This window comes from Anopheles gambiae, chromosome 2 (genome assembly GCF_943734735.2).
Source record: "Anopheles gambiae chromosome 2, idAnoGambNW_F1_1, whole genome shotgun sequence".
Classification (NCBI taxonomy): domain Eukaryota; kingdom Metazoa; phylum Arthropoda; class Insecta; order Diptera; family Culicidae; genus Anopheles; species Anopheles gambiae.
The window spans coordinates 14705853-14980987 of NC_064601.1; the positions used below are offsets into that span (position 1 = coordinate 14705853).

General features: G+C 46.9%; 14 protein-coding genes across 37 annotated transcripts; 7 read left to right on the forward strand and 7 right to left on the reverse strand.

The window, feature by feature from the left end:
- The first annotated feature begins 51607 nt into the window (after window positions 1-51607).
- LOC1281033 (zinc finger protein rotund) lies at window positions 51608-101203 on the forward strand. 3 transcript variants are annotated; one of them, XM_061644522.1, is made up of 5 exons: window positions 51608-52982; window positions 77569-78141; window positions 84970-85056; window positions 85308-85634; window positions 98042-101203. In XM_061644522.1, the coding sequence occupies exons 1-5, from the start codon at window positions 52854-52856 to the stop codon at window positions 99434-99436; spliced, it is 2511 nt and encodes an 836-aa protein (XP_061500506.1). In that variant the 5' UTR covers window positions 51608-52853; the 3' UTR covers window positions 99437-101203. The 3 variants fall into 3 exon arrangements, with proteins under 3 accessions (XP_061500506.1, XP_061500505.1, XP_061500504.1); XM_061644520.1 differs by lacking the exon at window positions 51608-52982 and adding an exon at window positions 74984-77170; XM_061644521.1 differs by lacking the exons at window positions 51608-52982; window positions 84970-85056 and adding an exon at window positions 74982-77170.
- Window positions 101204-103333: 2130 nt separating this feature from the next.
- Window positions 103334-116546, forward strand: LOC1281256 (glycerol-3-phosphate acyltransferase 3-like). 3 transcript variants are annotated; one of them, XM_061642034.1, is made up of 7 exons: window positions 103364-104149; window positions 108972-109613; window positions 109970-110206; window positions 112392-112625; window positions 112820-112935; window positions 113013-113153; window positions 113236-116546. In XM_061642034.1, the coding sequence occupies exons 1-7, from the start codon at window positions 103997-103999 to the stop codon at window positions 113531-113533; spliced, it is 1821 nt and encodes a 606-aa protein (XP_061498018.1). In that variant the 5' UTR covers window positions 103364-103996; the 3' UTR covers window positions 113534-116546. The 3 variants fall into 3 exon arrangements, with proteins under 3 accessions (XP_061498017.1, XP_061498018.1, XP_061498016.1); XM_061642033.1 differs by lacking the exon at window positions 109970-110206 and having other exon boundaries at window positions 103334-104149; XM_061642032.1 differs by lacking the exon at window positions 112392-112625.
- A 6142-nt stretch (window positions 116547-122688) lies between these two features.
- Window positions 122689-130433, forward strand: LOC1281338 (uncharacterized). The gene is made up of 4 exons (XM_320958.6): window positions 122689-123132; window positions 123974-124176; window positions 129171-129291; window positions 129373-130433. Exons 2-4 carry the CDS (start codon window positions 124017-124019, stop codon window positions 129569-129571), a joined length of 480 nt encoding a protein of 159 aa, XP_320958.4. The 5' UTR covers window positions 122689-123132; window positions 123974-124016; the 3' UTR covers window positions 129572-130433.
- A 706-nt stretch (window positions 130434-131139) lies between these two features.
- Window positions 131140-133683, forward strand: LOC11175826 (SAM50-like protein CG7639). Its single transcript, XM_003435978.2, has 6 exons — window positions 131140-131574; window positions 131698-131870; window positions 131951-132132; window positions 132211-132349; window positions 132419-133089; window positions 133179-133683. The coding sequence occupies exons 1-6, from the start codon at window positions 131554-131556 to the stop codon at window positions 133328-133330; spliced, it is 1338 nt and encodes a 445-aa protein (XP_003436026.2). The 5' UTR covers window positions 131140-131553; the 3' UTR covers window positions 133331-133683.
- A 111-nt stretch (window positions 133684-133794) lies between these two features.
- On the reverse strand, window positions 133795-139812 carry LOC1281343 (OTU domain-containing protein 5-A). 4 transcript variants are annotated; one of them, XM_061640769.1, is made up of 8 exons: window positions 139078-139812; window positions 138757-138842; window positions 136830-137352; window positions 136594-136750; window positions 135808-136519; window positions 135590-135696; window positions 135301-135522; window positions 133795-135205 (listed from the first exon to the last, which is right to left on the reverse strand). In XM_061640769.1, the coding sequence occupies exons 1-8, from the start codon at window positions 139225-139227 to the stop codon at window positions 135057-135059; spliced, it is 2106 nt and encodes a 701-aa protein (XP_061496753.1). In that variant the 5' UTR covers window positions 139228-139812; the 3' UTR covers window positions 133795-135056. The 4 variants fall into 4 exon arrangements, with proteins under 4 accessions (XP_061496753.1, XP_061496751.1, XP_061496754.1 ...); XM_061640767.1 differs by having other exon boundaries at window positions 135304-135522; window positions 135590-135720; window positions 139078-139786; XM_061640770.1 differs by having other exon boundaries at window positions 135304-135522; window positions 139078-139785.
- Window positions 139813-140070: 258 nt separating this feature from the next.
- LOC3290556 (protein kish) lies at window positions 140071-140651 on the reverse strand. The gene is made up of 3 exons (XM_550715.3): window positions 140519-140651; window positions 140345-140454; window positions 140071-140258 (listed from the first exon to the last, which is right to left on the reverse strand). Exons 1-3 carry the CDS (start codon window positions 140519-140521, stop codon window positions 140153-140155), a joined length of 219 nt encoding a protein of 72 aa, XP_550715.2. The 5' UTR covers window positions 140522-140651; the 3' UTR covers window positions 140071-140152.
- Window positions 140652-140752: 101 nt separating this feature from the next.
- Window positions 140753-142729, forward strand: LOC1281352 (U3 small nucleolar RNA-associated protein 15 homolog). The gene is made up of 2 exons (XM_320954.6): window positions 140753-141101; window positions 141186-142729. Exons 1-2 carry the CDS (start codon window positions 141012-141014, stop codon window positions 142656-142658), a joined length of 1563 nt encoding a protein of 520 aa, XP_320954.5. The 5' UTR covers window positions 140753-141011; the 3' UTR covers window positions 142659-142729.
- A 206-nt stretch (window positions 142730-142935) lies between these two features.
- Window positions 142936-152939, reverse strand: LOC1281342 (schwannomin-interacting protein 1). 2 transcript variants are annotated; one of them, XR_009764509.1, is made up of 7 exons: window positions 152378-152939; window positions 144735-146338; window positions 144595-144664; window positions 144373-144512; window positions 144018-144292; window positions 143265-143932; window positions 142936-143199 (listed from the first exon to the last, which is right to left on the reverse strand). XR_009764509.1 is itself a non-coding variant. In XM_061640765.1 (6 exons), exons 2-6 carry the CDS (start codon window positions 146271-146273, stop codon window positions 143758-143760), a joined length of 2199 nt encoding a protein of 732 aa, XP_061496749.1. In that variant the 5' UTR covers window positions 146274-146338; window positions 152378-152939; the 3' UTR covers window positions 142936-143757. The 2 variants fall into 2 exon arrangements, 1 of the variants encoding a protein (XP_061496749.1); XM_061640765.1 differs by having other exon boundaries at window positions 142936-143932.
- A 2710-nt stretch (window positions 152940-155649) lies between these two features.
- Window positions 155650-198135, forward strand: LOC1281357 (neuroligin-3). The gene is made up of 14 exons (XM_061641260.1): window positions 155650-156442; window positions 184944-185448; window positions 185527-185747; window positions 186019-186177; window positions 188297-188485; window positions 188575-188770; window positions 191096-191200; window positions 191468-191663; window positions 193722-193910; window positions 194749-194891; window positions 195078-195679; window positions 195851-196000; window positions 196088-196210; window positions 196509-198135. Exons 2-14 carry the CDS (start codon window positions 185162-185164, stop codon window positions 197753-197755), a joined length of 3807 nt encoding a protein of 1268 aa, XP_061497244.1. The 5' UTR covers window positions 155650-156442; window positions 184944-185161; the 3' UTR covers window positions 197756-198135.
- Window positions 198136-201569: 3434 nt separating this feature from the next.
- On the reverse strand, window positions 201570-207251 carry LOC1281370 (phosphoribosylformylglycinamidine synthase). The gene is made up of 5 exons (XM_320948.4): window positions 207043-207251; window positions 205614-206124; window positions 204774-205535; window positions 202626-204695; window positions 201570-202552 (listed from the first exon to the last, which is right to left on the reverse strand). The coding sequence occupies exons 1-5, from the start codon at window positions 207118-207120 to the stop codon at window positions 201897-201899; spliced, it is 4077 nt and encodes a 1358-aa protein (XP_320948.3). The 5' UTR covers window positions 207121-207251; the 3' UTR covers window positions 201570-201896.
- Window positions 207252-207885: 634 nt separating this feature from the next.
- LOC1281369 (ras-related protein Rab-30) lies at window positions 207886-213203 on the forward strand. 4 transcript variants are annotated; one of them, XM_061640824.1, is made up of 4 exons: window positions 207886-208154; window positions 211605-211997; window positions 212086-212336; window positions 212412-213203. In XM_061640824.1, the coding sequence occupies exons 2-4, from the start codon at window positions 211742-211744 to the stop codon at window positions 212616-212618; spliced, it is 714 nt and encodes a 237-aa protein (XP_061496808.1). In that variant the 5' UTR covers window positions 207886-208154; window positions 211605-211741; the 3' UTR covers window positions 212619-213203. The 4 variants fall into 4 exon arrangements, with proteins under 4 accessions (XP_061496808.1, XP_061496812.1, XP_061496810.1 ...); XM_061640828.1 differs by having other exon boundaries at window positions 207886-207922; XM_061640826.1 differs by having other exon boundaries at window positions 207891-208483.
- Window positions 213204-213391: 188 nt separating this feature from the next.
- On the reverse strand, window positions 213392-231745 carry LOC1281378 (sodium/hydrogen exchanger 9B2). 7 transcript variants are annotated; one of them, XM_061640823.1, is made up of 10 exons: window positions 231593-231745; window positions 230967-231182; window positions 218134-218287; window positions 217963-218047; window positions 217635-217880; window positions 217392-217564; window positions 214930-215697; window positions 214739-214861; window positions 214426-214666; window positions 213392-214332 (listed from the first exon to the last, which is right to left on the reverse strand). In XM_061640823.1, exons 3-10 carry the CDS (start codon window positions 218275-218277, stop codon window positions 214178-214180), a joined length of 1935 nt encoding a protein of 644 aa, XP_061496807.1. In that variant the 5' UTR covers window positions 218278-218287; window positions 230967-231182; window positions 231593-231745; the 3' UTR covers window positions 213392-214177. The 7 variants fall into 7 exon arrangements, with proteins under 7 accessions (XP_061496807.1, XP_320946.3, XP_061496806.1 ...); XM_320946.6 differs by having other exon boundaries at window positions 214417-214666; window positions 231593-231744; XM_061640822.1 differs by lacking the exon at window positions 231593-231745 and adding an exon at window positions 231395-231504 and having other exon boundaries at window positions 214417-214666.
- A 3770-nt stretch (window positions 231746-235515) lies between these two features.
- LOC1281374 (unextended protein) lies at window positions 235516-249432 on the reverse strand. Of its 2 annotated transcripts, XM_061640817.1 has the most exons (13): window positions 247527-249432; window positions 240579-240936; window positions 240366-240506; window positions 240002-240184; window positions 239716-239931; window positions 239465-239638; window positions 239213-239384; window positions 238656-239141; window positions 238308-238571; window positions 237986-238218; window positions 237782-237910; window positions 237406-237508; window positions 235516-237224 (listed from the first exon to the last, which is right to left on the reverse strand). In XM_061640817.1, the coding sequence occupies exons 1-13, from the start codon at window positions 247967-247969 to the stop codon at window positions 237136-237138; spliced, it is 2991 nt and encodes a 996-aa protein (XP_061496801.1). In that variant the 5' UTR covers window positions 247970-249432; the 3' UTR covers window positions 235516-237135. The 2 variants fall into 2 exon arrangements, with proteins under 2 accessions (XP_061496801.1, XP_061496800.1); XM_061640816.1 differs by lacking the exon at window positions 237406-237508.
- A 1233-nt stretch (window positions 249433-250665) lies between these two features.
- LOC11175777 (G-box-binding factor) lies at window positions 250666-261874 on the reverse strand. Of its 6 annotated transcripts, none has more exons than XM_003435979.2 (7): window positions 261805-261874; window positions 254696-255245; window positions 254248-254511; window positions 252943-253621; window positions 252693-252874; window positions 252472-252596; window positions 250666-252385 (listed from the first exon to the last, which is right to left on the reverse strand). In XM_003435979.2, exons 2-7 carry the CDS (start codon window positions 254976-254978, stop codon window positions 252233-252235), a joined length of 1686 nt encoding a protein of 561 aa, XP_003436027.2. In that variant the 5' UTR covers window positions 254979-255245; window positions 261805-261874; the 3' UTR covers window positions 250666-252232. The 6 variants fall into 6 exon arrangements, with proteins under 6 accessions (XP_003436027.2, XP_061504193.1, XP_061504192.1 ...); XM_061648209.1 differs by having other exon boundaries at window positions 261537-261856; XM_061648208.1 differs by having other exon boundaries at window positions 261516-261833.
- Window positions 261875-275135: the final 13261 nt, after the last annotated feature.

Below are 275135 nucleotides of genomic sequence, written 5' to 3' on the forward strand. Positions count from 1 at the left end.
GTGTGCTGGAATTACATGGGGATTTTTTTGTTGTTGCGGTGCTTGTGTGTCCCAAGGTTTCCACGTGAATTGGGAATGTCAAATGGTAAGTCCCCCTTCTAGGATATACTGAGTAGGATTAGCTGTAGGCAGACAGAGAAAGAGAGAGGGAGCAAGGGAGTGCGAGAGAGCCAGACAAATTATCTATTAAAGTAATTTAGGTTAAATGTATTTGATTGTTCACTGTACTCGCTCACCTCCCTTCCGGGTGCTGCTTCCGGGAGATGAACATGTCCTTTCGAGCATCCAGCGGTGTTTGTACACACAGCAAGGAAACTTGTGCAAATTGACCGCTCGAGACGGTCAAGCAGGATACCCAAGTGTGTTTTCCAACCGACTCGAGGTTAGGACAATTGCAGGCATGTTTTGGAAGGGGTGGTTTTATTTTTCCTCCCCCAGTTAAGGGTCCGTTCGTATACGAAACGAGGGATTCCAGGCTCTAATGACACAGGCTCGATACGCTTTTCCACTTTTCCCCGGGAAAACTCCGAAGGGATAATGATGCTGGCGGGATGATAAATGAAAATGATATACGAAAAGCACGGTGGTAACGATTTCGGATCATTACCTGGCCAATGACCATCAGCCGAAAGAGCGTAGGGGTCGAGCTTAGGAGGCAGACTGAAGTGGTGGTGAGAAAGTTGAGCATCCGGCAAATACCGTACAGGTGTAGGAAGGGTAGGGTAACATTTTTGGATGATTTTATTTGTGGCCATTTGCCATTCTTTCCTGGCATCCTTGTGGAACGGCTTCATCCCTGTAGATGCTGAGCAAGGAGGTGATGTGCAGTCGCTGGGAAAAATAAACATTTTAATCATACCCAACTGAATTAGCAGCCAAGCGTTTCCAGCCTCGACTTTTATTTATTCGAATAAAAGTCAAACCTCACTAGAACTGGTGTGTGTGTCTGTGTGTCACTGGATGCGAGGACGTGATATTGGGCAATTGGTGGTCATGTTGAGTTTTTATCGCCCATGTTCTTCTGTTGTTTGTTTGGGATATTTTGGCACATCTACATTTTTTTTTTTGGGTTGTGTGTGGACCTTTTGGTGGTTAAGTTTGAGCGCTGATTGTTGGCAGAATGTGAAATTGCCGTCTGTTTTGAAGTGGTAGTATCATGCAGAACAGAAACAACCGTTTACCGAGAATGACTAAGAGTTGAAAATTCTTGATTATCGTCCGTTGATTAGAAATTCAATTAGCTTTAAATGGCTTTTATATTATTTTATCAAGTATTTATATCGTGTTTAGCTTGTTTGTTCTAAATGATTTAATTATACACCAAAAGAGAAGATTAGGTTCAGATCTAGGACATTCAGGACCGGCCCTTCCCTTAATACCTGTATATTCTTAGTGACAAGTTGTTTAAACACCTCATCGAGCATTACAGATGCACTACTCCTTCCAAGAGTGGCTTTAGAGTTCGTTTCAATTCTTAACGTAAAGTTTGGTGATAGACCTGAGGGAAAAATCAAAGTAGATGTTCAGATAGTAGATAGTTCAAAGTAGCGTCAAATATTGTCCTTAGACATCAATCATTAGTCAATCTTCAATGGTGAGTTACAGACACCATTATGAGGTATTAGTAAAGCTTTTATCCCTCTCATCACCGTCTCAACTGTTGCTAAACCGGTTAAAATCTTGGCTTTCATATCCCTAACTGATTGATTTGATTGATTGATTCGTGTTTCTTGTTGTTTCGATGTATTTTTTTAAAATAATTTCTGATATTTCAATTTTAGTTCAAGCTTAACATGAAGTGACTGCAGCGCGTTAATTCTTGAGACTAAGCTTAGGGAATTTGAATCCATAAATAAGCTTTTAGTTTACTTCTTAGGCTTCAATTCTCTCTAAAAACTGCAATAGAAGAGACCTCGGGATACACCAGCTTCAGTGAAGCACCAGTAAAGGTTTCATGTTATACGCGGTTAGTTCAGGAATGGATCCGCAAATTGCGTTTACCAATACTTCTTCTTCTTGGGCTCAACAACCGTTGTCGGTCAAAGCCTGCCTATACCACTTGTGGGGTTGGCTTTCAGTGACTTATTCATTCCCCGCCATAGCTAATCCTTCTTATGATGGCACGGTCCATTTGGGGCTTGAACCCATGACGGGCATGTTGTTAGGTCGTACGAGTTGAAGACTGTATCACGAGACCAGCTCCAAGTGTGTTACAGATACAGATTGCATTAAAGTAAACCCTTTTGACCATTAAATTTTAAAATTGCCCAACTCTTTTCACTACCATCTTGTAGTACTTGCAAACCAAATAATGCACTGGCCTCGTTTCCCACATTAAAGCAACTTATCAGTAGCCCACCCTTTTGTCCCGTACGGACAGCCGGCAGGGTCAGAGATCCCGTCAGATCCTCGAATCCTTCTTTTCGCACTTCTTTCATAATAAATGGGCCCCTTTGCACATGGGCCACGGGAGCATAAATCATCATAACCATCCACACGCCTTCACACGAGGAAGTAAAAAGGTCGTCCAGAGTTCGGGCCTTTCGGTGGTGAAAGTCAGAGTGCCACAAATGCGCATAGTAGCAGCAAACAAATCTGACCATCGCATATCGTACATATTAACACACTGTACGGTTTCTCTTACCCGAAATCTGAGTCCTTTCTTTACGTGTGTTTGTGGGTTTTTTTTGTATCATGCTGATGCTTCCTGTTCCTTTCCCGTTTAGTGCATCAAAAACGTGGCAAAGAAAGTCATTCCGGTTAGTTTGAAAGACACAAACGGGGGAGGGGGGAGGAGGGAAACCCCCATCCCACAGCTGGGCCATGTACAAATTTCACACTTTCATTCGTGCGGGAAAGAAAGTTGGGATGTTTTTTTACTCTCTCTCTCTCTGTCTTTCCTGATTTTCGTGTTTGTTCTTTGCAGAGAGTTCCCGGCACTGGACAGTGGGTGTGTGTGTGGCAGCAAATTTCCCATGGCAATATGTGCGCGTTTAGGGAAACGTTTTGTGGTACGGTGTAATAACTACTACCGCCATTTAAACATAGTTTGGACATGTTTGGGGTTTTTTTATCCTCCTTTTTTTCTCTCTTTCTATTGTTCTTACAGGACTCTTCTCTTCCTTTCCTTATCACTATTGGTTCGGTCTTGACCACCAGCATTGTCACCGGATTGCCCTTTACGACGTGGAATTCTTTTCTTTCCTGTAGGGATGCTTTTTTAACGAGAAGTTTTCCCCCGTTCAAAATACATTTTTATCGGTTTTCTTTTGCGGAAAGTCATGCGACAGACCGATTTTTTTTTGTCATTTCGCTTTTTGTTGACTGTTTTGGTTGTGGTGTGGCTTAGTGTTGAAAAAATCCGCCCATAACGTACATTACAGTGAGGAGTGATATTATAGGACAAAAATACTTTTGCGTTTAAATTTCAAATACAATTCAACTAATTCTGTTCTCTTTACTCTATGTGTTTGTGTTGTAATATTTTGTTCCTCCGATACTTCTATAGTAAAATGATGAAACATACATTATCATTACATTTTTATTAATTTTCATTTTCTACTAGCATGATGCCCCACACTGTACTGAACCTCAACATCTTCCAGCGTCCTTTTATCAACCAATATAATGTTGGACAAACATTTGTCCCGCAAATGGTGCAAAAATATGTGGGAAATCGCATTCACCTCAGCGGTCAGTGTTCCTTCGCCCTGCCCTGCCCCGTGCTTTGTCTATTATTCATTCTGTGTTGATTTTTTTTTACCGGGATTGCTTCTTTTTTTACTTTCCCAGAATTTCCCGTTCGAATTTGTTCACACAAGCTGCTGCTACTAAGCAGCTCGCTGAAGGATATGAATCGATGGATGTATCGCACGTGATGTGGTTGTGATGATACGATAAACAGCAAATCAAACGAGTCCCTGCATTCCTCCCTTCTTCGTACCATCTACCACCACCTACGGGATCAAGAGATTTGCTGCGGTAAAGGACTGGAAAATCATCCGCAACCTCACACAACTAACCGCCGTCAGCTGGGCTGAGCTCGGCTGCTTATAAATATGTTTTAACTTACGAACGATACACGGGGAGTGTGTGTGTGAGGGTGTTTTTATGCTTCTTCCGTCTTCACTAGGGTAGGTGCTGTGGTGAAAGTGGTAAGTCCTGCATGATCGGTTCTTAAAGATTGCCCACTTCTTTTTGCGCCCGAAAGCGAAGAATTTTGAAGTGATTTTCCGCAAAAGTTGTCTCTTCTTTAGTGACTTACTGACCACACATATGACAGGATGGTAAGTGGTGGTGGAAGTTTGTCTTGCGGCTACTAGACTCCCCGCAACTGGCTGCATGATTTATGAGTGTTTGATAATCCGAAGGACAGGGAAGCGGATGCCCTAACGTGTACGTGCCACGTAATGCAGCCGAACCCAATATTATGATTGATAGCATTAAAATCTGGTGCCCAGGGTTTGAAAGCAGATTAAATCGGTGGTCAGCAAGTTCTTAAGATCGTCCTAAGAAAAGGCTTTTGAGTTTGGGATGTGCGAGGTTTGACTTTTTGTGCACTTTTAAGCTGATTAGTGTAACTTACTCAATATTTAAACAAGCCTGCTCTGTGGGCCTGCTGCCGAACGTACGGAACAGAGGCGACAAAGACGATGTTTTGAAATTCTAAACTCAGTGCAATACATTCCCAAACCTTCCAAGGTTCTGCCCAAGATGGAAGACGACGACAAGAAAAAAGCATAAACACAGTCAGAAAGGAACTCAAATCCCGCTCCTTCTATCTCTATCCTTCCTCGTTTGCAATTGATTCCCCCAATTGATTGCTCGAATTTTGCGGCCCATCAACGATTCACGTGACATGTTTCGCTCCCTTCCTGCCACGACAAGTTTTGTCGTTTCTGCACTTGATAGCACCAGAGCAGCAGGGAACACTCAAGGGGAAGCAGGGAAGAAAACGGGCGAAAACGGTTGATGGAATGCCAAGTTCTGACGCCAAAGTGAAGCCTTGAACAAGTCTTCCCCGTTGGCCGGAGAGCCCCCGGAAAGCCGGGTCATTTACAGCTGCTTCTGCTGCTGCTCGTTGCTGCCGGTGTCTGCCTGGTGTAGAAATTGAAAGTCCCGTCCCGGGTCAAGCGGCAGCAGAAACCGGTGCGGACACGTCGAACGACATCCTTGATCGGCGCGGTTTCTCGATCGATCCCGCTCTCTCAGGGGAATCAACGGTTGCCTCCGGGCCAAGACGATACGCCGCCTCGCGCGGTGGCTTGCGGTGTACACGGGGCAGGATGATTAATTATTGAATCACATTTTTCTGCACCTCCTACCGGTCTTTCGGCAGCGTTCGAGGTTGACGGGCGCAAAGGAGGAAGGCGGAAAGAAGCGACGAAAAATGGGAAGAAATCGGTTCGGACAATCGATATCGAGCTCGATGGGAGGACGTTTCGCCTTTTCGTTTCGTGGCAGCCGCGCTTAAAGACGCTCGTCTGCGGTCGTTACTGTCCTGTCTTAAAGCAGAAGCAACAATTGCCAACGCCAAGATTAGTATCATTTCCCTTCTAATAAAATTAGCTGTTTTTCCTTCCTTCGAATGGTTGCTCTATCACACACAGCGTCATAATGTATATCTCTGATCGCTGCACGATCGCTGTACAGTGTACAATTGTCTGAATGCCGCACAATAAAACAATGTACGGGACCTTCAGCACAGCAAAATGGTCGCTCTGCCCTGATTGCTGATATCTCCGATGTTCTCCCCTTCGTTGCAAGCTGCATCGGGAGCAGATTTATCGCAAAATTAAACAACGATGACGACGGTGTGCACCGGTGCGGCAAAGATGGCGACCGCGTTTGCAAAACGGGCATTGGTCGTTTGGCTTTAGTCTGGTGTGTCCTCCTCCGCCTCTGTGCTGCACCACCACATTTCATGGTACACAATCGATACCATTCGATCAACGGCAATCGTTCCGCCATTGAACGGCATTCACGTAAAGCCACCCAACCGAGCAATAGCAGGGAAAGGGGTAGACGGGAGGGTAATGCGTGGAAAACGGGTGAAAAATTTAAAATTCATCCATTTATCAATCAATCAATCTCGAGACTCGTCCGATGGGGTGGACGAGAAGAAGAAGAAGGCAAACTCGATGCGACAGTGACAAAGATGATTTCAACGATGAAAACTGCTCCAAAAGTCCATCTCTCTCTCTGTCTGTCTCTTTCCCCCTGTGTCCCCCTTTTGCTATGGACGATTTCCATCTAGGGAGAAGCGCATCCAAAAGCGCATCCGCACAAAGCATGCTCGAGGGGCGGTCGACGAGCTGGGCCCCTTTTTCGGGAAGCAGAAATCTGCCATTATTCTGTCGCTGCGATGCGCGATTTTCTAAAGGACATTGGGGCGGCCACGGGATTTCAGCGGGATGACCAAGTTTGGCAAATGCGAACAGTTTTCGGTTCGTTAGCGTTGTTAAGATGTGGGTTTGCGATTGGGTTCTGAGGGGAGGATGGTAAGGAAACTCCCTGGAAGGGGGTAGTCTGGGGGTGGAGGAGGGTTGGGTGGAGATTAAGGAATATTTCATGGTTACGCTGGTTGGGGTGTTGTTTTCTTATATTTTGGCGCATTTTGGTGTTGCATTGGATGGCGACTTTTATAGCAAGTCGATTGTGTGTGAATATGGGATATTAAGGGCTGAGTGAGTGCAAGAACGTTGCTGTACTTACTGTATTAACTTAGAGCTTACATTGATTAAAACACAGTATAGCTTCAAAAGACGATATTACATGATTTAGTTCAAATACCTGTATGCATTTTAAGGTATTGCCGGTGCAATACCTTAAAATGCATACAAAGACAGGCCAGAACCATCACAGTCCGTTGTATAATGGAGGACGCATTGACTTCTATAAAGCCTAACGTTCACGTACGTACGAACATTATTGTAGAATTTGGCTCCTTAGGACGTTAAGTTTGCCGACCGCTCGTCTAGTCCGATCTAGTCCGATCTAATCTGTGCCTATCCTAAGCCAACATAAGACGGATTTTGATATCCAACCAGAAGTAATTAGAATAAGAAATATAAAAAATCCAATTTACTATTAAATTATTTGTATTTATTTTGGCTATTATTGTCAATATTGCACAAGAGGATGATGATGAGGCTCACGTGTGTCACTGCATCCAAATACCACAAGGAAACAACTCCCAACGGTACACAAGTATGCTGCGATGAGACGTACAAAAACCAACGTACCCAACACTTTCTCCAAGTGGAACACGCAGCGCATTCCTGTTTAATGTGATAATTGACCTATAAGTTTCAGAATTTCGCGTCCAACCAAACCGTGTGTCATAAGCATCCTTCCGGGCCGGCTAGAAAGCGCTAATGCTCCGTTCGGCGCTTTATTACGCTTCCGGAAGGGTTCCATTTCCCACCGGCTGGGTGCGGAGGTGCAAAAAACACCAAAAGCGACATGAACTGAAGCCAACACAGCATGCAAAAACTTCACCATCAAATATCTCGAATTATTCAATTACACTCAATTGCAGTCGATATTAAGCCCGATGCCCCTTTGCGTTGTGGGGACCCCCGGCAGGGTCACCAGCGAGGCCCGTGGTTTTCACTGTTTCGCTTCTTTTTCCCCCATTAGCATTCCTGCTAGCCTTGTTTGTTTTGCTTGCCCCAGAGCTTCCAGTCATAAGTCGGACCGCGGTTCACACTGCACATGGAAAATGAAAATGTAGCCAACGAGCAGACCAGACGGACCGGGGCTGGGTGGGAATTATCGGGGAGGCTCGGTCTTTTTTTCTCTCACACACAAGCACATACCTCGTCCCCGGCATAATACGAACCGGAAACGGTTGCATTTGGCCGTACGTCCGTGGCACGTGATAAGCGACAGCTTGGACGGTTGAAAAAACGGCAAACTGATCCACTGCACGGTACCAGACGGCGGAAGCTATTGGAGTGCAAAGAGGATGCAACAAAGGCGAGGAGAAGAGGGTGAATCGAAACGTGTTCGGCGCACGGACGAAATGATAGAAGGTGTGTGTGTGAGTATGTGTGTGGGGCATCAAAAGTGCATCACAAACGCACACGCGCACCGTCGCGCAGCTGCGACGGGACGACGACTGTTTGAACTGCACTTTCGGGCTGCACCATCATCAAAGGCGTGCAATAAAAACGAGGCGTGGTCAGGATGCACGATTCACGGGGCTTAAAATTGCATTCGCCCGTAAGGCTGGCGCTTAATCCTGTCGCGGTACACATCCGTCGGCCGTTGCCGGTGCATGGCGCTGGAGTGCAAGTGGGCGAGAGGGACAAATAAAAATTCTTACCATATTTCGTAGCCTCCGGTGCCCTCCGTTTGTTGCCGCTTTCGGTGTGCCAAACGAACGATGACAAACGGGCAAGCTTGCAATGTCTTGGCGAGGGAGAGGGTGTGAAACGTTTGCCAATTCAATTCCCTACCGGTGGCCGGTGAGCACAAAAGGGGTTGAAAAACAGGGGAAATAAAATAATTTTGAAATTATTTTTATTGGCCCAGGCGCTTTTTTGTTTTGATGCCAGTATAAGGACGGGCAATGGGGGCTACTTTTGGGGTTGCCGCATTGCATACTAGCTAGTTGCATGCACATGCACTTTCCTGCCCATTGTGTGAGTAGGAACCGGTGGCCGCAAAAATCAACAAAACGGGACAAATGAATAAACGAAGCAAAAACAACGAACAACAAAAAAAAGCGACCAACCCCACAGTAATGGCTGCCATTTGGACCATGGCGCTCTAGAACGGCGAACGGCGAAGGGGCAGAGACAGCAGCAAGCATGGGTTATGGTAGACATCAAAATGCAATTTCCCTACCTTGCAACCGGGACGATGGCAGCAGCAAATGGGCCACGGCAAACTGTATCAGCCGCGCTGGGTCAAAAGGGCAGCCGCTTTGTTGGCGAATGCGTCCCGGACATAATGGACATCGTTAGGTGTGCGCGTGGGCTGTGGCGAGGATCGTTAACTCATTTGTAGCTACAAATTGGCACTGATGAGGGACGCATAGACGCATTGCCCGGGAACGAGTGGACAGTGTGTATGGAAGAGCTGCATGAGTGGTTTATAAAAGCTTTTCTACTAATCAAACTACCAAAGACGGACAATAAAGACGAAATACATACATACAAAATACCAAAGTTGGTTAAAGATACAAAATACGGGTAAAATTAGTAAATTAGTAAAACCAACGGCATTTAAAATGGAGCTTCAACATTTCAATACTTCAAGTAAGGTCAATGTAGTTGGTTAGTAACCTATTAACATTCAATGGTCTATTCCTAGTATTGAGTCATCTCGACATCGATTTATTGAGTGATTGGTAAGGAAAAGCTAAGTTTGGAGTTCAAATATAATCGTGTCGAATATCACAATACAATAAGTCTGACTACCCCTTTTTACAGGAAGAATCTCTGAATTTAATATGTTTCGATCGGACGAAGTACTTCGAAGTGAGCCCTACACAATACGTTAACATTATGTACGAAGTCTGAAAGAAACTCCATTCTAGAGCTAGATCGACATTAATGTGTGTGGTGAAGAAGTTCGTCTGTAAATAGCAGAGTCAAGTCACTAGAAAAAGAGACACACTGAAACATTCGAGGACGGTACTAAGAACAAAGATCATTAGGAATCAATACAAACGTAAAGTTCAAACTCAAACATTTCCATTTTAATATCCTTAGAGCATTAGATACTACAAATCCTCCACAGTAAACTAAAGAATGCAGCACTCACTACTTTCCTCAAACAACTGGCACAATTTCAGCATTCACTGCAAGGCTCTTTAATTAAGCCACAAATCTTCTCCCAATAATATACTGAAACTGCAACATTCTGCCCATCTGCTATCATCATTAGCACTACCATCATCACCATCATCATCATCATCATGATCTTGAGCGTCGTGTCCGTTAACCCCAGACCAAGGCCAACAGTTTGGAAAAATTCCAATAAGCCATTAGACACGCAGAGCGACATTTTTCCCAAACCCTGGCTTGGCTGGCTGGCAAAAAGTCCCACAGTAGATACTTCCTTTCGGGTAAGTAACCTCGGCAGCTACTACCGTCACACTCCGCGCCGCCAGCTTACTGGCGGTAATTGTTTCATTAGCAAACGGGCAACGCACCTAGAGAGCTGTCCCATCGACCGACCGACCAGTGCTCGGCGTTGTTTGCTAATGGTAGAAATATGATAATTATCCCCAACCTTGCATTTTGTTCTGCCCCTGTCTCGCATCTGTCTGGTGCCCTGTTTGCCCTTCTAATGGGTAGGCCCCGAGTTTGGAGTTACCCCACCGCACCCGTTTCGCTACGTTGGACTATGTTTCTGGTGACTATCGGGTGCCTTCAATCTGTCTAAAGCGGGCCAGCGAAGGTCCAGTAATGTCGCATTGTCGGACGGTTATGCGGCATCTGCGTGTGAGTGTTGTTGCAGTGCACCGGTGACGGCATGTCGGCCGGGTTTGCTGGTCGATAAGGAAATCGGCTGCATACTCTCGGGCCCTGTCGGCGGACCATTCACGGTCGTTGCGCTGCTCCAAACACGGGAAACTGTGAAAGCGCTAAAGCGGGAGCGAACAGGGTTACTGCGGATTCCATTCGCTTAATTTAATGAGATGTATCGCCGGAGGAACGGTCATAATGCGTCGCGCGGATAAATGGGCGAGGTTCGGCACGCGAATGTCCTTGGCATAGGTGGGCTGAGAAATTCCGCTGGGGAAATCGTGACCAGAATGCAAGCACGCTCGGAGAGGTTGGGATATAGTCTTCGGGATGTTAATGGGGCGGCAAGGATATGTCTTATTTGAATTGAATTTCGGAGTTATGAGATGAGAAATGTAGTTCAGCGATCGATTTTAAGTTGCCTATCTTAAGGCCCTACCTCCAGCCAGTCGTCCAGATGGGTTTATCTCGTCCATCACACTATCCAAATGGAGTCCAAAGTTTGACTCTTGCTTCATGTAACGCGCATAGCGTTTACTGTATCGGACAGCTCATAATGATCCCCTGTTGCCATAAAGAACAGCGCTCCGATCGGATCTGTCCCAGCCCTGCGCTCCACACAAGGGCAATGGTGAAATATTTCAAAAATGTTCCACCCTGCTGCCCACCCTGCCACATGATCGTACCACCGTTTCCCAATTTGTACTGATTTAAATAAAAATCCCTTGCCAAACAAATTGTGTCCCGTTTGCGTCGTGGGCCCACGGGTTGTACGATGTAACGACCCAAAGACGTACCCAGTTGGCAGGTGACTGCTTTTGGAAAGTGTGTGGCCGGTTCGCCGGTTGGAATGTTTCGCCGTATGTTACGCCCCACCTCTTCGTTCCCGGTCCCGAAAATGGGCAAACGTTCTTGGGTCACTCGTCACTCCCGCGGTGGGCCAGTTGACATCCGGCGAGGTGCACGCGCGCGCGCTCGCACTCTCGTTGACGCAAATGGAGCGTGGAATGTTTCCGTGTTGGGTCGTGAAACGTGAGAATAGGCCACGCCGAAGAACTGGGTACATTCACACAGACACACTCACACCCATGCTCACGACACACCGGAAAGGAAAGATAGGCAACACACGGCTCACTTGTGACGTGTCGAATCCGCAGGAATCCCGGTGGCAAAGAGCGGGTGTTGATTGGCTCTCTAATCACTTAATCGGAGCACCGGAGAAAGGTTTCGCGGCTCAACTCTACGCGGCTGTCTGTGCTGCAGCTACGGGTAGGGTGGTGTTGCTGATTAAGCCATTCTGGTGGTGCTTTACGGAACCGAAACGGAAGGCTTCCGGTCCGGTACCTTCCTACCCCGGTTCAAAATCCGTCGTTTATCTTGGCTGTCTTGGCCATGGGATGGTAGTGCGGGAAAGGCAGGCGCAAACAGAAGTCAATTATCATTATCGTTAACAAATCGCATCACAACGCAATCAACGATAATCGAGCCAACCATCATTACTCCCTCGCGGGCACTCGAGGCACACACACCATCCGCCACACATGTGTCGGGATACAGGGGAAACTTAATCATGCTCCACAACTGAACATCTTAGCACCTATGAGCACAGTGTGTGTGTGTGGGGGGGTTGGTAGCGCGGGAGTTTCACAGCAAATCTATCTTTCATTGGGCAAGGTTAAGGATGAACTGCTGTGCAACGGTGTTAATTATTGCGGCACACCTGAGCCGTCTTGGAAGACGGTTGAATGTGAGTGTGATGATGTGGAGAAATGAAGGAGATAGGTAATGTTTGATCGTTGGTTTGGTGAATGTTGGATTAATGCTGGAAATTCACTTATCAAAAGTTCTACAAAAAGATATCTTGGTTTGATCATATGAAAATCTTTGTTAATGAAATTATGCATGATGTTTTTTATTCAGGAGGAACGGCATTGCCGTATTGTTAAATTCATGAAATTGATATTTATATAAAATTTGATATACGTTAACTATTAATCATAACTCATTAGAAGAGCGGTAATGGTGAGATTTTGTTTGATAAAAGATATATTAAGTATATGCATTGGTTTTTTCTCGTTTGTTGTGAAGTTATTGATTTGTTGATCGCATTTTTATTAACTTTAACAAGTATGGAAACAATTATCGATGATTTAATTAGTTTTTATTACTTTGTTCAACATTTTTGGTAGAAAACATGGCATTTGAAAACATTATTCTTTAGTTTAAGTTTAAGGTTTATTCATCTTTTCAAATTTAATCCCATTAAACTCATAGCCTTAAACCAGCAAGCTCTCTATGATATGTATAATTTTTCATCAATAATTAGAGTTTAATTCGGCTATCGGCTTCCAATTTAACGTTTTGTCAACAAATACTCAAAACGAATGGTATGTTGCATGACTTTGTTACATTAAAATATTATCCAAAGATGAGGAATCATTCCTTACTGTCTAATAAGTGTAACAAAACATGGTTTGGTTATCCAATCTGATGAAACCCAACCTCTTCCTCGGTACGATTGTATCGCTCCATGGTTCTGTACCGACCGCTGCAAACAAACAATCAAATGCACGCAGATGCATCATCATTAGAACGCAAGTCCTTCCACCGTACAAGCATTACATGACACTCCGGAGCGCTTTAAATCTCGCCACCGTGTAAGTTCCATCTCTGTTCACTTTAAAACTTCACGCCGCTTTGCACCACCTTTGAAGGGTACACATGCAAACGGGGTAACGGATTACAAATGTGTCGTCATTAGCTACAATGTTGCATTCGGTGTTGCCGCCCTCCAGAGCCACCCGGTGCACGGTTCAAGATTGGGCTGCTCAACCAAACGGAGAAGGTGTTTGCACTTGAAATTGAAGTGCAATTGCATCGCAACTGAAGGTTTTTGAAGAGTATACAGTAATCCTGTGGCAGGGGGAGGGCCACCCAGTAAGCCTTTTAGCTGCAAAAGTATGGTTGGAAGAACACAAACGTGAAGCCACACAAAAAAAAGAAGGAAAAAGGTAGATTAAACGCCCAACGAAGGATAGGTATGCGAGACTCCCTTGGTAGAAGATTAAAATGATAAACCGCCGTTCGGCGTTGTTGACGATCGTACGGGGCGGAAAACTAGGAGCCATTTACTGTGGGGGCTAGTTGGGGACCACCTTCCAACCGTCCACCACCGGCAGCTCTGAACCATCGCATTCGTGCGCAGACGCAGACGAACCCTTCCGGCCCTCTCCCCATCACTAGCAGACCCCAAACGGGGCTGCACCCGTGCTCGGTGGAAGGGTTTAGCATCGTTTATGCTACCTCCACGCCTCCGTGACATCATCATCGCGATAGTCGTGTACCGGTTTTGGTGCTGGGCTTCGTGCCCGGGCATGGGGACGTCGTATCATTTTCCACTCCGGAGCCCGCTTCTGGCGGCCAGGAGGTTGGAAAACAGCAGTAACAACACCCGGAAACATTGATTGTCTCTGTTTCGGGTCGGCCGATCGGCATTGTTCAGCCGGTGGGGGTTTGGTTGGAAAAACCCGAGCCAGCCAAACCGAGGGGACGAGCCATGTAGCCGTGTCGCTTTGCTGCACGTGCTGGAACGGAACGGGAACAGCTTTGGGTACCTGAGTTTTCCCCCGAGTGCTAAGGTACTCCGCCCCCAAAACTGGGCGACGAGAGTAGCCCGCTGGTATGGAATAATCAATTGAGTGCTTGAACGGGGGGAATAGATAAGCGTGCTCGGGTTAGGAGAAAGGTAGATTGGAGAGTGAGATGTGGCGCATCGGGGAAAAAACGAGGAGAACCAAATGATTCACAACGACTTTTAACAGGGAACTAATAAATTGATTCTAGCTGGTGTGGATACTGTGCTCCTTTGCATTAAATACAGTTTTAGTATTTTAATCATGCATCGTTCCTACACCTCTTAAGATTACTTATCTAGAGAGTACAATCAATCTCACCTCAACTCATGCACGATATTGAATGATGTCCACTAGGAACTCCTGCATCATCGCAATTCCCATTTTTAGCCCGCAATAATCCAATTTCACCCTCCCCTAGCCCAAGGCGTCAATGAAATTGAAGACTGACCGTAGTCTTCCCTTTTGAAAACCTGCGACTCACACCGGACCATTGTTCCACCGGAGGAGTTGTAATGAAACGCCCCAAGGGAACCAACATGCGAGCTTCCGAAATGTATCGCTTTGATTACCCAATTTTCTCGCGGAAACTCAACCGCACCAGCCTCAGTGTGAGGCTGGAGCCGGGGCCGAAGGTGAATTGAAGACGGCCGCCAAGAAGCCGCCGCTATTGAACGATTACGCTTGATTAATTTCGATAATGGTGACCGCGCGGCCAGTGTACTGCTGCTGCTGGTGCTACTGCTGTGGGCCAAGCAATCGATCGATCAAGTCGAACGAATTGGCTGATGCTTTCGGTTTTGGGGTGCTATTGTCGGTGCTGACTCTGGCTTCCGGTGTTGTTGCTGTACTGTGTGTGTGTGTAGAGAAATTTCGGGGTCACGGTTAGGTTATGTTCACACTACTCTGTGTATGCCTTTCCCGGGTAGATTGATTCACCAACACGGTGGCAAAAGCACACACAACTTGAACAATTGGGAGAAGCAAAGAGGAGACGAGGTTATGTGTAGCTGATTTTCTGATGCGCCTAAAATAAAGTAATTCAATCATTTTCTTATACTGCTGTGTGTTTGATTTGAAGAAGATAACTCCATCTTCACTGCAAGGTGATCTTAAATGCTCAGTTCCCATAATTTGTCACACAAAATGGTCCAAGAACGACCGCCATCCAAAATTGCAATAAAATAAACACAGAACAACGGCATAACCACCACTCAAACTAGAAGTTGGCACTTTATAAGGCTCTTCCGGGCATTAACTTGGCGCGGGAGAAGACACGCAACCCCACGCATCCTCCACTAGCGTGTTTACGTTTGCGCCTCTACCGTTGGCATTTCCGATCCGGCGATGCTCAAAATGCTTCAGAAATTGTTTTCAATTAAATTCTAATTAAAACATTCCTCACCCTCTCTATCTCGCTCTCTTTTGTTCTTGTGATGGCTACAGAAGGAAGGAGTTTCCCAACGCACCTCTCCCTTGTGCCAAGGAACCACTGAACGGGAAAGGATTTGGCCCATTTCGTCCGCCGGCGGAACGTTCGCTCTTGAGCGACTTTCACCACGAGCGCCGGCCGTTGTCAGTACCGTTTTGTCCTTGCTTTAAAACAGGCCACTACCGTTAACTTCCGCCGTGTGCGTAGAATCTTCCCCCACTGGACAGGCGAAGAATGGAGTCAGTGGTTTCGCGCCGAAGCATCGAAGCATTTAATTGTTCTGCTGAAAACTATTCCACTGGTGCGAACGAATAGGTTGGAGATGGGCAGATGAGTTGGTCATTTTTTTTTGCTTTTCAATGCTCACCACCGTTGCTGTTGTTTCTTTGCGAACAGGCCGGTCACACTATCGCGAAACAAGTCGCTCGCGAGGAAACTGCAATCGATCGGCGATGACTTGTCACTTGCCGGTGGTGCAGGAAAGCGAACGTCGCTGGGAACGGAAATGACTGGGCTACGGCGACGGCGACGGCTCGCGACAGGAAGTATCGGTTGAGAGTTTCTTGGTTTTCTTTTTCATTCTTTTTGGTTACTGTTTGGAACTGTTATTTCTTTTTTAGCGCTAACTATCTATCCCATCTTTGCGGCAGGAATTCAAGCAGAACGGCATTGACAGTATGACACCATTTCGGCCTCCTCCCATCCCGGGGTACCACATTCCAGATGTGGATGTTGAGCAGAGCGATAACATTAGACCAACAAACGATGAATGACTGTGAATTTTCCTTGATTTGATAAGAACCGAAGCCACCCACCACCGGCCACGACACTGTACTGGAATTTGTGGCTTAATTATTGGCCACCGAGAAATGAACTTCCCGATCGATCGTCGACAGTTCAACCAGCGTACCAGGGCAATCGTTTCCTCCAAGGCATGGGCGTAACTTTATAATCAGTGTGGGAAAATCCAAAAGAAATTTTTGTTTGTTTTTTTTTTCTTCTGTCCAAATTGTGCCAAACCGAAACTGACAACGAAGAATGTTGATATGAGAGTTTGAGAAAAGTTGTACTTTCCGGCTATCGTTTTGTTTCCGGTTTCCATTGATCTGATTTCGTGTGTGTGTGTGTGGCCGTGGGTTGGAGAAACTGCTACAGTCTTATTATTGGAGCCAAACAGGAAGGCAAAGTGGAAAAGCCAAAGCGCAAAACGTCGACAAATCGAGATGGGAAGGAGTCGTTTTGGTACTACCAGCAAACAATTGGCAGTGGGAAGTTATTTTTCTTAAAAGGGACTTCTTCTCTACGATTGTATGCTTCTAGCAGAGATCTAACTGTGTGATTTGTGATTTAGGAATGTGTCTTGTTCGTGGTACAGCTTAGATTCTCTCTTCAAGAACAAATTATAACATCCCGAACACACCATCCTTCTATTACCATTCGAACTTTGTTTGTCTCTTTATAGGGAAAACTATTCAAGTGTAGAGTAAGAAAAGGAAAATACACTTCTCAACACCCAAAATACCCTTAACCATATCAACTCTTCCCCATCTTTCACCAGAGAAAAGGGCAATTTTCCTCATAGCTCATGGCGTTTATGGCCGCGCGGATCAATGAGCGGCGATGGTTTACCCTCACGCGCGCCCGAAATGTAGCCAACTTGTTGGATAACTTTTTAAACTGTTTTATTGACTTTCGATAGATTTTTTATGGCTCTGCTCACTCCACACACCCGGGAGTGTTTGAGGTGGAGGGAAATGGTGGTCTCCTTGCTACAAGAAGGATGTTTCCATTTTATCGCATCGAAGCTACACAGCGTCCCCTAGTTTGATTGAGCCGCCTTGATGCTGTGTGACAGTGCGCTGAACGGGCAAGGGGATTACTGCCGTTGGTGTGAAATTATTCTCCCAGGAGCTGTAAATCCCAAGTTTGTTTTCTTTTGCAGGCAAGAAACTTCTAGCAAAGTGTACCGCGTACGCGACCTTATCGGCGGGCGGTGGAATGTTGAGCGTTTTGGGGTTGGAATGTGAATGGATGAGTTCACGCCGAGGACACCATTAACCTTCAAAACGGGTAAAGAGACGGGAGAGTTGCTACAGCGCGCAATCATGAATGTGATGACATTCCATTGAATGGGAGTTGATTGTGTGGAAAAACATTTCCATTTCGTCTTTTTGCTTCATTTACGCCTTAAAGAAACAATCGTGTTGAGAGATGGGGTGTGTGTGTGCGAATGTGTTTGCTACTGTGAGGCTGGCTGGTGATCTTTTAATTCTTCTAAATTAACCGTCTGTCAACCGTCCCCCGCTCTTTCCGTGCAATGTGAAAACATAATCTGTACGTTCCTGGTTGATTTTCCTTGCTTTTGTTTTTCAGCTTCTTTTCAGCCATCTTCATCCACAAGGACAGCAGCTGGGCAGCGCAGTAGAAAAAAAAAATCCCCGAGTGACGAGATATCACACACGCAGAAAAAGTGTTGAATGCTCATCAGATGAAATGCTCAGGTGGTTGCAAGTGCATGTACCGTCATACCATTAGCTCCCCCGGTATCGTACATGCTTTCCCTCACTTTCCGTGTTCGGGGTGATATACGGATGGCGAGCGTGGCCACGACCCGTGGTCAGTTCGATGAAATTTAATGAATCCTTCTACCTCCAGATGGGAGCTACCGGGAGGAGGAAGGGCGAGTGCCGATGAGTGCAAGAAAGATGAATGAGTTTTAAATAATTATCACTCACTGTGGAAAAACTCGTACACAAAGAGCAGCAGCAAAAACCAAAGAGTTTTGAACAAATACGCCCAAAGAAACCCAACCAAGACCGGCGCGGCGTATGGCACGTGAAGGGAACAAGAACAGTGTTGAAATGAGAACGAAAAAAAAATGGACAGCATTCCACCGCTAGTCGTACGAACACGACACCGCACGACATACCAACCACTACCGCGTGTGATGCACCACTCCCCGCTGCACTTGATGCATACGATGGATGGGTAGACACACCATCACCAAGGAGTAGCTGGTGCCAAGGGCATGGCTGCGGGAGGTTGGACCGCGCAATTCCAGTGGCATAAATGAAATATTAACGTTAAATTGAGGCATCGCATCATAATTTATCATTTTCTGCGCGGCTCAGTCTGTGCCATCACCACCGTGTCCCGTTCCCGGGCCACTCGTGCGCGCCAGCAGCAAGAAGCGGTTTTCCCTTCGCTTAATTTTTGCACTACCTGTACAACACACAAAGGCGCTTTTCTTCTGTCTTCGCTCGAAGGAAAATCAACCTGCTGTCAGCGCATGCAGCATCAAGCCCTCGCCTCCACGGCCTGTCTCACCTGGGAAAGAGGACGGCACCGAATGGGGAGCAGTATGCAACACACTCCAGTAATGCATTCATTCATGCTGCCAGTGTCGTCGTCGTGCAGCAGAAGCCACAACAGCTCTACAAGCAAATGAAATGTACATATTTATTTTGCGAACTTTTGTTTCATTAAACTCGATTTTGGCCCATTCCAATTAGGCTGAGTTCCGTCCAGGAGGAAGAACGGGCAGCGAAAGCCCTTGCTGAATGGCCGATTGTTCCTACCCGACACCCCTGCACATCGCCCGGAAGCGCATCGTGCATTCCCCGAAGCCATGCGTTCGAAGTGAGTACAGACGAAGCGGAGAACGGGGAAAAGAAAGCAGCAGCATGAGTGCATTTTTATCATTTTACCTTCCGTGCGAGCGTAAAGACAAGCGAAGCTTAATTTATTTTACAACTTTCTGATGAGCTTCACACCACCACGGCAGCAGGACACCGGGAGCCTTTCGCTGACCTGACCAGCGGTGCTTGATTTCTATTTATTTATTCGATTAATCAACAGTAATTTATTTTAATTTTTAATTTCATTTTTATTGACCAACGCACCAGCAACGGAAAAAGCACCGTGTAGAAACTGTAACCATTTTTTGTTTCGCCATTTTTTTTGGTTGGGCCACCCATCATTGAAAGGGTGAATACTGCATACATTGGATTGCCATTTGCCAAAAAGGGTGGAAAATTGGTAACACATAACAGTGAAATTAGCATTTCCCGTGTGTAAAACCAACAAGCAACAGAGCAAAAAAGCGAGCAACAATCAAGAAGCCTTAGAAACGGCGCGGTAGCGCAGGGAAAGCCGGGCCAGTAATTGAAACATAGCAGACAGTAGTGCATCTTGGAATGCATATTGTTCTTTTCAGCCCACTCCAGCCCGAGACCGCCCAGCCGTGCCGTGTAAGGGAATTAACAATTAATAACGATAAACGACCGTTCCCATGGCCCGGGACGTATGCAAATCCCAAGTTGTTTGAGCGGCCGGCAACACAGCGTCGTCTTCGGCATGGTCTGCTCTTGTACCGCTGTCATGTAAAGTTGAAGCTATTGTTTTACCACAGCCACCCTCAGCAACGGTAGGTAGCCGTGTACTGCTGTGCCGACGACAACCCATTACAAGTGACCCGGATTGCGTTACATGCAAGATTCGCTGCGGAGCGGTAATTGTCGTCGCACACAACATAATCTCCACCAAGTGCTGTGCTACAGAGCCCGGCTTCGACACTAGCATTGAAAGCGGCATGGCATGGGAGTTGGTGGTGGAGCTCTCCCGAAACTCCCGAAAAAGCATGTCGATCTGCTCCGATTGATCTGTTAGTCGCGAAAAGGGGTAAACAACCGGCCCAAGCAAACCGCAGCAGCGCGCAAAACATAATCGATTTACTTGAAGGCACAGCACAACGGACGATTACCATACGATTTGCCAGCCCGGGCCCCGCATCCGTTTTAACTGTGGCCATTCACAGCTTATCTTATCGTGCCGTCCAATCGATCGAGCAGGGCTGGAAAGATGTTCTGGAACCTCCGCGCGGTTTGCCGATTTCCGGATCTTCCCCCGGGTTGTGTGTTGCGTGCAACAATCGCATCCCTTTGTGGTGCGGATCCACGGCGGTCCCCGGACATTCTCTACTGGTGGCGGGTGATTATTGCATATTTACGGCTAGCGCCATCGCGATTGCCGGTACGGATTACGGGCCCCCGTCTTAATCTTGCCCTGAAAGGCGGACGACCACGACCAGGGCAACGATGCCTGTGTAGGGCCGTGTAGGGTGGTTCCCTTGGCTCATTACACGCAGCTCGCGATGGTGTCCGACAACATCGCGACGCAAAATGTGTGGTTCTTGTGACGGTTTGTTTGGCAATGTTTGTTTTCGTTCGTTCGTTCGTCCCTTGCGGGGTGGGAGTTGGAGGAGGGAAGCGAAGAAAGAATTGCAAGCCGGTTGTGGCAGTTCCCTGTTTTTTGTTACAATCTCGCTTTCTGCACTTACATCTCTTCTCGGGTGATGTTCTGTACGAGGCACAGATTTTGTAATGTCACCAGATATCGATCACCATTGATGGTGATTGGTGGTGGATGAGCCAGAACGATAAGCTGTATGTGTGGGGTGAGCCAACAAACCAACATTGTTTGGATTTAATTGTTTTGAAAGCGTCAGAGAACTGTTTCTCTGTTATTTAATTAGAAACTGTTTAATAACTTAAACAGTAAATAAGATATTCTTCTAAAATAGCACATCATTAGAATGAAATCGGATAACCGCAACAATGTTGATGGTTGCTCACATTTGCTAAGCATTTGTTCACAATCGGACCCTCTTCCTCTCGAAATTACATAATTTTGCAACGACTTTTCAAGAAACGCCCCTCTAAAAAACAAAACCAAGCAAAATGCACTGATGAAGGAGGGTCATATCCGGGTGGTTTGCGTTGCATCGTCTGGGCCAGTCGTTTCCTTGCCGTCATTAGAACGCGGCACATCTTTTTGAAGCTGCACAACATCACACCAAATGGGCACCAAATTTACCACCACCAAAGCCAACCGATGGCACCGAATAATCGCACACACACAGATGACACCGACAGACAGACGCACAGACAGAGAGCCAAACGCCACCGTGGGCATATAATCGCACGGCGTTATGCCTTGGAGTCTTGTGATCGGGGCTGACTGTCCCTGGCCGTCCGCTTCCCGCTCGACTGCTGACGATGATCGAGTGGCGTTAAAAATGAGACAAATAGGTTTTTAATCACCACCACCACTACCACCACCACCACCACCGGACTGTGCACGGCAAATGCTTGTTGTCAGTCAGAAGATGGGAAGGCATTTATGGCTCGTTTTCGGCACCACTTTGACATTGTTTCGACGCTAAATTGAACTTAATTTTCCGCCTATCCATCGGCGCGGGCCAACCGCGGGAGGGAAAGGTGGGAAAATCTCCCCGTCCGCGGTGTGAAGATGGCATGAGTTCCGCTTGTACTTGTGTGACGTTTTTTTCCCCATTGACAATTTTACGTACCAAGTGCTGTAATGTCTTGCCAGTTGAAACCGTTCCTATGGATGGCGGGGAATTCACATTGAGATGCAAAACTACTCGGCGGGCTCGGTGGGACGTAATAGCGTTCATAAAACGTAAAGAAAAGTTTCCGGACCCGTCCAAACGCCCTGTTACGGTTCAATGATTTATGCTGCCGAGCATGAACCAAACGCACCAATTGCTCACGCACACACACACTAAGGTCGAGCCCTCCTCATTCCCTTCCTTGCGCACAGGTCGAGCGAAACGGGGAACCGTACTGCTGTGTCTTGTGACTCTGTGCCCTGTACCCTTGGTAGATGGGAACTTATTTACCACCACCCACCCATGATGCTGGTAGAGTTTTTTGGGGAGAGCTAAAATTTGAAGATTTATTTCGTTACAATCAAAAATAAATAATCTACAACTTTCATAAACAATCGTCGCTACTTCAGCTCTTCCTTTCCGGATATCCCTAAACGCACGGAGTAGTGGCGTTCGCTTCATTTTCTTACGATGGAATACGTATCATGGCAAAAAGGGCTCCCTCTGGGAAGATCCGGTCCTGGTAATATTGATCTAGCCACGGTCACGTTTCAATGGTAAGCAAATTCAATTTGCAGCACAATGCACAGCAACAACCTGCACACTAATGGACAGAAACGATTGTAGAAGTAGGAGTCGGAGTGCAAAAACCAACACATCGCCCGAAACCGAAGTGGGTGGGTGGGTGTTGCTGCTGGACTGATTTGTTCCCGCTCGGCATCTATCCTTGACACGATCTCGGTCAGAGCAGAGAGCAGATAGAAATTGGCCCGATTCGATACAGTTTGCGTCTGGCAGGGCTGATAGATAACCACAGCACAGGAGAGCAGAACCCGAGCAGAAGGATGGACGGGAACAAAGTTTCTGTTTTGCATCATTAGCATTTTGCACGCAAATTTTATGCAAATTTTCGTTGCCGAGTTTGTGGTGCATCTAACAGTCAACTGACGGTGTGCGCGAGGACTCCTAGAGGAAGCAGGGAAATCCTTAAAAAGCTGTGGGAATGGGTCGAATTTGTTCATATGATTGTTAACTTAATGTCTATTAACTATAGAGTTAATATTAATAAACTAATTTCCCAGATACAGGAGCGTATCAACAACTCTTCAATGCCACATTTTGTCAAAAATTGAGTTTTTCTAAAATTTCACCAATTTTCTTCGTTCCACAAAGATACAAAAATCGAAATCAATCGATGCTTTGCTGCTTTGCATACCACGAGAAACTAATTCGTAAGTAGCACAGACAGAATGCGCTTTAAATTTGTAATTTGTTTACATTAAAGCGATCGGCCGAACCGCCCTCCTCCGAACTGCAAATCGCCCAAGATCAGACAGGGAGTTGATTCGCTGTGTGCTTTTGCGCAAAATCTTGGAAAGCCAAAATTATCTCCAATCAAGCATCGCCTTCAGGTGATGCAGCTTTGCCCAAAATGCACCTGAAATGCGTTCACGTCTAATCGTTTAGCGTCAGCGGCATCGCTCCCAGCTTAGGAAGAAGAACGACCGAGTGCCGAGAGGTTTTCGGGCGTTGGTAGCTAATTTAAGATAGCGGTGAAAAGCAACGGTACTTTTATGTTTTCGGGGCCAGTTGTTTGGCTGGACTGACTGAGGACGTATTAGCTCTGAGCCAGCCCTCCCTAATTTGGAACCTGATCGGAGCGAATGATCATTAATTGTGTCTGGTAGCAGAATCGTAAGACTGGTGCACTCTCCGCTCGCTGCTCATTATGATTTTTTGGTTGTGCGCACTGCATCCTACAACCGGCAAAACCATTCCTGATGCAGTTTTCGGCAAGCGCACGAGAAAGCCTTCATCACAAGACGGACGAGGGAATCGTCGCATTTTGTTTTCTTTCCCGTTCGCTTTGGTGGTTGCATCAGACACGTCCCGGTATCTATCCCGAAGAGAAGGGGTAACGATCAATCTAATCCAACCGATTGATGTATGGCTGCGGTGGCCACCTCGCAACTCATCTTCCATCATGCGCACGAAAACACGACGTTCGACGACGGCTCGAAAATCGTTTCGGGAGATTAATTTTTGGTGCTGTTTTGGAGATACATTTTTGGTCCGGTAAAGACATTCCGCCGACAAACGACGGTGACAACTGAAAAATGCTACCGGTTTTTCGCTACCGTTGCGTCCACCTGTGTTAGAAAAAAGGGAAGGGGCGGGATCATGCTCCAGATACGTTTGGATGCGTTCTAGACGGGCATCGTTTTTCGACCGGCCCGGTCTGTTGTGCGTTTCTGTTCCGAACGGACAACACATCCTACCGCGTCTAAGGCAAATGGTAAAGAATGTCAAGGTGATTGCTGTATCGATTAGACACGATTAGACGAATGGGTCGCCACTGTTTCGCGTCTCTAAATTCTGGCTGGTGCTCCCGAAACTCCCTTCACAGCTTCACAGCGCAAACACACAAACACAGCAATCCGCTGTCAAAGGGCGCATCCATTCCATTTCCCGCTTGCGATCCGTCAGTCATCTTGAGCGCTTCGTCTTGGCCGCGCTTCTTCTGCACCCCGTGCGATGGCGGTGACTAATTCCTTTGATCTCGTACCGCATCCCGCGCCAGTTATACGGCGCGAGTTGCATTCGATTTCCTTTGGGGGTCGGCTTCGTCGGCGGCCCCGGTCCAAATTTGGAGCAGCCGCCCGGGCAGACGGTTCTGACCCGCTGACGATGACTTGAATGCACCGCTTGCTCAGAACCGGAGCTGCAGGAACGGGGTGAATTCATAAATAATTACAACATAATGTTCACCGTGATTCGTCCTGCCGACGATGAGGGGTGTGTTTTGGTGTGGGCTTCGTCGTGGGACTCGAGAGATCTTTTGCTGCTGGAGCTGCTCAGGTAGGTAGGTCCTTGATTTCTTGTGGCATCGACGGGAAGGTTGAATCTACGCGATGCACACAACCCGACCCGAGTGATGATTTTTCGCGATGCTCTCTTGCCCCGATCCCGGTAATTAAGATTCGCCACAGACAGAAGCTATCGTGCCAGGTGGTACATTATCCCCTTTTTGAAAATAAGACCCCATCGTCACACAGCCCTGTCTGGGGATATCGCGCAAGCGATGTGGACGATCGAGGCATCGATCGGAAACACACATACACACAGCCACACACATGCATACACATCTCAAACAAAGAAAAAAACGAAACTCACCAAATGACTTTATAATGACTACAAATGACGAATCGGCCGTATAATTATCATTTGCTCAGTTCGATGGATGATCCTTCCCCGAAACGGGAACGGCGGCGCTCACGCTAGCCACCGATCGATGCGCGTAAGTCCGGTAGTTCGCCGTCTTTCGATCGCGTCTCGTCCTGCGAAATGGAGAAATGATATAAAAACAAAACTCGTGCTTCGTGCGCTTCGTCTGTAGATCTCCTCTTCGGTATCGATTAACGGTTCTCATTAGGGTGCTGGTGGCAAAAGTTCTAAAAATGATGGTCCGTTTTTTTTTACAATCGCACAAGATCACGGATTCGTAACATGGGCATGCTAAACACACTCATTTCGCTGTTTCGCAACAGGATTATTGGTGTGTTAGGCCGGTCGAACGAAATGGTGGAGGTGCTACAGATTACGTCAATTACTAGCCTTATGTGATAATGAAGTTGAACGCCGATCGTTATATTATGGATTGCACCCGAGGGATGATGAGACAGTGTGGCGATCATGGTATTGATCAGAATCGGAAGAATTGTGATCCAACGTGCGCTTACAGATTTCCAAAAAGATGTCTGTAAGGCAAAACTATATCAAAACAGTCATAAAGTAGTAAAATCATTTCATTCCTTAAAAAAGCCCAATTTCCGGAAACAGGGAAGCAGCAGCTTAAGAAGTTAAGAACGATCAGGCGTTAAAAATGAAACGAAATAATTCGCTCCCGATTTCGATTATTTCATTAATGCTTCCTGACACATCCAACCAGCTTCCTCGCTTACTCATCATTCGGGTAAGAGAAAGAACCGTTCATATCATGCTATCAACAGCATCCCTTCAACCTCATGACAAGCTTCATCTCCGGCAGTCATACTCCTGCAGTAGTAGTAGTTGTGCTCCAGATGAAATAGTTTATTTTCGGCAATCAATAATTTTTAATGATGCGGACGTGACTTGAATGTTTTCCCGAGCCGGAGATGAAACGTGACGCCAACCGCTTTCGGCCACACGCTCCCGGTGTGCTTCTGGTGGTCGCAGAACCCACCCAAGAGAGAGGAAAAGAGAGTGGGAGAGCGCCGCCTCCGGATCCGGACCTAAAAGGCGTCTCATCTATTGAAGTCTGCGTCTTGCGAAGCAAAGCACACACGTTGGTGCGCACGCAAGTGCGCAAGCACATGCTTCAGGTGAAATTAAACACTTAATGTTCGATGCCAAAAGCCAGCAGCAAACAGTGCGTAATAAATATGGATCACGGAGTCGTTGGCATCCGGGGTTCGATAAGAAAAAAAAAGAAGCAGCAAACAGCGTTCCATTAGCGAATCGAAAGGTATCAATTAGTGTAAAGAACGTGAACTTTTACAAGTGGTAAATTCGTTTCGGGACGCTCAAATATGTCCGGTCCGGTGGGCAGGTGGGTTCGCTTTGGAAGGGAGTGTGTTTTCCTCTTTTTATCCTTAAAACAAACTAAGTCTGCACCCAAAAACACCTTCTGGCGGCTGACTTCGAACGTCGTACGCCCTATTTCGGTCGTCAACCCACACAGCAGGTCGATCTCAGAGGGGCGATGAGTAGGTATGCAAATGATGAGACGGCTCAACACCTTCTTAAGAAGCCATTATCAACACACATATACGTCATTTATCTTGTGTGTGCGTTACGCCTCCCGCCCGACACAAGTGCTCTGTGTTCACTGAAACTTTACAACTTTCTTCAAGAAGTTGGCCAGGGAGGAGTTCTTCTGGGGTGTGGTAGTTGTGATTGTTTGCAGAGCATTATACTGAAGGAAGGAAGTGTAAACTAGCATCCTGTTTACTAGGGGCAAACAATGTTGGATCATCATCATCATCATCATCATCATTGCCATCATCGTTGCAAAAGGAATAATGTTGTTTTGGGAGACGATTACGATCAGATGATGCGGCTAAGATGGGAAAAAAAGAGCATATCACTTACCGTTTCGTGTGTGCGTTTAAAGTTAATCTTACCTACAGTTGAAAACAATTCACAAGAATAGTCAGACGGTTAGGAGACCGTCCAGAATCTTGTAGCATGATAACTAAAAACATTAATAAAGTAGATCCTTTTTCAATCACAGGCTGTGATTCACAGCATTCTCACGCATTCAGTAATGCTCGAAATTGGGCGCATATTAAATTCCTCAACAGATGCTTTACAGCTAATATCCTTTGCAAAATGAAGCAGACCTGAACAGACAGGAAACGTTCCAACGGGCCAATATTGTTCCCCGGTCAGCACGCGATGCTCGTTAGAACGACGCAAGCTAACGGTATCAAATCATGTTCTGCAGCACCTTCATCGACACTCCAGGAATACCCGCCAGACACGCATAAACACAGGTCGACAATCGACCCGAATTAATAACATCAATTCATTACATTTCCCGTTCCAGCCGGTCAGATTCTGAGTCCCCTATCCGCCCCATCGTCCTCGTAAGAAGGTGGTTTGCGTGTCAGCAAGCGGCTGAACGGTACCTTGTTTTCTGCCTCGAAACGCATCCTAACTAGTGATGGGAATGGTTCCAAAAATTGTGGAACGGAACGAACTTGACAATCTGGAGAAAAAGAACGAAACGCGGAACGCAGGTGCAAGATAATCTGCCATGGTTTTGCCTTTTTCAGATGCTCACTTTACATATGGATAACTTGAAAGTTTCCATTCAATATTTTGTAATACATGTTATTTTAAATAATCACCCCGTTTCAGTTCAAACAGATCTAAGTAATAGTTTATCGAACGCGTAAATATATTCTACTACTAAAATAAAAACGCTTAATTTAAGCGACCCGCTATACATTGCATTGCAAGTCAAATCATTCTGTGGTTTTTGTTTTTAACACATTTCGATGATTTTTTTCCTTTTTCAATAGTAATAATCAGGGCTGCAGAATGTCACTGTCAATGTCATAAAAACTCTGACTGAAACAAATTCCATGTCAGCGTACGTACTCAGGTTGGTAGCGGTGAAGTTGGTTGGCGAGCTTAGCACGTTTGGAATGTGAGGTTAGCGAGTTTAGCGAGTTAAGCGAGTTTAGAAAATGAGATTGGCGAGGTTAATTGGCGAGGTTAGCGAGTTTGGAAAGTGAGGTTAACGAATTTCGTGAGTTTGCAAAGTGAGGTAAGTGAGTTTAGCGAGTTTGGAAAGTGAGGTTAATGAGTTTAGCAAGTTTGGAAAGTGAGGATGGCGAGGTTAATTGGCGAGGTTAGCGAGTTTGGAAAGTGAGGTTAGCGAGTTTGTAAAGTGAGGTTAGCGAGTTTAGCGAGTTTGAAAAGTGAGGTTGGCGAGGTTGGCTGGCAAGGTTCGTTGGCAGTAAACGAGTTTGAAAAGTGAGGTTAGCGACTTTGGAAAGTGAGGTTAGCGAGTTTGGAAAGTGAGTTTTTTGAGTTCATTGAGTTTGAAGAAGTGAGTTTTTGAGTTTATTGAGTGTGGAAAAGTGAGTTTTTTGAGTTTACAGGGTTTACCAGCATAATAAACAACTGTCCACTTGTTTATAACAATAGTCGTTTTGAATAGACACCGCTGTCTACCACTTGCTCACACGTCAGATGGTGTAAGCTACTCTGTCCTATTCAATAACACACAATGCCCAAGTGTTGAAAAGTCCGCTTCGAACAAAGTGTTATTCTACCTCGATATATGTAAGCGAAACACTTTACAGCAAACCGGCTCATCAAATCAAAGAGAGTAGAATGTCGAGCGTTCTAAGCCAGATCGTAAAGAGCATTGAGAACAACTGGCCCAGCACAGATCACAGAGTACGCTGAGAACGGCCGGTTCAGATCGGACCGATAAGATCGTTGATAGCAGCTGGTTTAAGTCGGATCGCAAAGAACGGTAGGAGCAACCGGTTCAGTTTGAACCTACTTGGATTAAAAATAAGGATCGTGGTGTGGATGCTTGCATGCTGGAACGGATCGCACCTGGCAGGTTCGGAACGCAACGCACATCACTAATCCTAACGCATCCCCTTCGGCCCAGCCGGCCGGCGAGAAAAAGGGACGAAGCAAATATCCGGTTCCCCAAAAATCGAACACCCCGCAGGAAAACATCACAAACAGGCGGGCGTTTAGGTTTTGGGACGCTTCTCTGGCATTACCATAACGGGCGGGAAATTAATAACAGGAAAATCCTTAAAGTCTTGTAGACAGATTGTTTACGGGATTGTGCTAACGACAGTGAAAAGTGTTTGTGTTTCGGGGTCACGATTAGCGAGCGGGAAACGATGTTTAATGGGAAAGGAGTTTATGTCACTCGAACGGCAGCAGTTTGTTTTTGTTGACTTTTTAAAGTAATCTTGGAATTTGTGAGATTAATTGAGTGTTTCTTCATTCAAATAGACATTTGATTTTTACACACATAAGAAACAATAGTTTTTATCAAAAGAAGATGTAATCAACATGCTGACGATGGCAGCTTGCCCCAGAGCACCGGCAGAACATCCATATATCCCGTGTAATGGTGTGTCAGAATTGAGTGCTCTATAGCATGATAGATAATTGTTAATAGAAATGTACAGCGAGGATATTTATTGGACACGAACGATTCCGCGCAGTGCCCCCGCCGTAAAAGTATTAATATTCATGAACGCACACTCACTCACACACCCGTCTTGGCGTATTTGGTCGTGAGCACGCTTTTACGTCACGCGGGATCAGCTTAATCAAAGCGGCGCGGCAAACAAATGACAAACGTGCACATGAAAGGAGAAAAAAGCAATCCCTCTCCATCACATCCACTTTTCCTCGTAGATGAAAAATCATGCGAACGCAGCATCGCCTCTAGTTTCGGCAAGCGCGGGCCAGCAACGTCCGCGGGTTGGAGGTGGATCAGCACGCGTATCAGCATATCTTATGCATTACTGATTTATTTCGTCTTCCGCAGCTGGACGCATTTCCAAAACGGCCTTTCGTTCCAGTGTCACTGTCACTGTTCGTCCGTCTGGGCCGTACCGTCTTCGGCCGCATGAATGCGAGAAAGGTTTCGCACCAACGAGCCAACGGGATCCCTCCCCACCAGAGCAGGCAACTATTGGCAGTGGTGAAGGTTTTTGGGAAACTATCGCGGTGGAAGGGAGCGGTGATTTCGCACTCGGAAGCCGATGGCGTCTTGATGCCGACCGATGCGACAGAGACAAATTCATTCCCTATTCAATTGGCTTGGTTTATCCTGGTTGCGTTTTTCGCCCGGACCGGGGCTGGTGAATTGGTGGCCGATTATGGGTGGAAGGCCCAAATGGTGGGCGAATTTGTGTACTACGGTTTTGCCTACTTAGATGCTACACTGGTGGGTATACGATTGAGTGGAAACGTCGATTTACTTCAGCATCAAGAAAAAGGAAACCGAAGCCCTAATTGATACTATACGAAGATATTAATTACGTCAGTGATACAAACATTACAAGTCGCTAACAGAAACAAAACACAATAGAACCTCAGTTTATGTACCCAAGGTCCAAGCTTTAGAATTTAAAGGATTTTTACTCCTTCGTGTTGATATCTTCCGCTAAAAGACATCAAGTATAGGGACAATCTGCTACTCGTAATCGAACATCCCACACTGTAGAAACGGCGCACGGGTTTACATTTGATTCCCTCGATGATGTGTGATTCACGGCACAGTGGTTGTTTACTCGCTTTTGCATCCATTCATGCCTTCGTTTCGGTTCAACTATTCACAAAAGTACATTCACAAAGCCCATCACCCGTCGGAAACGACATACAACTCTCGCGCGGTGAAAAAAGAATAAACTTTCCTATTGATTTCTATAAGTATAAGATTCCCCATAAATAATGCCAATCCTTAAAACAGTGCCTTGATCAGTGCGCCGAAAAGCAGCCGGTATCGTCCCTTTCTCGCTCCAAAGTGGCCTGCTGCTGCGGTTAACCGGCAAATGTCGGAACAAATAATTAAACCGATAAGCGAGTCCTGCTTAAGGATAGGACAAATGACCTTTTGCCCCGTACCACATCACCAGGAAGGGTGGATGATGAGAGTTCAAAAATCCCTGCAATCATGTTCCTTTCCTGGCAAGGTGCTGACCATGCTCGATGGGTTCGATTTGCACAGATGTAGCAGTCCCCCCTTTGCTGGGAGGTTGCGATTTGCGATTAGTTTCTCTGCCGGCCACCGGTCAAGTGATGACCATGACAAGGGGAAACTCCTTTGGGATAAGAATATTTATCACACCAGTTACTTAGCGACAAGGGGGTTAGTGGAAGGATTGCCGACGTCTGAGGTGGGCGTCCGTAACGCACTATCACCTTGTAAGACTGCTTGTCTTTGGAACGGTCAAGAAAAAGGGTTAAGCACTGACACTATCCAGCCGTCCGTACAGCCTTTTGGAACCCCTATGTAGCTGACTCCTTTGAGAGGTTACTGTGGAATTTGGAAACAAGTCACTCTTCCCCTCGTGGATATTCCTTTTATCGGTAGTGATTTTTGTGCGGTCATTTAAAACATCGTCCCATTTGGGACAGCATCGGGTTGGTCAAGCAGCCTTGTAGATTGGGAAGAAAATTAAATCGTCATCCGGACGTAGATATTCTGTGCATAAAAAAAACCGACACAAGCCAACCCCCAGATCGATTGTGATACCGTAACATCGTGTTTAATGGTTTAGTGCGTAAGCTTTTTCCTAATGGAGCCGGGCCGGGGATCGGACTGGTCGGGAGTTTAATTAATTGTAAGTGATTTGTTACTTTTTGTCTGGGACGTAAAGGAAATCGTTTGGATGGTTGTTTATCGAATATGACCTGCCCACCCGGGGACACTCCGGAGCCACTCAAGGGGTTTGGAGTGTTTACAGTTTAAACAATTCCTTTTCGTCATGGGAGATTGTAGCATCCGGATATCGTTCGGTGGAATTTTAAGCACCTCAGCGAAGCGATGATTAGTGGCAGCTGTAATGGCGGTCTTTTAGCGGACGGAAATATGCAAATCAAGTGCTATGCTATCGTTGCCCAAAACCATTGGTCTGTTATTCTTTCCATTTGGAATGGTTCTAATGTACCATAATTGGGATTTTATGAAAAAAGTCGCACTCAATTTTCTCGTACAAAAGCGCAGTTTCACAACGATTATTTTTCACGATTTACTACGCGATACTACGCGTGTAAAGTAATATCATGTTCAATCACCCAGCCCCAGCCGCAACGTGCGAACACCGTTTAACTTTCTAACCCAAAAACATGACATAACAGCACCCACAAAATTTGGTAAGACATATTTTTATCATCTTTCCTCTAAACTATCAGACACTTTTGCTTGCGCTCCTCCCCCCCCCCCCCTCGCAGGAAGCGCAACATGCCTGGGTGGGTTGTGGCAGCGATCGGTGTCAGACCGACCGCGTAGAACTCTTCCCTATCCCTGGCAAAAAGGAAAGGAAAATTTATAGTTTTCCAGTGTCAGTTGACAAACTCTTCGCAGTCTGCTGGTGGAAGCAAACAGCGAACCCCGGTGGTGCCGGAGTGTAAAACACTTTCCCTTCCAAAGCGCCAAGCCACGCCAAGAAGGATGCTGCGTCGAAGGTAGCACTACACACACAAACACACACACTGTGCACGACGCAAACCGACCCCGCAATCATCCTGAGGGTGATTTATTGCACTCGGCACGTTTTATGAGATAACATTCCCTGGGTGTCCTGGCTGACATGTGTGAGGCTCCGGCCGGCGGTGTAAGCGCCCGATGAGGTTGTGCATTTTCCTTCGACCTTCTTGAGCCGCATTGGTGGTGGAAGAGGGGGAGACTAGAGAAGGAAAATTGCTCAAGACGTTTCGGGAAAGAAAAATTTAGCGTGACATGACGGGTTTCTGTCTTTTGCACTGATACACAAACATTACTCTATTTCAGCTCTCTTTCTATGGCTTTCTCCGTCCGTGCTAGAGAAGTGTCCCCCTGCTCTCGAAGCATCCCTATCCTCCTTGTCGCCAACGGCTAACACACCGCACACACACCGTTGGAAAGTGGGTTTGTGCGCCCTAAATCATGCCGGGGACTACCACCGTCACACCCGAAACGAAATGCGTTTGCTTTCGGCTGGCCGAAAGCGCACGCCGTAACGCTGGCGCTGACTCTCCTGACTTTAATAATCATCATTTATAAACATCATTTTTAATGTCCTCTGGCTTCACTCAGCTACCAGAAAACGTGTGGCAGCCACTGGACGCTGGCCGGACGATAAACGGTCTCATGGGAAGAAGCCAGAAGCAGGAGAAGGAGAGTGTGAGTGTGAAAAAACAACAAATGCCAGCGAAGGGACAACAGTTTTCTATCGTCAGGCTGACAGTGTTGTTAGCCTGGTCATACGGTCGCTTTTTTTGGGGAGGATATTTGTTTTCCTCTTAGAATGTAGGAGTCGTTGGTTGGCTTATCTTCAGCCGTTGGTTGGCCTGAGGAGGCGAGTGATACGCGGGGGTGCTGTGTGTTTTGTTCCCTGTCCAAATGTTGATCCAATGCAGGCTAATGTTGATTATTTGCGAACACCATCTAGATGGAAGACGTTGCTGTATTTTCTCCTTTCTGGAAAGGAGGCCCTTAATGTGGAAGTAAAAAAGTGTGAGTCTTAATTGGGTTAATAATCACGAGTTTTTTTTCTACGCTGTTTGATTAAATTGTGCAAAATTTAAACTGTCAAGAAGAATTACTCAGACTGAAATGTTACTGAAATTACTCAGATCAGTTCTATTACTTTCTCACAAGAAACAAACGTGTTTGGAACTATTATTCTAGTTTGTTGAACATTTGTTTGTAAACATCAAATAAACTCACTGCAAAAATAGAAGGCAAAACAACACGTCCTAACAAGTTTATGAAAACTTTGAAACTCAATCGCCCCATTTTTTACTCCAAACTTTACAATTTTCTATCAAAAAAACTGATTCTGATTCCCCTTTTGCAACCAATCCGGCACAGCACGGAACTACTTCCACCCAGCGCAAAACACATCTTTTCCGGGCTCAATTATTCTAATAACAGTTTCCCGCTTGTGTCAGCAGGTCGAGTTTGCTCGGTAAGTTGGCCATCGGGTTCTTTTTTCTTGCTTTAAATTTAAAATTTATTGCTTTTCCCTCGGGGAAAATTTTCTTTAAACACATATGCACACATGTGCACGCTTTGAGACACGTTGGCCTCTTTGCGCTGGTTAGGATTTTCTTGGAAATGAAAAAAAAAACTCTACTCCGCGCCAGTAGTTTGCACAAGTTTTTGTTTGCTTGTTGGGTTCGTCTTTTGCTGTGAGAAAAGAAAAACAAATTTGAAAAGCGATTCAAATGCAAAATGGATTGTGTGCTAAATTTTTCGCCCGAGTTTAAAAAAACACACACACATCGAGAAAGAAATGTCAGCAAAAAAGTAATTGAAAATTGGATTGGATCAGAGCGTAAGATTCAAGAATCAATGCTTGAATCTTTTTAAGGCTCTTTCATGCGCATCACAATAATTCACAATAATACGTCTTTTTGTCAATTTTCTGCAGACAAACAAAACTCCTTCCGAGCGCCTATGTCGAAAAGAAATGTTGTAGTAATTAAAACCTTCTTAACTGGGACTAAAAACGTTACACTTTAAATCCTCTTAAACATTCACCTGTCCTGTGCTTTGCATTTTCTCCAACCCACCCAGGTGAGAGAAACATCATATCAGCATCATTTTCACCGTTTCCCTTTGTGATGTATGTCTTTATTTGTCTTTTTATGTGGTAGGATTTACCAAAACAACCCCTTCCGATCCGAAAATGCCACCCACTCCAAACCACTTTCTTCCTCCTTTCCCCTTAGCTACGGTAGATTAATCCAATTTAAAGAAAATATCACTGCCAACCAACCCGTTTTTCACCCCTCGTTCCCAGACATCCCAACCATTTGATGGTCATTTGTAAGAAGAATTGTTTTCACAAAAACAGTTCCTTACCATCGTGCCAACAGGAACGACGGAGGGTCGAATTAAAATCCCAACGTTTCGTTTTAGGCCATTGAAAGAAAAATGCCTCAAGCAACAACAAAAAAACATAGCACCAAACGGGGGCAAAGAGTAAGGCATTCTTCTACAGGCAAAGAAGGGGAAACAGCCTCAAAAGAATGGCACAAGTTCTAAGACGATGTGATAACATGTTTATTATGGTAGTAAATTAAGCAAATGAACCGTTCCGGCAACTGCGTCGAGAGCGTCGTGCGAAGTGAAATATGTGAGTATGCCATGGCTTGGTCGCAAGGATTTATCTGTTCGGTCGGTTCGGCTTACGGAACAGATTTCACCCAGCCTGTGTGTGTGTGTGGCGCCTGGAGAAAGAGAGCTTAACTTTCTTTGCACGGGGATTGAGTGAAAAACGGGTGGCCAAAAGGACACGAACGCACACACACTCACCAGGTAGCGCGGTGTAAATCTTCTGCCGAAAGGATAAAAGAAGCGATATTTACATCCCTTTTCTTCGAGGTCGTCCGTGTGTGGCTATGGCAAATGGATGAGGAACTCAGGCAGCGGATCTGGTTCGTCTCATTTGGTGCAGCATCTACTCTACCTTCCGCAATAGAGAACGCGCACCACACCACAGGATAAACCATTCATTTTCCACTTCAATGACAATGTGCAAGACGTCTGCAAACGGGGTCTAAGCGAAGAAAAGTCTACCAAAACTCTCTCCAACAACAGAAGGCCAAAGACAAATATTTATCGTTCGTGCCAACGTGGCTCCACTGCGCACGCAAAAAAATAATGGAACTGGGAGCAAAGTTCACCGGGCCTTTCCAGCATTGAAGCGATGGGAAAAGGTGGAACCTTCCGACTCCCGATCCTCACAGCACGATCGGCTACGATCGACGCGCGCTAAAAGAGTTGTGGCAGTGTGGCCACCAAGGCACTCAGTCATTGGCGCCGCGCTGGGCCATAATTTTGTTTTAACTGCAAGGTGCCTCCAGCAATCAACAGATGAACGTTTGTCGATAACTTTGCACATGATTTGTGACTTTGCGAACAAGCGGGAGCTCGGCTCTGCTGGGATAGAAGGGTTTTTCATGTCTTCTTCTCTATCAACGGCTTTTTTATGAACTTCCGCGCCCGGCTGTCGGGGTTTTGGATGGGTTTGGAGCAATTTTATTTTCCCTTCCAGTTTTTGGCCAAAGTGTTGATCAGCGTTAAAGGCTGCGTCTCGTGCTGATTGTGGAAGGAATTCTGGATTTTTTTTTGTGTGTGTTCAGATGGTTGCTGACTTCAGATCGTTACAGCCGGTGAGAACTTACGCCCCTGCTCAACTGGTAGCAGCTGTAGCCGTTGTCTACTGTAGCATAAATCACGCACTTTACGACGGGTGTAGGAAACTTCATCACCAACTGGTTCCCAGGGTTCGATTAGCCTGGCTGGGAATTGATGCGGCGCTCAAGTGTTGATTTCTTGGAAGCGTTACAATCCCACTCCCCCCATAACCAATAGCGATGTAAAACAAAGAGCAAGGATATGGGGTTGGAATTGTTGAAGATTCGTTTTGCGAGGAGCACAAACCACATTCAAATACAATAATCAATTTCCTCTTGGGGCCAACTTTGCTCCCCAACTATTCCTTTTGTGCTGATCAATTCAATGCCTTTTCTCCAAAGGAACTCCTTCCACGACAAATCAGATCCATTTTTCATAGCTTTATTATCATAACTCTCAATTGTTCTTTTCTTGCGCTTGCTCATGCCCAACGAAAGGGTTACAAATTTATAGCATTGTTTGCGTGCGCCCGGGGTCGACCGATAGCAGCAGGACGTCCAAACCAGGACGAATGTGCCGATGATGAGTTGGCAAACTATCGAACGCTCGGGACTAGCTTCCGTTACAGCGGACAATCGACTCCCACTTTTCCCGTCTAGCCCGCATGGACAGGCGTCTTTTGCGCCTCGCTGCCCAAAGACAATCGTAGTCCTCTGCGCTGCATGTGGTCTTTAAATAAACATTTATTCTACCACCCAAAAGCAGTCGCCTCGTCAGCATACAACTGCGTTTGGCGCGCGTACAAACATACACACACACGCACACACAAAAGCGCCAGTCAGAAGGTGTCACATCATTTGGGACAAATTTTGCTTTCATGCTGTAGCCACATCCAGTGCTCCTTTTCTCGCCGGGAAGCTGTTCCGAGTTCGCCCGGATACACTGCGACGAAGCAGCTTGAGTTTGGCGTCTTTGCTGGAGGGATTACTTCTTAAGGAGTCTAGAGGATAAACGGTTTCGGTGGTTGCTCGGCCAACCTTCCGCTTCTACCAATGCGTTTCGTTTGCCAAAAATTTGTCTTTAATAAGTGGTAATATATCATTCGTCTTTTGCCAAGGCAAGAAGCAGACGCCTTACGTTTGCTGGCGTGACACATCTGCGAGGGTGTAGCCAGTAGTTGGTGTATCATAGGGCAGAATGTTTCCAAGCGGAAGGAGCAATTTTGTGGCAAATTGTGGAAACATTCTTTCGCTCCGGATGAACCTTTAAGATAATATTGCAACATAAAATGAAAACTTGTTAAACATCCTCAGTAAAATAGTAAACATACACGCTCATTTACGGATTATCAATTTCCTGAGCAAATTATTGAACTCTGCAATTGATTAGCTAATCCTTCATGCTATCTTCCGCCAGCTCCAAAAGGCTCCTAGCTGGTGAGATGCCACGGCGTACCTTAGCAAGAAAAATGCTTCCTTCAATAATTCTCCCAAAATCCCATAACCAGTTGCACCGTTCGCCGGCAGCCCTCCCCAAGAACAGCCGACAGGAACGTCTTGGCCCACCGCAGCTACACCGCAGCACCGGCATAACTCTGGCCGCCCGTTCGCGTATGGGAAAATTCCTTCACTAATTAAATTTATGATACCGTTTTATTTATGTGCAGCGGCCGTTTAATTTATTTGATGAATTGTTATTATTATTGTTTTATTTGCTGGCTGGCAACCACCGGCTGGCCGGCGGTTTGGCGCAACCTTTAACTCTCCGCAAGCACAAAACCGAACGCTCTTCCCCGTCCGTGGACGGCGATTGTGACGTTTCGATTTCGACTGCTCCCGACGTCAGCGGGGCGATAAATTAGTCTAGAAAGAGATACTACCTCGGGATCGGGCCCGTAGGACACTGTAGAAGGACGGAAGGAAAAAAAGGGCTCCTGATGCTGAACGGGCCAAAAGAATAACCAACCCGACCGATAAGATGTAGAGCGAGCTTACAAGCGGTTCTAAATTAAAATTCAATGTCTGCGGCTACTAGCGTGAAAACTGTGTGCGCACACGCGGCGATCCAAGATCGCGATCGACCCGATGTGTTGTACTTTGCTCGCTACTTTGGTCGCAAGAGGTTGCAAGCGGTTGGTTACAAAAAAATTGATCCCAAGATAAGATTTGTCGGCAGTGAAGGCAGTAAGGCTATGTCGTCGAAATTGGCGGCAATATTTTCGCAAGCATCGCGCGTACACACACACACACACACACGGCAGTCAGTCAGCGCCAGAACGGTAGCTTTATTTCGACTGGACAGAGATTATAAATATGGATGAAACCGATGGAGCATCTTCGTGGGACGGTACGAGCGTTCCCATGATAGGGACACATTTAGAGGGTTTTTAACAAAACGTCACATGCGTAATCTTGAGACTAGATTTTTTTCGTGTGTAAGTCACTTAGCTGACAGTGTGTATTAGTTTTTAAGAGTAGTATTTCAAGTGTACTTTAAGCGTAGAATATATCGAATTTACTCAATATCCAAAGACTTAATTTTATTAGTTATCAAATTATTGATTTCTACCAAACATTTTCACCAAAAGTCAAGATCAATAATGCACCCTTCTCGTGTCCGTTTGCGGTTTCTTTCATTCCATAAAAAAGCAACTTGCGCTTGACGATTTCTTACAATAAAGCGAATAAAAGAAGCAGCAACAACCAACCAAACAACCGATCGATTCATTGTCAACTCCAGCAAAACCACATCAAACCTAACCCCCAATGCCTGTTTGATGTCAATCAAGTCGAAAAGGACGTATAATCGCATCCCCCCCCCCCCCCGAAAACGAGCGAAAACGTTAGTCAAACGCTACCAAATGAACGTCATCCACGCTGCTAAAGTCTGCAAATCCTCGGTCCCGCTCGGGGCAGCTGAACGCAGCAACAACAACAACTGCAAAAACTCATCCCGAAAAAAAACTACGCATCGTTAAACGATCTACCATGGCGTGAAGATCGTCCCCGGGACAACCACGCGGTAGCCCAACAACACCGACCGGTGCAGGACGAGAAATTGCCAGCGAAAGAATGTTACCACTGGCCGCGCGCGCGATGCAACCGCAAGCTGACAGTGAATGATCCGTCGCTCGGAAAGCGAAAGTCGCTCCATTTTCGATCACCGATCACCGTTTTTTCAGGTTTTGTTCAGGCCTCGGGTATGTTTGTTTGCTTGCCCTGTTTACCCCCTTTTGTTTGCTGTATGTTCCGATCTGCCCTGCGATTCTTTTTTTTTCTCCTTTTACGGTCCCACCACCAGCAAGAGCATTTTGCACCCAAAAATCGCCAAAAAATTGAGCGCGGTGTAGAAGAACGAATGGAGGTGAATTTTTTAATTTCACGATCGAGGAACAACCGCTTTGACGCGTAGCTAAAATATCGTCTGGCAGAATTTGAAGCTTCGCCGTCACTCACGAGGATGCACAAAATATGAAAGACGCACGGACATTAGACGAAACGGTGAAGAAGGGATAATAAAAAAAAAAGCCTCTGCAAACCGGGACCGATGGGGTTGAGGTCGAGCCAGAACATCGGGAGAAAAAATCCAAAAACCCCACACAAAAACCCCGCGACGAGAGCCGGATTGTTGCGCTTCCCGCTGGCTGGATTCTCGCTTTGATTGCCGATTCAATGTTGCCGCCGACAAATATTTGACATATTTGTGTTTTCTAGAAGATATGAAATCAATGCAAGGTATGTTGGTTTTAGTCGGGATTTTTTTCCCCTTGCGCCCTCGACTCCAATCATTAGAAAAGCGGTACCGTGGCGAGAAGGTAAAAAGGGTTGAACATGCATTCCCTGCACTATTGAATCGCCTGCAGCGAAAAAGTCAGTTATGTTTACAGAAATCATACAAAAATGTTTTATAGCGCTTCGGTTTTTGTTGAAGCTACTGTTTTTTTCCTCCAAAATAAAACACACACTCACACACTCACACGAACGGTAGGAACTGAAATAATGTGCCTAGAGTAACATCATTAGCAGCTCGGTGCATGGTGTTTGCTAAAGTCGAGACGACGTCGACGACGACGAATGAAGCGAGCGTGTCGATGTTGCCATTGAAGCAATTTATCAAACTGTATTTTTTCGATTAAACCGCCTGTCTATCATTAGTCGCTTTCCACGACTAAAACCAAGGCTTTCGAGGAGGGTGGTGGTTTAGCAGATTTCCTCCGCCCGTTAGTTTGTGCGAAGAAATTAAGCAAAGCCATTTAAGCAGGGCATCATTGACGACTGGCCAAATGAGCAGGGAAAGGAATGATCTGCTTTATCGTGGCGAAGAATGTGAGGGAAACCATTTGGTACACTTTAAGATACGCTTCAATTTTACTCATTTTACGCATACTGCATCGCATATCTTTACTCGTTTAGTTCGCCGTTTTAGATGTCACATCCGCACAAGGCAAACACATACAGAAGATCGGTTGCGTTCGGTTTCGGGTTTCGAAATAAATTAATAATTTATATTCGCACTGATCTGTTGAGGTCAGCCCGAATGCCTTAACACAGCACCCCGTGGCCCCAAACCCACTCCAGACGGGGGCAACGCTCGGGCGAAGGGAAGGGATACACTAACCAACCATTTTCGGGCAAAACCACTATCGGGCAGGATATCCATAACGACTCGCCGAGTCGTCCGAGGACGGAACATGCAATGAATAGCTAATTTGGATACATTTTAATTAAATCCAACTCGCATGAAGGGCCGCACATTCGACAGCACATATCTCGGTGGTCGTGGTAGTGTTTGGGGGAAAAGGCTTGCGAACAAAAAGCAGGCAAGATACAGCAGGAGCAGGTTTCTTTTTTGCTCCGTGCACCGTTTCCCAACGGCAAACGCCATCAAGTGAGGAGTGTTTTTCTTGCCCCCGCTTTATGGACTTGCGGGTAAGTGTCTCGCCTCCTCTGCTAACGGGATAGTGAAAAAAGCCAATAAACAATAGATATCTGTGAGTGTATGTAATCTTAGGACGAAGAATTAGTGCCAATGTGAGTGCTTGCAAAGGTCATGGAACATACTCATGGAACAGGTTGGTAGTTTTGCGCTTACATGTTTTGAATTAAGATAATGGATTAGGCTCTTGGTTTTACAACTGTATCGCTGGTCAAACTTCCCAATCTTTAAAACTCGATCGGAGAAGAGTGCGCAAACTTAAATGTAATGACAAAGGCATTCAGGCATCATTGCTACTCCCCATTGGCGTCTGGAGCGATGAGTTATGATTACCACCAATGTCCAAAAAACTCTGGATTTCCCTCCTGAATGTAAACTACTTCAAACAAGAACAAGGAAATTTGGATATGAAAGCTATTTATTCCAATTTAATTGGGGATTGAAATTCTTCTCCACATTGGACGCTTAAATCAAATGGTCATTGCTAATTATATTATATTTCACACAAATTTCACCCTCACACTTGCGCATCCTCCCTTTAATGAATTGTGTTTTGACGTTTCGGTCGACAAATCAAGCAATGTCGTAAACAACATACTTTATACCTTCTCCGTTGTATAATTGGCTCTTAAGATTCTGATACACTCGAGCACTTCGGGAATCGGGAAGCAACGAAAAAGCAAAAGAAAGTAACAACCCGTTGGATGGATTCTGTGGGAGCTGCATTCTGCAGGAACTCGTCCAAAATGCACACACCACAGGGCACTGGCAGAGCGATCAAAAGCAGAACAAAAATTAAGAAACGACAGTAAAAGGAAAACAATTAACCCCGCACATGGGGAATCCTTTCCCTGCTTTCCTCAATCCACACTGCTACACAGCCACAGCCAGATTGATGAGCATTGGCTTTGAGCGATGGATGGTCAGGAGCAGTACCGAAGAACCGGAGCACAACCACATCATCTCCTCCCGTTTTCGGGGGAGATCTCCTCGCGGGGCGCGTGAAAACACTGAAAATCCGACAGTTAATGAAATTTTTCGTTGTGCGCTTTTAATGAAACGCACTGTGCAGCAACGGCACCATTGAATGGACGTTGTCGGGGTTTGCCTGCCAGCGACGGAAACGGCTACCGGTCGTGGCAGTATCCCTCCGGTGTCTTGGAGGGCGCTCGGTCATACCGGGCAATAGATAGCAATCGTAAAAATCTGCTCAACGCGAACCACTTCATCCCGCCCTGGGAGGGAACGGCTATTCGTCTTCATTTCTCATTTCGGTTCCGTGTTGGAAAATTAAAGCACGCGTATGTATTGGAACGGAGCGAAGAAAGGACGTGCAGTTTCAGGCAAAAGAGAGGAGTCCGATTGTGATATGTTTTTTTTTTTCTTCAAACCATTTGTATTGTAAGGGAATGAGACATCCGGGCAGGACATTCATCACTTTCTTTGTGTTTTAGCTTAATTGTATGATGCACAAATGTGTTTGATGTCTGGCATACATTGTTTCATGTGATTTTAAAACTGAAGTTCAGTAAAAAACAATCTCCTTTTTCTACATTTTTAAAAGTTCAACGTTCTGTAGGAAATAATAAACTCAAAAATGACCAAATTTCCCCCGCTGCAATTACGCTTCTAACAAGATCTCAGGACCACAATGTGTATAGCCCAGAGAGTTTAGCGCCAAATGGCTCCAAAGAGCAAAACCCCACACGATGCTTTCGAGCGTGGTAAAAAAGCCCAGAAGCTTCACAAAAAAACATAAACATGTCTCCTCATTTCTCTCTCTCTCTCTCTCTCTCTCTCTCTCAGCAACTTCCCTCCATTGGCGTGACTTTCACGGCGGCCCGGGTCCCGTGTGGATTATAATTAATGAAAAAATTAGTTAATTACTATTGTAAAAATCACGTTCACGGGTGGCCATTCCACTCCGCACCGAGCAGAGAGCCAAACGAGCGAAAATGAAAAATTGAAACCGCACTGGCTGCATTTCCGCCAGCGCGCAATGGGAGTGACACACTCCGACCGCCATTAATGAGGGCCATTTGGTTTGCAAATAAAATTAAATCTCCATCATCATTACTCCGAAACGACCGAGCCCCGGGATGCCGCTAACGATCGAACGGGGTTAAATCAATAGCCATTTAACGAACGCAGCGCGTTTTCAACGAGCATTCGGTGGACTGTGGGGTGTAGTTTGTTTTGTATGGTGTTGTGTGTTGGTGGCCATGCTTCGTGCGTTTCATTTACTGCACTCACTTGCCCACTTGCTGTACAGGTATTTTCAATGGCATTTTTTTTAAGGGATGCAAATATTTATTGTACTTGCATTAAGGGGTATAAACGTATCGATTTCTTCAGACAGTAATCCGGAAACGAATGGATGCGATCATAAAACTGGAACCCAAAGACAAACAGATTTCCTCGAATCACTCAACCTACGCTTCTTGCTTCCTTCTAACTCTCAAACTTACACAAACACATAGCCTGCATGTGACCGCAGCCTTGAATCCAGATCCCCGAGACAAACTTCCGAACACGCTCCGACCAGCGCCACAACATATCAATCAACTATGCCAAAAATTTCGACCGCAACAACTCGGTCTCAGGGACTCATTAGCTGATTGCTGGTGGCTCTGATCTGCCGCACACACAAGCCAAGTGAGAACAACCCGATGGACATTTATTATACTCTCCACCCCACGTTTTCGCCCACCGTTTCGGTTATTCTTTGTCGCCGCACAGAAGTGGGAAGGATTCTCAGCAGCAGCAGCAGCAGCAGCAAAAACTAAAGCTTATCATGATGGCAAACGTGAGATTTTGGCGTGACTGACCCCGCGCGAACAGCTTCTCGAACACACCAGGCTGTGAGATGTTGTCCGCACGGTGGCATCATGGCAAGATGCGCTGCAAGTAAATGTCCCCACGTCGGCTCTCCAGTACCTTCCCGCAGTGATCCCACCCGCGAGCCACCGTGTGAGTGAAAACAGAAGCACCCGCAATTTGGGGTAATCCGCAATTTGCACTCCAGCCGGGTCGAACCACACGCCCCGCCCCAGCAAAGGTTCCCAGTACGGGAAACATTTCACTCCACCAGCCCGCTCTCTTGGGCTGGTGAAAAATGAGATAAGAGAGATAAATGAGGGCAATCAGTTGGACGTTGTTTCGTTCAAAAATCCTTGCCAAATAGTGCAGCTGATGGATTAAACCGTACCCGACCCTTCCGTTCGCAGCATCAGTGCGCTCTCTCCCTCTCGCTCTCTGCTCCGTACCGGGCGGGAGAAAATCAGGAGAAAATGCCGCTAAAAGACAACACAATTTACGCTCGCTGTGTTTGTATAGTTTAATATCGAGGCCTTTTTTTTGTTCTCCTGCCCTCCGGGATGAAGTGAAAATCTGGCCCACTACTTAACCCCGCACTGGGTGGGGTTACAGAAAATGGGCGCCCGGTAGCTAACAAAGTTCCCTTCTGGTCCTTGGAGTTAATCTTTGCCGATAGTGGACCAGTGGAGGGCACAGGAAGGGGTCGTGAACTAATCAACGTGCAACAAAGCTCCAGAGCTCATCCCGCCGGTCAGCGAGCGAGGTGTTGCTTTTGATGTTACGGCGCCCGGCCGCACTGCTCTTTGAAAGTGACCGCTGCCCCAAAATTCTCCCCCACCCTTCCTTTGCCGGGCTTAAGGAAGGCGGCCTGGAGCGGCTAATCCGCCACAGATTATTACCATGTCGCCGAGAACAGAGAGCTAAACCGCATGCAATCTCATCCTGCGGGCAGAGCAGTGTTGCCAGTTGGAGTAGAACATAACCTTACGAACTTAGACCTGACGTTAAGGTTAACGTACAAAAAAGAACTACTCAATTACATAAAAATCTATATAAATTTTCACGAAATAATTTAAAAAGCTTTGCAGACAAAAACTCCAAAAGTCTGGCAACACTGGTCCAGCATCGCACTGCACTGCAGCTCTCCATTCAGCTTTAGAACGAACCGGCACCAACCTGCCCCTCTCGAGCGGTAGCAACCAGCACCCGGCCGACACATTCGGTGCGGCAATGAATGAATAACAATTTTCACTGTGACGAATCTATTTCATGTTTAATTTCCTTATAATGGAACCGTCGCGCGCGCGCACGCTCGTGTACCTTCACTCAGATAGACATACACACAAACACTTGGTGGTGTCGGTGTACGGCGTCAGATCAGAGCAGATCGATCCGGATTGATCACTTTAGTGCCGCGGCACACACACACACACACACATCCGCTCCACTTTGTCGGCATCACCTTTTGGCCACTGGCCGCCCGGCCGCGCCTTGTTGCAAAACGTATTAACACCGTTAACTGTGCAATTCATTCAATGTGCCCACCGACCTCACATTCGAACCATTTCATTCATACGCGTCTTGGGTGACTTGACGGTCTGATGATGATGATGACGACGACGACGACGGTGATGCTGATCGTCTTGACGATGATGATGAAGATCGTGCTTGAAGGGGCAATTTTTTCAACCAACCGATCCTCTCATCACGATCGATTCCGAAACTGTTTAGCGAGCGATCGGTGCACACACACACACACACAGACCGCGGTGGTGATCGAGAGGGCTGGGTTCGGAAAATGATAGGCTCTTTAATTTTCCCGCTCGGCTCCCTGCCGATCGGTGTGCGTAATACTTTTAATACATTTTTTACAAGCTTCATAAAACGAAAAATCATGCAGGCGCATGGAGCGCCCGGGAGCCGGCCACGTCCTTTGCTGGGTGGTTGGATCGCTTCCACGTTTCAATCTCCTCGCCGCGTTTTTGCTGGCGTGTGTGTGTGTGCGTGTTGGCAAACTGCACGAAACAAAGCCGCTAATGTGTCTAATGAAAGAGTGGCGCTGTTGTTACCTTCCCTCCCTTATGGGTGAGGTTAGATGAACATGTCGCACTAATAGCCCTGTGGGAAATGGAAGTTAGATTGAGCTGCTCCCGGAGACAATCATACGTGACAGACTGGATGGTTGGTTCCTTCCGCACCGACACACACGTGTCCGCCACAACTTATTGGATTTCGTTCAAAAGCAACCTTTTAATGGAGGAATATAGCAGCGCAGGGCGTATTCGGGCGGGTGGTTGCGTTGATCCATCGCAATGACTTGCTCAAATGACCCCAAATGCATTGGTTGGTCCTTATCGGCCAACGCAAATCTCGTTCGAAAAGCACACTTGCTTTGTTTGTCTGCTGCTGCTGCTGCTGCTGCTCGGTACATGGGGCAAGTGGTGCCGATGTTTTGACAGAATTAAAGGTGGTCGAAGGAAGTCCGTCTTAAATTGTAGCACGCCGAACAGTGGCCCCTTCAACCAAACACACCATTCTCACGAAATTTACCATCATTATCCTTGTTCTCGTCGTCATCTTTCACCATCTTTAGTGTGCTTTCGTCTCTCTCTCTCTCTCCATCACATATCACATCGTAATGATTGCAGAAACGCGACCAGAGCGCTGATGTGATTCACGTGCGCGGGGTGAGTACATTCGGGTCACACAGGTTCCAATGACCCAAACACCTGAAAACGGGCTGACTCATGCTCGATTCATTCATTGCCACCCCGTGCCTCGGCAAGGAGTCTTTGAACCGCCGGCAAACAAAGCGGTGCTTTGGGGCTGCACTTTTCATTCACCAGGGCCAGTTCTCACTCACTATCGATTCTTACCGAGACACGCAAGTAATTAGTCGCTGCGGGCAAGTGTATCAGTTTACATGCTTTCTGTACAATTTAGAAACAGCTTACGGAAGGCATTTGTTTTTTTTTCCTCTCATTATCCCATGAGGTGTACACCTAGCAAAGCAAACAATTCCACATCGCTTTAGCTACACGCTTCGATCAATAAATTTGCTCGACTCCATTTTGTACCCTCCTAATGAATGATGCATAACATCAATTTTATTTTTATTTAGAGATCCTTTCCTTCGATAGCGTTTAATAAAATTATGCACCGATACACCTCTCCCCCGGCCCCACGGCCAAGCTAGTTCCTTGTCCGCCTGCCAACGATGTATATTTATGTCGCCCGAATGCATGGCGCTCGGTTTGTGTGTGTGTGTGTGTGTGTATGTGTGTTTTTATGTTTAATTAAATAATTGCTTTAATTGCACGCCCGATGCGATTCTTTTCTACTCATTACGATAGTGTTGCTTGTTTTGTTCTACCGTGTTTTGTCTGATCGTACTCTTTTTTTCTGCTTGCAACCAGCCGTATTGCTTCTATGTCTGTTTCAGTTTCCTTTTTTTGTTTAGCCGTGCAGCGTTTTATACATGAGTTCGGTTTTTTGCCACTGTTGGCTGTTGGTTGGTTTGTTTTGCTGCTGTCTTTGCTGATGAGTTGATGAGCGGACATTTTTCCTTTCGGTTGAGTTGGCGGTACATGCTTTCGTATGCAGCAAGGCGCCGCCTAGCAGCAGCCCTGCTCAGTGCGCTTTGCTTGCAATGCTATGCAACGGGTGTGCCAAAGCACTCAACTATGCAGGGTTAGCGATGCAAGCTTCAGTGGAGTGCAATTGAATTTCAATGTACTGCACTACGGATTGCTCTTTTACGATACATTTGGTGAAACAACATTAAATCTCATTTTTATAATAATTCCCCAATCAATACCACCAAAACAACGAACCCTGTCCATGGTGCTGAATGCAACAAGAGAGACTTCATCGTCTGCGAGAGGCTATAGAGATCTCAGCCTCGGCACTCAACTAAGCTGACCAACACGGTCCCTTGTTCCCCTCCTAGTTACCCCGTTACCCCCATGACCAACCCCATTGAAGCTCCCCTTTTTTTCTAAGCTTCGGCTCTCTTGCCATCCCGCTTCTTCCTAGAAACAGGTTTGCTCTGTATGTTTTCAGCCCTTCTTTTGTTGTTGTTGTTGTTGCTCTTTTCCATCCCACGTGTTTTTCCACCCCACGCCACGCACACACCCCGTTGGCGTGCGGCGCAAAAAAGCGACCAATCGCAACTGGCCACCATATCGGGGCGCTCAGTTTCGGAGGCGGAGTGACGTAACTCATGCGACTGCGCCGTATCAAATTGCCGTCGGAAAACGTGCGGCAAGGTTTGGAAAATTCACGTTCATCCTAGCGGTTCCACACTAATTTTACAAAAAAAGTAAAAACAAAACATTTTTGAACCTTTCCTATCGTTTAAAAAGCATAATTATTAAATGTTTATGTTTATGTCTTACACATGTAAACACTAAGCAAAGAGATTAATAAATACATCTGTTTGTTAAATTAAAGATTTTAACGATAGAACTGAGCTGTTTCTAAAGTAATTAATTTAATATTAAAAATTGAGCTTTCATTTAAAATCATAAGCTAATAAATATATTTATAATTCCAATTGCCTCTTCCCTTGTTTCGTTTTGTCCTATCTCAATCCCTCTATTTTAGAAACACAACCAATGCAAGCTAATGAAATTGTTGCTTTCGGCCAAACGGCCCAACACACAACAAAAAAAAAACCAACAAACTAGAAATAATGTGTTAGTCCTAGACAGCTTTAAGAGTGTCAGTGACACCGATCCGGGCTCGAAAGAAAAACTGCAAACATTTAAGGGGCATAAAAAATCGATGATGACTGCTGTATGACTGATGGGACCCGGTTGTGGTCTCACGTCCATGGGCTTTTTTACATTTTTGTTTTGTTTGGTTTATGCTTTGTTTTTATTGTACCACAACTTTTCCCTCCCTTCAGGGGGGGAGGGGCTTCTTTCGCTAATGGTTTCTTCTTTCTTCACAATAAAAAGCTCGCTCTTCTTGCTGGCCTTTTTTGCATGCTGCACAACTGCACCAAACGGTGGTATGGAAAGTACGGCAGCCGAATAAACTGTCTGACACTGAAATGTGATCAAGCGAGCTTGAAAAAGGCGTCTCAGTGAAATAATTACATTGTTTACCGTAATCGCTTAACTATCGCCATTATTATTGGAGGTGAATGTAGTGCGGCTTTTTTGTGTACAGTCCCGCACAGTTCCGAGATGAATATTTTATACACGATCTTCTGCTGGCACTTTCAAACAGAAGCAAACTGTGTGACAGTTGACATGTATCATTTTGCTCGCTTCATTTGTTAGTATGTTATCTTGTAGATCAACTTTTGCTGCAATAAACGTTGCCAAACGCTGCATTCATTTCTGGAATGAGGTTTACATGCTTCAAATAGTCCAATCGAACCAGTTTTAATACCCCGTGCTGATGTAACAAAACAGAAGCCTCCTAATTTGTCCAACGATGTAATGGACCTCCCATCACCTCCCCTCCAATGTGTCTGCACGTTAGATGGCAGATAAACAAGCAAACAGACAAACAAAAACAATGAAGCAACACTTTATTCTCTCTGTTTTTGCACTTGCACGAAACACATCGTGGAGAAGCAAATGCTTCCCCCGAAAAAAAGCCCCAACATGTACACACATACACTTCCATTACTTTTCGCATTTCGTCTCAACATTGCAATGAATTCAAAGCGATCGAAACTGCCAGACATGCCCCAGCCTCGGGGAGAAAAACAGGCAATCTCACGAAAACAAATTCCAGCGTGGCCAAAAAAAATATAAAGAAAGAAACAGCATCGACGACCCCTCCCGGCTCGTCATTTCCTGGCGAGCGCGTCATATATGAGGGGTAGGTCATGACCATCAGGTCAGATCTGGCAGGGGATTGGGAACCGGTTGGGTGGTTGGACCGAAGCAGAGCCGGGTTGGATGTGCAGGGAATTTAGTAAGGGAATTTTGATGCACCGATCACAAGATCGGCCAGCCCGCGTTTGCTCCATTTGCATAGTTGATTGTGTGTTTTGAGGTTTCCCGCACTTGTGGCAAAAAGGGCAAAAGGTGGAACGAAAAAAAATTGCATTAGGAATGAAGTTGTTACATGTTCAAATTTACAATGAAATTGCTTAAATCCTTCACCTCTGTAGTGCTGCTGTTAATTTCTCATTCCAATTCCTAATGTTCCCACCAAACATCCCATTGAATGCCGTCGCGACACAAAGTCTGCTGCACATTTCGCAGCCACTGCCTCGAGAGATAACGACTGGGAGGACGAATTAATGCCACCACATTTTGACAACGGATGGCAAATTATGCGTCACTTTAAAGAAGACACAGTCCCTGACAGTTGCTGCAATGCCCGACGGACGATGAACCTTTTACCCGATCCCGAACCCCTTACACACACACGCACACACATCTGGAGTTAAGAACAAATGCTGCGAAGCGTCATTCCTTTCTGGGTCCAGGCTGCAGACGAACCCCTTGGCTCATTAGTGGCAGCCAGTAACGTTCTCCAGATGATGTGTGTTTGATAATGTGCAGCAAAAGTGAGAGATGCGAAACGAAACGCATTTGTCGCTACGCCAAAACAGCATCCGGAAGCGATGCCGGTGTGGGAAATTTGCAGCACCAAACCACAGAACCGATGAGTTATGCCGTGAGAAGGGAGCGCATCAGCGCACACATGTAAATGGGGTGGGAATGTTCTGGTTCAAGTTCATATGGACACGGACAGCGAGTATCAAAGTGTCCATATGCCTGATCCACATTCCGAACCCACTTTAAACCGCGCATTGAAGTGTTTAATTGATCGTTTTTAATGCACTGCTGCTAGGCTCCATTTCCAATACTAGGTGGCAAATATTTCACACCCGCGGTATGATGGGTTTGATTCATAATTTTCAGCCCAGCAAACTAGCGCACAAGAACGCAATGGCAGGTGGGATTGATTTGTGTGAGCAGGGCACCTGCATTTTTTTATTCGCTTTTTTTATATTTGCAATCACAATACGCTATTAACATTCTTAAAGTATGTGGTGCCATGGAACCGTGCGCGAAACAATCTATAAATGCATTAAAAAATCCATCCAACATTAAACCACACATGAAAGGGGGTGGCTGATTTGTTTGTTGCAGAAATACGCATAAATAATAGCTCCCGACTTGTTCCCTACCATGCATCTCACACTCTCTCTCTCTGTTCTTTTTCCTCCACCAACCGAGTCAGCAGTCAGTTCTGTGATTCAGCACGAAGCGCTGCGAGTTTGCTGCTCTTGTTTTTTTTTGTACTCCCCAAAACTCCGAAACACTCAGAGAGCTGTGAGAGGCTGCGACGGAACCTTACAACGGAGCGCAACGTGATCCCGTGAGCGACTTCTTGGGGGGGACATACGGTTACGAGCGAGAAAGCAATATGCTGAGCCTGAATGGGTAAAAGAGTACGGCCCTGGTGCGCGCTACAGAGCCTGCGCCCCACCAGAGCTTTGAACGCTCTGGCAAACCCGAACTCGCGCGGTGGGTTGTTGTCAGACGTCCGCAACAGCCTTGCCAGTCGCACTGGGGAGCGCGTGCTAAAAAAACGCCTTTTACCAAACGGTGTCCGTGTGTGTCCGTGTCGTGGAGTGGAGTTTTTAGTCTGAACTGCTGACTCGACGTTGGCGCGCCGGAATAACCGCTCCGGAACCGGTCCATCGTGCATAAGGTGTGTCTGCCGTAGCAAGTGACAAAACGTGACACCGTGACACAAACGGGGAGAAAACGTTTGCGGCGTTTCCAGCTAACCGGAACGAAGACGTTGTGGCGGTGGCGGTGTAAGAAGCGTGACACGAATAACGCAAAAAAAAACGTCCCAAAAGGAAACGCATAGTGGTGTATAGTGCTACTGGTGGATGGGAAACAAGTGTCCAGGAGCTAACTGAAAATACGTGTTAATTAAGCCAAACCATAAATAGTGACATCGGAGCATTCAGCTCTTTTAGCCTCCTATGCAATTTATAATTGCATTCCCGTTCCATGACGGCCACCTATTGTTCTTGCCCAAGGCGATCCCGCTTAGCCGTACCCCTTTCCCTCAAAGTGTCATGTTTTCTCTGTGTCCGGCGAGTGTCATGGTGAAGAAAACAGGTTAGGGTGTGTACCACAAGTGCAGGCGAACGTGATCTAATGTCAACACGGCTAGCAGTAAACAATTTCCACACATTTTCCCCATCCTTCTGCGGCGAGACATCATGCTGAACCGGGTGAGCGGTGCGTGCGTTTTGTTTACACAGTCGATTTGTTGCTAATATGTTTCGTGTTTCGTGTTAGCGTATACTCACTTGAGGGGCTTGAGGGTTCGACTTCTACCGCAAACAAAAATTAACCAGCGCTAATCAGCGAATTGCATGTACTGAACCTATCTGTTACCAGTGAAAATTGCGCACAAAGTGTGTGTCGTCAGGAAGCGGCATTGTGAGCGTTATGATACGAATGTGTAACTTGTGACAAAACTCAACGGTATCTAACCTTTTCGTACTCAAAAGTATTGCCGAAGAAAGTGTGTAGTGTCGTTCAACAAATAGATATTATAAATTGTGTCCATCAGGTGAGGTACACCGTACACCGCATCTCTCGTTTGAAGTGAACGAGATTCTTGTCCCATTCGCCAGGTGTGTGGCACTCTCGACAGTGGCATCGTTTTAAGGCACGATTACAGTGCATGTGCATTCAGTGCAGTGGGTGGAAAATGTTCTTGTACGTTCGTTACCGCCAAGCGCCAGCGTACGTGAGCTATGTATCCGTGGTATAGAGAAGCCCAGCTCAGCGTTGGACAACTCTGCAGTCCCCTCGCCGGACCGACCCCCATAAAGACCGAGAACAACTACAGCGACTGTATGCTGGCAGTGGATTTCCCCAATAAGGTAGGCGAAATTGTGTGTCTATTAAGGATGTTAGCAGCTTTTATTCAGGATCTATTCTAACCTGGTTGATAATACCTATTATCAGGCAATGACGGTATTTGATAAAAAGCAAGCCTGTTCTGTTAAATCGCGCACATGACAGGTGATCCTTTCGTTTTCTAATGTGCAATTGATTACAGCTCTATGCTTACTGATGATATTGTCAGCTCAACCTGCCAGCTGTTTTGGATGTTATTTGTATCAAAGAATACTGAATCGACACCACCAGTCAATCAAGTGATTCATCAGAATTGACCACCTTTGAAGTGCAGAGTTCACCTGTTCCGTTCCGTGCTAGATCAGATCGTACTTTAATGGGACTTCCTTTCATAGCCACCACGATCCACACGATCTTTCCCGTTTCCCAAACTAAAGATGATGGCTCCACCAACAGCCATCGTGTTGCGAGGGCTATTCATTAGCGAAAGGATCCATTTCCGTTGGCTACACGCTACGCCTCTTGCACAGGATGATCTGACAGCGGCCATTGCCGCGGCTTATTAAGTAATGCAGCCAAACACAGCCCCACAAACACACTCACACACACATACACCGAAGCAACGCGCCAAAGGATTAATAAAAAGCCTATAATTGTGGAGAATTAAAAACGGATCGGGCGTGCGTGCACCGATCGTGTGGAAAAATTCGCGAACGCATTGCGCGTCGAGCCCATGCTGGAACTTGGGATGTAGCTACCAACCACTTCTTACTCTTCGCCCCGGTCCGGGGACGGACGCCGGATGTTTAGCAGCGTTAAGGTTAAGGGAAAATTATTACCCTCTTCATGTTGCAGCAGTTTGTGCATGTGTGTGTGTGTGTGTATGTTACTTCCAGTAGCGCCCGGCCGTCGTGCCCTTTTGGATAATAAACGATCGCGAAAGGTAAATCCGCGTGCGCGCGACTGCGGTACAAATGGGATTTTGAACATTCGTGGATCGTGCGTTCGGTGCAACAACAACAAAAAAAACAAGCAAGGCAATGAAACAGTCAGTAGCAACGTAGCAAGTGGCCCGTACGGTGGCCGGGCGGACAGGTAACATTACACAAGCAGTACCCAATTAAAGCGGGGTTTTAAGTATGGGGCGATTAAGCGATGGTAGGCTCGTTTTACATGCAATGGAAAACTAATTTTCTAAAGAGCACCGCTTTTAATGCACAACCAATTATGGTTCCGGGCCCAGCCACAAAGGTGGTCAGGTATCGGCACCTTATCGTGCGCTGGCGGTAAAAATCTAGAGCATGACCTTCCGAGGGTGTAGGATTAAAACCGGATTCTAGAACGCTGCCGGTACGGTCAATTTTGTTGTAAATTTAACTATTTCATTGTTATTTCCCTCTTCAAACAAACAGTAATAGTGCTGCTTCTCTAGTAACAACGTCACTTCCACGATGCCACACAATGACATTGGTGGGTCGGTCACGGTTTTTACACTCGTCATACAGATGCCAAAGTGCAGTTCCGGCCATCCACTGGTCTGTTGTGAGACATCGGGTGCCTAATGAGCCGGATGGTACCGATAAAAAAACTCGACCGGACCACTTTTATTCACACCTAATGGCAGTGTTTGGGTTGGGCGAGCGAATTGCTCAGATCCGTACATTGTGTGTCGCATCTGATTCTGATGTCGATAAAAAGCACTGCCTACACACACACACACACTCACGATTATGTTATTCAAATAAAACTCGCCCCAAATGAGATGATAATCACGTGTGGAAAATGGGTACCGTGCTTTGCGATTCCCCCTTTTTCCAGTTGTGCGGCGAGTAAACACGGCTCAACCGCAACGTCGCAGTGATTTATGATAATTGAATGATGGAAAATAAGCGACGAAACGAGACCATCTAGGCACAGAAACATGGTACAGCGTGGCACAGCTTTGACAAACGCTTGTGGAGCGTGTAAATGGGTTGGGCTTGGGGTTCGTGCGCATTAACGCATTCGCAGCCTTCACACAGTGCGTGCGACGGCAGCTGGCTCGCGCAATGCAATTCAATCGAGTCAATTATTTCCATCACACCTCATGGTTGCGCAATCGGACACTCCTTTTCGGTGAGCATCTACGGGAGAGTACGTTTGTGGCTGTCTTCATCATGGCTGGCAGAGCGTTGCTTAGGACGGGATATCCTTGGCGTATGTGCTAATCGTACGAGTTGAACGCCCATTTGACGCGTGGCACACCTTGCAGAATAGTAAACTACTGAGTGTGCTCTAAGCATCGCCGAAGGATTGCGCTCGTACGTGTGCTATGTAAATGTGCAAAAAAAAAGTGTAATGCTAAGTGAGACAATTAACGTGCCTAGGATTTTACGTTACTAATTACTAATATGGAACGGCATTTATACAAGCTTATTTGCAATCGTGAGCATAAAATCAAACACGAAAGACACGCCACTTGCTACCTTATATATTGTTCCATGTTAATGGAGTGGTTTGTTATCGTTTGAAACTTAAACTCATATATTCCTATCAATTAGCTAACATTATTTTACTCATTATCCTGTTCTAAATTAAAATAGCTACATGGTCTTTACAGTAGATGTGAACATGAAGGAAACCCCTCCCAGCATACACAGGTTTGCTTATCGTTTTACCCCATGTACACTATTAGAGCAATGTTTGCCATTTAACCCTGCTTGACTGGGTTGGCCCTCCCGAGTGGCGCTTACGCTATCCCCAAGCGACGTTTATACATCCCTCCACCTTATCAGACGTCCAACTAAACGTCGGGCGGCGGCGGCGGCACAACACAAAACAGCCCCGGCGAGGACATTGCGCGAGCTCGCGTAAAGCGTATCGATACAACCGAACAGCCGCAGAACAAACGAAGCGCTAACGAGGATTTACCAATCGACCCGATAAGATCTACATCGCTCTGCCATCGGTGTACATGACCAGCGGCAACCCCCGCGGCAACCTCCTAACACCCATCCCCCACTCGCGCAAGGATCTCTTTCGGGCGGGCCAAAGCGAACCGCGTAAGGAATTCGCCCGCACTTTCTAAACCCCTTCCTCGACGCGTACAACACCACGCCAGCCAGCTCCTGCGACCACTCTCTGCTGTGGCCGCAGGGAAACACACCACGAGTGCCCAACCTGGGCCAGCCTGCAGAAAGAGGAAGCGATGGGAGGGAGGAATGTCCAGGTAGAGGTTGAATTGAACCATAAAAAAGCCAAAAACCGGACCACACATCGCGGGGTGTGTGTGTTGGCGGTTAGCCAAATGGATATGTTAATTGTGTGTAATACGGAAAAGGGGGGAATGGAAACACCAAAGGACAACCTAAATAGTAGCAACTTGTGAAACTGCAAACTACGTACACACAAGTACTTCCCTGTCACGGCACCACCACCGGTGCGAATCGTCATGGTTCTGCTGCTTTTACACTCGGACTGTTTATGCATTCATGAGTTGCATGCAGCATTAAAAATTGCAAACCGACCTTTCTTTGGCAGCCGTGCTTTTGGCAGGCAGGAAATCGGGCAGGGATTGAGAACCAGACCCTTACCCCGCTTTTGGGAAGGTTTTTCGGCTCGGTACGACTCGGTCATTGGTGGTGTACGCTCAACGCTGTCTCAACATTTGCGACGCTACCAACCACAAGGAAGTGGCCGGGGGGTTGGATTACACACGTTGGACGTATTTCATGGTGTTGTTACTGCGCCTTAAGATGGAGTGTGTCCAGCGGTGGGGTTTCGAATGCAGTTCATTCTTAAATTCTGCAGCATTTGTGTAATGAGACATGCATGTTTGTCTTTGTTGCTAATAAATGGTTACCAACGACAGCAGTAAAACTGTAGGCTATTGCCAAAATACTGCAACATTATGCTACGAACTTGTTTGCAAGCAATCATTATATTTTAATTTGATAATTAAAGCAAATGTTCAGTGAAGTGTCTCGTTATTTCCTTCATTGGAACTCATGTTTTAAAGCCAATTATTGCATAACCTCTGTAAGACTTCTTAAATGCATGTTATGTTAATAACTAACGAAGCGTAATGGTTCAAACATTCCTTGCTTTCTTCTCATGGATTTAATGTTTTTTGGTAAAACAGATTTTTAAGGAGTTTTAATCTGTAAAGGAACGTACATGTACCTTTTCCCTCATTAAAATACCCAAAATATTGTCTAGACAGCTAAATAATTACCAAACGAAATGGGCCACCCCCAACCGACCGCCGACCAAATGTACTTGCCCAATCCCACTACCACTGCACTTCATTCTCATTGCAAAACGCTCCAACACCATCAACACGCACCGGCGCACTAAAGCGAGCGAAACAAATCATAAACATTAAGCTCGCAACGGACGGTACGGCGACGCACATCGCTTTCGCGTGCGCTAGTGACACCCCTGTGTAGTGCAGTGCGCCGGCGGCTTGTGAGCTAAGCGCGCTAAAATGCTCCTGCCGGCCGGCATCGGCCGGGGAAGATACGTGGGGCGGCACAAATTAATCCTGCCCCGGCCCCGATGCACATAATAACAGTCATTTGCCATCAATTGACCGCACAGCATTAGTGGCGGTGGCGGCCGAAGGAAGCCACCGCCGCCCTTACACGATGGTCGGCGAGGTGTCTAATGAGATAGTTGGCAGGTCCAACACTTGTAATGACAAATTCGCCCGGCGGGCACAACAACACACCGGCACGGAACGATTTTGTAGGTAGCTTCTCGCCGATCAGGGCTTGCACCGGATGTGCATCGGAAGCATAATTTTTGACAAAGCGAGGGCCCCCGGTCATTGTGTGGAGCAGTTTTGGTGCGTTTGTCTGTTGTGTGAATAAGCGAATTATGCTCATGAGTGTAATGAGAAGAACGATTTTCAAAGCAAATGCCGTTGCGGGAATGAGGTGTTTTGCCGCCGCAATTGCACCCATCGCTCGTTAGCTGTTTGTAGTGGGAAAGTAGTATTTACATTGTTTCATTTGCTGTTAAATTTGATAATCATTCACCCCGATAGGCAATACAAAATTGCACGTGTTGTTTTATCTATATAATTTTCAAGTAATTCTGAATATTACATCTAATGATATACAAATACAGTTCGTGCGAAGGTTTATTAGCGTTCATAATAGTTCTACCTCCAGCCACCACTGTCACCTACACTGTCAAAGAATTATGACAAATGTGTCACAACACATCGGTCGCGCTTGAATTTACGCAGCGAAGCATCTTCCCGCGCGGCAAACGTCATTAAAAACACTTTATGTAAATGCTCGTCGTAACGCGCTGCCATGCTACCGCGTACAAATCGATTTATGATAAAGATGTCAAAACTGAAAAGAGGCAAACTAAGGACCAAGAACCAAATAATCTCTTTCTCTGGGAGGGAAAAATCATGCACCGAATGGCATAGGCGGATGTACGAAAATTTGTTAAACCCATTTGTCAAAGAGTTTGCGAATCGTTTCACGTTTTCGGAAGCCGACCCAAATTTTGAATAAAATGCCAGTATGCATATAAGTAGCATAACAAAAAACACACACACACACACACACAAATGCCCTTTCGACTCCCGTGTGCAGCGTACGTGTGGATTCACATACATAAACTCACATAAATCATCGCCAAAGCGCGTTTTTTTCTTCTTACGTTTGCTCCTTTACCCGTTCTAACTTTTTTTTGTCTTTTTTATGCTACACAACGCCGGCTCCATCTCTTGGCCGGTTTTCTGGGCCCGAGCGTCGCTCGAGGGCTACGTCGACGTGGCTTTTCAAACGCGACGCGAGGCGCGGGAGCGGGAGCTGCAATAAATTTTCTCAACCATGTCGCCCGTAAATGTGTTGATGATATGTTAGAAATTAATGAGCAGCTCTTTGAGCCGGTGGGAAAACCGCTTCCCCCCTTTCCCATATCAGCAAGCCATACGCACACGCATATGAAAGCAATAGCTGCGGCACTGGGCTTGTGAGCGACGCATTGATCCGTTGACATCGTGATTGCTTACAGATGATGTCGATGAGTGAAGGCGAAAATTAAGTTAAAAGCTTCTTATCAATTTACGCTTTTTTGTTCCATTTAAGCGATGCTCTTTTATTTTAAACATTATGTTCTATTGAGCTACAAATTGTCACATTCATCTGAGAGGAACCTCCTTAACCCGGCGCAGACCACCTGCTAGCATTATTCATTATTTTTTTATGCACGAAAACAACAACCGACTTTGTGGAACATCATCTCCACGCGGTAGAATGCTACGCGTAATGTAAGAAAGCATCAGCGCCCCGACGCAACGATGCGCAAGCAAAATGCACTTTTTTTTGTTTGCTTGCATCGATCGTTCGATGCTTCGTTCGGTTGATTGGTAATCGCCGGTAATGATGGTCATTGGCGGGTGCAGTTAGTTCGTGGCGGCGACGGCAAACTGATTGCCGAACCAGGGGTGTGTGTGTAATACATAGTCGTGCGGCGTCATCTCGTGCCTGATGACATTCGTCGTTAAGCGGGCCGTTTACGCGGTGACGCAATCAGCAACACCACGGCCTGCCGTTCAATGGTGATGATGATGATGAGCAGCATCAGCAGCAGCAACAGCAATGAGTTTGATGGCATGTTCTTAAAGACAACTCAATCGCCGAACTAAAGTGCGCAGCAGTGTGGTTGATTGGTGGTGGACTGTTGAGCAAGTGCTGCTGGAATGATGTAAGGATGTGGCATTGTGGCAGGATAACGAGAGTACAGAAGATGAAGTCTGGAGTCTTAACGAAATGGTTTACAAAATGAGATGAGCACGATTATTTTGCTGCTGTAAAGATTGGCAGGACTTGCATTGTTTTTAATAAGCTGCTACTTTCATCCTAAATATGTTGAAGATTTGGTAAATATTCTGAAGGATATTGAGCTTTAAATGATGAAAGTTTTATGCAAATTGAAGTCTAATGCAAAATCCTTGAAGTTTGTTGTACGATAAAGGGCGAGAGCGCTTGTAAGAACAAAATTGAATTAAACGATACAGTTTGTTCCTATATTCACAATAGTATTAAGAAGTCTAATAGACCGGTTAGGTTGCAAAGAACATTATATTACGGTTTAAGAAGAACTAACGTAAAATTGTCCTGCTGTTCAAGTCTTTTAAACGTTAGATCTATTTTGCATCAAAGACATGAAAAGTTTATTCGTTTCGTAAAGGTCGAAATTAGCTTCCGATACTCTAATAAGGCTCTAAGTTTTGGACTCTACCGTGAACTGTTACCAGCGCTGAAAAGACAGACGTTCTGCCAGGATATTAATTCAATGTGTGTGGAAGGGTAAAAGAGAATACGCAAACGTGACGGTATCTATGAGCTGAATCCGTCATCAGAATGACACCGGTTGGTCGTAGCATCGCTTCTTGGGTCATTTTTAAAAGGGTACGATGACATCAATACATGCACAATAAGGCTGACTGGCCCCCCTAACAAGTCTGCAGTGTCCGGATGCTGTAGTGGTTGATAAGTGAGTCACTTGAACGATAACTTTACTGCGTGTACCCTTTCAAAGCACACACAAAAATACATCTTTATTTGGTGTTCAGACACAGTTCATTGTTACACCTAAGCTTGTAATTAACTTATCAAATCTATTCTACGCTACCCTTATGGGAAACGCTTGTAATCTGATAAATCAACACTGTCTCAACCAATGTTACCGCGCCTAACAACGTTACCATCGACCGCGCGCATAAAACACAATCCGAAGACACATTTCAACGCCTCCGGACGAACCCGACGATTGGCCGGAATGCTGCTGGCCGATCGGTAATGAAACTACACCACTCCTACCCCGCCGCAGCAGCATCAGCATGCATGCATGTGAGTGTGCAGCGGATGCGTGTTGCAATTATCGATTGCATTCTTGCACTAATTCCAGCACCGCCATCTGCACTGGTTGCGCACTTGCGCCTGGGGTGGTGGGCTGTGTGTTTTTCTTTCTACGATTGCCAGCCTCCCCATTTCCAGCGATCGCAAGTAATTAATCAAAACTGTCTCAATCGATCCCGGGCACTCCATAAACGGCCAGCAGCCGTGTACCGTTGTGGCCACTCCATCCCACCCCGCCCTTCGCTCGCCGTAATGAGTGGTCGATTTTTGGTCAGCGAACGGTCGGTCGGATGCCCACCGATGGTGCGAAGGAAAACCTCGGTGGTGCCCAATCCGGTCCACCCGATCGGTTCGACTAGATCATGGGTATGGGTCGCCCTTACCGGGCGGTTCATTTCGGTCTGCGATTGATTTGATCACATTGTCGAGCTGTAAAACCCCGATCCCCATCCAAGATAGAGAGAAAGAGAGAGAGCCAGAGTGAGAGAGTCACACTCGTAGGCGAAGGTGCCTTATTCGGGATCCGGACACTGTTCACCAATCAAAGACAGGCGAGGGTCAACCGCGCGTAATGATATCGGATCGGTTTCGGTGCGCGGCCTGTGTGGCCAAATGCAGACATTAGCACGCAGCGCGCACACCAACAGACCACCACAAGCGCATCACGGTGCGAAACGAGATTGTCTATCGGTGGTGCAAATGCATTCACGGTCACTGTACGCAGCCGGAGATGGACTCCAACGGCTTCGCACGGCAGATGCGACATCATGGGTGACATCCATCCGGCATTCTTCGCCCGGCACCACGGGGGAGTGGTAAACGGGAGTAAAATGTTCTCCCATAACCCCTAAAAAGGAAAACACTGGCTCAATTAATTGACACGCACGTGTTTGCTCTGTACGTGTGTGTGTGTGCTTTTTCCCCTTGTAAGTTCCCGCTTCAGCCCATGCTCGATTGAACAGAGCAATTAATTAAAATCGCGAGCACCGTCCCAAAAATGGGAAACCACCGTCCACCAAACGAATTGCACAGCTAATCATCAACCATCGGGAAGTGCATCCCCCGATCGCGATCACTGGGCGGCAAACACGCACACACACACCATCGAAGGGTGATTTGATTTTAATTACCATCAAACTCCCCACAAAGTGTCAATTGTACATGGGCTCAATTGGAAGTGCCGTCGTTGTGCGGTGGAAGTAAAAACCGAACCCACTAATACCGCTCGGTACGGAATTGCTCGGCTTTTTAAGGCCAAAGCAGTGTTTTGCTACACAGTGTAAGTAAAGAACGCCAGCGTCTGCAAACACGCACAAATCTCAATTATGGGAAAATAATTAGTGCGCGAAAAGGGGCGATAATGGTTCGGGATGGTGGACAATCTACAGGAAGCCACTCACACTCGCCACCGATACGCAACCGAGACTCTCGGGGCTCGTGCTCTCCGAAGAGTTAATTGTGCCCGGTGCTTATTTGGCTGGGGCGAGTGATGTCCTTTTTTTCCTCCCCGCCCAGTGATGGCTCGGAAAGCTCCAGAGCAAACCTTCCTGGGTGGCTCGTGACCGAGAATCTCCATCTTTGGCCAGAGTCACACAATTGAGGCGGGCTTCCATCACCAATCCTCACAACAACAACAACAACAGCAACAAAAACAACGAGAAAATGGACGCGTTCTGTGCGCGGTTCGGTTGTGTTTTGTGTTGCGTGCAAAATCACGCGCACGTCACGTGGGGAATTCGGTGCAAATCGCGCTTGTTTAAGGTTCGAACGGGCATTTTTGCACCCCTAATTAGCTCTTCAGCATCCTCGCCAAACCGCTCTCTTCTCACTCCACCCCAACAGTAGGCACAATGGCGGTGATGTGCCTTTTGCTAACGAGACACATTTTGAGCCTCGGACTGCGGGGATGTTCGCAAGATGAAGTGTGCATTCTATGGGCGGTGAATGCATTCTTGGTCCATTTTCGGGTACTGGGGGAGTGTGACCGAAACTGCTCATTAGAATGTTGCCCGTACCGGTCAAACAATTAGCAGGGTAGGGCACTGAGCAATGGGATATAGAGAGAGGCAGAAGGGTTGTTGTTTTTCTTCTTCTGTGGCATAGCCCATTGGTCATTTGGTTGAACTCGGAGATTGGTTGTGATGGCGAATGTTTCAAATCGTTTGCCGTGAAATAAATGGTTGCTACAATAGAGCAATTAGTGGACATTGCTGGCGTATTCTAACCCCAAAAATGGCACGGAATGTTTTCCGGTGCTTGAGAAGCCGTCCATCAATTACTGTGCGAAATGTAGTGGGATTGCTGAAGGTGAGCGTTTGCTCCATTTTTAAACATTACATTATTATTAATTTTATATTTTAATAAACTTTATAAAACTTTTGGCTATTATCTGTTAAGGCTCTTTGATCATTTCTATCAATCTATCAAAACTGAACCTTTTGTCAACATAATCAAATCTAAGACATTCTTCGTGCTTCATACTCGGAGCCATCTAATTAACAGCTTGTAGCCAATCAATATCATCTAGATTATTAATACTTAATGACAGCAATGCAATCACGGAATCACACACACACACACTCACACGTTAAGAGTACCGCCCCGCTCATTAGCTTGACACTTTTGCATTAAAGCTCATTGCGATCGCATACCGATTATGCAAATGGATTGCGATCAATTTTGCATAATTGTGCCATCGATTGCATGTTCGCGAGATGAGGCGACACCTCTGTTGCCCACACACACACACACTCCACAAACGACGATGTGAAGTTAATTTTCCTCACCTTCGATGTACTTGCCCAGGAAAATCAGGTCCATAATCGAGCACGTGTACGTGATAAAATGAGCCTCATTTTAGCACCATTTTGTGCGCCTCGCCGCCCGATTAGTGGTTAAGTGTGGGATTAAGTTTTAACCGTGCACAGTTTCATCATCGACATGCCGGCACACATCAGAGCAGGGCGGTAAATGGCAGTCTGATTGAAACTGGACATATTTAGTCCTTGTTTGCCACGCCGAAACAAAAAAAACGAGCTGACATTGCTCGAGTTCATCTGCATAAAACAATGTCCATTATTCTTCTAAATTGCACTTACTTAGCACCCATGTAACAGTTCCACTTGCCCTTTTAATAGCGCAACGATTGCGTTCCTTTCGAAAGTCCCACAGCTAATTACAATAATCATTATCGTGAGCGGCAGCAGCAGCAGCAGCACCATCATCACCATCATAATTATCAACTCAGCGTCTGCGAGAGAGAACAATTCGCCGCGATCCCGTCTCATCATAACACTATCGATTAGCAGCCCGGAACTCGAAATCAGCCGGAATTTGTGTGGCCTGTTCTGATTAATTGTTTTCCACGCCACCACCATCCATCGGCAAGGTTAAGGATAGTATGCCCGAATGCCGTGAAGAGTGCACAATCCGACCGTAATGCTCGAGGCATTGCGCGTAGCTGTGCAAAACTGGGGGCGCACCCCGAACCAATATATCATTCCGCCGGGCAATCCGCCGCGTAAATCCGTCATCGTGCAACTGTCATCGATTGACGGTGGGAGGAAGTTAAGTATGTGGTGGAGGGGAGGGGGTGAAGAGAAGCAACGAGAAAAGAAATTTGTCTTCTTATTTTGCACTCCTTGCGTCGCTCCGCCGCAGGGAACGTATTCGTGTGCAAACGCACTTTACGTAATGGAGAGCTGGAACACCACGGATGGATCGGTGATGGGTGCTGGCGGATTGTCAACGTCATTCACTCAATTCCGGTGAGTCGTTATGGGCGTTTCCAGGGGCTTTCCGCGTCGTCCCGATGCACAAGGTTCGTTAATCAAACATTAAAGACGTGGCCCGACGGATGCTGCTGTACTGAGCTCTGCTCAACATGACGAGCGCGTATCGTTGATGTTGATTGTTGCCTTACACTGTTGGTGTTGATAGGACACTTCTCGTACGTAAGGAATAAGGTTAAAGTTAAATTTGCAGTAAAAAAGAAAAAAAGAAGTCATGATAATTTTGTTTAATTCAAAGATCTGTAAAACAGTATTTTCAAACAAGTATTACACTAGCTTATTCTGAACTGCTGTTCTGCATTGTTCTGTATAGAATATCAAACAAAAAGACGCACATAATTGCTTCCATTCTCGAAATATCGATTAACATTCTCAATGTTCTATTTTCTTGCGGGAAACATCTTTATCAACAATTTTCCAAAGGTGCATTCTGCGTGAATTACTCGACCTAACTTCTCAAACGCACCCTGACTTTCTTCCCCCGAAAAAAGATGGATCAACGACCCAGAAAACCCAACGCGCTCGTGCAGCGATTGTTTCACACTGGGCAAGTCTCTTCAAACAAAGCATCGTATCATTAGCATCGAAGACAATTAATCAAATAAAAAAGAAAACAGGAAAGCCCATCCTCATCCTAATCCACCCCAAACAACCCCGGCCCCGACCAAAGCCAGAACATTGAACAAACATTATCTCGCCGCTCATCTCATCTCATCCGGGGGTTTTGTTTTGTCAGCGTGCGAAGGGATACCGGATTGCGTAGCCCCGCGTGTAGGGGACGCAAAAACAAGGCGACGATGGAAAATGGCACAACGTCCGAAAAGTGAAGCAACTCCGCACGGTGGGTGTTTCTGCAAAGAATGGATCCCATCGATCGCCACTCGAGCAGCGGCGTGCCATCTTTGCAGTGAAATTTTGCTGCCTCACTTTTGGGGGCTACCAGTTTGATGCCCTGCCGTAGAACAATAGGGGACACACAATGTGTAAAAGCCACAGAATATCACAATGGAGTGGCTTTAGAAATAACTTTGGAAACCGAACCCAGGGACTATGACATCAACAAAAGAGCCAGCGGAGGGAAAACAGGAACAACACTAATGTCGCCAATGTCACCACAGCTCAGAAGTCACTCACCCTTGGTGGTGGCTTGGGTGAAGACTTGTTAAACAACGCGTCCACAAATAAGACGTTGCCGCGTGTCGTTACACACCAAGCACACCAGTGCCGAACGTCAGATGCAGTCGCAAATCTTCATGCCGATCGCGTAATTGCACGGCGCAGCATCTGTCCTGTCCCGGTGCGTCAGCCGCTTCCGAGCGACTTCATCGTGCGAACGCGCCTGTGCTGCGCCTGCACGGTGGCCAAAACGACGCCCTGATGCACCTGATCGTTCAGCGGAGAGGCTCAATGGTTGGATCCTGCGCATGATTTCGCCAGCTTGCTGCAATGTAACGAACGGGAACGGCAAAACGGCCTGGCCCGCCCTGGCCTCTCATTAGGCCACCCGATCGAACTTTTCCCGCCGGCCGCACGGTGGAGTTTCGTAAATTGCATATCGTTAGGAACGGTTTAAATACGAATTACAATAAATTGGCAATCCTGAAAAGACACAATCTCACTCCACTGTCGTTCGGGGGTATGCAATTGTCCGTCCTCTGCCGGTGTACGTTCTACGGCGTCCTTGCATTTCGTTTCGCTCTTCCGGACATTGGAAAGGAAAAATGCAAAACCAATCCGCCTTGCTTGCTTATTGCTTTGGTCGTTTTTTTTTTTGCAATGCTTCTTCTATTCCAAAGGGCTTCCTGTTCACTGCAACTCTTCAGTTTCTACAGAAGACGCAGAATTGATTCGTTGTACGTAACGTTGTTTTTCTCTCGTTTCGGGAATCCGTTTCCTGCTATCCCCTTCGGTTTCGGCAGTTCTCTTCTGCCTCCTCCCTCCAAGGACGTCTAGTTTGTGCAAATGTAGTGGTGTGGCAGCGCCACTGCCATTCATTATTGAGCGTTTTATTTTATTGAATAATGATAACCGTACTTCCGGCCGTGCAGTTGAAATGCAAATCCACCGTAGCAGCAACAGCAGCATCAGAGGAGACGCAGTTAGTAAATTTGATACACTTTCTTCGTCACGTTTGCTTGTTTGATGGTAGGCTTTATTTCACCAGTGAACCAATTTTTGGCCGTTTTCTTGTGTGTTGTTGCCTCAATTTGTATTCGATCATTATTTTTGGGTCACCGAAGGGACAGCCAAAGAGATGGAATGAAAAGCATGTGATAGAACAGTGTTCTGGCAATGCCGACGAAGATCCAGGATTTCACAATCCAAAGCGCAATAAAAAGTGCAATGTGAGGTGATGCTGTTATGACATGTTTTCCCATTGTAAGGAAATGACTGAGGAATCTTCGAATTGAATTAGTGGACAACATCACTTCTTTGAAACTACCTCATTATTCCATTGAGAATTGGCATCTTACAAACTATCCTTGGGTGTTTACAGGGCTTTTCACGATGCATTGGGCGTTTTACAGATTTTTTGGAACAATTGTATTGAAATCCAGAAGGACGATTCCAATATATCGTGGGAACGATCCAAATATATGTGAGAAATGGTGAATAAATCCTGAGACGAACCCGACAAATTACGGGAAGCAACCAATAAATCGTGAGAAATTCTCAACATTTCATCAAAGTCTTGAGTGCTTAAATCATACTTTTCTTCGTTGCCATTAGTGTGATCACCTCTTTGGGAAGTGTTATTAAACTACGTTTATTGTATCCAACCTAATATTGGTTTTCATCAAATGACTTTCATGAGCATAGTTTAATTGCTGATAGAGTCTAGAAGATTAATTGATTTGTCAACTCAAAAGTTGCGTTCGAGATACTATAGGGAGGTTTAATGTCTGATCTAAGTCTCTATCCAACTCCTGAAACCTCTGTACATTCGACCTCATACACAAACTTACACATTGACCTAACAATTAAATCTGATTTTTTTTAATGAATAAACAAAGCTTTGAACAATATATAGTTTCAGTAGATTGTTTAAGAAAATGTAGATCGATATGAGTTATGTCATCATTGAAATTTAATGGCATAGAAATTCTTAGTATTCTCTTAACAAAGATCATCATCTTCACTATTCTAAACCATCTTTATCTAGTGATTGTAGGATACGATTGTCTCGCTACATCACACTGTATTTGAAGCTCTTCGAAATCATTGTATCACAATTTGATTCTAAAACAAACGTTTGCACTACAAATAGATGCGTTCCGCATGTGTAAACAAGCTCCATTCTGTTCAACTTTATCTTTCAATCACCATGAAAACCGAATCACAACTGTAGTCGAACAAACAACGGACCCAACGTCATCACAACAGCAATTTGCGGCCAACAGTGTAGGTATTCGTTCGCATCCCACATTCACCCCAGACCGGAGATGGTGGTTTCGATGCATCCATGAATGAACCGTTCCTTTCACAAACACACACACACACACACACACACACACACACACACACACGCGCGAACAAAACAATCAGCGTTGTATTGCATCAACCCGCTATACCTAACTGCATCTACCCAGTCCCCCACTTTCAACGCTCACATTGCATCCGGAGCATCATTTAGATGAGGATGCTGCTCACCGGTAAACCGCATTGTTTGTCGTCCCCGAGTGCACATCACCACAGCTCCACCGCCGAGCCAATTGCATCGCCAATCGAACGGAACACGGGGCCAGCCGATCGAAAAATTGCGCATGATTAGTGCACGGACTGATCGATCTTGTTGACCGAAACGTTTAACCGCCGCAACCGACCGACGACACGTTTTTTCCGCACTTCTGACCCGCTTCCAGTGCGTGGTTCCATGAAATGATGATTGTTACTACCCACTACCAGCCCTCCTCTCGCCTTTCTGTGGTCTGGTTTAGTGGTTGGTACCGTTTTCCACGTGCTGCCGGATTGAAATGCACCGGAAATCGGAAGCCGTCTTGGATGACGCTTCCTGTCTGGGACGCTAAAGTGTACCGATTTCCGTGGAAAAATGTGCACCACACACGGTTTATTAGCTTGTGCCACCTGGCAATACGTTGGGACGGCGAAGGAGATGGTGCGGTGTAACGTGACAGAGGAATGCAATAATTGTCACAAAGAAAGTCCCGTCGCTGTGCACGACGCTGGCGAGCACCGTACCCGGGACATTCGGGACGGGAATGCGCTCTTAACTTAAAGCGCCAAACTGTGGAAAAGCCGTGAAAAACGTCCCCCATCAATTATTTCCCCATTTCGGTGATTCGGAGTGCTACCCCTTGAAGGCCTAGCCATCGTTAAGCGGATGGAGGAGAGTTGTGGAAGAGTTTGCAATGGAAAAACAAATGCACTCTTCAAGTTATCCCCGCCGATGGACGCGTGTTGGTCCAACGAGCACACGCCTCGCTCACTCTCTTTCACTCTCTTCGCGTCTCGGGAACTAATGTCTTCCGTCTGGTGTATAAATTATGTCCCATTCGCCAACTGCACGGCGCAACTGCACAACTGCACACCAAAGACACCATTGCAAGCGACACCGGGGAGTTGGGGACGTTAGGAACTGATTTGAAATTCAGAGCTCGGTTTCCGCCCCATACCCTACGGTGGTGCCCTGGTGTCCGGAGCCGGTTGAGCAGGATCCTTGCGGATACAGGGGTCCCCATTGCCGGGTGCGCTCGTGCTGCCCGACATGCTTTATTGTGGAGCGAACGTTTCCTAGCTGCGCAGCTACACCGTACTTTCGGAAGCATTTCTTGGACATTACTCGTTTGCAAAAGTACCAAACCGCAATCATTCGCCGGTACCAGTTGCTTGGAAACGTCCAACGGTCGAAAAATCCAAGCGAACCCATTGTACTGGACTGGGCACCTGTGCTTGAAAGGAGCTGCTGGCACCAGCCAAAAACCACAGAGCTGTTAAAAGCGTTCCATTCATTGGGCGGGCGAGCGGTTGCACGGCGTCCAGAAATTGGTGTACTTATTTCGAAAAATACCAAACCATGCACATACACACATTTCGACAGCTCATTTAGCAGCATTTGCCCATGTGACCGCAGCATCTGACAGACAGCTAATGATACGTGGAAATACCGATCGTTATGCTACTGACCGCTCATTGAGAAGCTTTCTTCCTAAACCATGAGCTCTCCCACTCGAAAAAAGCGGGAAACAAACGTTCACGAAATTGTGGTCTTTTTGGGTAGAATTAAAATCACTTCACACAGGGTAACACACACGCACACAAAACAACAAGCCCAGAGATAAGAAAACGGAAGCTAAATGCTGCCATTCTTTATTAACCCCGTAAATGGCGTGTCGGTTTGCTTGTAATGAGTGCAAATCTTGGCACGAAACCAAAACCTTCCCAGGTCATGCCAGGTGCGTGCCGAGGACTCGCTGTGTGCAACACATCCAAAGGAGCAAACGAATACAGGGGATACACACAGCAGGAGACAGAAACAGTGGCGGCAAATGCGCTGCAACTGCAGTCAGCAAAAAAAGACACCCTCCTTTGTGCGTTGCATGCATCCTCATTTGCTGGCGGCATTGTTCGGTTAGAATTGTGCATGTTCGCAAATTAGTGAGTTGCGAAAATAAAGGCGTGGTGCAAATGGGTTGCAAAACCCGGGGTGCAACAGTGCCAAATTGTTCCTCTGCCAGGACACGTTTCCTTTCGGGCATAGCGACCAAAAGCAATACGCTTTGGGGTGAGTGTTGATGTTGTTGTTTTTTTTGGGGGGCCTTTGCAAAATGAAAAGCCACGCCCTTAGTTTAGACATACGGAGAAAGAGTCACAAAAGTGTGGTGAGCTTTTCCCGAGAGAGTTTTTCCGAGTTTTCCCCCCGGTGGGAATTGAGAGAGAATGTTCGTTCGGCTTTGGAGCAGCAGCAAGTGCCCAACGAATGCTTAGGAACTCACTGAGTACTCACTGAGCAGGATTTGTACTAGGAGATGATACTTCTATTTTCAATTAAATGTCTAAATAGTTTATCAATTGTGTGCTAATATGTTTTGCAAGTAAATGAAATCCTTTGAAGAAATTTCTCTGAAGCTAAGGGAGAATGTACATCTCACTCAAATGAAGTTCAACTGATATGCTGCATTTGAATGCATTTTTCTTCTTCGCTTTGCGTTTTTGCATACATCTACTTTATCACCGTTTACCCTAATCCTTTTACATCTGTATTAAACGCATAACGTCTTCCCGTCCGAGCCAACGGACCAAATGGAATGAAATCATTATGTAACCTAGCATGTCTCGCGCATACAACTACGGCTTTTGATTAAAATGTAAATACGATCCGAGCGTGCCGTCTGACGTTCGAAGGGATTGTAGTTGAATGATGGTAAAGAGATTCTAAAGTAGCATCGAGAGGAAGCAGGGAAAAAGAAACAACCAACACACAGCTGAACGCATAAAATAGTTACAAACAGCACCCCCTTTCTGGACGCTCCAAATCGATCGAAGATAAGACGTACCATCAACTAAGAGTGTTTTTTCTCTTGCTCATATTATGTTACGATTGAATTGACGAACACAAAAAAAACACTTACTAACATACACACACATCGAAAGGCACTCGCTCCGTAGGGATGATGGCGCCTACCGACGGCGACACTGGGTTCGCGTCCCAGCAACAGGCACAGGTGAACACAAGTGGCGATCGCGACGTTTTGCACTCTAAATGCACTGCACGCATCGTATCACGCGTGGCAAACGGGGCAACTTTGCTTCGTAACATAAATGCGGAAGCACGGGAGAGCACAACGGCAGGGTGGGCACCCTAAGGAGAGAAAGAGGGATTCGGGACGAAACAGAAGATCGCCAACGCCTGCCTAACGCACCACCGTTCAATTGCATCGTTATTTATGGTGTTGGGTAAGACAGTTATCTTGACTTGTTTTTGTTTTCGTCTTGTCTATTTGGTTTGTTTTCTCTCTAAACGATTGCTGCTGCTATCTTATCTTCGTGGATCGAAAGGAAACTGCTTTATGTTGAGGTGGCGTTTTTCACCCTTGATCGCGTATCGCGCAACAAAAACAACTCCAGCGAATGATTTGAATTTACATCCATATAATGGATGCATTTAAACATTGTAATTAAGGTGTCTTCTATCTGCCTGCAAAGCATGCATGTTTAATGTCAACAAAAAAGTAAAGTAAAGACGCTGATCCATTAAGGAAGTTGTGTCTATTTGTAGCATAGGATAATAGAAAAGGGTGATGTAAGATAATAAAAGGCACAGTAACATTTAAGCAGAAGAGGTAAAAAAAACTCATTTTTCACATCGTGGTGAAACAAATTGGTCCTTGAATTGTTCACTTTCATTTTGAATTGTGCAATACGCAATCGAAGTTGAAAATTAAAGTAAAAGGTTAATATTAAACATACTATTTTGAAAGTTAAATGAAGTACCATCTCATAATGAGTTCCCTCAACGATGACGAGAGCCCCTGCCTGGTAGAAAACATTGTATAGCAAGTTGCATACCATCAGGCGTACGTGGGCTGTTTCATATAAAAATCAATAGATGGCGCTAACATACATTCAATGTTTGGCGCGTTTAACGGCCGTTGAACTTAACGGCAAAAGTTAAATTTTAACATGTATACATACGTTATTTACATGTTTTAAAATTAATTTACATTTTTAGATTAAATTATACCAAATTATTTTGATAAAAGTGTTGCTAATATTAACTCTAGTATGCTAACTCTAGTATGTTTCAACTAACATGTGTACGATTTAGCAAGTAACCAAAAATTTTGTGCATTTTTTTGTTTGATATCTACGCATTAGTAAGACCATATAAAAACAAATAAATGGAATAGATACTTCTCCCCGAATTTGTATTTCAAACTATCCTCCACCTCATCACAATCTTTGTCCTCACCTCACTCAGTTTGGAGCGCAGAATATGTTTCATTTTTACGATTTTTCCCAACAACTCCGAAATGGGATCTTTTTTTCTTTCTGCACACACTACTACCTCACGCCACTACCAAGCCACTTTTTTGTTCACTGCTCTTAAGCTTTCCATTTCACGTTCGTGTTTCTTCGTATGTTTTTATGAGCATCTTAAACCGTCTCACAGGGAAACAGTGGTATGTACCAAGCTGTAGCTAGCTTGCTTCGGTTTCCCGTTGCTTCAGTCCTGCCTGCTGCCGAGCGCTCTGCAATCTATTTTTGGTTCGATAGTGTTCACATCTTCGTATCCTTCTCGGACACATACACACGTGCAGACAGACAGACAAGCAGAAAAACACACTATATCAATGCATTTCTTGATTCTTTTTTTCTTTTTCTTTGGTTCCTTTTTTATTATTTTTTTTTCGCTGGCTAAATGCACATCGGTGACTGCAGCACATAAGGATTTGCCGAACCAATTTTATATTTTATTTTACTTCCTGCTTTTTGAGCTGATTCCTTTTGGTATCAGTACTATTATTATGAGTTGTATCATCGGTCTGAGTTTTCGAACAAAACGCCAGAAGTGTATCAAAATGCAATCAAAATATTATTTGAAGGGCATTTTTTTCAAAACATAAAATAATAATATCAAATTTATACTTTAACCAAAACTAACTTTATGATGAAATTTAAAAAAACGGCAGGCAGGAGACAACTTCAGCGGAAAAAGTAATAGCTGAATACAAATACACACATTGAAACATTTTGTAGTGATACTCTTCAACTCGCTCCACAAGAAGCATGTGTTGGAAGCTCTTAGCAAAACTATACAATAAACATATCCTACAATGTAATAATGAAAAAAAACATAAAACATTCTTCCCACCATCCTTCAGGGGAGGGGGGGGGGGAAGCAGTGCACGATGGGAAAAAGGCGCGCAAATGCAAACGTGCTCTGCATGCAACAAGGACGAGCAGCCCGTGTGGAGGAGAGTAAAAATCATTCAGCAACAAGAATAAAATAACCCTCCCCCATCACCACCAACCCACCCACTCGGACCAAGAAAAGAGCTTTGTAGGAGAAGAAGGAAAAACAAGAAAACACAAGCTCCCTCGCCCTACACACATACAGCCTCGGGACTTGCACACACATACACACAGGGGTTGGTTGGTTCGACGAGTTTTAAATCAACAGCTTCTGGCGGCTGGCAAAGAAGCGTTCGTATCGATGGATAGCTGTGAACCGATGGACCACACGGAAGTATAGCAAAACGAGCGCGCTAAGCGCGCAGAGAGTGTGTGAGAAAATGCGCGCTTTACGGTGCAGCGGGACCAACCAAGCGCAAGGACCTGCCCGGGTGGAAAGGCAAGTCGGCGGACTAAGCAGAGAAAAAAACTCGTAAAGAAAGCAAAAGAACCTGTGACAAGTGAGTGTAGCTTAAGCACACAGACACACACACATAGAGACACACAAGTCAACATGCAAAGAAAAAAAAAAGCGCAAATCGCCGACAACAACAAAAGAAAAGGGAGAAGAAAATGAGAAAGCCCTAGAGAAGAGCGAAAGCAAGAAATGAGGGAAAAACGCGTTCATCCTTTTAGACACATACAACACATACACAGTCGCTGGTGAATGTGGTGTTATGGCTTCTTTTTTTTTCGTGTGTTTTGCTGGAAGTACAGAAAAGATGCCCGGCACACCGTGCACGCGAAGGAACCGCGAAGGGCATCGTGGGTGGCCAAAGCTAACAACACACCCAGTCGAAAGAAAGCAGCCGTAGCAGCAGGGAGTGCAACATACGAAAGAAAAGCGCCACAAGAGCAGTGCCAACAAACAAGGGAAGGAGGGCGGCATAGAAGAAAAAGAAAAAAACACATCATACCCGGGTTAAGGACTTCGCAGCAGATCGGCAAAGGATTGAGGGTGGAGAGGATGAGGGATGGGGACCCCGTGGAACACATATCCTTCCACCTCCGCCTTGCCCCTATTCAGTCAGACGAGCGCGCGCGTAATACGCGGGAGTTAGCTCGTACATGGAGATAGTGAAGCAGCAGTAAGCGAAAAGGAGTCATGGTGTACAGAAAGGAAGAAAAAAAAACACACACACACACATACAAGCTCCGCCAGTGCACAGAATGTAGCGACAACGTGGCCATGGACGAGCGAAAAGAAATGGGTAGTGTGGAAGGAAAGCAACAAGAGGAGCAAATAAAATGAACACAAAAAAATAAAGCACAGCCACACACCGAACGGAGAGAACCGTATATCCTCAAACCCGTGCACCCCCCTCCCCCCCCCCCCCCCTCCCACACACGCTGCGCGAGAAGGGGGAAGGGAAAACGGGAAGCTCGAGGGAAGCGGCCCCATCCCATCTAGCTCCGGAGGCCAGTCCAATACTGTGCATACGGCGGGTTCCTAGTGAACACAAAACAACGGCACATACACACACACACAAAAGAAAATACACGACCCAAGAGCCAAGGGGAAGACGGCGGTCGTACCACACACAGTCGTCCGCCTTTACTGGGTGGCTGCGAGCAAGAAGAAAATATATGTGTGTATATATAAAACTTATATTTTTCTCGCAGCATTTTTCTCGGTTTTGTTTGAGCAGCGGCGAGCACCTTCTTCTCCCCCCAAATGGCAGGAATAGAAGTAGTGTTATGAGCGTCAAGACGTTTGCTTCGTTCTGGTCGTCGTTGCCGTGGTCGTAGTCGTAGTCGCCGTCGTTGTCGTACTGGTCGTGGCCGATGCTGCTGTTGCTGTTTCTGCCACTATTGCTGCCAGCTTCCGCCGATATGGACAGCATCGCGGTGACGCTGCGCGCTCCGTGGCCGTTTGGCAATTGTGTCAGAGCTCGATGTGCAAGGATGTGTGCGATCGGTCGTACCCGGTGATCGACAAACTACGCGCGCGTGCTCCACCATTTCCACCATCGCCAGTCGGTGCCTTAAGCTGTGGCTGAACGGAGACGCGTAACCTGAACCCGGCAACTTAACGTTCCTACTATACGCTCCCTAAGCGAACCGTGTGATACTGCGAAGGTGAAGTGACTAACCCATGCACACACACACATAAACGCGGCCACTGATCCACAGCAAGCGAAACCAACAGTTCCTAAGTGTTACCCAACAAGCCTTTATAGTTTATCAATCAACGCTACCCGTGCGCTGTTGTGACGGAAATAGTTTAGCACACATCTTCTGTACTGTGCTCAGTTAATGCGGAAGCTAATCTGGGGCAGAAACCTTCATTCAACATGCGGAAATAGAAATTGTGTCATACGCTGTGCCCTCCAGGTCCACTAATACCCGTGCCGCAAATGAAACGCACTGGGATAGCCGAACTGCCGGAAGCCAAACTAACTTCCTGCAGAAGCAGGTCGGTAAAGTTTACCAAAAACTTTCAACGAGGAAAACTTCCTCGTCCATGTGCGAAAACGTGAGAGAACGGAGGGAAGCAACCGAAAGGATTACGCGAGCCCGACATTATTCTAATAGTTTTACTCTTTGCACGAGTAAATCGTAAGAAGTGACCGGAAAAAGCGAAAGTCCTTATCCTCCCCCCCCCATTTCTGTGGTCACTTTGAAGTGTGGTGAATGGTGGTGTGTTTATACAGTGGGGGCAAGGAGAAGCATCTTAAAATGCAAACACAACAATCGTAGGCTGTTTGGTGAGTTAGTTCCTTGGTGAGCCAGTGGTGAGTTGGTGAGTGTGAAAAGTGAGCGAGTGTTATTAAGTATTTTCACCAGGCGTGTGGAATCGTGAGTAAAAGTGAGTTTGAGGGAGAAGAAAAGAAAAGGAGAGAGAGAGAGAGAGAGAGAGAGAGAGAGAGTAAGAAAGAGATAAAGAGAGAGAGTGAGAGAAAGCGTGAGATTGTATTTATAGCTCAGAAATAAAGTGTGTGGGATCGACCCTGTTCGATCTCCAACGTGAATAAATAATAGTTCCTACAAGTGAATCCAAGGCTCGCGCTATATTCTACACCGATGACGTCGTCAAAGCTGCGCATTAAAGACGATCTTTACAATCGCCTATCTCCCGTTCAAACCGATGAGATGCTGTACAAAGAAACCACCAAAACCAGAAGTAGCTATGGCTACGATCATCAAGATTCTTGCGAGCGTCCACTGCGCTACGCAGAAGAGTGTCCCACACAGACCAAATTCAGCACGAAACATTTAACCAACACCTCCTCCCACCTCCATCACGACGCCGACGACGATGATGGTGACGAGGACGACGACACCACGGACACGGAAATGCCACCCAAGTCGGCGTTCATACTGCGGGCCCAATTCTACCAGAACTTGTTTGCCGCCTCGGCCAATCTGCTCAAGAAGCAACGGCCAACCAAGCGGCATCGTGTACCGGCGCCCGCCTCGGACGGTTTTGAAGCCGACGCGTCCGGCGACGACGCCGGAATCGACGAGAAGGCGGAAGATTTGTCCAGTCCACTCGAGACGGCACTTGCCGGTGTGGGCCAGCTTCAGAAGTGTTTGTTCCCAAGCGCGCCCGCTCCGCATGGCCGGCAGGAAAGTAACGGTGGCAACGGGGCCGCTTCGGAAGTGGGGTGTGATGTTGACACGGCCGATGAAATGCTGGAGGTTAGTTTGAGGTTACTGTGGTTTCCGAAGACAATGATGCCAGTCGGCTGTAATTGCTCCACAATTGTTGATTTCCTTTCAATAAATAAATGTTTCGTTTTTGGATCGTTTCTCCGGGTTTTTTTTTTGTTACATTTTATCGATAAGAGCGCGAAAAGCAAATTAAATCTGTCCATTGTGAAATTCATCTTTAATTCGTCATTCTCCCTTTTAAGCTCCATTATTATAATGAGCTTAACAGGCTTAAAACACCCGGTCCACACCGCAGCCCACCTTTTGTGAGCTGCCAGCAGCAGCATGTGTGAATCCCATCATTCGCCAATTGATTCCCAGCATCCAATTAACCGCACACGCACACATTAAACATTGTTTTCATTCTCTTCCCACTCCGTCTTCAGAAACCGTCGAACGCGTTCCCGTGGCTTTCGGAGGCAACGAACAACAACGACTACACGAAGGGCAACAACAACCACCACGGTACGCCGCCCCATCTGCATCATCCGCACCATCCGCACCACCATCATCACCACCATCACCATCCGCACCATTCCCATCATCTGACCCACTCGGCGGCGGCGGCGGCGGCAGCAGCAGCGGCAGCAGCGACATCCTCTGGCACTCAGTCCAGCGTAGGGCCGGCGTCTTCGAGCACCGGCAACTGTCGGCACCCGGAAGACACCAAGTGCCGGGCGCTGAACTGTGGTGGCGGTGGCCCACCGCAGTCACCGTCCGCCGGTTCGAGCCTAGCGGCCAACGAGGGAGCCACTCCCGATTCCAGCAGCACGACGGCGACCGCCACGGCTATCCCGAACTTTAACCAGATGCCCGTGCCGGGAGGGGTGCAGGGCCAGAACCCGACCCAGGGCCTGGTGCACTGGATGAGCGCGGTGATGGCCGAGCACATGACGTCCAACCCGCACCACGATCCGGCCGCCGTCGGCATGCACTACATGTGGAATGGACCGGTGGAGGTGAGTCCCGGCTGTTTGGGCCTTAGTTTTTGTACCATTTCCTTTGCTGTCTACAGGGACAGGCCAGCAGTTTAAAGCAAAGAGCATTGGCGTTTTCAATCAAGAATTCCAATTTCGCGGCTGGTGTTGAACTCCCAGTTTTCCCCGGCTGTTCCGAGAATCAGCCTAATAATGGACCGAGATTGTCTGGCTTTTCCCAGCAATATTGTCTTGTTGTCATCAATTGCTAACATCAGCGCAAGAGAAATATTTCTCGTGAACGCTTTCACCGCTTTTTCATAGGAAACAGACTTCTGCCCTCCTTCTTTGTTTCCCTCCACTTGCCCCGTTTCATCCACAAGCGTTACGATTCCCATATGCGCATGTGTTTGGCTTCGTATGCCATCGTCCGCATCCGTCTCTGGTAGAAGAAAGAATTTCCGAAGGTGCGAGAGAAAGTTACCTCAGCCATCACCCACAACAGGAGCGGAAAATCTGCCCGCAAAAAAAGACGTTTCCCTTAAGAATCTCTCCCCCCGCTGCTGTTGTAGAGCGTACTAGGTGAAAGCATTCCTCATCCCACAAGAAGGCTGGAATGTCCTTGTGATTCTCTTCCCTTTTTTTCGCTTCCAATCTCTATGAGATTCTACGAGACGGTTGATTACGATGGGCGAGAAAGCAGGCTCAGAGGATATGTAAGAAGGTAGCAAAAAGATGAAGCAGGGGCAGGACCAAACCAACCATACACCAGCGTAACAAAGAATGTTTTATGAAGTAGCAGCAGCAGCAGCAGCAACAACAAAATGAAAACAAACACATTCATGCCATCGTCCTCTCGCCTTTCTCCCTCTTTCTCTCTCCGTCCGTCCGCTTCTGCGAGGTTTCCTGGAGGGTGAATGTGATTTCAACTTTTGGAGCCTTTGCCAACCGACGGCTTCTTGGGGATGGTCAGGATTGTTGTGTTTTGCTTCTACATTTTTTGCCCTTTACGTTTGCGGCTGTCGTTCTGGTTTGTAATTTTTCCTGTGTGTGTGGCCAGTTTATGGAATTAAATTTCATTTCAACCATTTCTCGTCGGTTTGTCGTTCGGTTGCAAAATTGACCGTGAAATATTTTTATTTATTTTACATCGTTTGTAGATGATTTTCCTTTCCATGTAGTGCGGCTTTTTCACAGCGAAAATGTGTGCCATCGCTCAATGATAACGAAATTGGTGTGAAATTTACAATTCGTAAACATTGCCCACATTGCCCAGAACGAAACCGAACAAACTACCATGCACCTCCACCACAACCAACGGCTCTCGACGGTACGAGCACTGCTCACGAATTTCTAACCACGTTCACACCAATACAGACGCAGTTTTTATTGCTAGCACACAAACACAAACAACGCTGCAGCATTCAACCAAGTGCGCACGCTAGTAATATGTAGGAGAAAAGCGGGAAACACAACAGGAATTGCATCGGATTTAGTTCAATTGAACATTAGGACATTTTTTCGAGCTCTCTTCCTCTTTCTCTCTTTCTTTCTCTCTCTCTCTCTCTCTCTCTCTCTTATTCCCTCTATCTCCTTCTTTCTCTGGCACTTGCACTCTTTTCGTCCTAATACTTCTATGTGTTTGTATTGATTTCCCCGCTTTTTTTTCATCACCATGGTTGAATTGAAACCGTTCGATTTCGAAAAGAAAGCAGACCAAGGGAACGCGAACGATTCCGTTTCATCTCGCGATCTGTTTCATTTTTCCTCTCGCTCTCGCGCAGAATGAAAAAAAAAGAAATGAAGAAAAAAAGATATTTCAGTGGCGGGGAAAAATCCACCGTTTTCACTGTATCGTTCCTGAGGCATCGATAAAAAGGAAAAACCACGAAACACTTAAAAAGAGAGGAAAAAAAAAAACACGCTCACTTGCACACTGCCCCATACGCGTCACCAACACTAACCTGCCAACAAATGGACAGTTGTATAGGTGGCCTTTCGAGTCTTGCCAGCACGATACTTTTGCGCTTGGATTTACAGACATCCAACACACGCCGACAAGCTGAAGCGTTCGTTCGAGGGTCGGGTTGCACTGTGCAGTGTTTTGTGTTGTTAGGATATGTACAAGCGATTCAAACCATGCCAAGGGAAACATGTGTGAAATGGACACTTTTAAGTTAAGTAATTATAATTTTAAAGAACAGTTATTATTGATGCTTCTTAGCGATTTTTTACGGAGTGTCGAAATTGTCCAATAATAGTCCCTTCGGTCATTGTAATGTAGTTCGATTCCTATCCTTTTCATTTTCTCATAACAAGAACCGTTCCTTTTGCATCCATTTAAATCAGTGGTTTTCAACCTTTTCCTCCAAGTTTTTGAGCGAAAAGAGTGTTATTAATCATGACAAAAGAGTAAATTTTTTAAAAACATTTTTGCCAGTTATCAAACTGCATAAGTTTCAATGTAAAGAAGTTTAAAATTATTATCTGAAAAAAAATGTTGCACTCTTATAAACGCTTGTTTGAATAAACCCTGACAGATGCGTTTAAAAGATACGCAACAAACCACCCATCGCCATCTCATGCGGAAACAGACTCATGAATGATGTTGGCTGTCATCTAGCACCCGACACAGCCAAGCAAACGTGAGACAAAGCCACGTGAGGCTTCGAACCATCGGCAGCCATTGCTAGCATGCATTTTGAAACCCCCTACATGCTTCGGTACGGGCTGCAAACCTCCTGGAGCGACTTCAATTGCGTCTCCAATTACTACTACGACCGTGTAGCGAGCGAGACGTACACCCGGAAGCTCCATACGAAAGATGACGATTTTTCATGCTCTCCACCTTTTGTTCCAACCCGAACATGGCATGTGATTTGGCCACGGTGCCACGAACCAGGTGTATGTATCTGCCGGGTGCGCCGTATCATGCCTTATCCCTTATGCACCGTGAAGCCGGACAGTAGCGAGCCAAAGCGCCACGTTTTCGGAGGCTTTGATTTCAGAAATTTGCTCTCATCCAATGATTTATGGCCTGCTCGAAGCGTCGAGGATTCATTACATTTCACTGGTCTATTTTTCAATTTTTGCTACCATACGTACACCCCTAGCACCCCTGTGTTTGCTTTTTGTTTTGCCTTTTTTCCCCCCTTTCACCACCTCAGTAGGATCTGCGACCATCAATACTTGCTGGCCGCGTTGGATCCGCATCCGTTCGCGGGCGTTCGGGTGGTACCGGTTCGCGGCGTAACAAAGAGAAAGAAAAATAGACTCCCATTTTTCATGATTAAATTCAAATATTTGTAGTTAGCGAAGCGCTGAGACGCTGTTTACTAACCCCTCCTAGCTGGGTGGGATCATTTTCGGCGCGCTGAACGGTCCCGCGCAAATCGCGATTCTTTCCGGGCGGATTAATTTGTAGATGATGGGTTAGGTTGGCAGTCTAAGCTCGTTTTTTTTTGTATAAATTTTTAAGAGATAAAACTATTTTTTTTAGAGATATAAACTATTCAAGAAATAAGAAGGACATTAAATAATTTGATAATTCTGTAATCTAATCGAAACAGTGGACGGTCCTTTGGAACTGTCGTCAACTCGTACGACGATGCCCGTCGTGGATTCAATCCTGGAATGGACCGGACCCAAGGACTAGCAAGGTCTAGCAAGTTGGCTCAACAAACATTGTAGATCAAGGCCTACCTGTACCACTAGTGGGTTTGACTTACAGCAACTTATTTATTACCATAGCAGGATAATCAATCCTAGGTATGGGAGCACAGTCCATTCGGGACTTGAGCCCATGGCCCATGTCCGCATAGGACGTTACGCCAAATAGAAGAAGAATTGAAAGGGTATGTAACTTATACGGAACAATTGGCTTTTACTGTAAGCTCTGATTCGATTCTGATAAGCTAGAAGTCTTTAAGGTCTACTTCAAACAAGCATAAATGTACACTCAAACATATCATAAAGATCTGCAAAGATTAAATCTAACATTAATTTGCTTTTATTCATGTCAATGAACCATGATTAGTGTGTGATAAGTTGTCATTATGCCTTGAAAGAGCCTTTTATGCAATTGTGGTGTGTTAATCATTGTCACTACACTGTCACTGCAACTGCAACTGTGGAATTACATTCCACCTATTCATGTTCCTCGTGCCATACCATGCTTGTTATTATCATCGCCACACAATTTTTATCATTATCCAAAACTTTTAGTCCGAAACTCGCTGACAGGCCGAACTGGCCGGGGCGTGTATGGCGAAATGCAAAAAAAAATCTAATTAAAACTACGAATTTCAAACGAGTCTGGAGCAAATATCGTCCTGGACACGCGCTCTCTCGCTCTCTCTCTCTCTCTCTCTCTACCTTTCTTTTCGCGTTAATTCCTCCTCAAAACACACGCTGATTGCGTTTCCCACCGGGAGTTTCCGCCCGCCGTTCGCAAAAATGACGGCCGCGGTCGTTCCGGTTACCATCGCCATCCTAAACCCCAGTCACGGTTTTGTGTGGTTGTACGTGTACGCATCGCCATCGTTCGGTTCCGGCCGGAAAAGCGTAGCTGCGAAGTAAATCATTTAATGTACAGCGTACATCGGGTCCAATGCTATTGCCCGGTACGCCTGCAAATGGGTTCCGTGACTACTGTCCAACGTTCCCTGTTGCTCCCATTACTTTCAGGGACAACCTTCAACGGCAAACATACAACACACACCCACACACATAGGCGTGTGTGTTACCCGCCGTCCAGGTCTCAATCCCACGATGATGACGATGATGATCGTTGCCTTTCTCACACAAACGCACACACACATAACGCCAAATTCGAACTACAGACACTGGCGTTTCGCTTCCATTTTCCAATTTTGCTTCGCTAGTACGGCCCACCGAACCAACAGCGTCCACCCTTTTTTGCCCACTGCCCCGTCACCCATCGGTGTGATCGTGCCTTGGTTTAGGTGAAAAATTGTGTCCGATGTATCGTATCCTGTCCGACGCACTTTCCGTGTCTGCCCGGGAGAAAGGTTTCAAAAACTAGAGAATGCTCGGAAAAATGGCGAGAAAGGATCGAAAAAAAATGCTTCCACCATACCGAACCGAAACGGACAAACGCGCTCAGCAGCAGCAGCAGCAGCAGATCCTTTCTATCGTTACCATAGATTCATCAACACGTTTCAAACTTTCCCAGCTCCGCTTTGCCCCACTAAACCCCGTAGCCACCGAAATCCTGGTACGGGGAAGCTCTCCTTCTCTCGTTGCATCCTTGCTATCCTCACCCTTCCATACGGCCAACGCGTCGAACCCTCCGTCAAAGTGAAGCAATCAAAGCGGTGGCGAGAAAACGAGGAGACGAGAACACTGTTCGCCCTTCTGCCCTCGAGCCTTACTGGGCCGGAACACACTAGAAACCCTGAACGCCCCCCCCCCAACCCCCCCACCCTCCTCTCACTACACGGGAGGCAGCATCGAGGTATGGGGAAATGTCGGGGAAGATCCTTTTGGCCACCTTCCAGTTCCGGGCCTGCTTTAGCCGGTTTAATTTTCACCCGCACAACACGGCTACCAAACGGGTGAGTGCGGCCCCCCATGGCAGCACCCCGCAAGCACAGAGAGCGCATAAAAAAGCAGCACACACACACGCGCGCGCACGCCGGCACCGAGGCCGTCAGAGAAAACTGTGCGAAAACGGCCCGCGTTCGTTTCCGAACGCGCACCACGAAAGGGAGGAAAAAAATTCAATTAAAAAATAACTTTGATATAAAAATTTTCCACCCTTGAGCTAATTTTTTCCAGTATTTTAAATAATTTTTCCACCCTCTTATGCTCGCCACGGTCCACCTTTTTGTCCTTGCCCCCCGCTTCCCTCCGCTTTTCGTCAACGCGTGGTAAAAATGCACGGGGTTTTTTTCGCTATTTAAAGAGAAGGGGCGTGTCGGTCCTTTGCCTTCATTTGCAAGGATTCTGTCCCCCGTTTCCGCAACCAAACCCCCGTTCCCCTACTTGACGTGGGGGGGGGGGATCGCGGCAGGAACTTATCTTGGCCGCGCTTGGAAGGCTTTCTTCCGGTTTGTTTTCATTTTTTCTTTTCTTCTTTTTTCGCTCGATCTTTCGCATGGGAAAATTATTCCGCACTCCGTCATCCGCCCATCCGCTTGCAAGTGGACATCATTTTACACAGCGCACCAAAACCCGCGGTTCAGTTTCACTCGTTCGGTGTTTGAGCTCTCTCGACACGCTTTTCTGCGAAGTGCCAGCCCAGTCCTGGCGTCCGTGAAGGGGTTTGGCGGGTGGGAATAATTTTAAACACGAGCACTTATTTAGCGTGTGCAAATGTATGGAACCAAGTGTTAGCTGGAAACGGTCATCTTGATTGAATAATTGTGAGGCGGCCTGTGAAGCTCTACTTACGTTGGCCAATTTTCTATGTTGGGAAGGGTTTTTGGAAACGATTGGATCTTATTATATGTTTTTAGGATTTAATAGCAATGCTTATCATCATTGTTTAAATAAAATATATCAATTTCAATAATTAAAGGTCTTGTTTTGCACATTAGAACCGGAAAGATAACCACTTGATAACATCATTCAAACATCACGCAAAAGATCAGATCAAAGATCATAGTATGAACAATCTTTCACATAACACCATTCCTTTTCTAGCATTTTTACCGTAAGCTGACTAACAAAACCTTTGAATTTTCTTGTCTCTTTTCCTTTTGCTAACGCTTTCGGATTATCAACCGTGGCATACAAATCGGATCTACCAATCTCTATATTCAAATCATATCTGTGCAATGCTTACAACGCACGCCTGCCTCCGCAATTTCCGCACGGTTGTTAATGTGCTGCGATACCGGACGCTAGCAATGTGGTCAGCACACGAAGGACATGGACACGTACGGTGGTTGGCCGGCACCGCGAAACCCAATGTCCATGAAGCAAGGATACGAGGTAGTGTGTGTGTGTGTGATGATGCATCGCATTTCTAGCTCAGACGACTGAGCCATACTTTTGTCGTTCTGTTTGATTGATTCAGTTTTATTATTTATTATATTTATTATTCATTATTATTTAAAGAGCATGTTGCGAAGATGAGTTTAATTTCCCTTAATTTAAATATAATTTATTTTTTTGGTTTTATTGTACATTTCTTCTATATTCATTAAACCATTTTTATTTGCTTCCCCTTTTGTTTTTGATAGGCGAAAATGAATCCGGTCGATCATCACCACCATCACCACCATCACCATCACAACAACCTGCAGAAGGGTCACATGATCGACGATGGCCGGCTGCTGGACCACCACACGATGCAAACGGGCGCGGCCCAGATGAGCCAGCTGTACGGGGCTCGCGGTTCCTCCAGCAGCAGCTCGCCGGGCGGAGGCCTCGGCCATGCCGGTGGCGGACCGACCAATCCTGCCGCCGCACTGCTCGTCGTCCCGCAGCCCATCAACGCTACCAAGATCGGTGCAACCGGGCTGCCGAACGGAACGGGCCGAAAGTATCAGTGCAAAATGTGTCCGCAGGTAGGTAGCATTCCACATTCCTTTCAGCCATCTCTTGCATAATGAGCTACTCTCGACAGGAGTACGGTTTGATCCGCATTTGGGTGAGCGTCAGTGCGTTCACAGGCGCGTCCATACTTAAGCTTCGAACAGACGTCGTTGGTGCCTACGCCAGGCTGTTCGGGCTGGGCTGTAAATAATTAACACGCTTTCTACCGTCGGCTTGAACACAGGCTTGTAGAACGGCTAATTAAAAGCGACCCGGTTAGTGTTAGGTCTGAGGCAAACATACATACGTCTCTTCCGGTGTACGGAAGCGTCCGACGGGTCCGGCGACGCTGTCGACGTGCACCGAAGAGCATGTACTTTAGATGTGTTTAAATAATTATGACGCTCTTAGCGAAGAGATTTGCCGGACAGCCGCTGATGTAATCTTATAATCTACTTCTGTTTCGTGGCGTTACATTAGCTGGCTTTCTCTTATTGAGCGTTCTGATATTAAAAAGAATTTTCAATTATTCAATCGGGTGTATTGGTAATGAAATGGAGCAACATACGTTCGACTAGCCTCACAATATTCAAAGCTTTACCCGCGATACCAGTACAAACCCGCTGTTTAGCTTCGGAAAAGCCTTCATCACACCGTTTTGGGTGTATTTTTAGACTTGCCAGGGAATATTGTCTCTTCCCCTTTTTTTCGGTCTATCCTCTTTCTTTGCCTATAAAATGAAACGGTCCTTCAATTTCTGCACTCGACGCCCGCCAACAGCCCCAGCCGAGCAGCCGAGACAAGCAGAAGCAGGAAAAAAATGAGAAGAAACTCATTATCAACTAATTACAAACACTCAATCAAGCTAATGAAAGGAAACGAAATATGGAGTCCACTTGGCAACATCTTACTTACACTCCTTAAACCCTGGACCGTTTAGCGCAGGCTTCCCCAAGCCAGCGTTGACCGAAGGTCGATTCAAAGCCCATCCCGCTTCCCGTTTTGCTTCCCCCTCCCCGTACTACCCTCGTCCGATCGGTCGTCCGGCCAGTTCGCTTTCAATTTCACCACTTTTTCACGGGGGTTTGTGTGTGTGTGTTTTTTCTTTTCTTTGTTGTCCTTTCTTGGGTTGATTTTCGGTGCCTTCGTACTGCTGGTACCACCCACCCACGTGGAATTGTTTTCAAGATTTTTTGCCCGTGGAGTTGCTTACATTCTTTGTTCGTCGGGATAGGTTTGGGGTGGTCATTTTTTTTGTTGTTGTTTTACTCGAACAAAAAGGAACCCTTCTCCGTTCGATGCAGCCAAGGTGATGGAATACTTTTCTGCAAGAACAAAGAGTGTACTATTACAACGCGCTTTCGAGCGGCAGCGGGGAGCCGGCGTTTCATTGAAAAATGAAGCGAAAGCGGTCTTTGTCGGAGCAAAACCCCAGATTGGGAGGGGGGGGGGGGGGAGAGCCTTTTTAACTTCTTGCTGTCCGTTGCGTTAGAAAAATCAACTTTTCCCAAACGCTTCAAACGAACAAAACCGAACAATTTTGTGCATGTTCGTGTTGTTCGTCCTTCGTTTTCTTTTGTGTTTGTTTGACAGAAGAGTGTTGAAAAATTACTTGCCTGAAATTGAATCAGGTTTTTTGCTTTCTCTTCAAAACGATTTCTTTTGCAATTTTTATTCCGTTGCCAGCAATCGTTAATTGTTGTACTAAAATTGAATAGTTTTGTGCGTAAAATTGCACTACAAATACATGCTCAATTAACAAATAAATGAAGCTTTGAGCCCCTTGAGATAGCACGGCAAAGGTTCCAATACCTGCCGCTTGTTCTCTGGAGTAAAAATCATTTCTAGCACACTTTCCCACGATCCATTCCGTTTCGACACGTTCGTGCGTCACTTGCGCGCCATTTTTTTGAAGGAAAAGTTTCCAATCCACCACACTCAGCATCCACACCCTTGAGATGGGGGGACACAATATTGAAATCGGTAGCAAAGTGTCCAGCAGCAAAGGCGGTGAGTGGCGACAACAACTTCCCTAACGACAGCCGGAAGTTGGTGTCCGGTTGAAAGTGATGTTTCAGCACAAAGCGCAAAGCGGGAAAGGTGGTAGTGTGACAAAACAAAAAGCAGAAAAAAAGATTTCTAGAACCGAATCAATTGTTTTGTGCCCGGGAAAAGGCTACGATTCGGGGCAGCAGTGCACACATAGGAGAAAAAAAACCCTTAGAGCGAAAACTTTCCCCTTTTCATTAGGTGACGGGACCCTTTCGCCCTTAATGTGTGTATGTGTGTAAGTTCATCCACAGTTTTGTTTCAAAATGCAAGGACAGAGCAAGGTTTTTTGTCCCCTTTAATTGGACAAGTCAGCACGTGTGAAGCGTTTCACGAAGACTTTAAATAAACAGAGAGCAAGAAGAAGAAAAAAACAGCACGTTAAACCAAAACCTGATCGACTAACAACCTGCTAAACAAGCTAACTCCGCCACCTAACCCTGCCAAAAGCGGGCAGCGAAATTTATAATTCATTCAATTCATTTTGCCCCGGCTGCATTCGCGCGATTCGTTGCCGGAGGTTTACTACTTTTTCGCGGCACACGAGAGCGGGAGCAAGAGAGAAAAGAGTGTTATGTAAAAATCGTTCTACTGATGCATGTACGTGTAAGGACGGTAAGTCGATGCAGCCAAAACAATTGTCAAAAATTCATTTCATCAGCTGGAGAAAACGGGTGGAGAAAACGGAGCGGGAGAAAAGCGCTAAATTGAGACGGGACAAAACCGCAAATGCCCGGGATGGAAACAGCGCTGGGATACATTTTTCCACAGCGTTTTCCATCGTCACTTTATGTGGTGGAAATGCCCTTGCCAACCAACCACCCTTTCGGTAAGCGCAACGGAATCTGCCGCTGGCTGATGAGGTCCTGTCGCTTTCCTTCTACCCCTTGCTTTCGAAACTCATCGCTTAGACAGGGGCAAATGGAGAAAAAAAGCTAGCAAAAAAACAGAAAAAACGCTGCTCTGTATCGAACTCTTTTCCGTCTGCTTTCTTCGGGGGGCCGTTGATGTTGCCGTTGCGCGGGAACACTTTCCACGAGCTAGAAAGAGCTAAAATTTCCACATCGAAACGTCCCGTGCACGATGTCCGCGGTCCTGCTGGCGTGGAATGGGAAGAAACGTTGGCAGAGGAGGTGATGCACAAATTTGGGAAACTTCTACCAATTTTTCTGCTTCGTGTTGTGCGTGTGTGTGTGTGTGTGTGAGCGCTCCCTTTTCCCTGCTTTCCCATCGTTCAGCTTCCCGAACGGTTTCGGTACCGCGTACGCCGATGGCTGTATCATTTAATCAACTGCCCCGTCCTGTACCATCCCTCTGCCCAAACTTTCCATACGCACGTACATGCACGTATGGAAATTCGTCTCCGGCGTCCAGCTCCACCAGAATGGGTATGCGATGATGAGACGATACGCTCGTTTGACGCACTGGAGCGAACGCACATAGACGCAGGCGAGACGGTGCGTATGGTCCGGTCTCCAACAGCCCCAAAACGGCGAGTGCGTTGGGTACAAATTTGAAATTGCATTTTTTTTCTCCCCCAGCATGCTATTGCACACATTTTCCGCACGCCTTTCTCCTTGTGCATTTGCTGTTTGTGTGCCCAGGGAATGTGGCCGTTTTTGCGTTGCTTTGTTTGACGAACTGGGTTTCGATTGGAACTGCTTCGGGGCAGAATTTCTAGAAAACGGAGAAATATCGGCAGCTTGTCTTTTGTGCTGGAACGCATGATTGCACCGCCGTGTGTGTGTGTGTGTGTTTATGCTGCTGCTGCTGCTGCGCTTCAGATTCGGATTTAGCTTGCATCTAATTTTTACCGGGATTTGGGTTTCTTTTTGGCTTTTTTTTACAGTATTCTAGAAAGATCAAGCCGACTAAGGGCCTCCAGCTAAGGGGCCTAATTTTGGAACACGATCGATTGAAGAAATAGATTGCACCTCGGCTTTTTCGAAGGATTTGGTTGTTTTTTTCTGCTATGAAACTATTTCAACACTTTTAAAAACTGTTTGGTATCCCTTTTAAAAGAAAACAAGAGAGTATTTTTTTTAAGATAGTTGAAAAAAGTGCTTATTACATTATGTGTAATGACATTATTGTCATCCATTTTGAAGGTAAATAACAAAAAACACTTTCATGTTAGATTCGATTCCGTGCTGGATATTATTTCCCATCTCAGGAACTATCTCGACAGTAGGACAAAATCTGCGATTGCTTTATGAGGTTAAATTAGTTAAGTGAAGTTTGTACTCCACACTGTTTCCACAGCATAACAGACAAGTATGCTTAACGTGTACATAAAGATAGTTTAGTTAAATTAACTTTTATGTTTATTTTTGTATATTTTATCACATTTTGGTTAACCTAGGGATATTATGTTGTTCTTATGAACTGTTAAACAGCTAAAAATTTATAGAATAGTTTCCAAATTATTGCACTCACTTCAAACCCCGATTCAATTGCTTAACAACACATACACCCCACCGAATGTGTGCAAGAGAAACACGATGTTTCCCCGTCCCAAATCGTGCTAGTGTGCTGTTTTGTCTAGGCAGCGAGCTAGTGTAGTAAATGGCCAAATAACTACCCCCTCCTAGACCCCCCCCCCCCCCCCCCAATTAAAATCCCCACGGAGCAAAACACACATATGCAGCCGGCAATCAATAAGCGCAACATGCACGCGGCAAACGCATCCATCGGCACGCACCGCCATGCGTCGTTTTCGTGCGTCAAACCGAAGCCACATAGAAGCGGACCCGTTTCCCGCAACCCATTTCCCTTCCCATGGCGGACCAGGCCATGGCACCCACGGAAGGGACGCCTGTGTAGAGTCGTGGAAAAAAAGAAACCCAACCGAAAGGCGAACCACGCCAGAATTATCTGTGTTGGTGCAGGTTCGGAGGTGCTGGTACAACCGAGTGCCGCTTTCTTTTGCTCGCTTTGCCTTATCCTTTTGGAGCGAAAATAAAAATTCGTTTTCCCTCCCTGCCGCGCGTGTGTGTGTGTGTGTATGTGAGTTACGGATTGTGTACGAGTGTGTGTGTGTGTGTGTGTGTGTGTGTGTGCATGTATTTTTATTTTCTTCCCGCCCGGCACAGAGCGAGGCAGGTTTAGAGCGTCAGCTTTGGAGATCCTTTTCTCGCCCCCAAAACAACAATGCCTCCCTGTGTCGGGCGAGAAAAGAGGAGCAAAATAACCCCTTTTAAAAAAAAGATTTGGAAAAAAGTAGCACCACACTCAACACACACACAGACACAGTTAGAGCACGTATCCCGCTATTCGCTCCATTCGGAAAAAGAAACATCCCCGAATGCTCCATGGTGCGCGCGCGAAACAAGGTGCTGCTGACCAGCATCGCTAGCCTATGTATACGCTAATGTTCTTTTTATTCCATTGTGGCGCAATCGGGCACACGGCACACACCGGGCTGAAACGCATCCTCTCTCGCGGTAGCAGCAGCCAGCCCCGCCACCCAGCGGGAAGCTGGTATCATCTTGTTCGTGCCGTTCGTTTGCGGAAAAGCGGACAGCGTTCGGGGCCGGTCGCGATGCCGAAGCGGCAAGGAAAAGCGAAAAAAGAAACCACGTTACCACGGGGCCGGTGCGTTGCGAGGGTCGCCGAGGGGAGGGGATAATTCAAATTTGACTGCGTAACTCACCCTCCTTCACACACACACACTCGCGCGCACGGTCAGCGAGAAAAAATCCACGCAAAAGTTGGGGAAAAAATGCGCCTCCATCACGCTTACTCGTACGGCCTCGTGCTAGCCTGCACCTGAGAGCAACAAAGAGAGAGACAGAGGCGAAACCGAACCGAAGAAGGATCTATTTTTTCCTCCGCTTGGTTGGCGCGCGTGTTGGGTGGCCGTAGGTAGTATTTTTTTTATTTCTTCCGCGTGTCCTTTTGGTCGTTTCTTGCCAGACACAAACACACACACAGGCAAATACGTACAGGCTCTGGTATTGGTGGACCGTCGTTGGTCCGCCGTTCGGGTGGCCTTGTGCGATAGGGCACCCACAAACATTGCACGTCTGTTCCAGCCTCACTGCACCAACCCCCCCCCTCCCCCCCAGTTTCTGCGCTGAGTGCTGGACAAGCACGACGAGTCGCGTTGGACGTGTTGGTTGCCCCTTTCGTACCACAGACAGACGACGCAACCCGACCCGGACACCGGATGCAACAACACATGCAAAAATCTCGGATTTTTTCTCCGTGCTCTTGCGCGCGGCACATCCTCGCTGTACAGGATTTTTATTTTCTGCCGAATGCCCTGTGTGCGAAAAACCCACCCAGCCACCCACCTGCCGGGAGATGGAGCTGCCCGCTCGCCGTTGGCCTGTTCTTCTGTACCTTTCTGGCTACTCTAGGTCGTTTAGTTCCTTTTTTAATTCTCTCCACTCTACTCATTTCGTGTGCTTCGTCTTCTGGCTATTTCTTTTTTTAATTTGCACTCATTTACGGTTTGGTGAAAAATCGGACACCCCGTACTGCCGGAGAAACGGTATTGCAATCGAGTTTTCTTGTTTAATAATAAACTCTGATGTTTTGTGTTTAATTTTTGCTGCTGTTGAAATATTTTCTTTCGTTTTATTTAATGTCCCATTTATGTTCTATAACTCCAGTAGATTCAAACATACTTTTCTGACAGTTTTTTGATGTTTTACTCTTTGTGTTTTTTTGTGTTTGCTGTTATCTAAATAAATTGCTATAATTAACATCAAGCTTTGAGTTCTTTATGTTTATGTTTTATACTCTTTTCTTTTATTTGTACTTTGTTTTTTTTTTTTTTATTTAGCCATATTTCTGTCATTTATCGACTTTTGTTCTGTTTTATCTACTTTTTTTTATTCAACCACCGTTGTTTAAGTTTATATACTTTCTTATTTCTGTTTGTGTTGATACATTTGGTCATTTTCTTTTGCGATTTATGTATTTATATGTTTTTTGTGTATTTTTTTAGTTTATTTTTCTAAAATTCTATTCATTTTTTATCTGAATTGGATTGGTTTGTACAATCAAAAGTACTTTTATTTCATTTTTCTCTCTTATTACATTTTTTTTTGCTTTGGAAAAGGATTGTGTAGGGTGTAAACTTAAAACTGCAAAAATTGATCACATGTTAATTGATCACAATAATTCCTTTAGTACAATATTAAAACCCCCTTTGCTGCAACATATCGCGTTTGTCAGGTAATGCTCACACCGCTAGGGGCTTTTGACCGTTGCTGCCCAGCTTCGAGTGCCATTTTCTTCGGTCGTTTTACCCCCCCTGCCATCCTCCACGATCCCTTTACAAAACAACCGTTTGCCAGACCAACCCTTCGCGCCGCACTCGACGTAAATGCGTTCGCTGCCATCGAGCGCACGATCGTCGTGTCATCGTCTCGTCGGGTGGGTCTGGTCAGCGCAAGGGTTTCCCGTCGGAGGGTTGAAAAATTTGCACACGATTTCCCCCCCCCCCCCCCCATCACTGCCATTCCTACCCCCATCCTAGAGTGACACACACGCACAACTCACCGTTCCGCTCTCGCTCAGTTTCTTTCACGCTCGGTCTCTCCTTCGCTCTCTGTCTCACACTGGCACACGCACACACACACACAGACACTTCCCAGCTGCCTGCACTTTGGGTTCGCCGTAAGCCACCCAATCGTATCTTCATCAGGTCTACCTTTCGTTACCACCGCTCCTCGAGGCCCCAACTCGGGACCGGGGAGCAACATCCTTTCCTTCTTCCCTGTTTTCCCATGCAAATGATACACTCCCAAACCTCCCCTCCTTCCCTCCCTTCTTCAAATCGGTGGAAAACCACGGCAGCATCACAACCCGACGGTTCGGCCAGTTTCGGCCTCGGCTGCTCCTCGGGCAGGCCTGCAAAAGCGGCGTCCGGCCAGCCAGCGCCACCGCCGCCGCCGTCGCAAGGGGTGTGGGGAACGCGCGTACCGAACCGCGCGCGCGTTCAAATGAGACGAAAACGAAGACGATCCCCTGTGCCGTTGCACACGGAAACAAGGCGGCGAGGGCGGCGCGAGGGCGCAGCCATGGAATCCTGGGCCACGCTCAGCCGCTCAACGCTCACGGCAGACGCCACAGCCGCCACACGGCAGCAGGGAGCAGCATTTTTTCGGTGGAGCAAAAAAATCAGTCGAGTTTTTACATTCTAATGAGTAACAGCACATAAAAATTGCGCTCTGCCCGCACGGACGACTGTCGCACGCGGACCGACCGACGGTTCGCGTACCATCGCAGGGAAATCTTTCAAAAAAGCGGAAACAAAGCGACTCGGAAACCGGAACGCGAGCGTTTAGTGAAGGCGCGTGTTGTGTTGTGTGCGTGTGTTTTTCTCGCGACACCGAGTTGTTTTGTGGGAACAGTGGGAACTGCAATTGTCCGGCCGCTTATCTTGAAGGTGAACCATAAGTAAGCAAAAATAGCCGACTGGAAAGAGGCATTTATAAGCCAAAAATAGCCCAAACGCACACCGCGGTTCATGGTGTCATCACACACTCGAGCACAAGGACTGTTTTTCACGACACCTTCACAGGATAAATGATCGCGTTGAGCTACGCGCGGCCACGGTTTGACGGCGAGTGCTGCCACCATGCAGCCAAGCTGCCGATCGTGAATCGAATGCCGATTGCGCGCCTTTCCGCGCGTGTAATTGTGACAACAAGAGGCAGCAGCAGCAGCAGCAAAAAAGCAAACAGACCACTCGCCTGCCTCCACCTGCCCACGAGAGTGATTTTGTTATCGAAAGAAAAAGTGGAAATGCAATGTAGATATAAAAAAACGCAGCAGCAAATCGTGAACAAGAAATGGACCTGCTCTGCCGCCTCCAGTCCACGACCTTGCGAAGAGTCGCGCGGGGCAAAAAGAGTCGCGTCTCGGGGCCTGGTGACGACAAAAAAACACATCCGCAAAAACATACGGCCGGATCGGTATAGCTCGCACCGGTGGTCGGTGGTGGAAGCAAAAGCGGCGCTGTTGGTAAATGGGCAAAAACGTTTAAAGCGCGAGAGAATAGCAATCGCAGTCGTCCTGTGAATGGCACCAAGAAAAACGTCATCGCGCGGGTGGAAATTGCTGTGCTGTGTGAGGGGAGGATGCACAAAAAAAAAGAAAATATGTATATAGAAAAAAAAGTCCACTGAAAATCCAAACAAACATTGAACACACACACACAGACAAAACACACCGGGGCAAAAAGTGAAATGTCATGGCTGGAAAAAAAGCGACAAACAAACGAACGAACGAACAACAACAACCACAAAAAAGGCAGCACGCGAATGCAAACGGAATAGAATAGCATGATAGAAAAGTGGATTTTCCGCCGAACTAATGGTTGGGGTCGCGACCGAAGACAGCAGATCTGGTCGCGATCGCGACTCGCACGCGGCTGCTACTCATTCAACCGTTCCCTTCGGCCGAGCCGGAGGGAATGGTTGAGTGGCTCTCCCGTTGGCGTTCGATCGGAAACCAACTTAGCGCCGTCGAACATAGGATCTTTCTTAGCAAGACGAGTTTTCGCTTAGACGCATCTAATTCTCAAAGTGCCTTTTGCGAAGCGTGTTGTGAGTGTGTGTGTGTGTGTTAATTGTGTGATTGAGAATGAAATGTTGTGCTCGATTGCCTTTTTTTGCGTGAAATGGTGAATTGGTGTAGTGACAAAGAGCAACAGTGCGTGTGAGTTGTGTTAAAACGACTTCAGGCTCAAACCCGATCCAAAGAGTCCAGGAATTTCCATGCTATGCTATACTCTCTACTTGAATTATGTGAAAGGAATCCAGAAATTATCATTATTTGTTCTCAAAAGTTATCATTTTGAAGATCAGCACAGAAGCATAGCAAACGCATCTGAAATAGTATTTAACTCAGAATTTACATATTTGAAATCGCTTAGATGCTCTAGTTCCTAAATGTTACGTTTTGCTAGTCGCTGAAACACATTGCTACCGACGGGAGTTTCATTTTAATTGTAGCAAAAGGCTTTTAACATCTTGAAATGATAGGAAAGGGATTGTTTGCAAAAAGTTATGAGTTCAATTCGGAGGTATTGATTGTTTGCAGTGTTTTGTGTACGTTTTTATTTGGTTTTAAACCTCGGTTATTGATCATATGTCATATGTCTCTGTACAATCACTTATCATATGTCCTTGTACAACTCTTCCAACGTTTATATACTATATAGCTTCCTCCGATAATGACAACGAAAAGTTGGTGAAATATTCAAACAGAATAACTGCAACATCTATGTGAACCATTTCCTCAATTAAAAACAGTGTGTACCGTAAAACAGAACCGTGTGGCTCGTGCATCATTCGTTTGCAAGTGAACGTGGTTGAGAGTGTCTCTTCGCTAGACTCCATCCCTGACCGGCAAGCTGGAGGGACGTGTCGTCGAGTACGCCCGCCCGGGAGGTGGCCTGGACTATCACAATTCGCCGCTGATCGGTGAAATAGCGGCGGGCGGTGATTACAGCCAATTTCATCGCTCGATCGATCAGCTTCGATCGCTCAACGAAAGAGGCATCCTCGCGTCGGCACCGAACACCCAGCTCACGGTTACCTTCACACCGATCCAGAACAATGGCAACAATTCGGCTGTGTTGGGCTACAATCATCAACAGCAGCAGCAGCAGCAGCAGCAGCAACAGCACCCACTTCCAACAGTGCAACAGCAGCTGCCACATCAGCAACACACGCAGCTTCCGCAGCACCATCTGCAGCAGCAACAGAATCAAAAGCCCTTTCTATCGAACGGAATTGTCACGCATCACGAATTTCCACTCAAGTCGTCCAGTGGGCTCAACACGGTCGGTGCAGTGCCCGGCAACTTATCGCTGGCCGTGAACGGACTGCTGGTCGGAAGCAATGGCGTACCGCTCGTGGACGAGCGGCTCAACAGTAACCATCTGGGGGTTGACAGTGGCAATCACCGTCCAAATGCGGGTGTAAATCCGGCAACTGGTGGGCCCATCGTCAGTGGGCCTCAAAGTGTAAATGGTGGTGGTGGTGGTGTTGTTAATAGTGTTCCTCCAACCGCTCAGAGCGGACCATCCACTGCCGTCGGTGGTGGACATAATGCAGGCGGTGCCACGAATCCCGCCAGCGATCAGATCGATCTAGAGCTTAAGCAGTTCATTGTGGAGAAGAAGGAACTGGACAGCTCCTGTCCGTCTTCTCCAGCGAATGGGGTACTGCTGATGCAACAGCAGACACAGCAACAGTTGCTGGAAGACGAGGACGACTTGCTCGATGATAAGGATTCGAAGGTAAGCAGCTGGAAGTTTGGTTCCAGTTGGCAAGTGTGTATAAAGTATAAGTGTGATTATTTAGACGAATAAATTCCCATTAAGCCCGTTGTCAAGATATTGAAAGCAAGACATGGCGCATTATACATGATGCATACTTCAAACTGTAGTTTATGTTATTTTCACCACAATAACAAGCTTATTACCAATTGAGCGTGTAATAAGCGTAACAAGAGCTTCTGTTTGTCCCGCAAATGTGCTCCCAAACATGCCGACAATTGAAAGCTCTCGCACACCCATTTCGAACAGAAAAACTTTTGCACCACCCAGACTCCCGGGACGCTTGGGGATGACGTTTCTGGGTAGAGTGCTGGTTGGTTGCAGGCATTTCAGTTTTTAATTACACCCTCCCGTGCGGAATACACGATGACAACCACGATGGACATGGAAGAACGCTTTTCCGGCTGTGAGTTTGTGTGTGTTTTTTTTTTGTGTGTTGCCCTCTACTAACCGTTCGTATGAGGGGTGAGAAATTATGTGCAAATTCTACCACCAAACGCAATCATCACGCCCGCAATCCGACGCTTCCGGTGGTGTTGGTATGCCGTCGGTAAGCCTTCCGCACCCGCAAGCAACTGGACGGTGCAGTAGGTAGTGGGTTTCGGGATCTTTTTCCGCTATTTTTATGCTATTACGCGCAGCTGTGGGCCACAACACTGGCGCCTGAGTAGTATCTGATGTCTCGAGCTGTAAGTGTTCCTACACCAGAGCGGGGGTTTGAGGCCATGGTGATTCGGATACTGTTCTATAGCTTAGTTGGTATATTGCGTAATGGCAGTACGACATCAACGGACGTACAACAAATAACATCTTGTTAGTCTACAAATGTTTTCGTTGATTGTTGTTATCAGATATGTTTGGTTTAGATATACTATATTTGGAACGAAATTCTTCTAGCCATTTTCTTCTCTTAAATGGCTAGGATCTAACCGTTCCGAATAATCCTGTCATACAATCGTGCTCTTCGAGGTAGCTCCGAGGTGGCTGTTGTTTCCGTTGGCTCCAGTTCCCAGTTCTCATTATCTCCAGCTCATATCTCCACCACTAATTAACGGCCCTTTTCTGCTCCCTCTCCAATTCATCTTGCAGATCTTCACCTCCAAGGCGGACCTGCAGCTGCACACGCAGATTCACATGCGCGAAGCGAAACCCTACAAATGCTCCCAGTGCAATAAGGCGTTCGCCAACTCGAGCTATCTATCCCAGCACACGCGCATCCATCTTGGCATCAAGCCGTACCGGTGCGAGATCTGCCAGCGCAAATTCACCCAGCTCTCCCATCTGCAGCAGCACATCCGGACGCACACCGGCGACAAACCGTACAAGTGTCGGCACTCGGGCTGCCTCAAAGCGTTCTCGCAGCTGTCCAACCTGCAGTCGCACTCGCGCTGCCACCAGACGGACAAACCGTACAAGTGCAACTCCTGCTACAAGTGTTTCGCGGACGAGCCGGCCCTGCTGGAGCACATCCCGAAGCACAAGGAGTCGAAGCACCTGAAGACGCACATCTGCCAGTACTGTGGCAAGTCGTACACGCAGGAAACCTACCTGTCCAAGCACATGCAGAAGCACGCGGAGCGGACGGACAAGCGGCCCCCGATTGGGACGCGCAGCAGCAGCAGCACGGTCAATCTGAGCGCGTCCACACCCGGCAGCAGCAGCAGCTCGGGCAGTGCATCGAACGGGGCCACGTCCAACGGTGGCGCGGCCACCAGCATGGCGGGGGAGAGCGCCTTCTGGCCGAAGGTAAGCCCCGATTCGGCGGCAGCCACCATCAACGACGTCATCAACCAGCAGAACAATCACCACGAGTTCAGCCTCACCCCGAACGGTAGCGCAACGAACGGGAGCACCGGCAATGGGCCACAGTCGAACGGGACGGATCACCCGGGAGGAGGGCCACCACAGCAGCAACAACAGCAACAACAGCAGCACCACAATCAGCGAGACGATGCCGTCGACGAGATGGTAGGACCAGCGGCCGCCCGAGGGCCGCCGGACAGTGTCGTTGGTAACGGTGCACCGAACGGTGGGAATGCAGGCTCCGGTGCCGCCAATCAAGCGTCCGGACAGCAGCAGCAGCAGCAGCAGCAACCTCCGCCCCAACAGCAACACAACGGTACCATGAACGGTGGTAACCTCGCGATCCCGCCCGTCTCGACGCCGATGAGCTACGACACCGGCAGCATAGCGAAGGCGACAAGCAACTCGGCCTTCACGCCGATCAACGCGATGCCGCCGCACCTGAACGGCCTGCAGCACCATCATCAGCTGGCGACGCAGCGGCCCTCCTACCTGTACGATGCGATCAGCTTCCAGAACCAGAAGGCCGCCATGTCCCAGAGCCCCTCGAACGCGTTCCCGAACCAGCTGATCTCGCTGCACCAGATACGCAACTACGCGCATCAGCCGGCGGGTGGGCTGATGGCCGGCGAGCATCTGCTCGGCGTTACGGTCGGTCCGGGCGGCAAGGATAAGGGTTAAGAGGGGTTCCGCACCGGACTCGAATGGATCAGGAAGGTGTACCCCTGGCCCACCAGAAGTTACTTTTTAAATCTGTACATAAACGATCACCTGGCGATCGCCGCCTTGACCATTCCGGGACGAGCAAACCAGAGGCTAAGCGCAGAACTATGGTTGTGTGATCGAGCCGTTGCCATCCTAGACTTTTCGGGCATTCGCAATGGACATATCGGTTTGACATACCGGCGGTTAGCAAGCAAGCAAGCTAGGGTTCCGTCTATCTCCCCTTTGTTAGTGCATTTATTTAAACGATATCGCTGGTCTCATTTCGTGTCCCGAGATGCTGATCCGGACTCCCTTCGGAGAACGCTGTGTAGTAAATGTTGTAGCCATGTACAGCCATGCTCCCCCTTCCTACACTTCCCCAAAACGTGACGATACTTACGTCACGATTGCAAAATAATTACAGGACCGTCCACAGATTGCTTCGTACGCTTGCAAACGTCCAGCTGATCACGTTTCCGTTCCTTCCTTTCGCCTGTAACACAAAGCGTCACGATGTCGTCTAGCGACGATTTCCGAATGATGTTTAGTTTTCCTACATACAACTGTGATAAACCAGCAAGGTGGACAGGAAGGATTGGTCCAGTCTCGCTTGAGTTTCCTTTTTTTCCACTGTGTTTTCTTCCCTTCCTTCCCCCTATTGCGATCTTTACTGTCCTTTACACGAATTTTCCCCGATCGCCGGCAAGTTTAATCAACCATCCTGTAACGGAGGTCGTTGCAATGCTACACATTGCAGTTGCTGCAATTTATTAGTAGAAGGTGTAAAAATGGGTAGCTATTTTCCGTTCAAATTGAAGGAAAGATTAACCTGCGGCACCGCAGTGAATCTTTTAGTATACTAAGCTTTGAAGCAAACAAAAGGTTCCTCATATGGTACTGAATATGAGAGTATGTGTAAAGTTTAATGTGAGCACTGCGTGCGATTTAGGCTACAATCATCGAAGAAATATTGAACCCCTTTTTGCCCACAACATCTAACTTCCTTCGTACGACAACTTATTGAAAATTAAAAACAAAAATCACACACACACACACACACACACATCCCTAGTGGAAAAGGATCCATTCCATTGATGTAAGGGAAGTAAAATAAGTAAACAGGCGAACAGAAGCAGAAGCAGCAGTAGCAGAAGAGAGGTAGAATATGCCACCGAGCGAAAGCAACGAAATACTGAGCAGACACTACTAAGTATAAGTAAGGAAAGGATATAAGTAAAACTAAATCTAACATACAAAACAAGAGCAACCAATCGTTGTGCGTGGGTATGTGTGTCGATGGTGCAAAGCATAGGCAAACCGTGCTGCTGAGTAAAATATATTAGAAACTGTAACTGTTAAGTAACGGAATTTTCTGATGCATACACATAAAAGCAACACCACCACCAGGACCACCACTACCACCATAGGGAAAGAGGGTCTTTGCCGCTGTTTGGCGCTGCTCGATGGTTTGTTGCTCTTGCGTTCGTGTAACGCATCATTAAATGAAGCGTTGCGTTACGACAGTGTAACGCACAAGAGTAATATTGATGGAAGAGTAATAATATTTTATAATTTTTGAATCATTGTATCTGTACATCTCCCACAACGACACAAGAACAAACTATACACAGACATACCAACACATACATAGACAGATTCACAAACAAAAAAGCTCTAAACTATGAAACTATTTCAAAAATCAAATAAAAATAAAATTCTTATAAATGTATGTAAATTACCACAGCCGAGTTGTTGTTGTTCATGTTTAGCCCTCGTGCAAAGGGAAGTATTAAGACTTTTCCTCTACGTCCCAAATCTTTTGTATCCAATTACGCATTGCCAAATAACGGTCATCGAACAATGCGTTACATAAACTGGAAGTCTTCAAACATTTGACCTCCTTAGGGTCAAAGGTCAGCACCGACTACAGCATGGTAGTTAAGTTGCGCGGAAGGATGTTGGCTACTAACCAGACCTTACGATATAAAAAGGAAGCTGTTCACCTCGGCGAGCTTGCCGTAACCGTCGAAGCCCGGAGTATATCGTACCATCATGTTTTTATGTTGTACGCATGAGGCCCAAAGGCGTGAGCGGTTGCAGATACTCCAGATAAAAAAGCAAGTAAGTAAGCTTATGCTGAATAAAGCTTTGGAAATATTTCACAGATTTTTTATTTTGTTTACATTTTGCGTTTCATACTTTAATCAAATGCTTAGTAACTTGTTTCATAATGAATTTGTCGGCCAGGCATTATACATTTTGAAAGGAAATTCCTTATGCTACGACATTTCGATCCGACAAATTAAATCTGTCGTTATGAAAAGGCTCTGAACACTGTACTACAATTGTGCTCTTTGGTGCGCCTCTACCCGCTCTCACGATCCGACTCCGACTAGCGTTAGTCCGATTACGACTCCAGCAAAATCCGAAACACCCCAAGTTCACGTTCCTTTCCTTTTCAAAAATAAACTAGTTTCATTCCTTTTTTTAACGAACTTCCCAACACTAGTCGAAACCATGAATAGAACAGCCCTTGAATGTTTCAGGCTGCTGCCAGACACACCGACAAACCATCGTAGCGATAAAAATAAACAGCCGAAAAATAACGCTTGTTATTTTAAGCAAACAAAAAGTGAGTTTGGATTTCCTTAATTTTGATGAGAATAAATTAAAAACTTAAGTTTTATTCATATTAAATTGCTGTTTTGCGATGCAGAAGCATACAGCGTTTTCGTTGGGATTTAGCCGCGCCAACGGGTAGACCGAAATCGATCGAACGAAAAAGAAAGCGTTACAATGCGTTATATTTCATCTGTAATTTGTTTCGTTACGGTGAGTTTTTGATGTGTCTGGCAGCGGCCTTGCGCTACATCGTCACACATCAGCTTATCGGGGGCTCCCTTTACCTGCCACACATAGCTTTCAAAGAAATATCGGAAATTCAGGTCAATTTGGATTTTCGAACTTAGGAAATACTTTTCGCTGTCCATACCTCGGACACAACTGAAAAGAGCCATAATAGACCAATTTGTATCTGTTCCTCTTAACCAGGACACCGAGATGATGCTGCGTAACGCCAACGTAACGCTTAGTAAGGTACCTGTAGTTGAGGTTTTACCAACATAATATAAACTAGGTTTTAATAAATTAAAGAATCACAAATAAAAAAAAATCAAATAAACTTCTTTAATCGATATGTTTTATGAAAGGGTTAAAATTGCCAGCTATCGAAATTAAGGATTACATTTAGTGCTTAATAAAACGGTTGATAAGGTCAAAACTGTCACCTGGGAATATGATTCATACTGCGATGTGAACGCCCTCTACTTGCCAGATGTAAAACTAAACCGGAGCGCTGGCTTCAAAACTAAATAAATGTTCATAAAATGGTAAAATTGTTTAACTATGCTTCACTAGTATTATCACTTCTGTTACACCGAGACAATGTTTCAATTTATCACAAACAATTTCAATCACAAACTGTACAATTTTCAATCACAAACTGTAATTCACAACTCGCGGTTCTTTTCTTGTTTAGACCTTTTCAAACTATGGACTGCTGGTGTAAACTACGCGTCCATTTTAAACTATGGGATTGCACTATTTGCTGGGACAAAATCGTTTACTTCATCTGCTGTTTCAACTATGACCAATTAGACGGCCAAAAAATCTCTATCAAAAGACACAATATGGTATATTGGATGTGTCGCATCAAAATTATCTTATTTTTCTTTCTAAAATCTGGGCCTCATCATTTCTTTTATTCATTATTTTCGATAAAAAAAACTATCTGTATGTATTTGATCCAATAAAAAGCGATTTGCAATTTTACCCAAACAGCCCCACACAAAACGCCCATAGTGCCGTCATCATGCGCACAGCTACCCTTCTCGTTTGCTACCACTGTGCCGTACCCGCTGTCATTGCAACGCATATTGTTTGTGTGACGAGATGGGAGAGTTCCATCGGCTACGCTTCAGACCACTGACGACTATCGCGCCATCGGCATGAATAAAAAAACACGGCTTAAAGCATAACTGTTCGGCTGCGGCTCTCCAGACGTGATAAATAGCACGACGGCCAAGGAACAGAAGGGCACAGTGAACCGTGGTGCGTGAACGTAAACATAATACCGTCGGAGGAAGAAGTGTGCGCTGTGCGTTTTGGTGTGAGCGGCTTCGGTGTGTGCATGTGCTCTGCCGCCCAAAGGAAAGGAAGCTGTGTGCACAAAAGGACAACACATACGCACACACCCGGGAGGGGTAAAGGTTGAGTCGTGCTCGTTTTTGGGGTGACGAATTTGGTGCCCCGTGATTGTTACGTGGTGGTGTTGTTCAGTGCTGGTGCGCGTGTGTGTTAGCCCCCCGCAACAACAACAAAAAATCACCGTTTATGTGGGAAGAGTGAGTTGTAGTGTGTGCAGCAACCCTTCCCAATTACGACGACACCGAAGGACGGAGAGAGAGAGACCGAGCAAGAGAGGAAGGGTACCGGCATTATCCTGCGGAATTAGGACGAGGCCAATCGGACAGCAGGATGGGCGGATTGCAGGCGGCCTGGTCCATCATGTCGATGGTGACGCTGACACCGTTCTTCGCCTTCCTATTTTCCATCGTGTTTATGGCATCGATCGGAAAATCGTTCGGCGTGCGGCGGCTCTACGTGAACCTGCTGGTGAAAATATTCGAGGTAAGGTAGCTGCGCGGAGCGCGGCTTCGGGAACTCTGACCCGCTTTCGAAACGGGGACCACGTTCTCGTCGTCCTGCATTTTTGGCTTGTTTGTTTGTGTATCTGGTGCGCCCAACCCATCCCAAAGCGGCGGCTGTGTGTCTGTGTGTGTGGGAGGATGTCATGCGTCTGGAAAGAAAATCAATAATCCCTTCGCTTGTCTCGCGCTAGTCGCGTCGTTGAAAGTTGTCTCAAAGGATACGCGAGAAAGGATGGCGCTTCAATCAACGCCGCCTGCTTAGCTGCCCTTTCTGTGCTGAATTGCACACCGCAGCACAAAACCTGCCAACAGGAGCAGGCAACGATTAAGAAGAAAGCCTCCGCCCGAAACTGTTTTAATGCAGCTCTCCACCTTCCCGTGTCGATAACCAGACTGGACGGGACAATCTTGCCCATGTTTCACACCGTTTGGCCTTCACAGCGCCGTCTGCAGCGCAGCCCGACGGAAGCCGAAGATTATCAAAGCCGGAGAATTGAATCCATAATCGATAACCAACCCCCGGACCACCCGCCCGGATGTGTGGGGGGGTTGGTAATACCAAAAACGTGTCGCGGGGTTGATCGGCGTTGGTCAGCAGATTTAAAAGTTTCAATTTTATTATTCTACACACGCTAGGGAGGGAATCGCTAAGGGCGCAAGGAGAGAGAACACGTACACAGCCACAGACTGTCCATAAACGAAGCGTCCCTAGCAGAGCAGAGGAGTGGAGGTGGCACCGACTTATGCTGAATCATCATTATGCCTTATCAACGGCGATGTTAAACGCTGGAACATGGAAACGCGCCGACCGACCGGGTTTTGCGTTTTGTCTGCGCGCTAGGTTCACCTAAGTTTGCGTTAAACGCGCGACAATGAGCGCAACAACAACGAGCAAGAAGGGAACCTTGGAGGAGGTTCGTTTCACATGGTGTGCTGGTTGTTGTTTTGTACATACACACTCATGTGTGTGTTTGTTTTTTTCTGCTGTGGTTGAGCTTTTGCCATCGTGCATTGGTCGTGCCGGTCGTGCGGGAATTGGGCAGCCAGCACTTTAACTTGCTAATGAACCGGTAATCTTTTGCAGTTGTTTCCAACAGGCAGGCCCGACCCAACGACCAACGAATCTCCCCTATTTTTTGCGGGCGAACAGTTTCGTGATTGAAGGTCCAAAGTGCGACAGTGTGGTAGCGTTTGGTAGATTTGAAATATACGCACCAAAAAGAAACCTTTGCCTCCGGCAGGCAGGGTTACACACGTGTGCATACATGCTGTAATTACTACGCGGAACAGCGATCATACAGCTGCTGCGTCTAGCCCGTTGCAAGGCACCGTAACTGTTTCTTTTTGGATGCAAAGGTTTCAACTAGTTAGCATTGAAGTGACAGGAAGCGTTAGCAACCAGCTGGTGGAAGTGATTCCGTTCGATCGAACCGTTGCGCTGCTGCTGCTGCTGCAGTGCAGTCGTTGTGGTATGCCATTTGTCGTAGCCCTTTTCGCTAGGTCTAAACGGTGGCGGCGGTCCATTATCTATAAGCTTGACCGTGAAATTATAATCGCCTCCCCGTGTACGGACAAAGTCACTACGCTGTTATACAGAGTGCGTGTGTGTTACGCGATTTCTCTACGAAGCGGTCAAGGCCAACGCTGTATGGGTCTGTGAGTTTCGCTGTCGGATTTCACCAACACCACGTGCCACCACCACTGGTGGTGTATACACTCTATGCTCCACCCCACCGCAACGGGGATGGAACAAAAATGCACATTTATTCATCGTTTGTCTTTGTTTTCATTTGCAGATAAAGTGCCAGTAGCGTTCTGTTGTGCGGTACCCTATGCCTTGGTTGCTCCCGAAGGGACACACACACACATGTAGCGAAGCTTCTCCGCAGCAAAGTCAATAATCAAAGTGACACGCTACTGCAGTACTGGTACACTGCACCCAAACGCAACGGGCCCGAGATCGAGCCCCTCGCTGCTGCACGATTGATATTGCTATTTTTGTTGTCATTTTAAATGGCCCGATTGAGGGGGGCAGTACGATTGACGACCCCATCGCCAGTGAACCCGAAAAGCTGGAGTCCCATCAGCTCCCCGATAGTGGCGCACGCAAGGGGAAGGCGCGCAAGAGGGTGTTTGTTTACGCCTCATTACACTAGAACCCAATACCGGAGATTCAATGTCAGCTCCGGTGTTAATGGAGGCCCGGAAAGCTTCGGAACAAGAAAAAGGAAGTCAGTGATAGAGAGCGATTGAATTCATTAAGGGACGGTTATGAAGTGCGCCCAGCACGTGATATTTGTGAACCTAGCTTTGCCCTCCGCAAACCAAGGGTCAATGGCACTGGTGCACTGCTTCCTGGCAAAATGATAATGCCACGGTGACGACGACTATGTGCATAATAATAATGCTGTTAATAGTAACACTCACTTTCACACACAAGTGGATAAGCGCTAAGCACTTTGGCTCACCCTTTGTGGGTAAACATTTTATCTGGGCGTGCGCGATAAGTTTGATGCACCTCTCACCATGGACCGAGGCATAAAGAATTGATTGAATGGTATTGGCCTGTTTGTTGTGGTGTTTGATAATAATAAACCTTCATTTTTTGCACTTAATTTATACACGCTGAGCCAAACGCGACGCAAAACAGCGCCGTCCCCAAAAACCGTGCGTACCCCGTGCACCAACGATAAGATTACACTCGGCAGGCGAGGGAGAGGGTGTACTGGGGAGAATGCCATTTCCTTATCAACAGCTTATATCGGAATGTTCGATAGAAATCCTCCACTACGCCGACCCACGCCCTTTACCCGAACAGTCTGTACGAGGGTTTTTTATTGGATATTTTGTTTTGAAATAATAATGCTCTCCCCCCAAGCACCGTTTATTAGCTTATTGTAGCAGGAGCGAACCATGGCGACAGGCCACAGCCGTGCGATCGTTTTGGTGTACGTTTCGTTGCCCATCTATCGCGCATTATCCGCCGTGACGTGCGCAGGTCTGTTATCAATCACCATATAAAAGCGCTCCGTGTTGTTATCAAGTATTTCTGATTTATGATTTCGACAAAATAATACTCTGCAACCGTACAGCATCCAGAACATTCCGCCCTTTTGGGTGGGACGGGGGCCAGATCGGTATACTGTTTTGTTTACTATTCACGGATCATCTTCTTGTTGCCATCGTCACCCGGATGGAACCCTTGTACTACCGCTGTACCACCATCCCAATGACGCGGTGGGATGCGCCTCCGTTGTATTACGGTGGCGTGGTTTCAGTTTACTTACAAATTAGCTTTATTTATTTGCTCCATTACGCGACCCTCCTGCTGAAGCCGGGGTAGGAAGCGTGTCACTCTTCCAACACACCACGACACCTTTACGGGCCTGCACTTACGGTCGAGATTGGAAGTTCACTGAAGTGTACTTGCATCTCACTGTCACAGAGGCAATGGCAGCAGAGCGCGCAGTGGCGTGATTTTGTTTTCCTTCTCCGACGAGGACTCAGCGCCCGATTGCTACTGGTCCCGTGTGCTGCATCCTTCTTCTCGTGCGTTCTCGAATCCAATCGTAATCGAAAACAATGTTCCACGCTTCAAAACATTGGCGCCGTAGACGGTGGCCATAGCGAGGAGCAAATGCGTACGCTGTGTGCTACCTTCCGTGCGGATGGATTGGGTTTTTATCAGCAAAAATAAAATAGTTACCGCCAGACGAACCGTGTGATCGGAGATGTAGACGTCTCGCTGACAAAGAGAGAGAGAGAGGGAGAGAGCAAGACGATTGCTTGTTATCTCAGGCACCAGACAGATCAGCTGAGCGGTATATAAATACACGTAACAGCTGGGACTACTAATACACGGTTGAGCAATTTCTAACAACTCTAAACAAACTCTACAAAGAAAGACTTAAACTTCAAAAAGGAAAATAAATCCAACCTCTTATATTCGATAGTACTGCGAACAACCATAACAATCTTCCTTTCGCTGCGGATGCTGCTGATGTCGTCATCTGATGGGGAAAAGAAGAGAGGGGAGGGGGACATGATGCTGCCGCATGACGCAATTATTAATGAACTGCGTTCTGTTGAAACGCGCCCGTCAAGCACATCGCGAGCTGGCCTTTTCGCTGCTGCTCGTCGTTGACCTCCAAATTCTCAACCAAAAACGTCGCGTCTCAAAGATGATGCCAGATTTTTCGCTCTGTGATTTTGTTTTTATACGCTTCCCTCCCCTAACACGTAAACGTTCGATCGTACCGGGCGCACGCATGGATGAACGATTTTTTTATTAATTCTATGAGGAAAAAACATCAATAAAGGTTGAAATGAGTAATTAGTTGGTAATTTATCTTCTAGGTGTAAGTCCAGTGTGAAGGGACCAAGTTTTTGCTTGAATTAATACAAAAAAGAAGAGAAAAGGACAGTATGTTGCTAACACAAAACATAGATAAATTTGTGTATTTAATTTGGGTCTTCTTACAGGGTTTCCCACGATTTATTGGTTGGATCTCATCAATTTTTGGTTGGTTCCCATATTTTTTTAGTGCGTTCCCACGATTTTTTGGCCGTTTCCCAGATTTTTTTGGTCCAATTGTATTGATATCCATTCGGAAAATACCAATAAATTATGGGAACGAACTAAAAATCCATGGGATACGACCAAAAATTCGTGGGAATTCACCAAAAAATCATGGGAACTGACCAATAAATCGTGGGAAACCCTGTAACGCATAGCTTTGTTCATCAAAGTGTTTAATTTATCAACCTTCTCCCTTTCTCTCCCCATCTTCTTCCTCTTTTAGTTCGGTCGTCAGAACATTGAATCGGTGCGGAAGCAGCAGTTTGCCAACATTACACAATCAGATCCAGAAGATGAGGACGCACCCAGCGGTGACAATCCTAGCCCGGACGCGGCCGACACCGGCGATGGCACGGGCTGCGCCAAAACGAACGGCACCCTACCGAACGGGGGCAGCCACCGGTACATGAACGGGCGCGACACCTCCTCACACATTGCGAACGGTGGCAACACCGTCATTAGCCGGGCCGAATCGCTCATCCTATCGCCGGAGATGATCGATGACACGCGCAGCAAAAGTGCCGAACCGCAGGAGGAGGGCGCGGGTGGTGGTACGCGCGATCAGGGCGAAGAGGGCGACGAGGAAACCAAATCGGATGGGTCGGAGGGCGGCGGCGAGCACGAGGCAGCCGGCTTCAAGCTGTCAAACTGTCTCGACTACGTCAAGTCGGGCATGGAGGCCATCATCGAGGATCAGGTGACGAGCCGGTTCCTGGCAGAGGAGCTTAAAAATTGGAACCTGCTCACGCGCACCAACCGGCAGTACGAGTTCATCAGCTGGCGGTTGACGGTGATATGGATGATCGGGTTTTTGATTCGATACTTCATCCTGATGCCGATGCGGGTGCTCATCTGCTTCATCGGGGTAAGTGGCTGTGTGATTGGCTGATCCACACGGCAGGCACACGGCTCCACGGCGGGTTGTGGGGAACGAGGTTTGGAAGATTGTAACCACCAAATGTTTCTAGCCCTATTAAAAAGAGCCATTTTGTGTTGGAAACAAATCTCCCTAACGCTTCCCTACAACAGCCGCCGGATGGATAACGCCGATCCTCTAACGCTGCGGTTTATAATGTGCATACTAACTGTTTCTAAATTTCTTTTCCCCCACGGGATGGAATGGTCTTCTTCTGCGATGCTGAACCTAAAACAAAATCTCTCTTCTTCCGCTCCAAACAAACCTCCAAAAAAACACACACACACACACAAACAAAACAAAAGGTGGTCTACTGCGTGATTGGCTTCGCGTTCGTGGGCATGATTCCGACGTACCGGTTGCGCCGTGCGATGAACGATATCGTGTTTAAGCACACGTTCCGTATGATTACCCGCTCGATTTCGGGCGTGGTGCGGTTCCACCACCCCGAGTACAAGCCGAAAAACTGTGGCTTCTGCGTGGCGAACCACACGACACCGATTGACATTGCGATCCTGTCCACCGACTGTACCTACTCGCTGGTGAGATGTTGGGCTTCGGTCTACTGAGCGGCGTTATATAAAAGTGTTTTTGCGAGCGACGATTCTTTGAGACATTCATGCGATCCTGTGCTGGTCCACCGTACTTTTTGGCCGTTGTGATTGTGATTGTGTTCAATCTTCCCATCAGCTCATGGAACGCTCTCTGTATACACTCGGTCTTGAGGGGGTAGAATGATATTGTGGGAGAGTCTCTGCGGAGAGTAGTGCATTTTGTAAATATTCACGTTCATGCACGATCCACGATCGCCTCTGTTGTTTGTGTCGTCAATGTTTCATTATTTAGGAACCTGGTTGTCCTTTGTTTGTTGGATGCGGCATCATCCTTCATTTGGCACGATTACTGTTCACCTTATTTATCGACTTCATTTATCTGGAAATTTCGAAACAAGTAAGCCCGTTTCTGAGAACCTTTGAGGAAGTAAAAATTAATCAATTTTAAGATTACTTAGTATTTAGCAGATTACACACAAATCAGTATGTTTGGTCAGTATTTATAAGGAAATGGATAGTCACATGTTTTAATTTATCTATATTTTAAACTGAATTAGGTTGGTCTCATTTGATGAAAATTAGATTAAAAAATTTTTTGAATTAAAAGTTGATTATAGTAACGAATTTCAATTAAAATAGGATTAATTGCAAAAAAAAAATATTTCCTCGAAAAAGCACAGAGCGTAAATCAGTTTTATTCAGATTTGCTTTCAATTTCCTTCACAATGCTGGCTCACGTTACTCAAAACTCACTTATCCAGAGGATTTACAAAATCACAACAAAATAATATACCATCACCCCTCCCAAGCCCGACTCTCGAACAAATTGCTACCTTATCGCCGAACGGACCGTGTCCGTGACGGTACCCTCCCAACACACTTTCCTTCCGATTTTATTTCCCCCCACTTTGCGATAAGATGAGCAGATTGTTGTAGTGGAAATCAATTTCGTAACCGCATCGCCGCCACTTTGAACTAATGCATGGTAGACGGCAACAGCACACGGGTGGTGGCACAGGTGGGCTACGAAGCAGAGAGTGCCACTGCACTGTACTTGCATGCTGGAAGGCAAAGTTCAAATCAGGTGATAACACAAACACTTACACCAGACGACGGTTGCATGAGAGTGGGCGACAGCATGGACGGCATGGACCTGTGTTACGATGCAGTTACGTTGCTCTGCAACAGACCCTCTATAGGTACGACGAGCATTACTACGAACGGTTGGGGTTTGGCATCGTGACAGGGCGAACGGACCGCGCGAACGGAGCGCAACGAACGTGTTGTTCGGTGAATGAAGAAGCCTTACTCTTTGGCTAGTCGCTACGGCGCATGGTTGCTGTTGACATTGCGTCTCCTCTATCGCTCCCAATCTCATCTGTTGCATTTGTTGTGCTGCCAGATGATAGATGTAAAGGGGATGGAGGGGGGGGGGGGATGCATTGCCCTGTTTCCACCGTTGGGCAAATCTTCCTGCACGTCCTTTCAACTGGATAATGACGTCAAACGTACTGAGGTCATACGGTATACTATGAGCGAATCAGGCAGGGCAATTAGTTAGTGCACGATAATCACGATGGAAAGCTGAATTATCAAGGACGATGCGGATAATGAAATTCGCTGTATTGATCGAAGCAGATGTCTTTCAGGCGGCTTAATGTTTGTTTTACATTTGAAGCTTTCGGCATACGTTAAACAAAACAAACTGAATTTAAAAAAGATGCTTTAGGCGCAACCAGTAAAGTAGTAGTACATGCTACGTGTATATACAAATTAACCACTTATAAGCATTAGAATGTGCACAGAACTGGAAAACAATCGTAAATTAAGTATAGCGATTAAAATTGGGACATACCATCCTCATGATCATTATTCATTTTTTGGCAGCAGGACCAATTTTCAATATTCCAGCAAGCTAATAATCCATGGCAATACGCACAATGTGTACCACCGTTGTGTCTACCACCGTTATTCGAAGACCATCCCATCTTTAGGGCATACTGTAAAAAACCAAAACCAAAATCCCCCAATATCCGTTCCACCCATTGGCATCTGTAACAATTGCACTTAAAACCATTTGTACATATTACCCAACAACTGCACCACCAATGCATCGATTTGTTTCCCTTCTCTCTCTCTCTCCCACATGATGGCATCCGTGTTCCACATTTAGGTCATTTGGTTGACGCTCTGCACCGCCGTCGTGGGGTGCGTGCCGGAAGGTTCCATCAAGCGCGCCCTGGTCAAGAATGTGCTGATTCAGTGTTTCGGCTTTCTGTCGAGTGCATTATCATCTGTGGTCAATTATCATAACATACAGAATCGTCCATTGAATGGCATCTGCGTGGCAAATCATACCAGTCCCATCGATGTGTTAATGTTAATGTGTGACAATTGTTACTCGCTGGTAAGTACGGCCACAACCGTGTAGGATCTCTCACTCACTCTCTCGGTCTCTCTCTCTTCTACCGTTTGTACATTCTCACCTACGCGCTCGTAAAAATTGTTGCATTTTTTAAACAAGCCTTAACTGAAGTATTAACATGATTTGTTGCATTTTATCCACCGTCCGTTCCTGCTCCTTCGAATGGTGACTGAAAGATCGGGCAACGACATGGCGGATTTTTGGGCGTGCTTCAGCGTGCCCTGGCCCGAGCCTCGCCGCACATCTGGTTCGAGCGTGCAGAAGCAAAGGATCGTATCCTGGTGGCGAAGAGGTAAGTGTAACGCACAAACACATACTCTGGTAACTGTACATTAATTGCAATGCCTTTTTTATTCTCTTCTCACACAGGTTAAAGGAGCACGTGACCGATCCGAAAAATCCACCGATCCTAATCTTCCCCGAGGGCACCTGCATCAACAACACCTCCGTAATGCAGTTCAAAAAGGGTAGCTTTGAGGTTGGCGGCGTCATCTATCCAGTGGCCATCAAGTAAGGAGCGTGAGAGTGCTGCTTTCGCAAACCGCAAACTTATTTACCGACCTCTCCTGCACCGTTTTTTTTTTTGTTTTAGATACGATCCACGGTTTGGTGATGCTTTCTGGAACAGCTCGCGCTACTCGATGATGCAGTACCTGTTTCTCATGATGACCTCCTGGGCGATCGTGTGCGACGTCTGGTATCTGCCACCGATGGAGCGGCAGGAGGGCGAGTCGGCGATCGATTTCGCGAACCGCGTGAAGCGCGTCATCGCCGACCAGGGCGGTCTGGTCGATCTCGTCTGGGACGGGCAGCTGAAGCGCTCGAAACCAAAGAAGGAATGGAAGGAGAAGCAGCAGGAGAAGTTTAGCAAGCTGCTGAAGGGCGAATGACAGTTGGCCTAGCGGTCACCGGCACGATCCTCCCGCTGGCAGCCCCAGCCACCGGGTGCAGCGGATCGGAGCAGTGCTAAAGCGTCCTCCACCCCGTCACCTCAGGAGGCGCCGGCAGTGGCAGAACAAAGGCAGGAGGCTAGTCCGCAGTGAGCGGACCCCGAGTAGTGCGGTAGTTGCATATACCGCAACGCATAGATGCAATAGAGAATGAGCACGGGCGCGGGTGCATTCCGCGTTCTGCGTAACCAATAATCAGTCATAACAGGACAAAGGGGGTCTCCCCTTTAACAAACACACACAGACAGTCACACAAACCAATCAAATTCTCCGCCCTTTCGGAAGTCCAACCGGTAGGGAAGTGAGAGGAGAGGGAGTATGTACAGTGTGTAGCAACCGTGTGCTCATTGTTTGTGTGTATCATGTGTAACGCACCAGACAAGCTGTACAGAACCCGATGTGCACTGTTTGCCCATGTAACAACACCAACCATCACCACCAAATAACGACAACAAATTGTGTACTAAATGCGCTTAGGTGAAATGATTTTCCTCGCTCGCTGTGAAAAAGCATTCTTAATTTAACCGATTTCCCGTACCTCCTCTACCCCATACTATACCATCGTTTGCTGCTCGTTTTTAAAGAAGTATATGTAGCATTTACGTTTCAAAAACACACACACAAACACACGTACCGCTTCGCGCTGGGGGGAAGCCATTCAGTAGTACACGCAGTGTAGTACAAACCAGGATCATCAGCAGCACAGTATCAGGAACCTTTACTTAAGTAGATCAGGAGTAGCGCCCCGGTAAACGTAACCAACCAATCAACCAACCAACCAACCAACCAACCAGAGCATAAATAGTCAGGCACCAAAACCAACCAGTAGATATTAGGTAGCACCTTTCTATTATAGAATTTTCTATTTCCTTTCGCTTCTGTCATTTCCTTTCAATTGTAAACTTTACTTCTACTATCCTCCTTCGATGTTTGTGTGTGTGTGTGAATATCTTTTACATAAGTTTGTGGTAATTAGTCCTATTTTTCCTAACTTCTTATTTCATTTTTTTTAATCTTCCCTTGTCAAAACTGTAAAAAAAGGGTGTGGATTTGATTGCCACCTGTGTATTGCATGTGTTTCCAGAATGCTGTTTGTTTGTAATTCACTCTTTTTCCTTTCCTTTTGTTAGGACTGCTCACATGTATAGTTGACCACAAGATTGTTTCCTTCCTTCTTTTTTTCCTTGCGTTACGTTGTAACGTTTCGGGGCAGCTTTATCCCGCCGATTGCAGGCTGAAATTGCATGGCAGCTCCTATAACCTTCTATGCCACTCACACACACACACACAAACATACCCACACCGTTAGATTAGGAGTGGAAGGTACTGTATGGCATGAAAGTAGCATTAATAGTAACTGTATATCATAAGACTGAACCAAGAACATGGTGATGGAATGAGTGAGGCGGTAAAGAGAAGGGACCGGTGGTAGCAAAGACAGTGAAAAGGGAGGGGGTACACACGCAGGACCTTCGTTTGTTATCCTATATATATGTAGGCAGGTAAGGCTGTAGGTGAGCTGGATGCGGTTAATGTTGGCCAATGTGCCAATGTGAGAGGCAAGGAGTGGTTTGATGCAAGTAGATATTTATACCGAGTAAGGAAACCGTGACCGTTGCGCATATCCTAATGGTAGGAGAAACGAGAAGATGTATGTAAAAGAGACAGAGGACGCAGTGAGAAGATTATACCGAAAAGTGAGATTAAATTGTGGTTCGTGTGGGATGGAAGGGAGAAAATAAAAAGAGCAGAAACAAAAAGGAACACGAGTGTCACACTGTGGACAAAACATGCCGTAGTATATCGCACCCCTTTTAAAGTAACATCCACAAATTGAAGATTGAACAATCAAGCTCAGTGAAGTGAAAGACAGCCAGTAGGGCAGTGAGATTTGTCATACCTGTGGTGGTGGTGTGTGTGTGGCGCGCGCAATCGAAACTAAAACACGTGCGCACCAAACACGTGTTTCGATAGTAAATCATTTTGTATGCCTCTGGTTTTCAGTGCTTGCATAATACATAGCTGTCGAAGATTTATAAAGTTAAGCGTTGCGTTACGGTTTTTGTTGAGCAATTTTAGTATTGTGTTGAGAAGTGTTAGCAGTGTTTTTGTTTTACAAATGAAAGACAGACGCCAACGCATATGATTTCGTGCGATAGTAAACAATTGAACAGGCCATTCGATCATATTATGAAACCCCAATTATGGTGCCAACTTTTGCCGAGCAGAAATGGAGGGTTAAGAAAAGCGCGCTCTATAGCTCTGCCATTATTGCATCCTTTGTACATGTGTTTGCTCTGTGTAGGACTATCAGCCCGGCGGGGCAGTGCATTATTGCTTTATAAGGAACGTCCTGTTGCACAGTTGCCTGAACATACATACAAAGAAAAAGTCATACATGCGCAAACAGAATCAAAAGTTAGTCAAAAACACAAACACACTCACACCTTCTACTACAGTAGACGACAAATGGCGATAGCAGGTTAGCGTATAAGGGAGTTTGCGTTTACCCATTTCCGGTGCACTACACTGTACAGCGCACGAAACAGCAGTTAATCGTTGTGTAGTGAAAGCAATAGAAATCAAGGTTTTGTTTTTCTTCCTCTTCAGGATACCACTACAAAGACAAGATGTAATGTCCGATGTACCTTTACATCTATTACTCGTACACGATTTCAACCGCAAACAGTGCCGTGGTGTGCACTGTGGGAGCTTTTATTTTGACTTCGCTTCTTTTGCTGCCCACTCGGCGATTAAACGTTACTAAGGTCTCGGCGAAGCATAAAATAAAACAGGAACGAAACAATTGAGAGCAATGGACAAAGACAAAGGGGAAAAGCGTTAAAGCTGTGAGATGGATTTAGGTAGTGTGGTGTGGCAGACACAATCTGCAATCGAAGAAACGTTTTTGGCAAGAGCAAATAAAGTTAATGGAAGTGTGGGAACAAGATAACATTTGCTACTTATACTACAGTCAATAATATTTATAATTCGAGAAAGCAAACACATACACACACACTCTTACACAAGCTGAAAACGCCTGTTCGTAACAATGGATAATCCTTAGGGAATGATTAAGTGGAGTTGATACTAAGAAAGGATGATTAAATAAAGCAGAAAGGAAATAATAATAATAAAAAAAAAAAAAACATTGGATCCATTTTCCTTTTTTGTTAATTCGGATTTGTGTTGTTTTTGAAACTTTCGTCCGTAATATCACAAAAGAATCTATAGAAAATCTGAATAACAGAACGTCAGGCTACATCCCTTTATTGCTTGCCTACATTTAGGCGCTTTGCTGCAACCGTGGTTCGAAATTACAGAACGCAGGGGCCAAAGTGTTCCCTGTAGATGGTAACGATAGTGCTTGATTTTTTAAATGTTTACATTTAATTGTATTATCAAACTTAATGTTTATTTGTAGATATTTTACTTTTAAACAAGCCATGTATTTTAAAATACATCGGAGCAATAGATGATATTCACTCGGAATTCGTAACATTCAATCGCGAGCGAAATGTATTCGATTCTCCTGTTTCGTTTCCTTATCTTTAGCGTATTTTTGTACATTTACAGTATTATTATACAGCTCTCATTGTGCATGAAATCGTGTTGATAATTTTGTCAAAAAATGTCATTATTTTATACGTGCACTTCTTTCTGTGTATTCTCGCTTACCCAACACTCTCACGTCTCTTCACGCTTCAACAAAGCATGGTGGCGCTCATAAATCATACTACGGACAGCAAGGATCTTTAAACCGAAACTCCCAATCCAAACTGGGCACAAGCCCAACCTCGAACCGCGCCGATGCGCTCAAACCACGGAACCAGTTTGATTTTGACCACTTTTCGTTTCGCCGAAACCAGACCGGACCGGAGCCATTGCCATTGCTCATGTACGCGGCGTGTCGGTAACTCGATTTATTGACGGGCAAGCATTACAAAACCTTCCGAAACGCCTCCACCGGCAGACTGTCGGTGGTGAGGGATGACATTTAAAAGCTTCAGAAAACGGTCTTAACCAGTTGGACGGTAATACTCCCCCCTCTCCCCCATGCTAGAAGTGATACTTTTATTTCTGTCTCCTCTTTTGGGAAGCTATCTCCTCCCTGCTGTGACGGATGTGACGCATGTGGGCTGGACTGGTTGGTTTAAAATAAGCAATACTGTTGACTTTGCCGCGGATCGAACTTCTAGGAACGTGTCGGAATCAGGGGGTTTCCCTGTCCCTGACCGGCAATTCACTATAAGCCAACCAAACCAACTCTCGATGGCGGTTGCGCCGCACAAGGGGGGGATGAAATTCGTAATGGTTCCACCAGTCAGTCTGCGTAAACGGCTTGCGCACGTGACAAACTGACAAACGCGCGCGATTTGACGTGTCGTTCGTGTACCCATGGTAACCACTATTGCTGCAAGCGAATCTTTTCAAGACATCCGATTTGGTAATTTCCATCTGGTCGGTTCTCCCTTCCCGTCGTCTCATACTACTCGCCCCCGGACCGGTTCGGCTCAGAACGCATCGAGTCGAGAAGAGCCAGTAAATCGCTGACCAGCAGACCTTCGGCCGCATTGTGTACGACAGGGCAGCAGTGTTGCATAATGGTCCACCGGTGGCAGTACATACAGCCCCGTCAACTGTCATGTCATCCATTCCAGCCCATGCCACTGCATGCGTCATTGCGCGGCATAATGCGCAAGCTTCCGAAATGCGTCCGATAATGCAGTGGGCATGTGGGCATCATTTAAAGGTACGGCTCAAAACTTTTTCAGACGCATACGCTTTTGGTTACCCATGATGAGAGGGCGAGAGACTTTACCATCCACGACACACGTTTGCCTCATTTCCGCTGTCCTTAGGCAGAGTCTATCATCATGTAAATTCTAGGGTCAGTGCTGTGCAAACTTGTTCTTTAGCGTACACAACCGTTGGCATGGCAAATGAACAAAGTTTTGCAAAATTAAAGCTTTCTGCACAATGCCACCTACCCAGGGCTGGTAAAGGTCAGTGAAAAACAGTGAACTATCACAACAAACACTATGCGAAAAGTTCTTCCTATGACGTCAAATACTCCCAACAGAAGCACCTGGAAACTGGTCAATGCCAACCAGCGTGCATTCTAGCTGGAAGGAAAGGAAAATGCTTCCGGTTTTTCATCATTACGCACCGAAAGGTCAGCCCTTTAAGGTTATCACTTGGAGAAGGATGACGATGACGCTTGGTACGATGTTGTTTTCTATTCGATTTGATGAAATTTTCATTTAAAAAAGACAAGTAACATACAATAAAAAAGAAGAAGAAGTGTGGAAAAGAAAGACAAAAAAATAAATTATTCTACTTCTTCTTTGGCATAACAATCAAAATCGGTTAAGGTCTGTCTGTACTACAATTGAGCTTGACTTTCAGTGACTTATTGATTACCCATAGCAGGATTGTCAGCCCTACGTAGGGGAAGGCACGGTTCATCCGGGGCTTGAACTCATGACGGGCATGTTAGTTGATTTAAATTTGAGAAACTAGTCATATTCTTAATCTCATATTCTTCTCTTAGTTTAAAAAAAACCAGTTGCGTCTTCTCGTTTAAATTTTTGTGATCATATTGTTTTTGTTCGGTTTATTTGTTCTTTTCCTTCTTCTTCTTCTTCTTCTTCTTCTTCTTCTTCTTCTTCTTCTTCTTCTTCTTTTTCTTCTAGTTTTTCCTATTCTTCTGTTTCTTCTTGTTCTTCTAATTATTCTTGGTCTTCTTAATGTTCTTCTTCTTACTTTTTTCATTATCATTCATCTTCTTGAAGTCAATTTTTAAAATTGATTGAATTAGCATGTTCTAAAACTTGCTTGCTCTTTTTTACGATTCCTTTTATTTTCTGTTTTTATACTACTATGCATTGTTCTAACTTCTTTCTTCCTACTATTTTTTTTTTCTTTTTCTTCTTTTCTTTTGGTATTTGGGAATACGTTTATGTCAGCCTTTGAAGTAAAAATGTTTTGTTTTTTCGGTAAATACCTATTTTCATATCTTACTAAGCTTTAACCCATTAAACAAACGTTTTTTTTATCGTATTTTATTTCAAATGGGAACGGGTCAGCCAGAGAGAAGCATCCACAAAAAAACGATCGATACACATGTCGAAACGGTTTGGATGTTTTGTGACCTGTAAAGAAAGCTTTCATTTCTTCACCCCAACAAAACTGGAGACGATCGTTCCTCCCGTTAAAGACAAGGGCATTAAACGATGGTTGTAGATCGTTTAGTCTGTTTCTTCCATCTTCCATCATTCCATTATATGCAAAAATTCACAATTGCAACGTAAAAACACACAAACACACACACACACACACACACACACACACACACACACACACACACACACACACACCAAAAAGCAACTACAAACAATTGTGCTGGCGGGTTGATTTGTGCCGCCACACTCTGTGCGCACCATTTTGCCCGCTCGTGAACGCACGAAATGCACGTTTTCTTCCTCCCAGGCGTTTATTTTTCATGTTCCACACTACGTCACACCGGAGGAATCGCATGTCGCATTGTGTGGTGGGTCGTGGGGTGTTTTCTCTCGCTCCCGGGGTCGGAACCGGCCTCCCAAATCTCCATTTTCCATGCCACCATTCTCATCATCTTCAGAAACAAAGCAAAAAAAATCGCAAAATAGCAAGAGAAAACGTAAATAATTTACCTTTACGGGGAGGTTTTCGTGTGGGGTTTTCCCTGCCGGATTGTTAAATAGTATGGTGGCTGATTTAGCGCGTGCTGATGAGATGAGAGAAGAAAAAACATCAAAAGACACACCACAAATGCACAAACGCTTGCAGAAAGAGGCGCAAAATAGCACACAATGGCGCATTTAAATTATCGTGTTTGATGGGTTTATCGTAAGAATTTGCAAATATTATTCATAAGCAATTAGATAGGGAAAATCTGGAAGGAGAGATCTGATTAAATTAATTAAAACCTGAAACCGAAACGGTAACTCGACGCGATCGCGATCGGAGCTTTCCCGGCCATTCTTCACCTTGACCTTGTTAACGTGTGTTTATAGATGTTTGCTCAAAAGTGCTTCCATTTGTAACCAATGCTCCAAAGCGCATGATTAATCACATGCACAAATCGTTCCCCAGCCCCAAAATGACCTCCATCACCGTACAAATTAACAAAACGCTAATAGAACAGTCCAGTGCGGGGTTTATTTATTTTTTTGCAACATACCCGGACAGCTCTAGTCATGCCTAACCTTTGCGCCCGATCGTTGAAGGTTTGCGGTGGGTGTAGGTGTGTATTTTCCCGTGCCAAACCATTTCACCTTCGTGCTACACTCTGCCGTACGACTGATGCATTGGTCGGTCGATCAAACGGGCCGCAAGCAGCCGCAGCTTCGCGGCAGTTCCGGGGCTGTTTAGGAAATCAAACACAGCCACACAATGCTGTGCTGTGCTGATGGGTGCCCATTTTTTCTCACCATCGTTTTCACGTGCAGCACGCGTAAAAAGGTCATTGAATGGAGGATGATCGATGATCGTGCCCTCGGAGAAGGATGGCAGGGAGCGGCAAAGGGCGTTCATTGATGGTAAATCCGGAAGCCGGAGACTGGACGCGTGCCGCCCCGGCCCCGGCTACCTTATCGAGATCGGTTGCGGGGAAAATACGATCATTTCGGTGGGCCCCTTCTTGAATGAATGTAATCTTGTAGCGAATGCATGATGAATGTGTTTGAAATGATGAGAAAAGCCCGTTTTAAATTGATTATCGGCAGCACACGCGCAGTGCGTCCTTGTACGTCATCGAAAGATCGAGTAGCAAGGACGTAATCGAAACAGCTTGGCTACCATTTTCTTGTTTTTCTTCCCCCTCATTTTCTCTCTAATCAACGTCCAATTAAGGGGTGGCTCGTTCGTCGATCGATGTCAAGAGGAAGACGACTTCCTTCTACTGTACAGCTTGGACGGAGGAAAAAAACGAACAAAAACCTAAAACTCGATCGACTACGTTTGGGTGAGTCAAGAAATTAGCGTGACAAACTTGTTCGGGCCGGTGTGCCTCCGGTCCCCTTAACCAGCCCACATTCACCATATTACGATCGCCACCAACACAACCGCTGGACTGCCCGCTGCATTCACCGCCAGGCCGCCAGTAGTAAAAGGAAGCGCGAATCGATGCAGACCGCCGCGTGTGACGCGTGTGTGACTTTGGATAGATTTTTCTCGAACACACCCAGTCTCCCACCGGCCCGGATTGGCGTGGTGGTGGGGTGTTCGGTGTCTGTGTGTGTGTGTGTGTAAGTGTTCACCCCCGGGGGAAGAAATAGGGACAAAAAGTCGCCCCAGGCTCGTATTCGTGCATGCTGCATTTTGCTTTTGCATGAATGATCGAGTTTACTATTTGTTGACATTTGAATGCCCCTTTCATGGTGTGCGTTTATGGCAGGGGATTAGCAGCTTCAAGGTGTTACTTTGGTTACGATCAACATATGACACTTCCTGATTCCATTCCAATTTTTAATTAAAATTTAAGAAAAAAAGACATATTTTATTACTTTACATCACAAACTCCAAGTGCATAAATGACTCATGGACACGTAAAACAAAACTCCAAAAGGTTCAAAGTTCAAAGAGCTTCCGATGCAAAAAAAAAGCGTGCCCCGAGCGGCTGAGCACGTGTGGGCGTCACGCACCCGTGCCCAACCGATTCCCTTTCACCGGTCTTTTACGGGCCAACACAACGGTGGCTCCACACCAACTCCGGTAGAATAATCTCTGATGATACGTTTAAAAACGAACGAAACAACAAAAAAAGACCGCCTTAAGGAAAAAGCCCACTACCGCGACGACAACGACGAGGACTACCGTCGATGACTGTGCGGGCGCGACTTTCACCATCCAATACGCGATTCGAAGCGTCTGGAGTGAGGATTGTAATTATTGCTGCCGTTATTATTCGCACTAAAGTTGTAAGGTGTAGTAGTGCTGGTAGTAGCCACCGTCGCCTTCTTGAACACCGTAACAGGCTTTTGTCGTCCGTTTTGTCTTCTCTCTCTCTCTCTCTCTATCTCTCTCGCCTTCTACTACGCTTTCCAGCTCAATCCCCCTCCCCAAAGTCGCTACCAAACCCCCGAAAAGAAGGCGCACAGACAGCAAAAGGGTGCTAAGCAACGAACCCCCCCCCCCATTTCCACCTCTCTCCCTCTCTTTCCATGTCGATGCCTTTGTCCGACGATCGCGCATCGTGTGCATCTCGTGTGCACTCGCTGGAGTGAGCATACGATTTTATCTCTCTTTCTTTCACTCACTCGCTTGAGCGCGTGCCCATCAAATGGGGTTCGGTTTCGGAGCGGTTGGGAAAGGGATGAAATTGGGCGGGCTGGGGTGGGGTACAGCAGAAAAGCAAGAAATAGCGAATCTCGCGCACGGCCAGCGTCATTCATCGTCAAACCATCCGTGTGGTGCGTTCGTTTATCGAGCCGTTTCGGGATTGTCCCTCCCCCCAATCACAACTGGACCAAAGTTGTTAACCGTCGCTTTGCCAGGTCAGTACAAAGGTGCCAGTGTTGAGTGTACAGTGTGGCGTGCGTGCGTGCGTGTGTTTGTGTATGTCTCTCCGAGCATTTTGAGTGTGTTCTAAGTAGGTTTTTTAGTACATCTGTTCGTTGCTGAGCTTAACTTTTGCGCTGTGTTTTGCTAGAAGTGCTATTATGCCTTACAGGAGAATCTATTGGGTCACTATCCTCAAACCGTTCTAGCTCTCCTACCTTTGCACGATCGAATGTGTGTGTTTTTTTGTGCGTCGTCGTTGTGACTGTCTGTGACTCTCGCGTCGCCCGGACTTGTACAACTCGTGCGCCCCACGGTGTGCTGATTAATTTTTATTAGAAAATTGTGTGTGTTCCCTCGCTCGCAACTACCAATGCTGAGGATGGGGTGAGGAAACGGGAATCTGGTTCCTTCTTTTTTTTTTTTTGTTCCGGGATCGGCTGCTCAAACGGTTAACAAAGCAATGGACGCAACTGGTAGCATCAACAAAATAATAAAAATCACAAAAACATACCACACGCTGTCGGGCGGTCCCGGTGCTAGTTGCCCGCATGCACGTGGTTGTGGTCCCTGTCCCTTCGTACAAAAATAATGCCGGATGATCTGATCAACGACACCACAATGTAGCCACAGCGACAACAAGATAGAGTGAGAGAGATATTTGTATTTGCTCACTTTAAACGAAACTCTTAGTACACGCGCATCAGTCCATTAGTAGCCTAAGTAGTGTTTTGTTTGCAGCAAGTGTGTTCGTGCAAGTTCCAACTCCTCTTCACTGATTCATTTTCTTGTTTGTTTCTTCTCCGCATTTGGTCCTGTGCCTATATATCATTATAGAACCCACTGTGCGTGCCACCTTCCCCCACAAACACACACCAAGATGCGCTCGTTCACCGTCGTTGCCGTGCTGGCCCTCAGCTTCTGCTACGTCCAGGCCGCCGATGAGGCTCCGGCCACGAAAGATGCGGCCGCCGCCGCCGCCGCCCCGGCCGAAGGTGGAAAGACCTACAAGCGACTCATCCCTGCCGACGTTCTGCGAGGTAAGTGTGTTTGTGTGACGACCCAATTGTTCATCAGCCGTTTTGCGCAAAGCGCGGCGCCGTTGTTTCCAGCAGACGGAACACGCGGAATGTCGTTGGCGCAATGTCGCATCTCCGAGTCGGATCGGTTTTGATTCGCGCGCCCAGCGGGCCACACCCCGCAGTCGGGGAGGGACTTTTGTGCAATGCAATAGCTGCGTTGCCCACTTGGCCAAAGTGTGTTTGTGTGTACATTGTACCACCCGCAGCAGTAGCAGAAGACGAACAGCCCTGCCTCGAGCCGTCCCTGAAACGGAACGGTTAGCACATGGTACCACACCTTCGAGGGAGGTTGGCCGATCGATATGCAATACCAGCAGCGCAATTTCGTACAGCAACGCTGTCGAAAGACGTCGATACAATCCGTAGAGTAAAGTTTCCGTAGGCAGACGCAGTTTTGCCGGCTACGCAAGGGTGCGATTGCAATGGTTCCTTCCTTCCCTTTTACCAATCGGCCGACGATTGCAAGCATTTCAGGCGGTGTGTCCTCCTTTTTGGAGGGAATTAATTCCAACCAAGAAGCTTTCCACGGGTGACACACGGCTCACTGAGCAGTGGGCCCACACGCGCGAGCACAGAGCCGCATGCCAAGCAATTGTGCAACGCGGCCGACGCGGCCATGCGTTTGTTCACAAAACAATCACGATTTAGTGTGTGTCGCGCGGTTCTGTTTTTCAAAGCCGCCCGCAAAAATGCAACCCGAAACCGGTTCGACTGTGTCTAAACGAGCAGCACTTGCTCGCCACCGCGTACGCATGGGCTAGTACTTACATGCTACCATACCTTAACATACCCTCCCGATCACTGCCTTTGATCGGGGCGAGGCTGTTTGCTGTGTGTGAGCGGGCGATGGCGATCGTTCCGTCTCTTAAGCGGAACCTTACAACAGTTGTACGCTGCGAACTGGTACACTACAATCCAAAGTGACAGTTAGCGTAGTAGGCTGGGGTTGCGGCATACGGTCCACAGTGCGCGAATGCGGTATTGAGAGCAAAAGCAGCGGTGTACGGTACGGTCTGCCTGTTGGCATTGAAGTCGAGGGACCGGTTCTGATCCTTTGGGGCGGCGACGGTACTACCTCGCACACCACCACCATCACCCTCAGCCCTCTTTCTACACCTTTCAATGGGTCTGAGAGGGTTTTTGATGACTGACCAGCTGCAAACCTGTTAACGGGTGGGCCTAAAGTGCGTGCCTAAAATGCGCTACCTACCAGGCTTTGCAAGGGTGGTGATTAAAATTTCTATCCACAACTGCACAACCTGCTCGCAGGCAACCTGAAACAGGGTGGGGGAAAGGGGTGGACATGGGAGAGTGGGCAAGGCAAGCTAACAAGAAGGATATGAAAATGAGAGTATCGTTAGGGTTGGTCTGCCGACTAGCAAAAAGGGAAAACCACCATCACCTGTCGCCGTTACTTACACCGGTTTTGTGGTTAATTAAGTCCACCCCGCGCACTGTGTCCACTGTGTGTGTGTGTGTGTGTGTTTTCAGTGTCACCTTCAAGCCGATGGGGAGTGGAAAAAGATCGATTTTGTGCCGTGCTGTTTTAAAACGGTGTATAAAAGCATTGCTGCTAATTTGCACCTAACGAACAAAGGAGAGCCACAGAAACCGGCCGCGCAGCAGGGTTCGTCTTCTGCGGTAAGATAATTGCTGCCGTTGTCCGCAGCAACCGATCTGGAAGCTTCTTTTCCTTGTCGGAGCGAGCAGAGAGCAGTGCCACCACAGGGCCAACCGTTTCCGTTTCCGTCCGACGTGAAAAGTCAAATCAAATACGTTGGTTTGATGTTGGTTTTGTCTCTTTTGTCGCTAGCACGCACCGTGTCATGGCGCTATGCTCACGGCGCACATTAACATAACCGTTACGCATTGACACTGGAACAAAAAATAGAAGCTCCCCACAAATTCGGATGAAACATTATGTTTGTGGAGGGGCTGCAGGGGATAATTTCACGCCGATTTGATGCCGCTGTGCCATCGCGCAGAGTCTTCAACCTTACATCGGTTCATCATCCGCGCATATACAAAAAAAAACACGCTTGGTTCATGGTAACTGTGTTGTGTGTTTGTATTTTTTTCCCTTCCCATGATCAACCCAACCCACTCGCAGTGACTGCACCAGTGGGCTGTGTGAATGATTGTTTTATAAACCACTTACCCCCCGCTGCGCTTTACTGTGACCCTGAACGTGTTGCTGCATCTACGGTTGCAACGCCAACCGTCATACTTTGTAAATCATGCACAATATCATTAACGCACTCTAATGGATCGTTGGTGATCGTACACCCCCCCCCCCCCCCCCCCCCCCCCCCCCGTACACGCTGTGGTGTACTTGGGACGGTTTTCGGGGAAGCGAGTCCCAGAGCAGAACTCTGCTTTTGTAACTCTGTGCACTGTAGTATTGGCTCGGGCGTTATAGATTTATACCGGATCGTTAATCGATTTCACCGATCAGTCTGAATGCAGGAAACTTGCCCGCCCCCCCCCCCCCTTTCGTACCCGGTTGTTAAAACCGTACACCGGTAACCGGATCCGGAGTGTGTTGATCCTTTCACTTTCCAATGGGTGTGTGCAATCTTTGGCAATTTAATTCGTATTATTAGTTTGTACTTGGGTTGCTTTCCTCATTGTTGTTGTTGTTTTTTTATTTGCTTCACGGATGGCGCGTGGGGGTGCTGTTTCGTAAGCTTTCCGCAGCTAAATGGTGGGTTACGATTGTTGCTACATTGTGGGCACGATCTTGTCCACGAATGTTCGAGACGATCCTTCCAGACATCAAGCACGATCATGTGTACAACGGTGTTTTATTGTTGAAAATAATAAAACTCATCCAAGTGTGTATCGTTCCTTATTTAGTTGAGCAACGGTTTCATTAAAACAATGGCTTTTCTAGCTATTTTTCTGCTTACTTTTCATCATAAAGTAAAAGCATTAAAGCATACAACTCTTCCCATTACTGTGCAGTTAAAAGAGTCACCAAAAAACGGTGCGCAAGATATAAAAAAAAGACAAAATTGTTCTTCTTCCTATTTGAAAAAGCTACCGTTTTTGTTGCAGGCCTCTTTGTAAGGGTCTCCAGGTTCGTCGTCTATGACTGTGCGTGATTTGTAAGCGCTGTTTTGACTCCTATTTCATGGTTCAGCTTTTCATTCGATACTAGCACGGAAGTAACATTACTCATATGTGCTATTCAAACATTGCTATGCAGTCACGTGTGTGTGTGTGTGTGTGTGTGTGTGAGAGTTTCCGCGATCTCTAAACCGCCCTCAATATCACTCGCTTTGCAAAAGCCAAACACAAAGTGCTGAAAACATCAGGCAGATTTCTAACTACTGCTACTGTACTGCTGTATCGCTTCTAATGCACCATCCCATTCCCCCTGCCCTCGGAAGGCATGAAAAGCTCAACAATCACCAATCCCTGCTGACTAATTAATTAGCATCGGCATTGGGTGGCGACAGCAGCTGACAAAAGCGTCCGATGATGACGCCTTTGTTTACCGCTCGTACCAAAACCAACCACTGTGTGGACGGCCACTGTCAAGGTGATATTGATCGGGCGGCGATCAGAGAGTCGGCTGGGGCAGACGCACGCCGGTGGCTGGGGCAGCACATTAGCACAACAACAAAAATGTCCACCACTCTCTCAATCCGTGTGCTAATTTGCTATTCCGAGCGTGAAAAAAAAACGTTCACCAGCTCCGAAACGGGGCTTCGAGGGAGGGGGTGGATTGCGGTAATCCCCTTCTCGTACGATCTCTTCGCGACCGTGGTCGAAGGCCAGCAGAGAGCTGCTGCAACACAGTGGCAACAGCGTGCAGTGATTTGCCAGCCAGGGGATCACCGAGAGCGGGGTTGGATGAAGTTGATCGAGATTATCGAGGATCGAGTGCGCTCGACAAGCTTGCAAATGTCGTACGTGCCAAGTCGTGCGCCAGAAGTGAAGGGAGCTGCTTGTGTGGATGTGTTTTATGGGATCATTCCACTCTTAGGTCTCACTTCCCCATTTCCAGTTCGTTCGCTTCGCGATCTTTCCGACATTCAATCTCGCTCGCACAAAGTTCACTTTCGCGCGACTCGCGTTATGCAACGATCGGATACACGTACCCCCTGCACGGAAGCTTGTACTCCCGGTACAGCCGTAAATGGATGGCTTGCGGAAAGGTACATAAGTTGCTGCCACTTTTCACACCGCCAACGGGGCCAAGAGGGGGCCTTATTTCTTATTTCTCCAGCATCCAGCGGCATTTCAATGTTTGCACGCGCATGAGTCATATGCTGCTCGTGTATGCAACCAACCTGAAACCTGAACTCATCCGCGGGGGATCTCGGACAACACCAAACTGAACCGAACAAGCAAGCCTTCTTCTCCGGGCGTAATGGTGTAATGGTGCCAAATTTGCATATTATATCATTGGATTGCGACACGCGAAATGGTTTTGCTAAACTGTCCAGTCCGATGGGCACACTTTTTTGGGAACCCCATAAAAGCCAATGCCCCCCCTGGTGTGCTTGGTTTGGACGGTGGACATGAAAGACGAGCTATTGTCGTTCTTGCTGCGCACACGCGGCGTGCTCTTGCATGCGTGAAGGTAATGGTTGCGGGCGTGGGTTCGCTGTGGGATTTCCCCGGGGGGTAGAATACAGACCGTCCCTCCAGAAATAGATCTTCGTGGCAAAGCGACACCGGAAACCAGTTTTTTGATGCGATCATTGGTGTGCCAAAATGTTGGTAGTATTGCTGTTCTTTCCCTTTTGCGCGTTTTGCTTTCCTTTGCGCATTGTTTTCCAAAAACCGGTTGGATTTCTTTGGGAAGCTTCGTGCGCCTAACGATGCGTGTGTCCGGCATCTTGGGACTTTGTTTTGGTCCGTTTTTTTATGTTATTGTAAAACAAAAATGAAATCTTCAACCGTTTTACTCAATCCCTTCCCACGTTTGTGTACAATTGCAGACTTCCCCGGCATGTGCTTCGCCTCGACCAAGTGTGCCACCTTCGAGCCGGGCCAGTACTGGGATCTGACTCCGTTCTGCGGTCGTTCCACCTGCGTGCTGTCGGACGATGCTCAGCCACGGTAAGTTTGGCACGGCTTTAAGGCTGTTTAAGTCTCAACTTTCTACTTAACCAATCCCCGCTTCTCTACCCCATACTGCAGCCTGCTCGAGCTGGTAGAGGACTGCGGCCCGCTGCCACTGGCCAACGACAAGTGCAAGCTGGACACGGAGAAGACCAACAAGACGGCCCCGTTCCCGGCCTGCTGCCCGACGTTCACCTGCGAGCCGGGCGCGAAGCTGGAGTACCCCGAGATCAAGACTGCCCCCGAGTCGACCTCGGAGCAGTCAGCCAAGAACTAAGTGATCGCCACGGGCCGGCCACTACAGTAACCATCTTAATCAATTAGCATACGAGCATGCTCCTATCCTAAGCAGTAGCGAAGCGAACAGTGTTTGAAGAAAAAGATGAAAAAAGATGATCCTCAAATAACATAACCACTGAAAAAAGAAGACAAAAAAAAAACACAACAAAAATCGAAAACTCCCTTACAAATTCTTTTTTATATATCTTTTTTGTGTTTGTTACCCTTTACATCACCGATCCGCTTTCATCCCCCGCCCCCCACCCAACACGTCATAGATTGATCCTCGACAGTAACAGCAAGCAGTATATGAACCATTAGTCAAGTTTGTGATATTAGAAGTATATATTTATCGGGAGAGGAAACGCACTAAGATGCAAACGATAAACAACAAACAAACAAACAAAAATACAGCATAAAACATCACAATCCTGTAATTTTCAACAGAAACTATGATAGAGAGAGAGCGTATATGAGAAAAAAGAGAGAGAGATAGAAGCTAGGATTCACCTTTCGTAGGTGCAGTAGTACAGTAGTGGAAAAACAGTAGCTTACTACAACCGGACATGAGAGTTCTACTATAGGCTTCCCTGTAAGGAGGATGTACCATGACAAATGAAGACTCCTCGATGTTCTCTTGTGATTTTTCTTTCTTTTGAGCTACATCTCAATCTGGTCGTTACTCTCTCCCTCTCTCCCTCTCGCTCATTTGTTCCCTCTCTTCATCATCCCACATCTTTCCGGTGCAGACAAACGATCATGTTGTATTGCGCAATGCAATAAGTTTTGTATTTTTTTATGTTTTTCTTTTTCGAACAATCCGTTTTCAAATAAAATCAACTGAATTTAAGTAAATCCAACATGCATGTGTTGTAAGTTTTGCTTCTTCTTGTAGGTTGAGTATGGGCCATACATGTGTTCTCTTTACAAAGGGAAATTAGTTCAAATTGTCATGTAGTTTTTGAACTGTCCATCTTTTCTCAATAAAAACGACATTCAAGGTTATGATATTGCATTTTTCTGATGAACACTTCTTGAAATGTACGCATATGCAAGAACCCTGTATGAAATGCATTTTTCCTGGCATTCAATTGTGCAGAAACTTGTTGCATGGATTTAAAATAATCCGTTACAACCACGTGGTCATGGTTGTTGTCGAATTTAGGTAGATGAGTTGCAGATTTATGCTGTGTGAATAAATTCCCTTTCTTTATTGAGCTCCAACATACAGAAATAGTGATGGAAAAAATTGTAGATGTAAAACATTATCAAACCAAACTAGATTTATCAGTTGTTCACTTTTCATTAGCACCATTGCACAGCGCCAAAGCTATAGAACACCCTTGCCAGTTACAACTCTTTTGGCCGAACGGCAAATCTGTCTGCGAGCGAAGTTCTTTAACGTTCATCGTTGCAAAACATTTATTTGTTTTTGTATATCATTTTTATTATTTTAGCATATTGTTTTATAATAATCTTCCCCTCAAAAGTGAATATTTTTTTTTAAATTAGTTTCACAAGTTGTCATTAGTGGTGGACCAACGATGCACTCAAAGCTGTCAAACAGACAGAAGGACAGCTGACACAGGGCGTGTACACACAATCATCAACAACTTGCAATGCGATTTAATTTCTATTTTTCAGTAAAAACGTTCAAATTAAATGCAGTTTTCTCTTTCATAATAATTCTAAGCCACAAAACTGTAATTTAAAGCTAATTTCATCAGGTAGTACAACAATTAACACGTCATATTTACCCGCTCAATGAAGCATTGCAATTCACGCGTCCTGTCTGTCGTCATCCATTCGTTGTTTATTGTTGGCGCAACCTAAAAGCAGCATGATTCTTTATTAGGCGTTTTATCGCACGAAATTAAATCCGTTTCATTGTAAATTAGTGTGCACGGTAGCAAAGCTACTCCCCGTCCAGTGCGTGGAACCAACCGAAACCGAAAAAGACCACCGGACACATTACATAACATGGGAGGCGGAACGTCCAGGGTAAGCGGAACCTTTTCCCCTCCCGGTTTTGTGGTGATGATCCGCGGCCGGGAGAAATGTGCCCACTGACACCTTTTTGCATGGCTAATGGCTAATGTCTGTCCCGTCTTTCTCCTTCAACAGGCAGAACCGTCCCAGGAAGGTCGCCGGGAGCCGGATTTTACCCGCTTCAAGGCACGGGTGGACCGGGTGTACATAGCAGGGCTGCAGCGGACGCACGACGACTACGTACAGCGGGCGGCACGTCACCTGTTCAAGGCGCAAAACTTTCAGGACGTTATCGTGGAGACGGCAAAGTACTAGTGGCCGCCGAGCCTGTCTCATTGTGTGTGTGCATTGTATATTGACATTTCGTTTTGTCCGTTTCGGATTTTAGCGTCAAGGATGATCTGCTCCGATTGGGCATCTACAAGAACCTGCGCATCTCGATCGATACGAGCAAGGGCGAGGGAGCGTCCAAGAACGGGTACACGGTCACGTTCACGGGCGAGGAGCTGTCCCGCATCACTGGCAACGTTGGTGTGGAGGTTGGCCAAAACGATGGAGCTGCTACCACCGGTAGGACAGATGATTGGTGTACCGTTTCAGCATCGTTTTAATCGTGTTTGTTGTTGCTCTTTCGCTCCCTTCCCTCAGAATTGGTCACGCCGAACCTGTTTGGACGTGGCGAACGGCTCAGCTTAAACCTAAGCCGCAGCTACGTGCGCAACAGTGTGGTGAATATTAAGCTCACCAAACCCTTCTACCATACGGCCGTGGGCGATTATGAGCCAGAGTAAGTATGATGGACAATGGTTTCCGAGATTAGCTGGTAACCTGATGCTTCCCTTTTCCGATGTTCCAGAACCTCCATCACCGTGTTCCGGAATGCATCGCCCCATCCCTGGTCCAAGTATCGGCTCGAGGACAACGGTGCGTTGCTCGACTTTTCCTTCGCCATCCCGTCGCTCGGCTTCAGCAACAGCCTCCAGTACGAGCTGGGCATGAAGGAGCTGTTTGCGCTCGACAAGCAGACGCCGTTCTTCGTGCGCGAACACTGCGGACCCCGGCTAGTGTCTACCTTCCGCTACATTGGCCAGTACGAGGGTCGGGACGATAGCGTGTTTCCGTCGAGCGGCGTGTACGCAAAGGGCACGACCGAGCTGATCGGCAGCCGCCTGTCCCAGCTCGGCATCGTACGGCAGGAGCTGCATGCCGAGCTGAACGTGCCACTGTTTCTCGGCGCCTCGGTGCAGCTGTGCGGTCGGATCGGTGCGATACTGCAGGACAAGCGCAAGGAATCGCTACCGATCAATCAGCTGTTTTTCCCCGGCGGTCCGCAAACGTTGCGCGGCTTCGAGCTGGCCGGTGCTTGCCCGCGGCGCGACGGCATTGCGGCCGGCTGTCGATCATACTGGACGACGGGGCTGCATCTGTGGAGCCCGCTGCCCTTCAACCAGTACTTTGGCGGGTTCGGCAATCTGTTCCGGACGCATGCGTTCTACAATATCGGCACGTGCGATACTTACACCACGGGTAGGTGTGGTTCGCGGCTGCTGGGACGACGACCGGATTAATTGCAAGTGCACACATTTTCATTGAACTTTTTCATTGTTTTCTTACAGACAAACTGCGCAGCACGGCAGGAATCGGCATCGCGTTCCGCATGGGCCAGAAGGCGCGCATCGAGTTCAACTACTGCCAGCCGCTCTCGTACGAGGCGGGCGATCGGGTAGTGAAAGGGTTCCAGTTTGGCATCGGTTACGAGTTTGTCTAGAAAGTGTTCAAACGTTTTCTCTCGAACCACTCGTACCTCTCGTGCTACTACTCCGTCTTTTGGTTTCGAAACCACCCAGATCCACACTAGCTTTCCGTGAACATCCGTTCCGTTCTGTTTGCACGTTCCTTTTCCAGCCAAACTCCTCCCGCCCTCCTGCTTCTTGTTCTTGTGCATTTGCTTTTCTGTTTTTACGTATTTTAACGCATTTTCACCCGTGTTTGCGTACTCGGACACTAGCTGCTAGCAAACGAAACGTACCACAACCTCACGAGTCAGTATGTTTAAGTTATGACGCGACGAGCAGTGCATAGATAATATAAAAAAAAGGAAATATAATGAATCAAAATGAAGCAAGATGCGTCCTAGGGGGATGGCTTGAGGGCCTTGATTTAAAGAAAGAAACTATACAAAAAGACAGAGGGCTATTTCGCAAACTCTCTGTAAATCACATATACCACGTGTTTTGCATTTCAATCCTAATTCATCACTTTGCATTTTATTAATTATGATACTTTTATTATGTTCACTTTTATTTGTTCTTCCTCCCTCGTTTTGTCTTGGTTTAGAGCGTTAGAAGAGAATTTTGAAAATGTTATACTTATAGGTACACGAACCACGCGCCCTCCCAAACCTTCGAGTGTGTTCCCCCGTGGTGTAAGTTGTTGTTGTAGTGTTGTTGCAAGTGTAAAACTGTGCTAATCTTATAAGAGGAACACTCTTGACGAATTAAAACACAAACACACACGCACACTCATACATAGAAACAGAATCTAGTTTGAATGCTGCAAACGCCGCAACTGATCTTTACGCATTTTGCCCGCTTAATAATGTCTTGTAGGGAGCGGACACGAACGCTAACGAAAAGTTCACATCATCGGAGAACAATAATGAACAAAAATTAAAAAAAAAACTCGTCCCTGCCATGCCCTGCACTCACACAGTCACACTATCCTCTACTTTGTACAACGTTGCAACGATACCGTTAGGAGACGCGAAGCGTAAAATGCGTGCGCCTTGTGTTTTCAGCGGGAAATGTACAGCGGTACCCTTAAATTAGTTAGTTACACATAAATTACGCACTAAATTGCATACGTGGGTGGTTTTGCGTGGTGCGGGTCTCCTCGTGCCCGTTTTTCTTCTTTTCATTTTTCTTTTTTGATTGGCATATCCAACAACATTCCATTTCCGGTTGCAGCTCTATCATTACACACGGGCGATCCGTCCCCAGTACGTTATGCCCCAAGTGTGTTGGCATGTGTGTTTTTGTGTGTGTGTGACGATCACTTTTAATTGTTAGTAGCAAAAAAAAAGGGAGAAAAGAAACAAATAAGCAAAGAACACAATTTACCATCATAAGCTATAGCCAAACGTTAAATATCCTAAAGAGAGAGAGAGAAAAAAAACGACGCATTCTCTCTTATCAACCTACAAGACAAAAATTAGAGTAAATCGCAGACAAGTGCATTGTGTTTGGCTGCGTGTGTTTTGTGTATCTTCTCTGTATCCCTGCTGTGTAGTGTATGTGCATAATATAGCTGTGTGTATGTTGTGTGCGACACCTGTTTGACGACCAACACACGCCTTTCTTTTTTCCCGGTTTTAACCTAAAACCACCTGATTTAAAATGTACATTCGATGACCGGAAGAGGGGAACAGACGACACGCCCCAGGACGCTTTCTCCCCCCAAAACAGCTGGTCACACTCCATTTTCCCCGCACACGCTTACGGCGATGGGGAATCGTACTCTTCGTCCGTTGTGCCGTACTTATCCTCCTGGAAAGCTTTGGAGTTGTCGCCGCGCTTCACAAAATCCATCGCCGACTCCTCGAGCGCTTTCTGGATCATTTCCCGTTCCGACAGCTGTCCGAAGCCTGAAAGAATGTCGACTGTACGTTAGCTCTGGGGCACTGGGAATGGGGACGATGTGTTGTTTGGCGCTTGTAGCGCTCAAATGGAATGTACTCACTACCATCGTCTGTGTAGGAAGACTCGAGCAGGGACTGATAAAACTCGGACATTGGCGTTTCGTCGCGCGTTGCTCCCGTCGATGGTGGCAGGGACGATGGAAAGAGGGCACTTGCACCAGCACCACCACTACCACTGCTACTGCTTTCCTCCTCCGTGCCGTCTCTGGCCGGAGGTGGCATTGTGCTCGACGTGCTCGGTGGAGATGGTGTGGGGGATTTTTCTGCAATGAAGGAAACATTCATTTGATCTGTTTGCAGCACAAACACAACCCTTGTTGCATCCCTTACCTTCAGCAGGGCTTTCGGAGCGGCGTGGACTGTTCGAGGATGTGCTGGATGTACGGTTGCCGTTCGCTTTGCACTTTTTCGTTTCTGCGCTGTTCGTTTTCTCGATCCTGTTGGGCAAATTGAGTTGAAAACTGAATGCGTTAGTTGATAATAATGCCACACGCGCACACACACACACACACACGCACGGAGCAGATGGACCGGGGGCGAGCACTTACGGTGAGTTAATGTTACGCTTTTTCCGCCGGTTACATTCGCTGCTGCAGCTGGTGCTATTATTGTTGCTTCCCGTGCCATTGCCGTTCGAGCTTGCACCGCTTCCGTAGTAGTAATGCTGCTGGGAGGATGACGGCGAGGACGAGCAGCAGTCCAGCTCGAACGAGCTGTTCTTGGAGCTGGACGAGCAGGCACCCCGATCACTTCCCATGCCGGACGAAATGGGCGGCTGCTGCTGGTTGCCATGGCTTGCCGACGGCGGCGATTTGCGAAGCTCGAGCAGATACGAGGAAGCCGACTGGGATCCGCTGGCACAGGCGGCCATCATTTCGGTCGAGGTGATCGTGCTGCTGGTGCTTTTGTTCTGGCTGGAGCCACCGCCGGCCCCGAGCCGCGCCTCCCGGCAGTACTGGGCGTACGATTCGCGGGCAATCTGTTCCTCGATCTCTTCGTTCGTTGCCTCCCAGTCGGTCGTTTTCAGCTTGTCCTCCAGCATCGTCTTCTCGATCTCGAGCTCCTCGCTCATGCGCACCGCGTCCGCCACCTGCTTGATGTCGAGCTCGTCCGGCCGGTAGCCGGCCAGGCCGAGCCCTACGCCGACGGACGCTTTGTACGGGTTGACGATGGCGTTGTAGTGCGAGCTGCGCTGGTAGGACAGCCGGAACGGTTCGTTGCCATTGTTGATTTGATCCGAGTTGAAAATATTCGTAGGTTCTGTAACGGCGAAGGGAAAGGTTGTTAATCCATGGGGAAAGGTTATTAATATTCCTCCTCTGCGTCCTGCTTACCTGTTTGATAGCAATACAGTTCCACGGAACGATTGTACATTTCCGACATTGCTTGAATTTCTATGTGATTGCCGTGCACGTGATTGGCGCGCTTTCGCTCGACGTAATCGGCGATATCTTCGGTAACGAATTGTGCGAAATATTCGCGATTTTGATACTGCAAAACAGAAAAGAACGGCAGGATGTACCACACCGATCGCTGCACATTCCCCACAGCTGATCCCACTCCTACTTACAATGTAGTCCATCGTTTGCTGGCGGATCGCTTCGTGCATCTCCTGATCACCGTAGATCTGCAGCGATATCGCCCGAAACAGGCACGCGCCGTCCTCCTCCATCTCGTGCAGGATGAAGCCCCGCTCGGACAGGACCTTCGCGAACGCTTCGTCGCGCTTCTTCCACTCGTCCGCCGTCAGCTGTGCGTCCTTCGAGTCGATATACTCATCGCCACTGTTGTACCCCGAGCGGACATCCTCCAGCACCGCGTTCAGATCGACACCGGACGCTCCGGGACTGCCCACCACAGCCTGGTGGCTGTTTAGCAGCGATCCACCTGCCCCGCCGGATTGGTGGGTGCTTTTGGGCGATCGACCACCGCCCGCCGCACTGGCCAGTGTGCTGGAGCAGGCGGTGGACTGCTTTTTGCCGCTGGCAGACGGTTGCAGCACCACATGATGATGATAGCTGGGTGAACCGGTTGCCTTTTCCCGCTCGCGGCTTTCACGCTTGTGGTAATGATCACGCTTTAGACGTCCAAGACTAGAAGTAGAAAATGATGGGTTTAGTATTTTGGTATATTTAGTTAATTTTCAACTAGCTTTTCAGTACTAGTTTTGTTCAAATTAAGCAATAACTTAGTTTAAAAATTTAATTAAATCTACTTAGTTACAAAGTTTAGTCTAAAATTTAGTATTCGAATTCCGTCGTCAAGTTCCAGGAAAAAAATATAAGCATCCTCATAATTTGGCCGGCAAAAGAAGAGGAAACGGTAGTGGAATTTTGTTTACTTTCTAATCTGCTTCCTTCACTGTTTCGCTTTGACGTTTGCATGACATTTGCTGCAAAGAAAACGATAATGATCTCCAATCTCGAATATACGGTAATATTTTTTAAACATTTTAAACCGTTCAATAACCAAAGAAGAACATAAAACCAGCATTCCAGGAAAAAAAACCGCCCCATCCCCCAAGCGTAGCATTGGGATTGAGGATACTTTTTTGTTTCAGTGGTAATAGCAGGAACAAAAAATAAACAAACTAACATAAATCATAGTACGGGCACACGCTCTGAGGCCACGGCAGGCGACACACACAAACCATACGGGGCCAGAAGGGAAGAAGCGACACAGAAGAGAGCGGAGGTCAACACCTAAAAATAGTCACTCCTACTCCTCCTCCTCCTCCTCTTCCTCTTCAAAGATCCGCCGAATCTCGCAAGACAATGCATATGGTTGGGGGGGTGGGTGGGTAGGCGAAAAGCCAGATCTGTTTTCACGCCAGTCCAAATAAAGCGACGACAGGATGCGAAGGAATACCGAGGGGTGAAGAAAAATAGAAGCACGCCACGGCGCACGCTGCAGTTTCGCCCGCAGCACGTTCTTCGAGTTCGGCACCGATCTCAAGTGCCATCTTGGTGCAGGTTTACTTCTTCTTGCAATCGGAATTAGTATGTATCAGACTGCATCATCCCTGTGCGGCAATAAACCGTGACGGTGGGTCTCATGGAAGCGTCCTCCCTTTAACCACACATCAAAGCACTGTGCGCTGGAAGATGGGATGAAGGGGGAAGAGATTCGTTGCAATCGGAACCTTACAAACATGGCCGAAACGCCGAACGGAGTAATTTCCGTCCAATCAAAGCAACTCTTTTTGGGGTGCAAAAAACAAAAGTATGCACCCCTTCCCCACCATCACGCACGCACACAACATGACGACGATGACGACCACACGGCGACGCCATTTGGAAAGAACATTGGCATTGGAAATCGATACTACGGTTGAGTAGCATACTCGTCCCACTGCACCCGTGGGAGGACCGATTTCCCGATAAAGCTGTACCTTCTTCCGTCGAGTCGTGGGTGGGGGGGTTCGGGGTGGACGTACATAAAGCATCGTTAGGGTGGGGGAAGGTACTACTGTCGGGGTACGGTGATAATTTTCTTACTTTTTGTGTGGGCTCCTACGATGACGTACTACGCTGTCACTGTCGAAGCTGTGCGGTGTTAGCACCCGTTTTTCCCTTGGCAGTGCCTGTGGAGAAAACAGAGAACCAGAGAGGAAGGAACAAGGCAAGAAAGAAACATAAGCGTGACACACATATTGCTTCGCTACACATGCATTCCAAAAAGGCTTGTACGGGTGCTGCTGGGCAGGTGTGGGTTGGGGGACACTTTTAACCTCCCTTCCACCGCCCCATAGCGGAGGTGGGGCAGGTTTGACAATAATGGAGGGGTAAAAGGAACCACCCGGACGAGCCAATATTTACCTGCGATTCCGATGACGACAGCTGATTAAGCACCACATTACGGTGCGACGTACGGACGCCCGCATTCCCCACACCGTGCACGTTCTGAGGCGTGCCCTCCTGCGTTTCCTCTTTAGCACTTTTCTGATTGACCACGGGTTTGATAGTCATCGCGAATTTCCGCTTTTCACACCATGCACAGCCGCGGAATTAGAACTACACCATACACACACGCACACGCACGACCTTTCCCCGCTTCACACAATGGCTGGCAGGCACAGCACGCACAGTTTCACACAAAGAAGGTACACAGACTTTGCTACGGGCAAGCACCGAGAGCAAGTTCTTTCCCGCACACCGAAACTTCCTGCTGCACACACCGACCTCGGTACAGCGCGAGAGATTGGTTACGACCACGACACCACGACACCACGACGACGACGACGACGACGACAAAAAATTGCTACCACTATTGCTTCTTCTACTGTTGCTACCTATTGCTCAGGCGGGATTGCAACCAACAAAAAAAAAGATACGAGCTGCTACGTACGGCGCTGAACGACGCACTTTTTTCGCCAGCTATTTCTGAAACGACGACAGCGATGGAAGTTGATGGAAAAAAGCTCTCCGGGCTGGATTAAAAAGCAATTGTGGCACACACAATATTATTGTTTAGCAGCTGGGGGAAGAGCGAGTGCCACCAGCGAGAGTGAATGAAACGGGCTGAGTTTGATGTTTTTCCAGGAATGTGAAATGACAGTGACAGGCGCGTACTCGATTCGAGCACTGCCACGGGATCGAGTTGTCGAAAGGAGAAAGAAAATAGATTTTTCATTTTTTTTTCGTAGGAGTTTAAGTTGGTAAAATAACTTTATTTATATGGGAGAAAATTAAAAATAATAAATACGACTAACCTCAAACATGTACATATATTAGGGCGGGTATTATAGAACCTGGCGATCATCTGCAGACAGTACAATCGTAAAAGGCCTGCCTACATACATTGGTTGGAAATAATTTGTATACATAAACTTTATTCATTGAAATGCATCATTTCACCCACTCGTTTTTCACACATTCGTACAATAATTACACGTTAAGACCAAAATAATATCGAAACAGCCATCACGAGACACGCAAACGAAACGTACGGTGATTTCCTTTCGCCTACTCGGGCAAACTTCCAGAACAGTCCAAGCATACTACAATACAAAATAGGCGTTTGTGATTAGTGCTTGAGCGTTTTAATCTCTGGCGTTGTGTTTTGCGAGTTTTATACATTCCTTACCCGGTTTTATTTCGATCCACAATGCTGGGAAACAGCGACCGAAGATACGTGCAGGTGCATATCAGCAGCAGCAGAACGGAAAGAAGGCTTTGAAAGTTGAATATCGCACTCTGTGGAAAGGATTGGAATCAGTACACACTTACAAACGGGTATGTTTGCACGTATTCAACGTACCATTTTACTGTTTTGTTCCGAAAACTAGCCGCAGCAATGGAACCAATCTGCTACTTCTGTTGCGATTTTGCGTATGACGTAGCGGGTGTTTACGTTTGGCACGCAATGACAACAGATGACAGCGGTCGAGCAAAACTGCACGAAAAGTGCTATTCTAGCAGTTGGAATCTGGACAGAGGGTTCGGACCTCGATATTCGTGGCCGAATATCATTATGTGCAACAATTATCGGGTGATTATTGAGTTTCAAATCGCTGCAGCAGATGATTGAATATTTCATTTTGCTTTATATCTGATTGCAGGTTGAGGGAAATTATTAATTAAACAAAATTATAACAAAAAAAAAACATTACTCGATAGTTTCATGACCGTTTAGCGTCCCTGTTCAGCGCAATTTGTAAACAAACCAGATAAACAAACAAACGTCAAACGAACGCACGTGCTGGCGTAGGTGCCGATACAGTGAAACAAAGTTTATTTCATGTGCAGTTAAAATGTCTCAATTCAAGAAAACCGATAGTAAAATCTACGCAAAAACCGCGACGGTACTGTCGCCGGACACAATCTATTGGAAAAAGCTAGGGGTAAGTCGCTAGCAATAGTTGAAAGCTGCATCTCATCCACCGCTGTATTAGCGTATACTAATGTGGTCTCTTATCCCTGGCTAGGTGCCCACGCTAGTAAAAGAGTTCGGTGCCATCGACTACATCGACTTCTGTCCGGTAGAACCGTACCTGTTCGCGGTGACTGCCTCGGTCCGCGTGCAGATCTACAACCCCATTACAAAGCTCGTGGTGAAAAACATTACAAAGTTCCAAGAGGCAGCCCACGGCGGAACGTTTCGCAAGGATGGCAATCTGCTGGTGGCGGGCGACGAACTCGGCAAAGTGCGCCTGTTCGATGTGACCACGCGCACGATCCTACGATACTTCGAGGGTCACAAGGCTCCGGTGCATCGCACGTTCTTTACCGCGGACGGACACCATGTAGCGAGCTTCTCGGACGATCGTACCGTCGGGTACTGGGATATTGCGACGGAAAACCATCTGCACACGTTCACCGGCCACGAGGACTACATACGGGCCGGTTGCACCAGCCCGGTCAGCCCGAACATAATCCTGTCCGGCGGGTATGACCGTAAAATCCGAATGTACGATACGCGTGTGAAAGAGTGCGTCATGACCGTGGACCACGGGCAGCCGGTAGAATCGTTGGTGTTTCTGCCGAGCGGTGGCATCTTCATCAGTGCCGGCGGTACCTCGGTGAACGTATACGATGCCCTGTCCGGCGGCCGGCAGCTGGCCCAGCTCTCCCAGCACCACAAAACGGTCACCTGCCTGCAGCTGGCCAGCGATGGCAAGCGTCTGTTTTCCGGCAGCTTGGACCGGCACGTGAAGGTGTACGACATAGCCACCTACCAGGTGGTGCACACGATCGACAGCTCGAACGCGATTCTGAGCCTCGGCATCTCGAAGAACGACGACACGCTCGTGACGGGCATGGTGGACGGTTTGATCGCCATCTATCGACGCGAGGGCGATCCGCGGGACGAGCAGCCAACCCAGCGGGTGCGCAAGGGCCACCACCAGCACATCTTCGAGCCGGCCGACCAGCAGGTGGAGGAGTTCAAGTTCGTGCGCTACGAGGGGCACGATCGGGCACTGCGTAAGTACGAGTACAAGAAGGCACTGGATGCGGTCATGGCGGCCAAGGTAAGGGGAATGTGGCCGGAGAAAACCGTGGCCCTCATCAAGGAGCTAATCCGGCGGAAGGGTCTGCACCGGGCGCTGGACGATCGTTCGCCCGAGTCGTTGGTGCACTTCATCAACTTTCTCACGCGCCACATCGGCGACTATCGGTTCACGCCCGTGCTGATCGACGCGGGCAACATTCTCCTGGACGTGTACGAAGATTCGCTCGAAAAGTTTGCCGGCACGATCGTGGGCAAAGCGTTCGTGACGCTCGCGAACAAGCTGCAGACGGAGGAGCAGCTGGTGCAGGAGTTCCTGAACCTGCAGGGTATGCTGGACATGATTTCGGTGGCGGCGGATACGGCGGAACCGGACACCGTGGACGATGCGATCGCACCGTACGACGCCTCGAACAAGGCGAAGAATCAAACGGTCATATCGGTCGACTGACCGGAGCGTGTTTGCACGGGTAGGGATAAACAACGCAAGACAAAATAGAAACTATCAACCCATACAGTAAAGGGAAGCGTAATGGGTAATTATTCTCTCTGGCTCAAAGGCCGAAGGGATGGGAAAGAAAACACGTAAATCAACGTGAAAATGTTGTCATTTATTTTGTTAAACGTTCACTTCCACTTATACATGTGTTTTTTTATTATTATTATTCTTCTTTGCAACAAATATTCGCTTTAACGCAGGAAGTAGCAACGTTAGGAGAGCATGCACGTGTACCAGTTGGGGGAAAGTGGCGGAAGGAATTAGATTAAAGTGGATAGATTTTCGTTTTGTTTTGGCTTACTTTGAGTACGGGCAAAGAGCGTAGAGGATTTTAGATATCGAAAAATAGAGACAACAATTTGCAGTATTATCTTTGTGTATCACCAGAGCGTTGATTGTTAGTTAGAGACTTGAGATTGGGAGAGACTTTCGTTTAGATGACGATGGTGACGATCGTGATGATGATGATGATGAGGGTGATCAATGATGATGCCTTTTAGGGATAGATTAGTGATTAGTGAGAACTAGTATGATTGTTTTGCAGAGGATGCAGTATACCTTCCACCGTTTACAAGTACAGTACATGGTTTCTAGCGCAGGCATATTCTATCACAAGGTGAGATTCTCGGCTTTTGTTTCCAGCAGCTCACGTTGCACTATTGCACTATGCGGCTCAATGCAAGGGTGTGGTGTATGGGTGACTGTGTATGGCTGGCTGGCTGGGGGCAATCGGTGCGTTGGCGGGAATGTTACATACTTTTGTGCATATTTGTTTTGCAAACCACGTGTGACGGTGGCCTTTTTTTGTGATGTTTGTGATCGAGGATTGTTCTGGGTTCACATACTGTATTGTTACCATTTCGTTTTTGGGTCCATTTGTTCATGTTTTTGTCTTTGTATGTACTGGTATAGTTATCATTATTTGCTTTATCTGTGTGTTTTTTTTCTCTTCATTTTGTTTGTATCTAGATCATTTGAATGTGGTTCCTTCTCCCTGTGTGGTTGAGAAGCTTGCCTAACCTAAATCGGCACGCGCTGTATTTGTTTTGTTTTAATGGTAACGATATGCTGGGATCGCCGTACCACACGTCGATCGTATTGGTGGTTGCGGTAAGGACGGCTGCTGCTTCGGATGCGATTGCAGGTGCGCCGCCGCTCGGTTGTTGTTCCAGTAGCGGCTTTTGCGCTGCCGTTCAGCGTGAATGATCGTCTGTTCCTTGGCACAACTGGTACACAGTAAAAAAAAGAAAGGAAAGGGACAATGCACATTATCGCTTGCAAATGGCAATCACTCCACCCAACCCAACTTACAGATATCGCGATAGGTCCTCGATGTCGATCAGCGTGGCGTCCTGGCTGATGTGCAGATCGTCCCGCACCATCAGCAACTCCACCAGCTCCTCGTTCAGCACCTCCGCGTGGCCCTGCAGCTCGGTCAGGATCGTCTGCAGCTGGTGCACGTTGAGCCGGGTTAGGTAGTAACGGGACAGGCGTCGCTTGTCCGCCGCCAAACTCAGGCCCGCCTTTTCGACGGCCGTGTGGATCACCCTCGTGACGGGGGACAGTGGCAGGCTGCGTTTTTCGATCTGGAAAACCAAAAGCATTAAACATTTGCCTTTTGCATAGCTGGACAGAGTGGACTGGTGTTTGCATTTCCATCACGTACCTCCATCTGCATGTGAGCCATATCCTTCGCCTGGCAGAGTGCCATCCGTGCTTCTATCTGCAGCTTGGCCTGTTTGGTGAAGAAGTCGCACGCGTCATTCTCCTCAAACAGGGCCTCGCAGAACGGGTTTATTTTCGCAACTACAAAAAAAAAAGATAAAACAGAATGCAAGCTGTGTTAATTGTGATGCTTTTTTTTCGAGGTTTCTTTGCAGTTTCTTACCTTTTGGATAGGGCTGTCGGTGGGCAGGAACCACCGTCTCCGTACTCATTGATTGGGGCTTTTCGAGAGGCTGCAGTAGAACGAAGGGAATGAAAACATTAAGTAACCGTTCAAAAGAACCCCCCATGATCTTAGCTAACCTTTTTGTCCGCAAACGAGGGAAGCTGAGTATCTGTAGCCGCGTGTATTTCGTCCGCTAAACAATTGGTTTCTCTTCGAATTAGGTTCAGCGTAGTCGGACGTGGCTCGGAGAATTCCATTGCGATCGCGTCGTTCCGGTTTGCTGCCACATACTGGCGCCCGTACTCGGAGGGATCGTTTTGAGCGTGATACCCGGCTGAGCTGTCGTAGTAGCTGTTACAGTTAATTTCCTGCTCTACCGACGGGTTGCCTTGGTAGTCCGTGCCGCTGGATGTTGCGTATTGCTGCAGCAGGTGATAGTGATGATGGTTGGTGGGCGACTGTTCGTTCGATTGGCGCGATCGAGTGATCTGTACCGTTTGGTTCGAACAGTCGTCCACCAGATGGTACCGCACCTCGCCCGGGCTGGATCCCGCACTGTCGCCACTGTCGCCGGAAGCGGGCACATCGCTCGGGGACGTCGCGTAGCCGCTTCTCGGCGAGCCATCGTCCCGCTCGCCGTACGGTTTGTACTCGAATTCACCCTCTTCCGACTCCTGTTCCGAATCGTCCGACAGGGCGTCGTCGTCTGTGATCGAGCCGTCGTAGCACTGGATCGTTTCGTCCAGCATCTCGCCGGGTGACAGCAGGGACGTTTGGTGCTGCGGGAAGCTGCTGCCGATGGTGCAGTTTGTAATCGAGAACGCATCCTCTGCCTGATGCAACTCGATCGCAGGGGACGGTGGCGATCGGTTACCTTCATCGTCCCGCTCGTCGTCGTCATCCTGCCCAAGCTGCGCCTCGTTTTCGTTCTCATCGTTTCCTTCAATTTCGATCACATCTTTTACCAGCGCTTCCGTGAGCTGCGCCGTACAACTTTCTTTCTCCGAACCCGGCTCATTGTCTCCTGGTTGCTGTTGCTGCGGTATCAAATCCGGCTTCTGACTGGTGGCATGTTCCAGCGACATCTTGGCCAACTCTTTGCACGGCCCAAATACGCTCGTACGATGCTCGTAGCTGTGCTGCAGCACAATGTCTGGCGGTGTGCAGGCATAGATTAGCTCCGCCGCCTCCAGCTTGTCCTCCGTGCCGAACGTCATTGCCGTCGTCAGGGCGGGAGAGTGCCGCCCCGTCGGTATGAGGCGCATCCGGGTGCGACGGTGGGGCGATTCCGACTCAGCGAAGCATTCCTCCGCCTCGAGTGCCATTGTGAGCGGCATCGCGTGCTGGTACAAGGTGGAAGCTGGAGCATTCGGTACGTCCATGGTGGAATTTAAATGCATCGCGTGCCCACCCGCCCCCATCCCGCTGCCACGCTGGTCGTACGAGTTGCCATTTTCGTCACCCGGCTCGTCTGCGTGCCTTTCCGGCTCCGCTGCCGGCTTCCTTTCGTGCTGCTTCATCTCGTTGTCGTCCGATTCCGACACGTACGAGTCCTCCTCATCGTCGGAGGGGTTTTCCGAGCTGTAGTCAAAGTTGTCATCGTTCAGCGTGTAAGCCAGCGACTGAAAGCCCGGATAGTTCGGGTTGATGATGCCCTTGCGAATTCTGGTGCACATCGCCCAGCTGCGGGTGTGTAATCTTATTAACCTGCTTTTGCTGATAGCAAGAAGATGGTGTTGAGCTACAAAGAAACCAAAAAGTGACACAAACAACGTAATGAAAAACACTTTTGCCACTACTACTGCGCGAGTAGACCGTAGCTGCTCGCTAATCAAAAAACCATGAACCACGAGGCCTTGTCTGAACACCTCGTGGAAATCGTTGCCATTTGCTTCAAATTTCATTTTACCATCCGCCCCCGGTAGTGCGGTGAATGAGAAAATGAAAAGCGCCGAAAAAAAAAACACATAAAACAGCGCGACGGAAATTGCTGCTCGCGAAACGAATGGCTTTTGGAGGGTGAGTGAAAAATAGAGACCCGGTCTCCCCTCACCCTGATAGTGGGCCGCATTTGGGATTGGAATTTGGGTCAGCAATAATCCGGAAATGGGTGTGGAGTAATGCATTATCAGCGTTTCATTTTGTGCGGCATAAATTCGGCTTCCCTATTGAATCTTCACCAACCTTTTACATTTCGAAATACAAAAGAGCTCATTGTAGAGTGAAAGGAAATTGGTGGTTAATTCAGTTACAAACCCATCCAAGCTTTCTTTTACAGGGCTATGAAAAGAGGCTACATTCAGTAGCGGCTACTGGAAAGGAACCTGCACGCAATGAGAGTTGTTAATTTACAAAAGCAGTACAATGGTATGCCGATTGGAACGCGTGGCACCAGAAGATGTTCCATTCTTATCGAAGTTACTTGCTCAGGACCAGCTAACTGGAAAATTTTCTTGGTTTGTTCAATCGATTCAGGGATCTTCGCTAGTTTTTGGAGTACTACGGTTGTTGCAAATGTGCTACAGCTTATTCGAATATTAATTATTCAGTTTACTTTGATACAAGCTTAAAGGTTCCCGCTTTGTATGTCGATCAATTAGAGGGGACTTCTCGAAAGAACAAAATAGCATTGGACAGCAAGCAGGCATCCCCGACTCGGTGGTCTAATGTGTATCTGCACTGGCTTATACGAGGCCCAAAGGTATCGAGTCGCATCCAGAGCCATTCTGAGGTGTTTTGGTACCAGAGTGTTTAATTCTCTCTACCTCTCATCGCACAACAATTGGGGGCTGGTCTCGTGGATTCAGTCGTCAACTCGTACTACTTAACAACATGCCCGTCATGGGTTCAAGCCCCGAATGGACCGGACCCGTGTGCCTCCAAATACGTATGACTTTGACTATCTTGGTATGGTAATCAATAAGTCACTGAAAGCCAAGCCTAATAGGTGGTACAGAGGCAGGCAGTGCTGCAAAATGTCACTGTCAATGTCATAAAAAAAATCTTACTGAAACAAAATCCATATCAGTGTCATGTACTCAATTGTGATAATCAGAGGTGATACTCAGAACGATTGGTGTGACTAATACATTCTCATGACATGTTTGCGACCATCGCTTGGTCAGTATATCACGACTTTTTTTTTGCTGTGATCTATTTTGCAAAATTTCACTGACATAGTCATGACAAATTCCGGCTGAAACAAAATCATCTCAGCGTCACGAGCTCCACTGTAATGATCAGAGACGAGCCTCAAACAGTTGGTGCGACCATCACATGCTTGGTGACATTGTGTGCAAGCAACTCTTGGTCAGTCCCTTGGTCGCGACATTTTCAGTCGATGATCGTCGCGATGGTCATGGGAGATATGCGGTGCGTGCGAGTGGTTCCAAGAAACAAAATGAGCATCTTTTCTTGCTCTGTTTGACCCGACAGATAATCAAAACAGATAGAGGGAGAAAGCATGCTCATTTTGTTGCTAGAGCCCACGCGCCAAGTATTTATCAAGAATGTCGTGATTATCGCCAACAAAAATGTCGTGACCAAGTGAGTGGCCAAAAGTTGGGTGTTAAACTAAATGTCACCAAGCATGTGATTGATTCTCCAACTGTTTGAGTATCGTCACTGATCATCTCAGTTGTGTACGTGATCTGATTTCAGCTTCGTTTCACTCATGAGTGTTGATGACTGAAACAGTGGCATTTGGCAGCACTGTTCACAGCCAGAAAAAAAACATGATTATGCTTGCGCCGGCATTAAGCTAAGCTTGTCAGTCAGAGTATCGCGTTGGACTCAAGAATTCACATGTCGTGTTCTGCATGTCATGACGCACTTTTATTGAGTATCAGCAATGAGTATCAAGCTACCACGTATATGTTCATTGTTTTCGTTGGTGAAAATCTCGTGATACTCATGACATTTTACAGCACTGGAGGCAGGCCTTGGTGGTCAACAACGGTTGTGTGATGTCCAAATTGAGAATATATTAATATGAAAAAAAAATGATATTATAATTCAAAGAAACAATGTTTTCAAAGAACAACAAAACAAAGCATTGCTAAAAGATTGAATCTGATTGAACATATCGAGATAAAATAGAGCTTTTAGATATTACATTTAAATAAAAATCTTTTAAATTTAATGGCAATTCACATATTGTTGTGTTGCAACATTTAAATGGCTTTTAATGTTCTGATAGCATTTGCTAAGATATCAGTCGGATTCAAAACACACCCACACATACCCTGTTATCATCAGGATAAATCCAACGTTGGACCTGATCATCATAAACCGAAAAATTAACTCAACTCAAAATTCACCAGAATTTCACTGCTGATCCTTGAAATTTCGTCTGGTGGTGGTGTGGATTGGCCTCTCTCATTATTACATTCCATTAAAAATAGCACACCCGCCCACAGCGTGCACCGTAAAAGCATCGCTTACCGCAAAAACAGTAGGCAAAAAGGTAATTCCATTTCAAAGAAAACCACTTCACCGACCGGCACTGTACATAAATTAATCTTCTCGCCCGCCCACTCCCACCGAGCCACTCAGCAACAGAACGTTAAAAAAACACACACAATCCCTCACGCTAATAATAATGCTCTTGAACGCATCGCGGGGACACATGCTCCTGGGCGACGGGCTCGGGCTAGGTAATGGACCTGGCAGCTCGGTACAAAATAATGGAAAATTCCCAAGAGTTGGCCGGTTGGAAAAACGACACGACACGCGCACTAAATCTCCAATAACAAAAGCGAACGAACAAAGGCGACCATCCCCCCCGACCGCCCCCTCTTTTGCCATGCAGACGCACACAGAATTTATATGTTGTGCGAACGTTCATCGCGTTCATTATGCGTTTTGGTCCCCTTTTCCCCCTTCTGCTTCTGCTTGCTGTCTGCTTCATTTTCATTGTGAAAGTGTGTGTGTGTGTGTGTACTTGTTAGGAAAATTTCACATTTTCTTGCTGTTGTAATTGTAATACTTTCCGACATTTTCCATCTCGCACGGTTGCAGCCGGCAGGGCTTAAGGCAGGACAGGCACAGGATGAAAAGGGCGGAGGAGCCCAGCTCGATTTATGCGAGCATCGGCGTCTTGGCATCGGGTCGTAAATCTTTTCCGCTAAACTTGCCAGCCAGCTTTTAATTAGATCGACTTCACGTACACCTGCTTTTGTGCATGTCAAATTGGCACGAACTGCGAACTGGTCTCTCCCATGCTCAAACACACATAATAATCAGGGTGATGCAAATGATGCTATGCAAATCGTGTAGTTTGGTAACATTATGATCAGAAGCAGAAACCTTTATTTTTCCCTTTTTTATTGTTTTGCTTGAAGTTGGGGCACACTTTCACACAAAAACACCCGTGACTGTTGCGTTGTTGGGCTCGTAACACAGCACACACACAAGGTATGAAATAAATTTCCGACAATCCTTGAAATGTCGCCGGCAGAGAAATTAAAGTGATTAAAACGGAGCGGAAAATTGGTAGCGTTTTTTTGCTTGTTTTTACCGAGTTCGACCTGGTTGGGCAGGTGCCAAAAAAGAGGGGAAGCATATACCAAAAAAAAAAAACACACAGCGCATGTTAAGATTGGGCGCACAGAATCGGGCGGAAGAAGAACACAGGCGCACCGAAAATAATCCCATTACCTGGTGCCCATCTTAAGGTCAATGAATTATTCAACAGGATTTGGAAATAGAAATGAATTTCGTTACGCCAGCAAACGATAACAGAGGGAACGAGAGGGAGAGGGATAGAGAGAGAAAGAAAAGAAAGCCGGACACGTCTATTTGCCCGTTCCTAATCCAGGTGGAGGTTGCTTTCCGCCAGCCGTAACCTTTAAGAAAAAAGGTGAATGCGTTTAATCGGGGGCACGGCAACTCATCATACCGGGCACAGAATTCGAATCAGCGTTTCTTGGCTGGCGTGGGATGAGCTTTGGGCGGACGAACTGTGTTTTTCCCCGCACCAAACGACGCACCAATTTGTCCCAACTTTCTCAGCCTACGCAAGAATGAATTCGTAACAATTCGCCAGCCCGCCAGCCACGTCGGTGTTAGTGCGAAAGCTCTCCGTGTCCTCGACCTTCGGCTTCTGGCAAGGCAGTCAAGGGAGTGGTGTGGGATTGGCTTTCCGAGGCCGTGGAATCAAAACTGTGGAGAACGTTCCGTTCCATCTCGACGCAGTTTGCGGAACAGGGAGCGCACTCGCTTGGCAGTTTGGCGACACACACACACACACACACACACACACACGCACTGGGTCGCATGGGAGGGAATCACGCGCAACCCACGAATGCATGGTGCGTTTGCTGAATGATTTGCTGTCGTTGGGTTGGTTTGCGAGCGAGCGTGAGCGAACCATTTCGGGTGCCATTTCACCCGAAAGCAAGAGACACCCACCGAGCACAGCACGCGCGCAGTTGCTGTATGAGATGAGAGTGAACCATTAGAACACGAGCGTGTCTCAGCAGTGGTTCACATTAGCTAATGCTGACCTTGAATGGGCGAAAGGCCGCCACCAAATACATTTGCAGCGTGACAAACTTTATTTTTCATTTCAGAACTAAATGGCAATGGCAAACAAAATTAACAAAATGTATATTTCACGCCTAGATGTAGGCAACATGCAGAGCGAACAATCGTTGTTGCTTGGGAGTGCAATAAAAAGCTTCGACGCGTACTGCGGATTGTCGCTATTTAGGGGCGACATAATAATGCGCAAACAATCAAATCAAATATTGTAATGCAAAAATAAGTTTCCCCACCCTTTGCCAGTGAAGGCAGTAAAATCACCCAACCCTCCCACCCCCCTCCCTCTCAACGAGCAATGGTTGATGCAAATGGCTGTTGCTATAATTGTAACCGGTCATGACCGGCATTCGTTGGCCTGCAAGTAGGAGTAATCGACCGCAATCGACCTCGCTAAGTGTGACGTAAATCGAGTGCTTTGTTCCTTTTTTGCCTACCCCCGCACCCATCCGCTTCCCTCTCGTCCACTCGTAACTATTTCTGGTGACCATTTCAAGCACCGGCGCCCGGAATTTCCTCTCTTTTGTTTCTGCTCACACCCCCTCCGAGGACACACATACACACTCACACTAATCGACATCTAGGTGCCGTTCGATTGCCGATATAAAAAAAAATGTTCGGAAAATATACCGCTCATCACGTGTCGATGTGTTTCAAATGGTTCAGCTTGAATGGGGGGGTGTGAGCTTTATGCTTGCTCCCTGCATGAACGCACCAAATGCCTATCAAATCAAGACACGTGAATGACAGCGACCTTGAATGAAACGGTAGCATGGTAGCAAGGTGGTTTGGTGGGTTTTTTTCTCTTTTTTCTGTTGCTCCCGCACCGAACGCCGAATTCCGGAAGTGTGGCTCGTCCAATGTGCCCCATTTGGGTCAACATGATGGCGATAATAATGGCTGTGATGATGATGATGATGATGATGATGGTTGTGATAAAAATAATTCCCGCTGGCACAGTAGTGAGTTCATGCGCGCCACGTTGGAGTAGGTGGTGCCCGAACGCACCACTTGTACTTGTACGAAAGCCTGCCACTTCTTAAGCGAAACGTGGTTGATTTCGTGTCATTTCGTAATACGGTTCCGCCGTTCCGAGTGACCGACACACTGCCAGCGTAAGCGACGGACGTAATTGGTTTGGCGTAATTGTGATCTGCCTTGGGCTTACCGCACTTGCAGTAGGGAAGGGAAGTTCCAAGAAACAGCTAGGTGCACGCAAGGGCGCCTCGTTGGTACGTACCTTGGCAGGAAGCTTCTGTAATCTTCTGTACCGAGCACAAACGTTTTATGCTTAGGCTAGAACAGGACGATTGGAGTTCTTTTTTTCCACTCAATGTTTGTACGAGGCGGTCACTGTGCGATTAGATTTCACTCTTCAACTAGATTGCTAACGTCACTTCATTGGGTTCTCAATGGGGCGTTACGGCCATAGCACTGACAACTAATTATCTTTATGAACTGATTTTTTCCCTCGTGTTTTGTTGTTGTTGTTGTTTTTGCTTCCTTCGTTTGCTGGTCAGGCTCGGAACGCGCACGAGATTCCGAACGTTTTAAAACACTTTTCAATGGACTCCTGTTTTTTTCCTCCCCACCCTGCAATGGTCGTGTGCACCGTAATCGTCTTCGAATCGTCTCCGATGGTGGGTGAAAATCAATCGGCCCATTCACATGATGTATTGAGCTTCTGGCACGAATGTTGCCGCACGGTAGACCCCCCGGAAAACGCTATCCGTTTGCTGTTGCTGCCGAAAACTGACGCGCTATTCGTACGTAGCACGCTCTTGGTGCACTTGATGGTGTCTGCTGGTGCGCATGTGCCGCGCACGGTGCGAAAGCTTTGCTAATGTCCCAAAAGTGGATGGAAAAATGTCGTTGGAAGCAGCGGGCTTTGACGTTTAGGTTTTGAGAAAAAGCGAAGGAATAATACACGGATTTTACTTTTCCGAACGTGGTGGATCATTTGGGCCATGAGTGTGCGACACTTTGGATGAACCCTTTAGGGACAATGAAACAAAGCGTTTCGTGTCTAATTGTTATCATCTTTAAACGGTATTGTGTGCGTTGTAACTAAACCATTCACTGCTCTCTGTGCTTGTTTGTTTGGGAATTGAAAAAAATATGTAAGAAAGTGCATTAAAAGTAAAAAAAAAGTTCACCCTGAATGTATGCTATTTCCTGTATTTATTTGTTTTAATACTAATCGTTGATAGTGAGCATGCATGTTGTTGTTCGGATTTGATTGATTTTGATGTAATAATGTATTGGAGTTGACTAAACGTTGACTTCATCTCACGATGCAGTTACTTAGCGCCTGAAGTTACGCAATCTGAATACATTAGTAGTACAGTAGTGCGTCGATTATCCGGGCAGGTCGGAACTGGGCGGTTACCGGTTAACGGGTTTGCAAGGGTAATGGTCTAAGAAATATCGAATTCATATAAAAATTATAGAAATAACTGATTTTACAAAAAAATCACTTTAAACCAATTAATTAATCATTAGTAGAATATTTTTCGATATTCTTTTTCCAATTAAAATTTTTTTTCGACAATTCGTATTAAAAAATCCGGTTATTTTTGTCTTTTTAGCGATTACGAAATTTTAGCAAAAAAAAAAAAAAAAAAAACAGTTTGTTCACAATTTTACAACTGTTGCAGAACATTTTATCGATGTGACATATGAGTTCTCAAAATTTATACTTTTGCGTAACTCGAGTGTCGCGTAACTCGGGAAAAGACTGTATACACTAGACACAAAAAAATATTCATCAACTTCATCTACTGTCAAATTCATGCGCACGGTTAAGCCGCTCGCCAGTTCTAGTATAGTTGCTAAACTTTTGTCGTAAGATCAATGATATTGTTGATTGTCTGAACATGTAACAAAACATTATCCCCAGCCCCCACTGTTAAGCGATAAAATGCAGGAGTTAACTATCTATTTTTAACTATCATTGGGGCGCTTTACGATTCTAGTCAGTTTTTTGTATGGAGTTTGACAGTTGGAGGCTGAAATCATGTAAACACTCCATACAAAACCACACACAATACTAGCTTGCAATTTTCAGTCTAGATTATTATAGCCACAAAGCTAGAATTAGATTCGAGTACCTGCTCGAAAACACGGGTTTGTTTACATTTATCCCAAGGTGCATTAAAGAGATCTGGTGATGGAATCCAGAATCAAAGTGTATGCAGTCCAGGTGGTCTCATAGCATGTTTTTTATAACCAAATTTAAATATCACTTATTGACAGGATGGGTGAAAACTTTTGTTCGAACAAGCTTTCTGGAGGCTTGACGAATACTCAAAACACTCTTAAAATCTTCATTCAGAAACAGAAGCGATAAAAATCAGCCTTTTAAATTCATACACCTTGGGATAAGCCCACCTATATATTATACCACTTTGATAGCTGCTCGAAAACTGAAATTTCAGCCTACGTACTTAAAACGGAAAGGGCCCCATTGATTGATTTGATCATTGATACTGTTAATCAATATTAACGGTCGATTCGATCCTACGGCTAACTTCCTGTAACAATCGACAGAGAGCGCCGAGATGCAGAAAGAGACAACAAACGATAGCAAACAACGTTGCTAAAAAAGGTTGTTTTATTGTAAAATAATATAATTCGGGTGAAATAAAGAGTCATGTTGATCACGTCCCAGCTCCAGATACAAATCCATATCCCATGCCCTAAACCGTTGCTTGCTTGCTGCTTAAACTTCAACTGCTCGTTCCTTTCACTTTTCAGGGTTGTGGATAAATCGCTGCATGTTTTACAATCCTTCGATTGGCGTAGCCAAGGGTCAACAGCACAGTTCACTTGTCAGATACACTTGCTACCACCGCTGGCCGAACGGATTATACCAGGCTTGGTTTTCTCCCCCATTATTCCACTGATCCCACTGCGCCAAAAATGTAACGTAACTTTTTAAAACCTCCAAACACGTTTCCGTGACATCTGTCAGCTGCAGGCGCGGCAACTCGCGCAGTAGCCACCGAAAAATATCCCAATCCATCAACCCCCACGGCGATGAGGCTCACGTACAAAACGAGCTCCCCGACCTCCTCTCGTTCAATCAACTTCATCTCCCCCTCTTCTAGTAGTAGTCTCGTTAGCAACGCATGCGATTTGAGAGCACAGAGAGAGAGAGAGCAAAGCGCACGTCACGGCTAAACAAATCGGTTGTGCAGTGTGAGTGAAAGCTCAGCGGGAAAGCTCCGTGGTCACCTTTTGACATGACGCTTTTCCTGCGAGAGGCACTCGAGAGCTTATCGTGTTCATTACCATCATATTTGTGCTCTCAATCAGCACTTCCCTTTCATCGCCCAGCCGTCCCCCCCCACCACGCACGACCTCTCCCAAGCTCTCTGCTGCGCTCACGCGCTCTTCATACGCGAAGGATGCACGGTGCTCACTGTACGCTCTCCTGTGCACGCACACGCACGCGGGCACTCACGGCAACGCTATCGGACGATCGAATGTCAAGCGCGCTCCAGACTCGGGCGAGCGCAGCATCCGGCACCAGTTTCGGCTTGGTTGGCTCCGCTGCTGCTTTCATCTCGCAAGGACACACGGGTGTCACGTCGTCCTCGCCATCGTCGTCGTCGTCGTTGTCGTTGCCTGCCCGCTAGCTGGCTGGCGTAAGCGGTGCTCGCCCGTGCGAAGTGAGCCGTGCTGGTGGTCCGTGCCTGTCGTCGCCCGTCGTCGTCATTTTGTTGACAGCTTTCCAATTTCCACAGCCTCTGCCTGTGCTCACTCTCTCTCTCTCACTCTGTGCGCACTAGCTCGCACATCGTTTCCCTGGGCTTTTGTATCCGTATTGTCTGCCCTGCCGTGCGTGGTTCCCGTGCGTGACTGGTGACGACTGGCCCCGAGCGTGTGAGCGCGTGTGTAAGGTGCACGAGATTGCACGAGCGGTGGTTGCAGATTCTTCCAAAACTTGCTGGAAGCGCGTAGCAGGCCGTGCCAACGCAGAAAACCATCCACCGTTCGTGCGCCCAGTGCCCGTATCGTGCGCCGTAGTGGAAGTGGGAAGATTTATCCGCGTGACGTGTTTGCAAAGCAAAAGGCGAAAAGTGGTGCTGTGTTTGTGTGGTTCGCTAAGTGTCTGTGTGTGTGCGAGTGTTTGTGAAAAAAAAAAGAAAAAAAAGCGTGCTTCAAGTGCACACGGCGGCAGTAGACAACGGGCGCGTGGAATAGCCAAAAGGATACCCTTAAACCACACCGAAAGAGGAGACCCGCGAGCTTCGCCCAGCAAGCAAGCAGGAGGAGCAAGGAGCAGCAAGGCTCATTTCCGGTACGCAAAAACCTCAGCTCGGTAGCACTAATATGGTCTAATGGTCTGCGGTAACTGAAAATGTCGTGTCCCGTTCGGCGTGTTCCCCTTTGTGCCCTTCATTACTGCTCATTATCGCGTCGAAGGATCGCTTTCCTCGAACTCCAACGTTTGATGATAGCCGAACGGGGGGGGAGTGACGTTTTATCAATCGACTTGTGGGACGTCGTTACAGCCCGCTGACGCGACTGCTTCGTCACGTGGCCTGTTTCAGCAGTGGCTCGGGCCAACAGCAATGTTGAGCCCTTGCTTCATCCGGCGGGATTTTCCGGAATCGGTTCTGATTCGATGAGTTTTAAGTATTTGAACGCATCAGCTACACACACACACACACAAAAAGTATGAGAAACCGCTACCAACCCACTTCCATTTCTAGCCATTCTGGAAAATCTGGAGCATTGTAATGGCTTGGCGCCCTAGCTCTGTGGGAAGAAAAGCTTGCATAGCTATCCAAGCGGTCCAAGAGGACGGTTACGGCTTTCGCCCTTGGGGACGAACCGGGGGGTAGGGAAGGAGCCAGAGACGGAGGGCATTTGTGGTGCTGTGCTTCGGGTACGTGCAGGAATGCAGGGCGCACAACCGTGGAAGCTGCCAAGGATGCTCGAATGGGAATGGGAAACCCCGTTATGTGTTGTAAATAACGTATCGATCTGCACGTTCCCGGCAGCCCCGTGCTCATTGTTCCCCGTGCTTTCACCCTCTTACACTCCATTGCTCCTCCCCGCCTTCTTCCCTTCTTCACCGTGCAACTCAAGAAGTAATCCTTGAGGACTCGCTTGGTGTGCCTGCCGCCCCTCCCGAAGCGAGCAAGAAGCGCCCTCAGCATCCATCGTTAGGACGAGAGCATGATGTAGCATATGTGTTTGATTGTGTATGTGTGTGTGTAGGTCCATACCATCATTTTCCAGTCCCGTGGAGGGAGAGGGGGCATGGAGGGGATGGGGCGGCGGAGGTAGGCTGCAATCGGTGAGTGACGAACGCCAGCAAGTGAGTGAGTCAGCCAGGGCACACGCTGAGGGTATGCAGAGTAAGCGGCCGTGAGCGAATGTGTGAGCGAAACGAAAGTACGTCGGCCAGAAGGGCCAGTCCCGAGCCAGGCCATCCCAGGACGACGCTGTTGAACCGCTGTTTGTTGAGCCTCCTCGTCGGACACCCTCTTGTGGACGGTTGCGGAAATGGCAAGGATGGGGGAGCCTGGGGTTGTCCTTGGCGGCAGGCACAACAAAGATGAAATTGCGAATTATTTTCATTAGGATCACTTTCCCCGATTCCGTCCGTCGTCTGCGCACGGCAGGACGGAAATGAAGTGTTAATCGCTATACCCATACACAAATACACAGCCACACACACACACATGGATACGAATGGAACGAATGAAAGGAGAAGAAGGTTTGTCACAACAAAGTGTGGTGGGATGAGCCGAAGCCGACCCCTTCAAACCGAAAATTAACACATTCGCCGCTGGAAGTCGTGGTCTTGCATGGGTTTCGCTGGAAATTGGATAGCCTCCGATAAGCAGAAGACGCTCCTGCAGCAAAAGGAAGAATGACGGCGGTACCCTTTACCCCTATGTAAACAAACCGATCTGCTTGCGACCGACGTCAGCGGCTCCGTCAGCGGCTGGAAGTGGTAATTTAACGCCCAGCAAAGCCCGAGCGTCCCCCCAAGATCTGGGCAGGGCTCAAATAGAGGACAAAAAAACGGCAGCTAAGACTTATGCGGCCACCGCGAAATTGCTTGCCCTGCGGGCTTGGTCGCCGAGGGAAACCGAGACCGTTACTTTCGTTAATCCGGTTTAACTGTTGTTGTTTTTTTGTGTTGCTGTTGTTGTTGTTGTCGTTATTCTAGCAGTTTGTTTTTGTTGTTTAGGTTTAGCGCTTTTGCCAGGATTCCTGCGTTGCCTTCTTGGTAGCCGGACTTAAGGCTGCGCCACGAAATGCTCATTTCCGGCGTTGTAGGAAGCGGGCGGCAATGTGTGTGTGGGTGTGTACACGGTTTGTTTGCTAATTCGATTGGAAATCTGCCCCACAGGCGTTGGGCAGAGAGGTAGGCAGAGGAGTGTGAGAAAATGGATTAAATCGTTCACTTCCGTGCCGGGAAGTTTTCTGCTTCCTTCCTCGAAATAGGAAATCGATGAGTGTATCCGGCTCGAAACGGCCGAAGCTACCGGCTTTAAGTAAAAACCAGCCATCCCAGCTGCTGGAAAACCGCATCCCGGAATTGCGCTCATTCCTTCCCTGGAGTGTGTGTGTGTGTGTGTGCTAAGACGTTTTGATGCGACTGCTGTAGGGCGCTGGTCAAGTGGTTTCGCTCTAGGAGCTGTACCCCCGATCGATGTCCAGGAATGCTGGACTAGCACACCGGCAGCTGGTGTACCCTGCCGCCCAACCGCCCCCGGAAGGTGGATCGTCCATCACGCAAAAAAGCATCCTCCCAGGAGCACCCGCTTTTCTTGGAAGCGCCCATTAATTGTTTACCTTTTGCTCATTCGCACCTGCAGCACCATTTTATGGCACTAGGGGTTTGCCCCGTTTGCCTTGCGCTGGGGGTTTTTCTTGAGCGGCGAATCCCGTATCCCTATATTCCCCAGGGAGAAAGGGAGGAAATGCAGGGTTTTCACTGGGGGAACCCGTTTGCCCTTTGGGGCGTCAATCACGATCACGGGAGCAGCCCGGAGGGGACCGAGCGTGGCAGCGTGTACGGAGAACATGCCGGCAGAGGTGGCCTTTGTGTGTGTGCGTAATGGAAAGCCAAAAGCCAACGATCCGGAACCAAACACGAGTGCAAACACGAGCAAAAAAGCGAGGTATAAAAAGCCATCGTGAAGTGTAGCCAAAAACGGGTGGAAAAGCGAGCAACAACCGGGCCATATGTCCATAATAAACACACAGACACACACACGTACATATTCAAACATAGACCCACGTAACCAAACAAACTTGGGAGTCATTTGTGGATAAAAGAAAACGCACCCATCATTAATGAGATGGGGCCATCGTTTGGCGGGTCAACGAGGGAGCACTCGAGATCCGGCGCATCCTTGCGCTTTTATTGCCATTCCTACTCAGAACTGAAGCAAAAAAAAAAAACGAGGACAAGAAGAGTCGCATGACATACCAAGCGGGCATTACGGCCAGTAATGCGATATTTCGTATTCCATGTTCGGCTCTCCTGTTCGGAACCGGTCGAATATCGTTATCCTTAATATATATATCTGCGCTTCTCCTTTTTTTTTGACCCCCGAATGGCCGAAACTTTTCATTCCCTCTGTCCCAAGATGTTTGTCCCCTTTTTTTTTTGGGGGGGGGGGGGGGGGGATCCCTTCCTACAGGTTGCACAGCTTCGCAGCGGAGGTGCTATAGGCCTACCAGTAAAAGAGGGGGGGGGGGGCATTCGGTGCCGCGTGTAAAAAGACCTTAGTAAAAAGAGCATTAGTCGAGGTTCGATAAGCTCGTCCCGTCCATCGCCGGGATGGGCTTGTCGATGGGTTTCGATCGATCTCTATTGGCCATCGCGATAGTGGCGGACGGTCAACGTGTCGTCATCCATCGTGCGAGAAATTGAGCTGCGCTGTGCTGCGAGGACCTTTTCGCTTTCCATGTTGCCATGTTGTGTCGGACAGTTTTCTTCCGCCCCAGCGCCATTATCTATCGCGTTTGGGCGAGTTTTTATTTAGCAAGATGAGGATTATAGTGAGGAGCTTTATTGATGGCATTATGGTACAATATCCGAACGGGCCAGTGTACGAGCCGAGTGTAACCTTGTGCTGGCGCCTAATGGTACCCCGGCCCTGATGATGTGCATGTGGGTGTCTTGCTTTGCTGAAAATCGCTCGCAGACGGCACAATAAACCGTGCCACAGAAAACGTGAACATAAAAACAGAGGGGGCGGGGGGTTAGAAAAGGTTGCAAACGATAAGATAGTGAGTCGTAGTGAGCAAGTAAAAAACACACACAGGGCACACCCGTTGGCGGTGAAAGCAACTGCCCGTTTAAGTAAGTGTCAATGCGAGATTTGTGTACACCCTGTGGACGTGAGCTCTTTTGACGGGTTAGTGTACGCGCACGCAGCGTCGTGCGGAAGTAACTGCATGGGCTGCTGCTTCTGTGCGTGTGCACACAAATCCCCCCCCCCCCCTCCCCACTCGCTGGTGGTGTATAAGTGTCCCAGCTTTCGCCCCACGGCGTTTTGAGTGTGGGTATGTGTACGTATGTGGTTGGATGTTGTTTGATTTTTTTTAAACTTTCCTATGTTTTTCTTTTTCCCTCCCTACAACACAGCCAGCATCTCAACGTAGCTTCTTTTTCCCTTTCTCACATATTCTCTCTCTCTCTCTCTCTGTCACGTACACTCGCTCAATCGAGACGAGCGTCAAAGCCGCCTATGTGAAGCGCCATTGTGATGAGCTACCACTCGTGGGCAAACCGGACGAAGGCTCTTCGACTTGCTGTTGCTCTGTCAACGTCATCGCCTTCTGATCCGCTTAGCTGTGCCTCGGTGCGAAACTGCACAGGAAGCGCGGGTCCATCCCCCTTCCCCTCTTCCACCTCATGTTCAAGAGGTGATGCAAGCAACAACAATAACTAGCAAAAAAAAAAGGAAGAAAACTTCTGACAGCAATAGAAAGCAGAGCGCAGAGTGCAAAAATGTTTGCACTTCGCTCTTTACTTTTGTGTGTGTGTGTGTGTGTGTTGTTGTTCTTGTTTTTTTCACTTTTTTCTGACTTGCTTCATTCTGTGTGAGTGAGTGTTTTTTGTTCTTGTTCTGCCGTTGTTGTTGTTGGTCGTTCCACCATCCCGGTTTTTCCAGCACACGCAATGTACTGAAGAACCACTCTCCACTCAATTTGACCCCCACAACACACAGATACACTTACTCATACGCACACAACCACGCACACACACACACACACTTGACGTTGCGAGGGCATGCGGGACGGTCCGGGGGAAGGGTGCGGGCGAGAGCGAGAACGGGGTGGACCGTTGTTAAGGTTTGCAATTTGCGAGACCACCAAGTGCTGCTTCCCGTGGTCGGCGGTGGCACGGCGCACGGCACGAACGCGGTACAGAATTTCCCTCCAGGCACATTTTTGTGTTCCGTTGTTTCGCCCCCTTCCCAGGCCAGTTTCCCATGTTTTTTTATGTTTTTTTTTTTGGTTTCGCTCTGCGTGTCCCGCTCGGCAATCTACGCTACAACAACGATCCGGTCATGTCATCTATCTTCCCGTCAGCATCTAATCATCATTTTTCTTCCCATCCTACCCGCAACCGAAGGGGGTCGGGCTGGGAGCGGGTGGATGCTGGCGCAGAGAAAAGGGGCAAAAGGCACCTTCCCCTTTCTCCCTATCTGGTCACTGCTTGCACTGTACGAGAGCGTGAAACAAAGAGAGAGAGAGAGATAGAGAGAAAGAGAGAGTGAGGATGAAAGTGGTCCTGGAGATGCTGAGGTTAGGGTTTATTTTTCTCGACGTGCCTGCGTCGTACCATTTGGAGAGGAGGGTGGTTGTAGTACCATGATCGACGATGGGCGAAACCATGCTGTAGCACACACACACACACACACACACAAACACACCCGTGTATGCGCGGTCCGTGCCGACTCGATGACTGGTTGGCCGACTATCGCTATGTCCTTCTGCCACCTACCAGAGCGTGTGACGAAATCCGGCCCACTGCTGGACCGAGGGCGCACGGGGACGTGCAAAACGGGAAACGCTCGGCACGGAACGTAATAACACGGGTTTTTGGCGGACGGTTAGGCTCGTGTGATGGCAAGGGGGCGGTTTTGGGGAAGTAGGAACGCCCTCAGAACGGTCCTGATTAGTGACACATCAGCATGCCGACGGGATGGCGGCAGCAAGGCGTACCGACACCGACACACAACGGTTTGGAGCAGTTACACAAAGCGAACATGACGGCGGAAGATGAATTTTCATTCAAGTGGTGGCCGGTTTTCAATTAGAGCTCGAGACCGGGCCCGAAAGATACCTACCCCTGTGTGATAGGGGATGGGAGAGAGGAAGGCATGGGGCGTGGGATATTTTACTCCCTCCTTCGCTCACACGCTTTACACGTGTCCCCGGTGCGGTGCTTACATTCAATCCGGACCATGTAAAACCACATGTTTGCATATTATCTTCCCTGCACTCTGTTGCTTTCTTTCAGCAGTGTAGGTCTCTCTCTTTCTCTCTCTCTCTCACACATACACACACCTCTTCTGCTTCTATCTGTCCCATCTGCATCGTGGCGGAATGCATACGTGAGCGTGTCAACTTGACATTTATCAAAACTGTCCACTGTGATCCGTTGCAACGTCGCGCTGGAGCTCGGTTGTAAAGCTCGAGTGCTCGTTGCGCTTCCTGAAGTGAATGAATTACGCAATTAGTTTTACCTGTCCCTTCGGTCCACTCTGAAGGCAGCTGCCCCGAAGGCAACTACTGTAAAACCGATCGTTTCAAGCTCGTTACCCTGGCCTCCGACGCCAAACAATGTTAGCTTGATTATACTGATAATAGCGTATTGATTAATAGCTTGTCGTGTTGCGAAGCACCTAAATTTAGCCCAGCCCGCATCACAATACAGTCCTGTTAACTTACTCTGAAGCAGGTTTATTGATGTTGTTGCTCCTGTTGTCACAACGATTGCGTACTCAGTTAATCGCTGCTCGTGTCGTGTCGTACTACCGAGCATGCCGTCCTTGCCCCCCCCCCCCGCCTACTGCTTGCCCACCGTGTACTGCTGCTGTACTTGACATCCTGTTCTGTTTATTATTTTTAACATTGTAAGCCGGCTGGATCACCGCTACACGTCATGCCCGCCGGAGCGGGACACACCTCTTGGGGGAAAACTTTTCAACCGGGTCTCACTCGCTCTACATTCGTTTTTCCCGTTTCGCAAGCGAAAATGCAATGCAGACAAAATCCCCCCGGAGAGGTGTATCACCGTGCGCAAGGGAACATCGTTGATCATCTTTCAGTAGCTGCTTCCGTGTGATTAAACTGTAATTTAGCGTTTAAGATTTAAGTGCCCGACGGGCGACGGGATTGTGCGTTGTGCCGCACCGGTTAAGGGTGTGGTTGTGTGTGTGTCGCTGTGTTTCGGAGTGATTTTCACTCTTCGTTTCATAGCAGAGCCGCCCTGGGTCGCTGGGTAAGCTGGGGTAAAATGTCTGCCATCTAAAGAGCCACTTACAGCCCGCTGCGTGTATATAGAGCGAATAAGATAAAATGAAGACAAAAAAATCGCTTTAAAAAGTGGATGAAAAACAAGAGGAAGCAACAAAACAAAAAAAAAACCCCGAGCGAAGGATCAACATTCAGGGCGCGTTCTAGCGTGATAGAATAGCGTGAGGCCTGTTGGAGAGACAAACACAGCCACGCACAAACGCGTTCACATACGTGCGAAAGGCAGCGGAAAAATGGGTTTGGGGGGGGATTTGTTCCCACGTAGCAAAGGGGCGCTAGAACGAGACACACTTACAAACCAAAAGAAAGAAAGAAAGAAAAAAACTCCTCAAGTCGTATCCTTTTGCCGTGGAGTGCCTGAGGGCACACGACCGTAGCAGCAGCCACTGCCACAAGCGGTACTGTCATGACGGCGAGGGAGAGGTTTTTATTTTATTCGTTACAACAAAATTCAACCTCCCCATTCCGCGCTTCCCCCGTTTTCAGCGCGAGCTTCTTTCCGCCCCATCCATCTCGTTTGCACTTCCCTTAATCTACCCCGAACAAATCACGCCCTACCAATCCCGCCTGCAAGTCGTTTGCAATTTTCTCCCACTTTCCATCCATCCCGGGCGAGCCCGAGGGAAGCGTGGTGGAGATAGAGAAGAGATCGGTGGCCAACGCCCGCATTTGCCGTATCATCTTATACCTTGCGCCCAAAATTTGCTCGCATCTCCTGCTGCCCTCGCACGTATTCGCAGCCCCAAATGTGTTCACGCATTTTGCACGATTCATTTGCATAACAGCGTCCCCAAGAACAACCGAAAGAAGCTCACCTCCTGCTGCTGCTGCTGCTGCCGCCACTACTGTTTCACTTTTTGCGGGCTGCTCATCTACTTCCCCCCCCCCTCTCTCTTTCTCTCCCTTCCCTTCCACATGCTAGTACTATCTTGATCCGGTTATACTTTACATACACACTCGCCTAACACCTACACCGCTTCGCACCGTGGGAAAAAAGCGTGTGCCCCGGACGAGCGACCAGGCGTCTCCATCGCTTCTGCGGTCCACGTGCGCGCGCTGCGGGGATCGCACCGCTTTCCGCACCAACCGTACGCACCAAGCTTAGCTAATAAATGTGCAGCGCTAATGAAAAGCAACGGTGTCGCACAGCGGTGTGGTTTTAAAGTCAATGGAAAGCAATGGCTGTCGCGTTACGTTGTCAACGCGGGCAAAACTGGCCGGGCCGGGTAACAGCTGCTCTGACTTTGGCCCACTGTCGCTTCGGACAGGCCGGAAGGGCGTAGTCGTTGTCATGGAAATCTCCCACCTATCCTCACTCTTCGTCTCAGGCATCACCCCTACGTACTATCGTTTTTCGCTACCTTTTTTGTGCTGCTGCTGCTGCTGTTGTTTTGCTTTGTGTTCGCAATACAAGCGAAACAATGATAGGGACAAAAAGGAACGGACACACACAAAAAAAAAAACAAAAAGGAAACTCCCACGAAAATGTTCACTTCGCACACGAATCATTGTTTATTATTTATTCGCGCTCAAAAGAAAGAAAGCTGAGCCTACCACCACACGGTGCGAAGCGGTGTTCGCTCTATTGCTTCATTTTTTCTTGTCCGCTATTATTCGTTTTTTTTTCTCTCCAATAGATCTCTCTTTCATTCCTACGACATCTCATTGTGGGTTGCTGCTCGTTTGCATACATTTTTGCTTTTTGTTCTGTGTGTGTGTGTGTGTTATCTTCTTTGCTTTGCCCCACCACCTTCGCTGTCTGCACACCTTCGTCTGGCGCTATCAATTTCGCTCTCGAATGATAATAGACGATTGTTTTCAGCCTGCGTTGCCCTCCTTTCTGGGAGGGAGATTTTGAATAATTACTGCATATATTTTCCCATTCCCTCCATCTTCATGCGAAGCGGTATCCAATTGCAGCCACTTTCCGCAGCTGCTGCGTTCCGAGGTGCCGATCGTAATTGAAACCGGAGCTCGGCGATGGGATGGGTTCGGAGAGAGAGAAAAAAAAACAGAAAAAAACACGCGGCAAGTCACACGGCAACACGGTACCATTACCGTGCGAAGCTTCCTGCAGCGAGCTTGATTTGTTATTCTTGCGCGAAGCTTGCGAGCATCATCGACAGGTTTGTCGATGCCGGGACGGGGCGAGACGAGGCTCGCTGTTGATGAGCGTAAATGAAGATGGATTTTGACGCTGCTGTGTGTTTCGTGCGCTTTCGCTTTGATGAATGTTGAACGTTATTGTATCGGTTGGTTAGATTTAATTGGAGCCGCTAGTAATTGAATGCACGAGCGTTTTGATTTATGGAAGTGGAGAGCAATCATTCAGCAAACATATAAAAAAACAGCCAATGGCTTAGTGATGAACTGTTCTGATACATGGTAAAGCTTTTTCATGAAGGTGTTTTTCTTGAAGATACAGAGAGGCAGTGCAATAAACGGATCAGACAGATATATTTGAGGTGTAATATGTTGTTGTCTCAAGCAGGGTCACAGAAAAGGATATCTATATTTATATTTGGCTGAACAGGATCATCTGCTGGTATATTATACTTCCTAGAAGGTGGGTCCTTTTGCTGTTATAATAGAGCAAAGAAATCCACATACCAAACTGTGGCAGTTAGGCACATATCTAACATCCTACACTTCAACGAACAGTCGTTTTTTACATGCAACAGCATAGCGAGATTCCATTTAAGAGCAAGTGAGCAACCACAAATGTATTCAAGTAGTTGAGACGACAGAAAATATGTATTATTATGACACATTTCACTGTCAAATCGTGCACATGAGGCTAACTTAATTCCTCGCGGTGAGCAGAATTCAAACATGAAGCGCTACAAGCGCCCAAATTGAATTGTAAAACCAGCAATACCGAAAGACATCATTAAACAAAAATGTTTTAATGATTGTTTACATAAGATAAACCGCTTGCCACCGAACCGTATCGCACCTGCCCCCAAGCGTGTGCCTCAATTGGGCGGTACGTACGGTGGCGCATCCTCGAGCGAGAAACGGCGCGCCGTATGATGGCTTCACCATCTCGCCGAACCGTGTGCGTATCCGTACCGGAATCGTTTAATTGTTTCGGGCACGGGCCGGTTGGTGCCGTGTGGTAACAAACAGCGCCGCTGCCGCCGCCACTGCTGCTGCTGCTGCAATATTTTGCTGCAGCAATATGTTCCGTTTGCTTTGTTGCTCCGTGCTCAGTTGGGCTTCGTGCGAAGTTTTTGGCAAAGAGCAGAGGCAAAGCAAACACACAAATACGGATAAGCGCTAAACGGATTTGCTTCCTATCGAGTCGTGCACATCGTGTCGTGCGAGTTTGGGCCTTCCCCTAGTACCCTTACGTCTGAACCGATCGAAGCGGGCAGAATGGTGGCACCAGATTTCTTCTCCGGTACGTGTGGCAACCTTGCCTGGTGGGAAAACACAAAAGGTAAAATCGGAACAAAAAAAAACTGTTTGAAACACCGAGAGCAGGAACACTTTTCAACCGCACGGGTGTATTTGCGTTATTTTGTTAGGTTTTGCTGTGTTTGCAGCCTCGTGATGGTGGTGTACCCATGTGTGAGCTCCACTACGAGTGACAAGTGATGTTCTATTCTACTTCATTTTTTTTTCTTCTCCTGCTGCTTATCTTGTTTCACCGCTTTGAAGCTTCGCAAGGAAGGGGTGTTATCTTCCCCCGGTGTTTGCTCGGCGGGCGAAACGCAACACCCATTTTGCCCGACCCTTCATGAAGCCGCCCTAATGTTTGTCATTTATTTTACTCACAGCTTACCTGCCTGACGGCTAACTCCCCCCTGCATACCCCCTTTTGCTCAATCATGTTAAACGTTATGTCAAAATCATGCAACCCCAGATTGGGCGTCTCCATTTGACAGATTGGGAGTTGACGAACTGGAAAGTCTGGCGCTCGTGTACTGGCATCGCCCGAATAAAAAAAGAAAAAAAAAAAACACACACACACAGTCTACATCTTCATGAATACTTTCCTTGATTACGATGCTGGAGGCTGGTGTGTGCGTGCTATTTTTGAGCAGGAAATCATTTTCAAAACTTCCCCCTTCCCGCCCGTTAAATACCCCCCACTTCCTATCGGCCACCTGTAAGGGATTCGCTTCATACTCACTTTCACTAAATCGTGTGCTCATAATTCACCAGGCACCAGGCCTGCCAACCGTCTTCGGTTCACTTTGCGCAACCAGCAACTTTAAACCATTGCTCAGCGTCGCGGTGTCGCAGGCACGCGCGACCGAAGCAAATCGACCTGGACCCAGCGAACCCCGCGGCGTAAACGTTCAAGCGGCAAAAGTAACCAAAAAACAGCGAAAGGAAACGAAAAAAAAAACACTCACACACACACAGATGAATAAACGGTGGACGAAACGAATCGCCAACAAAGGAATTGAATTAAATTTCCACTTATCACCGAGGTCACCACCGAGTGGATCACCGGGCGCCTCCATTAGCTCCCGGCCGACGGATGGTGCGCGGTAATGCCGAAAGCACCGACCGGGGCCAGAGAAATTTAAATCCCATTCTCAATCTACTCACACACACACACACGAACACATTCGCATAAACACAAATTGTAGGGTTTGGGGGGGGACTTTCGGTGAAATAGAATGGCAAACAGGCAAAGGTTCACCTGTCCGTTTCTTTCATCGTTCTTGTTTTTTTTTGTTTTGTTTCAAGGAACGGTTGGGCCCGCTGCGTGCCCGTGTCGCCCGTGTATGTGTGCGAGCGAGTTTGGACGAGCTCTTATCTGCGGCGCTCTGTCTTCTCTAGGGTGGCTCGAATTTCCTTTCCACCTGCTGGAAGGTGTCCTTATCTTGCAGTTTTCATTTCGTTTTGTGTTGTTGCCGTTATATTGCCGAAGATGATATTTTTATTTTATTTTTTCCCTTTCCGTTATTGTCCTTTTACGAGCGAATTGGTCGGTGTTGGCGGTCTCGGCGGATGCGCGTCTTACTCTTTGACTGCGGCTTTCCTTTTTTTCTTCAATGTGTATGTGTGTTCCTTCCAGTGGGACATGCTGCCACCGCACAGTGGCGTATTGGATGGGTGGTTTTTTTTTTGGTTCAGTTTTTGTGGTATTTTCCCCTGTAACTATGATAAATAAAAAATGAGAAATATTGTAATGCTTAAAATTCATTATAATTTTCAATAATATTGTGCTGCGTGCTACGCTTTTGTAATTTTCTAACGTTTTGCAGCTGGTGTACTACCTTGCACGATACCTCTTTTTCTTCTAAGGCGCAAAAATCGTCGTCGGCTTTTCATACAATATAATTTAATTTAATTTAATTTAAACCTTAAAATGATAATTTTAAAAATCGGCTCAATGAAAAATGGAGCAGCTCACATAAAACAAATAAATAAACAAACAAACTATTTCCAAAACACTACACCGCGCAACCCACCGTGCGGGCCGTAACGCGTGATCTGCACCACCATCGGGAGTGGGACAAAAAAGCCTTTTCGACTTTTTTACAAAGTCTTCGGCTCAATATTTCTCCCCACCGCCCTCCTCCAGTCCCGGCGTCCACCACCCAGCGCCACCAGTTTGCCCCGAAGGTATTCAAAGACTTTTCTTCTCCGGCTTGTTTCTTTCTTGCCGTTTCATCATCGCTGAAGCTTACAGCCCGACACACGTTCCTAAGCGTTTCGAAGCGATTGTTTCTTTTTTTTTTTGTAAGGTTTTTTTGTTGCTTTCCCACTGCTGCTGCCGTTATTTTGTTGTGTACATAATGCCTTACCGAAGTAAAAAAAAAGAAGAAAAAGAAGACACAAAACCAAATTGTAGAGAAAAAAAGAAACCAGATGAAACAAGGTACACCGGTACCGGGTGGGATTTGTTTGGCTGGCTGTTGTCTTTCTCCACGGTCAGCAAATGAAGGAACTGGTCTTACCCGCTGGCGAGGCTGGAGTTCGGATTCCTTTATGCTGGGTTGGAGTTGCTGTTGTTGTTGTTTTTGTTGCCCCCTTACGCCGGAGGGGTGGTTTGGCTGTGCTGAATTTGATGGGAAATCGTAATCATGAACGTATTTTTTTCCATAAAGAGAAAGAGAGCGTGTGCGAGCGCGCGAGAAAGAGAGAAGGGAAGCAAAACGAAGGAGCGATGGAAGTAGGAACAAGTAAAGGACCTTCTGGCGAGAGGTGACAATCGTGTTTTTGGTCCCTCGACCTGGGCACCGCACCCTCGGCACGGGCAGCATGTGCCACCCAACGCTCGCCGGTCGCTTCAAAGCCGGTGGCCCTACTTAATGAATACAACTGGTCTCAGCTGACTCGGGAATGTTCGGGCAGCATCGCGGCAGCAGCAGTAGCAGCAGGCCCGGCACGGCGAGCGGTCGGATGTTGCTGAATGACAAAAGTTGACTGTGGGGAAACTATAATGAAATCAAAGTTTTGCTCTGCCGCGATGTAAGGCTCCATGGGGCTCCCGTAAGGGGCAGAGGACTGAACTCCACCCCAACCTCCACATGAAGGTGGTGGTGGTGGTGTTCGGATGGGGGGGGGGGGGGTGAATCAAAATCAGGGTCGCAAAACCTCCTGGTTCGCGTACAATCTGACCTGGGTTTCGTTGGTAAGTGCTTTGCATGAACAAATTTGACCAGAGCGGAGTACAATGAAACTTTTCATCGCCCCTTGTTTTTTTCCTTTTCCTTTTTTTGTTGCTGTTGCTGCTATTCGCTTCTCTCGCCACCGCTGTGTGTAATATATTTGCACTTTGGCCTTCCCCGAAAAATGGCGTACAAAACGGTACGAATCTAGGGGTAGGGTGTCGAACGACGGGCGGGTCATTGGGTGAAACGCCCCCCCCCCCCCCGCTCCGAAAAATGAAAACCTCCAACTAGCCGAACTTCCCAGCAGCAGTCTGTGGGACGGATGGGGGTTTTTTGGGAACTGAGTTTACATGCATGGCATAACTTTTGCGTGTACACGAATTGAATTTAATGGACTTTACCGTCCGCCTCTGCGATCGTGCGTCAATTGTGTAGGGCGAGTTGTGTGGCTGGGTGTTCGCTTTTTGGCGAATTAAAAGTCGATATTTTTCCTATTGTGAGTAGGGTTTTTGAGGCGTACCAGCGGTGGGCTTCCATGGGCAGGCACCGGCCATTGTCATAGATGGACGGGTTTGGTCGTGCATGACAAGGTGATTGCGTTGTTGCTATACGTTTGCGAAATTAATTAACACGACAGAATGTGCTTCACATGCTTGTGTGAGATAGAGAGAGGGAGAGAGTGAATGGGTCGCTGGGAACATGATGGGAAGGGAACGGATGCAGTTGAACTAATTATGACTCAATTATAGAATTTGATAATTGACAGCGAGTGCGCGTGATTGGGTGTAAGAAAGCTATGACAAGAACGCTGCACGCTGCTGGGCGTGGTAAAGGGCATTTGTGGGGTGAATTGAACGATAGGATAACGTACATAATTAGCTGCTGGTAATACAACATAATTTAATGTAAACTTCCGATTGATCAAACATAACACGAGAATGTTTATGTTTAATTACGAAAAATGCAATCCGGAGGGTATACAAAACGGAGGGAAAATAAAACATAATAATTATAATTGTTCAGCGAGCTCTCTCTCACAACCGGCCTCGTTATGGAGAATCATTTTGTTTGGTTTGTGTTAGTACTGTTTTGCTGAAGTTTCTTCTGCTTCTTCGTTGGCGCAACAAGCCTGTCTGTACCTCTAGTGGGATTGATTATGGGTGACTTATTGAATCTGATTGATTGATTAGTTGAGTCCTATTTACCTTACTCGGGGTAACCGCTTATCTGCTTGTTAAAGTATAGCTTATCATTAAAATTAAAAATATGTCGTATGATAGATTTAATATTAATACTTTACATAAAAGTCATAAAAACCTTTTTGTCAGTTGCTGCTACCACTTCGCGACCTTGGTCCATGTGTAGGATTGCGCCCTACACTAGATTACCTTAAACTCGCGATTCGAGTTTCAAAGGGAGCAAAAATCAGCACGATACCAAATACACCTGAGAGCGCTGACAAGTGTCAAGTAAGAGCTACCCGCCAAGGACTCTGTACAAGATTTGCCAGCTGGGTGATTTTAAGATATAGAACAATAAATTCTGACTCCACAATCTGTGCTGTTAACTGAATTCTGCATATATTTCTTCGGGTACTTATTACAAAGTGCTGTGTTCCGTTAGCGATGTTTACTTTTGGGGTTTGTACGCTGGCTTAATTTCCCCCTCTTTCCGTGGACATACAAATGTTTCCTAATTATTAGCCAATACATCACCCATGACTTACATAACTAATCACGTAGATGGCGCTACTGTGAAGTGTGGAATAGTTGTGTCATTGCCTCGAGATGGCACTACTATTGGTTTTACGGCTTACTTCACGTGTACAACAAATTGCCTACATTTTGGCGCATTTAAATCCTGAACAGTCCACTTCTTGTGGACGGAAGTCTATTCCTGTCTTGCCAGCTTTACTTAGGTGACTGATAGCTCAGTTTAAATACATTTTCATAGAATTTCCGTAAAATAACGAATTGCTGAAATTATATTTAACACACCAATACAAAAGATACGTCTTTAAAAATTACAACTAACACTCTTTTCAATCTAAAATTAAGTGAGCAGTGCCAAAAAAAAACCCCTTTGTAAACCAACACCGTCCTACGCGTTCTTAGGATTTCCATTCCTTTTTTTTTTCTTATTTTCCTTTACCTCAAGTTTCAATATTCACATTCACAACTCACAGCCACAATGTTCGCTCCCATTTCCCCGAACCATTCATCAAGTGCAGCATTGAAAGCGATGGTTTTTATGCGTTCATCCATAACCGTACCGTACATGTACAGGCGTCCGCTTTCTGAACCGATTTATGCGCGCGCTATTAAATAAAAGCCTAAACTTTGAAGCGTGAAGCGGTTGGAGAAAAAAACTTTCGTCATCAAATTCAGTTTTACCTCAATCTTTTTCGCATGGCGAGTGTTTTTTGTTGCTTGCTCTACTCCCACTGCTCGGTGCGATCATGATAGCACGACGCACGCAGCAAAAAAAAAGGGTTTTCCCCGAGATCCGTCCTAAAGTGAAGGTGGAGGAGAAGTTTGCTGTAATAAAATTTTTATCGGACCGAAGATAAACCATGCTTAGCGGAAGCGGCTACCTACCTCTCGGGATGTACGCAACCTGTACTACGGGCGTTCAGGGCATCACGCATTGTCGTGCCGGCGCCAGAAAGAAAAAACCCAAGCAAAAAAAAAACAAAAGCAAAGGAAAGGCAAAGTAAATTGACGATAAATTTTCACACACTGTGGACAATAAAATTTGATAAAATTGCGGAAAGTCACAAATTTCAATCTTAAACTTTGTGCCCATCCAACCGGCGGTGTGTGTTTGTGTGTGTGTGTGCGACGGGTCGGGCCCCATTCGAAGCTTAAAGTACTACCGCGGTTGGCCACAAAACAAGAGTGGACAGAGGAAGAGGAACGGATGAATAAAAAACAGAACACCAACAAAAACCAACCAACAACACATTAATGGTTCGGTTTGGTACCGATTGGTAGAATAATTAACAGCTGCCAGCAAAAAGCGGCCGGGTGGGAACAGTGCGAAATCGGGCGAATGTAGTAAGCAGAAGTAAATGCATTACCAGCGAGCTACATTGTGCAACTACATGAAACAAGCAAAATAAATGACGCACCGGACACCGGGCAAACATTGAATGTTGCGCTATCGCTGTGGTGCTAATGGGAAATTGGGAAGGGACGAGTACTGGCCGGCATGAAATACAATAAATTCAACCGATACGCGTGAACACGAGTGTTGGAGCGTATGTGAATGTACAGTGTGTTTCAGGTTTGATGAAGAGAAACTTGCAAAAAAAATAATATTTGGAAAGGTAACACAACTATCGACAGCGCTGTGCAATAGATGCTAAGCGCCTGAAGGTATGCATGCATATTTTCGATGCTAGCTGTAATTTATTTTTAGCTTCGCTATTTCCGTCGTCCTGACTTTACTTACATATGTTATTACTTAGCTCTCATTTTGACAATGCAACCAAAACACGTAATTACTTGTTTAGCAACAAATGCATGGGCTTATTATGATTTAAGTAGACAGCATCTACCTAACTGCCAGACTCAATGTTTTATGTCTGCGATAAGTATGCTAGTGTACTAAATATGTACGCCTAAAGTTATGCAACCGACTGCAAAGAAGTCAATTATTTTAATAACTCCTTTTTCTTTTATTTTCAAACACACTGTAAACACCCAAAGTATCACATTTGCCAGCGGTTCGATGGTGCGATTGAGGATCCATTCGATGCGCCACTTAACGGCACACTTGTGATGCATAAAAGCAACCAATTGACGATGTTCATCATAAATTCATTAAAATGCCAGCAGACACACGCATGATACTACAAATATATATTTACGCACTGTCGAACACACGCACACACGCACAGTTTAAGCGCCACACCGAGCCGGTTGAACTAAGCGATGCGATAAACGTACAGATAAATCAAGGATGAAACAAAACTTCACTGCGTCAAAATGAAGCTTGTTTTTCCTTGTATCGCTTTTTTCTTCCGCTTCTCTCCTCGCACTTTAATGTGTTACGCGTGTGCACGTTTTAACTTCTCCTAACCGGATTTCACATACGACGGCCGGGGGGACGGTCGCCTGCCCGCCCTGTTTCGAATGCGAAGCACGACTTTGCGCCCGAAATCAACACCGATTGGAAGCAAAATCGAAGCATAATTCGATATAAGCCTTTGCCCAAGCGTTTTGATCCATCACTCCGTTTCGCAGTCAATATCGTCGGTTCCTCCAGCGGGAAGGTTTGATCGCAACATTTCGTAGCTTGTTTTTTTTTCCTTCCTCTTTTTGGGGGGCTATCATTCACTGATCAAAAGCGATTTCGTGCTTCGTTTTTTTTTCTTCTCTTCTTGTTTTGCTCGTTCCATTTCGTTTCGTGTTATCCGACGCACATCCGTATGCTACATCAAGCGAGCGATGGCACTTCCACGGAGATGGATTGGTTGGGGTTGGGTTTGGTCGCTTCTGCCGCTTCTCCCTCCCCGCTTATTATCACTCCCCATGCCCAGAGCATAGCTGCGTGAAAAGACCGATGGGAAAAACAAAACTATAGCATTATCAGTCACTCTGGTGCCATCGTTAAATGGGCCGCCCTTTTTTTTCTCTCTCGTTCCACTCGACCCCCGAGAAGGGAAGGAAGCGACGGTTCGAGCCTTTTATACCAGTTTCATCGACCGACCAATCTGTGATTTATTTTACGCAACATCAAATCGACCCGACAAATGCAACAACTTCCACTTGTGCTGGACGAGCACCGCACCGTCGATATTGAGCAGGGATTGACAAGCTGTTTTGAGGACGGATTAGATTGTGTGTTTAATAAATTTGATAAAGCACACGGCACGATATGGGATTGAAGTGACGAGCGTTCTGTTTTTCTTTGGAATGATTTTAATTTACGGTAGCTTTTGATTCCTGCGAAATGATTCCTCATTTAAATTTGAAACATTTTATCGATCAAATATATGCTTCATTTTTGCAGATAATATTTCGTTTTTTTAATTCCAATAAAATGTTTCTTAAATGTAACAATAGTATCATATTTTTTAATAAGTTTGAAATTTATCCATATCAAACTTATAAAAAATTATGATACTCTTGTTACATTTAAGAAATATTTTATTAAAATTTAAAAAAAATATTAATTTCAAAAATGAAGGATTTATAAAATATATGTTTAAACAAGCACAAAAAACTATTCAAACAGCTCACATTCTTTGACATCTGTTTTTTATGTTTCTCGTGCTTTAAGCGCATCATGCGTAGTGATTGCATAAACTTAGGCGCATTCAAATACTAAAACATCTTAACGGTGTCCTATTGTGCACAACACAAGCACTCAGTAAATATTTTATTATAACTCTGTAAAGTTATTATTACTTTATCATACTTCGTGCGCACATCGTTCATTTTACACCTTGTCGTTTGCATAAATTAAGCTGCTGTCAGCTGCCCTGTTTGCTGCCCGTTTCACCGGGCGTATCACGGTCCATCTTTCAAGATGTTTCAAACCCGTCTTGTAAATAGTGATAAAGCACCTCACCGAGACATGGGTTAAAAAAGTACGTACAAAAATCCTAAACAAATACTGCCACACTGGCCACCATGCTGATCCCTGCGCTCCGTAGCACAAACATCCAACAATCAAATCAAAACGAGAAAAAGTGGCGAGCGGATGTTTCCGACTAGACCAGGCCCGAAAACAAAGAACCGAACCACAGAACGGAGGCTGCAAAAGCAACAACCACTTAAGCACAAAATCATCGGCAATTTGTGGGCTGGTAGGTCGTTCTAAGGGGGAGAAAGGAACGGATGGAAGGGAACCGAATAAAACACAATCCGCCGGCCCACTGCTACGAGCGCGGCCAACGCGGGCAGGACATGTGCTGGCGGAAGCCGGCAACAGCAACACCCACCCAACAACAAAAAAAGGCCACTCACCGGATGCTGTTGTTATCATCGGAGCTGGCAGAACATAAACATATAAAATCATCCTAATACTATGCATACACCATGCTGTATGTGTGTAGGTGTGTGTGTGTGCTTTTAGAGGGCTTGCCTGTCCGCTAGCTTGAAAAAAAGCAAAGCTTCAGGCCGGTCTGTTTTGGGATACCTAATACACCCAGTGCCCAGTGTGTTCGTTGCGCCGTGCGTATGCTTTCGCGCAAAAGGTATAACGCGAGCCTACATACACGCTTCCGCTCCCACCGCAACACCTAGCCTCACACACACGCGCGCACATCTCCAACCAGTGAACAAAACTTCGCCGAAAGGTATGCAAATGTTAATATTTTAACACCACCTCCGCCGAATTGCCGGCAGCCGTGTGCGGGTTGGCGGTGTCGTGACGATGTGCGCACACCGGAAGCGGCAGCTGAGGCGCCAACGCACGACACAACGCGGGCATCCATTACAATTATGAACAATTTGCGCGCTTGCCGGCCGGGGATCCGGGGGCCCAAGCGCTTATGGCTCTATTAGCGCAACGAGTCCGGAGTGCAACAAAACGACAGCGAGAGCGAGTGGGACAGCAAAAAGAAATGGTAAACAAAACAGAAAAAACGCCGTGTTGTTAGGAAAGATGGGAGTGACTGGTGTGACGGACCCGCAGGGAGCCGGCACGATACGCACAAAATCTGTTTTCCCGGGGTGCTGGTGTTGTGGCTGCCGCCATTGCTGCTGCTGCTGCTTTGTAATTCCGTTTGAAGTGAAACCACACATTAGGACGGAAATGGTGAAGCGCGTATTTTGATTTGATTGGCGGTTTTCCGACATCATGCAAATCTCCGCCTCGACACGGGCCGAGGTTTGGGCGGGCGAAAGGGAAACCGGGACGCCTTTCGGTACGTCAATGCTGGGAAGCGATAAATAAGCCCAGCGTTGTACGAGCGAAAGGACGACCGAAACCATGCCGAAGTAACTTCCTTGGGAAGCACAAATATTTTGCCCGTTCTGCCTGCCCAACGTTCCCTAGCACCCACTCCGGCCGGGTCGGGTGTGCTGTCAGAAAAGTGTAACCTCTAATCCCACCGCCGAGAGTATCCCTTTTTTCTCCTTTTCTTTCATTGCCCGTTATTGTTGCGTTATTACGAGCCTCTGGCCCAACCATGGTGCCGACCAACCCGACCACAGTGTTTTTGAGTCCGTTTGATCGTCCACATCGGAATGCGAGCCAGTGGGCAAAAAAAAAACAACAAACAAACGCAAAGATGATGCTGATGGTGCCACATGCAAAATGAAAAAAAGGAGCTAGCTGCTGCCATGCTTGCTCTCCACCCGCGTGATGGTGGTTTGAGGAATGATGCGAAGGAGCCTGTCGGAGTGGTGCCGCACGAGACGTACCAAATCGGGAGAGCGAGAATCGAACGCCTCATTTTCCAGCGAACAGGCCACCTTCCTTGCGCTGCTGAGTTGGGCTGAGCTTTTCCCATCTCAGACATCCATTGCATGTACCGTACTCTACCATGCAGGCGAGGCAGAGGAAAATCCCGGTGGGATTTTCAAATCATCGAGAAAATCATCATGAATTTATGAATGGCTGCATGGCAGGACGATGATTCGATTATGATTATATTTTGGCGAGGCCTTTCCAGACGGTTTTTCCCAAGCCGTGTGCCGTTCTGTGTCGGTCTGCGTTCTGTCCTGCTTACTGTTCGGGGAAATCGTTGATCGTTTTTTTGTTTGTTTGTTTGTTTGTTTGGTAACTTTTCAATTTTAGCAACCATTTCTGGGACAGAAATGGTTTGCGGTTTTTACGGGGGAAAGCGAGGCGAAAATTGGGGGGAAAAAACTCTCCGAAAAACCCCAGGAATATATTGGAAATGGCCTCGGTGGGAAAGTGAAACAATAAGAGAAGCAACAGCCTGGCTGGACGGAATTTCGATACTCACCACTCTATTTGGCAACTACGGAGAAAAACAAAGCGTCGATCGCAGAAAGGAGGGGAAAAAACGGTGAACGCTGTTTTAAATATTTATGACACCGGTCCGGGGCAGGTTTGGATGGTGGCGATTAGTCCTGCGGGAAATGTTGTACAGTGGCATGCGAAAAAATGGAAAATTTTTGAAAAATAAAACGCCCTGCCACACCCTTTAGCTGTCGCTAGGGAACGGCCGGAGGAGGTGTGAAAAATGCGCCACGTTTTGCTGGCACTAAAGTAAGCGCCCGAAAGCAGGAGCAAAGCTCCTGCAAAGTGATAACGATTTGCCTACAAACAGGCGTGTGGGTTGTTCGTTGAAAGTTAATCCTCTTGTTGCAGGACAGCAGCATAGCTCGAAATTCCCACTAAAGGAAAGGGTTTTGCTAGTACGTTAAAGTATTAATTGGAAAGAAAGTCAACGAAATGTAACCGGAGTTTACCGATTTTTTGGAAAGGCTGAGCGGAAAGCACAAAAAAATGGCAAAGTGAGATTGATTTCTCCGTCATTCACTCCATCGTGACGTACGCGAGACTTAAAAGTAAAAGGTTTATATTATGCAAAGCGTGCTCTGCACGCTAGGCTCGTCAATTTACATGTCTGAATGGGTTTGTTGAAATTTGAATTGCATTCGAATTTAAAATTGCATTTATAAACTTGACAGAATGGCAGCTGCCATTAGTATTTAACGGTGTTAGGTGATAATTCACGTCATGTGAACGAATTTGCTTGCTATTCTTTTTCTATTGAAAAATCATTTTGAATCGAAGAACAAGTTTATCAACATTCAAAAAACTCTCTCAAAGACTAGTTTGTCTAATAAGCTGCCTATATTTAGGCGTAATTTTAACAAATCCAGAACGCACCTGAAAGTATGCAATTTATAATCTCCCTTTACTTAGCCATACTTCCTTTACAGTCTACAGGCAATGTTTTACTTTAGCAAATACATTCTCATGCTAATGTACGGTTTTGTCTTTATTCGCCCGCCCGACCTTTCAACTTGCTATTCGTCCCCTCCAAAACCCGGAAAGTCGAATAAATTTCCTACAATCCTACACATGTTCATCAACAAATGGCCCACCTTGGCTGACCCTGCAGGCTAACGCGTTGAGTCCACCCCCCAGTCGCTAGTGATTTATAGTGTTACGCCCGGGGCAAAGTAAGAGCTTCCGCAAAAGCTAGAAATCCTCCACTGCCGTTGGTGGTGGTGGTGTTGATTTGCGGTAGATTAAATTAAAACTTTTAATTCAATTCCAAACCTACCGCATTCCGCCCGGTATAATGCATAAGTTAAGCGTCTTTAAGTGGCTTGACTTACTAGTAACCGGGAGTGCTTCTGCCCATAAATATGGTGCTTCCAGTGTGTGCTTCCAATTTGCATGTGTGCAGAAAGTCACCCTGACCCTTCGCCCCACTTTTGCATCCCCCAAAAAAACGGGGCAGCTTGCTTGCGCTTCTGGAGTAGCGCGCAACGTGTGCGTGCGTGTGTCAGTGTCCCGAGGCACTGGGAATGATTTAGAGGAGGGCTTGGGTTTTGGGGCTTTCGGGGGCTAGATGAAGAAATATGCAAATTCATCGTTCCGTATTTCGCTTGCCGAGCAATTGATTTATCCATCGCCGGGGCGCTTGCTTTCGACAGTGCCATGGCAGAGCGGGACGCATTTATTTCCTTGTCTTTCGATTCCACGGCTCAATCTTCCCTCGGGATGTGGAAACGTGTAAGTGGATGGGTAGCAGGATCAGAGGGCTGCTGGTGTGCGGAGCGGATGTTGGAAAAGGACAACGGTGCTGCCAGGGCAGCTTATCTTTTAAAAAGTCGAAAGCGTGCGCCTTAGCCAGACGCTCCAGCCACAGGGCGAAGGCACAGGCCTGGTGGGATGGTTTTTAATTTCTTCTGTTCGAAAAGCTTTGTGCTTGTATTTCCTGCAGGAATTCAAACAAAGCTCGAGCGCGGGCTAAGGTGCCTAGCGGTGGCAGGTGCATGGGTGGCAGGGGCAAACCGGGTCAAATGGAAACGAATGATTTCGCTTCTTCGAATTGATTATCGATCACTGCTTCACATCGCATTAACGAGGCGCGAACACTGGGTACGGAGCGGTAGGCAGGGTGTTTGGACGAAACCGGGAGCGGCTTATGTGGGTTAAGAATTCGTTTTCCCGAAATTGCCGCGATACTTCTGCCCGGCTCCCCCCTTCTGTCACGCTCCACCTAGGGCCGGAAGTAGCAGCGACAGCTGCCTGGAAGATTAATGGGGAAGTTGAAGCGGCAGCAACAGCAGCATCAGTAAAGGCGGCTTGTGACTGATGTAAGGATATGCTACCAGCAAAGTTTTTTTTGTTTTGTTTTTTGCCATCCCTTCGTGTACTTTTTTTTCTTGTTTGTTGGTCCTTTCTTCGATGTTTTTTTCCTCCCAAGTCTTTTTCTTGCACTGGTGGCCTTTTGCCGAGGGTGCTTTGAAGCTGCCGCCCGGGTTAAGCATGTGTTTAATTCCGCAGTGTCACAATGGCGTGTTTGACTCGATGATAAATCTTTCCTGCCTCGGCTGGTTAATATTCTCCCGGGAGGAGATCGTTTTATTGGCCCGTGATTTTCCGGGGCCGGGTCGTTAAAACGCAAGATGTCGACTGGGACGGAAGAGCGGGGGCAGGGGCAGCAAGGGTTTTTCTGGTCGGGATCTGGAAATGGGATAATAATTTGCCCTGTTTTTACGGTCGCCTGTGTTTGCGGCACGGTCCTCCATATCCGGCCCGGCACCGGGGTGGGGGACCGCACTCCGATAAAGTGCTGCACGAGGCAGAAAAACGGGGCACGTAGGAGCCAGTGCGATAAATATTTAAAACGCTCCGGTCATCGGAGGCACCGAGATAAAGGCACGGCTATTAAAATTATGTCAATCCCTTTTTCGTCTATTATTTTGCCTGCACGCGTTCCAGCAAATTCGGTGTAATGAGTTTCAAGGAGCTTCTGGGCAGGGGTCAGGGGGTATTTTTAAGGCACCGATTAACTTTAATCACATTCCATGTAGTGAAGAAGGGGTGGGAGGGTTTCTAGAACAAAGTGGCACAGTTTTATCTGCTGTATGTGCAGATCGGGAAACTACTACTATCGCCTCGAGCTTTGCTAAAGTGTGCTGGCAAACGAACTGCTGATGAAACCATAAATTGCTGTCAGTTTAATACTGATGATTGTGTGGAAATGAGCGATTTGTACTTGCGGATTGCATACATTTAGGCTCTGCATCGGCGTAGTACATCTTGTTACAGCTGTATTTTAACCTTTTGGTCACTGTGCTACCGTTGCTCATGGCTTCAAAAACTCTTCCTAATTAAGAAATGACTTCACCCGAAGCTGTTGATATCAACTTCAAATCCTTTCATGCGACTTACGCAAAGTGAAACAAAACTTTCACTGCGACCTTATTGTAAATGAGTCAGCGTACTTCCTCTTCCCAAAAAAGAAAAAAAAAACAAAAAAACAAAAATCCTTGAGCTTAACAGTTTGCCATCATTCCGTCGCTTACTTCAAAAGCGGGCTTTATTTGTTCTTTTTTTTTGTTTGCTGTGTCGTTTCGTTCAAAGCGTCCGACATAGTACACTCATAAAACTGACACCGGAAGCAACTGCCGGCCCCGGGCGGGAAGGTTTAGCCGGCGTTCACACGCTGGCGGTGAGAAAAACTTTCGTAAAATTAATTCCATTCAAGGCCAGCCAGTGAACAAAGCGGAAGCTCACTCTATCACACCCAACCATAGCGAGAAGTTAAGGAAACGGTCACAAAACCCAGAACAAAAAAAAAAAGAGGAGAGAGGAAAAGTTCGGCCCAGCATCGCACACCAAAAGTCGTCGAATGAGACAAGTGCGTGCATACTTTCGGGCGGTTAATTTTACTGCCGCGCGTGCGACAGCAACGGGGACACCAGTTTACGACTTTTCGAAGGGTTTTTTTTTTGGTGTGTGTTGTTGCTGTTTTTACCCTCGTTGGAATGCTTCCACCGGGCACAGGGATGCTGGCAGGCCGGCAGGCGCTCCGGTGCCTGCCCAAACCCTCCACGGATTGCATTCCAGTGTGTGTGTGTGTGTGTATGTAGGGGGTGGGGGGAAGTCAGGACAGTGTGAAAGTTTCACTTGCCAGCGTACAGTGCACATACTTTGCCCATCGCGGGACGAGCGTAGTTTCTCGGGCGGATGGCCAAAATTGCTTCCCCCGAAAAGCTGGTTAGAAGTTGGTCTCGCTGCGCATGTACACTGTGTCACACAGTGCGGGAAGAGTTTAACCTAATTATTCTACACCAGCCCTAGTCCGGACAGAGCGTTACGAGACCGAGACGCCGGTCACAGCAGCGCAGTGCGCCATTCCGTGGGTGCTTTTGCTGCTTCCCGGACCAGCGAAACGAACGGGCGAATATCTTTCAACGATCCGGAAAGACCCACCCGCCGGGAGCCCGTTTTACCACAGCGAGTGGAGAAAAATTAAAACAAAGCACCAACATTCCACACAACCAATTAAAACAGAAACAACAAACTGGGCTGTACTTCTTCGCTCACCCGTTCGCTCGCCCGCCCGCCCTGCGCCCTTCCGCGGACGGATGGACTGATTGATAATTAATGTTTAAACAAAGCGCAAACTTGAGTACTTGAGTGGGGGGAAGGCGGGATGAGGGGCAAAGATATGGGGTCAGCAAACGTCCTCCAAAACAAAACAAAAAACAAGGGTTTTGGTTGAGGCGAGTTTTTGTGTTTCCAACCATTTCCACTGCACTCATCCTCAATATACGTACTGATCCGGACTGGAGCCAAAAAGTCAAATGCGGATGACAGCCGGGGTCTCCCGACGTTTTTTTTTTTTTCGTTCGACTATTCTTCTCTCTCGTTGTAGAACATACAAAAGCACACACACACACACACACACGCACAGACACACACTCAGACACAATCGAACTCTGACTCATGCAGAACTGGCACTGGAAAACCGTTGTCAACCCTTGTGTCGTGCCGGGACGCAGCGCAAAGCACTGCGAATCCACTCCACGAGCGCTACCATCTGGATCATGTATGCATATTTGCTGGCGGATATAGAAGCTTAGCTCATCGTACCACGCCCCCCCCCCCCCCGCCCCGGCAAGACCCCCTGCCGTGGCCTAGTTTAGTGGGGGTCGCAACGTGTGTGTGCTGCATTGTGCATACATAACCCCCAGCGACCCGAGAGAGAGAGAGAGAGAGAGAGAGAGGGGGGGGGGGGGGGCAAAGAGGACGGGAGACGTGTCGCCGCTTAAGTACACAATTACCCGGCAGCCCGTTAAGCATCCCACTCCGTGCAGCATCACTGTCAATTTGGGAAATCGGTTGCCAAACGGTTTCCGGAGCATGCCCTGCGTTCCCATTTCCCGTTCCGGGTTTGCGCTGGAAGGTGGTACAAGAAATCAGTACGCCTCACACTAGCGCACGCCGAGAGTGAATAGCAAGAAAAAACCTATCCTAACCCCTACCGTTTAATAGACCTGCAGTGCAGAAGCACTAACAAAAAAAAAAAACAAGAGAAGGTGATTTTCTCACCGCGTCAGCTACGCGTCACCGAGCCGCACCGTGGCACCCGGAAAGCGGTCCAAATTGTTAATCAACCGTTACGGAACCGGCGGTACGCGCGTTTGCTTGGACTTGTTGCGAGCGGCGGCCCTCGTTTTTCGTACCATCACAGGATGCTAATGGAGTATGTAATGTGCGATGCTCGGGACCGCTTTGGGTCGTTTCGGGACGTTATCATTTAGTTCTCGTTTATTGTTTCGCTGTTTTTTTTATTACGATTTTCAACCTTATCGATAACGTGGTTCGCAAAATGGATGCTACGCCAAGCCGCCACCGGCCCGTTTGTGATGACTGTTTGGATAGATGAAATGAGGTTATGAAATATGCAAAGCATCATCATCATGCCCAAGAAGCATCATGCGAAGCGCCACCGACAGTGAACGCTCCGAGCAGGAAGGGCCAGCCACCGGCTCCACTCCCCCCCCCCCCCCCCCCCCCCGGTTCTTTTCTTTGCAAACCGGAGATGGTGGAAGTTGTTCTGGCTCTGATGCTGGCGTGTAGATATTGAATGCCGGATCCTTTTTAGTCCGTAACCCATCACAGGGCGCAGGATACGCATCGGTAAACCATCAACCATTATCCTATTCATGCGCGGGTGCCGCTATGGGTGGGACGTCTTTTGTGCCGTCCCCATCTCAAGGAGTGAAGGTTTGCTGACTTCCGGACCGCAATTGATAAAAAAAACGGGTAGTTTATTGTGCGACGAGTCGAATGAAAAGTAGTTGAGAGTAAACATTTAATCTCATTGGCAGAATGCATCTTTTTAATGATGGAATATCAAAAGCCTGCAACGGTGCGCAAACATGTCGTGTGGTGTGTTGTTGCCTCCTCGCAGTGCATTTTTATACAGAAAACATTAATTACTGTTCCCTCCCGAATGGTTCTCGCAGATGGCAGTGTGTCATCACTTTGCGGTCTTTGACATTTACACCCTGGTGCTGCACCAGGCCTGGGCGCTGGTCCGTCTATAAAACGGGCAGCTCCGGGACCGTGCCGGCGTAGTTCTGCGTAGGTGCTCCGTGCGAGCAGATCCGGGATCTGTGGTTCACCCGCTTTTCCGCGGATGGACACCAGTGATTGATCTAGTGCTGTGACTGTGACTGTCGATCTACAAGCCATGTAGAGAGTAACGTTTTGCCACTTCCGGTTTTCTTCCATCTCCAGGGTGCCGATCGATCCGTCCTGGTATGGCTGAATGGTGGTGAGCGGGACAGCAGCAAGCCGAACCCGGCCATCGCCCAGCCCGCGGACCACGGCAATGGTCGTCGGCGCCATCGCCCGCGTCGCCGGTTGGGATAGTGCGGGGAGCAACGGGCCCGCCACCGAAGCATGCTAGTGCCGCATCCGCTTCCGACTACGGTCCAACAACGATCGCGCCGCCAATGAAGGCACTCGGGAGACGCGCGGACGGACGGCAACACTATCGGCAACTGGCTGTAGTCTTCCTGCTACTCACGCTATGGCTTACCGGGTCGGGCAGAATGGTGCCGACGGGCGTGGCCGGCACTGGCCCCGGGCCTGCCACCTCGCTCAACAACATCACCTATAGCAACAGCTTGGTCAAGACGAAGTATGGACCACTGCGCGGCATCGTCTTCCGGACGGTGCCGGTGGTCGTCGAGGGCTTCCTGGGTGTACCGTACGCGTCACCTCCAATCGGCAGTCTTAGGTAGGTATGGGCGCTGTCTGGGATGGCTGACGTTTGCTAATCGTGTTGATTTTATTTTTGCTTGCGTCACCGTTCCAGGTACATGCCACCAGTAACGCCGTCTACGTGGAAGGCGCCACGGTTGGTCGATCGGTTTGCGCCCGTCTGCCCGCAGAAGCTGCCCAAGCTGGATGGCACCGATGCGGGCGTGCTGGGCGATCTGCCGATCGATCGACTGAAGCAGCTCCGGCGGCTGGTACCGACGCTGGTCAACCAGTCGGAGGACTGTCTGTATCTTAATCTGTACGTGCCACACGCAGGTAAGCGCCACAGTGACTCACCGACCCACGTTGATGCCATGTGCCAAGAAGTGCATCCTCGGACCGGCCTCAATTCCGTAGTGCATTGCAGTGTAGAACGGTTACAAGCACGACTGCAAGCATTGTGGGAGTGAAGCCGTCCGCAGGAACCAACAACGTTCGTGTGCGAGTGTAGCGGGCATGCCCCATCAAATGGTACCCTTGCTTTGTCCTAACTTTAACTACGGTCGATGTACTCTCTGTCCATTAAACTGCAACACGCGGCACTCAGAAGATACAGCACATCGGCCAGATCACCTCAAACCATCAATTGTATATATCCATGGCGAGTCCTACGAGTGGAACTCTGGCAACCATTACGATGGTTCAACGCTTGCAATGAACGGGAATGTTATCGTAGTTACAATAAATTTTAGGCTAGGAGTTTTAGGTAAGTACGACGCCCCGCCTCTCCTTTTCTTAATCCCGTCCCCATCCCTCCCTTTGCTCTCCTTTTCATTCGCCCACTCTATCTTTGCCACATTCCCATCGTAATCGCCGTGCTCATCGGAAGCGCTCCACTAGATAAATACCCTCATTTGATGTTTTCTTTTCGCAACAACAAAAGGAAAACTTTCCAATAAAGCTCACAAACTTCGAGACAGCAGGTGTGTTGTGTTTATGTGTTGTTCTTTCTTTTTTGTTTCGAAAAAACTTCATGCTCCCGTGTCCTGTGTCATTGTTGGTATTGTTGCACAGAAACTGTTGACATTTTTATGAAGTTTGTTTGCACGACTTGAGCAATAATGAGGAGCACAGGGCGGGGCACATCTGTTTACCGCTGGCGGGGTTTTGAGGATGCCCAAAATGTGTGTGTCGTTTGCAGATACTATTTCCCTGAATACAATGTTTCACGATGTGCAGCCAAAGCACGTGGTGTATGGCAGCAAAAAGAAAGCGAATCATTCACATTGTGGCTTTCGTCGGAACGAGCCGAGGGAGTGAGTGAATGAACTTCATGGTCGAAAAAACTTTGGTTGTATAGGGTCGTGTAGCGTTTAGCTTAAGTGGAGAGATGATTGCAAGGGCAATGCTTAACTTTTGACGAGAGCGCGCACACCAAACAGAAAGACAAATAAAACACTGACCGGGCTGGATAGATGGACACAGTCTCTTGTGACGACTCAATACGACTCGATACGACAAGGAAAATAGTACTTGATTTCATTGATTGATCTATGTAACAACCATGGTCAATAGTGCAGAATACATCATTGATGATCTTGTTTAGCGCCCGAAGGTATGTATGAGAGTTACTAAGTATGCTTTTGTAATAAGTTTTACAGCAAAAAAATGAACTTCTGATTGAAAATGATACAAATATTATTAGAAAATAATAAACTGTACATGCGCTCCACTTACGCGTGTCAGGCAAGGGCGAAAGTTTGCTTATAGTACAAAATAAGTTCACTTATTGCATACTTCTAGACGTTCGACAAGACGTTCTTAATGCACGCCGCGTTCAATTGTAGGCAAATTACATTTTGGCACTTTGAAAATCTTTTTAAATACAACTAACTGCTGTTTAACGTAGCACCTTAAAACGAAATTAAACAAACATATTTACTACAAATTATGAGCGATTAGTTACGCTATATTGAAGATAAACGATGTTCAGATTCAACTCATTATTTGTAAAGTTATACAAAATAACAAAATACAAAATAGGATTGTATTAGTGTCACAGTAAAACAAGTAAAAATTCATTATGCAAATCGTTACCGTCATTTTTTCCATTGCAAAGCATCATGAGCGGTGTCATTTTTACCACCGTTCCCGATCCTGTCTCACGGCACAGAGTCAATTAAAAGCTGGAACTGACTTTCGAACGAACTAACTTTCCTCCAATTAAGAAAACCACAGAAAATTAAAAAGCATACAACGCACAAACACGGCAACTTGCCGCTGACTGACAATCCAAACTTTAAGCGACTATTTCCGCGATGAAAAGTTGTACGCGAAGCGAACGGACAAGTAAACAATCCGAAAGCGGTATCCTTTCAGCCGGGGGTTTTTATTTACTTGCTATGATTGCATCGAGTTCAAACTCGAAGCAAGGAGCGTCGCTTGCCATTCGCAAGAAAACGAAGACACAAAACGCAACGGACGCAACGTCCATTTCGTGGAATGAAATCTTGCAAATTAGCAAGATCATTATCTTGTGGGGGAGTTTCGTTGCTTTTTCGCTGCTTTTTTTTTGCTCTTTTTCCCTCCAATGTTCATAGTTTGCGCTTCAGTTTCCTCGACCGAAAGCGGTAGTACGCTTTGGTCCGGTCGTTGGGAAACAATATTCTTCGCATCAAATGGACGGTGCAATTGGAAATGGAAGAGAACTCAAATAAAGCGCTAAAGCGACACCGTTACCCGAGCGACTAGCCAAACCAGAGCAGAGATGGTGAGCACGGTGGAGCACGATTGCGTAGGCTAAGCGCCCCAGTCTGTCAAGGGAGCAGCGTTTTTCCTTTCCGACTTGCAACCAATATTGTCCGTCGTTTGGTTCGTTTTGCTAGGTTTTTTGAAAACTGGTGCTAAGGGAAGTGCTCAGGGCAACTTCGGACTGATGGATCTCGTGGCCGGGCTGCACTGGTTGCGCGAAAATCTGGTCGCCTTCGGGGGCGACCCGGCAAAGATTACGCTGATGGGGCACGGGACCGGTGCGGCTCTCGCCAACATCCTCGCCGTCTCGCCGGTGGCAGGAGGTAAGTTGGTTTTTTTATCACTGTTGTTCCTCCCAGTGTTTTCTCCCGAACGGTTCCTTCAAGCTGCTGGCTTTCTCTTTCTCTCTCAGATCTGATTCACCGCGTGGTGCTGCTGAGCGGGTCCGCCCTTTCACCGTGGGCCATCCAGCGGGATCCGCTGTCCGTGAAGCGCAAAGTTGCCCAACAGACCTCATGCACGGGCGACGTAGTGAACGAAGATTTGGCCCCCTGTTTGCGGACCAAATCACTTGCGGAGCTTATGAATATATCGTTGAGTAGTCCTAGGTAAGTTTATTTTTTTTTTTTTTTTTTCTAATTCTTATGTCCAGCTCCGCTCCCGCTTCATTGTACCGCCTTGCTCGCCCGTTCCGTGTTGGTTTTTTTTCCGATGTGAAAGTCACTTTTATTGCCAGCTCCCACTAAAGGGGGTTTCCTGATCCGCCTTTCCGCGGTGGTAGAGGGAAAAGGAAAAAGGCTCACCCGGGCAACCGACCTGGTCGTCCATTACTTTTACATCATAAATGTTTCATGCTGTCCTCGGAGTGTTTATGCTTTTAATGAGGGGTTTTACCACGGTCACCACGTTTCTCGGTCGCTTGGACCTTTCTCGGCGTAGTGTTTGCGTACGATTTGGCCTTTTGTGTGTGTATGAGTGTTTGTAGCCAAACCAAAAGTTATGAGGCAATGGGCTAATTGTTACTTTATGGGATTTTAAAAGTGTTTTACGGTTACAGTAATGTTGTTTGATTATTACTATGTTTTGGAAAGCCCCAAAACTCCAAATTGGAATTAATGGACTGTATACAAACACGATAAAGAGTTTAATCGATGAATTGCTTGAAGTGCGGGTAATAATGCTGTTTCAGGGATAGTAGATTGCCGATTGAGGTATTTTTAGTTAATTGCATACATTTAGGCGCATAACGAATACTAATTCGTATTATGTATTGCCCAAGAATTACTAGGCAATTGTTGCCCAAAACACGATTTGTTAAATGTTTTTAGTTTTTTCTAATAAATTACCATTTTATTCAAAAATTGCTTCGCACAAAAAAAATTGTTTTTTGTAAGAAAATATTACTCTATATTATTTGCATTGTTAAACTGGTACAAAATGTCCAATGCACTAAAACATAACTAACGAATATAAAATGAAAATTCCAATAGTAATATTATAGTAATATCAGTAGCTATCGGACAGGTTATTAACATAATCGTATGCAAATTGACATATTCATAATGAATGTTACTGTCAACCAGCGATGAAATACTAAAATATTTAAAAAAGCAAGAGAAGCAATTAAAAGTAATTATGCTCTTAAGAGCGGTTTCAATTTTTTTATCGATTTTAATGCACCTTAATTGCAATGCGGTGCTATCACTGAAACTAGCGTACAAAATAATCACCTCGCATCTTCACGGAACTATGTCAAGCGATGGGTAATGCATCTACCTCGTTCGCTTGTTAAAATTATCTTATCATTTTAATAGCATAGTTATCATACGCCTATTGAAAATAGTATGATCTCGTTGGCCCCTTAGCTGCAGCGAGTCGCCCGAATGTTTGCTAACCGCTTCCCAGAACGCTCAATATTTGCCGTATGAAAAGTTAATTCACTCGTTCGGCTTGCTCGTACCGATTACCTTCCCGTACCTATCATTAGTATGTATTATGCGTCTGCAGCTGCCTACGTTTCAATTATTTCCAGCAAGGGGTTTTGGTGGAATCCTTTTACCCTACACCGATTACAATGTACATGGAGCGAATTTGTTGAATGTTTTAATTTGATTGCTACTCACTCTCATTCGCATGTCGGTGGGCACGAGGTTTGTTAATTGAATGCAATATATACTTCAAACGTGATTAAAACTGTTTCACAAATCTGTGCCAAGCGTGTGCGCAGCGGTTGATATTCGTAATGATGACACAAGGCTTATGTTTGTAGCTTATTTTTTTACTATAAGTAGTACATTAAATTGTGCCTTCAAAATACAGCTGTACAAAGTTGTACTAAAGCGTAAAACAATAATTCGTACATGAAGTTTAACTTTTTTGTTTAAATTGGCCATAACAAGCCTTTCCTGTACGCATGTGTCGAAACGGTAGAGCGAACTTTACACTCTAACTTTTCGTACCCATAACCGACTCACTTTCGACCGACACCGAGGTTGTCGTTGGAGTGTACAGTTTTGTTTCTGCTGCCTTGCTGCCACTTAAAACTTTCCTACATGTGTTATACCGGTCCCAGAACGGTACGAACTCATCCATTAAAGTGCACTAAGTGTAAACACAAATTGGGGCGTTGTCGGTTTCGGCAATGGTGCGTACCAAACGCACCATTTATTCCATTACTGTGCTGAAACAAAAGTGCAAATCAACTTAAAAATCACCAATTTTTTTATCTACTGTTCGTATTGTATTAAATAGAAAATTTATTAATTCCTCAAATAAATATCATTTACTCGGGAACTCTCCCGGCCCGGGGTCACGGTACATTCGGACGCGAGCAAATATCAACAAACTCTCCCATCCACCGATAATGATTATCCTGTGCTGTGATTTTTAATTTCCTACCTTTCATTTACCGGCCGCTCCCGGCGGCAAAACAGATTTTTGCCAGGATTTGCACCGTTTGTCGACGGAACCGTCATAACACCGGCCAAAGCGGCCGTTATTAATAATCTTAAAATACCGACCGACTCCGCCATCGCCAGGTAAGATGCTGATGATGATGATAATAACAATAATGATGATGATGATAGTGATGATGTTGGTGGTGGTGGTGGTGATGATGACGACGATGTTTGGAGGCACGACCTGCTACCACCACCGCCATCACCATATCATCATTCTCCGCACGATCACACGTCCCTCCTCCCTGACTGACCTTTGCACCGCGAGGAACTTTACCTTTGCGTAAAGTTTTACACTCAACGCTATTCTGCTGATTTCGTTCCCATTTCCCACATTCCTCCACGCAGTACCAGCGGCATCGAGTTCAGCAACTTCCACAAGCAGGACGTCCTGTTCGGGCTGACGACGTACGAGTCCTACCTCGAGCTGACGGCGGCAGATCTCGAGTTCGGTTTCAACGAAACCAAGCGCGACCGCATCCTGCGCACCTTCGTACGCAACACCTACCGGTATCATCTGAACGAGATCTACTCGGCACTGAAGGTAAGGTAGTGGCGGACTCGGCACCGGTACAGTAGCGGGCGGCGGTAGTGTTTCGCCCGTGGCTGTGGTTAGCTCCCGGTTCGGGTCGGGGTTTGCTTTCAGCACACGCGAAACCGCAGTCAAAGTGAGAGCGTAAACTATCTTTAAGCAAATTCGGTTTAATTCCTCAACCCGAACGCGCGGTTCGCAGCCGTTTCGTCGCTGGCCCGCGCTAAGTTGATACTTCAAACAGGCGGGAGAGAAAAAAAAAAACCCCAGCAAAATAACAACTCCGGAAGGCCAGAGGCTGTCGGAAGTTGTCTGGTTGGAGGTGAATAATGAAACTCAAACTTGACGGTGGTTTGAGCCAAAATGAAGCCAACAGGAGAGATAGAGAGGGAGGGGGGGGGGGGTTAAAAAATGTGCCGAGGAAAAGGGGGGAGTTGCTTACGGTACGATAACGCGCGCGCTCTCCGATTTTCCGACCGCTGCTGGTGGTCGCACGTTTTAATCAATAAAAAGCAATTTAATTATTTAGAGGCAAACGGTACAAACACCGGAGCTTCAAACATTTTATACCATATTGAAGTTCCATCGAAGATGGTTTCCTTTTTGAAGTTTCTAGAGAACCGGCAGAGGCGGTAGTGTGCAGGGTTAGTAGCGCAATCCTGAGTGTTGAATTTTGGTCAAATGTTTACCGAGTTCTTTACCCTTTCTTTTTATGTTGCGCATATTTTTTGGTATATGGTATAGGCTGTGAGAATATAGTTTATTTTTTTATTCAGAAAGAACGGCTTTGGTCGTATTGCTTAAGAATATAGATTATTTAACTAAATAAAATTAAATATTTCATCATATAATAATACATAGCATGTACATCTAGATAGAAAAGCTAAGCGCCGAAAGTTATGCAACATGACTATTTTTGAAAATTGATTAATTATTTAAAAAAGACGAATGTTTTTAAATTAAGTACCGTACAAAACATGCCACAGAAAATTGAATTGGACTGTGAAAATGTGACTACATATGATAAAAAAGATACAAAATATCCCATGTTTCGTTTAGATATCGCAAAAACCCCAACCAGAGAAACCCTGCAAAGGCACTGCTAACGTGGGAACAAGTGAAACCGGCCACTCTTCTCGCCGTCTTGCTTGTCTTTCATGCAACTTTAATTAGAATGAAAGCAAAGCTCTTAAGCTCAGTGGTTACAGTATACGCAACTACACGTTTTATTTGCCATCTGGATTCACTTGAAAGTTGCTCTTGAAAAAACAAAAATGCTTAAGCTCGGAACTAAATCCCTCTCAAGCCTATTTGAGGTTTTCCTATGCCTGCCTTTCCTTCGAAAACTTCGAAGCTATCGAAAAGTGCTCTTAAACCTTTGACTACCAGCAGCATTTTGGGGAGTCTTACAATATACCTTTAAATTGATTAGCCAAAGCAAATTAATGACAAGGGGGTAAGTGGCACCGGCGCTGCTAAGCGGCAAACCGGCTAGTGTTGCTAAATTAATCACAAAAAATCTTATTAACGCTTCGCCCAAACCGTGTGCAGGCAAGTGAAGCACAGGGAACGGCTCAAATCCATAAATTGGTAATTATCTCATAAAAAGGGTGCTGAAAGTCGCGGCAGGGCGGCCCCCGAAATCGAATTCCTCGCCCGTTTCCCAACACGCCGGGCGCGCGATGAAAGGATCGCGCCAAAGAGCGAATGGCAGAAAATAAATGCCCGAACCGAGCCAACTGTCAGGGACATTTATTTTGTCCTTCATTTTCGATTTCCCGCCGTGCCGCCAAACGCCTTCGGAAGAAATAACTTTTATCTAGCGAATAAGAAAAGGACAGAATTGCCACAGCGCGGGCGGAGGTTAACATTTCTTCCCCTTCTCTCCGCCTGAAACTGTGGTAACGAACACGAGTTTTGCGTTTTATTCTTGCCCATCTCCCGTTGCTTTTGGTGTTTAGCTGAGGGTTGATTGATTTTTCAATTATCCCCACCAAAAAAAAAAACCCTCCGTGAGGATTTGACAGTGCTAATGTATTTTCGGTATTTTTTATTTATTTTACTTTGCAGAACGAATACACCAACTGGGAACGGTCGCCGAGAAGCGCCTACGGATACCGGGACGCAGTGTTGGAGCTGCTGAGCGACGGGCTGACGGCGGCACCGCTCGTGCAGCTAAGCCACCTGCACAGTCTCCAGGGTGGACGGTCGTACTTTCTCCACTTTAAGCACCAGTCGCACGAGTGGAAGTTTCCCCAGGTAAAGCGTATTAGCGTTAAATGTTTTAATACTACAGAAGCCGCGCAACAGGTACTATACAGATAAGACTTCATTGAGCGTGGCACGTGGTTTGAATTGCACCAAGCGGAATAGTTTTGTTGTGCAAATTGCATACTTTACGGGTAATTTGTATGTTGCGCTTAGGTGGAATGCTCAGTGTCGCCTAAAGATATGCAATATGTGTAGCTTTTTATTGCAAATAGGCTATGCTACAAAATGAAAACCCCTGTTGCATTGCCGAAATGAGGGAAAAAGAGTTTATTTGTCATGAGCAACCCTTTCCAGACTTCATACATCAGCAAAGTGCATTTACCAGTAGCAGTTGATAGTACACGAATGTTGTTGATCTCGAGTCTAATTTAGGACTTTAGGACTTTCCGATTGACATCAAAGGGTCAAATAGTATGGAATTAATCCTGCCATAAATAATTTCTTGTGAGGCCAAGAGGCAACGTTCAAACCCCGTGCGAGAGATGTTTTCTCCTATTGCACTCTGCATAACCCACTTACTGCAGACAGAATTCCGGACCGCTTTCATTAAAATGTCATACTGGCCCGGTAGTGGTTCTAGAAATTCTTTCATGTACTTGCTTCCGGTTTGATCCAACCGAACCTTGTTACCATGGCCTCTGTAATCACATCGCTGCTGTTGAATGCTGGTGACACATTTTGCCGGACAATCAAGTCATTTTAAGTTGTTCCAAGTCGTAGTGGTCGTAGCGTACCGTCTGCCAAGCTCATAAAATTAATTTTCTCAAGTTAGTAAAGTGCGTTCTATTTCCTTTGTCGCTCTGCTTTCTCTCTCATGGCTCCTCAGCGAACTGGGTCCGTTCGAGGCGAGGATGTGCCTTTTGCATTAGGATTCTCACCATCACCGATGTTTCCACTCACCCTCACCCGGCTGGACATGCAGGTCAGCAGTACCGTGATGCGCTATTTGTGTAATTTTGTAAAAACAGGGTACGTATCCGTCATCCGTGGCGCAATGGGAATAGCACCGAAAACCAATGGCGAGCCACCCGGTGGCCGTTGTCTCATTTAACGCTCATAGTCAAGTTTTCAAGCGCTGCTCGGCTGCGTTGCGCACCACTCATCACCGTTTTACCGTTTTATGTTATCTTTCCTCCACGTCCACCTCCCTTCCAGAAACCCGAACGGGCTTCGCACACCACGGATGGATGTGTTCGTGAACAGTAACAATAAGCGTAGCTGGAATCCGGCAAAGAAACCACACAACGAGACGCTCATGCGCCAGCTGGTGTCATCCTTTCGCCAGCAGGATCCACCGCCCCAACCGCGAAACCCACTTCCGGGCATGCCGGCCCAACCGTTGCTAACGCCCGAGCAGGCGTTGATGCAGCAGCAGCTCCAGCAGTACTACCGCAAGGAGCAACAGAGCGCCCGCCAGCCGAAGCATTCGCGCCGGAAGCGAACGAGATTTTCGAACGATCTGCAGCGGTACGGCTCGAGCGAAGGGGCCGCGTACGGTTCGAGCGAGGAGGCTGGGACGCTGGGCGGCTCGAACGGCAACGGTGGTCGGGGCGGCGATGATGAGGACGACGAGGAGGAGGAGGAGGAGGAGAACGGTGATAGACGGGACGGGGGCGAGTCGGGTGGTCGTAGTGAGACGGAGCCGAGCTACTACAGCGTGGACAGCGACTACGTGTACAGCGGGTTTACGACTATCAAGTACAACCTACCGTTCTGGGGACACTATGACACCACCAATCAGGTTTTCATGGAAATAGGTAAGCGGGAAGCGCTGGGTAATATTTACATTTACAGCACTGTGACAGCTGTGGGTTGGCCATGATGTACTCGGGAGGATACCTGGAAGAGAGTATTGGGAAAATATTGTTACACAGTTTGCTTTATTTACATTTTGTACATGTTGTTGTTGCACATTTTTACTTTTACAGGGAGCCAGGTTGTACCGAAGAGTCACTACCGAGGGCACAAACTTTCCCTCTGGCTAAGCTTGATTCCACAGCTGCACTCTTCCTTCAACATACCCGAACTGTCGATGCGACATCATCACTTTAGCGAGGAAAATCCCATGTTCTACGACGGTATGGTCCATTGCATTGCGATCCGTTGGACAATGGAGCTTAATTAAATCCTTTTTTCCGCTCTTACTCTCTGTTCTGTGTGCATAGGTCTTGTGCGGGAGCAAATCATAGAGCCGCCGCTGATGCACATTGGCTTTGTAACATCGACCACCTCCAAAATGCACAAAACGGAAACGATCGCCTCCACCATACTGCAATCCATTTCAACGGGTATGTCATTGCAAACTGCGTTAAAACCACATCTACGCTTAATGCATTGCATAATTGTAGGCGTTTTGTAACGAAAATTGCATACATGCAGGCTAATTATGCATTACAGCTCTTGACTGTGTTAAAAACTACACCTACGCTTAATGGATTGCATAACTGTAGGCGTTTTGTAACGCAGATTGCATACACGCATGCAAATTATGCCCTACAGCTATTCAAACGTCCAGTTTCGCGCATCATATTACCTTCTTTTAGTTATCCTTAACGCACACGAACACGCTTCTCCCCCGTTTTCCAGAGTGTCCCCCCAACATCACCTTCATCCAGACGGCTTCCGCTTCCTGGCCGCTGCACAACTCAGCGCTTCCCACCCAGCACGGTGACTCCAACCGCAGCCTGATCAACCGGCTGACGAACAGCTACCATCGCAGCTACTCGACCGCGCTGGCCATCACGATCGGCGTTGGGTGCTTTCTGCTCTTCCTCAACGTGCTGATCTTTGTCGCGATCTACTATCAGCGGGAAAAGCGCGAAAGCAACTCCCGCATGAAGATCAACCTGCTCGAGCTGGAATCGCGCCTGAACGTGGTCGAGTCGTCGTCGGGCGCGGTCGCGGCAGCAGCGGCCGCTGCCGCCGCCGCTTCCGGCGAGGTGAAGGAGGAAACGTCCTTCAGTGTTGCACCGCCACCTCACCAGGAGGACGATGGACCGGCGTCCCACACGAAGGGTGCCCCGTTACGGGTGGCTTCGAGCGCTTCCAGCACCACTGCCACTAGCGCGAAGGCAGCACCCGGCGGTGGCAGTGGCCCGAACAGCATACAGACAATCGAACTATCGCTGACACCGCACTATCACGGGCACGGTCACGCTACTTCCATGCGGCGCAGCAGCACCTCCGCCATTAAGCACTCGCACAAGTGCGAACTTCAGCAGCAGCAGCAGCAGCAGCAACATCTCTACCATCACCATCAATCGTCCTGCAGCAGCAATCGTACGGTTTCGCCGAAGAAAGTGTCCATCGTGTCGCCGAACCCATCGGACGACCAATCCTCCTCCGGATCGGCCTCCTCGCTCGGCACGGATCAGGCACCGCCACCGGTCCATACGCGCGACACCCGCAGCTACTCCGTCGTCAGCCTGCCCAAGGAGCTGTGCAATCAGTCTACCCAGTACGATCTGGCCGAAGTGTCGCATCTGCTCGTTGGCACGGGCCAGCACCCGGCACCCCGACCAACGATGGCCAGCACGGCGACCATGACACGGAGGCGCGATCTACGCGAAGACTTTCGCTCCACCCCAGCCATCGGTGGCAGCACGCGATCGTTGGCGACGGCCAAGGAGTACACACATCGCGATGGGTCCGAGCTGCACGTACCGGGTGGCAGTGGCAGTGCTGCGACAGGGATATTACGGCCTCCCTCACTGCACCAGCTGCACCATCAGCATCAGCATCTGCATCATCTGCATCAATCGCAGCAACCAACCGATGGGCCCGCCAGCTCCAGCAGCAAAAAGCGAGTGCAGATACAGGAAATTTCTGTGTAGAAATGTTCCTGCCAACATGTGATGGGAGAAAACCTCCCATTTTAGTTGTTTTTTGTTATTGTTTTTTTGTACACACGAAAGTACTGATGCGATAGGGTTCGTTCGATCGGTGGCCGAACGGGCGAACGGTTGGTGTAGGTCGAAGCTTGTACATAGAAGAAATAACTTACAAACAATGTTGTGCTGTATGAGAGCCATAATAATTGGCATCTTCCCAGAAACAGAAACAGAATTCATACTCACACACAAACAGACAGACACAGCAGCACATTGGGACAATGTGGAACGCGTGGCCGGTGCCACCAATGCGTACACCATGTGACGTTGTAACAAAACAGTGATGGAATAAAGTGGACATGGTTGATATCTGAAAAAAAGTCTTTGAGTGTATAGTTTTTTCTTAGTTTTTATACATTCACTTTACTAGGTCAACCACGCCTTAGATTGAGCTATGAGCTTTCTCTCGAACAACTGTGCGCCTAAATGTATGCTCGTTACATTACAAATTCCAGTTCTCTTTCCGATAAAATGAAGGCTCAGCCCTCTACGTTACGCTAGCGTTACGCGTAACGCCTGTTTATCTCAAACCCAAGCAGCATTTTTTGAACGCCTCTTCAAAAGTCGTGGATGAGCAAATGGATGGATTATCATGTCTTAATATTGAATATTTTTATGCTATAATGAGAAAAGCAACAATTATGAATAAAAAAGTAGAAGCTTAAAAATCGTTAATCAAGATTAGATTAATTCATAATTCATAAGTATCAAAAAACGTTATACTATTATTATTTAATGATTATTCTTTAACATTCAAAGTAATAACGACTTTAAAAATTACTATTTTAACAATTTTGAACATAAAAATTGATTTCATTAAAATAATCCTATTTTTTTTTTTTTGCTCATCTATTGGTGCCCTCGCACCTTATGTAGTTATGATTCAAAAAGGTCAGAAAAGTAAATTGAATATGTGATAAATATATCTTGTATATTTAATTTATTTACGTATATTTTAAATATTTTATCTTTCCTACTTATTAGAAATGTTACTCCAATTTAAAGCTTTAAGTGTTTTTAAGAAATGTCGATGCACATTTTTCATAAATCAAAATGAAACCATGAATAATAATAAACCTGCATTTTACATGTAAATTAAGAATTTTATCTCGTTGATATCATTTAATCTTAAAACAAATAGCTTACATTTTCATCGCAGTTTAACATATTTTTTGTAGTTTAGTTTATAGTTTTTAGTTTGTTTAGTACACCGGTCGGTCGCGTGGATCGACAAATCGACACTGAAAATGTTGCTTGGGAATCTTTGAAGGAATCTAACGCTTCTCCAATGTAACGTAGAGGGCTGAGCTTTACTTTTACCCTCTTTCCTATATTAAATGTTAATAAATGTTATTTTTATTAAACTATTGTAACGTCTCTTTTTCAATCATTTCCTAAAAACTGTCCCATTTCCTTATCTGTTTTTTTTTTTTTTTTGCAATTTTCCTTTCAACAATTATAATTAACACGTTTTCAGCTATTTAGCAATCTCCATCAAACATGTGCGGTCGTACCAATCACATACTTTCAGGCACAATTTAACAATCTCGTGCTGATAACGATTTCACTGCTTCAAAGCAAACTGGTTGAATGGCAGGTCAGTTAAAAGTTTTTACAGTACCATTGTTACACATTCCAGCGAATTTATATTTCGAAGAAACAGCACGGGTGGCATTCCCTTCCCTTGTCCTACCCCTACACCCGGCAACAAACTCGCAAATAGCAAAGTGGTTCCGCCTGGGCGCAGGATGAACCATCCACGAGTCATTTCTTTCACTGCTGTTTTCCGCCCCCCTATTTTCCCACAGGTGTACTGCTCGGTATTGGCACGCAGTGTGCCCGACGGTGAGGCTGGACGCGTTCGTTGGAATTTTCCGTCACATTTCCTGCAGCACCACCAGCAGCTCCACCCTTGACGGTGTGCGGAGTGCGATACTTTTTGTCCTCCCATCAGGCCAGCGGAGACAACCCACGGGCCAGGAGCTGACAACTATCAGCTTACCGGGTTCGCGCCCCACCCCAACACCATGCCGGATCTTCCTTTCCAATTCTCCGAAGCTGATGCCCCATCCTACCGGAGCAGCCTACCCGAGCGGTGGTGGTGTGCGTGTCGCACGGAAGCGGCTGAAAGTGGAGCTGCCGGCTTGGCCCGGTGTGTAGACTCGGCGGGTCATGAAGTTTCTCGAACGCGAACCGAACGCTTCACACTTCACGGGGAAACAGATTCCCCGTAGCAGCAGTCGACCGGGTGCCGAGATTGCGAACACAAAAAAAAACCTGGCAAGAAATCATTTCTTGGCAGGGCGAACCAGCGGGTGGCGAGCGTGGTAAGTGCAGCACCGTCAAGGGCCGCGCAGGAAAACCATCCAGCCGATGCGTGGAAGAGAATTTAAACATTTCCGTTTTCTCTCCCCTCAAGGGCCTGAGCCTCCGCTCTAGTAGGCGAGCTCGTTGCTATCGCAACTGCTGTTGGTGTTGCTCCTCCTAGGGGTTGACGGCACACGCAACACACACACACACACATACCTGAGCCGCCTACCGGGGAGGCTTTCGGTTCGAACAATTGGCAAGCTTACCACCCCATCGGAGCGCTTCCGCCCTGTCGGCGTGTTTCTCGTGATTCGATTTTGCCGGAACCGAGAAGTAGCATCACCGGCAAGCCTGTCAGAAATCTTTCCTAGAAGGTGTGTGTGTGTGTGTGTGTGTGTGAGAGAAAGTGGTGTTTTGGGAAGAGGGCAGATTACATTACAAAGATTCACAACCGAAACGAGCGGAGCGTGTCTGTGGCTGTGGGGCCAAATAAAGATACTTATTTATTGTCGGTCCTCTCCGCTTTGCCCCTCTTTCGATGGGCCCGAAACCGGGGGGGATGGTGGTTGCAGCGAGCGGTCCGCCGGGGTACCAAGGTAGGTGAAAGTGAAATGAACCGGATCCTTCGAACCTGCTCTGCTTCCATAGCATCCCATCGTGCCGCCACCGTAAAATAAACGCAATTCTCCCACCGTACACACCTCAAGTGTAGCTAATTATCTTACCTGCTCTTTTGCTCCTCGAGGACGCTCGAGGAGCGAGACTCTGGCTTCAATCTGCTGTTTCCGTTTCGCCGTATCGATTAAGCGAGCGCCCTTCGATTACCGGCGAAGGATGCGTGGGATGCTGGTGCACGGAAATGCGAACCATCCTCGTTTACCATCCTTTACTCCATTCCCGAAAACACCATGAGGCAAGCGGAAAGGATAAAAAAAACCAATACCAATGTAAGCACCATTTCCATGGGAAAACTTTTCTCACCACTCGTTTCTTTTCCTCTGCACACAGCCCTTCGTCGCCGTGATCCTTGCACACCGCACCGCACTGGATTTGCGGTTGAATTTTAAGTGCTGGTTTCTCAAGACTCTTCTCCGAGGATTGATTGTTCCCTTTTTTTAGGTGTGCCCTTTTCCCTGCTTTGACACCGCACCGCGCGCAGGTCCTTCGTTCCGATCGGCAGCTGATGTAGAGATAGTGCCTCTGTCGCTGTGCGCCCGACTACCCACCCGGCACCCGTCTGCTGCGAGCTATGAGTTTAATTCCCGGAATCTATCTTCATGATACACACTAAATGGTTTGACTTCATTACACACCGGGGCCGAGAATGCCGAGAGCCGTGTGTTTACCTTTCGCCCTCGCCCTACAGCTTGCGAGTGTAGGCACACACACACGAGGATGAATGTGGCGGTTGCCCCGTGCGCCAAGGCAGCATGGTGAGACGTATAAATTGTGATTAACTTGAAGCCGTTTATTTCAATGGCTTGGCGGATCTTATGCTACGAGCTGCTACCGTTACATGCGGAGCTAGATACTTAAGAACTATAAGACACTGCCACCCCAAGGGCCAGTGGTGGGCGCGCGGGGAATAAAACGGCGTGGGGAAGCTTTTAGCTTTATCAGTAAAGCACTTCAATTAAATTTGCAAAAGGCAACAGAGATGATCGGATCGAAAGGTGAAAGCAAAGGATTAGTGTTGCCACCACACCTTGTGCTCCTTGCCCGCTGGGGAATGTTCTTTTCGGGTGTGTGTGTGTGTGTGTGGAAGGGTATTGCTTTACTGTTGCTGCCCACTGCACCACAGGTACGCCTCCTGGAACATCGACATCCAGGGGGCGGCGTTTTTGCACGGGAAATCGGCGGTTACGTACGGCCACTGCCACATCTGCACGCAACGCTCCGGGTGGGGCATGATGGCCAGGTGGCGCCCGTCCGGCGAGCAAACGCCAGCAATGCCCAGCGGGCTGCCGTTCGGGTTCATCGGGTACTGCTCGGTCGGATTGCTCGCATCGTCCACGTACTGCATCGTAACGCACTGGCTCATCAGCAGCCGGTCGCGGCTAGCATCGGTACGGAACGAGAACCGACCCTCACCATGGGCCACCCAGCAACCGAGCACACTGCCCGCCAGGCGGCGTAGCATGATCGACCGGCTCGCCGGAACACGCAGCGTCACCCAGCGGCTTTCGAACTTCTCCGACCGATTACCGACCAGCACTACTTCCGGCACGGTCGGCGTGGCGGCCGTCGGTGCCAGACCCGTCTCGACCCACCCGATCAGTCCCATCAGCTGGCAGCCGTTGCAGACACCGAGCGAGAACGTGTCCTCGCGCTGCCGGAAGTGCTCGAACTGTGGTGCGATCGTACCGTTGTACTGGATGCAGGCCGCCCAGCCCTTGGCCGAACCGAGCGTGTCGGCGTAACTGAATCCACCTGGAGGAGAAAAAAACCACAAGAAAATGTTAAAAAATCCCTCTATGTTTAAGGAAATAAAGACCAAACTCACCCGGAAACACGATACCACGGTAGCGATCGAGCGTTGTGCGGCCCTGCAGCAGATCGTTCATGACCACGTCGTGCACCTCGAAACCGGCACTGAACAGTGCGGCCGCCATCTCCCGATCGCCGTTGGTGCCCTCCTCCCGAATCAGCGCCACCTGCGGCCCGGCCGGCCCGAGCTTCAGGTCCGCGTACACCGCGTCCGGATTGAAGCTGACCGTATAGTGTGGCCCGGTGCGCCGCTCCATGCCCGTGTACTCCTCGATCGCGCTTGCCTTTGCTTTCTGCAGCTTTTCAATCTCGAAGCTGGTCGATTCCCAGCGATTGAACAGATTGAACAGGCTGTCCTGCAGCAGCACCACCTTCGCGCCGGCCCGCACCGACACGGACTGTCGCGAATGCAGATCGGCCACGGCCACACCGCGACCGACGGTGAAGCACGGCACGGCAGCCTTGCGGAAAGCGTCCGTGACGGCGGCCACGTTCGCCTGCTGCACCTCCAGCACCCAGCCGCACTCCTCCGCGAACAGGGCACGGATGGCCGCTTCCTCCTGGCTGCAGGCACCGCCGCTCGATGCCAGCAGCTGCTCCAGATTGATCTCGACCGCCGTCAGCCCGGCAAACGCCATCTCGAGCACCGTCGTAATGAGGCCACCATCGCTGCAGTCGTGCCCGGACAGCAGCATGCCCTGCCGCAGCAGCTGCTGCGTGACGTTGAACGCGCTCTTCAAGCACTGCGCGTTGCCCACATCCGGACAGTCGCCGCCGAGCCGGCCGTAGCACTGGGCCAGCACGGAGCCGCCGAGCCGGAAGCGCTGCCCCTCGATTGCAACGTACAGCAGGGCCGTGTCGGTGCCTAGGGCAGCCGCCTTCAGGTCGGGCGTCACCTTCACCGTCACATCCGGGCAGGGCGCGTACGTCGACACCACGAGCGTGCCCGGGCTGACGACCGTTTCGCCGTTCACGCGGGCCGCCATCGAGAGCGAATCCTTGCCGCCGTCGATCGCGATCGACAGCTGGCCCATCAGCTCGCACATCGCCTCGCACGCATCGACCAGCTTGGCCCCTTCGCCAGCCACCTTGGCCGCCCACATCCAGTTGCCCGAGCACTTCACGTCCGCCAGCTCGCTGATGCCCACGAACACCAGGTTCGAGAGCGCTTCCGCCACCGTCATGCGGGCAGCCTTGGCCGGATCGACCAGCCCCTTGATCGGCTGGGCGCCGATCGACGTGGCGACGCCTTCGCGGGCAAAGTGCGACACCGCCACCAGCCCGAAGTCGGCCAGCGGTGTGTGCAGCGGGCCCACGCACTGCTGCTGCGCCACCAGACCCGTCACCGACCGGTCCACCTTGTTCGTAAGGTAGCGCTTGCTGCCGACGGTGGCGGCCGACAGCACCAGGTTCAGCGCTTCCGGCAGCTTCACCTTGGCCGTTAGCTGGAACTCGTCCAGCCGCTCGCCGATGTGCTGCAGCTTAAACTCCTTCTGCGGCATCTTGCCCAGCACGTGGTCCAGGTGCATGTCGAACGGAACGTGGGCCAGCTCCTTGCCGCACTTGCTGCGGTCGGCAAACCTGTCCGCGCCGGCGTCAAACTCTTGCTCCAGCAGCGTTACGTACCCGGAACCGGTCACCTGTCCGACGAACGAAACCGGACACCGCTCGCGATCGCAGATCCGCTGCAACAGGTCGCGATCGCTTGCGTCCAGCAGGACGGCATTGTTTTCCTGATACTCGGCGCCCCACAGTTCCAGCGTGGAAATGGTCGGATCGCCGAGCTGGAACGCTTTGGAGAAAATGACCGCACCGGCACAGCCCGGTTCGACCAGCTCCTTCAGCACGTTACAGTTACCCCCGGCGCCCTGGTCGTGGATGGCCAGGATCGGGTTGCGGTCGCCCATCTCGATGCAGGCGCGCACTACGCGGTTCAGCTTGTTCTCCATCTCCGCGTCACCGCGCTGGACGGCGTTGAAATCGAGCTCGCTGTTCGTGCTGTCGCCCTGCACCTCCACCGAACTGGCCGCACCGCCACCGACACCGATACGATACACTGGACCGCCGATCTTGGCCAACAGCATGCCTAACGTGGGAAAAGTTGTAAAAAAAAACTTATTAAAAATCAACCCAAACTCATTTCACAGTTCAATCGATCACTTACCCCGCTTCGGATCCTTCTTATCCACCAGATCCGAGTCCATCGTACCAACGCCACCGCTGAACATGATCGGCTTCACGTACTCCTTGCGCCGTCCGTCCGACTGCACCGTGCCGAACGAAATGGCAAAGCCACAAATGACCGGCTCGCCAAACTTGTTGCCATAGTCCGACGCACCGTCGCTCGCCTCGATCAGCACCTTCAACGGACGGGCGAACGAACCCGGATACTCCTGCTCGCTCTCGTAAGGCAGCTTGTGGCCCGGAATGTTCAGCATACCCACACAGTACCCGGCCGTACCGGCGATCGGTAAACCGCCGCGCCCAATGCTCTGCACATCACGCAACCGACCCCCGGTGCCAGTGGTCGCTCCACTGAACGGAGACACCGCCGTCGGCATGTTGTGCGTCTCGGCCGTAAATATCAGGTCCGACTGCACCGATCGCTGCACAAACTTCCCCGGCCCGTCGAAGCAGGACGCCCGGAGGGCCGTATGCTGGTAGCCCTTGATCGCGCTACTATTGTCGCTGAACTTGACCGTATTGTTCGGGTTGGTGTGCCGCTGCGTGTCGCAGATCATCTCAATCAACGACTGCTTCTTCGGCTTACCGTCCACGGTAAGCTTGCCCTTGAAGAACCAGTGCCGCGAGTGCTCGCTGTTGCACTGCGCACAGTCGAACAGCTCCACGTTGGTAGGATTGCGCTTCAGCACCTTCACGAACAGGTTGGTGTAGTACTCGAGGTCCCATTCGTCGAACGCGAGCCCTGCAATGGTGGGAATTTAAATGTGAAAAAAACATCCAATAGGAAACATATCCAATAGGTTATTCGCCTAATGCGTACCATTTTTCACATTAATCTCCTCCAGCGCACGACGACCCAGCTCCAACAGGGGCACGAAGTACCAGTCCTCCTTCGATCGGGACACCATCTCGTAGAAATCGTTCGCCGGGATGTTGCGCTCCGTGTACTGGCACTGCGTCATCGGATCGTGCAGCGTGGGCAGCAGCGCGGAAACAATTCCCGCCCCATCCTTACCGATCGCCCCATCCAGCCCGACCAGATAGCGGGTGGACACCTCGATGCGTTCGATAAAGTCCAGCCCCAAGTTGTGACAAATGCTGACACTGTTCGTGCTGGCGGCGGTGGAAAAGTTGAACCGCGGCCCTATCTCAATCACCACCTGGCTGGGCCCGGCCACCAGTCCCGCCTTCTCCGACAGCTGGTCGGCCGCGTCCAGCTCCTTCAGGATGCCGCGGAGCATCGCGTCGACATTGGCCGGCAGCTGCTCGTAGCGATTGTTCTGCACGTAGAAGCATTTCTCCGTCTGCAGCGTTTGTACGCGCGGGTTGACCTTTAGGAGGGGGAGAACAAATGAGAGAACATAAGCCAAACAAGCCAAAAGTTAATTTTAATTCAAAAAAATCCAAAGGGGGGTGATTGTGTTTAGGCTCAAAAATAACAACCTCGCTCCGTCTCGCTCACTCCCTCGTGTACGGCTTATCAGTGACGTTAGTGTAATCATCATTCACTTTCGCTTATCAGGCCGAAGGTCCTGCAACACGAGATCGTGCGCGTAGACCTTCCCCTCCCCCCGGTTTCGAGATGATCGTCGATCGTGCCACACCGTTGCCGAGCAACAAACTCCAGCCCGTACGGGGTGTGGAATTGCTTCCTCTGTTACTGACACAGTTTCCGTGCGCCGATCCTGACCGTTCGCCGTTCTGTTTGTTTGTTATTTTTGCCTCACTCTTTCCGTTTGCGCTGATCGTTAGAAAAACACAGCAATAGTCCCGTTCCTACGCAATTCCAGCGTGCTGCAACAAATAAGATTATGGGCCCCGTCTCCGGAACACGGACGTTTGTTGCCAAGTCCATTGGGGGATGGGTTGTGAGGAAGATTATTTCAAAGCAAAAAAAATGTTGTTGAATTAACAACTTTAATTTAAAAAAGGCCACTAGCAGCATGAAACACGAGTGCTCCCCCCACAACAGCTGATTTGCCCCGTACAACAACACACACATATATATATATAGGCAGCATGTTTTCGCGTTCGCTAAGCAGAAACACGTGCAGAAACCGGATTTACATGCTTACGCGTCTCTTCGCCTGAGAAAGGTCATCAATCAATCAAGTGGCCCTAGAGCGACACATAAACCCACCGCGACACACCGACGATCACTTCACCAATTCTTCACCAATTTAACCGCTCGATCGTGTCCTCCTGCACGCACGCACCCGCGCAGGATTGTATTGAATGTAAAAACTTACCGCTTTCAGCGATTCCAGCAACGCGTTTGTTTTTGCGGCAGACAGTGCACCGGCGGAATAGTACCGTACGATCGTCATGGTTGATTAGCGCGGTACGAGAGCAGGCTGTTTGCTCGAGCGTGCAAGATTCAGTTCTGGCCCCTGGAGCTGGATGCTGCGAGTTGATAACGTTGTTAGCGGTTGGGTATTTATTAGTTCCAGCTCCACCGTAGAGGGGGGCCAAAGATTCGCATCACACCCCGGAACGATGGTTCCAATTCGGTTGAGGAGCACGCACGCAGAGTACGACGCTTTGAGTGCGTGAACGTAATAGGGAGAGCGAAAGAGAGAGGGAGAGAAAGAATGCGCATCGCTAGACGCTTTGGCAGAGAAGTAAGCAGCGATGGTGTGTTAGTTAGAGCGAGAGGGATTTTGTTGTTTTGCTCTAGCGTGGAGTGGCAGATTCTCTTATTTGAGAGAAAGAGACAGATAAAGTGTAGACTCGCTTTACGCAAATCTCTCCCAAACAGAGCAACGAGCTGTCAAATTGTGCAATACAGTGGTTGGCAACTAATAAATATAAAGTTAAAAATAATTTTTAATTAAAATTTAAATTGCATCCCGTTGTTTTACTTTTGATTGTCATAATTTGTGTACTATCTTTCACATAACAAAATAATTAAAATAAAAAAAAACTTTATTAATGATCCAATCTAGCTAAAAACTATCTTATCTATTGAAGCTGGTAATTATTGCTATTTGCCCATTTCCACTAAACGATTGCACACCCCTGACGATTGTGGATGTAGTTGTGCGTTTTTGTAGAAGGGGACAGCAGCAACAGCACTACGAGTACACGCACACACAGGCAGCGAGCGCTGCAACAACTGGAAAACAGCAGGTTGGTGTGTTGGTAGCGAAACAATATTATTGTTCACCGTACCGTTTGTCCGTGCAGTTCGCAGCCGTGCCCAGTGTCACCATTGTTTCCACTCGCCAGCAACAAAGGGGGAAAAAGTGCAATGTTGTGAATGAAAATCATCTGCAATCGGTGTGAGGAAGTGAGCGGATCGAAAAAAAAGAAAGGAGTTGCGCTCCCCCACGCCCCCGTCAACCGACCAACCCAAGACCAGGTGCGTTTGTGGGGTGAAAGCAGGCAGATAAGCAGAGAGAGGAAGCTGCTGCTGCAGTTCTGTGCAGTTTCGCGAGTTCGGAGTGCACATAGCATCTCGGTTTTTGTTGTACTTTTTTCCCCCCTCCCCACCTCTTCCAACTCGGTTGCTCCGTTGGGCTCGATAGTGACTGCAGCGAGTGCATTACTTTCCCGTGTGCTTCGTTGTTTTCGTTCGTTCAGTCCCCATCCAGTGCAGTGTACGGAGTGGTTGCTGTGTGTGTGTGTGTGTGTGCGTGTTCACGGACGGTGCGCGACCTCTTACCACGGGCGGGTGTGATTTAGCGAATGGTAAGGAGGGGTAGGAAGGCATGTGGACGGAATTTTGCAACTGTAAAAACAACAGCTCACCCACACGACGACGGTGCAATCGGTTGCTTTTTGTTTGCCGTTTGGTTGAATGCACCGCGGACACCAACCACCGTGACCTACAAGTGCGGGGGGAGAAATCGTGCCCACCCCACCCCAGCTGTGAGCCATGAGAAGAAGAAGAAGCATGAAGCAAACAGGCGTAAAACGGTAACACATTTCCAACCATCCTGCGTTATCCTTGACCGCAGACCATCGACGAACGGAGGCACGGTTCCGTTTCAGTGAACGATTAGTCATCGGCAGCACGAGAAAGAGTGGCGGTGGTAGTACCCCGTCATCGTCGCCCACAAGTAGCGAGACAAATTTGGAGCTTTCCGAAAATGGCCACACGATGGCGATGGCGTGTGGTCATGAGGTGACCAATTCAATCTACCGCGATTGCACGAGGTGTGTGTGTGTGTAATTGCTCCGTCCGGGTTGAGAAGGTTACTACGGCAGTGTGTGGAATACCCCCCGCCCTGCGTTCTCGTTCATCATTGCATCGCACGAGCGGAACTTCCCTTCCCCGGAGCGTGCAGAGCGCAGAGCGTGAGGGGTGGTGACAACGAACCGAATGAACACAGTGCAGGGCCGGGACGCGAGCGAATAGAGCAGAGCGAGGGTAGTAGGCGAGGGTTGAATTTATGAACCTTTGCTTGACCGTGGGGTGCAGCTAGCCGGAACGACATCATCGACCGAATGGAGCGAGCTGCCGAGGGACACAGACACACACACGCGCGCGCTCGCTCCTCGAATGCGTGATTGTCGGACTGGAATTGTATCACCTCTCAACCACGACGACGATGAAGATGGTCAAAAGCGATCGGCGAGATTCCGCTACCATGACCCACCCGTTTTCAGCACGACGAACAAGCAAGCCATCTCGGCCATCCCACGCCTGGTGGACGCGTAGCGTCACACACATCCTTCCCTTCAAAGCCGGCATAGCGGAAGGATAAGAGCAAAACAAACTAAGAGCGCGCGGTGCTGTAATAATTAGCATGCCGTGTACCGTAAACAAAGCAATATAAACAGCAGACACACACGCTCGCACGGACACACACATACAGCAAAAAGGGTGCGCCTTGCCCGAAAGGGGAGTTACGCGTATTTGAATGCACCAGCTACAGTGCCAAAAGGGCGAGCCCACCCGTCGATCGCAATGACACAAAGTCGTGCTGTTGCTAGGCCCAAAATGTCCTGGCAGTAGGCCACTGTCGCCATCAGGAGCAAAGTAAAGTAAAGCAAAAAAATAGTATGCAGGGCGCCGCCTGCTACGCCGTTGGTGTGATGGCGTTCAATTAAATTGATTGCTACTGAGCGTGGAAGCCGCTCCGTCCCAGTCTGGTCGTTGGACGGAACCGGTTGGTCCGATATTCGATTCCAGGCGTGGGTCGATGTTATTCTACGCCACGCCAGAATGCAAAGAGGGATGGAATCCGTTTGCCATCCTAGACCCGGACAAGAATAATGATTTTGATTGAAAACATATTTGGCTGTTTTTTTCCTCCTCCGCCGAAGGGTGCGGCGAGCGATCGCATATCAAATTACACGACGATAAGCGATGGTAACAAGCGCTGATAAGGAGGAAGTCGATAAAGCGTTTTTTTTTTGTTTTGTTTGTGACGTAAGTGAAGAAATGTTTGAAAAGTCCGGAAACACAGTTTTTTTTGGGGGGGTTTGAAGCGTTTTAACTTGAATAGCTGTAACATTGTAACGAATTGTTGTTATCTGCCGGCAGATTGCTTATCAAAAAGCGGTCTCGTTAAAAAACCAAAAACAAACCATCCAACGGTTGAAAACGGAAGCCATCCGCGTGATTAAGAAGTACATTAAAAAAGTCTTAATTTATTGAGAGAAAAAAAAAACAAATATTTTTATATTTTTTTATTTTATTTTTTTTTTTATTTAAGCTTCCTATCACTGGCTTTATGCTTGGCTCGCGATGGAGCGATTCATTTACACAAGGAAACGACGAACTTATGTTTTGGCCTTGAGTTGCCAGTTAGAAAACTACCTTCGACCTTTACTTTAACAGCCCTCTCGACCGTCGACCGAACCGCAAAGGACAAGGCCACGATGGAAAAACGGTTACTGGCCACTAATCGGTGCATTATTTGCACTAAATAGCAGCCGCTGCACCACCATTTCTAAGGAAAAAAACCCTCAAACAGCGTAATTGCTCCACACGCATCTGCGCGGGCAAACGACTTTCTGCAAACGTCGATTCGGTTTGGGATGATAACAAACCTTCTCTCTTCGTGCACGCAGTGTGTGTTGGAGATGGGGGGGGGGGGGGGGAGAGGCACATTGTAACGAAAAGGAAATCACATCGAAGTAACCAAGAAAGTGGAACACAACACACCGCCGTTAACGAAGAACACAACTCCCCTCGCAATAGCGGGCCTCTCCATGGCCCAATAGACGGTGGTCCCCTTCCCTTCTCGTTGCAGTTGAACGGTAGAGGAAGGGTTTAAAACACACACACGCACACGCACACAAACGCTCATGTGTGCCGCAGTGGCCGTTTCACGATGTGCAGCACGAATCGGTACGAATCGGTAAATAAAATCGAAAGTCAGCGAACTTCACTTGACCGGCGGATCGGGCACGGGTTGATTAGACACGGTAACGCTTCCTTCGGCCAAAGTGGATCAGCTGTTTATGAGTGTGTGTGTGTGTGCGTGCTTTTTTTTATTAGTGCTGGTATGTTTGAACCCATCGCGATCGCACGCAACGAACGTCACGCAATCGGACGCCGTGCCGCTGTTAAAGTACACGCAAAGCCACCAGTATTGCGGTCAGAGTGGTCGCGCTAATGGTGCCTAGGTGTACGCGTAATTTATGACTCATTCGTACGCGTGATCACTTTCGATCGCGCGGGTGATAGCGGTGAGAAAGGAGGAGCAGCAGAGGAGAAGATTCACTTTTAAAAAGAAGCATATTGTGATAATGGAACACGAGCATTTGGAAGATTGTACCATACCACCGACCCTCCGCACGCTGTTATCAACTTACTAACCGAATTTTGTCCTTTCTCTCTTTCTCTCTTCTTTTTCAGCGGTTGCATCGTGCCACAACACTGTGCAGTTGGGAAGGTGGAACAGTGGGTCCAAGTTGCATCACCGTGTCCGTTCGGTTTGGTGTGCCTGCTGTCTGTGTTAAGATCGCCCGTACCTTTAGAAGCCAGTAGAAGCGATGGAGGATTACAAATTTCTGTTCAAAGTCGTCCTGGTGGGCAACGCGGGCGTCGGCAAAACGTGCCTGGTGCGAAGGTTCACCCAGGGGCTCTTCCCGCCCGGCCAGGGTGCCACGATCGGGGTGGACTTTATGATCAAAACGGTCGAGGTGGACAATCAGAAGATTAAGCTACAGATCTGGGACACGGCCGGCCAGGAGCGGTTTCGTTCGATCACGCAAAGCTACTATCGATCCGCGTCCGCCCTCATACTAGGTAAGTGGCACTAAAATGTCCATATAAAAACACTGAACTGTAATAACGCTTTCTGCTAATGCCGTTTTTTGTTGTTGTTTTTCTTCAGTGTACGACATTAGCTGCCAGCCCACGTTCGACTGTCTGCCCGACTGGTTGCGCGAAATACAAGAGCACGCAAATTCGAAAGTGTTAAAAATTCTCGTCGGCAACAAGACGGACCGGGACGATCGGGAGATACCGCAGGAGGTCGGGGCCGAGTTTGCGAAACAGCACGGCATGTACTTCCTCGAAACGTCCGCCAAGCAGGCGGACAATGTGGAGCGGCTGTTTTACGACATTGCGGCAGTACTGATTGAGGTAAGCGACCTCACCCTTTTCGGGTATTTCTTGTGCCTTTCACTAAAAGCTGTCTTCCTTCGCGTTCCATTGCAGCAAGCCCGCACGAAAGAGTTTACGCTGCGCAGTGAAACGAGCGTCCTGACGAATCTCTCCCAAAAGACGATCTACCATCCGAGCTGCTGCAGCATCGGCGATCGGAACCACGCGCGCAGCAGTAGCACCAGCGACGCACACTACTCGGACAGCTCCGGGCCGGGCAGCATCGGCAGCAATAGTGGTAATTTTATCACCCAGCAGTAAGCGCTTGCAGTGAACGAAAAACAACAGCAAAGCAGCAAAAACAAGCAAAGCTACCTTGAGAAGCCCAGGACATGGGGGGGAACGATTCTGCTCCCCTTTTTGCTGCCCGGTGTGCAATATCCGTCGGGAAGCTGTATGTGTGTATGTGTGTGGGAAGGTTCGAATCAGCACAGCACCCGCATTGGGATATATTACAAGGGAGTTTCAAGGAGTTGTCAAAATTTTGGGACATGTTGCTGACTCTTTATTGCGGGACGTTTAACTCCAATCCAATAGGAATTTCCAATGTTGCTGTTCTAAAAGCATTTTAGAACAGGCAACATGGAAATTCCTATTGGATTCACTAACGTCACAGTTCACTTCCTAGAAGAAAGTGTCAAAGAAGTGTTCCAAAATTTTGAGAACCCCTTGAAAAACTCTGTAATCATGCGCACAAACAGACAAACACAACCACTCACACACACACACACACACACACAAAAGACATGAGATTTTTCAATGGTACCAAAAAGCAACTACCAATAAAGGAAACCGTTTCGCGTGTGCTTCTAAGCTCAGCTAAGTGAAGCGACACCGAAAACACAACACCGTGGCTGGGATCTAAGGGGGTTTGCGCAATGAAGGGAACCGGCGGGTCGTTGATATAAGATGTAAGGTTTTAGACTATGTTCCTGTGTTAATTTTAGCGATAAAATAAATGAATTTACAGAAAAAAGATTTCTTTCCGCTGGTTTCTTTCCGCAAGCGTAGAAAAGAACGTCAACTCACGCGGATAGTAAGTACTATTCTTATATCTTACAGTACATGCTTGTTCCATGCAACAACAGTAATGAGCTATAACAGTGCTACACTAACTAACTAACAGCGCTTGCGAGTACTATTTCATTTAAAACGTTAAAACAAAGTAATAATGTAAGAGAGGGATCGTTATCCCCGTCAAAACAAAAAAAAAAAAAGACGCGCTAATACATAATACATGCCCGATGGTCCCTTTCGTTCGTTCTTGCGTAGCAAAACCCAGCGGTCGATAAGCGGGCAGGATCTCTGGCATCCTCGTAGTCACATACAATCTTCCCTTAACTATGCCTGTCTGGAGTGGATAAAATGTTTTTGGAATGTATACATTGCTCTGGAAAATACGGTCTCTGTTTTATCTACAAAAAATGATCACGATCACCATCTTTGTTGGAAGATATATCGCTTTGAGCTGGGATTAGAATGGAATATTAGCTGGCCATTGTGACTGGTTTTGTTTTTTGTATATCGAAAAGAAACACTACAGCTATTGATTAGGCTATAACAACACTGTACGCTAACTAAACCGAATGCACCGAAACACGCCGGCACTACGATCAGTGCCCTTACGCGGTGGCCCTCACCCTAACGGAGCACATCACTAACGCTCCTTTGCTTGCTGTTCTTACGCTTTCTTGGGATTCTCTCTCTTCATCTCTCTCTCTCTCTATCTCTCTCGTTTTCCGGAACAATTGTGTTAAGATATCCTTTTTCGCTTTTAGTCTTTCCCCATAAAAGAATAACTTCTCGCCTCTAGTGCGGCTCTATTTCGTGATGGTGAACGCTGTCGCCGTTTGTGCGTTGGACAGCGTGTTGGCAGCCGTATCCTCGTCCGCAATGCCCTCGATATCTTCCCGCTCCTCCTCCTCGTCGATGATACTGATGTCGTGCAGCGAGGGCCGATGACTTCGCCGCCAGCCTGGAAAATAAAGCAAATACAGTAGCTGGTGGTGGTTCGGAGAGAATGGATTGAAGAGGAGATAAAAAAAAAAACCCAACGCACCCAACGTACCATCCAACGGCTCAAGCTGCTGCTTCGTTTTCTTGAGCAGCTTGGTGCCGGTGACGGATATGAGAATGGCCCCGAGCGGGGCCGTCAGGATGATGCTCAGGATGCACACCATCTTCACTAGCTCGGCGTAGTGGACTTCCTCCTCCGTGCGGTTTTCGTTCGACATGACCGTCTTCAGGGCGACGGGACCGAGGGCGGCCTGTACCGTCGCTTTGGACATCCAGGAAATGGCAACAAAGATCTGGTAATGAGTTAGAGAGAAAGAGAGCGAGATAGCGTTAAAGCTGTTGTCAACAACAAGCAGAAACCTTACCTTCTCCTTGACGTTTAGCTTGTCGCCAAAAGCGATTGCGACCGTTGTCAGGATACGGATCACAGCAACCGCGTAAATGCTACCGACACCGATCGATACGATGTGAGGATCCAGCTCAGCAATCTACGGATAAATAATCGTGGTAAGTAACGTGCGCCGAACTTTAGAACGGGTGTCCCAACCCTCCCTACCTTAATAGACGCGCCCGTAATGCCGAACAGGATCGGTTCGAAGATCATCCAGAAGATTTCGAACGCCGTCGAAACCGGATTGTCCTCCAGCTCCCAGCCCTGCCCGCACCAAAAGTACGACGCAGTGAACGCCGCAAACACTACGCCCAGCGGACCGGCGCCCTCGAAGTGGATCTCCTCACTGCCAAACACGGCCAGCAGTCCGCCCCCGAACAGCATCAGTGTGCGAATCGGCACCACGTACGCATCGCCCGGCTCGGGCACATACTTGCACAGGAAGCCCCACACCACACCGAAACCCAGCCCGCCGATAATGCACACCGGCGCCTGGGCAATCTGCAGCCCGAGGCTTTGCGTGCTGAACATGATGCTCGAGATGATGCCGAACCCGGCCACCGACACTGCGTCGTCGATGCCGGCCACCGCAATGATCAGTGTCGGAATGCCCTTCACCACACCGTACCCCTTGGTGCGCAACCGGAACAGGCAGGGCACGACGACGGCCGGCGACACGGCGCCCACGATCGAGCCGAGCAGGATGCTCCACATCCACGGCAGCTGCAGGAAGAACCGGGCGCACACGGCAATCAGCGAGCACTCGACGAACCACGGGATGAGACCGAGCTTCAGGATGGTTTTGTAGATCTTCTTGAACGCGGTCGGGTCCATCTCTAGCCCGGCTCGGATCAGAATGATTACCAGGGCCAGCTTGCGCAGCTCGGCCGTCACGATCTGGAACTCGCCGTCCAGATTCACCCAGCCGACGTTCTGTGGAGAGTTGGGAAGAGAGGTGAGTAGATTTTTTACAAACCTTAGTGTGCTTAAATCATATAGGAATTATCATAATCTATGTGTCCATTGCGAGCTTATATGGGGTTACTTATTTGCATGCCTTAACTTATTTGCAATAAGAAACCAATCCTAATCAATTATTGCTATCGAGAAACGTTCTTGATGGAAATATAATCTCGACTGTAGTAAGTTGTACCATCAGACCACGCGTACATCCAAAGACGTTTAAAAATGTCTTGAAAATGAAAATAACCTACCTTTTCTTTTGAAACTTGAATCGCTATCGAGAGTGTAATATTTATAAAACAGTGAACCCTCTCTTTTAGCCGGTCTCGTAGTACAGTCGTCAACTCGTACGACTTAACAACATGCCCGTCATGGGTTCAATCCCCAAATAGACCGCACCGCCATACGTAGGACTGACTATCCTGCTATGGGGGGGAATCAATTTGTCACTGAAAGCCAAGCCCACAAGTGGGCACAGGCAGCCCTTGACCGACATCGGTTGTTGAGCCAAAGAAGAAGAAGAAGAAGAACCCTCTCTTATTTGACACCTCTCCAATTTGAAAAACCTCTCTTATTTGAACATTTTCCACAATCCCTTCATTTCCAGTACATTTTTGTCCCTTTAATTTGGAAAACCTCTTATTTGTGTATGGTGTTGCCATGGTTATTGAAAGATTATGCTCAAATTGGCAATCGTGTGCGCAGTTTCTTATAGCAACAGTTAAGGCTGCATACTAAATGTTCTGTCTCTTTCTTGTTTTTATGGACCTTTCATTCACTTTCAATCTCTGTAATTTGAAAACCCCTCTTATTCGACAGTCGCATCGCCTCTCAAATAAGAGAGAGTTGACTGTATTTTGAAAGATTGTAAGAAAGTCTCATTTAGGAATTATTTTAAAATTTATCGTATCTCAAGTCTTCCCAATGTTAACATTTGGCAACATTTTCAGATTAAACAAAATCTAGTTTTATTCACTTTTTACTTCCCATCCTAACAGAGGACATGTTTTCCGTTGATAACACGTTACCCTTATCCTCCATATGCGGTCTCATTGAGCGCGGTGTACTGGCAACAAACTCATTCTGCGCATACGTATCACGGTCTAATGGGCTGATGAGCGCAAATTCGAGCGCAGCATGATACCGAGATGGTTCACGATAAATACCAAACGTTACGTTAGTCGCGAGCCCCGACCCCCGCTCGTCCATCGGTTTAAGTAGATGCAAACCGACCGAGGTTTGCTGCGAAAATGCATATGCAATCAACTCTTCATCAATCTTTCGCACATTCCTTCCTGCCCAGTGCGCAAGGGTCTGTCCGAGCGCTAAGGGGGGAGTGGGTTGAAGATGATTTAATACAATAAGTGTGCCTCCCGTATGCAGAGCGCGTGTACCCTAGCGGTGCCATACAAGCAGCACTAATTTATTATCCGTACAACTCCCTTTCTCTCTCTCTCTCTCTCTGCCAGTCTGTCTGTTCGGCCTAATGAGGCGTCGTCGGAAAGGTCCAGCGATACTACTCTGCCCAACGATTCCTGGAACCCACAGTCTCCATCGGAGACTGGGTGACCTTTTTCGACTGCTCGATCTACAAACACAGTCTGAGCCGATCGATAACTAACGCCCACTGGTGTCAGCTGGGGCAACCATGAGTACTAACTCACCTGGAACAGTATGCCCACCATCAGCATCCCGATCAGCCGAGGCAGCGTCGTTAGGGAGATGAGAAACCCGCCAAAGTTGGCAGCCACTGTTAGCACGACAAGCTGAAACAACTGTCCACCGGGTGCGGCAGTGTCACCGATGATGACAAACGCCGTTATCCATAGTAGTACACCTGCAAGGGGAACAAAACACGTGAACGTTTCTATTGAGCGACCACCGTTCTGTTATCACCACCACCGTACCTATAAGAATGATGGACAGGATACGGGCAAACTGGCGGTAGGACGGACACAACGGATAGGGACACACTTTCTGCCAGCCGGGCGGTTCCCACGAGGGCGTTGTGTACTCCACCCGACATCTCATGCACAGCGAATAGATCCACGACTGCTCCAGCCGGGAGTTATCATAGTCTCGTTCGATCTTTTCCAGCGCCTCCGAGAATGATTGCTTTTTGGCACGACCACCAGCCTCGCCATTGTAGCGATCTAGAATTTGTAACGCAATAGGAATTGGATTACAACTGACTGATCTTCTGAAGCATTTTTTTTTTTCAAGTAGAGCACTTACCGCTGTGAATGGACGAGGTGTCAAAGTTGTTATTGTGCAGGTTACTTTTCCTTCGCGCCGGTCCTTCCTCGGAATGATGCGATTGCTGTGGGATTGTTTGCAAAGAGTTGGTGAAAGGAGGGTCCACCTGAAATATTCACCCAAAAGCAACCACAGCGTTGTGGTACTTACCTGCGATATTTTGCGTTTGTTCTGCTCAAAGCCCAAATTATCGTGACCTAATCGCTCGACGACCGGTTCGGTGATGATGCTGACCTTGCGCTTCGTGTCGCCGCTGGACGACTGGGAGGAAACATTCCCTTCCTCCGAAGGCATCTTGATAATACTGCCGGGAAACGGGAAGGGATTTTGAGGTCAATAAACTAACATTTGGACAATGTTTACAATTGTATGATGTCTTTGTTATATGGTGAAAGAGATAAGCATGTGTAGTGAAACTAATAATAATGATTGACTTCACTATGTCAATGATATTTGCCAGATAGCATAAACCTAAATAAATATTAATATTAATGATATTTCTTGGCTTGATCGTAATTTGAACAAAATATGTATGCAAGAGTGACTTGATGTTGGGGTTGCTCAGATCATATCAGATCAGTCCGCCGTATTCCAACATATTTATTGTTGATTTGTTTATTTGAATTTTTGTATTGTCTGCCACCCAGGGTTTCACAATATATAATACTTAATAGCTAGGGAAGGAGGAAGAAAAAATTATGATGGGAGAAAATAGATAGGGATGATATTCGGAGCGACGGGAACATGAGCGGGACAAACGAACGTGATAGTCAAACTCGATTAAATGAAGCGCAGGCTCTTGAGAAGGGATCATTCTGGACAAAAACTGATCGACGGGAAGGGATGTGTATGGGAGGTCTGTCACGGAGACAACGGGATGGACCATACGATGGAATGGAACGAGCCTTGATGTTAATCTATCCCATCTTACGGCAGCGGAGAGGATAGGAAGGAACAGGAGTATTAAAAACCGTGCAGAAATCTACGAATTGCGATACGCGTAAATTTCCTCTGTACCCTGTCTAATCTCTACATAGCAGTTTCTACAGCTGGAGTCTATACCACACTAGCATCATTTAGAAAAGAGCGATCCTAGCAACAGTACAATGCCTTCAACCAAAGAGCGGGTCACGAATCTCGGAGCCCATCCGAGTAATGGGACCCAACTGCTTATTCGCTGTGATGACTACATGATCTATCTGGGTGATAAATGAGAGACACACGTCTTCAAGCCAACCATTACAACTGCCATGTTAATCTTTTGGAGATTAATCAATAAAACATATGCAGTATCGTTCTCATACGTTCCAAAAACAAAATTTAAACATTCATATATACCTTAGTGTATTAAGTATTATATTAATATTCTAATACTTCACGGAAATATTGAAAGAAAAATATGAAAATATTCATTGCTAGAATAATATGACAGATGGTATGAAATGACAACGATTAGATAAAACAAACATTATTGCAAGCAGTGATTCACGAAAACGGCCATAACGGACACGAGTAAGTGCTAGGGAAATTTTAGTACGCGATAAGATTGAAAGTGTAGATGATTCACAGGTGGACGATTTTACTATAACATGGTTCAAACCGACAGTGGACTATTCCACACGTTTTACCTTGAGAATATTACACGGGATAGTAACGACTGATGTTTACACAATAACCTGAGTTGCCTTAAGCTCTGCAGATTTCCAAACTAGCTCTGATAATGAGCTTGAGTTGCAGATAAATACGTGATCTAGCAATAAAGCCACGCGATACCGACAGTCTAAGAACTCATGTTTTGTTTATTCCATTTGTTATTGCCTATTGAAACACGTTTACCAAACACACTTATTAAATATAACCCAAGGAGACCGTTGGGGTTTCATGCTTGTAATGGAGTGTTTTGCCACGCCGTCCAGCGATTAGCGCCCGGAAGGCCGCATGAGTTCAACATCTCCGAAACAAGTTGCTCAGGTTGATTGTAAATCGCTACCGGTTGCGCACCCGTTTTGCAATAGAAATATGAGTTCATTTCTCCAATCGTTCCATCGCATGAAACATTTCGCCCATGTTTACACCCCCAATCAATGCCAAAAGGTCAACTGCGGGCGGGTGAGAAGATGCACTAATAAGTCAGTTCCAGCCTTCCACGACCAAACGACCGACCCCCCCACAGGCACAAAGCGATCCAAGCGCCCAGATATCTCTGATTGATTGGAAATCAGACATTAGCATCGTTGTACGTGTGTGTGTATACGTGTGCTTGTATGCGTGCGTGTGTCGTTTAAGTTCCGCCCAACCACGTGGCACCGGGATGCTATCGACCGCGGGATGCTGCTACTCCGCTCCCCGCGTTGCAAACCGAAACAAACGGCGTTCGCCGTTGCACCGGAGGCGCACGAGTTCAGCTGCACGCTTGCCGTGAGCCGTGGAATTCGAACAATCGGCCCCGGGCCACCCTTTGTTTGACGCTTCAACAATAATTATTGTTTCAGGCGGGTAGCCGCAATGTGCCCGCCGCCGTGCGTCTAATGAGTGCTGCCGACTGGCCGGGGTGTGGATGAGAAATTAAATGCCATCCGTGCGGACTTGGGGCGGAGGGTTTTGGATATGCGATGCTGTTGGGTTTCCGCGCTGCTGTTACAAACGCTCCAAAGTTTGGTGTAATTCTTGCAGTGCTAAACACAGAAGGGAGTAGATGCATAAAACTCCGCTCAGTACATCATATCCGCTAGATTGTCGCATACCGATGTCTAGCACCGTCTGCTGACGGAAGCTTTATCAAGACGCTCTCCGAACAATGGGCCGTCTAGTGCCGAGAAAAGCCGGTTTGATCGTCAAAGTTCGAGGGCATTGGGTCGAGTTGCTCCACATGCGTCATTTCTATGTGCGCCGAATGCACCCCCGTGCCTATCAAGCAGAGGGATGTAGCGATGTGCGTTTGTTCTGTCGAATTGTTAATCTCCCATCGTTCGCTCGTTCGCTCGTTGGATCACATTCCGTGACCATCTTCTCTCATCCCACCCTGTACCCCACGGGGGGAGGCGGGATGATACGAAGATTACAGCGATACTTATCATTTGCCATTAGAGCGAATCATTTGCTACTTAGCCTTACGATTCAGATTGCTTCTGGTAAAAGGGGCGGAACTAGGCACTGGGTGGCTGGACTAGGCACTGCATCTTCGACGCGCGCCAGTCAAATGATGTTAATCGAAGGGCATCTTTCAGTGCACTAGAAATCATCTTGATAGCAGCTTATTTTACGAAAAAATACAAACACATTCACCACTGACATCTACTAAAGCTACAATGTGTCCAAAAGTCCCATAGATACCACTCCATATGCTTACCTTCGGGAACTACAAACAAACAATCCACTAAAACTAGGTCTAGGACGACGGACCATTGATTAGCATGTCAATTGGCCGATAAGACGCCGTACCTCGGAAAAACGCCGTCCCGTCCCCACCGTACTAGGAGGTGATAATGCTGAAAACAATCGCCATAACTAATAGGCGTCACATTACCAAATCTGGGCCGATGCCACCACTCGCAGTTCTGATTGACAAGTTTAGCTCCAGCAAACCATCTACACACACAGCGGGGTCTCCAATCTTCTCATCTCTCATCCTATTACGATTGTTGACACACGGTGCGCGATCGTGTCACCCTCTGTAACAACCACCCATCCCACCCCACCATACATTTGTGTTTGCATGGGGTGGCATCGTGTCACACAAATAGTCGCACACGATCGCAACTGCCTTCCAATTTATTTGCGTATCCAGTTACGAGTCACGAGCGCGTCCACGTCCGTTTGCTGTTTCAGTTTGTACTGTGCTTTTTTAAACTCGATCAGATCAGCGCGAATAGAAATCGCATCCCGATTATGAGGGGCATCCGATGGGCTGGACAGATAGGCGCTAATTGAATCAACACATGTGAAGCGGGGTAAACAGTGCCGCCTCCACGCTTAACCGTGCTCTACCTGAATGGGAGCTATACTTGTTGGTCACTTTTCGCAACGAGGAGGATCTGTCCACATGTGTGGAATTAGGGTTTTCATTTTAGCCAACATTGAACCCTATGGAAAACCCGCGCCACCGGACCAAGAAGCTGTCAACGGTGAGAATAACAAAAAAAGTGCTATTAACAGGTAGTCTATTTATGTTTCCAATTCGCACGACTGCTTTGCACGTCACGCGAAACCTCCGTTTTAATTGGTATGTCATAAACAAGTTACCTAAGAATGGGAGCGATTTGCACGATTTGGGGAGTCCCCTCCAAACAGATGGGTGATGCTCTTGCAGAACAGGCACATTGTGGTAATTAACATTGTGGTGAAAACTATATCTTTATTGAATTCTGCCTCCATGATCGGTATGATGGAAGTAAGATATTTGTAACACATCGATCGACAACTACAATTCACTTGTCATTATTTGCATGCTTATTTCACATACCGTCGCGTGCTTTGCGGATTGGCACAAAAAATAAACCCTTCGGAAAGGAGCAGTAGACCCTGCCGAACACCGAACACGTGTCGATCGTGTCCCTCAACCAGCGAACCCCTTCTGGACAGGCGGCACGGTGATAAACGGTTCACTGTTCATCATCGCGTCATGCGAGTCATGTGAGTCACGACATCAAACTTACCGCCCGGTCGGCCCCCGTACACTAGGCCGAGCTACCGGTGTAGCGATGATGAAGATGATGATGATGATGATTACGATGATGAGGGTCTGGCACAGGCATGGTCAATGTGATAAGTATGCTAAAAGGTGTCTCGACCAGACTCGACAGTACACACGGGTTTACCCCGGGTCGGTAAACCGATGGTAAAAGTCCAACGCATTCTAGAAAGCGGATGTTAGCAGCAAGTGGGCGTGTGAGTGTGAAAAGCCTCATCTTTTTAGAAACAATGCTCAATTTATGTGTCTTGCAGTTTTGTTTTTCATTTTTGTTGAGGGATTTTCCTTTCAGCATCAAGACATCAGAACTCCCTTGCGATCGACATCAGCTTTGCTATGTGTCTTGCTGGTGAGTGTCAAATCATACGCATCCTTCTAATCATGGTCACGATCACGATTTGCACCCGCAAATCGATCGTAGTACGTCACAAGCTCCCTCCACCACGATGCCCGTTTGGTGGTGTCGGACGGACAATAAAATCGTACAATTAAAGGTGACATAATCCAATCTCAGTGCTTCGCCTGGGCCGGGGGAAAACGGCCAACCAATAACTGACACGAGCGCACGCTCTCCACTAACGTCAATCGCTAATCGGCACCGAGCGCCATACAGGTCAGTGGTTAATCGATCGTTTGCAGCCATCAGACCGGATGAAACAGACATTCGGCAACACATAAAGGCGGACTAGGTTCTCTGCCAAAGGAAGCGCAGTAATGAAATGTATGCTAAGAACTATTTCTTAGATAAAATGCGTTCCATTCTGAGTGGTTTCTGACGCTGTGTAGCGTGAATTATGAGTATGTATTCCATTTTGCTCCGAATGAGAATCTTCTGAACATTTTCGTTGTTGATCTTGTTTTGCTAAGATATGAGACATCTACCCATTAAACTTCATTACGTATACTTCAGCGAATCGTTGGACTTCCAAAACATCCAGTCTTATGATTTTCAAATTTGTGGATTTCGCGGATTATGAAAATCGGAAAAATCCTAATTGAAGCTCTTGTAATGTCTACGATATGTCCAGTGGCATCCCTTCCGCATTCAGAGAACATACACTTCCAACACATCTGTCAAGCTAAACGCCCATTACTGCGCGTGATGTAACACCACCGTTAATAGCACGCTAACTGCATCTGAAAGGACGGAAAGGACTGGCTATGTTTGAGAGCTGCTCAGCATAATACGTCTGTTTACCAAACCATTACCTCACTGACGCACGCACAGAACAGCTGGTATACGGAAAAGGGATGAAAGCTTTTAACACCTCGCCAACCAACAGCCACCAACTAACATCGCTTGAACTTGATCGCATTGCGGTTGGGGGCGCACGGATCATATGCTGGTGGTCATTGAACGGCCGCTTACGTCATGTCGTACAAATTGTTGTTCAAAGCCCCAGCTATCAAACCAACAACATAATTAGAGCAGTGGGACAACAACAAATAAATCTATTGACTCCATTAGCCCGTCCACTCAATTGTGCGTTGCAAAGCGATTCACGCCTGGGCCAGATCAGGATCAATTACAAGTTCAGTTAGTGAGCAAGCAATTGGTTTAGGTTCGGCTGGCGCCAATGTAACAATTCGTTTGGCTTTTTTCCGGTTCCGTCCTGTTTGGGTTTAGATCCTCCCTTCTATGCTTATGCGTATGCTCGTGACAATAGGCGTGTGTGAACTTTGCTGCTTTGCCATCATACTGTCCACTTGTCCGGTCGCGTGATGATCGCGTGCAAAATTCCATCCTATCGCAGGGAGCTTTTCTGACCTCCAAAGGGGCCACACCAAGCGGATGATTCAGCTCATCAGAGGAATTCGCATTGATGGTGCAGCGGCTACGGCCTAGGCAACCTGATAGATTGTTTGTTGGGCAAATGTTTGTTAAATTAAGTGTGTCCCATTCGACTCAATTGAGACAAAAACCCTCTTCTATCTAACAAACAACACATGTCCCATTTGGACATAAAATGTGTACATGTGATTTGTTTATGGAGGCATGAAATGCTGGTACGAAACTCTTGACAGATAAGAAAGGACAACAAAAACATATCACATCACTTACACCCCGCAGCAGTAAACATCCTTCATCGTTCATTAAAGGGCGCTACGCTACAGCTGAAATGATTGTGCCGGGGGGCATAATAATGTTAAGCAAAAGAAAAAAAAAACAGATCTGCAGCAACTGCACGTTGGTACATTAATATTATTTTCACTCTGCTTATGGAGTGCCGGACTGGAAATCATTATCAAACCCACCCAATCGAGAGTGGCAGATCTGTGCGTACCGTACCATCCGACTGCACCATCGTTAGAAGATTTATGGACGCGCATTTCGTCACCCATCGCCAACGAATGACAGGTTCACCGGGGAGGTTTTTTTGTCGTTGTTGTTATTCCCCCAGTGGCATCTGTCTGCAGAAAATCTCACCAGATGTGAGGTTGAGAGTTGCTGCACCGCTAGAAAAGGCATTCCTGGCGAACACGTTACCATTGCGTGCTCAAGACATGTTTTCATTCCATTTTAAGCTAATTGTTTCGCGTTTCGATCGTTCGATCGTTCGACCGGCGAAGCAAACGATCAAACCACCGCCGTTTGGGGACAGTGGTGCATGTAGTTGTCAGAGCAACCGTTACACTGCTGGCCCTTCCACCACCCGCCACATGATAAGCTTTTCACCATTAATAAGCGGCAGAATTTAATAAATCAATTAAAAGTTAATCAATTAATCAAAGCTTCATAATTGCCATGGCGCGCACAGACAAACACGGCCACGGGTGGTTTGCTGTTGATAACGGGCCGGAATGGCGGACAGGTGTCGAGAACGGAGAGGGATGGGAAGGCATTGATTTAGGAGCAGCGAATGCGCAATTAAAAGCGACTGTGCACCCTTCCGTCTGGCGTCTGGCCCGAGGTTCTATGCGTAGAGAATCGCTCCAGCCGTCTTGGCGTTGCTGATATAACGCGCATTCAACATGACACCTCTTCCGTCCTGCCTAACTACTGCTACTGCGGCTACTGCAATGGTGGTAGTAGTGGCCCGATCGTACCATTTTTGGCATGAGCCAAGGACGCTGTAAAAAGTTTCCACGAACCCCGATGCGATGCGACCGGTGGAATGCAAACAAACGGCAATGAAATTATCAATTCATACACACACGCACCCCTTGTGTCTATATGTCGATGGTGGGTTTAAGGTGTTGTGATCATTTGTGAACGCTCTCGGTATGTAGTGTTATGCAGTTCTGTGATGCGATGGCTGTATTGTAGAATAGTTTTGAGGTTTGCGGCAAATATTAAATGTAACACATTCGGCACAGGATGAAGATATGAACGAGTTCATAGCTATTCAGGATATGGCAGCTTTAAGCACTATCCATATCCAAGGACAAAACATTATCCAGAACCAGTAAAAAGGGTTATCCAGGTTTTGTTGATGTGAAAGTTTTAGGTCAGGTTAAACTTTAAATCAGCTAATGTCATAGTATTTATGACTTGGATTTAGGAAATATCATTGTTTTAAGTTTTCCGTCAATCCTATTTCTTCAAATTGATAATTCGCATTATTGTGTCAAAAGAATCATATCAAGTCTTTAATTTGCAAACATAAGTTCTTTAGTAGTATAACCGTACGAATCATGTATCCGTCCAAGGATCATGAAATCATCATCATCCCGATTTAAGGGGGCTTCTTAACAAGGGGACATCGTAACAATATATTTAAAATACATTCTTCGAAGAATTTTGGAAAATTAATTTCTTGGTCGGCAAACATTCAAAAATTGTAGAATACGGTAATAGACAAAACAAATGTGGAGCATCCATGAATCCTAAAAAAACCTCGTAACAATAGACCTTAAATTCAATGGAAAATTACAAGCTTTTATATTTTTTTGCAATTTCCAATATGTAATGTAATGTAGCTTAAACCAGGGGTCTCCAAACCACGGCCCGCGGGCCGCATGCGGCCCTCAAGAGCCTGTAATGCGGCCCGCGATGGTTTTGTAATGGTTAAAATAAATAGCTTTTTTTTACTAAATCATCAAAATTCAAATTTTTCATTCATTTTCAAGAAGAAAATCAAGTTTCGATAAAAGAAAGATGTACGAATTTGATATATTCAATTTATATTTTTTAATTAAAACGAGATTTGAAATTTCACCTATTGTCAAGGTAGCGTCTAAATGGCCCTCAACAACGTTAAGTTTGAAGCAATGCGGCCCGCGAATTAAAAAGTTTGGAGACCCCTGGCTAAAAACAATACAAAAACCCATCAATAACAAAACTCCATTTCAAGCCGCAATATAATTTCTACGACAATACGAATTGGCTGCCAATTTAATTAGCAACGTTGCACAAATATTTCGCAATGTAAAACAACAACAAAACGCTCCCTTACAACCTTGAGACAAAGTGCGTGCGAGTTCACGAACATCATCACCTTCCGTCCCTTTGGGTCATTCCCACCGGGGCAAGCTACACGATGATCAGATGATCGCCACCCGGCACGCACCGTTCACTTGACGCACTTCAGGCTGTTTCGGGCGACCAAAATCGTGCTGCAGGTGCAAAGAGGGGTGCATCAGAACCACACCCCCCCTCTCCCCATGTTTTTGCACTACACACGGTGCCCCCACCTGCTGTCCCTTGCTGGGGTTGCTACTGAGCGCAGCGCAGACACCCGACCCAACCCGGTCAGCCGTGGGAATTGTTCTCACCAATCAACGACTTGCCACTGCACTTGGATGGCAGCGGCGGAGGTGGCGGCGGAGAGAGTTGCTCACCCGATCGATTCCAAATTCGATCGCACCGCATGATCGTTTGCGGACGTTTTTTGCGGACAGTGGGGGGAGGGCCAGTGGCGAGAGGGTTACGAAAAGAATGCAAATGATGAGCACGCGAGTGCTGGATGCAGGATTTTAGATGCGGTGAAACGAGAAGGGAGAACAATCTACTACTACTACTATTACTACTACTACTACTATTAGTACTGCTGGTCGATTGCGCAGCTGTGTATAATTACGTTTTCTTCATGATTTCGCTCCGGGAGCGCTCCGGCTCCGGCACAAAACAAAAAAAACTGCGGGCAGGTTCCGGGTTGTACGCCGATACCAAGCTCACACGTGCAGGGCAGGTGCCGGCGGGAGATGCGGTCGTTCCAAATCTCACACACAAAGCTCACTTGCCCGTTTGCCGTGGCCGTTTAGAGCGAATCTCGCCCGAGTTATTAGCAGCGGCGGCAGCAGCAACCAGCAGCAGGTAACGATGATGATGGGGATATTCGGTACCCTCGGGAGCTGTCACGAGCTCGCGCCGGTGATGGAGGACGAGCGCGCGAAACGTCCGACAGCTATGCACGCGCCACAACAACCACTTGAACCTGTGTAGCCCGGATGCGCACCGGGGCAGAAAACTGGACGGCTAGAAACACAGTGCTGGGTGGGTGGGTGGGTGATAATCTGGGACACTTGCCGTTGTCGCTTGCTCACAATTGAACAATTTGCTGTTTTTTTTTTTAAAGCTCCAGCACACTTCACCTTGGTCCCCTGTGAGGCTTTGTACGCGAAAGCGCCGCACTTGTAGAATTGGATCAAAATAGTACAGCAAGCAATAAACAGTAATTATCACTCTTACGACCGATTAGGACACTTTTCTTTGCACCCAAAATTTGTATCACGCCTTTCCGCCACCACTACCACTATGCGTTTTTTTCCGGGCTGCGTTTTATCCTTGCGCAACCGTCACCGCAAGCGTTCGAAATGCTCTGCTGGCAGGAAGATGTGGCAGGACGATTGGCTTCCCTAGCAACGCGCTAGCTGCTCTGTTCGCACTGCCGATCTCATCAAATAGCGCTCTCTTTCTCTCTCTCTCACTCCCTGTATAACGAGCACTTCTCGCACGAACCCGACGACGAATTGCAACCGACTATTGTGGATCGCCGACACGGTACCCTTATTTATAAACTAGAACCAAACACCCGCGTCCAACTAATTGGTGATGTTTTATTGTTCTTAACCCTTCCTCCCGCGCTGTTTTAAATGGCGGACCGTGGCACAACCCCTCCAACGCCACATTCTCAGCCACTCGCTTCTCTCCACCACATCAGTAACGCGCGTGAGGTAACCCTATCCCCCCCCGGGTCCTCGGTCCGGTCTCAGCCGAATACACTCTCGACCCTCCCGCTCGATCGATTCGTTTCGAGCGTGCTGGCCAGCAGTAAGCTGTTCGCGGTTCGATTCGCGAGCTTAGGCCGCGAGCTTCGGCCAGATCGGAGTCTGCCGGCCCCAAAACTGTCCACTCCTGTCGTACCGAATGGTGCGCGACCGATCCGAGCGTGTGAGGATGAGTGCGCAGTAGTAGTAGTAGTAGCGGTGACGCACACTCTCCGGAACTGTGGCCAAGGGAAGGGAATTTATGTCACGACGAAACGGCACGGCCGCCTCACACAACCAAACCGAAAGACATAATCAGAGCTGACCGGGCGCTGATCGTCTCGCCCCCCTCTAACAGTCTCACTCCCGCGGGACTGGTTCGAGTTTTTCCTCCCGCCCGCCAGCGACAAAGTCGTCTAATATGGGCATCAGCACAGCTCATGAATAAATATGTTACTGCAAAGCTTCTCGTCTGTGTTCGCCAGCCACCCGCCAGAATCACGCAGGAGTTTTGGAGCAAGTGCATCGCGATGGAACCGGTGCCGCTGCACCTCCAACAGACTGGTGCCTAATCAAAAGCCTCCTTTTTTGTGGTTGAATTTAACATTGTGACCACTTGTACCTGGTGGTACAGGTGGTGGTGGTCCGAACGCACTTTGCCCACTGTCACAATCCACCACGTCCACGACACACTGGATCGCTAAAGCGCGGTGAAAGTGAACATGTGATCGCGCGTAAGGAGCAGCATTCAAACGCTCCTCCTCCACACATGAGCTAGCCAGCTATTTGTAAGCGATGGCGATGTTCGCGTTTACATCAATTAATATCGAATCGTAATATCGGAACTGCGATAAGGCCGTGTAACCCACAGCCGTTCGTTTTTCCCTTCCAGGCCGCCGGCTTCGAAGGCTCTGCCCCTGAACAGCAGACCATTAATAATCGATCATACTTGCTGCAAACACGCTGTGTAGAGTGTTGAGGGTGAGTGCCAATGGCCAATTATGTTGTACTATCGCCCGGCAAAACAAGCAACACACAGCCCGATTGATTGGATGAAATCAACTGTCACGCGATCATCGGTCTTAATTGAATGGTGATAATATTGGGCAATTGATCACCTACGGATTGCGGGGTTTTAAAGGTTCTTCCGGCATCTTTTTTATCGATATTGTAACAGCTTAATCATCCACATTGCAGTGCAGACATTTTTGGGCTAATTTTAGGACTATGACGGCTACTGCATGCAACAAATCGTGTACCCAGGTCCAAGCAAAGCCAGCTTCGGGGCCGTTTTCTTTTTCTCTCTCTCCACCCAATGGTGTCACACAGACGCTAGCACGTACGTCCAATTGTCCGCAAAGGCCGCCTGCTGTGCTTATGTGCATTCTTGTGCATGTGTGTTGTGGGGGGGGGGGGGGGGGGCACATCGCAGTGCCCCAGATGAGCTGCGGGAGCAAATCACGGAGTCAAGATCGAAATCATTCGCTACGCCTCCCCAGACCGGATTCCTACGACCCTCCCCCGTTGACCGGAAGGGGAGGGAGTGGATGAGACAAACGGGAAAGGCGGCTCTGCTCTAAATGAGAGATGCACCGAGAGATGCAAATTACAGGCAAAAGTATGCGTGGCGTACCGTGGCCCTCCACTGTCTAGGAAGCATCGGCGGGTAGGAATCGTAAGCGGTAGGAAGTGCAACATTGCAACATAACACACATATCACAGCAAAATGTGGAGCAAACATATGTTGGTGTAAATGAGGGAGAAAGAAGTACTATATGTACCAGGCTTCAACGCATCTACTTGAAAACCCCTCCAAACACTCAAAAGGTTACTAAGGGAGGGAACTCCCATTGCGACACGTGACAGCGACCGTGCGTTCGCGGGGTTCCGCGCACAGATTTGTAGGGTCGTCATATTGTCTAATTTTCTTCAATTTCGTATCCCTTTCCGGGCACACCAAGTAGTGCAAAATTCCACACCATCCAACCGCAAGCACAAGCGCACAACACTGGCAACTGGTATGTAAATGACGAAGTTAACGGTAATGTGATGATAATGTGTTGATGATGATGATGATGATGATGATGTGGGTAACAATAACTACTGCTGCTGGTGCAGTTCAAAGAAGAAAGCGCAAACTAACCTGTAACCCTCTTTCGGGTCACTGTTTCCGTCACTTTGCGTTGCCTCACTAAGTCCGCAATTTGGCAAAATGGGATTCGGGATGGGTTTTGCTGCCGGAATCTTCCACTATTCCCTGTCACTCATGTACACACACATTCAACGCTAGTCACCACACAAGCACAGCACGTTTCACCACACCACCACACTGCACTGGTACTTTGTACGGTTGAAGGAACTGTGTTTGGGGGAGAAAGGGAATAACAGAGAAATATTGCTGTAAAAGAATGGTAAGACCGATAGAAGCGATCATCTGCACGCTGTCTAACGATGCATTCGACAAGCTTTCGATCACTATTCCGTTTTACACTAAACAATACATTGAAGAAAGGCACCATTACATTTTAAAACCTTTTCCCCATAGAAAGCTACTAAACAACTAACACACACATTCATGCCCAGTTCCACACAGACAGCATAACGGCTAGCAGGGTTGAACAAACAATGCACACTCTAATTTGGGGGAAAACACATCCCGCGGCCCCAAAACAACAACACCTGTCCGGATCCCCACGAGCACCAGACGACCCAGACCCGGTAGTGCGGAAGGAGGGAAATTATTGCCCGCCCTCCCCTACATTAACATACGACTGGCTAACGTGACCACCGCGCGATCGCTCCAACACACAACAAAGCGCGCCTAGACCCGGCGTCTGACGGCGACCGTCTTCGCAAGACTTCTAAAAAGCGTCTTCATTTGGCGACACGCTTTTATACCCGCCGCGGCCGGGCCCGGTCCCTCCAGAGTACGCAACCAGTACGCTCGCCCGGGGTGTCAATATGTAGAGCTAACAATGTTTTTCGATGTGCGACTACCTACTACTACTACTGCTACTACTACTACCACTACAACCACGCACACCAAGTGCAATCGTCGGCTTTGGTGCCCAAACGAGGAAAGAAGCGCAGCGTGTGTCACTCTAGTGACCGCCGAAGATAATGTGCGGGAGTGAGAGGGAATGTTTAAAGGGGTACAGGGTACAGCGTGGTGGTATAGTACACCCGGGCCGAGCCGGCAGCGCGTAGTATTGGGAGGGCGCAACTGATGCGCAAGTGTGTTTGTGTAGGATGATGCTGTCAGGTTGAGTAGATCGATCGACTCCTTCCTGCAAGGAACTATCGCCGTTCGGCTGGGTACGGGGATCTCTCTTTTCTCCAACGGGGAGAGATAAGCACGCATCAGCTGGACCGACAGACGGCACAGATAGCGACAGCATCTTTATTTCACATCCAGCCGGTACTGCGCATCGTCTGAGGTGCGCCGGTTAGGAGTTATTAATTATGACCCAAAAGTATGGTTTGGTTTTCGAAAAGTCACAGTACTGAACATCATTTCAAAGCGTAATTATGATCATTAATATCTTGATCACGAGCAAGTGTATCAACTACCCAAATTCACAATAATTTTGTATACTTGAATATTAGAAAATAAGGCTTTATCACGCTCACTATCATGGATAGCTAAGAAAAAGCATATTTAAGCCTGTTGAAGCACTTGGAAGCACCACTCGCCGCCACTGCAGTTTAACAAGCAGCATTCGTCACCCGTTAACAAGGTTTTAAGTGGAAATGCCTACAAAGCGAATGCTCTACCCTAAGCTTCTAGGATAAAGTCGCGGAGAATCATATCTGATTCTATTTCAAAACAATTACTACAACCGTTTGAATGCGGGCAGGTAAACAAAAAAAGAAGCTTGCTAATTATTTCTAGTATCAACCAGCAGGCGGACGGGGGGTGTTCCGACATGGGTGTGATGATTCCCCCTAGTTGCTCGACGAAACCTTTTTGGACGATCGTTGGCAACCCCCCCTTCCCGCGAAGGTGTCCGCTTCCGAAACTGGATGACCGAAATGATCCACCGTCGGTCGTTTTTTTTGTTTACCGGACGCTTTGAACTCTCCCGGTGAACGTGCTAACTTCAAGGGCAATCACAGGCCGCAAACCAAAAATTGTGCGTGTGCCCCTATAGCTCGTTGTCAAATCAAACGCACCTTCATAGAAGAAATAGTCTGACGGCTGCTTGCTGTGACTTAGTGCTGCTAACAACTGTTAAAGTGTTTGCTTCCTATAACTTACTACTGGTGATTATACTTATCCCATAAACCTTAGAAGTAAGATAGGCTTAGTACTCAAAACTAAGCGTACTTGCTTGCGTGATTGTGAAATTCCCATTCGGTTGCCCGATTCCAATTGGATTGTATGGCTGGCGTAACCAATGGCGCTAAGGTTAAGAACGTTTGACGGTTTGAAGGTTATACCCCAATCACCTTGTGGTTAGCAATTTAATAGTGCAAGGGGCATTTTTCCGATAGCAAAACACCCTTTTTCAAGCTTCTTTTTTAATCAATTTCCCCGTACCTGCACGCCAGGAAAAGCGTTCTTCCGCGCATTAACCACTATCACCCTACGTGCAATGGCCATCACATAAAATGACTTCCTGCCCAAGGTAGACAAGAACAGGGGACACTGATTAGCGCCAGCGTTGATAGGTGCCACGCGTAACCGGATTAAAACACACACACACACTGGGGGGAAAGTCAATTAATTTACAACCAGTCTACCAGCAATCGAATCTACTTGTCACCGTTCAAGAGCACGACGCTATAGAAAGCTTAAGTCATCGACGATTATCGTCCCTAGCCGGGTAGCCACGGTACTGCCGGGAGCATGACGCAAAACCGTACCATCCTCCTCCAGCACCCAGCTGGAGTAGAACACTAAGCGAAACACACTTTCAGAAACGATTGATCCACTCCAACACAACAGTGCAAAAAGCATTTGTGGTGTGATATGCCTTCGTTCATATGGAATGTGCATAAATGTGCTGTCGAGAATTTAACTTATGACAGTGCCTGGAGGCATGATGCGAATGCTTACAACCGGTCTATAGTATTTAAAGTACAGTTGTTCTCCGATATACGCGATTTTGCTGTAGGTGATTTTCTAAATTTGACAGTTCTTTGAACACTTTGTACTGATTTGAGACCTCAATTGTGTCGAATTTTTTAACCCATTTTAAAGGGTACAAAATGGTAATCTTTAGTTGAAAATCAAGTTTGCTCTAATGGCGTATATTGGGAAATACCTGTACAGCATTTCCAATAGCTTGGATTTCATTTTTTGTTTTGTTATGCTAACTCAAACTCTTTTCGTTAGTGAGTGTCCAAGATGAGAGGATAGAAGTATACTGAGTTTAGTAGAACTTTGGAGTCCCATTAGAAAAATGGATAAACATGTTAAGGTTAAAGAAGTACGTTTCGTTTCGAGCAGTGATCGCAGTTCCCAAAATCAATGCTTGTTTACCTAAAATAGAATGGAGCGCTTATCAACCATCATTGCGCCGCAGTTAGTAGTGGGGTAGGCGCCGTAAGATACGATTATGTGATAATTATTACACACCTGCCAGCTGACAATGAGCTGCTACCCTTATACCCCGAAATGACTATTAAAATCTGCCCATGCTTATCAACTAGATGATTGTGACCTGAATAGTCACTTCAGGAATAGTTCAATCTATTTTTACAGGATGTGTGTGTCTGTCGCACTTCACCAACTCTTCCGAGTTCGGTAAAGAGTTTGCCGTTTCTTGAAAAACTTTGGCCCACGCAAATAATACGATTACAAATAGATGATGGCATTTGATTCGTCTTCGTCCCTGTCCGGCACTATAGAGCCAGGGATGATGCATCACTTTCCCATGCCAAGCATTCGCCCGTCTGATTAGCATCTGCGCTTGTTTTTTTTTTTGTGTGTGCATTCCATCTTTTTCGTTCATGTGATTGATTTCACTAATTTGTGGTCCACCTTGATTGACGCCCAATAATTTGCGTACGCAAAATTACACCCCCCCTACTAACGTCATTAGCAAGCGATGCGCTAAAACAGAACCGTTGTGCGATGAATCGGTTCTGCCGGGCGTCTTGCGATAAGAGCCTATTTTCTAACCAATCACTGTCACCGACCGTAAGATCAATTGCGTGTGACTATCGAAGGGGGGGGGCAAATGAATCGGTCTCAGTCTCGGCTAGGCAGATAATTGATGATACATTTTATCTTCCCTGGCGCTAAGTCTTTAGCGGAGCGTCATATGTCAGCACACTTGCGTATACACCCGTTTGATGCATTGGGGCAAATTTCAACAGCTAGGTACAGGTAAATGAAGATCGACGATGTGTTAGTGAGCGGATGTGAAATATTGAGCTACTTACCCATTTGTTTCCTGAAGAATAGGTTCGCCATGAACGGATTGCACGGCATCGGTTTCCAGTCCGGTTCCATCGAGAGCGATTCATCTGAATCGTACAGTGCGGACTGAAAGTTTATGCTGTGTGTTAACTGTTTTGTTTTACTATTTTACTGCTATTTGCAAACATTTCTTGCACATTTTTACTGCTTTTGAGGAAACATAAAATGGACGAATAATAATAAACACTTACATTCAGTTACAGTCAAGACGCGTAGGTACTTTCTTTCATGCTACAGAGTGGTGAACGCAGTTAATCACACGCAGTTTTTATACAATGGCGCACCCATGCATGTACATGTGTATATTTTCTTCGTGGTATTCAAATTCAACTACGAGTGGAAAGTGGAAAAATATTTCTTTTTTTTTCTGTTTTTTTTCTGTTGCGAAATTCGCTACTTGCTTACTTACTTGCTGAACTAGCTCGTTGCACTGGCGCCCTAGCCAAATTACACTATCTCACTATATCAAAGATGTATTTTATCTTTTTTTTTGTGGTTGTTGTGTCTTTGCTTCTACCCTTGTTGCCAAAAAAAACATAAACGATTAACCAAAGCTTCGTAATAGAACTAAAACCAACAAACAAAAAAACATACCGTGCTGCGGAGATTCTCCATCGGCACACAACGAAAACAACGGCTGACTGCTAGCCCGTTGCAGATCGCGATACATCTTCGGTTTCGTTCCTAATCCGCTGTCCTGTACACTAAACGATAAGGGGGTTTTCCATATTTCCCGGTACGGTACTGTTAAGTGCGCTCAGTCACACGATCTTGCTTCTAACGAGTTTTACCATTTCGATTGTACACTATCATACACTACTTTCCTAATTCGCTGGGGCCATCATGGCCGCACATGTGTGCTTTTTAAATCTTTTGGCTTCACTTTTTGGGTTATACAGTGTTGCGGACCATCAATCATCGCGATACATTTTCGCCTACGCCTCCCTCCCATCCGGTAAGTACATCGCGCACCGGATTGCTCGTCCTAGGATAAATATAGCACACGGTGCCCCTCGACGTCCAAATAGACGTTTGTGTTTGTTCTATCGCTCGGTATACTTTCACCAGTCAGTAACGGGGCTTTCGCGATCCTTCCCGGTCCCCGGTTGCCGCTTGATCCGGCGGTCCGGCGACGGAGAAGTAGGCACGCTCTTTTGTACGCTCAGGTGAAGGATTAACTGAGTGAAGGGATTGGCTACAAAACCGATTGCCTTAACAACAGACGCTGGCTATAACGATTGCGGCGAGGAGATACACTACCACCGAGCATTTTCAGCAGCAGCACTGACCGAATCCACGGGTGCAAGGGTGCGGCGGGGCTTTATTTTTTGCCTTTAAGTCTTGCTCCGTCCTGGTACCGTCGGGTGGGGTTTTGGGGAGCACATCCCGAGCGTCACGCGAAAATAATAACAGTAATACTAATTTACACAGTCGTTAAACAACAATCTCTCTGACCCAACAACGTTAACAAATCTCACTAGCGCGTACAGCGCATTTCTACTACTACTGCGTACGCGTTCGGTCCGTGTATTGCACGTGCTTTGCGTAAGTTTAAAACAAAAACAAAAATGCCACACGATTATTAGCACAAACCCTGGTAAACTCTAGGTAACGGTTTTTAATAATATATAGCAGAGTAAATTGATAGAACAAGTAGGTAGTTGAGAGGGGATCAGAGTGAGGAAGTGGATCGGAGCGCGCACGCACGCACGCACGCACAGGCTAACACGACATCCAACAGTCGAACGATAAACTCCTATCGAATTGGCAATGGTACGGGTGGTGGTGGTGGTGTTGGTGGTGATGATGGGTTCGATGCATGGCCGGATGCTCTGCTGGTGCTGTACGCGAGGGTGTAGTACAGTACAACGAGGTACACCGTGGGTTATGGCTTTGGCAGCAGTGGGGCACTGCTGGGATCCGTGTCCCGGTCCCCGGCGACAACCATTTCATTTCCGTAGCTGGTCGATGCTCCTGTAACAAAACCCCGGCAGACGGCAAGCCGGATGTGTGTGGCAGAAACATGGTGAAGGATTATGGATTAGTGTACGGATGCTTGTTGCTCATTGACGACTCTTGGCTGTCAATTGACAGGTAACAGGGGACACTACACAAAATGCTATTATTGGGGGTACATTTTTTCAATTTTAACTACCTATGTTAATATCGTTGGCAGCAGCGGCACTGGAAGAATTGTCGTGCTCTAATACTATATGGTTGCGAGGAGTCACAGAGGAGTTCGTATTGTTAATAGGATCCTTTAATGAGAAAAAGACAGAAAAAAACATGGAATTGCAACTGGTTAGCTTTTACAACGGGTAAAACAATGACCACTAATCACGACGACGTTCAAAAACCTAAGTACACAGCTACACACTGTTCACATTAGTGTTACACTTACAGAGCACATTTACGGGCTACAGTCGGGGTACAAACTTACACATATCATTTGCAGTAATTCAAATATCGAAATGCAAACAACATCCAGAGGGAGGAAACGGATGTTGCTTTTAAACGCACTCTAAACTTACATTTAAGGCCGTAATCGGTGAGGCCACATCGCTTGACGATTTACTAGCCTTCGCCCCGGAATTGACAGTCAAGTTGGTAGCATCGGGTGTGATACTGTTCTGGTCTGCTTTATCCAGCGAGTGCATCAACTAGAGTAGCAACAAAAAAAACACACATCATCACATTCCAGGAAGCTCTGTCACTGACGACTTGCGATATCATACCTGCTCTACCTCCGCGTCGATTGGATCCATCGACTGGTCGCCCAGTTTCTGCTTGCGCTCCATCAGTGTGGCACGTTTGGCCGCCAGATAGAGATTGCGGTGGATCTGCAAGTACAGCACGTCCGTGATCGCCTTCACCGTGTAGTCCGGTATGAAGACATGCTTGGAGTTGGCGTCGCGATTGATGGATTCAAGCGATCCCAAAATTTGCTGCGGCGTGTTGGTGGACGTATCTGGGGTAAAACGAACCAAAACATAACGTTAAATTTAGCAGCAACATGATATCATCCGTAAAAGTAGCAATATAAGTGTGCTGCCTTACCACAGCTGGGACTTTGCACGATCGCCTGCAGCCCGTAGTAGGTGAACGGTCCGCTCTCAAACAGCAAATTCTCCTTGCCAACGGTTACCTCCACGCGCCCTTCAAGGATCAGCACAAAATGGTCGATCGCAGTACCGCGCTCGATAATTACCACGCGTTCGTTGTTCGTTTTGCTCTTGATCTTGATGTGATGGAAAATGTTTTGACTCAGCAAACGGCGCAGGATCGTTTCCGAGATGCAGGATGGTGTAAACGCCGTTACGCCTTAAAGACGAAAAGATTACGCGTGTGCACTTTTATCATAATTCCGGAAAATAAAACCTTCCTGACAAAGCGCTCTGCACTTACCGGTCGATATGAATTGGTACGTAGCGAACAGCAGCTGCGGGCCAATGCGTATACGCTGCACTTCCATATTTTTGTCCGACCGATGGCCGAACAGTGGCACACCCTGCCGCTTGATACGTTTGCGCGGCACTTTGCTCTGGTTGTCGGTGAACACGTCCGTTTCGTCGACTATTTCTGCCTGTATCAGCTCCTCAATCACGTCCTCGAGCGTGATCAGCCCAAGCGTGTAGTAGTACGGATCGCCCTCGCCCTCCGAGTTTACGTTCTGTATGAACGCCATGTGCCCGAACTCGCCGCTCTTAAACTCCTTAAACATTACGTCCAACGTCTGGTCGAAGAAGACGAAGTGTAACCGGTTGCCGTAAAACTCGCAAATCTGCCGTATCGGGGTGTTATCGTCCGGGTCGACGAATGCCAGATCCTTGATGTGCAGGATGGATTTTATGTTCGTGCGTTCCCCTTCGTACACGGGAATGCGCGAATAACCTGAAATTAAAAACAAAAACCAAAACATGATGCCAATAATCGAAATGAACACACATGGATCGCGCTGTTACCTGTCTGCATAATTTCGGAGATGGTTTCGAAATCCATCACCGCATCCATCGGCAGCATGTAGGCATCTTCCAGGCGAGTCATCACGTCTTCCACTTTTTTCTTACGCAACTCAAGAACACCGGAAATGACGTTCACTTCATCCTTATCCAAATCGTTTACATCTTTCGTAACCTGTAGCGGGGCGAGCAATATTATACATTTGTACATCTATTTTGCCACTGTCTAATGAGTGCTAATGGGGATCGTTTTACCTGGACCAACTCCTTTAGTCGGTCGCGATCGTAGAAATTGCCAATTTCCTTGCCCAGAATAAGGTCGAGTATTTTCGATGTTGGGTATGATACTGGATATGTGAGCATCATAAACGCTCTGGTGATATAAATAGTTTTCGCTCCCACAGCGAGACCGTGTCGCGAACAGATGGCCTAAGATAAACGGGTAAGTTAATTACTTTGCTTCAGTGTTTTCGCTGCTGCCCTTTTCATCCACAACTCTGTCTCACCTGTGGAATGATTTCGCCAAAAATTACAATCGCAACGGTGGAACCAATGACGGCAAACAGTCCCGACGTAAGACTGTCCAGCAGGATGGTGAACGTTGAGTTGACCAGCACGTTACCGAGCAAAATGCTGCACAGCAAATAGTTGCCGTGCTTGCGAACCGGTTGAATGGCCCTGGCGTACTCCTTTTCCTTATCGCTGCCGGTATTGCACAGGATCTATTGGGCATGAGCAGTGGTAATAAGTATGGTAGTGGTAGTGTAACACAAACACTCGAGCAAAGCGTACCTGCAAATCAGTTTTATCCAATGACATAAGCCCTAAGTTAAGGCCAGAGAAGAGCGCCGAAAACATCAGACACACCGCAATCACTGTGATCGACAGCCAGAGCGGTAGCAACGGCTGATGGCTAGTCATGCGCAACCACATATCCGATCCTTGGTGTAGAAAAGGGTTTACTTTCGATGCTTCCTGCGAATTGTGAAAGAATCGATGAATTCACAAGGTAAGCGCCTAGATGTATACTATCCGCACGCACTACCGAGCGCAAACACGACCATGTGGTGGGGAAGCGCACATGGTCCTCCATGCTGTTTGCGTCGTTAAAGCGTACTCTTCTCCCTTCCCTTTTCTCACGCTTTCACCCTCGTACCTTATCGTATTCGTCCGATCCTTCCAACGGATCGACGCTCTCGTACTTTGCGCACATGTAGAAATACTTTTTGTTCTTGATCACTTCCGGCAGTTCGATTTCCACCAGCCCACTGCGGCCGTTCGGTTCCGCATACGTCACCTGGGAGAAAAGTGAAAAGCAAATGGCATTAATTGCATCGCCCCCGGCTGCACTGCACTGAGCAACGCTTACGTGAAACTTTTCCGTGACCGGCACCTGACACGGGCCCCCGAACCGGTAGGTTTCGTGCGTGAAGATGATGGCCACATTCCGCGTAATGCCCGTACCGAACAGGCGCAGCTGCACCTGCGTGTTGATGCGCACCGACGGTACATCGTTCTCGTCTCGTTCGGGCGCCAGTTCCGAGTTTTCGATTCGATATCCTTCGATGCGAAGTGTGCCCTGCTCCTCGGTTTCGGGGTTCTCGACGTGGATGATGCTGTTCGCATCACTATCCTTATCAATGTTACGCTTTGATCGTTGTTCATTGGTGCTCCCAATGTCAGTGCTGCTGGGTAGGTCAGTCTTTAGTACCGGTATTATTTGCGCACTGTCAGAAAAGATGATATAGATGGAAAGCAAATTAATTTTTAGGTTAAAAAAATACGCAAAGAAACTGCTACAAATGGTTGATTGAATAGTTCCGCTACACCAAGCACTATTGCAATAGTGCGAAATTGTTCATTCATTTCAAGAGCGGACTGTTATGATGTCATCGCTAGCCATCGCAGAATGACACGATACCAATCAATAAGATGGATGAGCGGAACAGCAGCCGGTTGCTGGTATCGAAATTTGGATCCCAAAAATTTAAAAATCAATTAAGTAAATCAGCGAAAGCGAGTAGACGAACAATCTTGTTCCAGTGCTTTCTTTGCATCGTCCGCATTAAATACATATTTATGTAAATGAGCTTTAAATAGATGTAGAAAAAAAGAAGATAAAATGGACGTCTTCTCACTTCACTTCGGATAGCATCCTTTTCGAAACCCAACGCCCTTTAGCTGACGACCTCGCGCGTTCCCTTGCTATTCAGTACGTGTGTTCAGCAATGTATGGTTCACAAAACAACGTATGATTCAACAGGGGTTGACATGTGCCATGACATGATCGTTCGATGCCTTCTCCCCACCGTGGGGTGATTCTTTTCTGGCAGTAGTTATTTCGCCTACCGAACCTCGGTGCAGTGATTTGAGTGAATTTTTGTGTCCATCCGTGTGACATGCATGGCAACAGCACAAGCATTTCCAGGGTGCCTTGGATGCATTGGATCGTTTCCTGTGTGTGTTATTTTTGCGTTCTCGGGTGGGTTTAATTGTTGCACCATTTTGTCAGTCTTATTCATTGGTCTTATCAATATTTTACCTAATTGTATTGCTTGTAATGTAAAGATGTCATTAAAAGCATTTTTAGTAGTTTCATTTGATTAAGGTTTATTCTTATCCAATATGGTAATTTCTACAACTGTCTGTCTACTTTTGACGACCCTCCGCTTTGTCTTTTGCCCTTTCCTTTCCAACCATAACCCCACGTGGAGTGGTTGCGGTGGTCTATATCTTAAGAACGCAGACTATGAGTCATCCCTGGCGAAAAAAACAAGAGGTCGAGAGTTGTTTTTGTCAATCACGCTTCGCCCATCGGAAGATTTCTGTTTACGTTTCATATGCAGCTTGCATTCTAAAGTACGGGCCCAAGTCGGACGAGCTCAAATGCGCCATTTTGCCAGTGTCCATATTTATTTGATAATATTTATATTATTTGCATTATTTGTTTGCCACAAAACAAATAACTACTAAAACATAACACCTTTCTTTTATCTAAATAAATTCGTTTGCTGACCTAAAACAAGCAGGGTAAGAAAAATTTACAGTTTTTAGAGTGCTTTAAAGATCATGAAACGCTGTTTCGCATGGATATAACATTCCTAACTTTCCCATTGGCTTTTTAATACGTAAGCATCTACCTATCCACATAATCTTTTCGTAATTGTTGATATGAAAGGGTCAAGATTCTGAGTCACCGTTGCGAAAAACAAAAACATCTACAGGCGTTGTTTTTGTCCGTCTTTGGCATCGGTGCACCGGATCGGATGATCGCTCGATAGCAGACACGTTGTTTACGTTCTTGTGCAGCAGTGCCGCATCACCAAGACGTCGCATGTTTTCCAGTGCTTTCTTCATAGGCATGGGGCTGTGCGTGTGCGTGTGTGTGTGTGTGTGTGTGTGTTTGTGTGTGTGTGTGTGTCTACAATCGTACGATCGAGTGTGGCCGGGCAAGTTAAATTGCGCATTAGTTGAGCATTAAGAGGCCGTTTTGTGGAGCAATGTTGATTTGAACAGGATTATGTTTTTGCAAAGCAATCTAATATCATTTATTATCTGTTTTTTATCTAATAGTAACATGGTCAAGGTAGTTCAAGATTGTTTTGTTCTTCTTATTCTTTTTTATCATATTAACCGAAAAACGTGTCTTTCAAAACACAAATACTTTTAGAGAAATTTCTTCGACAACTGTTAATGATCCAGTTCATCTTACGGTATGGAAAAAACACAGAATCAAATTGACATCACTTGTTCCCACCAAAACCACCACCACCGTTCTCCATCATTTTTATCAAGCAAATCAAAGTGAACATAAATACAGAATAAAGTGCACAGATAACAGGAAGCCACCCCGGAGGGAGCTTGCCGGTCGGTCCCTATATCTAAAAACCGGTCAACCATCGCTTTGAAGGCTGGCAACCACATACAGACCGAACCACCGTCCAAGTGGCTTTAAAGAAACGCTCGACAAATCAAATCAGCCCTCCCTCCGCCGGCAGATAGCCGGGTGGGCTCTGTACTATTATCAGCACATTACACATATATGTATAGCCCCCTTTTGGGAAGTGACAATGTGCGCCCGCGAGTCCGGTTTTGCAGGTGCCGGCCGGCGTTTTGTGTCTTTCGAACCCACCACCCCCGCGGTAGCTACATTTCATCAAGAAGGCATAAGGGTTGTGGGAGTAAACCAAATAATGCAAGATTAACCTCTTTGCCAGCTTAGAGCGCATTTGAAGCTTACGTGAGTCGATGTTTAGTAATGAAATGTTTGCTATTTTTGACAACAAAATATGGATGACTCACTGTGGCAGTTAATACATATTTGTTCACAAGCATGTAAAACGTGTTGGGCCGGCTTACATCTTGCTTCTGTTCTGTTATCCGCCACATACTAGTGAACGATACCGACCGCTAAACCATCACTGCTTCATAATCTGTGCAAATTGGTGTACACGTCACAGGTGGAAGCACAGGTACGAGCGACGATGTTTCGCTCAAAGACGCGATGGTAGCATTTAACGGCTGATAAACAAGGGTTGCTGCGATAAGCAACGCATGTGCGCGCTCGCGGTGGAAGCATTGTATTTGCGGTTCTGAAGTGGGGCTTTGTGGGATGTGTGGGACATTAACATGGCACTAGCGGAATAAATCGTCAGTAAAACAAGATCACATTCAATTAATAACCAGCCAGTGGATTTTAGCATTTTCTTTTTATATTTATATGATATAAATATGATTGTCATATGTTCAAATTTAAGCTTGATTTTTGCCAATGAAACATTCTTAGGCTTTTTGCACAACCTTGATATATGATGGCAAATATCATGTACACGAAAAAGCTGTGCACTTTACCTTCAGCCATCTAAGATTTTTAGTCCAATTGTTCATTGTTAAAGGTCGCTTTAGACCTTGTGTGAAAATGCTATATATCATAAAATATTTATCAGAATATGGCTTATCGGTACACCAAAAGAAAGGATATTCAATTCCTCTATCAATGCTATTTAGTTTAGAGATGGGTTCCGCGGATCGCACCCACGGTTCCGCTCCGGTTCCGGCAAGTATGATACCGATTCCGATTCCAGAGAGAAGGAATCGCTAGTTCCACCGGAATCGTCCGGAATCGTCCGGAATCGTCGGAATCGTCCGGAATCGTCGGAATCGTCGGAATCGTCCGGAATCGTCCGGAATCGTCCGGAATCGTCTGTAATCGTCTGGAATCGTGCGGAATCGTCGTAATCGTCCGGAATCGTCGGAACAGTCGGAATTGACCGGAATTGGCTGGAATAGCCCGGAATCGACCGGAATCGTCCGGAATCGTCCGGAATCGTGCGGAACCGTAGTCAATCGATAGTAGTGAATAGTAGAGCCGATTCCGGTCGATTCCGACTGTTCCGACGATTCCAGACGATTCAAGTTCACGTTCCGGCCGCCGCGCATATGTCAATGCTGTCTGTCGTACATTTAAGCCAGGAATGTCGCGCACTGAGTTCCTCAATATCGTTCGATATGGACGCTAGCATCTTGTGTTACTGTTTGTATCTATTTGTATTAGGTTATGCACTGAATAAATCACATGAAATGAAATGGAATTCCGACGATTCCAGACGATTCCGGGCGATTCCGGGCGATTCCGGACGATTCCGGGCGATTCCGGGCGATTCCGACGATTCCAGACGATTCCGGACGATTCCGGGCGGTTCCGGCTTGTCGGATTGAACCTACCCTTCGGAACTGGGTCCGTAATTTGTTGGAATCGTCCGGACCCAGTTCCGCTTTTTTGTGCGTTTTGCCCAACTCTAATTTAGTTTACAAAACATATAAAAGTGATTTAAATGCATTTCCTTGTAATTCCCCGCTGACCATTATTCGCTGACAAAGCAATGAAACACAAGGAAATGCAATTAATTTATTAATTCAATATGTTCTAAATATTTGGAGAATTGGATATCCTTTCTTTTGGTGTACAATAAGCCATATTCTCATTAATATTTAATCAAATATATCAGAAAACCCCATAATATCACGTTCTATTTCACTGAAGCTGTAATCCGGGCATAAGTCGTCAAATAATCGAAGAAACTAAAATAAACAAGTCTTTTACTTGTACTTGTAATTCAACTTTCGTGCAAAGTCGCCAAAAAATGTATGAAAGTGAAGCAAACACCCAACAACGTTTAAAGATACATAACAATAATAATCCGCAACTCAAACCAGTCTTATGTGATTTTCCGCTCTTTAAGTCAACTTTGGGGTAGTGTATCGAGTAAATCATGTCCAAGCCAGAAAAAAACCAATTAAAAGTGTCAGCTGACATCATCGCCAATGCACTACACGACAGATGCAAATCACCTGAACTGCTGGCCCTGTCTAGTTGTGGCCAGGAGGCATCATGCCACTTTTTCTGCTGTCTTTTCTTCGAGTGCAACTACCGCAACAAGCGCATCGCGTACGAGACGAACCGTCCCCTCATGACGTCATGGTTTGGAACCGGCGTTAGCGAACGTGGACGCAGCTGTGAGATGATGTGGTTCGATTCAAACCCGTTCGGAATTATCTTTGGTGTAGCTCTGTATTCGCGAGAATGTGTGTGTGTGTGTCACTAACATCCGGTCATTGGGAAGATGGCCGACTAACGCACGTTGACATGCTGTTAGAACGCGCGAGTAACACTGCATCATGCTGCACTATGGATAATGAGTGTGAAAGAATGAACAGATTAAAACATCTTAACGAAAGATCTACCAACACACAGGCATGATTGCTGCTTTCTCGTAAGCGGTCAATTGAGTTGGTACCAATAGTGGTTACTATTTTTGGTATTAAACAATTCGGAGCGCAAACCCGATTGTTTTCATGACCAGCTAACACCATCGAGTCTGTCTATCGAATTAGAACGATTGGCCAACGGTGCTGCTCACCTGCTCAACCATCGCACAGCGTGTTGTTATGTTGCAGCATTGCCACAGGGGCAACGTAACGGCGCTCCCGACGGATTAGCGAAGGCCAACGTACGGCAAAACCATGCTCTAAGCCACGCTGGTTCTCCCGTGTGTGTGTGTGTGTGTATGTTTTTTCTCCTCCCTTGGTTCAAATTGTGCTTCCTTCCGTTCCGTTCCGTTCGAAGGTCAAGCTGGCGTCGGCAGCAAGTGTTTTGTTTGCGAGTGTGTGTGTGTGCATGTTGCTGTAAAGGTGGATGGATGCGTGCCGACGTAGAAATTCCATTCACTACAACCACGACACACCACGTTCTAATGAAAGTGAGTGGCGCTCTTTGCCAAACAGGGTGGACAGTTGACAAATGGCGTGCAACCTCGAAACCCGGTCCCAAAAACCCCCTTGCATTTTCCCCCTGCTGTCCAGGCCGTAGTAGAAGCGACACACGGAAAACCGCGTCACACCATGAAACGTTCTGGGGCAAAATGTACATGGACGTGTGTGTGTGTGTGCGGGAGGGTCCCATCATCGAACGATTTGTGACGCAAAGGGCGGCTACACGTTCCTGCTGTAACTCGGCAGCAGCGGGAGCGAAAAACCAACGCGCGGTGACGTGATTCATTGAGGGATACTGTAACGGTGGGGGGCATGGCATGGCCGTGTGATTGTTTTTGCATTTCAAACCCATTCGGTGCCGCCGTACCCGGGTGTGCCCGGTGAAAGCGAAAGCTGGGGAAGCATCAACTCAACAAGCATTTAGGTGGATGAGCTTTCGTACCCTAATTGTAATTTAATAAATCCCCCCGCCGGGCATGGCTGTTTGCCTGTGCTGCAATGAGTTGAAACAAACAGTAGCACAACGTAGACGGCACATGAAACATTCTTCCTTGCTGGGGGACAATATTTTGAGTCTCATCATGCAAAATAGCGTTGCATTAGCCATTCGCCACGTGTTTGTGTCTGTAATGTGCAGAACGAACGATCGTACGATCGAGTTAAGTGGACATTCAATGCCTAAACTTTGCAACTATTAATGCAGCAGCGTTGCAATTGGTAGCGGGAAACAATCAAATTCTAAACTGTGGTTGCGCTATAAATGCGGAAATTCGTATCCGTTTGCAGCCTCTAAAAATCATCCTCTCGCCACCATCGATCGCTTCAGATTGCGCAATATCGTTTAAATTACTCCGTTAGCTTCCCGTTGGTGGTGGTGGTGGTGGTGGTTTTTTGTTAATTTGTTGGATCAGGAATTGATGTGTGAATGTATCACCACCAACAGCCGGTTGATGTATGGGAAATGGATTAATTAATGAATTAGTCACCATCAAAAAAAGAGATAGATTAAAATGGATGCATGGAGGCGCAAATGTACTTTACTTACTCTTCCTTGATCACGAGCTCAACCACATTTCCCTGCAGAGACCAGCACAGCATCGTAGCACCTCGCCAGGGCTCCTCCTCCATCGCCGGCACGGCTGCTGCTGATCGTTCCACGCCGGGCGGAAAGGATTCGACCACGTGCAGCTGCTGCTCATGACACTGCGCCCGTACACGATCGACCAGAAACGTGCGTCCGTCCCCAGCGTCCCCGTACAGCCGCAGTATGCCCCCGGTCCCTGGCACCACCGTCACAATTGCAACCCGCTCGGCGCCGCCGACAATCGGTTGCATTTCCGGCGATCCGACATCGTGCCCCCGGTCGACCACCGCTTTACTGTCGACCGTGCGCCAGGTGGCACCAGCCAGTAGCAGCAGCGGCAGGACGGCAGCGGTAAGGTGTTGCGCTATTATTTTTAACATTGCCCATCTTCCCGCCCGGGCCATAATCGGGTCGTGCGTCGCGTATTACACGAATGCGCGCGCGTATACACGGCGGTGCGGTGGGTTTGCACTAATTATTTCGTAGCCTGCCTTTGCGGTGCGTCTTTACGAATGGTGCGTGCCCGCTCACCACCCTGTTGTACTTTTCCGCAGCTTACTAGGACCCCTTTTGTGCAACTTGTGAGTATCAAAACACCGCACTTGCCGCACCGAAGATCCACCGAAGAAACGCACGAGACTGCACCACGCACACATACAGGGCACACATACACTCGGGGTGGGTTTTTGGTAGGAACGGACAGAAAAAAAAACAGATGAGCGATGCGGCAACTTAAGAAAACAAGCAGCAAATTTGCATACAGGTAGCGCGATTGCGTTTAAAGCAACATTGCGAGATAAGCCACACACACGCGCACAGACCACAGTAGTACAAAGGAAGTATGATGTACTAGGACCACTTGTCCGGGGGTTTGAATTCCATAGTTCCGGGCTTGCGAAACGTGACACACACCGTACACCACCGTTCACACACACACTAGAAGGGGAGGAACAGCCTTGGGGGTGGGGGGCACACCAAGGGACACGGCCAATGTGTCCGAATGTGTCCGTAGAACGGTATCGATCGATTGGTGGTGGTGATTAATGCGGGCTAATTTATGTACCGAAACCGTCCACACTGCTTCACTTTGCACGCACGTACAGCACACACACAAACACACACAGGACACACACGATATTCACGCGAGGTTTTGGAGGGTTGATGACTGCGGGAACTGCTTTCCGAAGGGGGGAAAAGTCCCAACGACGGTTTCGCACGGGCCCGAAATGCACCGGAAAGTGAGTAGTTATTAGTGGACGGCAGTCGAAAACGAAACCAACGACCCCAACGCAAAACCAAATACGGCCAAAAAAAATAGAAGAAAAAAAACACACGCACACTAACGACAACCGTCTTTCTTAAGGGCCTGACCGACAATAAGAAGTCATTCCTTGTGCCTCTCGGGGTGTCTCTTATCGAGCTCGAACGTTTCTTCTCTTTGTTGCTGTTGTGTGTGGGGTTTGTTTCTGCTGCTGCTTCTTCTTCTTCTCGTTCACTTGTGGGACGGTCGCCTTCCCGCCTCCCTTCTTGCTCACTTTAACTGCACGAACGCGACACTTTACGCACACGCACCATCGGGGAGGATGGTTGGTGCTGTGAATGCGGCGGGGTGGTGTACCAGAATCGCCCGGATTTTGCCCCCCTCTTGGTCCCTCGGCACAGCCTGCCGAGCCGCTCAGTCGTCAACAGTTAATTGAGGTACGATATTGACCACGAGCTGCTTCTGCTGGTGCTGCTGCTGCTGCTGTTATCTATCTCCCTTCCCGTAGCAGAAAGACACGGCACGGCACGAGCGATCCGCGTTTTCACTGCATCCTCCACCAGCAGTTAAAAAACAATAACAAACCAATAACAATAACACCTCAGTCACATGCGTCCGAAATTTGACCGGGGGTGGTAGCTCCGTTGCCCATAGTGTGCAGCGGCAGAGCAGCAACCGGGGCTGTGTACATCTTGGCATTTGAGCACACCTCGGCTGTGTGGTATAAACGTTTGGACGGATGGCGATTTGAACGTACCGTTAGCACGGTGCGGTGTAAAATATGAGTTCGCAAGGAGATATACAAAAAATTGTGAGTTTATGCGAAAGGAGAAATTAAAAATATATAAATGTGAACACACGAAATCCACGTTTGCTCACGTCAATAAACATGTCATTGAATCAATATCTAAATTACTTGATGCAGAAGTTGTGCACTGAAAAGTTAAGTTGTTTAGTGTGGAAAGTGTATCTCTTACAGGGTTTTCAATGATATTATTGACGTGTTCAGCGAGTTGTTGATTCGTTCGGGCATATAATTGACACTTTCAGCGAGATATTGAATTGTTCGGAAGCAGGCGTTGACAAGTTCGGCGATACTATAGAGCTGTCACTTTCGTACCCCTTGGACTGCAGCTTGGATCATTCTCATCAGAAGGTAAACAAACGGTTTTCGTAAAAATATGTTTGTTTTAACTAATTCATGAATTAAACAGCTTGGGGAATGATTATTAGCTACTTTTAGGACTTTTCAGAATGAAAAATTGAACCCTGCGGCACAGTGTGTAAACAAAACAAATGACAACACTACAGAATTGCTGAACTTGTCAACGCCTGCTTACGAACAATTCAATATCTCGCTGAAAGTGTCAATTATATGCCCGAACGAATCAACAACTCGCTGAACATGTCAATAATATCATTGAAAACCCTGTAAATTGTTTCTTAAATGCTGAATAACAAAAATGTTCGACTCGTGATAATAGAAAACTTCAGTACAGTACAATCTGCTTCTGAGTCGAACATCCAATTTTTAAGCCAAAATGCATTTCATAAATTATTAAAAATATAAATTTCATTTTATTTTAATTTAGTACGTTTATACACTAAATGTTTATCGAATTAAACTCTTGCAGAAAAAGTGCATAATTTTAATTTTTTTGGTGAATTTAAAACATATAACAAAAGAGGTATTTATTTTGCATTCAATGTTATGAATCGGTTCAATCAGTGCGTTGTTGTAATTATTAATTATGTAATGACAACAACTGCAAAATACAAAGAAATATTTCAGTTTTCATTTTAGAGTCATCAAAGCACAAAAAGATAACAAAACACATCTTGTGTGGTCGATTTTAGCTTAATTCATCAATTCACTTTATACATTCCAACTATATTCGCATGTTACAAATTTCTCTACTATTTTCCTGTTCGTGTTCCATTCTAGCCTCTCGGCTGCCCTTAACCATGATTGCCCACTCTTTTTCTAATAATTCCAACACGTTGATTACCTCGCTCTCTTTATCAATCTATCTCTCTCTCTCTCTCTCTTGCTCTCTCGCTCTCTCTCTCTCGCTCTCTCTCTCTCTCTGTCTATCTCATTACCTGTACGCGGCCAAGCTTCAAGCCCCTTGGATCCACTGTTTCGATACAATTTCCATTTAACGAGTTTGCTAATGATTTTCTACGACGAATGATAAGATTAATCCGGCAAGAAGAAATTGCATACATTCCATTTCCGCGATAGTTTGGCGTTCCACACACACACAAAAATAACACAACGTTTCTACTGCGCTTTATTAGCTACGGTGCTATTTCCGGGATTTCCACTCGGCACCATTTTAAACTAAAAAGCGTTGGCGCGGTTTAAACATTTTACTAACTTTCTGCTAGCTGCTTCCTACTCCGAACAATGTGTAGTGAATGGGAAGGTTTTGGACAGGCGTTCTAAAATACTGAACGTTTTTGCCGTGAACGTTTCCAACGGTCCGCTTTTCTCTCGGCAGCAATGTAGATGTAGATAAAAATGGGAATATTTACGAAATCGAACGAGTTTCTTCTTCCCCAGCCCAATCGATACACCTACGATCCACAAACGGTGATGTGAAAGTACTATTAAATATCAGCGGGAGTTGAGTACTTTTTTTGTCGGGTTCGTTCATCAGTCTTCTTTTCAACACATGTACATCTTTTGTGTGACATAAGGGGGGAGGATTGGGGAGGGGATCGTTTAATCGGTTCCTGTTAATACTAGCTAATTTGTTTACGCAACCATCAACATTCGCTAGCCGAAGAGAAGTTTAGTCGTTTCGCGCAAAATTGCACCTGATAGGCTGAAGACGAATGCTGCTACCACCATGTGGCGAGTTTCTGGTATGTTTAAACTTACAGTACGCTCTTCGCAAATAGGTGAGGAACATGAAATCGTTTTTAAAGAAGGATACGAATTTTATGCGACTCTGATGGAATGCAACAACGGGTGATTAAAAATGACCGATGCAATATGACGCACATTGATGCTATCGTCGATGGTTGTTCGTTTGCTTACTTCACTGTCTTCAAGTGCAATTGAGCATTTTTTTTTATTTTTTGGGTTGTTGTTACTTCAGCTAGAACACTAGGAAATTGTTTCCACGCACGCTCACTCAACACTAACGGGAGCTAAAATGGCACTGGGGGTGGTTGCGGTATGCAAACGTATGCAAAGAGAAGTGATTCAATAACTACGCGCACGTGTACGAACGTATGCGACTAGAGACTAGAGCGATTCTTTACACCGGTGACAGGTGACGACAGCCTAAGATAATACTCCTTTCCTTTCCACCTTCTATAGCTACAAATATCTATTGACGTGTTTTTTTTTACTTCGATTTACAGTAAGAGAACTACCAGGAAGTCTGCATTTGATCTAGAGGGCAGTGCGTTCATCGTACACGACCACTGCATCCTGATCGGCGGCGTGGGGCAGTGCGGCAAGATTTTGCGACCGCGACCGGCACAGAGCAATAATGGCAGCTTCATCATTGCGCATCCTGTTGCGTCGTTTTTTACTAAAATTCACCTACACCGCAAGAGAAAAAGATGAATTAATGGCATGTCAACTACTGTGGCAGCATTATAGCTTTTAAGTGTATGCGATCTTACTACCTTCGCGTACAGCTCCTCCAGATCGTCCGCATTGGACAGTGGGCGCTGCTTATTCTTACCCCACGAAGGTAGGGATCGTGTCCGGTAGGTGGTGCTCGTGTCACCCTCATTCTCATCGTTGATCACTGAGGAAAAGAGTTACCGATCCGTAGAATTAGATTGAAGGCGAAAGGTTTGTTTATGCGAAAGGAGTATGCCCAGCCAAGGGCGAGCTGACTTACCTCCACTGGAAGCGTACAGTGGATTGATCGCCCACATCGACTTGTGCAGTTGCGTGTGTACCAGCTGACCCTGCTGTGGTGACTGGTGGTTATGACCTGAGGAAGATTGATGATGTTGATGCTGTATCTGTTGTTGCTGCTGCTGCTGTTGCTGCTGTTGATGATGCTGATGATGGTGCTCTCTACAATGAAAAATGATACATTATTTAGCATGTGCTCGCTATACTCCGACGACTTCACACGAGTCAACCTTTGTTGCTGCTGGTGATGTTGTTGCTGATGTTGTTGATAGTGAAGGTACTGTTGTTGTTGTTGTTGTTGTTGTTGTTGTTGGTGCTGCTGCTGCTGCTGCTGAGCTGATGGATGATGATAGTACTGGTGCTGGTTGTAGGGACTGTACTGCTGCTGTCCGTGTATGTGGTGCCCATGCAGCTGTACGTGTTGCTGCTGCTGGTGATGGTGATGTTGCTGTTGCTGTTGCTGCTGCTGTTGATTGTATTGTTGTTGCTGTTGCTGATAATGTATACATTGATGTTGGTGGTGTTGCTGCTGTTGCTGCTGCTGTGTATGATGATGATGGTGAGCGTACTGCTGGGCGGCGTACTGCTGCGGTGAGCTGCCGTACTTTAGGTGGCCGTAGTCCTGCCCACCGGATGCCATGCTGTTGCACTGCTGCTGCTGCTGGTTGGTCGTGGTTGCTGGGACGGCGCTACAGGTATGGTGTGCACATCCGCCGGCAGGGTGGGTTGAAGCATGATGTAGCGAGCTGTTGCTGCCGCTCGCTGCGGTGTGCTGCGGGGTGTTGGTGCTGGTGGAGGGCGGTGGCGGGGCACTGTACTGCGGTGGACAGATGCCGATCGATAGGGGCATCACTAGTTGGTTCGAGTCGCTGCTGGTGCACGATTTGGCTACAATCGAGCTTTGGGAGGCTGTCGGGGGATCAAGTATCGTGAAAGAAATCAAGACATTTTAATTACATCGTACTCGAAAGAAATGCCTATTCGAGGATCAAGCAACAAGAAAAGATAGGGCGTAATGGACTATTTCGTTGTTACAAACACGTAAAAGCTTACAGCTCACCAAAGACTGTGAAAGGGAAGACATGGCTACGGTTGTAATATCGTTAAATAAATTACACCATCAAAACTTGAAGCTCAGACCTGCTAGTTCAAGGATGGCAAAGTGCCAATGATAGGCCGGAATACTCTATAACTGGTTGACATACTGTCAAAACCCATTTTTTGTTTGAAGTGTTCTCCAGAGGGATAAATCAAAAGTTCAAAGTAAAACAATCGCCATAAAATCAAATTTCAAATATTTCGCGTACCAACATGATTCAAAATCGGGTTTATGATTTATAAAAAAATTTGCTAAATGCTAAATAAATATTATATACAACAAGAAGCTTAGACATAAGCGATACTAAGCTTGAAATGATGAATGTTCTGAAGTATTACAAATAGAAGCATCAGGCCTGAGTCACGATCCCTCAGAGTATTACAGAATGCGATGAAAATGAGCATGAAACGCGCAAAAAAACCTCGTTCAAACCTACCGTTTCCGTTGTTAGCGGTCGTCGTGTAGTAGCTCGAGTTGAGCAGTTTGCGCGTACGTGGCTGCACCCAGCAGCAGAAGAAGAGTGTCGCTAGGATCAGTATCAGTATCACGACCGTTCCGATCAGTATACCCCAGATCAGCGTCGGTAGGCCCCAGATCGACTTTGCCGCGGTGGCCTCAATCGGATACATTCGTGCGGTTAGCGTCACCGATTGCTGGTACAGTCCAGTGGTCGTGTTGAGTAGCAGCACATCCTCTGGCCCTGGAAATGGGGACGAAAAGTGAAGAACACGGGAGAAGAAAAAGAAAATCCCAAAACGAGGGAAATGAGTTAAAAGGGCATTAGATTCGTTCCCAAGATTATGAAGCACAAAATGAAATGGTAAAAGATAGCAAAAATTACAGCTCACACACACAGCTCCGGGGTCGGGGTGGGGTGGGTATACCTGGCAGGACGACGAAATCATCGGTCTGTACCACAGTGGTCAGAACCGTCGGCGAGGTGGCGGCGGGTACTGATGAACTCATTTCGGACACATTGCCCAGCGCGTCCGACGGTCGATAACCTGCTGTGGCCGGCGGTATGGTTACTGGATAAACGCGTGCCTCGTGCAGCACGGTCGTACTGACCAAGCGGTCCAGCCTGTCCAACAGCCCAACGGTACCGGCTCCGGCCGCCGACGCCATAGGTGCGGGCGTCGTCGAGGAGCCAAAGAATGACGTAGCCATTGTGTCGTACTAACGCACCGCCCCGGCAACGGGAGTATCGTGTTTTTCGTAGCTGGACAGCTTCTACCGCCTCATACAGCGACAAACGAACAAGCTAGTGTATATAACCACTTGTTGAGCGTACTTCCGTTAGGGGAAAGTCAACACACGCACACACACAAACTCAGCACACACTGGACGCAACAACGCACTCGGAGTCTCGAGCAGGCGTCAGTGAGTGGACACTTGAAATGCTAACTTCCGTCGAAATCACTGAAATCTCTTCGTCTGGCGCATAAAATGGGAATCGTTTTAGGAAATGAAGCAGCGAAATGAGGCGGATAAACAACAACTAGCACACACACACAAACATAAGAAGAAAAAAAAAACTCCAAAATGAAAACGAAAGCGAAATGACTGGCCCCAGCTGGCTCGGCTAACAAACGGAACATCATTTTTCACTCGACCCTTGGACACTCTTCCCAACCGGCTGGAAAGCGCTTGCTGGCAATCTGACCAGCGGCGAGCATCGTCGCCTGACCCTTTGCTCTTGGACCACCACGGGTTCCACGGGAATGGAATCAAAACGGCGGAAATGAAACGGAGATGTGCAAAGTTTGTGATTGAATTATCAAACGCTGCTCAGCACATCAGCACGGAATGGAAGAATTCCCGCCCGCCCCGAACCAAACCCCGAGACTGGCAGGTTTTTGGGGCTGTCGGTCGGTAGCCGTTTTGAGCCATCGGCGTCACACTCGTGCACACGTTTTATGCTAATCGCTTCGACTTCAATTAGTGCACGCGGAAGGGCATACCGGTACCGGCGGAAATGGAAACATATTTCGGCCTCGCCCGTCGACTTCCAATTTCGTGGAGCACCGCGTGGTTGAATTAGCGAACCAAAAGACTGCTGACCAGGAGGGAGATTTTTGGAGAGGAGAGGCCACACCACCGTCACGTCTTGTAAAGGCGTGTCCATTTTTAGACCAACCGACCGATTGATTCAGTGTCAAGCCTCGAACGAAAGGGAGGGAATTCCAAATACAAATAATTACTACCATTTGACGGGGCCGTTGCGGCGAGGCGGTTGTGGAATAGAGTATTCAATTGTGGCTTTCGATCATTTCGTTCGCGGACCAATGCGGTGCGTTAGCATGTGCAGGGCTAATCCTTGGATGTGGTCATGATTCAAGGTTCGCGTTGAGGTGGGATGAGCTCATCAGTGGTGGACTTTTGCTTTTTTTGCTACATTCATCACAATTGCACTTTCGTTCATTGTGTTTAAAATTGTATTGCCATTCACTCTGTTATTTCCAATATGACCTCACAGGTTAGGAGAGGCTGTACAAGTGTAGAAATAATGTAATGATAATAATTATGTCAAACAATATATCAGCAAATTTGACGCATTTTAATTTCCACGTCAAGCTTCCATTGATGAGTGCGTTTCAAAATATGCTTCGCTGTTCAGTTTTCATGGATTAAATCGATTAAACAATGAGGCATAACATATTTCTATACCGTATTTGGCACAGCTATCCTACTGGGGCAACCGCCATTGCCAGTAGACGAATTCCACCATACATACGCGGGGAAACAGTGAAAACGTTCTCGCAAACCCTTGGCTTTGCTGTTTCGTCTTTGATTGACGTATTAATCGACAGTTGTTCCAAGAATTGATAGATCATTAAGCCAAATGCGTCAAATGCTATGACGGCACAATGCTGCACGAAATTGTACAAAATAGGTGAAACACGAGGAATTATGCGTTATGGAAGAATCTGTATCCCGTTCCTGTTTTCTTTAACGATAGCTTGAAGGATGAAGAAGGATAAAAGAGTAGATGAAAGATGTTGCTGTTGTTGTCTAATTATAGAGATTTTAGACCTTTTGAGGTCTCTTTCGCTTCTACATTTTCTTTCACAACAATCATAATGCATCTTTTACAGGAACAAAATGTCTCACAACATTACAGGGTTTTCCAAGAGTTCTCATAGCTTTGGGACACTTTATTGACTTTTTCTTAAGTGAAATGAACTTAAAGTAACGAGAATTGGACTCATTAGCATCCTTGTTGGACAAATCCAATAGGAATTTACAAGGAGCCTGTCCTAAAAGGGTGCCATAGAGTCCAATTTCCATCATATGAAGTTCACTTCCCTTAAGAAAGAGTCGAGGAAGTGTCCCACAACTATGAGAACCCCTGGAAAACCCTGTATCGTTTTAACTGTCCCAAGAGAAAACTTAGCTTCAACAAAGTATAGCAGAAACTAAAAATCGTACATCCAAATGTGCACATACAAACACACACACACAAACAGCTTAACCATACAGTCCAAAACGAACAAAGTGTACGAAGTCTTAAATAATCCTGAAAGCATTGTACGCCTTCGCTCCCGGGCATGCTTTTTCCGTAATTAAGATTTTTAAAAAAGACATACTTGCGCGAAACTGTGTCACATTCTTGGGCTAACGAAAATAAAACCCATTCACTAAACCACAGCTTCATTCGGATTCACCGCGTCTATCTATTCGAAACAACGCTTAACAATGGTGTACTGGTTTTTTGTATTTCACTTCACTGCTACCTTGTGCTTTCTTCCATTTCCAACATTGAGCTTGCTGGAGTGCTCACCGCCTGTTTCTCAGTGAAGAATGTTCTACTATGCGCACGTAGCTACCGAAGCGATGTGGTTGTTTTCGTGTATCATTGTATTCAACCGGCACAGGCGGCAGTTGGTTTGTTGCTTAAAACCCCATCGCCTTCTAGTAGTGTTGACCCACATCCCCACACGTGGCGTGGGACTAGGTAGATGTGAATTTGTTAATGCACAGAGACACACCGGGTTTATGCAACGGTGTATTCGTCTTCCAAAATAAGGTGCATTTGGACCTTCACTGACATATTCTAACGTGTTGCAATGAAGCTCACCCATCTGCACTTCATTGTCTTGAAGGAGCTACCCTAATGCTTGAAAGCACATTAAGGTGAAAGTAAGCTCTCACCGTGAAGCTCTCACCACTTCGCAAGCCACATAAAATGTGCCCAACGTTAATGAAAGGTTTTCGCATCCACAGATTAGTCCCGCACATTCTGCAAATGCATTCACTCGAGGCCAATTAGTGCAGATTGGTAGGAGGAACGCCAGTTTGTTTTTTGTATTTCCAATCCACAGTTAAAGTAAAAAACTGTGTCAATCCTCAACTGATGAGCCCTAGTATGCACTGAAAATGGAAGCATCCTTATCCGGGCGAATGGTGGCTAAATTGAATGCGAATTCCTTTCCACCGCTTTCAATTACGCATCCGGTACCAGGCATCGTACGTTGGAGGAAAGTGTCGAGTAACAGATTAATTAAGGGCAAAATCGTCACACATTAATCCATCCGCACAGCGCTAAGTGTAAGGTAGAGCAAGGCGAGAAGCTGTGCAACAGCCGCTAATGTAAAAGCATCACTCCAAGTGGTTCTTTTTCGTGTACGCTTCTCGCTCAATGTACGGGAATATGTCGTTCGTCAAGTGGTTTTTTTTCTTTCCTGTAAAGCTCGTTCTACTACTTCGGCTTTACTCAGTTTTCATTTTCATTGCCCGGAGAATAACGCCCGGCTTTGATCTTCGCACTCGACAACGCAACCCAACGCCTTCGGGTGGCCGAGTTGATGTGCAGCCAAGGGAATGCACACACTGCAGGGAAGGAACATTTTCCCACGCGCGTTGCTGTGTAAAATATGCTTCTAGTGTATTCGCTGCAGCTTGGCTTTGAAAAACGGAAGCTACGGGAATGCTGGTGTATGGGTGTTTCACTTATTAATGGGTAATGCGCGGATTCGAGCAATGATTCGGTTTCAATAAGTTGATTACGCAGTTGTTCATGAGGTTGGAACCGTATTTTAATGGTAAGGGATCTCATTGAATGTACGGTTTCTATTCTTCTAGGAAATCCTTTTTTTCCTATTTCAGTAAACTTTTGTTTGAACAATCAAAGAGAGTTTTATGAAATCCTTCTGGATTTCAGCATGGATTGTAAAATATGGATACAATGAATAATCAATCCGGATTGACGACTTAAATAAATGCAGCTTCGAAGAATTACTGAAATACTTAGGTTCAGTCAATAACAATAACATTGAATTGATAGAAATGATCGTTTTGCTAATTTAATTACGTTGCTATATGGAATTTAATTGAAGTTATTACATTGCAGTTACGCAGAATGAAGCGGTAAATTATCCTTACAAGTATATTTGTTTATATTTTTTCAAGTAAATACCACATATCAGTGTTCTTCGTAGAATGTTCCGTATACATTTTCATACATTGCATCTTTTGTAAGTTCTGTAGCTTATTTAAGTATTCATAATCGTCGATCAACGATCAGCTTCTTGTACAACGTTTATTTCGAATATTTTTAAATGGAAATTAAGGTACATAAAGACGTGCCAACCGCCACTACCTAAATTAGCACCACATTGCTCCCCCCTAAAAATGAAGACATTTGATAAGAAAATAGTGACATTCCTTAAAAGGAGGACACATGAATAAACCAAAAGCCCCCCCTCTAAAACCCAAAAGCAACAACCGACCCATTTCATTCAATTCAAACGTGGGCAATGGGTGCCTCCCACCCCCGCAAAACCGGGCAAACTGTGTAGACATTTGGCAGACTACTTGGCCGGTGTTATCATCCATAAAGGCTCCCTCGTCTCGCCGCTACACGCTCCGGGCTGTGTACGGTTACGCACGTGTGAAAATCCATTTCGCTGAAAAGACGCAAAACCGGCCCATTTTCAGCGCCATCTCACCAACTCAGCGGCTTTGTGTCTGTTTAAAATTAGTATTTTAGATCACATCTTCAACAAAAAACACCCACACGTCGTTGTCGTTAGAACTTGCTCGGTAACTGAAACTGAATGCTCGGCGTACCGGTGGCAAATGTGCTCTTACTACTTTGAACACATTTTTGCAATTAAAAGCAAACCATCCGGACGCTTTCCGCCCACCGTTCCAGCTGCCACTAGCCACAGCATGTCACAGCAAGCAGCAGCGTGGGTTCCATCACCCAGGTAAGACTTTCACATCAAAGTGTATTATCCTACCTAACAACGCGCACAGGCTTTACCGTTACCCTGTGGATGGAGAGGTTCCACCAGGGAGCTTCCAGGGATTGGTTCGGTTAATTCACTTAAATCTCGAGCCGTTCTAATCCTCGCTGAGCAATTCCATCGCAAGAATTACTGTACGTTGCGAAGCGACGTCAGCGGCCACTAATTCTTTCCGTTTCGGAAATCAAAACCAACCAAATCCCAAACGCCAAATGCAACAACTGCCAGCAACACCTGATTAGCTGCTCCCGATTCCACATCCACAAAACGGGAAGCAAAAAGAAGATGGTTGGCCAGGGTGACAGAAGGTCAAAGTGAGTTGTATTATTGTCCTCCCCGCACGACCGGCGGCAAACACGGTGCAGAACCACTGTCTTGCCGAATGGCCGCTCGTGGTCGATCGTTGCAGGTGCCAATCCTGGAAGAGGTTGTGGCGGTACCATTTTACCACCTAATCCCGCTAATCCTATTACCGATACGCGCACCGGACAGACAGGAGACAGGAGTTGAAGCACGGTACAGCTGCACCAAAGCAAAGCAATGCGCGGGTTCCCTTTTGCGCGACGCTTCTTCCATTGGACATAGTTGGGTAACCTGAAAGGCTTTTAGCCTCAGGCATACCACAATACACACACACACACACGCAGTGTCGTGCTTTATTGAAACGGGAGGAAAACCTACAACGATGTCGCTGCCGGTCATCAATAACCGTGCCCTTGTCGATTGTTGCGGAACAAAGTGGCAGATGGGGTAAAGGTAAGAAATAATCAATGTAAGCGAAAGATAAAAAAACAGTAAAACTGCTCACAGCCACATGCTTTAAACGCATACAAACACGACGTGAAATTGATTTCCACCCACGAATGATCAATTTTGCATGCGATCGCATGTGATGGGCTTCATCAAACGTTACGTATTCACAAATGATTGAAAAAATCAAGTTTCCACTTTTCGAGTATATTGTATATATGTTGTTATGTATGCTATATATGCTTTTTTTTCATAGTAACGTCACTTCCAACATCACACATTCACACAATATCATTCCAAACTTCATTCCGCCGCACTATTAAAACCACTCGTAGGCGAATCCGTGCCCTGCGTTATACTCGCTCGCCATAGGAACCACCACAACTACAAACGCAATATACACTATTGTGCCACTACTACGATAACTTCGGCAGCTTCAAAACTTAGTCGTAGCACACGCGTTACTGCACGCGACACTCGAACCCCCTTGCCACCGAACAGCGTGGTGGGGCACAGCGAGAGCGTTAGTTTTCCGCATTGCACACAAAAACACGGCAGTGAATAAATATTAACAATCGTCGTACAAATCACTTCACCGGAGCAGCGACGGAAAGCCATATTGTTTTTCCCCTTGTGCGCGAGGTTACACGAGGGGCCACGTAACACACTACGGTGAGGGAAACGGTTATATTAATCATTTGCGTACCACCGCGTACTACTGACTCACTGTCTTCCCGATCCGATCCAGCCATATGCTGTTTGTAGTGCTTGATCGTATTTTGTATGTGTGTTTTGGGGATTTTGTTTTTATCTAATGATATTCAACCTCCACCACACCGCACACACGCACACACACATGGCACAAAACACTTGGCGAACACTCTTGTGTGTTGTCAGCGGCACCACTGCCAGCTGATATTACGGCAGCGTGTTGATCGCGCACGGTAGAATCGATGTAGAATGTAAACAATATTCATCTGGACCCGGGAGCTTACACCGCCAAAACGCGACCGTCGATGTGTGCAGCGGCAGCATTTGTGTACGAATGGATCGGGCCCCGAACGACGGCACGAACCGAACCCCGACGCTTAAACAACCCGCGAAGCGGAAGCTTAGCCAGTCAGGGCTGTCAAACGCGCTGGTAGTACATCGGGTAAACGAAGCTTCTTAGTACAGGCAGGATTGTTTTTAAGTAGAGCAATTCCAAGTATTGTAAAAAAATGTTAAGAGTTTTTATAAGGATTTTTTTAAATACTTCAGTTTGAAAAGTATTTTTATAATAACGAAATAATGAATATTGATTATGGCGTTTGGTTGCTTTAAGAAAGTAAGAATTGAAAAAAATCAAATATACACATTTTTTGTATGAAAATGTCCTCTATTCGACAGCCCTCCAAAAAAGACTCTACAATGCAATAGTTCGCCAGGACGGACAGCAAAACCGAAAACGTATCTCTTACTTTCCCTTTTCGTCTATAGGCCCACACAGGCAAGCATGGCACGAAGTCGGAAAATTGGTTTCGTTTTCACTTCGTGCTTTTGCACTCGTTTCCATCGTCTGTAAGTGCGATAAGCGTAAACCTACCGATTCGAAGTATAAAGTGAAGCTTGCTGAGTACTAAGAACTGTAAACATACAATTGTTTTATTTATCAGCAAATATTTCAATCCCAGGCATCATTTGTAGCAACTAACAAGAGCTGTTGGTCAAACCGACGCTCCGATGTTGACGCTCGATATTTTGTGAGGATCCATTAATTTATCCTCATTTACACTGTCTTTTGGTGTATTTAGTTCACTCTATCTTTTATCATCACGTTGAAGGTTTGCCATTATCATCAACCCATTACCCCAATCGCCACTGCCGGCGGTCGCCGGTTGTAACGGAATGAAAGAAACACAGACAACTCCAAAAAACCAAAAGTGCATTTCATTTGCCCCATTCGGCGCTCTCCCGAAACGAGGGGGAATGCGCCAGTGCTTTTGTTTTAGCGCAAAACCAGCTGACGTTCGTGCAAATGTTGTCATTTTCATCACTCATTGCGACCACTGCTGCCGGCGCCACCACCATTACGGAACATGGACACTTCTTGTAAGGATCCAGCCACCAGGCCCACCAGGGACACTAGATGGTACACGCGATAGAAGCCTACACGGAGAAGGCACATAACCTACTACACACACACACACACACACACTTACGGTTTTGCGGTTGCTTAATCCAAAACGATGCAGTATGTAAGTTCTGTTTGGAGGAAAGCCTCGGGTAGCGGTGATGGTACGCCGTAGATTGATCTAAATTCCACCGTCCAGGGCACGTGACCGGAAATGTGCCGGTTCAAAAGGTGTATCTGTGTGCGTGCGTGTGTCTGTGTGTGTGTGGGTTTGTGATGCACTAGGCAAAGCTCCGCACGATAGGTCTAAGTGGTTCAACGGCTACGAGCCGTCGGCCCCCACGGTGATAAATTGTTGCACCAAACGGAGGAGTCGTTTTCCTTTTTTGGTGCTGGTGGTGCTGGTTTCATTTTTTAACCGTTCCCTTCTTCCGGGCTGTGGGGGAAAAAAGGACACTCTCCGTCCGTGATGTGCCGTCGGTGTCGGGGTGGATTATGTTATGGTAAACTTATTAAAAAGGATGAAAATTTTTCACGTCACAGCTATTGTGGGTCTGGAAAGTGTCACCGTTCTGTTTTTTTTTTTTTTTTTTTTTTTTTGTTGACGAAGATAGTGGGTTTTTACAAATTGCAGACCAAACAACAGTTTTATGGCACATTAGGATGAAGCTACCATTTTTAGGTGCTGTGTGGGACGATTCTAAAGGACCGAATAGACGATTAAAAAATGGGCAGCATCTAGGGTGTTTGTGTTTTAGTAATGAGGTGATATTTTCCAGCCACAATGTTTGAAGATGAGTCAAAAATATAGTACAGTAAATATGGTGAAAGTTTCTTCTCATTTTTAATCCTCACGAAACGATGCCATTTGTTAGTTTAACTCACAGGAACTAAACGAAAAGATATATCAATTGCTACAGCATTTCACAATCGAGTCCTGCTCCAACCATACTATCACGGCATCAATACAACCCATCAAAATGAATGACAAATTATTCCTAGAACTTTTCTCCCCAGTAAAATGCTACTTCAGCACTGCGAATCGCTCTGCTTTTGAAGTGCGTGCGTGTATGACGTGCACACGTCACATTAGCCCCGAGCTGTCGAGTACAAAATTTGGAGACGAAACATGAAAAGTGCAACGCAATTGAAATGGTACACGTAAAATAAAACATTCCCAAGCAAACGAACACAAACGTACCCACGTTCGGGCTGTCGGATGCAGGAATTGGTGCTGAAAATAATGTCCACTTTTTTATGATATGATTCCCTGTCTTTTCCGGCCGTTGACCATTTACTCTTCTCTCAGTGTTCCGTTGTTCTTGGGGTGGTCAAACGGAAACGCTTTTCTTTGCGATCGTTTACAAATTTTAAAGCAATAGTGCTGTGATGGCCTTGGCGATGGCGATTGGTATGTGCAATAGGTAAAGCTCCTTGTTATCTATGCGCTTGAGAAGGCAAACCAGTGTTTCCGAGACGCATCAGGGGGAATGGTTCGGATGGTGCACACAAGTCAAGCACACCGTCACTGTGCTCTCCGTATCGGGGATCTGGATTTTGCAAGCTCTTCAATCGTTACTTGGCCTTTGTGACGTTCGTTTCATCTTCAAAGAAAGTTGATTCCTGCTTCAACCCCGATAATGAACATTCTGTCAAACTGTCGGATCTGTCCGTCGTCAGAAATTGGGTAGAGAGCAAATGGTTGCTTGCGTTACCTGCAATCATTCCACATAGAATGTAGAACCTACACGAACTGTCGGCAGCAGTAGATGGTCCTGCTAACCGGAAGAAATGTAACTTTTTCTCTCTTCTCTGTCTCTCTCTTCGTTGATAAGTATTTTAAAATTCTGCTTATTACACAAACATCAAAGAATTACATTTCCATCAGTAAATATGACAGCTGATGTTGCAGCGATGTGCATTTCATAGGGGAAAAGGCGGAAAAACAATATTCATTCCTTAACTCATTGATCCGTCTATAAATTGGTACACATTGTGCAGACCTTCGTGGAATGATTGTCCACTTTGATGCACCATTTCCATTCCGATTTACTTAATGAATATTCACCCAAAGAGCAGGAAAAGCAAACTTGCCGCAGGGGACAGACAATTATTATGAACGCATATTGATGATTATACTACCTCGAAGTGATAGCGATCTGGAGATGAACGTACATTCCGGGCTCCATAATACCGAACCTGTCAATCCATCATCATTCATTTCATCATCCATCGCCATGGCATGGGGATGTACATCGGGTTGGATGCTGTGAAGGGGGCTTACACCGACTGCGACTCGATTGAAGCGCTTCAATCGAAATTGTTAAGCAGAAACACTGTAAAACCACATTTCAAAAATACTTCAGCACAGTACCGCTCCCATGTGACTGGGGAGAACTGGGGAGTTTCGACTCGATTGAGGCTGCCACATGACTTTGATGAGTGCCTCCCACCGCCCCGTCGCCTTACGGTGTAGATTGGCAGATGAATGTTAATTAAAATTGTTCCAAACGCACCGTGGAGCAGCTGAAAAGCATCAACACGTGCCGTCGGGGGAGAGAAATGGGTCGCCCCCGGTGCTTATGCCGGCAATGGTGGTAGACACCGATCCGCAACCCATTTGGGTGAGATTTGTCTGGTTCACGGTCGAGGTCGTCTGCTCAACGTTGCTCGGTCTATTTGAATAGAGTAACCGCAAACTATAGACAATCAAAGGGATTAAATGTTTAAACAAAAGACGCATTCAGACCAAGAATGGTATTGGGTTACCCCTCTCCTTCGTGTAAATGTGTAAACATTCTACAATTGTAATTAAGACTGTGGACTGTTGGACTTTCTTTGCTTCATTTTTTGTGCTGTTTTTTGTTTGATTAATTGAAATGTATTTCATTACAAAGCTTCGATATTTAAAGCTTCAAAAAATCATCGTGACACCTCATAAAATGAAAAACCATGGCGTTTCCTATACAAAGATCAAACAAAAGAACTTCTAGCAAGCTTGTTACTCGCTCAAAACAGAAGCAAAATGGATTGAAAGTGTAACAGGGGCATGAATGCATTGCTTAGCTGTTGCTCAATACTGTCCTTACAGAAGACATCATCAATATGTTATGCATTGAATCATTGCTCCACGAATAGAACTGCCTCCATCAACCAGCATCAGCCTGGGCGCGGGAAAGCAGCTTGAGCAGAAAACAATGAAACAACGAAAGTCTCGGATTGAAGATTGAAGTGCACATTTTATATGCTACCACCCAGTTAGTTTTTCCCAGTCATGCGATAGCTGTGTTATAAGGTATAAAACAAAAACAAAAAACATGAAGATCACAGTAAGAAAGCTCACTAACCGCAACAAAATAATAAAAATAGAACATGCAACACACCGCAATGCAATGATGCAACTTTTACCGGGCGGTTGAGTTTTGATTGATTAAATTGTGTTCGTATCTCAAGCGAAGAAAAAAAAACGGCGAGAAGAACGAAGCACAGCACATTCTTTGGCAAAGTTTTTTTTTTTCTTAATGCTTCCTGCAATTCATTCAGCGCAAATGGAACATCTTCCTGAGCCGGGAGTTGAAGTAGTAAGGCATGAAAAGAACCGTGTGTCACCGTGTCACAGGCTGAAGGGAGTGCACACAGCCATGTCTTACTTTACGAACATTTTGCTCATTCCTTATTACATCCCCTGCCCCTGCCAAAGATGCGCTTCTTTGGTCCATTCTCCATTCTCGGTTAAAAGCAAGCGCCCCAAACAAGCACCGACGGCGGATGATTATTAAAAACAATAAAAACTTTCCCACGCAACGGCATGAACGGTGGCACGGTGGCGTAAAACTGCACAACAAACTACCATCCCGCCGACGGCAAGTCAAAAGGGGGAAAAAAGTCGAGCACAATGTCATGCGGTTAAAAAATGCATCTCAGATGACATGGTGGCATGGATTTTGTTATTGTTGTTGTTGTTGTTGTTGGCAGGATATCCCATTTACAGCCTTTCACCAATTCCGTTTTTTGCGTACCACATTCCGCAACGGTCGCGCGTCCTTCACGAAACAAAACAGCTGCAAAACTATTCGCTTCAGCGAGTGTACAACAAGTGAAATAAATTCTAACCCACACATACAACCACGCGCAACGAAAATAGTAAACAGCAGTACACAAAACAAGGGCAGGGGCTGCGAAGATGAATATTTTAGCACCACTGACAGCGAAGGACATCGTGACAGTGTGAAAATGGGAATTGAAGAAAACAAATGGAAAACCCGCCAGACAAACTGTTTGCGGGACCGATAAACTATATGTGACTATGATTGTACAAACCTGCCGACGAGTTGGAAGCTGCCAACTTGGTTGGTTCCTTGCAAAGAGAACCAGGTTGTGCAACTAACGGTAGTTGAAAATTCAAAATGAGCTGTGAGACATATGGCAACTTAGCAACAAAACCCAGAATAGTAACATAATTTATTGACATGCCACTATATAGAAATTTTTGACGAGCTTTTCTGGAATGATTTCATCGAATATGGTACAATACCATTATGTGTATAAAAGCTTCGAATTACTCTGATCCTCATTATTGGAAAATTTTACATTCAATTTCAAAATAATCACTCGCCAAATCCAAAATAAGTATTACAGCGGGGGAACGTAGTTCTCAGACTTCTCTCGGTACATTTTCAGCTCATTATGATTGCCGCACTACTAACGCATTTAGCACAGTTGAATGCAGTGCTGCAAAATGTCACTGTCAATGTCATAAAAAAATCTGACTGAAACAAAATCTATATCAGCGTCACGTACTCAATTGTGATAATCAGAGGTGATACTCATAATGGTTGGTGTGACCAATACAAGCTCATGATATGTTTGCGACAATCGCTTGGTCAGTCACTATGTCACGACTTTTTTTTGCTGTGATCAGTTTAGCAAAATGTCACTGACATAGCCATGACAAATTCCGGCTGAAACAAAATCATGTCAGCGTCACGAGCTCTACTGTGATGATCAGAGGCGAGCCTCAAACAGTTGGTGCGACCATCACATGCTTGGTGACATTGTGTGTAACCAACTCTTGGTCAGTCACTTGGTTGCGACATTTTCAGTCGGTGATCATCGCGATGGTGATGGGAGATATGCGATGCGTGCGAGTGGTTCCAAGAAACAAAATGAGCATGTTTTCTCGCTCTGTTTGACCCGACATAAAATAAAAACAGATAGAGGGAGAAAGCATGCTCATTTTGTTGTTAGAGCCCACATGCCAAGTATATTCCAATAATGTCGTGATTATCGCCAACAAAAATGTCGTGACCAAGTGAGTGGCCAAAAGTTGGGTGTTAAACTAAATGTCACCAAGCATGTGATTGATTCTCCAACTGTTTGAGTATCGTCACTGATCATCTCAGTTGTGTACGTGATCTGATTTGAGCTTCGTTTCAGTTATGAGTGTTGATGACTGAAACAGTGGCATTTGGCAGCACTGTTCACAGCCAGAAAAAATCATGATTATGATTGCACCGGCATTAAGCTAAGCTTGTCAGTCAGAGTATCGCGTAGGACTCAAGAATTCACATGTCGTGTTCAGCATGTCATGACGCACTTTTATCGACTATCAGCAGTGAGCATCAAGCTACCATGGATATGTTCATTGTTTTCGTTGGTGAAAATCTCGTGATACTCATGACATTTTGCAGCACTGGATGCTTTCTCCGATGGTGCAGTAAAGCTCCAAAAATGCAAATTTCCAAATAAAAAAAAGAAGTATTTAACCCTGCCGTTAAATTTCCCACACAAAACGCATCAAGGGGTAAAACGAATGCCATTGTTATCTGGTATCAATTAAGCACTTCCCGGGAAGCGTTTTCCCTCGCAACGCGCTCATCGGCTTTCAATCGAACGTTAGCGGGAATTACGCACATTTCCAGCAAGGTTTTACATACATATGAAACAAAAAAAAAAAGATAACTTTTCGGCTCTACTGCACAAACCGCCTAAACTGGCCACATTTTCAACAGCCAGCGAAGTTTCGGGCAGTTTTGGGAACGCTCAACTGTTATTGGGGATTTGGTGTTGTTTATAGGGCACGCTTAAGCTCACAGTAGAAAGCTCAGAAAGGTGAGGGTGTGACAGTATATTATTCTTTCAATTTTGACCCCAACTTCTGTTCGAACCAAACCACCACCAGCAGCAGGAATGGTTTGAAGGGCCACATCACGGCCCAACGCTACCAGAACGAGTGTAGGTTAGGTTGCAAACACATAAGGCAAATAATTTTTACACTGAAAGAAGAAGGCAACAAAATAACCTGAGTTCCCGGAGGAGAGTCGAACTAGTAACGCTTGCCCTGGAAGGGGACACCGAACCTAGCCTTGCGGGGGGGAATGAATTGTTTAATCTTTTTTTCCTTTTTTCAGTGAAGATTTTCAAAGCATTAAAGCAGGGCGGTGGTGAAGAACGGATATTTATTGAGGATTTAGTTTGCCTTCTAAATCCCCAGGAGATAATGTGTGCACTCCTGTCGTAATATTACCTTTGGGCATATCGGAACGGCTGGCAAGAATGAAGAATGAAGTGCCAGTCGATTCCTCGCTTCCTTTTATATTACTTAGGTACTTTTGGAGGGTTCTTTTGGTTCAATCGATAGGATGGAGAGGTTTGGTAAGACACGATGGTAAAGAAAGCAATCGTACAGTAGAAAATCCCTACGATAAATATAAACCAAACAACTTTGAGTGGAGTTTTTTGGCTGCAAATCTTTTTCATACGTTTTACGAAAAGGTTGAGCACCAAATTGATTAATATGTTGGTGTATATTGAAGGATTTTGTAGCATTTTATATAAAAAATGTTTAATTGTAGATGATGTTTTTTACTTCAATTAACTGCGTTGGTTATTCTTCACTAAAAACACTCGCTCGCGAATATTTATTTCGTTCTTTCTCAATGATAAAATCTCATTTTTTTTCATTTTTTAAAATCATTTTTACCCAAACCGCTTGGCAACAAAGAGTGAAAACGAAAGGAAGGAAACACAAACCCGTAAAACCATTACTAGTTTCGGATTTACCGACAAGTCTCTCCTCCCAATGCACCATCACCAGATTTGTATCACGTGTCGTTTGTCGTGGGGCGGGAAAAAAAGAACGAAAAAAAACCTTTTAACTGAAGTGTTAATAAGGCTACGGGTAGCGAAAAGGAAAGGAAGCTGAGAAAGTTCCTCCTACACATCGCCCCCAAAAAAAACCCCCGGTGTCGCTCAGTGGGTGTCAAAGCCGCTCTAAATGAAGCTGTGAAGCAATACGGATGAAGCGCGGGAAGAGACTCGCAATCGGTTCGATATTTTGTGTGCCTGTTCGCTGCTCGAGTGCCGTATTGATGTTGAGTTTATTGCTTCCTCCCGTAGAAGACTCAGCACCAAAAAAAAAAAAGTGCCCGTACCGGTGTGTGAAAAAAAAACTCTCCGGTAGGGTGAAAACCGTTCTTCAGCGGCGAGACTTTCCCCGTACGGTGGAAGGAAGCGAAATGTAATTGCAGTTTAATAGTTTACCGGAGAGTGGGGGGTTGAAGCCAAGGGGAACGCGCACGTATTTTAGTATTTTGTGAAAAGTTCAAGTTGAAAACTTTCCACTCGAAGGTCTTATGAGTTGGGTATGGACTGGAGGACGAAAACGATACGCTCCACCATCGCGAAAGGAGCAGACACAGCGCCACCGGAGCACCCGGTGGACAAGGAATTGAAAACTGAAATTAAAATTCCTTCACCAGTTGCTTGGCTCGGAATAGGGCGGAGGAGGAAAATGTGGCTGAATTTTGTGGCTTTCTCGCTGCCTTTCTATGCAAAACGATTGGAATGTTGGCTGGTGGCTACATTTTTGAGATTGAACATGAAATTTGAAATTTGTGGTTGGTTTTACAACGAGACATATACACACAAATCAGTGCAGAAAAAAATGTCATAACAATAAATTTGACATTTTTGCATAGCAAAATAGGCATGAAAAATAAAGTACCCCAAAATCCGGTCGATGTTCAGTTTCGTCCGATAGACTAACAAATTGAAGCACTATTACATTACATATTACATTTATTTTTTTATATTGGGGGTTTGCCATGATGATTTGGATAAGGTTGCAATTTTTGGAACCCAGAGTTGCTAGGCCGAACCATGAGATGATACGAAATTGGGACAATTATGGTCAATATATTTGAAACATATTTTTTTAATCTGATATAACCACCACATTTTTTTTACTTGGAATATGTATAACAAGCTTTAATGTGTCAAAGATATGTTCGAATTCAATTTAGATGTTTAAATGTAAAATTGTATTTGTTATGTAGGCAGTAATTTGCCCAATAACGTAAATCTAAATAAATAAATAAATAAATAAATAAATAAATAAATAAATAAATAAACATTGGTAACAATCTTAATCAATATCATTGAATTTAAAAGAAAATGTCAGAAAACCACGTTTCAAACACATAAAACAATCCATATTATTTCAGTTTCATATGCCATTTAACACGTCATGGGTTCAAGCCTAGAATGGACCGTCCCCCCGTTGCTAGGACTGACTATCCGGCTGTGTGGTACTGAATAAAGTCTCGAAAGCCTATTATAGGCCGGTACATCTGCGTAGGACGTTTACACCATATAGAGGATGTCATTCAACATAATAAATGTTGAGTAATGCAATTAAATACAAACTTTAACCCATAGACTTTCCATTTCTTTTAACTAAATGAGGAATGTTTCATAAATTTTAAATTTTACTACATTAGTTTATAAATTATTCCTAGTTTATGGCATTACGAGCTGCTTGACCTGTGTTTCAATGTTTGACTGAGTATTTCATTTAATTAAATTAAATTAAGTCCATTTTTGTTGGGTATCAAAAAGTACTGTGTCATTTATATTGCCCCACGCCCACCCAAGCTTTGGGGGAAAGTTTAACCGTAACCACCATCAGCACAAAAAAAAAAACCTCACCCCATTAGTCCCATCCCTGCAAGCCGGCACCACTACTTTATGTTCCTTTTCGGTTTCTCTCTATTTCGGAAAAGGACACTTCTCTAACGGGGTAAAAAGGTCAACGGTGAGGTAATAAAAATACCCCAGCACCCGGCTGAACCCTGCAGTGGCAGTGGCTGTGAATCTCGGTTTAGTGTTACTTTCAAACCCTAAACACAACAAGTACCAAAAAGTACCCAACGCAATTCCCACCGTACAGCGTCTCAAAGCAGCAGGGTTGGGGTGGGAGGAGGTATACGGATTAGAGATTGTCTCCTGGGTAATCTTAATTTCATACTGAGCCGTTAGCCGTATAGCTTTCATCCGTCGAGATTGTACGAATAAAAAATAAATATAGGGGGATGGAAGGGGAGGGAGGAAGGACGGGGAAACGTTTCAAGATTACCCAGAGACGCTTACAGAGGCGGAGCAGAAGAAGGCAGGGAAAAATAAAACACATTTTCCTTCGCCGTGGAGACGCCTGGTCGTTTGTGATTGACGATCGCGTCGGACTCGCTCGGAAGAGAATTGTGCTCAATCGATTGAGCAGTATCTGCGATACGACAAGTCGTAAACCAGGGCCAGCAAACAAGACCAATTCATCATTCATCCTGCCAATGGGGCCATCCCAAAAACGCCGACCAGTTGAGCTGACGAAATTAATAATGCATAATGTTTACTCCGCTCCAGCCGAGCGTGGGCTCGTTATGGGACTGCTTTTACTGGCGCTTGTATGTGTGTTTTGGTTTTAGATACATATCGATGTATACGTATGTGTATTCAAGTATTTGCACAAAAATAACACACCCGAAACAGGGCCAACAGGGGAACAAACAAACAAACCAATCCAAGTGCCAAAACTCGACCACCTGCGATCGGTAAATGGCGCCAAACGGGCAGCGAAACAGCTGTCCGGCGACGCGAACTCATTCCATCATGTGCTCGCCACCATTCGCTCCACAACATTTCCACGAACATGGTCAATCCTTATGTCTTGCCGTCGTGGTTCTGTTGACCTACAAACAAAACAAAAAAAGTAACCTTTTTCACCTCCCGCCCAAATCACCATGGCTACGGACTGGCGTTATTGGGAGCCAGTGGAAACAAAAGACACCAACCAGCCAGCAAGCTTGTGGCAAAGTGCCCCGGGTGAGTGGAGCTCGCAGTGGGTGCAGGGGTAAATATCGATTTTCATCCTCCATTACCGGTGCCCACCCTCGGCGAGAGCGTTCTGCCTATTTAACCCACCCCATCGCCATGGATGGGTGGACAATTTTAACCCAGGTTCTTCTTCATACGTTCGTGTGAGTGTGTTTGTGTATGCGTTTCTTTCGCTCCTGGCTAATGTCTCACAGTGGAAAACAGCAAAAAAAAAGGAATCCGTTCCGCCGCTAGCAGAACAAATGGCACAACCAAACAAAGAAACCCCACAATGGCTGCCACGGTGAGGTAGTACCCGGACTGGAGCGCAACCGTTGCCAACTGTCACAAAGAAGCCCAACACAGTTGGCTGAGCTGAGTATGAGAGCTGTGTGGAGCTGAGCACGATACATACCCCAACCAGGTTACCCATCTCCCGCTTGCATACTTACATCACGGATCGAACGCGGCGAGGCGAGTTGAACGACACTCTTCTCTTCTTTTCGGCACTGTGGGCTGTAGGCTCGTTTACATAATCCGAAGCGGCAATCGAAAACGGCCGTCTACTATGCGGCGCTCCATCGACACTTCCCTTTGCCAGTATCCTTTGTGTGGCGTGGTTTGCAGTTTGTTTCGAATTTTAGCAGCTTCCTCCATGCGCGTAATTTCAGCCCACAATAACAACTGTTTTACATCGCTCGAAGCAACACGCAGTGACTCACACACTCAACACAACACACACACACACGCTCACACGGTTAATGTTGTGGAAAAAAATGGTCATTTTATGTGCAGCAGCGAGACCATTATCGAGCACTCGGGATGGAGCCTGTTCCACAGACTGTGCTGCTGACTCACGAATCTCGCCGCCACTATCGAATAAACACATCATCAGCACGAATGCACTTGGTCCCTTCTTCTTCGCGACGCGCACAGAAAACCCTTCACTAGCACGCGCGGTCGAACTGCGGGCATTCGGTTCGGTTCGATGCAATAAAATGGCAATTAACTTACGCTCTCCTCCATCACTGACCGATTTATGGCTACCTCTGGCTGTTTTCGGTAAAAGGTAAAATCTGCTTTCCCTCTGGCTGCTAAACGAAACGACAGAGAGACAGAGGAGGCACGCGCAGCCACAGAACGACCCACGAAAGGACACGGGGTGGCAACAGCACACACACACAGCACGCCGTGCGTTAATGATGTTAATGTTGGTTAGTGCAGGATCCCTCCGATTGCTTCGATGGGGCTTTGTGTGTGCGTATGTGTGTGTACTACGTACAGTGGTGGTTGCACGGTGAGTGCTTTGATGCTGGATGCTGCTTTCTGCTGCTGCTGCTGCTCCTGTTGTTGTTGTTAGCCATTTTCACCTCATCTGTGCGTGCGAATCTCGAAATCAGGCTTTATGGCGGCACCCGACGAGTAGCTGGTTGGGCTCTTACACTCCATATTTTTCCTCACACAATCGAACTTTTTCACTCCCCCACACATGGGGCACGCACACTCTTCTATACACGTTTGCCTGCTGCAGCCAGGACCGTACAGAACCGGAAATGCACCACAACTTCTCGCTCACTTATTACCACTACCGCCCATCGCACGGTGATTTATGTTTTCATCCGTCGGATTGAAAACAACGCTCATTTTCCTTCAATCTCCGCCATTGAAGCAAATTCAACGTCGAAGTTTTTCACGACCCTCCGACTGCGACTGTGTGTATTTTCTTCGGCGGTGGGCGCACGTGAGTTGCCAGGCAGCGCTTGAGTTTCAAAACATTAGACACTCAGCGAGCGCCCAAGTGTGAGTGGCGCACAGAGCTGTGCATTTTCCTGGCCGTCTTTTCCACAGCTGTCAAGGATGTAGGACAAAATAAAAATATTAATTTATTTATTTCATTCGATTATAGGTGATAAAAAATAAAAAAAAAAACTTACGTTTATAGTTTTCATTCCAATTTATGCTGTCGTTTCTTTAAAATCGCGTGCATGCTTCATGTGAAACGTCACCTTCAGACAGTGCTGTACAACATCGGAGCAGGCGTGAAAGCTCCCGTGGAAAACGTCA

Excerpts from the sequence above, each read along its gene's own strand:
- LOC1281033 (XM_061644520.1), top strand. The coding sequence starts at position 76,553 with ATGACGTCGTCAAAGCTGCGCATTAAAGACGATCTTTACAATCGCCTA. Across the intron at positions 77,171-77,568 it reads CGGCCGATGAAATGCTGGAG|AAACCGTCGAACGCGTTCCC; the intron begins GTTAGTTTGAGG and ends CTCCGTCTTCAG. Across the intron at positions 78,142-84,969 it reads TGTGGAATGGACCGGTGGAG|CAATGTGGTCAGCACACGAA; the intron begins GTGAGTCCCGGC and ends ACCGGACGCTAG.
- LOC1281343 (XM_061640766.1), bottom strand. The coding sequence starts at position 139,227 with ATGACTATCAAACCCGTGGTCAATCAGAAAAGTGCTAAAGAGGAAACG. Across the intron at positions 138,843-139,077 it reads TGTCGTCATCGGAATCGCAG|GCACTGCCAAGGGAAAAACG; the intron begins GTAAATATTGGC and ends TTTTCTCCACAG. Across the intron at positions 135,206-135,300 it reads TTCCTACACAGACGATGGTA|GCTTCGGACAGCTGTCGGAA; the intron begins GTGAGTACATTC and ends ACATTCTTTCAG.
- LOC3290556 (XM_550715.3), bottom strand. Across the intron at positions 140,259-140,344 it reads GTGGATCGAAATAAAACCGG|TATGCTTGGACTGTTCTGGA; the intron begins GTAAGGAATGTA and ends TTTGTATTGTAG.
- LOC11175826 (XM_003435978.2), top strand. The coding sequence starts at position 131,554 with ATGGGAGGCGGAACGTCCAGG. Across the intron at positions 132,133-132,210 it reads CGATGGAGCTGCTACCACCG|AATTGGTCACGCCGAACCTG; the intron begins GTAGGACAGATG and ends CCCTTCCCTCAG. Across the intron at positions 133,090-133,178 it reads GTGCGATACTTACACCACGG|ACAAACTGCGCAGCACGGCA; the intron begins GTAGGTGTGGTT and ends GTTTTCTTACAG.
- LOC1281357 (XM_061641260.1), top strand. The coding sequence starts at position 185,162 with ATGAAGGCACTCGGGAGACGCGCGGACGGACGGCAACACTATCGGCAA. Across the intron at positions 188,771-191,095 it reads ATATCGTTGAGTAGTCCTAG|ATTTTTGCCAGGATTTGCAC; the intron begins GTAAGTTTATTT and ends GCGGCAAAACAG. Across the intron at positions 193,911-194,748 it reads ACGAGTGGAAGTTTCCCCAG|CGAACTGGGTCCGTTCGAGG; the intron begins GTAAAGCGTATT and ends ATGGCTCCTCAG.
- LOC1281369 (XM_061640824.1), top strand. The coding sequence starts at position 211,742 with ATGGAGGATTACAAATTTCTGTTCAAAGTCGTCCTGGTGGGCAACGCG. Across the intron at positions 211,998-212,085 it reads CGCGTCCGCCCTCATACTAG|TGTACGACATTAGCTGCCAG; the intron begins GTAAGTGGCACT and ends GTTTTTCTTCAG. Across the intron at positions 212,337-212,411 it reads TTGCGGCAGTACTGATTGAG|CAAGCCCGCACGAAAGAGTT; the intron begins GTAAGCGACCTC and ends GTTCCATTGCAG.
- LOC11175777 (XM_003435979.2), bottom strand. The coding sequence starts at position 254,978 with ATGGCTACGTCATTCTTTGGCTCCTCGACGACGCCCGCACCTATGGCG. Across the intron at positions 252,597-252,692 it reads ACTGTACGCTTCCAGTGGAG|TGATCAACGATGAGAATGAG; the intron begins GTAAGTCAGCTC and ends TCTTTTCCTCAG. Across the intron at positions 252,386-252,471 it reads TGGAGGAGCTGTACGCGAAG|GTGAATTTTAGTAAAAAACG; the intron begins GTAGTAAGATCG and ends CTTGCGGTGTAG.
- LOC1281370 (XM_320948.4), bottom strand. The coding sequence starts at position 207,120 with ATGACGATCGTACGGTACTATTCCGCCGGTGCACTGTCTGCCGCAAAA. Across the intron at positions 206,125-207,042 it reads TGCTGGAATCGCTGAAAGCG|GTCAACCCGCGCGTACAAAC; the intron begins GTAAGTTTTTAC and ends CCCCTCCTAAAG. Across the intron at positions 202,553-202,625 it reads CCGTGGTATCGTGTTTCCGG|GTGGATTCAGTTACGCCGAC; the intron begins GTGAGTTTGGTC and ends TTTCTCCTCCAG.
- LOC1281352 (XM_320954.6), top strand. The coding sequence starts at position 141,012 with ATGTCTCAATTCAAGAAAACCGATAGTAAAATCTACGCAAAAACCGCG. Across the intron at positions 141,102-141,185 it reads TCTATTGGAAAAAGCTAGGG|GTGCCCACGCTAGTAAAAGA; the intron begins GTAAGTCGCTAG and ends ATCCCTGGCTAG.
- LOC1281256 (XM_061642034.1), top strand. The coding sequence starts at position 103,997 with ATGGGCGGATTGCAGGCGGCCTGGTCCATCATGTCGATGGTGACGCTG. Across the intron at positions 112,936-113,012 it reads CGTATCCTGGTGGCGAAGAG|GTTAAAGGAGCACGTGACCG; the intron begins GTAAGTGTAACG and ends CTTCTCACACAG. Across the intron at positions 113,154-113,235 it reads ATCTATCCAGTGGCCATCAA|ATACGATCCACGGTTTGGTG; the intron begins GTAAGGAGCGTG and ends TTTTTGTTTTAG.
- LOC1281378 (XM_061640818.1), bottom strand. Across the intron at positions 217,565-217,634 it reads CCTGTCCATCATTCTTATAG|GTGTACTACTATGGATAACG; the intron begins GTACGGTGGTGG and ends TTCCCCTTGCAG. Across the intron at positions 214,862-214,929 it reads TTACGGGCGCGTCTATTAAG|ATTGCTGAGCTGGATCCTCA; the intron begins GTAGGGAGGGTT and ends ATTTATCCGTAG.
- LOC1281342 (XM_061640765.1), bottom strand. The coding sequence starts at position 146,273 with ATGTGCACCAGAATTCGCAAGGGCATCATCAACCCGAACTATCCGGGC. Across the intron at positions 144,293-144,372 it reads TGGCTCACATGCAGATGGAG|ATCGAAAAACGCAGCCTGCC; the intron begins GTACGTGATGGA and ends TTGGTTTTCCAG. Across the intron at positions 143,933-144,017 it reads GAGGACCTATCGCGATATCT|TTGTGCCAAGGAACAGACGA; the intron begins GTAAGTTGGGTT and ends ACTGTGTACCAG.
- LOC1281338 (XM_320958.6), top strand. The coding sequence starts at position 124,017 with ATGCGCTCGTTCACCGTCGTTGCCGTGCTGGCCCTCAGCTTCTGCTAC. Across the intron at positions 124,177-129,170 it reads CCCTGCCGACGTTCTGCGAG|ACTTCCCCGGCATGTGCTTC; the intron begins GTAAGTGTGTTT and ends GTACAATTGCAG. Across the intron at positions 129,292-129,372 it reads TCGGACGATGCTCAGCCACG|CCTGCTCGAGCTGGTAGAGG; the intron begins GTAAGTTTGGCA and ends CCCATACTGCAG.
- LOC1281374 (XM_061640816.1), bottom strand. The coding sequence starts at position 247,969 with ATGGCCCGGGCGGGAAGATGGGCAATGTTAAAAATAATAGCGCAACAC. Across the intron at positions 239,142-239,212 it reads CTCCGAAATTATGCAGACAG|GTTATTCGCGCATTCCCGTG; the intron begins GTAACAGCGCGA and ends TTTTAATTTCAG. Across the intron at positions 237,911-237,985 it reads TCGACGCGGAGGTAGAGCAG|TTGATGCACTCGCTGGATAA; the intron begins GTATGATATCGC and ends TTGCTACTCTAG.